Source organism: Culex quinquefasciatus, chromosome 3, assembly GCF_015732765.1.
Source record: "Culex quinquefasciatus strain JHB chromosome 3, VPISU_Cqui_1.0_pri_paternal, whole genome shotgun sequence".
In the NCBI taxonomy this organism is placed as follows: Eukaryota; Metazoa; Arthropoda; class Insecta; order Diptera; family Culicidae; genus Culex; species Culex quinquefasciatus.
The window spans coordinates 161242252-161448659 of NC_051863.1; the positions used below are offsets into that span (position 1 = coordinate 161242252).

At 38.3% G+C, this 206408-nt stretch overlaps 24 protein-coding genes across 35 annotated transcripts in view; 18 read left to right on the top strand and 6 right to left on the bottom strand.

Annotated features, from left to right (window-relative positions):
• The window catches only part of LOC6041115, a 682-nt gene extending 207 nt beyond the window's left edge, over nt 1-475 (top strand). The window contains exons 2-3 of the mRNA XM_038261311.1: nt 16-158; nt 263-475. Of these exons, the coding sequence (XP_038117239.1) occupies nt 16-158; nt 263-475 (356 nt within the window). The remainder of the gene's footprint in view (nt 1-15; nt 159-262) is intronic.
• Nucleotides 476-6299: 5824 nt separating this feature from the next.
• Nucleotides 6300-13114, top strand: LOC6041114 (nose resistant to fluoxetine protein 6). The gene is made up of 8 exons (XM_038261312.1): nt 6300-6399; nt 6453-6997; nt 7056-7249; nt 7309-7459; nt 7524-7710; nt 7762-7904; nt 7989-8190; nt 13050-13114. The coding sequence occupies exons 1-8, from the start codon at nt 6381-6383 to the stop codon at nt 13112-13114; spliced, it is 1506 nt and encodes a 501-aa protein (XP_038117240.1). The 5' UTR covers nt 6300-6380.
• Nucleotides 13115-13315: 201 nt separating this feature from the next.
• LOC6041113 (nose resistant to fluoxetine protein 6) lies at nt 13316-15309 on the top strand. Its single transcript, XM_038261313.1, has 7 exons — nt 13316-13348; nt 13405-13626; nt 13813-14283; nt 14338-14531; nt 14589-14926; nt 14984-15126; nt 15187-15309. Exons 1-7 carry the CDS (start codon nt 13316-13318, stop codon nt 15307-15309), a joined length of 1524 nt encoding a protein of 507 aa, XP_038117241.1.
• A 3111-nt stretch (nt 15310-18420) lies between these two features.
• Nucleotides 18421-25946, top strand: LOC6041112 (nose resistant to fluoxetine protein 6). Its single transcript, XM_038264537.1, has 8 exons — nt 18421-18695; nt 18764-18906; nt 18975-19112; nt 23771-24598; nt 24666-24859; nt 24917-25415; nt 25480-25621; nt 25681-25946. The coding sequence occupies exons 1-8, from the start codon at nt 18602-18604 to the stop codon at nt 25740-25742; spliced, it is 2100 nt and encodes a 699-aa protein (XP_038120465.1). The 5' UTR covers nt 18421-18601; the 3' UTR covers nt 25743-25946.
• Nucleotides 25947-30134: 4188 nt separating this feature from the next.
• LOC6041110 (nose resistant to fluoxetine protein 6) lies at nt 30135-32071 on the bottom strand (the record flags this gene model as incomplete). The annotated part of the gene is made up of 7 exons (XM_001850364.2): nt 30135-30211; nt 30272-30401; nt 30460-30807; nt 30869-31019; nt 31075-31188; nt 31244-31856; nt 31921-32071. Coding segments are annotated over 7 exons (1584 nt in total), but the record flags the coding sequence as incomplete, so codon positions are not given.
• A 32-nt stretch (nt 32072-32103) lies between these two features.
• On the bottom strand, nt 32104-36153 carry LOC119769318. The gene is made up of 4 exons (XM_038261314.1): nt 35935-36153; nt 35729-35871; nt 35530-35673; nt 32104-32280 (listed from the first exon to the last, which is right to left on the bottom strand). Exons 1-4 carry the CDS (start codon nt 36038-36040, stop codon nt 32104-32106), a joined length of 570 nt encoding a protein of 189 aa, XP_038117242.1. The 5' UTR covers nt 36041-36153.
• Nucleotides 36154-41987: 5834 nt separating this feature from the next.
• On the top strand, nt 41988-49510 carry LOC6041109 (nose resistant to fluoxetine protein 6). 3 transcript variants are annotated; one of them, XM_001850363.2, is made up of 8 exons: nt 41988-42159; nt 47027-47190; nt 47258-47401; nt 47461-48116; nt 48181-48349; nt 48411-49088; nt 49147-49249; nt 49307-49510. In XM_001850363.2, exons 1-8 carry the CDS (start codon nt 42048-42050, stop codon nt 49381-49383), a joined length of 2103 nt encoding a protein of 700 aa, XP_001850415.2. In that variant the 5' UTR covers nt 41988-42047; the 3' UTR covers nt 49384-49510. The 3 variants fall into 3 exon arrangements, with proteins under 3 accessions (XP_001850415.2, XP_038121616.1, XP_038121617.1); XM_038265688.1 differs by having other exon boundaries at nt 47051-47190; XM_038265689.1 differs by lacking the exon at nt 41988-42159 and adding an exon at nt 42283-42409 and having other exon boundaries at nt 47051-47190.
• Nucleotides 49511-49829: 319 nt separating this feature from the next.
• LOC6041108 (zinc finger protein 771) lies at nt 49830-51963 on the top strand. Its single transcript, XM_038265649.1, has 6 exons — nt 49830-49951; nt 50079-50205; nt 50416-51369; nt 51430-51526; nt 51579-51746; nt 51812-51963. Exons 1-6 carry the CDS (start codon nt 49926-49928, stop codon nt 51943-51945), a joined length of 1506 nt encoding a protein of 501 aa, XP_038121577.1. The 5' UTR covers nt 49830-49925; the 3' UTR covers nt 51946-51963.
• Nucleotides 51964-52241: 278 nt separating this feature from the next.
• Nucleotides 52242-52856, top strand: LOC119769612 (cytochrome c oxidase subunit 7C, mitochondrial-like). Of its 2 annotated transcripts, none has more exons than XM_038262730.1 (3): nt 52242-52328; nt 52394-52490; nt 52584-52856. In XM_038262730.1, exons 2-3 carry the CDS (start codon nt 52404-52406, stop codon nt 52698-52700), a joined length of 204 nt encoding a protein of 67 aa, XP_038118658.1. In that variant the 5' UTR covers nt 52242-52328; nt 52394-52403; the 3' UTR covers nt 52701-52856. The 2 variants fall into 2 exon arrangements, with proteins under 2 accessions (XP_038118658.1, XP_038118657.1); XM_038262729.1 differs by having other exon boundaries at nt 52397-52490.
• A 448-nt stretch (nt 52857-53304) lies between these two features.
• Nucleotides 53305-61405, bottom strand: LOC6041107 (regulator of hypoxia-inducible factor 1). Its single transcript, XM_038262725.1, has 9 exons — nt 61187-61405; nt 60965-61108; nt 55269-55449; nt 55111-55209; nt 54848-55041; nt 54249-54793; nt 54040-54190; nt 53528-53985; nt 53305-53419 (listed from the first exon to the last, which is right to left on the bottom strand). The coding sequence occupies exons 1-9, from the start codon at nt 61361-61363 to the stop codon at nt 53413-53415; spliced, it is 1956 nt and encodes a 651-aa protein (XP_038118653.1). The 5' UTR covers nt 61364-61405; the 3' UTR covers nt 53305-53412.
• A 7895-nt stretch (nt 61406-69300) lies between these two features.
• Nucleotides 69301-71759, top strand: LOC6041106 (nose resistant to fluoxetine protein 6). The gene is made up of 8 exons (XM_038262727.1): nt 69301-69498; nt 69565-69708; nt 69767-69950; nt 70008-70106; nt 70163-70356; nt 70422-70966; nt 71036-71186; nt 71241-71759. The coding sequence occupies exons 1-8, from the start codon at nt 69325-69327 to the stop codon at nt 71700-71702; spliced, it is 1953 nt and encodes a 650-aa protein (XP_038118655.1). The 5' UTR covers nt 69301-69324; the 3' UTR covers nt 71703-71759.
• Nucleotides 71760-75741: 3982 nt separating this feature from the next.
• Nucleotides 75742-78243, top strand: LOC6041105 (regulator of hypoxia-inducible factor 1). Its single transcript, XM_038262728.1, has 6 exons — nt 75742-75926; nt 75986-76129; nt 76440-76722; nt 76781-77519; nt 77573-77723; nt 77782-78243. The coding sequence occupies exons 1-6, from the start codon at nt 75756-75758 to the stop codon at nt 78241-78243; spliced, it is 1950 nt and encodes a 649-aa protein (XP_038118656.1). The 5' UTR covers nt 75742-75755.
• Nucleotides 78244-78579: 336 nt separating this feature from the next.
• On the top strand, nt 78580-84289 carry LOC6041103 (nose resistant to fluoxetine protein 6). Its single transcript, XM_001850358.2, has 9 exons — nt 78580-78661; nt 81904-82055; nt 82109-82255; nt 82313-82607; nt 82665-83200; nt 83257-83450; nt 83506-83656; nt 83711-84040; nt 84101-84289. Exons 1-9 carry the CDS (start codon nt 78580-78582, stop codon nt 84287-84289), a joined length of 2076 nt encoding a protein of 691 aa, XP_001850410.2.
• Nucleotides 84290-89759: 5470 nt separating this feature from the next.
• LOC6041102 (nose resistant to fluoxetine protein 6) lies at nt 89760-92290 on the top strand. The gene is made up of 10 exons (XM_038261316.1): nt 89760-89894; nt 89952-90098; nt 90167-90329; nt 90390-90521; nt 90590-90783; nt 90842-91183; nt 91240-91433; nt 91490-91640; nt 91696-92025; nt 92081-92290. Exons 1-10 carry the CDS (start codon nt 89760-89762, stop codon nt 92288-92290), a joined length of 1998 nt encoding a protein of 665 aa, XP_038117244.1.
• A 1448-nt stretch (nt 92291-93738) lies between these two features.
• On the bottom strand, nt 93739-95964 carry LOC6041100 (regulator of hypoxia-inducible factor 1). Its single transcript, XM_038261317.1, has 6 exons — nt 95635-95964; nt 95440-95575; nt 95055-95191; nt 94457-94998; nt 94249-94399; nt 93739-94194 (listed from the first exon to the last, which is right to left on the bottom strand). Exons 1-6 carry the CDS (start codon nt 95962-95964, stop codon nt 93739-93741), a joined length of 1752 nt encoding a protein of 583 aa, XP_038117245.1.
• Nucleotides 95965-96292: 328 nt separating this feature from the next.
• On the top strand, nt 96293-98544 carry LOC6041099 (regulator of hypoxia-inducible factor 1). The gene is made up of 5 exons (XM_001850355.2): nt 96293-96622; nt 96680-96854; nt 96907-97735; nt 97795-97945; nt 98089-98544. The coding sequence occupies exons 1-5, from the start codon at nt 96293-96295 to the stop codon at nt 98542-98544; spliced, it is 1941 nt and encodes a 646-aa protein (XP_001850407.2).
• A 456-nt stretch (nt 98545-99000) lies between these two features.
• On the top strand, nt 99001-101857 carry LOC6041098 (nose resistant to fluoxetine protein 6). Its single transcript, XM_038263329.1, has 11 exons — nt 99001-99151; nt 99217-99365; nt 99422-99568; nt 99620-99917; nt 99977-100515; nt 100569-100648; nt 100705-100818; nt 100885-101035; nt 101094-101423; nt 101477-101591; nt 101649-101857. The coding sequence occupies exons 1-11, from the start codon at nt 99067-99069 to the stop codon at nt 101738-101740; spliced, it is 2100 nt and encodes a 699-aa protein (XP_038119257.1). The 5' UTR covers nt 99001-99066; the 3' UTR covers nt 101741-101857.
• An 11047-nt stretch (nt 101858-112904) lies between these two features.
• On the top strand, nt 112905-148309 carry LOC6037316 (nose resistant to fluoxetine protein 6). Its single transcript, XM_001847191.2, has 9 exons — nt 112905-113127; nt 125098-125393; nt 125457-125751; nt 125831-126363; nt 126420-126499; nt 147144-147257; nt 147323-147803; nt 147867-147981; nt 148043-148309. The coding sequence occupies exons 1-9, from the start codon at nt 113046-113048 to the stop codon at nt 148117-148119; spliced, it is 2073 nt and encodes a 690-aa protein (XP_001847243.2). The 5' UTR covers nt 112905-113045; the 3' UTR covers nt 148120-148309.
• On the bottom strand, nt 133249-134795 carry LOC6037318 (esterase 6). Its single transcript, XM_001847190.2, has 3 exons — nt 134606-134795; nt 133940-134531; nt 133249-133885 (listed from the first exon to the last, which is right to left on the bottom strand). The coding sequence occupies exons 1-3, from the start codon at nt 134715-134717 to the stop codon at nt 133603-133605; spliced, it is 987 nt and encodes a 328-aa protein (XP_001847242.2). The 5' UTR covers nt 134718-134795; the 3' UTR covers nt 133249-133602.
• LOC119769682 lies at nt 143649-147060 on the top strand. Its single transcript, XM_038263038.1, has 3 exons — nt 143649-144497; nt 144557-146270; nt 146329-147060. The coding sequence occupies exons 1-3, from the start codon at nt 144440-144442 to the stop codon at nt 147002-147004; spliced, it is 2448 nt and encodes an 815-aa protein (XP_038118966.1). The 5' UTR covers nt 143649-144439; the 3' UTR covers nt 147005-147060.
• A 4545-nt stretch (nt 148310-152854) lies between the features above and the next one.
• On the top strand, nt 152855-185218 carry LOC6037315 (C-type lectin domain family 4 member F). 9 transcript variants are annotated; one of them, XM_038259623.1, is made up of 8 exons: nt 162212-162462; nt 178652-179185; nt 179898-179991; nt 180125-180296; nt 180878-181014; nt 182755-182952; nt 183007-183546; nt 183609-185218. In XM_038259623.1, the coding sequence occupies exons 2-8, from the start codon at nt 179082-179084 to the stop codon at nt 183825-183827; spliced, it is 1464 nt and encodes a 487-aa protein (XP_038115551.1). In that variant the 5' UTR covers nt 162212-162462; nt 178652-179081; the 3' UTR covers nt 183828-185218. The 9 variants fall into 9 exon arrangements, with proteins under 9 accessions (XP_038115560.1, XP_038115551.1, XP_038115558.1 ...); XM_038259630.1 differs by having other exon boundaries at nt 183612-185218; XM_038259631.1 differs by having other exon boundaries at nt 180128-180296.
• A 2153-nt stretch (nt 185219-187371) lies between these two features.
• On the top strand, nt 187372-192144 carry LOC6037314 (2-amino-3-ketobutyrate coenzyme A ligase, mitochondrial). Its single transcript, XM_001847188.2, has 4 exons — nt 187372-187652; nt 190715-190941; nt 190994-191303; nt 191378-192144. Exons 1-4 carry the CDS (start codon nt 187607-187609, stop codon nt 192085-192087), a joined length of 1293 nt encoding a protein of 430 aa, XP_001847240.1. The 5' UTR covers nt 187372-187606; the 3' UTR covers nt 192088-192144.
• Nucleotides 188610-190708, top strand: LOC119768738. The gene is made up of 2 exons (XM_038259634.1): nt 188610-188723; nt 188783-190708. Exon 2 carries the CDS (start codon nt 189169-189171, stop codon nt 189847-189849), a length of 681 nt encoding a protein of 226 aa, XP_038115562.1. The 5' UTR covers nt 188610-188723; nt 188783-189168; the 3' UTR covers nt 189850-190708.
• Nucleotides 192145-202626: 10482 nt separating the features above from the next.
• Nucleotides 202627-204227, bottom strand: LOC119770470 (ATPase ASNA1 homolog). The gene is made up of 3 exons (XM_038265421.1): nt 204164-204227; nt 203478-204100; nt 202627-203403 (listed from the first exon to the last, which is right to left on the bottom strand). Exons 2-3 carry the CDS (start codon nt 204088-204090, stop codon nt 203066-203068), a joined length of 951 nt encoding a protein of 316 aa, XP_038121349.1. The 5' UTR covers nt 204091-204100; nt 204164-204227; the 3' UTR covers nt 202627-203065.
• Nucleotides 204228-206408: the final 2181 nt, after the last annotated feature.

Here is a 206408-nt window from a genome sequence, read left to right on the forward strand (position 1 = left end):
GATTTCGCTTTCCAGGAAAAATCAGGAAACTGTTGGAACACCAATACCTCGTACCGCTGGGAAAACTGAGCTACACGGTGTACCACATCAATTTTCTGCTTTTGACGGGATTGGTTGGTGCCGTGCGGGATCCGCTACATCTTGACCTGACTAAGCTGGTTTGTACTTTAATCTTGCATAAATTTTAATCTTATGCAAATCATTCGTGTTTCGTGATTTTCATTTTTTTTTTTTTTTTTTTTTTTCAAATTTATTATTCCAGATTATTAGCATGCTGAGCGTCACTGTGCTTTCGTACGGGCTCGGACTGGTGATGTTCTTGCTGGTCGAGCAACCGGCGGCCAATCTGCTGGGAAGCAAAACGAGGTATTTTGGCTTTGCTGGAAATATTCTGGCGGAAAAAACAGAGCGCTGCATCAACTGGTCCAAAAAGACGCTTCTCAAGCTGAAACAAAAGCGTGGTCTTACACAATAGTTGTGTCATCCGATTTTGAAAATTTACCATTTGCCTAGTGGTAAAAACGCATTTCTAGAATTTTTTTTCGAATAGGTCCTATTAACATACGAAAGACAATAGTTTATAGGTTCTTTTCAAAAAAGTTCTAGATTTGCTATGGAATAAAATCATTGTGATCATCGTTACGTTTTAGAAGAAATCGAAAGGAAGGAGAAGGAGAAAAATAAAAAAAGTATTTAAAACAAATTTAATTTTGTTAAAGACTCATTTCAAACATAATTTTCACAAATTGCGAGCCATCCGGTGAATTCTGATTCCATTCAGTGCAATGAATGTTCAAATTTTCTAGTCGAATATTTTTTTTCCTATCATGAGTAACACATTTTCAGGCAGGTTGCTAGGCTAGTTTTCCGATCTTTCGGCAGTCACGCTAGAGCACTTGTTGCCCCACTTCTGAAAATTGTCTGACATTCAAGGGAAAATGATTTTTACACTTCTGCTTTAAGGTAATAACTAATTCATGATACCATCAAAAAAATTAAAATTTCACGGTGAAGTTAGACGAGTGGTCTAGTGGCATCAACATGGGTCATTTTTGAAAAAGAAAGAAAGAAAAGTTAAAGTTCAGCCGTAGAGTAAACCGGGGATAGAGTGCGCACCAGCCTTTTCTGGCCTTAACTGCAATAAAAATTTCCAATATTTGGCTGGTGAATGTGTTTATGGGTATGCTTTTTGTGCGTCGAAAAAAAGTTGAAAAAAATAATTGTTTGGTTTTTACGGGCAAAAAATATTTTTTCGCTATTTTGTTAGTAAATTTTATGTTTGAAATACAAGGTTTACAAAACCTAAGGTTAACCAAATCAATAAACCTAGTATGCAGCTTGATTACTGTGGTAATTAAGAGTAAAATCGTGGAAAGATATTCACTGAATGGTTTTTTCGAAAATGTACTACGACCTTTCCAAAATAAAAGGTGCACGATGCATGTTTGCGCACTTAAATTTCCCATACAACTTTATATGGAGAAAAAATAAAAGTTCCTTAAATTGATTGATTTATAACAAAAACATGTTAAAACGATTAAAAAATGATATCCGTGCAAAAAACATCAAATTTTTTTTTAGCAAATAGCCTTAAATATGACTGTTTTCAAAAGTTGAAATTATTAAAACTTTGAACTTCTTGTCAAAAATACCCTTTTAATCAATTCTTTTTGATACGTCGTGGAATTTGTTGTATTTTGATTGAAACAACCCCCTAAACAAAAATAGGTGAAATAGTTCACTAGCAAATTATAATATCCACTACGCACTCGATAATAACATTTGAGAAGGGCGTAAGTCTTTTCAATATTTTAGTATTTCGTTATTTAAATATCGCTGTATCTCGAAGCCGTTGCGTTGTATCAAAAAGTGATCAAAGACAAACTTGTAGGAAATTTGACAGGCTTTCCGAAAAAAAAAACACTGAAAGAAAAAAACACGTAACTTTTATGAGATTTTTTTTTATTTTTGAGCTTAAAAGTCAAATTTGAAGGCTAGCGCACGTTTTCTTTCGTTCAATTTTTTTTGTGAAATTAGCCTAAGATGTTTCAATAAAACTCGCGAAAAATTCAGGATGGAGGATAAAAAAATACACAAATCATTTACTGAAACTGTTTTTTTAAAGTGCTCTAAACGTAAAAATTTTCAAAACCGAGTACAGGAAATGTCTCCAGACTTCTATATAAAAGTCTCCATATAGACCACTGTCCTAAGTCCAATCCTTGTGAAGTTACAGCGGCTCTAAAAAAAAATGTTGAAACAAATTGGGTTTTGAGGGTATTTGACAAATTCTATATGACAGACTTGATTTTTCAGTCTCGTAAATATTTTTACCGGAAAGCTCGTCCAATTTCCCATAAGATTATTTTAGAACACATTTCAATTTGAAGTATGGGCTTACAGATATATGCTAATTACATTGCTCATAGCTCAAAACAGAATATTTTTTTCAGTGTAGTTCAGTGGATTGTAGTTACCTGGCATAAATTAGCTTAAATCATAAAAAATGTTATTTTAAATAGTGGTGTAAGACACTCTTATGGGAAATTGGACGAGCTTTCCGGTAAAAATATTTACGAGACTGAAAAATCAAGTCTGTCATATAGAAATTGTCAAAAACCATAAAAAAACCATTTTTTTCAACATCTTTATTTTTAAAGCCGCTGTAACTTCACAAGGATTGGACTTAGGACAGTGGTCAATATGGAGACTTTTCTGTAAAATTGTCTGGAGAATCGATTCCCGTACTCGTTTTTTGAAAATTTTGACGTTTAGAGCACTTTTCAAAAAAACAGTTTCAGTAAATGGTTTTTGTATTTTTTTCAGGTGAGTTACTCCATCCTGAATTTTTCGTGAGTCTTTTTGTAACATCTTAGGCTATTTTCACAAAAATTTTGAACGAAAAAAAAAACGAGGGCTCACATTAAAATATGACTTTTAAACTTAAAAATCAAAAAATCTCATAAAAGGTGCTTTTTTTTCTTTCAGTTTCTTTTGGAAAGCCCATCAAATTTCCTACAAGTTTGTCTTTGATCACTTTTTGATACGATACAAAGGCTTCGAAATACAGCGATATTTAAATTACGAAATACAAAAATATTCAAAACACTTACTTTCTAGAATTAAACCCGGAAAAAAGCTTTCCCGTTTTTTTGTTTTTTTTTTTGAAAAACTCGATTTTGACAAACTTGTTAGAGGCTTGGCAAATGTATATCAGAAGATGCTCTTAGATGCAAGGAAATGCAGTAGTGCTGCAAATGAACTTCTCAAGTCTTCTAACCATTGTATAATCGCGGTGTTTAGTTTTGTTGTATATTAGGCACTTAACACTAGATTTCACTTTATCTTTTTTTTTGTTTATTGAAAATTTTACCTACAGGAAGTAAGATAACATTTTAAAGAGAACTGTTGTGGTGGTTAGCAGCGCTTCTCTTGACGTCACTCGGCCTTTTCATTCGGTTCGCTGCACGCTTTTGCCGGGCTGTCGAGCGTTAGCAATAGAATGTTAAAAAAAATAAGCAAAGTATACGATACCAAGTTGATTGTAGCCAGTTTTTGTGGGTTGACCGTACAGAATGGGCTTGTGATATACTACTAAAAGCTTTTAAATAGTTTCGCTTGAATTTATGGTAATAAATGGCCCCAATGTGTACACATTATGTTTTGACTAGATATCAGTCTGCATATTACAATGTGTTTTGTACTGCCCATAATTGAAAATTCGGCTATTATGCCAAATCAAGTATTCTGAGAAAAACGCATATAAGTGTTTGTCACAAAATCTCCGTCAAGGCAATTTCCCATAAGAGTGGCATATTAGCCGTTTGGTTTTTCGCATCGGCAGCCAAGTCTAAACACTATTTCAGTAAAATTCAAGTTCCAGAAGATGCGTTGGAATATCTTCTAGCACCAAGTGTGTCTGTCAAAAGTGGATATTAGCCGTTTTTTCAATGGTGGGCAGTGTAGTGTAATTTTAATTTTTCAAGATCATGCATTTAATCATCGTGGAAATAATCTTGACATCTTGAATCGGCTCAATGAGCATAACTTATGTCCAGACCCCCCATCCCCTCCACCCTGTCACGCATCTTATACCTTAGCTGTCCAAAATTCAGACGCCCCCTCGTTTTGAATGGTCCCTCAATGACATTTTTGTTTTTTTTTTACTTTTTCCACAATTGAAAATTTTACGACTGTATGGCAAAGGTTCAAAACTTCACCTGCAGAAATTGTTCGGGCAGAACTTTTTTAGCAAACAACCAGTGAACCTGCCAGAAGTTTGATTAGGTCATTTCAAGGACTCGACTGACCGGTTACCAAATCTTAATTGCTGGCTGCCATTAGAATAGAATGTGAACACACTGGTCAGTTTAATGTGGGCAGAGCAACAAAGCGGTGGTGAGCTTTAGAAAAGTGTTTGTTTTTCTTGTGTAGAACTCAAGAAAAATTATGCAAGCGCATTAGTGATACTAGAGCATTTTAATTTACAAATTGCGTGATTTAAAAAAAAACAACAATATGTCGAAGAAATTTACCTTCCTACCAAACAAGGTTATTGTTAAATTGATATTATTATGTTGCACTCATCATGTATTGAGTCACGTACAAGGAGCATATGCTGGTAAGGAAATAACATATCGTCGTGATCATGCTATCCTGTCGCATGATGATTTTGAGCTGAATTCGACGCTGTCGTGCTAACTTGTTGCACGTGGCTTTTTGACGTTCCGAGAAAAAAGCGTTTTAATGTTTGACCTTGAATAAACACAAACTTGAGTACGCAATGTAAACAATAACAAACACGTTTTGTTTTGTTGACCTATCTGTGCATTTTCCTGAAGTTTGGTTGAATTAAAATTACAAAAATTTACGGTAGTCGAGCTCTTATTTATGTTAAACGCGTTCTGACCTGAAATGCTGAAATTGGCCAATTGTTGCACTTACATCAATTTTCAGGCTGTGTCAAGATAGCACAACAAGATTAAACTTCTTTCATATGAAAGTGACAAAAATGAACGGAGTTTTTTCGGTTTTTATTGAATATCTCAGGATTGGAATCGAATTTTGGAGATCCATGAAGTCAAAAGGTGAGGCATTGTTAGCTGCACAAAATGGCGTTCTTAACTCAATTTGGCCCAAAATGCACGTGCGACAAGTTAGCACAACAGCGACGAATTGAGTTAACCTCAAAAACTTGATTCAAATCCTGAGATATTTAACAAAAACTGTCCGTGTAATGTTGTCACTCTTCATATGTATGCACTCTTCATAATGTAGTCAGGGACCTTTTTGTCACTCTTGCCTGCACGTCAATTCGTTTACATTTTTAATTATAACTCAGATCAAAACGTGTTTTAATCGTTCACACTGCTTGTTAAACATCAAATCGCGTTTTTCTCATATTGTCTGAAAGCGACATACGACAACATGATCTCGCCGATGTTATAATCTTGTAATTTGTGAAATCTTGTAATTTGTGAATTTTGAATTAAAAAATGTAAAGGTTTTTTAGACAATGTCAAACTACCCGCTCTTTACCGCTACGACAATTACGACCAGTGTCTGGCGCAAGGAAGTACCTTCTGTATGGTGCGAGCAGTGGTGAAGCCGAACTCCTCCAATGAAGTGTGGAATCGAATACGGGTTGGTTGAGATTCAGTTCAGAATATCTGTCCGTCGTCGTTAATTTTTTCATAATATCAACTATAATAACATTTCAGAGTACTTACTCGAATGGACGCTTCTATCGCCATAATTTAGTGGAACGAGCAATTTGCATCGAGAGGTGTCTTCAAATCGTCAATGAACTTAGCCATAGTGAGCGCCAAGAACTACTAGTTGAACGTTTTGCAGTGGATTTCAATGTAAGAATACCGTCATCTGAGGCAAATCAGGACACATGGGGTGAATTGGGACAGCTGTTTTAGCCTTGTTACTGCACAATATTTAGGTTTTTGATTGGTTTCGAAAAAATAGTGCATCGATTTCCAAATTTCAAGCTATAAAGAGATTTAATAATGCTGTCCCTATTCAGACTGTTGCCCCGATTTACCCCCAGATGACAGAAGTGATCATGCGAGATTGGAACCCTTTTTCTAGTATTTTCTAGATGCCAAATTCTTCCCACTTCAATCGCACCACCGAAAGCTGCACGGAGAAGTGGTGAACGTGTGCGTCAACCGGGAGCTTCGTTCGGAATACGGTCTGGAAGCTTTCGCAGAGATTGAGTACTGCCATGAACCAAATCGCAGGGTGGATCCACTTGACACGTGGGATGTTATCTGTATCGCCGTTATCTGTTTAGTTATTGTGTTTTCAATTCTAAGCACGATTTTGACTATCATCTGAAGAAGAAATTATCTCTGGCAGACCACTTTGGAATGAATCTCGAATCAATCGGTATGTTGATGATTTTTTTCTGTGTCAAATCATGTTTCATGTCATTTTTCCAGAACACCGCCTCGCTACAGTTTGGTCAATTCCGCGTAACCTGCGCTCGATGACCGCCCCTCCCAGATCCGTACTGGGCAAGGATTTCCTGTGTTTGGAGGGTGTACGATTCGTCACGATGTTCGTTGTTGTCATAGTTCACGCCGCTCAAATGTGGATGAGAATTCCGTTGCAAAATCCGGAACTGTTTGAAGAAGCGTTCCAAAATTCGATTTTTGCATCTGTGTGTCAAATGACTACAAATTTGGTGCAGCTGTTCTTCGCAATCGGTGGATTGCTAACGGCTGTAAATTTGTTGGACTTTTTGGTAAAAAATCCTGGCAGCATTCTAAGTTGGCGGAAGGTGCTGTGGGACAAGGTGGTCAACCGGTTGAAGCGGATCCTGCCAGTGTATCTGTTCATGATTCTACTAGCAGCCACCCTAATTAGGAGAATCCCTCTTGGACCACTGTATGATCGGATTGTGGGCGCTGAATCGAGCAATTGTCGCACGAATTGGTGGATCAATTTGCTGTTTGTGAACAACTACGTCAATGGAAATGATACGGTGAGTTCCGATTGAAAGAATTATCATCAGAGCATAATGTTGTAAATCTTTCCATCAGTGTCTACGAGCGAGTTGGTATTTGAGTGCAGATTTTCAGTACTATCTGTTTGGAATATTTGCATTGCTAATGATGACAAGGTTTTCGAAGACCACCAAGTACTGGATCGGCTTCATGGTGATACTGAACTTTGCTGGGCCAGGCTTGGAGATATGGTTTAGACAGCTGCCTCCACTTTCAACCAACGCTATTAGGTTTGCTATATTTCTAATTTCTCAACCACTTAACTCTTCATAAATTTATCTTTTTGAAGGTTTTCGGCTCCAACCTTTTTTGACGACGAATGGATGGAAAAAATGTACAAGCCGTTCCAGACGAGTAGTGCCGGGTACTTTTACGGTATCGTTGCAGGAATGATGTATCACCAAATCAAACAATCTGGAAAGATTCTCGAGAGTCAAAAGGTAAATATGTTTGCAGGGCATAATCTCCTATATTATTCTAATCCTATCAAAATTTCTCATCTAGGTTCGCTCTGCAATCGCAATTTTAGCAATAGTCGTTACAGTTGCCTGTTATGCACCAGCGTATCTCTTGTATGAAGCAAACCTCAAGCCTCTTCCGTGGCCAATGCCAATCTACGGCTCTGTGGCCAAAAACATATGTAGCATAGCGGCTGCCGTAGTGTTCGTCAATGCGGCCCTCAATGAAGAAGGTATACTTGTGAAAGCGTCTCTGGTTATCATAGATTGATGTTCTTTTCCAGGCTCATTTAGGAATATTATGGAGCACACTTGCCTCGTACCGCTGGGAAAACTGAGCTACACGGTGTACCACATAAATTTTGTGCTTGTGACGGCGTTGGTCGTTGTCGTGCGGGAAACCATAACACTTGATGCATCGATGTTGGTAGGTCCTTGATTGCTTTAATTTTTTGCATCATCCCAATTTATGTTGAACTAACCCAACACGGATTAATTCTATTTTTTGCAGATTGGGAGCACGGTGGGCATCTTGGTGCTTTCGTACGGGCTAGGACTGGTTCTGTTCCTGTTGGTCGAGCAACCCTTGGCTAATCTGTTGGGAAGTAAAACAAACTACTTCCGGTTTGCTGGTAAATTTTCAGTGAAAAAAGCGAAAGGCCTATCTGGTTGTGCGAATCGAAGGCATAAAAGTAAAAATGAAAAAAGGATTGGTAAACGCTTTTTATTTTATTTTGTTTTTTCCCTGAAAATTGAGAATAAAACGGCAAACCTAAGGAGCTATTAGACTACAATAAACAAACAAATAAACTCGCGAGGTTGGCAAACTTTCAAACCAGGGGGATGCTAAAGGCCGCCATCTTGTGGGTTGAGATTGATATTGCTTGGAAACTGCGCACAATAAAAACAAAAATATTATTTAAATTTATATTTTATATTATCTATATACAGCCATTCCACGTCAAACAGGAAGTCTCCAAATCAAAAGTGCTCCGATTTGGCTCAAATTTAGAGTGGGGGTTCTTTGGCCCAAATAATTAGACCCGTATTTTTTTATTTAGCGATTAGGGTGGTCCTATCCGAAATAGGGTGGTCCAAAAAATTGCGTTTTTCGTCGATTTTCACAAAAACCACATTTTTCAAAAAATCATATCTCCGGAACGGCTGAACCAATTTTGGAGCGCCATAATTCAAAAGAAAGGTTATTAGTTGGGCTTTTAAGAAAAATATATTGAGGTAAAAAAACTAGCTGAATATTCGAAAAGGTCCTATGAAAATTTCATTGGCCGATTTTAAGGTCTTGGGACCAAAGAGCCCATGTCTAAAAATATTTTCCCTGATTCCTTGTAATACTTTACATAACATATCAAAAAATTGCGGATATCCATTAACACGTTTCGGAGATATGATTTTTTTCAGCATAAAAACTGGTTTTTTCGACGAGTCGCGCGCAAAAATGGGAAAATGACGAAAACGGGTAAAAATCAACTTTTTCACTAAAACTGCGATAACTTGAAAATTTCAGCGATGACCTGTACATGTTTGGGTACCAAAATTTTCGTAATTGAAAGACGCAAGATATGATTCTTTGAAAAATGTGGTTTTTGAGAAAATCGACGAAAAACGCAATTTTTTGGAACACCCTATTTCGGATAGGACCACCCTAATCGCCAAACAAAAAAATACGGGTCTAATTATTTGGGCCAAAGAACCCCCACTCCAAATTTGAGCCAAATCGGAGCACTTTTGATTTGGAGACTTCCTGTTTGACGTGGAATGGCTGAATATATAAAAAATTTCGACAGTTTTGTTCGAACGCGAATCAGTTCAATACGGAGCGTCGGATCGAGGTGCTCTTTATTGCGTTGAGTTCGTATAAGTCCAAGGAAGTTTCTTACGCAAAAAAGTGACAACTTTGGCCACTCTGGAACCGATTCCGGAAATTTGCAGATTATATGGGGAAAGTTACGTTAAATCAAATTTTGATCACAGGAGGCTGAATAAGTAAAAAAAGCCTAAAACGTCAACAAACGAAAAAAAAAGGCAGAACGAAGTTTGTCGGGTAAGGCTTGTATAAATATAAAACATTTCGATGGTTTTGTTCGAACGCGAATCAGTTCAATACGCAGCGTCGGATGCTTTTTGTTGCGTTGGGTTCGTTTAAGCCCAAGGAAGGTTCTTACGCTAACTAATTGACACTTTGGCCGCTCTGAAACCGATTACGGACCATCGGCAAATTGTATGGAGAAAGTTACGTAAAATCATATTTTGATCACAGGAGGCTGAATAGGCAAAAATCAAAAAACGTCAACAAACGCAAAAAAGGCAGAACGAAGTTTGTCGGGTAAGGCTTGTATATTATAAATATTTAATGACTATAGGGTAATTCTCTACCAACTCACACGGAATCGGGAAAAGTTGCCCCGACCCCTCTTCGATTTGCGTGAAACTTTGTCCTAAGGGGTAACTTTTGTCCCTGATTACGAATCCGAGGTCCGTTTTTTGATATCTCGTGACGGAGGGGCGGTACGACCCCTTCCATTTTTGAACATGCGAAAAAAGAGGTGTTTTTCAATAATTTGCAGCCTGAAACGGTGATGAGATAGAAATGTGGTGTCAAAGAGACTTTTATGTAAAATTAGACGCCCGATTTGATGGCGTACTCAGAATTCCGAAAAAACGTATTTTTCTTCGAAAAAAACACTAAAAAAGTTTTAAAAATTCTCCCATTTTCCGTTACTCGACTGTAAAATTTTTTGGAACATGTCATTTTATGGGAAATTTAATGTACTTTTCGAATCTACATTGACCCAGAAGGGTCATTTTTCCATTTAGAACAAAATTTTTCATTTTAAAATTTCGTGTTTTTTCTAACTTTGCAGGGTTATTTTTTAGAGTGTAACAATGTTCTACAAAGTTGTAGAGCTAACAATTACAAAAAATTTGATATAAAGACATAAGGGGTTTGCTTACAAACATCACGAGTTATCACGATTTTACGAAAAAAAAGTTTTGATAAACTTACTTTTTGCGTTTCTCTTTGATTCGTCGTCCGTGTCTGTCGCGAGTGACCATGAACGGCCATGATCGATGACGACCAACTTTTTCAAAACTTTTTTTTCGTAAAATCGTGATAACTCGTGATGTTTATAAGCAAACCCTTATGTTTTTATATCAAAATTTTTGTAATTGTCTGCTCTGCAACTTTATAGAACATTGTTACACTCTAAAAAATAACCCTGCAAAGTTAGAAAAAACACGAAATTTTAAAATGAAAAAAATTGTTCTAAATGAAAAAATGACCCCTCTGGTTCAATGTAGATTCGAAAAGTACATTAAATTTCCCATAAAATGACATGTTCCAAAAATTTTACAGTCGAGTAACGGAAAATGGTAGGATTTTAAAACTTTTTAGTGTTTTTTCGATGAAAATACGTTTTTCGGAATCCTGAGTACGCCATCAAATCGGGCGTCTAATTTTACATAAAAGTCCCTTTGACACCAAATTTCTATCTCATCACCGTTTCAGGCTGCAAATTATTAAAAAAACACCTCTTTTTTCGCATGTTCAAAAATGGAAGGGGTCGTACCGCCCCTCCGTCACGAGATATCAAAAAACGAACCTCGGATTCGTGATCAGGGACAAAAGTTACCCCTTAGGACAAAGTTTCATGCAAATCGAAGAGGGGTCGGGGCAACTGCTGTGTGAGTTGGCTGAGAATTACCCTATAGTAAAAGTCAAATTACACAGTAGTTAAGTAAAACGTTTTGTCCCACCCGTGTGGATCAATTGGACCGCGCACTGGACTCACAATCCAGAGGTCGACGGTTCGAATCCCGCGGTGGGCGCTCTACAATTCTTTGTGTAAATATGGGTATTCGGCGCCGTCGCTCCATGCCATACTTTCATACACTTAGGAGCCCAGGGCGGCGATGTCCTTGTAGATAAAAAGGAAGACACTAGTGGTTGGTACTAGCAATGGTGGCCGACAGCTAAAAAGTCAATTTCGTTTTTTTTTTTCGTTAAGTAAAACGTTTCATGTGATAAAAGTACAACTTGAAATAAGGTTATCGGCCAGATGTGTTCGAAATGATCCAACGTTAGTAGTTTATTTTGAACATAACTTGAGAAAAATCATTGCAAAAACATACACTACATTTTAAACTTGAATTGCGGTATAAGTTTACATGAAAAAAATGATCAGTTTCTTTCCATTTTATGAAGTTTTTGTACTTTTTTACAGTGCGCACTTGCTTTGTTTTGGTTCCGTAATGAACAGCTGTTTCTTTTCTTCTGGCTTTGTTTTGGTGCCGTAAATGACAGTTCTCTTTTGTTCTGGTGCCGTAATTGACAGCTGATGATAGATGCGGTTGAGCTGCCTGTAGTGAGATATAGATGTCGCCCCCTGTGTCAAACACAAAATGTGCTAGTTTGTTTGTTTGCCATTGTCTAATAGCACCTTTAATACTGTCACCAAATGTTATTTATTCTTGTTCTACTTATAAATTTTATTGAAACACAAATCCTTGAATTTAATAAAATGAACTATATTTGACAAGTTTTTAATAACTTTGCATTGTTCCCATCATTTACTGAATTAAACTTCTCCTTGTAGTTACTGAGTGTAGTCAATACTGTAAACTTAAACTGTTGCTTTCACGGCCACTAGGACAACGATCAGCCGTGACCAACATAGTTCCGTAAAGTAATGAAAAAAATGAGTATTCGAGAGTTATGTACTAAAGACTAATGTGCGGCGTGAATTCACACCTCTGCTATCAAGGTATTGGTACTTGTCCCAAACAACCGCACGCTTTCATGACACTTTTTAGGGGTCATGGCATTGCATATAAAAGTCGGCGTATTTCTTTATATTTAGTTTAATGTGTTTGCATTTTCTGCCACTACTTTAATTTGTATTTTTATTGCAACCCAATCATCAGTGCTAATTTCAAACATGTATCACAGTGATCACAGCTTCCAAAACGTCTGTTGTCAAAATTAGCGCTACACTGTGTCACGCCTCACTTATTCAATCATGTAAAACCTAAAATAAAAATTATCATTCGATCTTTATGTCTCCTGATTGACTAGTTATGGAACATTCGTAAATAACGTATAAAGTTGCAAGTTATAGATGCAGATATTATTCTTAGTTTTCAGTGAGCTTAACAAAAAAAAATCAAGTGTGAATTTAAACAATTTATGCAAAACGATGCGTCATCAACGGACAGTCCCTAGCCAAATTGTATACGCAACCTTCAATGAAAGGAGAGTTAGCGCAAAATTTCGGCATGCAAACTATGGAAATCGATTAAAACAACCAAAAGCTTTTGGGCAGTGCTAAAGACAGGTGGTTTGTTGTAATTTGTGTCATATATAAGTGAAATTAAAGAATGTTACAAATCAGTACCATCTTTTCCTATGCGATCTTTTCAATATCCCTGGTTAGATCCGATGGATCAGTTGTTGTGCAGGAAAACATGGCGGACTAAAAAGGTGGAATGTGCCAACGGAAATCATGCCAAGACCACATTGCCAGATCTTTATCGCTACGATAATTACGTACAGTGTCTGGAACAAAGAAGTGCCTTCTGTATGGTTCGGGCGGTGGTGAAACCGAATTCCTCGAATGAAGTTTGGAATCGGGTGCAGGTCTGTTAAAATTATGAAAAGTGCAGTTGATAAGAATTTGTTGATAAAGTTAAAATGTAATTAAATTGCAGGACATCAGTTCTAATGCTCGAAATTATCGCTACAATTTGCTGGAACGAGCGCTTTGCATCGGGAGATGTTCACGCAGTCTTGAAGGACTTGGCCAAAGTCAGTTACAGGATATGGTCGTTCAACCTTTTTCAGTAGATTTCGCTGTATGTATCACGAGTTGATTTATTGAATGATATCAAGAAAGTTTGATCCTTTTTAGTACCTCAAAGATAGCAAATACTACCCGTTTCAATCGCATCACCGAAAGCTGTACGGCGAAGTGGTGAGCTTGTGCGTCAACCAAGAGATCAGGTCGGACTTTGGGCTGGAAGCATACGCAGAGATTGAATACTGTCATGAACCTAATCGTACAGCTGAGCCACTCGATACTTGGGATGTAGTTTGTATTTCCATTATCTGTCTGCTCGCAGGGATGGCAGTTGTGGGTACGATCCTTGACTATCACCTGAAAAAGAAATCTATGGCTCACGGACCAATCGGTATGCATTCGATGAATACAATATCAAGTGAGGTCACAGTTCAACTTCTTCCAGGGCTCCGCATCGCTACAATATGGTCTATTTCGCGAAACTTTCAATCCTTGAATACCCCTCCAAGATCCGCACAGAGCAAGGACTTTCTGTTTTTGGAGGGCTTTCGATTCGTAACGATGGCCTCGATTATCCTGTTGCACACCAGCATGGAGCTGGTTCGAGTACCGCTGCAAAACCCGGAAATTGTCGAAGAAACGGTTTCGAATCCGGTTATGGCAGCCATTGCCCTGCTGACGCCCAATTTGGTGCAATGGTTCTTCACCATCGGTGGGCTTCTGCTGACCGTGAACCTTCTGGACCTGCTCGACAAAGATCCCAAAAGTGTTGAGCGCTGGTGGAACGTGCTGTGGGACAAGGTGATCAACCGATTGAAGCGGATTCTTCCGGTGTACCTGTTAGTGATGCTGGTGACAGCTACCTTGTACCGCCGGATTCAGCTAGGACCACTGCACGAAAGGATTGTGGGCTCAGAATCGAAGAATTGTCGCACAAGTTGGTGGAGCAATCTGTTATTTGTGAACAACTACATCAACGCGAATGAAACTGTAAGTAAGTGGCAAAAGTTTGTTCAGAAAATAACTTTGAAATCATTCCAACAGTGTCTTCGAGCCAGCTGGTATTTGAGCGCAGATTTCCAGTTCTATCTGTTCGGTTTGTTTGCTCTTCTGACGATGCATCGATTTCCAAAAACCGTCAAGTACTGGATCGGCTTCATGGTGACGCTGAACTTGGCTGGACCAAGCCTTGAGATGTGGTTCAGAGAGCTACCCCCACTGTTTACCAGTGCCATCAGGTGAGTCCCTAGGGTTCAATTTGACAACATTTTCTTCAACACAGTTTCACCTTCAAGGATATCAACACCGTTGTTCATTGAGGATGAATGGTTGGAGCGTATGTACAAACCGTTTCATACTAGCAGCGCCGGCTATTTCTACGGAATAATGGCAGGACTACTGTATCAACGTTACAAATCCTCTGAAAATCGCATGTTGTTCAAAAAGGTCTTGTCAGCAGTCAAACTGCTGGCTATGTGCTGCCTAGCTGCCTGTTACCTACCGGCACTGTTCATCTACGAAGGCAAGATGGACCCTCTATCCCGGATGATGCCAACATACGGTGCTCTGGTCAAAAACTGCTTCGGCTTTACGGTAGCAGCTTTGCTGATCAATATGGCACTTAACAAAAAAGGTATGTTGTCGATCGACTTTTTTCCCCTAACCTTATATAACCTGTGACTTTTTTAAGATCGACTGAGACAACTAATGCAGCACCGGTACCTGTTACCCCTGGGAAAGCTAACCTACTGCGTATACCACAACAACGTTCTGCTTCTGGCGGCAGCATCCAGTGCTATTCAATCGCCTGTTATCGTCGGTGTTCCAAAGCTGGTACGTTCTACAGCCTCGCAAATCTCTCAAAATTTGGAACTAAATCGATGTTTTCTTCAGATTTTGTGCACGGCAATCACGTTGGTGCTGTCGTACGGACTGGGGTTGGTGATGTTCTTGCTGATTGAACAGCCGGTGGCCAATCTGCTGGCGAGCAAACCGGCCAGTAAAAAGCGTATTTGAGGTTAGTAGATTGAAAATGGTTTTGCTAAATAAATAAAAAGTCTCGTTGAAATAGACAAATACGAAATATTTGAATCATTAATTTAGTTAGTACATATCACACCTCGTTTTAAATACAAATAAAGCACCCAATATACTAACATGACTGTCATTTTCAACGAATTAGAAGTTATATCTTAAACTCAACCCGGAGTTTGAACCCATATACTAATTACAAAGACTACCTCATGCCATCATGTTTTCTCACAAATATGTTCAATATTCTCTCAAAGACGAACGCGAACCTAAGCTATCTCATGAGCACTTTCAGCAAAATTCAAATACATAGGGGAAATATACCAAATAGGGGAAATATAATCACACTAAGCCGTTCGACCAATTCTCATCACTTTTGCCGTTTTCCGCTATTAAATCAACATTTTGAGATGTATCAACAATGGAGAGTTGCTTGCTCACTTTTATTTGAGCTATTTATTACTTTGGAACAGTCAAAAAACTTTATGAAAACTTTAATTCATGTTCAAACTGCTGATAGGCCGTTAATAAAAATAGGCTGAGAAAGGGTATAGTTCCCCTAATTGTGATTTTTTTAGAAAATAGACGACAAAAGTTCGAATGACATTAGGTCAAATGGACAAAAGGTCGAAAGACTTAAAAGCAAGCCTAAAAAAATACTCATCTGTTTGTTTGTTTCGTGTCAGCAGCACCTCAATTATTCTTAAACATCAAAAACGTCAAAATTCAATGGAAATTTAAGTGCAATCAGCTAAAATCAATTTAAAATTCCATTCCTCTGCTATTTGAATATCAAAAATTGTTTGAATTTTTGTGAATTGTCGATGTGCAGTAAGTAGGCCGTCCCAAAAAAAAAAGAAAAGTTGTCAAATCTTTGGTGCTCACCCCTAGAATGATAGATTAGGATGTCAGGAACAATGTTTCCATACAACAAAAAGTTCCCAAAAATGGTTTACAACTCGCGCGCGGAGCTTGAATGAAAAAAGTGCATTTTTCGAGTATTTTTCAGAAATGTGCGTAACAATCATACTAAAGTCATTCAAATTTGGTCGCCTTGGGCTTCAAGTTATAGTTTAATGTCCCCTAAACAAATTCATGTAGAGTCATAATCCATAAAAGCTTGTGTTTGGGCAGGGCGTTTTAGGGAGACATTTTTTTTAGCTAAAAAAATTGGAAAATCGCTCTCCAAAACGAGTCAAAAAATTTTGCAGACAAAACTTATGCATTCAGCTTATAGGAAGTTTTACTTATGCATTCAGCTTATAGGAAGTTTTACGGAAATCATTTTGCTTTTTTTAACATTCAATTTATGTCCACGCAAAGCCGAGATATTTGCATTTTAGTAAACAAAAAGTGACGAATTTTCAATAATGTTAGTATAGTATAAGCGTTTTCAGCATAACACATTGGCTACTATGATTACAAACGGGAAGGCAAATATTTTGGATATTTTTATTTTGCCTGCTCGAAAACGATATTTGTTAATAACATTTCATGAAAAAAACATAAGATTTGCTCACAATGTGAGGTGATACTTTTTTTTATAATTAACTTTCGAAAAGTGTTCATTTTTGCAAACTTCATAAAAGAAATGCAAATAATATTATCGAAGATTTGAATAAAAATCTTTTTCAATTCTTCGATTTTTTGCTGAACCGCTTTAGCTTTATCAAGTATTTTCGAATTGCAAAAAAAAAACTAAACATTTTTCGAAAAATTTTACTCCAACTTGCAACTTGTTGAGATTATCAAAAAAGTGTCCACGTGGTTTGTGGATGGTCCCTAACCAGAAAACGGTGCACTTTATCAAAAAATGTGTCGATCGGATATTTGATTTTGCATCTCAAAAAGATGTTTGAAATTTTGTATGACAATTTCTCAAAAAATGATATCTACAGTAGCAAATCTTGCAAACGACTCGTCTCGGGAAGTTGTTTTTCGTGTTCCTATTGTGACTGAAAAGTCCTTATCCTAACCAACAACATTGTCGTAGACACCAATTCGATCAGAAAAAAATCTTCCCAAGGGACAGTTTTTACGAATATTAACATACAAATTGTCTTCTTTTGACAGTCTTTTATATACGTTTATTGTGGTTATTAATAGGAAAGGAAATTAGTAGTTATTTAAAGAATTATAAATTATCAAATTACACAAACCACAAAAAAGTAGATGAAAATGAAAAAAAATACTGAACTTTCTAAATTCTTGGAAGGAACCCTGAGTAGCCAAAGCTAAGTACTCATAAGATTTTTTTGACCTGATTTTTATAACCTTCGGGAAGTCGCGTGTTTTTGCATTTTTTACAAATGCCCTTACAAACTGTGTACAAAGTACACGTACGCGACCTCCGGTGGGATAACGTAGATTTAAATTTGCAATCAAAAAGTACAATACAAATTTTTCGAAAAAGTGCAGTGCAGATTTAGCCAACGAAAGTTTGATTTCAGCAAAAAATTTGCAGTTTTTTCATTTTTTAAAATAGTGACCATGAGTGACCATTTTTGAAAATGTGAAAATCATTAAAAAAATGATGTTGATAGTTCTTAAATGAGGTATAAAATGTTCTGCAGTTCAATATGTGTGATTGTATACCATGCAAATGGGTTCCAGCAAAATAAACAAACCTCGTCATTACTGATCGTTGTGGAGCAATTAAATTAGTCATGGGGCGCGTCTCCCGATGACGCTCCGGGGGGATTTGCTCATTCTCACAAAAGGCTCTTTTTTCTCCGCGGGTTCTCAGCCAGAGAATGTTGAGTACACACTATCAATGGGATGCAAATCCCGGACGTTTCTCGCCTGTAGCAGCAGCATTGCGCGAAAACTTTCCACGTGAATAAAGTGAGAGGCTGGACCGGACCGGAACGAAACTGTACTAAACGGTTTGTTGTTGAACTTGGTTCTACGTGTAAGGTAGAACATCTACTCTGAAATACTGTATATTTATTTGCGATTTTTCAAAGTAGTGCAAAATTACTTGACGAATCATCGATAATTTCGAGACGCTCTCAATATAATTTTACAGTCGTAAAACTGCATTAGAACATTTCTCTCCGTGCTAACTGGGAACTAGTACGAGTACTTAGTAGTCACCCGCTGGATCAGCGGAGTTTAGTCCGTTGGACGACTGCGCAGCGATCAGATGTTTAAATCTCCAGCAGCAGCAGCAGAACTGTTTTGGATGATCGGGCACGCGTTGACTACCTTGCAGCTAGGCAAAAGAAAGAAGCAGTTGTTTAGTGCGTAACTTAGTGCAAGAGTTTAACTGTGCACGATGGGATGCAAATCGTGGCTATCTTTAATGCTGGCCTTGGTTACGAACCAGCACCTTCCGGTGGCTAATGGGTGGAGTTTAGTGGATTACAATAGTGAGACAAATCAAGTTTTTGAAAAAAATCAGGAAAAGTATTTTTCAACAAAATATTAATCTTTTTAGTGAGTGAATACCATCAAATGCCACCATTGTTCCACTATGAAAGTATCGACAAATGTCTTCGATCAGATCCTGAGGGAGCATTTTGTATCGTGAAAAGTGTCGTGAAACCCGATGAAAATTCGCCACTCTGGAGATCAATTCAAGCAAGTGTCTAAAAGTGTTAGCTAAACCAGAACACCGTTCAACAATCTCAAGGATTTCCATCTTGCAGAAGTACTCCAAGTACGCGTACCAGTACCAGCACGATGTGCTGACACGTGGTGTTTGTGTGGAGGCGTGCCGAAAATTGGTGGAAAATTTGCGCGATCAGCAACGGTTTTGGCAGCCCGAATTTGATGTGGAGTTTAAGGTAATGACGCCGGTGATGGATAGAGTTGAGTGACTTTCTGCGCTTGACCGTGCTTAGTCATGCGGCTTAAAGTTTAACGTGTGGAAATGTTCATTACTAAGAGCTTAACGACAGTTTCTGGATTTTGATAAATTTTGAGCCGACAAAGAATGCTTGTAAAATTGGATTGCGTTTTCAAAAAACTTCTAAATTTCAATGGATAGTTGAGTGCAATCACCTGAAATTAATTTAAAAAAATCCCCTACGTTTAGAGTAATTTTGACTATGTTTGGAATAATTTTAAAATCTTATGAATTTTTGAAATTTTTCGATGTTTAGTACAGCAAAAGTTTTTTTCGTTTCGATTTTGAAAACTAATAATTGCAAAACAATTGAACTAGTGTAAAATGCATTTTAAAGCACCTTTTAAGTCATATGTTGAAACTTTAACTTGTTATTTCAATTTTTATATTTTTGCCCTTCCCTCGACCCCGACCAGAGCCTAGGGACAAAAACTTTTAAAACTATTGGCATTAGCCTTAATAATGGGGCAAAACAAAATTTATGATGAAAATGAATAAATCATTCATTCCAATTTTCATTAAAAAAACTAAAAAATCGATTGAAAAATATTTGAAACAGTTGAACCAATTTTAGCTCGCCACATTTCAAATAAAAGGTGATTAGTTGAGCTTCGCATGAAAAATACCAAGACATTTCAAAAACATAGCTGAGTACACTTACAGATCAAATGAAAATTTTGTTTGCTGATTTGAAGGTCTCTGGATTACAAAGCTCACAGCTGAACCTATTTTTCTGTGATTTTTTTGGATGTTTGACGTAAGGCCGTTGCAAATATTTTTCAAAGTTTATGTCGAAAAGTTGGCCTGAATAATCCGGAGGGAAAAAAATATTTTTTCGAAAACCTCAAAATTTTAATGAAAATTAAAGTTTAATCAACTGAAAACCAGTTCAAATGCATTTTCCCGCGTTTATAGTCATATTTAGTATGTTTGAACTCCTTTGAAAACATTTTAAATTTTCATGAAATGCCAATGTACAGTCCAACGAAAAGTTTTTTTTTTGCGAAAAAAAACTTCCGTCAATACCTCGATATTATCAAAACTGATGATTGGAATGTAACTGTACGCCTGTAAAATGCATTTTAAAACACTTTTTTCATCCAAATGTTGAAACCTAGGCTTGTAATTTCAATTTATATATTTTTTAATTTTTTTGCCCTCGATTTTGTTAGAGCTGAGGGACATAAACTTCAAAAAAATATTTGCAACGGCCTAAAATATCCAAAAATGGTGAATTTTTTAAAAGGATTCTGGGACATAGTTTTTTGAAAATAAAAAGTGGGGTTTTGAACATTTTTAGCGATGACCTATTCTTATTTGAGTGTCAAAAGTTGCGTATTTTAATCACGTTTCCAGCAAAAAACACTTGGATTTTGTTTCTATAGAGAAGTATAGTACTTTAAGGTCGATTGATATACCGAAATCCGATAAATTATTTTCAAAAATTTTACGAGGACCGAAACCTTATGCTAAGGAAAGAAACTTTTTAGTATTATTACAAGCAGTATAATATTTTGTACGATCAGCCTGTACGAGGTATGATTCAAGTTTTTTTTGATGATTAAAACAACAACCTTTTTTTTGAATACAGTACACTCTCCCGTTGTCGATATTGAAGTGACCGTTGAGAGCGGGAGTTATCAAATTATAAAACGAAAAATCAAAGCATGCTTCTTGAAGGGACTGAAAAATTTATTGACAGAAGGAGAAAGATCGATAGCCAGAGAGTCAACTGTATAATCGAAAAAAAAATTAATAATCAATTTCACAACAGTCGTTTGTTGTTTAAAAAAGTAGCTTTGGCGTTTAGCAATGAATAAACCAAAATCTTGGTTTTTAAATAAACAAATCTTGTTGTTGATCAAATAAGACTTATTTTTCTCAGTTTACATAAAAGTCCAGCTAATAACCCTGCTCTTGCGCCATCTAAAATTAGTTCAGCGGCTCGGAGACATGTGAATTGAAAAAAAATATATATATTTTTGTTTTTTGGACCGCCCTGGCTAGGACCACACTAAACGCCAAACAAAAAAAAGGTCGTATGATTTGATTTAGATCCTTCTCTGGTTTGACGTAGAATTGAATACGAAGTTTAAATTTTTGAAATGATTATGTGACTCCTGCACATCAACTTTTTGTATAAAAAAAACTAACTTAATCCACCTATGTGGTTGGAGCCTTCCTCACAACAATGGCTGTACACAAGTTTCATCAATTTTTTAGATCCGGCTTCCAAAAAGTGTGTGGCAGCGCGTGGCCGAATGGTTACGCTGTCCGCTTTGTAAGCGGATGATTATGGGTTCGATTCCCATCTGCTGCAACCTTCCATCGGATGAGGAAGTAAAATGTCGGTCCCGGCCTTGGTTGTTAGGCCGTTAAGTCTTTCCAGGTGTAGGAGTCGTTTCCATGCCATAAGTACAAACAACACACCAAACCAAGCCTACTCCGGTGGAATCGCTGGCGGCGGTTGGACTCGCAATCCGAAGGTCGTCAGTTCAAACACTGGGGTGGAAGGTTCCTTGAAGTAAAAAGAGGTTTGGGTGCCCTCCCCATTCAAGCCTTCGGACTCCAAGGTTCGAGCAGAAACTTGCAATAGAGACCACAAAAGACCCGGGGGTCGTTAATGTGGACGGTTTGCCCAAGTAACCGCGAAGCATAAAATAGCAGCATTAAATCAGCATTATATTGGCATTTAATACCAGCAAATAATGCTTCAAAACATTTAATCAGCACTTTTCCCTTGAGAAATATTTCAAGTGGCGCACAGTGATGCCGATTTAATACTTCGCCGAAAGCTCGAACAAAAACAAACTGCTTTATCGACGTCAAGGCTGGGGGAAAAAAAGAACAGCTGCTCCACACACACACTTGGTGGTGGGCCTGCTTTGTTTTTTTTTCTCCTGTTGCGTTTCATGTGTGAGTGTGACACTTTGATGTTATTCTTACATTTTTCTCGTCGATCTCCTGGATGCGCGTCAGCCAACTGATGTATTCGGAATTGAGTGTTTGTTTTGAAAGTTTTAATCGATTTGGTTGATGCATCGAACATTAATTAAGACTTTCTTTCTGCTGTTTCGAGTTTCCGTTGTGATTTCGTTGGACGGAAATTATCGATTATCACTCAGCAAATTGCGGCCAGCCAGGCAAGTGCAGTACAATTAATTACGGTTTAAAAGGGACAAGCACTGGCTAACGGCTAACGGGAACTGCTTTTCCGAGGAGTGCTTGGTCCACGGTTGGCAAAATTTCACAAAGTGTATCAGACTTCCAGAAAGCAGCTTTTTGCGTGAGAAAAGTCATTCAATTTACCAGAGAACTTTTGATAATGTCCTTTGTGCTATGGGAATATGCTTTGAAAAATTTGACTTAATTATAGGCTGCGGTTTTGTACAAAAAAAAAAAAAAAAAACACTTCAATCAGCGGGAATTGAACCCAGTTCACGCAAAAATGAAACTGATGCACACTGGGGGAACTGCGCCTTAGCCCGCACGCTTACTAGAACGGTATGACAGGAGAAGGATTAAAGTCAATAAGAGCGAGCCTGATTGAAATGTTTCCAGTATCGATGGGTTACTTTGCTGATAAACATCAAATGCTTTGAAGCACATTTTCATGGTCGTAAATGGTGATTTAATGCCAGTTGTAATGCTGCAAAGTTTTGGTACTTTAAAGCATTCGCAAAGCTTATTTACTACTTCAAAACATTCCAGTGCTGATTTAGTACTGAATTAATACTTCAATTTAGTGCTTGTGGTTACTTGGGTGATTTTTGATTTGATTCCAAAAAGTACATCAATATCATTTAAGAGGCCATATCTCGAGACAGGGTTGCCAGATCTTCAATGTTTTAGACTCATTGGAAAAGTCTTTTGATAAGTTAACCAAAAATAGGTCGGATGGTGGATCCGGACATAGTTTACATACATTTAAGTGAGATTCGGCTTCAAAAAAGTACATCAATATCACTTAAGGGGCCATATCTCGAGACAGGGTTGCCAGATCTTCAATGTTTTGGACTCGTTGGAAAGGTCTTTTGATAACCTAACCAACGATGGGTCGGATGATGGACCCGGACATAGTTTACATACAGTTAAGTGAGATCCAAATATATGTGAAAACACATTTTTATACATAACTTTTGAACTACTTATCGAAACTTCAATCTGTATAAAACTCGATCTATGGGACCCTAAACCAAGTCGAAAGCAACAAGTTCGGGTCAAATCGGTTCAGCCAGTGCCGAGAAACATGAGCTAGTTTGTTGGTCACATACATACATACACACACACATACACACACACATACACACACACATACACACACACATACACACAGACATTTGTTCAGTTTTCGATTCTGAGTCGATATGTATACATGAAGGTGGGTCTACGACGTTTTTATACGAAGTTCATTTTTAGAGCAGGATTATAGCCTTACCTCAGTGAGGAAGGCAAAATACAAGCTTTAAAAAGTGCGCATAAAAGTAGGGTTCGTCGTTTTCGTTGCATAGATGTCACTTTATGTTCTATGTCGTAATGGAGACGCATGGTCTTTTTATTATTTTTTTCCTTTTTCATTCTTTGTTTTTCTTTTAGTACATAATTAACGACTGGTTATTGCCAAACATCGAGCAGTTTAGAAGCCAGTATAGCGAGCTACTGAACATCTGCCAAAACTATCGCATGCAATCCGAGTACAACCTGACTGTGTTCTCCGAGATTGAACATTGCACAACGAACGCAACATCAAGCAGAGATTTAGACTTTTGGGACGTCCTGTACTACACGCTCATCGTGTTGCTGTTCATCCTGGCAGTGGCCTCCTCCGTGTACGACGCCAAACTGGCCACCGACCACAACCACTACCGGACACCGCTGGGAAGCAAGACCGATTCCGTGCTAACATGCTTTTCACTGCGTAGAAATCTCAACCGGCTGACGATCAAGCTGCAAACGAACGCACTCCAGCAGGATCTTCGCTTCCTGGACGCCATCCGAGTGCTAACCATGACAACCATCACGATAAGCCACGTGGGAATCGGCGTCGGAATGACCACCAGCCAGAACCCGGAGGTGTTTGAGCGAATGTCGGCGATGCCTGGGGTGCAGATGTTCCTCTCGTTGGTCCCCTTTCAGGTGGACATCTTTTTCGCCATCAGTGGCCTGCTGCTGGCGGTGCATTTTGTTAAGTACACCGAGGGAAAACGGTTCTCGGTGGGGCACTTTTGGATGGCGGTGGTCAATCGGTTTCTGCGCTCGCTGCCGTTGTACGCGCTGGTGATGCTCTTTTCAGTGTCCGTTTATGACCAGCTGCAGGTTAGTCCTTCGGCGTACAAGATTATGCCGATGGTGAGGACCATTTGCAGGGACAAGTGGTGGATTAATGCACTGTTTTTGAACAACTACTATAGGCCGGAGGAGCAGGTAAGAGAAAACTTAACAGTTAAACTTCAAAGATAAATATTTTTTAAATTAATGTTTCATTGAACAGTGTCTAATTCACACGTGGTATTTGGCAGCCGACTTTCAGCTGTTTATCTTTGGGATGGCAATCGTGATGATACTTTGGAGGTATCCAAATCTAATGAAACCGATTTTCTACATACTGTTGGTCCTCGGAATGGCACTTCCAATGCTTAACATTTACTTTTATTCTATGGACGCTGTAATGCTGATTACCAACAAGTACTCAAAAGTTATTTTTGTGTGTTAATTGACAATTGATTACAATCCAACTTCCAGGGGAAACGCCTTCCAGCTTTGGTACGACCGTTGGTTCACGCTAAGCTACCAAGCCACGGAAACCCACTGTCTAAGCTACTTCGGAGGAATGCTCGTCGGTTTCATGTACCACGAAATGCAAAAGAACGACCTCCTGTTGGCCAAGTCGAAGCTCTACAAAACGTTGCAGTACTTTGTTTTCCCAGCGCTGGTTGCCTTCTGCCTGCCAGCGCCCCTGTTCCACCAGTACAATTTCGCCAAACCTTCGCTGTGGATGTCCTTCTACGCGGGAGTTCATCGGCTGGTGGTCACCTCCTTTTTGGTCGTCGGTTTCCTGCTGCTCATGTTCGCCGAACGGGACAGCTTTTTCGGTCGGTTGCGATCGTCCAAGCTGTTAGAGAATGCCTTCTACCGAGTGCTGGGACGGCTCAGCTTTGGATTCTACCTGATCCACATGAGCGTGATGAAGATCGTCTACGGTAACCAGCACGAAGCGCAGAGGATATCGTTCCCATTGGTGGTATGTCCTTACAAGATGATCATCAAGTGATCTCCAACTGATCGATTGTCGTTTCTCCCCCAAGATCGTGGTTTTCACCTCGGTAACGTTAATAACGTACGTGCTAGCACTGGTAGCGTACATTTTCGTGGAGAAACCGTTCGATATCATATTCAAGCATTTACTTGGTGGTGGAAGCAGCGGGAAGCGACCCCAGGCGAGAGAAGGTAAGATTCATCAACCAATGTGTTAAGACTCATGAAATGAATTGTGAGTCTTCTTTTAGGCGCAACTAACCACGTCGTCACATTGGATAACAACCTCAACCGGGTCGACAGCAAGTTGTGAATGAAATGAACGACGTAGCACAGGTAGGGACGTAGTACGATGAATGAATGAAAACCGGCAGCTCTGCATATTCGTGGTTCTCAGAGTGTGATTAATGACGGTGTCTTAAAAAAAATCAACAGAGAGTGCTATCACCGAGCATCGAGAGATGAGCGAAACAATTTTACAAATATTTATTGTATAATGTATAGTTCTCCAATATATGTTCATAATAATGTTTTTAAATGCTGTGATGTTTAAATTTAATTTTTTGTTCATGAAAATGTCAATACAGTCTAGACTTACCTTACCTTAATTTCACTTCGGATAATCGAATCATGAATGAGTAGTTTATGCAACAAGTTGCAAAAAGAAGAAAAGAAGAAAAAATCTAGCTTTGCAACAAGTTGCTTACAAATTTTTTTGCAATTTCAAAAAACGCGTTTTGAATGGAATTTTATGCCAAACGTCCATGTGTTAAGTAAATTCACCGATCAAAACAAAAAAATATTGAAAATTGTTACTTTTCGATACTAGTGCTGAATAGTTCAACTTTTTAGCACCCATTTCAGTACTGAAAAGTTAAACTTTTCGACACTGGTATTGAAAGATATTGATTTTCAATTCTGCTTTTTTTTGGTAGAGAAAAGTAGGCCGTTTCATCGCTCGAGAATGACAAAAAAAGTAAGTTGTTTCACGACGGAATTGCAAAAAAAAAAAATGTCGCTGTCTTTTTTTTTACTGTAAATATGAGCTTTAGCTGAACCCTAAACTACTCTAAACTAATCTAAAGTGATTAAAAATTTTGAAATCCATAATGGTAGCTAAAATGGCAACCAACCAGTCAGATTTGACTCAAATGGGGTCGCGGAACTTGCATTTGAAGTTGAAAAAAAAGAAATAAAAAAATACGAAAATTTGTGATTTCTCAAGATTTGATTATCCGAAGTACCATACAAACCTTCGGATAATCGAAACATCGGATAATCGAGGCTTCGTATAATCGAGTCTAGAATGTAGAAACAGAAGCTAACCAAAACCTCAATTAAGAATTTGGTGTAAATATCTGAACTCTCAGAAAGTTGGTCATTCATTTTAATTTTACCAATTTAAAATATGTACCGTCGGTGGAGATGATGGGTGATAAATAGCTTGTTGATTTTTCACGCCAAAAAAATGCAATTTTTACGGGGTCCACTAATCGAAAATACAAAATTTGACGGAGTGCGAAACTGGCTAAAATAGCCCATAAAATCTTATGTTTAACAATCAGAATGATTTTTTACACTTATTTATATATTAGGCATCCAAGCTAAATGATTTTTCAAGCTGAAAATTTTCAGATTGCAAAGGGATCATCAATTAGAGAAAAGGGATGATTTGTCAGATTAAATTGATATTTTGAAACCCAAGTCATTACATCAAGAATAAATTTTAATCTTTTTTTTTAAATGCTCTGTTGATTTTTCTTCTATTTTAACTCAAAAAAGTATACAGTCGTGCCTCGGTTTTGCACGCCTCGGTTTTGCACCGTTCAGCTGCCTCGGTTAAGCACGGACCAGTGCTTAACTGAAGCACAGAGCTTATGGGATTTTGGCTATATGGGAGACATTGGCTATAATTCTATGAATAATCATGCAAACATCAAAAAATTATAGTGTTTTGGAATCGGGATGATGTCAGCTATCCATTAAAATTATCATTTCATGAAAAATTTCACAAAAATACGTATTTTTCCTGTATTTAGAAAATGCATATTCTCTAAAGAAACCAAAAATATATTGTTATTGCAATATGGGTATCAAATGATCAGGTTTTTTTCATACATTTTGGATGTAACAATAACGTTTTTAGAAAATTCTCAAAATTTTCACAAAACTACGTATTTTCGAAAAAATACTCATAATTTCAATTTATACAATATGGGTATCAAACGATCGGGATTTTTTCATACATTTCGAATGTAATAACAAAATTTTAAGAAAATACTCAAAATTTTCACAAAACTACGAATTTTTGAAAAAAGTACTCAAAATTTCAATTTTCACAATATGGGTATCAAACGATCGGGATTTTTTCATACATTTCGAATGTAATTACAACATTTGAGGAAATACTCAAAATTCTCACAAAACTACGTATTTTCGAAAAAATATTCAAAATTTCAATTTTCACAATATGGGTATCAAACGATCGGGATTTTTTCATACATTTCGAATGTAATAACAACATTTTTGAAAATTCTCAAAATTTTCACAAAACTACGAATTTTTGAAAAAAGTACTCAAAATTTCCGTTTTTACAATATAGGTATCAAACGATCGGTTTTTTTTTCATACATTTCGAATGTAATAACAACATTTTTAGAAAATACTCAACATTTTCACAAAACTACGAAATTTTGAAAAAAAGTACTCAAAATTTCCGTTTTTACAATGTGGGTATCAAACGATCGGGATTTTTTCATACATTTAGAATGTAAAAACAATATTTTTTGAAAATACTCCAATTTTTACAAAACTTCGTATTTTCGAAAAAATATTCAAAATTTCAATTTTTACAATATGGGTATCAAACGATCGGGATTTTTTCATACATTTCGAATGTAATAACAAAATTTTTAGAAAATACTCAAAATTTTCTCAAAACTACGATTTTTTGAAAAAAGTACTCAAAATTTCCGTTTTGGGTATTTTGGGTATTTTGGGTTTTTTTCTAAAAATGTTGTAATTACATTCGAAATGTATGACAAAATCCCGATCGTTTGATACCCACATTGTAAAAACGGAAATTTTGAGTACTTTTTTCAAAAAATCGTAGTTTTGTGAAAATTTTGAGTATTTTCTAAAAATGTTGTTATTACATTCGAAATGTAATGAAAAAATCCCGATCGTTTGATACCCACATTGTGAAAATTGAAATTTTGAATATTTTTTCGGAAATACGTAGTTTTGTGAACATTTTGAGTATTTCCTCAAATGTTGTAATTACATTCGAAATGTATGAAAAAATCCCAATCGTTTGATACCCATATGGTGAAAATTGAAATTTTGAGTACTTTTTTCAAAAAATTCGTAGTTTTGTGAAAATTTTGAGTATTTTCTAAAAATTTTGTTATTACATTCGAAATGTATGAAAAAATCCCGATCGTTTGATACCCATATTGTATAAATTGAAATTTTGAGTATTTTTTCAAAAATACGTAGTTTTGTGAAAATTTTGAGAATTTTCTAAAAACGTTATTGTTACATCCAAAATGTATGAAAAAAAACCTGATCATTTGATACCCATATTGCAATAAAAATATATTTTTGGTTTCTTTAGAGAAAAAAATATGCATTTTCAAAATACAGGAGAAATACGTATTTTTGTGAAAATTTTCAAGGAATAATAATTTTAATGGATAGCTGACATCATCCCGATTCCAAAACACTATAATTATTTGATGTTTGCATGATTATTCATAGAATTATAGCCAATGTCTCCCATATAGCCAAAATCCCATAAGCTCTGTGCCTCGGTTATGCACGCCTCGGTTTTGCATCCCCCATATGCGGTGCTAAACCGAGGCACGACTGTATCGAAAAAATATTGTTTTAAACAATGAAAATTTAAATTGTATGCAATTTGTTTATTGAAACAAATAGTATTTAATACATTTTTACTGCTATTTATTTCCAAATAATAATACTTATGTTTGTCTTATGAAATCGGATATAAACATTTAACTATATTTTTAAATTTTAATCGACGATTTTAGACAAGTAAAATAATTTTAAATTTTTTATTTAGCTATTTTCAGATAAATGGGACACTTTAAATATTCTGTTCAAACTGAAAGTCGAAAAAAACGATAGTTTTAAGAGTAATTAAAAAAAGGCGTGTATAGTTATATTTTTAAATCTTATTTAATTGCATTGCAGTAATTTAACTATAAGCATTTTGTGAAACCTATTTCTTGAATTGAAAAAAAATCTCGGCTGAAATGGTTCAAAAGGGTTTTTAAACATCTTAATTCCAATAAATGTTCGTTCTGCCAAATCCCAACCCTTAATTGCGTTGCTATAAGATTCAACGAAACAATAAATTTCACAATGGTCAATCTCCCAATTATCTTTATTTCTACTTTCGCATCTTTTCGTAACCCAACAGTGATCGGGGAGTGTTCATGTCGCATGTCGTGTGATTTCTTAATTTTATATCCTTTGCAGAGAAATTGCTAGTGAAGGTAATGTCAAAGGTCATTGAAAATAAATGCAACGCAATCAAACCATTTTTGTCTTTTATTAGCTGTTCATGTTTATTTCAGATCTGTAAGTATGAGTGATGTTATCTTTTTTAAAAAAATGAGCACTAAAAACTATCCTCCTCAGCAGGATTCTATTACATAATAGGAAATTGAACTTTTTTCGTCTATTTGCCATTAGAAAGCGAATGTCCATTTCTCTGAATCGTCACATTAACCTCGTTGCTATTGTTCGGGCTGAGAACTGCAAAAAAAAATAGTTCAGATTGTTAAAAAAACAATTATCCAATCATCTTCAACTTACTTGGTGGTTTCCTTGGACGCCCTCCCTCCAGCAACTGTTTGAAGATAATATCGAACGGTTTCTCCACCAAGAGGAATGCCAGCAATGACAGGAAGTACGTTATAGCCGTGGCTGACGAGAGTACCTGAAACTGAAAGTTTTTTTGATATTAAAAGTCTTCTAAAAAGGATGCAATTCACAAATCTTACCGCCAACAGTGCCGTGCCCCGCTCGGCCTCGTGCAGATTGGCGTAGATCGTCTTCAGGACGGTCATGTGGATCAGATAGAAGCTGAAGCTCAACCGGCTGAGCACCCGCAGCAGGGAGTTCTCCAACAGTTGGGACGTTCGAAGTGTGCCGAAAAATGTGTTCCGATTGGCGAACATTAGCACCAGAAAGCCCACCGTGACAAAGGCCGCGAAGGACAATCGCTGAAGTCCACTGTAGAGGATCGTCCCTAAGGACGGGTTGTCATCGGTGTTGGTTTGGAAGAATGGGTTCGAGAGGCTGAAGGCAAGCAGAATCGGGAAGACGCTGTATCGGAGGGGTTTGAAGAGCTGTGGAGGAGATCGGTGTAAGATTGGGAAGATGCGGTCTGGTTGGTTAAATTGGCTTTACCCTGGACTTTTCGAGCAGCAGGTCATTCTTCTGCATCTTGTGGTAGATAATGCCGACCAGCATTCCGGCAAAGTAACTCAAACAGTGCGTCTCCATCGCCACGTACGTTTTGGTGAACCACTTGTCGTACCACAGCTGGAACGAACATGCCCTGAAGTGGTACTATTTTAGTTGAACCGTTTTTCAGCAGTAATAGTAGGTTATACTTGTTTGATAGGAAGTAAATCCCTGAAGTAGAATGGTAGCCAACGTTGAGCATAGGCAGGATGAATCCAGCAGTGAGAAGTGTGCAAAACATTGGTTTGAGCAGCTTTGGATATCTGCAAAGGCAACTAATTAAAACACCAACAGTTATCTAGATCTCCCACTTCTCACCTCCAAAGCACCATCAGCGACCCAAACCCAACGATAAACAACTGAAAGTCCGCTGCCAAGTACCATGTCTGAATCAGGCATTGCTCCTCCGGTTGATAGTAATTGTTTATGAACAGCAGATTGATCCACCACTTGGCCCGACACATGATCCGGGGAGTTGCTACAATCCGGTAGGCCGAAGGACTTTCCAGCAGGTCGTACACGGAAACGCTGTGCAGTAGCACCACCAAGTAAACCGGCAACGACCTCAGATATCGATTGACCAAGCCCAACCAGAACATCTTCCCCGCAAATGGCTTACCGTTGGTCACCTTGACAAACTGAACTGCCACCAAAAGGCCACTAATGGCGAAGAATACGTCAACCTGAAAGGGCATTAGCGTCAGGACGGCCTGCACCATCGGAATCGATCCAATTTTTTCGGTAAACTCGGGGTTCTGGATTGTGGTGAAGCTCATGCCGATGATGACGTGATCGATGGTGATCGTGGTCATCACCAACACCCGGACGAACTCCAGAAATCGTAAACTCTTCTGAATCGGGTCGTTGTCGAGCTTGATCGTCAGTCGGTTGATGTTTCTCCTGAGTGAAAATGCTGTGAGGAGATTTTGTGCTGAAAATTTATCGAACAGTTGTTAAAATTATCTAAAGCCAGACTGAATGAGTGCAATTGCTACATTTAGACTCAAGAAGTGACCAATAGTGGTTATGGTCACTGTTTTTGGCAAGCACTCCGTCGTAGATAGATGATGCCACGGCTAGTAGAAATAGCATCACGAGGACAGCATAGAACGCTATATCCCAAAAATCTGCAACGAAAGCCAAATACCTGTAAACCTCAAACTAAATTTTACAAATCATTAAAGTTTACCAGTTGCCCTTATAAGTGTTTCGTTAGTGGTGCAATACTCGATTTCAGAGTAAACGCTAAGATTGTACTGCAACTGGGTTCGATAGTTTAGACAGATGTTGGCCAAATCACCGTACCGCTGTCTGTACCGTTCTATGCCCGGCAGGAGCCAATCGTTAATGATGTACTGGAATGTAAAAGGATTATTCGAAGGTATGACAAACGGTCGAAAATACAACAGGTCAAAAGACCTATGGTTTAGCACCGCATATGGGGGATACAAAACCGAAGCGTGCATAACTGAAGCACAGATCTTATAGGATTTTTGCTATTTGGGAGACATTGGCTATAGTTGCATGAAAAATTATGCAAACATCAAAAAATTATACATAATAAAAAAAGTTGAATTTTGGAATGTTTAAAATATGGTAGGTTGATTATTACCACTGTTTTTGAGTAATATTACTTTAAAAAATTGTAAAAATGTTAACCTGATGAATATTCAACAGAAACTGATAAAAATTCATCCTTTTCTGATGTAATATTACACTTTTTTTTTACACCAAATCTGTCACCATTTCCTGATGAATATTACCATCATTTTTTTCTGTGTTGTGATTTGGAATCGGTATGATGGCAGATATCCATTGTAATTATAGTTACATGAAAATTTTCACAAAAATACGTATTTTTCATGAATTTGGAATCTACTCTAAAAAAAACCTCAAAATATTTGTTATTGCAATATGGGTATCAAATGATCGTGTTTTGTCATACAATTCGGATGTCATAATTTTTTTTTGAAAATACTGTATTTTTTCACAAAACTACGTATTTTTGAAAAAAAAATACTCAAAATTTCAAATTTTGCAATATTGGTATGAAATGATCGGGACTTTTTCATACATTTGGAATGTAATAAAAAAATAAAAAAATTGAAATAACAAGCCTAGGTTTCAACATTTGAGAAGCATGAGCATGTTTGACTGCCAATGAGCTGCTACTCCGTTATTGACAGATCAGCTGAAGTTAAACAATGTATCAAAAATGATCAGTGGGAGCCAACCATCCGTTCACTGTTTAACCTCTGAAGATCCCTACTTTATTAGTCAATACCGGCGCCCTCCCAAGAAGCCTGCAGTTCAACGAAAGGGAGGAATGTTAGTCCGATAGTTGAAGTTGCAGACTCATCAAGCACACAGTTTTTCGCTTCTTTCGATCATTATATAGAAATGGCTTTTTCACCATAAAAAATAAAACCTTATTCGAAAAAAATATACACAATATACCCGACGCCGTGCCTTCCGATCAACGATGATATAGAAAGGGCTTTGAAAATCACAAAACAATTAATTAGGATCACAAAGAAAAAATCACAAAAAACACCAATTACTCAACGAAAATTACGCTCAAGACACAAATAATTCAGTAAGTCATGCTATTATTCGATTACCACAATCACTCACCCCATACGAACAGCGACACAAAAGCACACAAAAAAATTAACCTGAATAATCACGATTTCGCGTCCCCACTTCCAGCGCACCAATCACAAGCCTAGGTTTCAACATTTGGATGAAAAAAGTGTTTTAAAATGCATTTTACAGGCGTACAGTTGCTTTCCAATCATTAGTTTCGAAATTATCAAGATATTGATGGAATTTTTTTTCGCAAAAAAAAACTTTTCTTGGGACTGTAAATTGGTATTTCATGAAAATTTAAAATGTTTTCAAAGGAGTTCAAACAAGCTGAATTTAATTATAAACGCGGGAAAATGCATTTTAACTGGTTTTCAGTTGATTAAACTTAAATTTTCATAAACTTTGAAAAATATTTGCAACGGCCTCATTTTCGAAAAAAAACACTCAAAATCTTGGCTGGGTATCAAATGATCGGATTTTTTTTTTCAAACATTTCGAATAGAATAAATTTTGAAACTTTTAAGTTTTGAGTATATTTTAGAAAATACGTAGTTTTGGAAAATTTTGAGTGTTTTGAAAAAACTTTTATGGCTTTCGAAATTTATTAAAATTTCTCGATCATTTGATACCCAAATTTGAGCATTTTTTCAAAAATACGTTGTTTTGTGAAAAATTTGAGTATTTTCAAAAAAAATGTGTTACAACTTTCGAAATGTATGAAAAACTCATGATCGTTTGGTATTAATATTGCTAAAAAAAATTTAGTGTTTTTTTTCGAAAATATGTAGTTTTGTAAAAATTTTGGGTTTCAATGTTACTTTATTCGAAATGTATGAAAAAAACCCAATCATACCCACATTGAAAAAAAACTTAAGCTTTAAGTATTTTTCTTCGTAGTTTTGTGAAAGTTTAAAGTATTTTCCAATACTGTTGTTGTTACACTTGAATTGTATAAAAATTCAAAACATTTGATACCCATATTGTGAAAAAAAGAAATTTTGAGTTTTTTTTGTTTTTCAAAAATACGTAGGTTTGTGAAATTTTTTAGTATTTTCAAAAAGTTGTGTTATAACTTTCGAAATGTATGAAAAAATCTCGATCGTTTGATACCCCGATTGTTTAAAATTTAAATTTTGAGCATTTTTTTTCAAAAATATGTAGTTTTGTGAAAATTTTTAGTATTTAAAAAAAATTGAAAAATCCTGATCATTTGATACCCATGTTGCAAAAACAATAATTTTGAGGATTTTTTCGAGAAGCATGGCGTTTTCTAATATAAAGGAAAAATACCTTTTTTGTGAAAATTTTCATGTGCATCTGCATCTGCAGTGATCTGCTCATGTTTCATTGAATGGATAAACTCAAATTAAAACATTAATAAATTATTTGGAAACATTATGAAATTGTTAAGTGTTTACTCTGAAGCTCGTGAAAAGGGATTTTTTTTATGAAAATTCCCCCTTTTTCACAAGCTTGGGTGATTAAGTGTAAACAATTCGTAACAGCTTCTAAATACATTTGAATTTAAGGAAGGGAGGACGCTGAATATTATTGATAAAATTTAAGGAAAAAGGGGGAAGCTTCACAGCAAAAAAAAGTTGAATTATGGAAGGTTGAAAATTTGGTAGGTTGAATATTCCTTCTTTTTTGAGTAATATTACATAAACAATGTGTAAAAATGTGAGCCTGATGAATATTCATCAAAAACTCAATTCCTGATGTAATATTACAAATTTTTTTCGCCACAAAATCTGTCACCATTTCCTGATGAATATTACCATCATTTTTTTTCTGTGTAGATGATTCTATGTTACAGTTCATTATTATTTTTTGACTAAATGAGAAACATATCACATTTAAATGGCCTAACTAAATTATAATAATAATGTGAACATTTTTTTTTAATTTTAAATTCATTTCTCGAAGAAGACATTTAGATTTTTTTGCTGCACTGATCCGCTGTCAATCCTGTCTAAGTTGAGAAAAACCGGAGTTTCCCGTTTCTGCACTCATACCTTGAATTGAATATCGAATTTCGGCTGCAGCAACCGTTCCCGCTGCTTGTCGCTGAGAGTCCCTACGAGTTGCTCACACTGCTCTATGCAAATTCCTCGCGTCAAGATGTCGTGCCTGTACTGATGCTCGTATTTGGAATATTTCTGCAAAATTGAAAGCACTGTAAATCCGATCTTCTCTCCAAAAATGGTGTAGTACTTGAATTGACTTCCATATTGCGGATTTATCGTCAGGTTTCACGACACTTTTCACTACACAAAACACTGCTGCAGGATTTGATCGAAGGCAACTTTCGAAATTTTCATACTCTGAAAGGGCAGGCATCTGCCAGTACTCCGTCACTAGTTGATTGAGGAAAATAAGGATGAAAAAACTTTTTTTTAAATACAAAAAAAAACACTCACTATTGAACTCAGTTCGTTGCAACCAACACGTGACCCCACAGAAAGCGTGACTCAGCACGACAGTAATAAACCAGAAACCAAAATTCGCAGCCATTTTTTTCTTCATTCAGCAAATGACCACAACGACTATTTTTGGGAGAATCGAAAATTTAGCACGCTTCTCTGTCAACGATTTTCAAACGACTGTTCGTTTCGCGACGACCGATCTCGATCGCAGGGATCATTTTCCATCGATGCTGTTAGAATCAACTTTTTTCAATTCAAACTTTATCATCTGTCCGAAATGTGGGGGTCGATGGCTGCAGAAAACGAATCCATACTACTTTGCGACTGGATTGAGTTTTGTTGAATATTTGAAATCAATAAATGTTAAAAGCAAGATTCCTTGACAGAATTCTGGTCTGTTTCCATAAACAGAAACTTGCTTGACCTCTTCTTGTAACTTTTAAATTACTTGATAGAAGTTTAAAATACTTTATAGAAGCTGTATCCAAACGTGCAGATAATTCAATATTAGGAGATACCGTCATCTGGGGCGATTCGGGACAGCAGTTTTAGCCATATTGCAACCTAATATTTTGATATATTTGAGAGGTTTTGGCTAGAACAGATTCATAGCAACAAAATGTGCACATTCATTTACAAATTTGACACTTTTAAGTGCTCTAAAACGTGATGTCCCAAATTCACTCCAGTTACCGGTACAGAATACTGTCGAATTCTTCGTAACATTCGATGGAACTTCTGCCGGAAGGAAGCATCACTGCAAAGTTGGCATAAATTAGTGCCACACGCGAATCCATATCGTGCTGTCGCTAAAAATGGCTCCGTTGTATTTTCGGGTTTTATTTTTGCAAATCCACCCGATGTGGTCAAGGTCACGTGGAACCCGTTTCGGCTTAGGATGCTGCTATTTCGAGCGGTAGACGTTTGAACCGGTTTCATAGTTTTCGCGGTTGTTGTCACCCCACCGGCGGAACGGCCGTTTTTTTTTAACTATTTTGATCCACTTGAATGGTTCAATAGCAGTTAGCCCAAGCTTTCAACTGCACGGTTGTGACCTTTGACTGTGACTTGCGACTAACCTGTGATCTGGCAAGAATCACTAAACCACACTAAGCCATGCATTTTTGCTCAATGTCGATGGAAAAATAGGCGGACAGCCGCTGGTCTTGGTTGAGCACGAAATTGAAATATCAGGTGCCCTGGGCTCTGCAGGTTAAGACATCATTTACATATTGAAAAGTGTGTACTGTCCAAAAGATGAATGACCTCTGAAAAATTCAGACGGCCTTTCCACGGTCGTATGTAAATTTTGTGACGTAATTTTGGATGCAAATTGGTTAGCGATGTTAAAGGATCTATTGTTGACTTGAAATTTTGTCAAAAATTAATCAAAACAACACACTTTCGCAGTTAGAATTCATCTAATAAGAGATGAGAAAATTGAACTTTTTCCTAATAGAAATGGAGAATTTTAACCACAATTCAAAGGTCGTAAAGGTACCTTCCTGAAAACCGTCCAACTTTACGCAAAACTTTCTCGAGGACACCGAAAATAATTTCCCTTTTGAGCAATTCCAGCTCAAATCAGGTTTTTTTCTGGTACGTTTGTACCCGACCCTCTTCGATTTCAATGAAACTTCCCACTGAGAATTTTGGCTCGAGCCTCGACTCGATTCAGGCTCGATCTCGCCAAAATTCTCAGTGGGTTTGTAGACATGTTATCCTAGGCAGACATGCATCGGCACTAAGAGCTCTTCTTAACGGCACTCAGCCTGTTCTAGTTGGCATTTACGCTTTAAGTAATGTTATGCTTGTTGCCAGTTAAAAACGTCTTGTTTTTAGCATGAATAATGAGTACCGTAATCTGGGGTGAATCGGGACTACAGTCTGAATAGGGACAGCAGTTTTTAGAGCACTTAAAGCTTTTAAATTTAGAAACGGATGTACACATTTTGTAGGCCTGAGTCTGTTCTGACCGAAACCAACCAGAAAAATCAAAATATTGTGCTCCAACATGGTAAAAACTGCTGTCCCAATTCGCCCCATGTGTCCCGATTGACCCCAGTTTACGGTACAGAACATTGTCTCATTGGTAAAAATCGACTTCAGGCAATTTTTCATGTGACTGTTCTCATAAGCTCTCAAGAACAACTTGTTAAAAGTTCTTTGAGTGCACTTAACGGTTCTTACCCTATATCTCACTTGTTTTACAATATAGGCTCCCAGGGTCTTCGGGAGCTTTAAAGATTAGCTTAATTAGTTTACTCTATAATCACTGTATTTCTGTATTTTGTAATTCAATTATTGCTGTGACTCGAAGCCGTTGCTTCGCATCAAAAAGTGGTCAAAGACAAACTTGTAGGAAATTTGACGGGCATTCTGAAAAAAATAAATACACTAAAAGAAAAATACACGCCACTTCTATGAGATTTTTAAATTTTTAAGTTTAAGAGTTAAATTTGATGGTGATGTCACGATTTTTTTCCGTTCAATTTTTTTGAGAGAATAGCCTAAAATGTAACAAAAAGACTCACGAAAATGCAGGATGGTATGTCTCTCAAAAAAAAAATACAAAAATTATTTACTAAAACTGTTTTTTTAGAATATCAAAAATCCAACCATCCACATTAACGACCCCCGGGTCTTTTGTGGTCTCTATTGCAAGTTTCTGCTCGAACCTAGGAGTCCGAAGGCTTGAATGGGGAGAGCACCCAAACCTCTTTTACTCCAAGGAACCTTCCACCCCAGTGTTTGAACTGACGACCTTTGAATTGCGAGTCCAACCGCCGCCAGCGATTCCACCGGAGTAGGCTTGGTTTGGTGTGTTGTTTGTACTTCTGGCATGGATACGACTCCTACACGTGGATTGACTTAACGGCCTAACAACCAAGGCCGGGACAGACATTTTACTTCCTCATCCGATGGAAGGTTGCAGCAGATGGGAATCGAACCCAGAAACATCCGCTTACAAAGCGGACAGCGTAACCATTCGGCCACGCACTGCAGAATAGTGTACGTCAAAATTTCCAAAAACCGTGGGAATCGATTCTCCAAACAATTTTACATAAAAGTCTCCATATTGACCATTGTCCAATGATCAATCCTTGTGAATATACAGCATTTTTTAAAACAAAAAAGTTGAAAATATAATTTTTTGTGATTATTGGCAATTTCTATATTTTGAAATAAAAAAAAGAAATATGTTTAACCAGAAAGCTCTCCAATTTCCCATAAGTTTGCCTTTGAAAGCTTTAAAGTTAGGCTCGATTTTATATTTACATTAGCTAATTTAGTATCCAGGTTTCTACCAAACAACTAATCACGCTGAAAAAAAAAATGGGTACTAAAGCCCTGTGTCAATTTTTATGTACAACGGTAAAAACACGATTGAACACCATTTCTGATCACTTTTTTTCATTTTAATGCAAAAAATAATAATTACAAGACAACATTTTTTCGATGGATTAACTATGGTCCCTTTGGAACGAGCTGTCAAGTAGGAGCTTTTCTATCAAGAAGGACCGCGAGGTTAATTTTTCAAAATAGATTTAATAATCCATTTTAAGCTTTTTGTGGTCATACAAAGGGTCATTGTACTCAGAAAAACAAACTTTATCGCTGTAAACAATAATATCAGCAATCTAAGCTTCATTTTAGGACCCAATTGAAATGTTGTTGAAGGTTAACTTATGGGAAGTTGGACGAGCTTTCCGGTAAAAATATTTTCGAGACTGAAAAATCAAATCTGTCATATAGAATTTGTAAAAAACCACAAAAAAACTATTTTATCAACATTTTTATTTTTAAAACACTATATCTTTACAAGGATTAGACTTAGGACAGTGCACAGTGGTCCAGATCGCAAAATTAATTGGAAAAGAGATTTTCCGAAAAATGGTTATTTGGTCATAAATGATAATTTTACATGGAAACCCGAAAAATTACCAAAAAACGATTTTTCGATACGTTGCCTTATGAGAGCAGATTCAGATTCAGCGGACAAAGTTACATAAAACTACATATATTTGGACAATTTTCAATTTTCATTAGGGTGGTCCCATATGATTTTCCCATGAAAATTAGCCTTTTTTAAATGAAGATATCTCGAGTTTAAAGAAAAACTCCTCTGGTGCTTAAAATTTGGCTTGCGCCTTTTCGAGATATTTATGTTTTAAACTTACATCTTTTTAACCTTAAAATGGCTGTAACTTTTGACCCTCAAGTCCAAATTGACATGTCAACAAATAAAAATGTTTGTTTTTAAGAGCTCTAAAAGTGCTCCCAATATCACTTTCTCTTAAACTTAACCCTGAATTGCCACGTTAAAAAAACAGATTTTTGAAGGTTTGCTCAGATGCTTTCTATATTTTTTATTCATAGAAGGCGTAGATAACGAGATAAAATTTTGGCGTCTTCGACAAAGTTGCTTGAATTGGCAGACAGACATACAAATTCTCAAAAATATTCCTGTTAAGTAAGATTTCCAAAATTACCTTAATCGTGAACCTCTTTAATTTTGAACCAATGATGTGGCGTGTATTTTTCTTTCAGTGTATTTTTTCAGAAAACCCGTCAAATTTCCTACAAGTTTGTCTTTGACCACTTTTTGATACGATGCAACGGCTTCGAGTCACAGCAATATTTGAATTACAAAATACAAAAATATATAAAAAAAAAACATATGCTCTTCTCAAATGTCATTCTCGAGTTCAACTGGCTCAATTTAAACAAAAATGGCTTATTTAGGCCTAGGATAACATGTCTACAAAGTTTCAAATTTCTGATTTGAGCTGGAATTGCTCTCAAGCCTTTTAAAAAAGTGGACCTTGTTCCTCGTTCCCTGATGTGCGGTAGAGATTGGAGCGACCGAACGAGGACCATTCTGGCTGACTCTTGCTTCTATATATAGGTGGAGCCGGATAGTACTTCAAGACCTCGAAGTTGGAAAGTAAGTCGTCTGTCATTCTGGAATGGGTCGTTAGAAGCTATCACACCCTAGTATACCTGGGGCTGAAATTCACACAAAAAATCCCGAATGTTACATCATTTATTATGTAACAGTTTTGCACGTCATTAAACATTTAAATTTAAATGCAATTTGATGTAAATTTGCTACAAATTATACGTAAAAACATTATTTTACGTGTAATTCAACCATTTACGTCGAATCTCAAGTTTACATCAACTGAGTTTACATGTGATTCAATTTTTTCCGTGTCGAGTAAATTCACATATTTTTTCTGTGTAAGCTGGCTTCAAGTCTGGTAAACATATTATTATTTTTCATAATTTCGGAGGCATCGGATTGGAAGCACACGTAAATTTTTAATAATACAAATCTAATAAAAGTATCATCGAACCATTTAATTACATAAAAGAATTACCAATAAATTTTACATAAAAGAATAGTTAATTCATAGTTGTCATTATTTTTGCTATCTTTTTTGTCATGTCATACCCAAACAATGCTTTGCTTTGTGATACTACTTCCAACAAACAAACACCTCATACGACATTTTTTTGCCAAATTATTCTCACACACTGTACTACACCTTCCTCCAAAATCGCCCAATCAGTTCCGATCGGGCGTAACTAACCGTTCTCGTATTGGCGTCTAAGAAACTTCGCAGAACGTGCTCGAAGCCTGAGCCCGCACCAAAATATGGCAGTTTTTTGTTGTCCCCTTACTGAAAGAAGATTTTAATGATCTCTCTCCGTCTCCTCTACACATTACCCTACCTCAGCTGGGTTGTAGCCAATGGGGTTGTGAAGTGCACCACGACCACGCGGCGGGGGTCTCTGTTGATCTTGAACTTGAATTTCTCAGCTTATTTCATGGGTGTCAGATGGTCTGCTTGGTTGCGTTAGTTTCGGGGATACGCTGATCGAAAGAGACTGCTTGAAAGGGTCAGATTTGGCTGAACAAGAAAATTGGTTCATTTAACCCCGTTTGCCCCGTTGCGTAATACAAACAACATATTTGGAAGGTGTTGTTGGAGTACTTACACTACACTGACCGGGGCTGGCCATCGTTTTCGGGTATGATCATCGGCCAGGATCAATCGGGTTTCGGCGGTCGACGTGAACGGTTCGGTTCGGTTTGTGCGATGGCTTCTGGTGGAGACGCCCCGCTGAGGGTCACGTGGTCCTTACGGCCAGCGGTGGGCATTGTGGTACTGTTGAGTTTGACGCCTGCAGTACGCGCCAGTGTTAGTGAAAGTGAGTTTTCGTTGAAAGCAATGGTCGATTAGATATGTCGTTGAGAAAACAACTCAAATCCAGCCATAGAAATTATACAATTTAGCAGAAGTGCTAGTTCACGAAACGATAATTGCACAAACTGTTAAAATTATCGCGTGTTGATTTGTGTTGTGGTGCTGTTTTACGGTCTGCAAACGACAAATTTGGCGTTAACTGAAGGCTGCTTTCCGGTTGGAGGCCGCAAGCAAAAATCCGATAATGAGTTTGGGTACTCGAAAAAACAACAAATACTTATTATTAGCTGAGAAGAAAAAGAAGAATCGGCTTGGTTCGCATGTGGAAACTACAATTAGAATGAATATTTCAGTTGAGTTGCCCAGTTTGGCTCAGCATTTTTTTGAAAGGTTTTCTGAAGTCCCAAGTATTATTTTGAAGAATCATTTATTATTTAATTACTATTGGAAAGATTTTACTTCTAGAATTTTAACCTACAATTTAAAACATTAAAACAAATATGATAAATGTTAAAAAAAATATAAAACTTGACTGCTCTTTTCAATACGCAATTTGATTGCTTTGTTTTATCTCTTAATACCAGCAAAAGCAAGACCAAAGTGTTTGCTTCTCATTTGTGAGTCTTTTTACGCTCGTGGTGCATTCCAACAAAATAATTCAATATTTGTTGTTTTGATTGGTATCAAAGCAGTTCTGCATGAAAACGACTCATTTTTCGTGAAAATCTCTTCTGCATGTCGCCACTTTTAACAGCGTGCTGTATAAAAGTAGTAAATAAATTTGTATTTCAAAGTTATGAATTAAAATTAAAATTTTAAACCGGAGATATCTGTTTGCATTCACCATAGAGCCTAAAAGTTTGGTCTTTCTTCACTACTTTCTAAAAATTTATCCAGAAATATTTTTCGGTTGATGGATCCGGAAATTGTTTACAAACAAATAAAAAAGTGCAAAAAATATAACAATATAAATAACAAGCCATGGTGGTTGAATGAAATAAGAGTTTTAAAATGCATTTTACTCCTGCCCAGTTGTTTTCAATCATTTATTTTCAAAATATCTAAGTCGTTAACGAGATTTTTTTCTCCAATTTGTTTTGCGGTGCTGTTCAACGGAATTTCAAAAAATATTTTCGATCAATTTCAGACATGCGATTTAAAATGCAGGAAAATACATTTTAAACAATTTTAAATTGATTAGACTTCTATTTCCATAAAAATTTTGAAATTTTTGAAAAAAAAACTTTTTACCCTTTTTGACTTAGAAAAATATTTACAACAGCCTTGATAGCAAGTTGATAGTTATGAAATATTTTTGTAGTTTTTTGTTAACACATTTTTTGCCCTTTGGTTTTTCGGATTTGTCATAATAAATAGTACAAAATTACAGTATGTAAAAAAAGTATTTACACCCCTTGGGCACTATGCAAATTTTGTGATGAAACATGTAAAAAAAATTAAAGTTTGACAGGAACCTAGTACTACGTTTTATTCAGAAACTCATGCCAAACATTTTGCTACAAAAAGCTCATGAAAAGATGATTTCTATAAAAAGTTATATAACAAATACTATTACGAAAATAAAAAAGGTGCAAAAAAAGTTTTAACACCTTTCGAAAAATTAACATAAATAATGTTATTTGTTGACAAATCACCATTAATCCAGTCTCCCAACTCCAAATAGGCATCCTTGACTGATTTAAAAAATAATTTGGATTGAATATAAAGTTTACTAACTACGTAGTATAAAAGTTTATATAACTCTGGAAATTCTATATAAAACTTATCTAAACTTAATTTTGCAAACTTTTAATTCAAATAAATGTCATTATATTACCATAGAATTGCTAAATAAACATTTTGGAGTGGGTATAACACCGTTTTGGAGGTCTTTGTATCGATAGAATAGATTTTTCGTTGGAATTTCGTACCAACCCGGAATTACGTCGTCGGAAAATCCTCCGGCATCTGAACTGGTCCACGATTCACAAGTCAACCTATGTGGCATCAGAAAGGACATAAAATTTCCGATCTTCTGATACCCATACATCCAGGTTTTCTATAAAAACCACGTTTTTAAATACCTAAGCAAAAACGTTGTTATGGTTTCGTTTGAGCAACCTGCCAAAAATGTATGGAATTTCGTAATTTTTGTTCTCGTGGATCAAACTTACTTTTTGCCCAGGTATTTAAAAACGTGGGTTTTAAAGAAAACCTAGATGTATGGGTATCAAAAGATCGGAAATTTTATGCCCTTTCCGATTCCACATAGGTTGACTTGTGAATCGTGGACCGGTTCGGATGTCGGCGGATTTTCCTACGACGGAATTCCGGGTTGGTACGAAATTCCAACGAAAAATCTATTCTTTCGATACAAATACCCCCAAAACGGTGTTATACCCACTCCAAAATGTTTATTTAGCAATTCTATGGTAATATAATGACATTTAGTTGAATTAAAAGTTTGCAAAATTAAGTTTAGATAAGTTTTATATAGAATTTCCCGAGTTATATAAACTTTTATACTACGTAGTTAGTAAACTTTATATTCAATCCAAATTATTATTTTAATCAGTCAAGGATGCTTATTTGTAGTTGGGAGACTGGATTTATGGTGATTTGTCAACAGATAACATTATTTATGTTAATTTTTCCAAAGGTGTACAAACATTTTTTGCTCCTTTTTTTTATTTTCGTAATAGTATTTGTTATATAACTTTTTATAGAAATCATCTTTTTATGAGCTTTTTGTAGCAAAATGTTTGGCATGAGTTTCTTAACAAAACGTAGTAGGGGAGAGTGGGGAGACTTGATCCTCTTTTTTTGTATCGCACATAACTCTGTCAATTTCTTACAAAACTTTAAACTTTTTGCTTGAATTGAAAGCTTAAACATTCATCTATGTTTGGCTAATAAGGGTATTTAATCAGATAAACTCTTCGAATCATGCCAAGCGCTTTTAAAAAAAATTTAAACCGGCATTTTAAAAATGTTAGGGGTAACTTGATCCCCCTTTCAATATTTTGAAGAAATCTTAAGCAAAATGTTTCTTATTCATCCAAACCTTAAATTTTCTATAAGTTACAGCAATTTCACATAAAACCTGTACGTTTGTGTTCAAAATATAACAAGTTTAGTGTTAAAATATTTAAAAAACATAAAATATTATTCTTTAGACCAAAATTAAGCATGTTTATAAAAGCTGGAAATTTTTGTTTACAAAACTTTTGAAAAAAGGTTCAAACTGCAGTGAGTTATGTACAACTATACTAAAGGAAACTATGTATGAAACCCCAGCCAAATTAATTAATCTTGAGGCTGATTCCAGTGACTGTAAAAATGCAGGGATCAAGTCTCCCGAAACGCACTTTTTTAAACATTTGATTGTAAAAATAGTATGACGATAAATTTTACATCAAATGCGTAAGGGGTTTGGAGTTGATAAGTTTATCAAACAATTCATGTATACAAATATTTTTGTGAATAATTTTTGAGTGTTTTCTATACATATCAAAACAAAGAAAAAAAGATCTCTTGGAAGTTTTCTGCAGCTCGTTTAAGAAAAATGTGTGTAACTCAATCTAAACATTTTTAATTTTTTTTCTTGTTTTCAACAATAAGTTTTAGTTAATTTCAAACAACTTTTTAGAACAAAGCTAATTGTTTTACCCACATACTGACGAGATACAGGCTTGGGATCAAGTGTCCCCGGGGATCAAGTCTCCCCACTCTCCCCTACTAGGTTCCTGTCAAACTTTAAATTTTTTACATGTTTCATCACAAAATGTGCCTAGAGCCCAAGGGGTGTAAATACTTTTTTTACATACTGTATTTACTCATGAACAGTTATCTACGAAATCGATTTTTTTTATTAATTTTAATTGTTGTACTTTTTAATCCGGCTGAAACTTTTTTAGTGCCTTCGGTATGCCCAAGGAAGCCATTTTGCATCATTAGTTTGTCCATATAATTTTCCATACAAATTTGGCAGCTGTCCATACAAAAATGATATATGAAAATTCAAAAATCTGTATCCTATGAAGGAATTTTTTGATCGATTTGGAGTCTTCGACAAAGCTGTAGGTATGAATAAGGACTACACTGATAAAAAATGATACACGGCAAAAAAATGATGATTTTTAATTAAACTTTTTGTCACTGAAACTTGATTTGCAAAAAAAAAACACTATTTTAATCTTTTTTATTTTTTGATATGTTTTAGGGGACATAAAATGCAATCTTTTCAGAAATTTCCAGGTTTTGAAAAAAAAATTTGACCGAGTTTTGAAAAACAAATTCCGATCTTTTCGAAAACATTATTTTCAAAATGTTCATATCAAGACTAAAATTTCAAAAAAGCGTTTTTAAATTTTTAGCCTTGATTTAAAAATTTTGAAAATATTGTTTTCGAAAAGATTGAAAAATTTCACGAATGTTTCATAATTTATCATTTTAAATCAGACCATTAGTTGCTGAGATATTGACGTTAGAAAATGTTGGGAATTTTCTCAGCTGTTCGAATTTTTTTTTTCAAAAGTGGGCAAACATGTGCACTAATTTAAAAAAATGGAAAACTGCGACTGTTTTCGAAAAAGTCACCTAAAAATGTATTTAACTTGAAAACGGTGTACTTTATCAAAATTTCACCAAGGTAATTTTTGATTGCAAATTTGATTTTACATCGAAAAATGAATTGGACAAATTTTTGCGCCAATACTTCGATTTTTGGAAGAAATCAGTATTGATTTAAAAATTCATAACTAATGGAAACTAATGATGCAAACTGGCTTCTTTGGGCATACCGAAGGCACCAAAAAAGTTTCAGCCGGATCAAAAAATTCAAAAAAACAATCGAATGACCGAAATCTCAGGGAATTGCTCTGCTTTTAAAATAGATGCCTCCATCAGCATGCCTGCAATGCATCACTTCGAAGACAAGTTCGGCTGTTTACGCGACAATCCGGCCAATATCTACTGCGTTGCCAAAACCGTGATCAAACCAGACGAAAACTCTCCAGTGTGGAAGCTGATTGAGGTAGGATTGTCCGTTACCATCTTCTCCCCGAAAAATTCCTAACCTTTGTGCGTCTCATCTCTTGAAGCGCAATTCCAGAGAGCACACCAACTATCGCCACTACATCTTGGACCGCGGGTTCTGCCTGCAGAGCTGCCAGACGCTCGTTCGCGGGCTGAGCGAGGATCAACAAAAACGCTACGATCACGAGGTGGTTCAAGTGGACGAGTTCGTAAGTAGTATTTTCGAGTGTTTCTCGCGATTTTGTAAACAAACCAAACACCTTTTCAGCACATTTTTGGCCCTGGCTACATCACCGGTATGGAAGAGTACAAACGGAAGTACGGGTCGTTGGTGAACGTCTGCTTAAACTACCGGCTCCAGCAGAGTTACAACTTGAGCGGCTATTCCGAAATAGAACACTGCATGACCGCGCAAGAGCTCGACAAACCGGTCAACATACTCCACGTGGTCTTTGCCGTCCTTTACGGAACTGTGCTAGTTCTAGTGATGAGGGCCACCTTGCTGGACTTCCGGGTGATTCGTAATCATAACAATAACCACGTGGTGTCTGACCAGCCGGACAGCGTCTGGATGGAGTTCTCGTTGAAGCGAAGCTTCCGCCGATTAACGGTGGCACCACAAACTAAAATCCAGCGTGACTTTGCGTACGTCGAGGGGTTCCGAGTGTTGACCGTACTGCTGATCAGTTCCGTTCATACCACCATGGGCTTCGGCATCAGCCCGATGGTTAATCCGGAAGCGCTGGAAGGACTGTTTGGGACGGCTTTCATGCGTATGACGGCGGCCATCTTTCCGATGCTGGTGCACACGTTTTTCACCATCAGTGGGCTGCTGTTGGCGGTCAATTTTTTGGAGTTCATCGAGACTGGACCACGGTTTCGGTGGAGTTTGTTCTTCTCCGGCGTGCTGAGTCGGTATCTTCGGTAAGATAACCTTTTGATGTTCATGAACTTGGATGTTTACTCAACTTATTCTTTTTGTTTCAAGGATGGTCCCAGCTTATTTCGTCCTTTGGCTGTACCAAATTTCGTGGTCCGACCGTTTGGGCGATGGTCCGTTTGATTACCGAATAACCGGCGTTGAACGACAGATGTGCAAAATTAATGGCTGGTCAAACTTTTTGTTCATCAACAATTACTTCAATTGGGACAAAGGGGTAAGTGACGCAAGCAACTCGAACTGTAAATTGGTTAATTGTTTTGATAATTTGATTTTAGTGCATGCAGCAATCGTGGTACATGGCAGCTGATTTTCAGTTCTACCTTGTCGGAATGTTAATCATGATGCTCATTTGGAGGTTTCCCAAATCCACGAAAACGCTCATCGCGCTCATGATGACCTTCTCCATCCTAGCTCCAATCGTACACGTTTACGTTAACAACTTTGCAGAAGTGATTCAGATCAACTTCCGACACCTTCGGATGTATCTGTTCCAGTACAAAAGTATCGGATTTGACTACATCTTGGCTCACACCAACACGAGTGCGTACTTTTCCGGAATTATCGCCGGAATCGTGTACCACCGCGTCCAGAGCGATCCAAAATACCTGCGAACAATACCGGCCTACGGGATTCTCAAGCGGGTGGCACCACTGATGGTGCTAGCGATGGCTGCTCCGGCAACACTGTTCTACAACACGGAACCGCTGGAACCGTCCCTGTGGCGGTCGGTGTACGCGTCCGTTCATCGGAACTTTTACGGCACAATGTGTGGCGTCGCGTTGCTCTACTGGGCCACCGACGGAAGCTGGAAGATCCCCGCGCTGGCCAAACATCCGGCAGTGTTGGCCGTTGGTCGGCTGTCGTTTTCGGTTTATCTGGTACAGTTCAACGCGATACGGGCGTACTTTGTGGACGTGGACGGCGACGGCATTGAGCTGAATGTGGTCAATTTTGTAAGACGATTTTGTTAACTACTTAAAATTGATATTAAATATACATATTTCTTTTCAGCTACGAGCATGTGGCCTGGTAATGTTGTATTCGTATGTCTTTGGACTATTGCTTTGTACTACTGTTGAACTTCCGGTTGCGGCAGTTATCAGACGACTTCAGGGTATAGATAATCGTGAATGAATTACTATGCTAAGTGATTAAACAAATTTAATTTCAGGTTTTAAAAAATCCACAAAAACATTAAACACGTCTAGTAACGGTACAACAGACCAGGACAAACTGAAGGCGTCCTAATTCATTTTTTTTTTTTTGAATGGTTTAATGTGTGATTATTTGGATTATGGTTTACATTAAAGTTGTATGCATTTATCATTTACTCTGTACAAATTTACGTTTTTAGATGATAGATAAATAATAGTTGAAGTGCGTTCCAAGCTTTTTTTTTATTTCGCTTAAAAAATCCCTGTTGGTGTAACGAAATCAGTAAAAAAATGAAAACCGAAAAATAACAAAGAGCTGATATTCCAAACTAAAATGCGTTAAATCCTGTGTGCTGACCGAAAGAACGATCATTTCGAACCATACCAATTTTGAACTTCCATTGCATTTTTGTTACGTCTTCGATGGCTGCCTCATTTCATTCTTATTTTTCTTCACTACTAACCTGTAACGCCTGCTCACCTATTCCACTTAAAACGTTGAATCAAAGCGTTACTTTTCTTTTAATCTGCTCTTTGAGAAAACGTCAACATAAGTAAGCTAGCAAAACATTGGCTTAGTTTGTGCTTTTCAATAATTTTTATTTTTATAGTGTTTGAATGTGAAAATCATACATAATGTCTGGTTTAACCGATGTTGATAGGTAAGTGTTTAATTAGCAGTTGAATGTTTTGTAGAATTTTGCATTACATGAGCTATTTTTGCGATACTCATGATATATCTTTGAGATTCAATTTTGCTCAAGCAATAACAATTTTTCCTCATTCCAGCCCGTTCGTCAAGACGGAAAAGGCATGCAAGATTTGCGGCTGCTCGGACGGCAACATGGAGTCCATGTTTTGCGACGCGGACGACTCCCGGATGCTGAACAAAATCTACAAATGCACCCGTGTCGAGGTAAGCAAAAAACCCCCGCCTGCAAGATGGATAGGTAACGTCGTCGTCGTCGTCGGTTTGTTTATGCCGTGGTGACAGTTGTGAGATGGTTAGACAAAGGTGGGAACGACGAGGGGCGAGTCAATTGATGCTTTTATAAATTTATTAAAATCAAAAATTTTATTTAATATTATAATTTTCTTGAAATCTAATGTCAATCATCATCTTCAGGTCACACCGATTTGCGGTTTGATTTCGCCCATCTGCGAGAGCTGCCGGAAGCGAATCGAGGCGTACGACGAGAATGCCAAACCCAAAGTGGTCGAGTTTGTCATCAAGAATGAGATCGAAGATGCGCTGGATTATGATCCATTTAGCTTTCAAGATCCGATGGCTAGCGCGGATCCAATGGCTTCCACGGATCCGATGGCGGAGAACTTTGACGATATCAGTATGAAATTGGAGATCGAGATTGACGATGATCGGTCGAGGAATTCGGCCTCCAATCAGGAGAAAAAGAGGGGCAGGAAAAGCAAGACGAACGTTGAGAGCGTTATCGAGTTAGATGAGGAACCTGTGACGAAGAAGGAGCCTGAACAAATAAAGGACAGCGAAAAGGAGAACGTTCCCAGAACTCGAGACGTGCGAAAGGCTTCGGAGAAGGTTAAAGTTAAGATTTCCTCAGACGAGGACTCTGACTTTGAGTGGCAGGGAGGGGAAGATTTTGGAGATAACGACGATGATGACGATGTTAAGTTTGACGATTCTCCGAATGTCAAGAGTAGTTCTGAAGATGATATTCCACTGAAAAAGAGAAAAATCAGTAAGGTCAAAGTCAAAACCCAGAAGAAATACAAACGATCGGCGGAAGGTAACAGCAAGCTCAGCAGTACAGGAAAAAGACCCCGAGGTCGTCCACGCAAGGAACGACCCGCTGGATTCGAAGACCGTCGGAAATCGGCTGCGGAAGAGTGCAAGATTTGTGGCCGTGTTGTGACGTATATGCGGGAACATATGCGCCAGCATAAGATCGATAAGCAGCAAAAATGTCCCTACTGCGAGCGGATGTTTGTGCAGGGAAATAATCTCAAGTACCATATCAGGAAACATTTGGGAGAACGGCCCTATTCTTGCAATATCTGCGATAAGACGTTCTACTGTGCGCCACATTTGAAGTCTCACATGGTTTGTGGTCCTTTTTGTATGAAATTTGAAGAAAAAAATAAAATATCTAAATAATTTCAGAAAGTTCACGGTCCACAAGGATTGTTCCAGTGTGAAAAGTGTCCAAAAACATTTAACCAAGAGGGCAATCTTAAGAAGCATTTGCGTGTTCATACAGGTAAGATTCCCAATTAAAATTCAAAAACTTTCGTTAACAACCTTTTTCCCAGGAGAGAAACCATATAAGTGCAACAAGTGTAACAAAGCTTTTAATAGTACGTCGAATCTAAAAAATCATCAACGTTTGCACTCGGACGAGCGTGCATTTACGTGCGAACATTGTGCGAAAAGTTTTGTCGACATTCATCACCTTCAGCGTCACGTTCGGGTTCATACAGGTTCGATTTGCTTAGTTAGTAATATACGTTGTTCGAACTAATATTGTGCCCGTTCTTACTCGTAGGTCAACGTCCATACTTTTGCCACATTTGTTGTCACGCGTTTTACTGCCAGAATGGCATCAGGGAGCATCTGAAAACCCACATTCCCGATCGGCAGCCGCTGAAAGCGGAGAAAGTGACCCAGAATGCTAAATAAATAGCTATTTTGATAAAATTGATGTTGTTTTATTTCTATTTGAAAGAAATATTTTTCGCATAAACTCCGAATATTTTTTCATTCTCTGCTATGACGAAAACCATCGCACTAACTTTTTCGTTTTTGCCAGTGTTAAAAATTACATTTATTAAAAAATATTTTTTAGATGCAAAAATCTGATGTAATAAGATTAAAAATTTAAATTAAAATTCTATTGGCATTCCCCTCGAGATCGAACTCACCACCGTAACGCCACCCAGCAACGTTCCCACCTTTATCAACCTTGCCGAGTGGTGAGTAACGTCACCTGTCAAAGCTGTCAGCTGTCAGCAGCGCATTTTCCCCATTCAACTTTTATCGAGTGTCTGCGAAAAAAGTATTGGGTAAGTGATGCAAGTAAATTTTGCGAAAAATCCTGCAGAAATAACATTATTCTCAACATTCCCAGCAGAATCAAGATGTTCGCCCGCGCCGCCGCCATCTCCCGCACCGGAATGACCAACCTGGTCCGGTACTCGCACTCCCACGGTGGAATCCCCGGCGAGGTAGGCGCCCAAATCGCCATATTATATAATGGCCGTGGCCGCTCCAGAACGGTGAAAATTGATTAATAATGCTGGATTTTCTTCCGTTTTTAGAACCTCCCGTTCAGCCTGAACAACCGGTACAAGCTGACCGCGATCTTTGTCGCCTTCTTCGGTTCCGGCCTGGGACTGCCCTTCTTCGTGCTGCGACACCAGCTGCTCAAGATGTAAGGTGGGCGAAATAAGTCCAGCTTAGTGTCCGGCGGCGAGGTTCCAGTTAGGCTTAAACAACCGGAGGAGGGTCGTCACTGATCCCCGAAACCGGATGTTTGTGGTGCGTTAAGATGCAAAGTTAAATCAAATGCAAAATAAAAGTAATTAAAAGCAGCGATCGTGTTTTCAATGGTTTATTCTGGCTTAAATAATATTGCAGCAATGGAAAAGGGTCTAACGTTGGATACCTATAAACAATCGTTTTAGTTATGTTTGACTTCGCCTTTCTAAAAAGTGTACTACGATATAGAGTTAGTTATTGGGATGATCAGATCGGCATCGGCACTACATTTCTCACTGGGTTGTGACAGGCAATCAGAATAAGGACCAAGTCAACATAAAATCTTCATGTTTACAATGCACTCATTAGGTAAATCGATGCAACTGTGCTCTTTTTTATTATGCTTGCTAGTTTTCCTATCTAGTTAGCATAAGAGAGCACGGAGGCATTGAAATGTCAAAAATAAACTCCTTCAAATATATTAAATGTACTATTCATAATGATTCTCAAAAACTCTTGCCAAGATAATTAAACAAAACGCAAATTTTTATCAAAAGAATGTATGAGTTTCAAGCAAATGCTCGAGGCTTTTATTTCCACTCTCAGTATAGTAGAACATCGTTCTTAGCATCTGACTCAACGGTTCGATTACAAATTCTGATGGTAAAATTAACATCTAAAAGTAGAAGAAAGTGCGGTTTACTACCATGTCCAAACTAGATAACTATTTATTCGCTCTAAACTATTCTACAAGCACCCGTTCCCCACTCATTGTTCAACTTACTCGGCCTTCCCCCTCCGTTTGTCCGGCAAGTAGTGCTTCAGCACCAAACTAACCGGTTGCTCGATGCAAAAGTACACGATGACGCCGACCAGATAGGAAGAACCACCCAACACTGTCAGCATCCACACCAGGTCCAGCAGCTTCAGCTCGATCATCTGGGGGAACCAGTTCAGCACGAGCCGCGTTACGGGCACGTGCAGCACGTAAACACTGTAGGACAGTTTGCCCAGGCTGGTCATTGATTTGGAGGTTAAAAACTGTCGAACGGGACCCGGGGGATTTCGGAAGCACTCGATGAAGCTTACGCACCCGGCGATGACACCAACGTTTCGGTACAGGATGGTGTGTGTCATGGTGAGCCAAGAGGAGCGAGGAATCTCGTAGCGGTAGAAGATGAACGTCGGAAGGTACGCTAGGGCTAGCAGGGGTAGACGAGCTTTTTTCAAGATGGTGTACAGCTGGAATTCAATGGGGGTCATTTAAAGATACTAGTGTTGATCGAAAGAACTAACCATGGAATTGTCCAAATCCAGCTTGTTATGCTTATGTTGGTGATACAGATATCCAACGACCACTCCTGCCATGTAACTGTTCATGTTTGAATAGCCTGGCATGTACAGGTGGTTGAACCACGCTTGGTACATGAACAGAAACTGAAGATCGCTGAAAAGTTCAAGTTACCGGTTATTCGTTTAGTTTTAAGCAACTATGCCAGCAGTACCTTAGCCTGACTGGCAATGAAGACTCCAGCTCATAAAAGTACACAATCCCGGCTGGAATGGCCAACGCAATAGCTACACATGACCACATCAAGGCACCAGCATGTTTTGGGAACTTCCAAAATGCCGCCATAAGCAGTAACGTTACGAGGAACAGCTGTTGATCAGCCGCCAGGTACCAGCCCTGCAGACTGCATCGCTCTTCGCCGAATGGTGGCAAGTTACTCACAAACAGCACGTTAGTCCACCACTTCTTTCGGCATCGACCCTGCTCCTGGATAAGCGTTTTGTAGCCAACTGTCCCCATTTCAACTCCTGGTAACTCATCGCCAACGATCGATACCAACAGGAAGAAGTAGTACACCGGAACAATTCTAATCAAACGGTTTTTGATCTTTTCCCAAAAGTAGATCGATTCCAACTGTGGCTTGCGATCAATGTCTTTGAGAACCGTTGTTGTCAACAGAACCCCACTAATGGCAAAAAAGATCTGGACGGTAACAATACAGATCGTACAGAGATCTACAAGGAACGGATTCTTCAGAACCTGCAATTGAGATGTTGTTAGCATTTATTCTTAGTCCTTTAATATCTTACCCACCTCTTCAGTGTACTCTGGGTTGCTCAACGGAATAATACCTGCGATCATCAAACAGTGTATGCCCAGCACAAACACACTCGTAAACACTCGAAGTCCGTCAATGTAACCAAACTCCCGGTACAGTTCACTCGTCGGTTGCTCCGTCAGCCGATCCCAGTTGCGGCGCACCGAGAACGATGACACAACGATGTGTTCTAGAACGGTACAGATCACGTCATTCATTTGTTAAGATCAGAACTGGTGACAACTTAATGAGCGATTACCTTTGACCTGATCATGACCCAGCCAGTCAACGACGTTGGCGCCGACCATGAGGACGATCAACGTTAGCACGATTGCGTAGAAAGTGATCATTAGCCAGTCTGGAAATGCAAGGTTGATGAAGTGTACTTGTTGTTTGATCGAGTGGAATGTCGTTTACCTGGATTCCTCTTGGACATTCCCAGCTCGTCTTTGGAGGTGCAGTACTCGATCTCGGAGTATGCATGCCGGTGAACGTTGTAGTTCCGTTCCAGGCGGTTATTGACGCAAACGTTGATCAGTTCGCCGTATCGATCTTTGTACGATTCCAGGTATTGACCCCAATGGTTCGGTAGAATATACTGTAACGGGGAATCCTTGTTAAAACCTTATGCAGATCGTGTTTCCAACATCAAATAATTTCATGTCTTCTTTTAAGATACCCAAACTGTCAGTGAATAAAACTTAATTAAAGCCAATCATATCAAATCATGTTTACTAAAGCGACACGTGTCGTAGGTAAAGTCTCTTAATCATAGTATCATTAGCACAGGCAAGCAAAAAGGTTCTCTTAACCTTGTTGACATCCGCGGATGATGAACATTTCATGTGCATTGTCGAGTGGCTCTTGTTCACAGATTACGACGTATACTGCCTCATTTGGCAAATGCGTTCGAAAAACTTTCACTGTCAAACTTGGTTCTCGTTAAATTATTGACTTGAATTTAAGTCTGAAAACTGATTGAAACTGATTTTAAACTTAAACAATAAGCCAAATTATAAAATTAACGCTTCCGCCTCGTAAGCGGTAGATCGGGGTTCAAATCCCGGCTCGGACAAACACAACTGGTGATCTTTTCCCTTCTGGAATCGATTGCTTAGTAAAGGGAAGGTAGTGTATCGTCACAAACTGGACCTTATCACGACACCTTAGGGAGGCGACCTATGGAATGTTAACATTAACCCTAACATGTTAACATTAAATTGAGAATGAAACTGCCACTGAATCCGCTTTGTAAATACCGGCCCCGATACTCTGCAAGGGTGTTTCCCTCAGGAACTGTGAAAGATTTACTTTTTTTTTACAAATTATAAAATAAATGATTCGAGCAAAAACATGGTGTCGATTTCTGGAATAGTCAGGGAAAACTTGGATTTTTTAGAAAAAAATATTTGCCTGGGAAAAGTCACGGAAAGTCTAAGCATGTTATGCTGGGTTGGTGCATTTTGATGACCCTTACAATATTACTCCAACATTAAATGTAACTTCAACTTCAGCTTATTCTTCGAGTTCTTCCCGTTTGAAATTCAAAGTCAAAGCGCCAGGTTCTGCCGAAAACAATCAAGCTCAACTAGTACAACTAGGGCATCATGTCCTAAAATGCTCGCAAAATTCACCCATTTTGTTTCTAATCTAATCTAATCAAACCATAGCGCAGCCAGTCTTTGGAGGGCATCCTGATGCCTTAGGTTGATTAACGCCTAGCAAACTCTTTTCATTATTAACATTTGCAGTGCCCCTATGCATTACATATTGTTTTGAAACAACGCAGACGTTAAAGCGACCAGACCAACTGCGTAAAGTTAACCGCGAAGATGATTCGTTGAAATGGATTGAGTTTGAGCACGAATGTTCAAACAACAATACGGCTCTGAATCTTTTTTCCTGTTAGAGCAATAAATCGTTAGGAGCACCATGCTAAGAAGTTTTGGTGCTCCAGGAACCAAATTTACCCATTTTATTTCAAACATAATTTCCAAAAAACCTCGAAAAAATATCAATTGAAAAGTTGTTACACGGAGAAAAAAGAGTTCCCAAAATCGTGAACAAGCGTTCATGTAAATGGGAACCACGAATAAAGTGTTGAAATGTTTAACAACATGTGTGTGTGTGCATGTGTGTGTGCAACCAACCAAACGGGACCACGCGGCCGCTTCTTACAAATTGAGTTGTTTCCATGTATTTTTAGATCTACATTCTATACATGCAAATAACTCGCATAGGCATTTGGAAGGTGTTAGCTCTGCCGAGCTTCGGTGACCCATTTCTACGCTGGCTAGCCGAGCGCGAGGTACTTCAGCTTTGTCGACAAGCCCCGCCCTGAAGAACGTTTGCACCAATCGGGTTCAAACGTTATTTAGAACTTCCGAACCCTTGTGAAATGGACAAGGACCCAGCGCGTATATAGTTTGATAGTAACAGTATTCCTAATTCCAGACGTCGCTCACCAAGCCGTGATGGCCTAGTGGTTAGCATTTTTGCTTACCAATCCAAAGGACGGGGGATCGAACCCCGACTCGAGCGACTTTGATTTTTCGTTCATGTTCAGAGTTTCAAGATTTATATTTCCTATACTTTCTCGTTGGGAGCAGATGGGAATCGAACCCAGGACCATTCGCTTACAAAGCGAACACCGTAACCAGTCAGCCACGGCCGCTCCAGTGTTGAAATGTTTAACAACATACGTTTAAAAAATATAATTATTGTTACTATAAAAATAACAATCATTAAAAATTTGCAATATTTTGAGCGTTTAATGTTTAAGCGTCCAATTTCCCGTCCAGGAAAAAAAAATCCCGGGATTTCCCGGAAAAAAATTTCCCGTTTCCCGGGAAATTCGTAAATTTTCCGGGAATTCCCGATATACAAGCGGAAGTATACATTTTCCTACCTTTTCAGCACCAATGTTTTGAAATCATGCAAAATATAATATTATAAGAGAACAGGATTTGATTTAATTCATTTCAATCTGCTGTTCATATTGAACGAATCAGCTTGTCTGTAAATTTCATGTCAAGATTTAATTCAGATAATATTCATTCACAACTAGGAATATTGTTTGCTTGTATGTTGTGCAATGAAAATTGCACTATTATGGAATGAATATCACCTATTTTATTTTCGACAACCTATTTTAACGATTTTTTTTTTGTTATATCATTTGAAAATAAGATATTCACCAACATGGATGAACATTGCATTGATCAAATTAAATTTTTCAAAAAGGGTTGTTCAAGAAAAAATTGTTCAAAAGTATTCGAGAAATAACTGTTTGAAGTTAGAAATTTTAAATATGAAAAAATATTGTTGAATTTCAACCACTTTTACACTATGATAATTATTTTAATCTAATTTATTCATTAAGCCAAATAACCATATAACTATAATCATATCATAAATGGATCCATGAATTATCATTAAAAAACAACTTCGTATCATATGAAATTTTCCCAAAGAATGCAACCATATCCCAAAAACTCGCTTCAAATAATGTAAAACTTTGAGTTTTGATTTTTTTTTTTTTGTTCGATGCCACTATCCACTGCGACCAGGAATTAGATCTATTGCGGACTTGCAATTCTATTTATAGAATCACAAAGGCTTCTTCTGTTATTAGGCAGATGGGACACGCACACACGCTATTGTTGAGCGAGTGTGTCGAGCGATCCACTGCCGTAACTTCGCCGCCGAAGAGGTTTGAATGTTTTTTCGATCCTCTTTGGCTCTGCCTTTTCCACTCTGTACTTTCCAAATGTATCGCTAGAACCGAAGTGCACATTTTACGTTTACTTATACCCAGCTAGCCCTTAAATTCTGGTTTCTGAAAAACTCGTCCCTTCAAAGCACTTTTTGCGATCGGGCCGTGGAGCTCTGCAGGGCCATTATACAGAGAACAGTTGGTCCTTATACATTAGGGTGTTTCATCCAAACAAAAAAGTTCTCAGAATCAGGCAAACCGAGGTTCCCCTAGTAGAGGATACCCATAGGGACTCTCATGCCAAATATCAGCCCATTTGGTTGAGAATTGGCCTGTCCCCAGCGGTTCAAAGTTTACATGTAAATTACTATGGGATTTTTATGCTTTTCGTTTAATCGTTCCTACAGGTCTGGGGACAACATGGATTCACTCGGAATAAAGACAGGTGTGTAGGGAATGGTCAATGAACAAATTCCAGAAGGAATTATGGTTGTCCATTCTGTCCCCAAGGTGCGCATTGGATCGACGTCCGGTGTCTCCAGAATCAACGATTCACCCTTCAAATGTACGCATTGGCCTTAGTATGCTATGACGGTTAGCTGGAAATTACGACGCCCCATGTCAGACGGTGAACACGTGGAGAAGCATCGATTGCATTATTAGTACAAAATCATAGTTCAAATTGTTACAGGAACATCAAAAATTATAATTTTATTACCTTAAAGCATGTTTCTGAGCCAAAACTAGAGTGAATGCTTCTCCACGTGTTCACCGTCTGACATGGGGCGTCGTAATTTCCAGCTAGCCGTCATAGCATACTAAGGCCAATGCGTACATTTGAAGGGTGAATCGTTGATTCTGGAGACACCGGACGTCGATCCAATGCGCACCTTGGGGACAGAATGGACAACCATAATTCCTTCTGGAATTTGTTCATTGGACCATTCCCTACACACCTGTCTTTATTCCGAGTGAATCCATGTTGTCCCCAGACCTGTAGGAACGATTAAACGAAAAGCATAAAAATCCCATAGTAATTTACATGTAATCTTTGAACCGCTGGGGACAGGCCAATTCTCAACCAAATGGGCTGATATTTGGCATGAGAGTCCCTATGGGTATCCTCTACTAGGGGAACCTCGGTTTGCCTGATTCTGAGAACTTTTTTGTTTGGATGAAACACCCTATTATACATGTGAAGAGTACAGGGGAAAGGATGTGCCGAGCCATGTGGGTTTGAAACCACGACCTTCCGCTCATAAAGCGAAACCTGTAACCATTAGACCACAGGAGCTCGGCTGTTTTGATTTCATGAAATAGTGTTTCGTGTTAAATAGCGCAATAAGATTTTTGAGGATAATTCAATGATTATATATTGATTGACAAGTTGAAAATACTTGTTCTGAAATAAGTAATTAGCCATGAAAAACATTATTTCTGCATGATTTTTTTTGCATTTCAACTTTATCGTCACTTAGACAAATTTAAAAGCAATTTTATTGTTGTGGAGCATAAATTTTCACTATTCAAACACTTTGATTTGAAAAATATTTCTCAACAAAAAGTACTAATAATGTTTTGTTTTGAAAGACAGAAAAAAAATGTGTAATATTTTCTTAAAGTTTTATGATATTTTAAAAGCATTCACCATTAATTGATCCTTCCACTCATTTTGACCATTAAAGTTGCAGTTGCAAAATATTAATCAGAAACAGGATCAGAATATTTTTTTGTTAAATTTCAAACTACTCGGGAAATTTGTTGAAAATTTCCTGTTTCCCCGAAAACACATTTAAGTGATGTTATTATTGGTACTTTATGAAAATGAAAATCATTTAAAATTCACATTTATAATAGAAAAAAAAACATTCAAATCTGATGTACTTCCACTAAGAATCAGTTGAACTGGTATTTTCAATCTGAAATAATAACTAAATAAGTCGAATTTCATGTGTAGTTATCAAGTAGCATTCAAATAACGGCTTCAATAGGAATCAACAATACGTAACGCGATTTGTTCTGCAATCTTAATTAATTTATATTAATTAGATACAGTGGAAAGCTTCTCATTGAATATTTCTCTGATACACAGATTAAACATATCTCACACTGGATTGTAAAAAATGAACAATATTTTAGTACAAATTCTTAGAAATCCTGCACACGAGAATTCAAATTACTCTCATTCATGAAAAGCCTTAGAAATTACAACATCCAGGTAAATCGCTGTAACTGCATACTGCATGTGCGTTTAATTCTCCCACAGAGCGTGCAATTATCCCCCAAGAACTAGTTCCGCCGCAATCTCCAATATGGAGCACCGGAATGATCGCAACGCAAGACTAGACCGTCAATTAACATCCACTTAAAAGCCATCGCTTGCGTTGGCATAACTTACCGTATGGTTGATCTGGAACCTGGGCTGGAACAACCGGTGGCGCTGTTCCTGCGTCAAGCTGCTCATTTCTCGCTCACAATCCGCCACGCAAATTCCCCAGTCCAGCAGACTGTGTCGAAATTCGGCCACAATCCTTGGTGTGTCCTATTTTATTATTATGTTTGGAAGGCACAAATTTTTCAATGATTTGAGGATTAAGCTAAAATGTTAATTTCAACTCACAAAAGGATCCCGATCCTCTTGGAAGACCACTTTCACGAAGCAATAAGCTCCAATCTTGTCATCCTGGCGACACTTGGTATAATCTTCGTACCGATACAACGGAGGAACAATCGGAGAGCACTGCCCAAAATGGACCAAAGCCAGCACAAAAGGCGCGAAAGCCCACGCGGACACCATATCGAAGGGAACCGATCGCAACGGATGTTACACTCAAACTAGACCCGCGAGAACGAGAGTTCTAACGCCTAGCTCTAACGCTGGATCAAGGGAAACGGTAAAGAGGTTTGTATGAATCTCAAACAGCCGGCTAATCATTGCTTGAACCCGTTGCCGGTGACAAAAGCAACCGACTCGCGAGAGGAACGCGACAAACTATCTACAAAGGTGCGGGTACTAGGGTGGTGTTATTAAGTAACATTTTTTTACTTTATTTTGAAATCAATTTTTATTTTTATTTCAACAATTAAAAAAATATATTTTTAAAATTAAATTGACAACAACATTAAATGAATTTTGACCACCTTGTCTTGAACGGAAAATGCATTTGTTTTCATGGAGCATCTAGAGTTGACCCACCGTCATCTGGGGTGAAATGGAACACATAGGGCGAATTGGGACAGTTGTTTTACCCTTGTTACTGCACACTATTTGGATGTTTTTGATTGTTTTCGAATAGAACATACACAGATCAACAAAAATAGGGCATCGATGTTCAAATTTTAAGCTTTTATGTGCTCTAAACCCTGCTGTCCCTATTTAGACTGTAGTCCCGATTCGCCCCAGATGACGGTATCAATGCTTTGAGGCTCATTGATAGCTAAAAAAAATGCCTCTAGATATAGCGACCATTGAAATGTTTAGAAATCTTCTGGTCCACAAAGCATTTTTTGTGAAATTGTTGATAATAAACTAATTTCAGCATTTTTGTATGACCCAATCTCACCCCCGGGACCCAATGTCACCCCTGATGACGGTACCGTAAAACGGGGTGACTTTGATAGGTTTGCGATTTTTCCGCAAAATGAAGAGTAGGGGAACAGCAACTAATTCCAGCGTGCCTCTAATGTTGGCAGGTCAGAACTTTGACATTCAATTAAAGTTAATTAAAAGCGTTTTCAACTGAACTCGAGTGATAAATAGCTCAATAAGAAGTGAGCATGCAAGTTTCTATCAAAAGTTTTGCAAAATTAGTTGTTTAAATAGTGAAAATCAGCAAATTGGATGGAGGTAGGAGCGAGTGCTTAACCTGCCAAAGATACGAAAATTTCCCCTACAATTAAAATACGTACGAAATGGCTTAGAATCGTACTGACCGTGATAGAGAAGTGTTCAAAGTACCTCAAGAAGAACTTTTCATAACATTTTGAAAAGTTTAAAAAGTTACTTAACTATAGTTAAGAAAATGTTGGTGAAACTCGTTATTTTAAACTTCTCAAAGTGTCATGATTTTCTCAATGAACATGATTTTGAATCGGAAAACGGAATGCATTTTCGGATTCTTTGAACAATTTTCCACTAGGTGAAGGTTAAATAAGTTTGTAAATAATAAATAATATGTGGTTTTGAAATACAATTTAAAAAAATCTCGAAATTTTTATGCAATTTCAGTTGAATAAATTGCATGTAAAATGTGAAAACTTGTGATTCGTGCTTCGAATTCAGTATAAAATGCAATATAAATCGATAATTTTTCAAACAAAACTAATTTTAACAAATTTCAAGCAAAATTCCGACTTTTCAACAATTTTACCTAAAATTTATATGTATTTTGTTAAAAAGCTTATTAACTAAGTTTACTAAATATAACCTTTGTTTTTTTTTAAACTATAGCAGCTACTTTAGTGATGCTACATTTAACGTACAAATAAAGTTTGAACATCTTAAATATGATTTTAACAAGAAAAACTATGACTATCAAAGTCACCCCGGAATTAGAACTAGGAATGTTCAACGTAACTATATTTCTAAACACTATTGAAAAAACATTTTTTTCCAAATAGTGCATGGACTTTGGGTGGCCTACCCCAGTACATGTTTTAAAAATAATAATTTTGAGAAAAACCTTACTTGTTGGAAAATATTCCAAAAACAAATTGAAATCCTATCAAAGTCACCCCTGACGACGGTATTTTCTCAAACTCCGACTCGGTATGGATGAAGCAAAATATTATAGGGGGGAGAGGGGGTAATATGCACCCCCGGGGCAAAATGCACCCCCTGCTTTTCTCGATATTTGGAAGAATTTTCCGGGGAAACAATCAAAGAAATTGGAAGCTAAACATTGCTAAACCGTGCTGGAAAAATTTGAGCATCACATTATAAAAACAGCTTAAGTTAAAACTTTAAAATGTTGTGTTTTCATCTAATTTCATTGAACTTTCATTATGATTTTTTTACAATATAAAAAGCATTTATTGATTCTGTAAGTGTTGAGGTATATAGTTCTTGTCATAACCTTCATTATTCTGTAGATAAATGAGTCCAAAAACATCAAACAATGCATTTTTAATTGAATTTTCTGCAAAAAGCGTAGTCGGGACAAAATTTGTAAAAACAGCGGTGTCATCTAGTGGTGACTAGTGAAAACTGCTTTTACCCGGTGCATTTTGCCCCAATGTTGCGGTGCATATTGCCCCGCATGGTTGTTTGAAATGAATCAGAAATGTTTTTAGAAATTTGATATTTTCGAACAATTCTGTGGTTTTAAAGACTTTTTTTACATGAATGATGAAGAATAATAGTTTAAATCGAGAACACCCATGGGAGATTTATACATAGAAAGTTTTGTTTCACCTTCCTGATTAAGAATCTGATCGATTTAAAATATTCTATCAGTGAAAATTGCGAAAGTTGCGAAAAAAATGTTTTTTCATACTAATGAAGACGCCTGGTACTAAATAAATAAAAATTGATTAAAAAATATTTTTTTGATAGTTTATATCGAATCTAATCTAATCTAACACAAACGCAGCCAGTCCGATGAAAGCATGCTGGAAAGTCTTGTGATTAGATTACGCCCCAAGCACTTTTCTTGTCATTATTAATAATTGCAGTACATCCGAGAACACTCGAAAATGTGTTGCAAAAATTAAAGTGGCCAGCCCTACTACGTTGTGTTTACCGCAGAGAGGATTCTGAGAATGGATCACATTTCTCAGAATCTACAAGGGAGAAAGGATGCGTGGACATACCGTACCAAACGCTCCGGTAATCTTTTTTTGATAGTTTATATTAATCAAAAGTAAAAGAAATATAAAACATGTTGAAACACGACATATAATAAGGCTAATTAAAAAAATAATTAGAATTTACTTGCGCCTCCTTTCATGGTACTTTATACGGGAAACCACATTTTTTCTGAAAAACGCAATTTTCACCGATAGAATATTTTGAATCGAACACATTCTTAATAAGGAAGGTGAAATACAACTTTCTATGTATAAATCATCCATGGGTGTTCTCGATTTATAATATTTTGCTTCCTCCATACCGTGCCGAATAATGACGGATTAGAGACCAGTCTGACAAGATTTTGTAAACCCCCTGCATTTTTTTTAAATATCCTAAGATTCTTTTTCCATTCGAATCAGTTTTGGTAGTTGTTTTCTTAAATGATGGTGTTAATTAACCGCAAACACATTTTTTTTGTGTTGATAAATTTTAAGTTCATTCGCATTACCAAACCCAGTCATTCAAAGCGAACCTGGGCGAAGTGTTGTCTTGCAAACACGTTTCTTTTTAAAATCTTCTTTCGTGTTTGACCTCGGACGCCTAGAATAGCGCCACATATTTGTCAACAAAATTGTATGATCTAGGTAGCTAGCTTTGTTTCAAATTAGGTACTTGATGTTGAATGTTTCATCCTTGATTTCATCCAATTCGGAGCACCTCGATACAATCAGCATATAAGACGAGTAAATCTGAATTTTCTTTTTCTTTTCAAAAAGTTTATAAAGAATCTCTTCAAGGAATGCACCACTCTCGTCCACCACTCAGCTTCAGGTGGAAATGCAAATTAATTACACTGTTGATACGTGAACCAGAGGAAGCTTCGAGAGAGGGTTTGTATGCACAGTAAATAAACATGAAATGTTACGATGCCAAGTTCGTTGTCATGACGTCACGGATATTTGTGTTGAGTTGAGTGTCTTTTGAGTTTATGGAATAACTAGAATGACATTCAAAACAAAAATTTGAAGTGTGTTAAGACACAACTCTTTTTTTTAAAATAGGTCAAGTGTAATAGGGGTTGTGCCCTAACCATGTTTACATTTGTTTCATTCATCAGGTTCATTGCAAAGGAAACTTGATTAGACTTGGGTTTGTTGATCCAGCTATGACTAGTTAGTTCATCATGCAAATTTGTTTTTGATAAGAGCTAAAAGATCTGACTGAAATAAAATTGGTTTGGTTTTCAATAGCAACACAACTCGACATTTTGAAAAGTTGATGTCCGTAATCGCTTCAATTTTGTTAGGGCATGATAGATTTGGACTTCCTGTAAACCAGGGGTGCCCAAAGTTTTTGAATGGCGGGCCAAATTTGAAGCTTTCGTGAGCCTGCCGGCCAAATGTAAAAAATAGACAATTTGAAAAGAAAAAGTTTGAACAATTTATGAAATTTAAAAAAAAAAAACATTTATTTTAAGATGCTTGTTTTTACAAATACATGTAGGTATTTTTTACATATTTGACATTAAAAAATTGGATTTCAAAACATGATATTTTCCAACAGTTTTAATGAAATAAGCAATCAATTGGTTCAGTTTTTTTTAAATCAATGAATCCAAAAAATTGCAAAAAAATATTATCCATTTTTTTTTCAATTTATATGCAACAGGTCATAAAAGTGTAAATATTTCTGTCAGAAGTTTTGTTTACAACGGACTGTTTAAGCTCGATAGGTAATGTGGATGAAGACAATCACAATTTCACTAATACTGACAAAATGAAAATAAAGGTTTTTGATTGAGTGCATTTGTACTTTCATCAAAAGGATTCAATATTTAGGGACCATCCATAAACCACGTGGACACTTTTATGGAAATCTCAACCCTCCCCCCCCCCCCTTCCCGTCGCGGACAATTGTCCACACAAAAAAAATTGTATGGAGCGTGGACAATCTAAAGCGTCCACGTGGTTCATAGATGGTCCCTTAAATGATAATAATATTTTCAATTGCATTTCAATTGTTTGTAAAAAAAAACGCTTTAAATGGTTTCCATTAAATTTTGGTTTTTTTTGCCCTCTCATTTGGAAATGGATTTTTTTTCCTTCAATTTCAACAACATTTGATAAGATGTTGGTCTTCTTAATCAGATGTAAGTCAATTTAATTCATTATTCATGTATCATGAGTTCGAATCCCCAATATTTGTGTCGTATAATCTAGATCAAAGCATGGATAAGTCACCTTTATATTTACAAAAAAATCAATAAATGTTCCCAAAAAAGTTTTAATTAAACCTTAATTTTAAGGAATTATAAAATCACTTTACAGATGGGTCAAAGGGCCATTTTACATTACCCCTGATGTAAGCAAAGAACAATTCTCTATAGGTCTTTTTTGCAATTTTATTTTTTGTATTTTTTAATTCGGCTGAAACTTGTTTGGTGCCTTCGGTACGCCCAAAGAAGCCATTTTGCATCATAAGTTTGCCCATACAAGTCTCCATACAATTTTGGCAGCTGTCCATACAAAAATGGTACGTAAATATTCGAATATCTGTAACTTTTGAATGAATTTTCTGACCAATTTGGTGTCTTCGGCAAAGTTTTAGGTATTGTTGAGGACTTTGAGAAAAAAATAGGTACACGGGAAAAAATTATGATTTTTTTTTTATGATTTTTTGAAAAAATAGTGATTTTTGGAAAATTGAAATTCATGGAAAAACAAATTGGACGTAAATTTTAAATGTAAAATTGAATTTCCAATCGAAAAGTACCTTACAGATTTTTTGATAAAAGGCTCTGTTTTCAAGATATAGCAACTGAAAGTTTGATTTTAGCGAAATATTTGCAGTTTTTCGATTTTTAAAAAATAGTGACCATGAATGACCGTTTCAAAAAATTTTTTTTTTAGAGTTCAGAAAATTTGCTATAAAATTGTCCAAGAGACATTGAAGATTGGACAACCAGAGGTACAGCGGCTTAAACAAAAAAAAAATCACGAAAATTGAAGTTTTCCAAGTCTCACCCAAACAGCCCACCATTTTCTAATGTCGATATCTCAGCAACTAATGGTCTGATTTTGAATGTTAAAACATGAAACATTCGTGTTAAAAAAATAAATAAATCAGGACTAACATTTTAAATGGGTGTAATATTCAATGTCTGGCCCTTTTAAAATGTTAGTCCTGATTTATTTATTTTTTTAATTTTTTTTTCGAAAAGATCGGAAAATTTCACGTATGTTTCATGTTTTAACATTCAAAATCGGACCATTAGTTGCTGAGATATCGTCATTAGAAAATGGTGGGTTATTTTGGTGAGATTAAGAAAACTTCAATTTTCGTGTTTCTTTTTCTTAAAGCGGCTCTATCTCAGCAACCCGAGGTCCAATCTTCAATGTCTCTTAGACAAATTTTCTGAATACTAAAAAAAAAATAGAAATGGTCACTTATGGTCACTATTTTTAAAAATTGAAAAACTGCAAATATTTCGCTAAAATCAAACTAACGGTTGCTATATCTAGAAAACAGAGCCTGTAAAGAATCTGTAAAGTACTTTTCGATTGGAAATTCAATTTCACATTTAAAAATTGCGTAAATTTTTTTTTTGCATAAAATTTAAATTTTTCCCAAAAATCACAATTTTTTCAAAAATTTATAACTCGGCGGAAATTTTTTTAACCAAGTTGCGGGTTTTGTCCTCTAAAACATATCAAAAAATTTCGAAAATAAAAAAATACATATTTTGGGAAATTGACTTTTTGTGAATTGAATGATTGATGGTGATTGTTAATAAAAAAATTGGCAATTTTTTCCGTGTACCTATTTTTTCTCAAAAGTCCTCAACAATACCTACAACTTTGCCGAAGACACAAAATTGATCACAAAATTCATTAAAAAGTTACAGTTATTCGAATATTTACGTACAATTTTTGTATGGACAGCTGCCAAAATTGTACGGAGACTTGTATGGGTGAACCAATGACACAAAATAGCTTCTTTGGTCATAGGGAAGGCCCCCATAAAGTTTGAGAAAAATAAAAAAAATACAAATAAAATCCATTTCCGTTTTTGGTAGAGAATTGCTCCAACGTCGATATCTCAGCAACTAATGGTCCGATTTACAATGTTAAAATATGAAATTTTCCGATCTGTTCGAAAACAATATTATCAAAATTTCTAAATCAAGACTTACATTTCAAAAGGGTGAAATATTGAACGTTTGGCCCTTTTGAAATGTTAGTCTTGATTTGAAAAATAAAAATATTGTTTTCGAAATGATCGAAAAATTCATGAAAATTTTGTAAATTTACATTGAAAATCGGACCATTAGTTGCTTAGACATCGAGATTTCTTCAAACGTCAAATTGCTACTTACAAAAAGATAGCACGATGCTGAAGACGTTTGTCCACTTACGATCATTTGTATTATGCTCGTAGCCCAAACTAGACGAAATCCTCAGCCATGGTTGCTTACATTGGTGGAAATACACCGAGAATTATTGCTTTGAAATTGCAGATTGCTACGTACTGAGATCGACAATTAATTCAATGATTCATTTATCAAAAATTACATTTAAAAAATATCTATAATCAATTTGAAAAATAAAAATAAAAAGCAACTCACCCGTTACCCAGAAACATCTAGAACGTAGCTTCCCGTGGAGGGATAAAACTTCACTTTCACAGTTAATCTTTTTGCGCCCGTTCCCGGGTCTGCATTGAACTTGAAAACTGATGCCCATAGCCTTGAGGGCATACACTTGAAAAGTTGTTTTTACCATGTGGGTGATTGGTTGAGCTATTTCTCGAGTTGAAAACACGGTGCAGCACAAACTGGACCAAAGTTTGGACCAGTACTGCAAGGGGGCAACGTTCTCAGTGCACGCCACTCACGGCCACGAGGAAGCTGCTTCCGGACGGTTCTTCCAGTTGGTTCGGAACCTTCTTACGGAGCAGATCGTTAAGTTATGGTTAAGTGTGGGGTTTTGGTGGCTTTGGTGGCGTTGGTCCATCTTGGTCAGTGTTCCCAGATTGTTCCTCCGTTGTATCGTTACGATGACTTCTTCCGGTGTCAACGGGAGGACCCTAGCGGGGTGTACTGCTTTGTGAAGGTGGTTTTCAGAGGGAATCAGGATTCTTTTGTAAGTAGTGATTTGGAATTGCTGTGGTAGATTTTTTCGAGTAACTGGGAATGGTGTTTGATTTAGGACTCGCCAAGGATCGTTAGTGACTTTCGACATAATTTGCTGGATTGGGGCATTTGCGTGAATAACTGTCAACGGGAATTGTCGGTAGTTCCAGCGAAGAACCACAAACGGTTGTATCAGTTTAAATTTCCAATTAATCACACGGTGAGCTGCAAACTGTTGATAAGTTGATTTAAGGTAACATTTTTGAACGATTCAACAGTACATCCTCCCGAAAGACCTTTTCGACACGGACCTCGATAACTTGAAGCCACGCTATAGTGCGTTGATCAACATTTGCGTGAACAACCGTCTTGAACTGAAGTATAACCTTAGTCAACATGCATACTCCGAGATCGAATATTGCACCACCCGGGATGACTTGGAATCATCCGAAAAAACTTTAGGTATTCAGATATATATACAAAACTATGTTGTCAACCCAAATATAACGTTTGTTTCAGATCTGCCGGAGACCATGTTCTATATAACGGTTTTCACGCTTGCAAGTCTTTTCGTTGGAGCTAACGTGATAGACTGGATTGGCCACGATCATGCAAAAGGTAATTTCAACATAATCTCCAAAGGTCTTGAGCAGCTCCTTTGTATTTTTCTCTAGGACATATCGTCGTGACATCCTTCTCGGTTCGACGCAACTGGAGTCGCCTGACGGAACAGCCCAAGAGTGAGCTGTACCGGAACTTTGGTTACATCGATGGAGTCCGAGTGTACGCAAGTGTTTTTCTTATCATCATGCACTGTGCGATGTATTCTGGTGTCTTCCCGGTGGCGAACCCCGAGTACGGCGAGCAGGTTTGGTTGGTGGCTTTCCCGGGTTCAAACAGTTTCAAATGAAGTCTTGTATGTCCTTCACGCAGGTACTGAAGAACCCCCTGCTGATCGACGTCTTTGCATTGGCGGTCGTGGTTCTGCAGATGTTTTTCGTCATCAGTGGTCTATTGTTGGCAGCAACAGTGTTGCAGGATGTTGAGCGGAAACCCGACATAAATTCTGGATACTTTTGGACCAAGATACGTATGCGGTTGATACGGATTGTTCCAGTTTACTTTTTCTGTCTGCTGTTAACTATGATGGGTGCTAACTTACCGGGAGTGCAGTTGGGTCCCGTTGGGTACAAAACGCTCGTTCAGGAGCAAGTTCGATGCAAGCAAAAGTGGTGGACCAACGTGCTGTTCGTAAACAATCTTCCAACTTTCGGTGAAGAACGATGCCATTTTCATGGTTGGTACCTGGCGACTGATTTTCAGCTATTCTTGGCAACACTGCTGCTATTGTCAGCATTTTGGAAATCCCCCAAGCGAGCGAATGCATTACTGTCGTTCAGTGTACTCGTGGCGTTGATCGTTCCTACCGGAATCGTTTACTATATGGGTTTGGAATCCGCGTTTCCACTTAAATTAAGGTAGAGTAATAATTTCGATAATAATTGAATTTTTTGCATAAGATTAAGACATGATTTGAATTATTTCAGTGAAGCTCAATTTAGCTTCATGTATAGCTCATGGATCAACCACGTGTACTTCCCAAGTTATTCAAACATGAACAGCTATTTGCTTGGAGCCGTCGTTGGATATGTGTATCACCAGACTAAATATAACAAACTTAATTTAGACGATTATCCAGTAAGTCATTGGGTTACAACAATGAAAAATAACTAATTTTCATTTCAATTACAGTTGTATAGCAGATTGAGAAAGCTTTGTCTACCGTTGCTGGCTTTAGCTTACCTCCCAACGTTCATCTTTTACCAGTACGAGATTCCTCGATCTTCTTGGATAACCATTCTTCACAACTTCCTGTATCGTAACGTTGGGGTAGCCGCACTGTGCGTTTGCTTTATCGAATGCTTCCGCAACCCACCCGGTCAGATTCGTGCCCATCTCAGCTCGGTGGCGATGACCAGCTTGGGAAAGCTGTCCTACAACGTGTATGTGCTGCACATCCCCGTGATTCGGCTCATCCTGAACATGTTCTCACCGAGCTTCAAGCTGAGCTTGGTGAGTTTGCTTTGGATACCGCAGGGCGTAGCAGTTATTTCCTACTTCGTCGGGTTCGTCGCATTCCTGCTCATCGAGCAACCGCTCGGCTTGCTGCTGAAACATCGATTTGTTGACCAGAGTAAGCCCAAATTGGCATGAAATGCTCAATTGTGTTGTTATTGTTCGATTTTCAATAAAAGTTTCGCCAAACGTTAAATGATGGAATTAAATGTTTTAATCATCTTCAGAGAGAAGTTCCAGCTCATAAATATACTGTATTTTATTCCGTTCATCGAATAGATGACTGACCAAAAAAATTACAAAAATGACTGCGCAGGATAAACTCGAGGAGAAGCATGGATGAGTTTAGAGTCTCCAGATATCAAAAATACAGTACTAGATATTTTCTGTTTTTTTTTTTTTCTAAAAGAGCACGCGATTTTCAGCCAAACTGCATCAATAACTCAAAAGTGATGAAAATGCATATGTAAAATGCACTTACACAGCAGTTGCCCCGACCCCTCTTCGATTTGCGTGAAACTATGTCCTAAGAGGTAACTTTTGTTCCTGATCATGAATCCGAAGTCCGTTTTTTCGATATCTCGTGACGGTGGGGCGGTACGACCCATTTCATTTTTGAACATGCGAAAAAGAGGTGTTTTTCAATAATTTGCAGCCTGAAACGGTGATGTGATAGAAATGTTGTGTCAAAGAGACTTTTATGTAACCGAAAAAACACAAAAAATGTTTTTAAAACTCTGCAATTTTCCGTCATTTAACTGAAATATTGTTTGGAACATGTCATTTTAAGGGAAATTTAAAGTACTTTTAGGGTCATTATTATTTAATTTAGAACTAATTTTTTCATTTTTAAATTTCGTGTTTTTTGTAACTTTACAGGGTTATTTTTTAGAGTGTAACATTTATGCAAACAGCACAGTTAATTGCAAGCGTGTTAAAATTTACATTGCCACTATAATCAAACGACTGCTAAACTGAATTTTGTTGCAGCATGCATTTTAACAAGGTATAGTTTTACCAAGTCCGACTCTGACTTCTCAAAATAGTTTAACTTCGGATTTAAATGCTGATAAAAAATCTAATAATCAAAATCCTGCAAATGTTAATAACCTAACATTCTTGCCTGTGTTAAAAATGGATGTGCGACAAAAGGTCAAAAGACATTAGGTCGAAAGTGGACAAAAGGTCGAAAGTGGACAAAAGGTCGAATGGACAAAACGTTGTAAAATCAAAAAGTCGAATGTGGAAAATTAAAAAAAAAAACTATATTTATAAAATTTAAAAAATTCTTGCAAAAATGTTTTATTTGTTTTAATGTTTTATGTTTTAATTTATCCACCCTTTTAGTAATGATCTTTTTTTTTAAATAAACAGAGTGACTTCCAAACCATTTTTAGAAAAGGTTTCCATTCTTTCAAACATGAGCTGTTCTTCCAATAAAAAGATCGACTCCTAAAATATTTCTTTTAGTTTTTATTTTATTTTTAAAAACAACCTTTTCTTATTTGTCGTAATATTTTTGCGAGTTTTTCCATTCTTTTAAACATAAGCAATGATTTAAAAAAAAGTACGACTTCTAAAATATTTTGGAAGTTTATTTTTATTTTTAAGAACAACTTATTCTTGATTCACAAAATATTTTTGTGAGTTTTTCCATTCTTTCAAACATGGACAGTTCTTCCAAAAAACAGTTCGACTTTTAATTTGTTTTAAGTTTTTATTTATTTAAAAAAAAAAGCCTTTTCTGGATTGTCAAAATATTTCTGTAAGTTTTTTAATTCTTTCAAACATTTCATTCCATAGCTTAGTTATCAGATACCTACATCGAGAATTTAAAATAGTAAATTGTACAATTGTACAATTATTGTAACTTTCAGTGAACAGTTCAGTTTTCTGAACCATTTCCATAAAAAAGTATCAATATTAGTTTAATATTAGCAGAGTTATACAAAATTTCATGAAATATAAAAGTTACTTTCTCCAAAAATTCTGGATTTCATTACCGATAAGTGCAGTGCTTCTGGGAACGCGCAGTCCTGTTTTTTCGCGATAATTTTCGTCGTAAATGATCGTACAAATTTATTCCAACTGGCAGTTTTAGTATTTACTCATCAAACTATCGATTTTATGAAGAGTAAAGCGTTATTTATTTACTTTTTTGAAATTTGCTCGCGTTATCTAAATTGTAAAAACAGTAAAAATATACTGATAAGTCCAGCCCATAGCACTACTGCTCGGCTGGCACGCGTTCGATAAAAAAAAACTTTTTAAATAATCAATTATCTATCTTTCCGCAGCCGGCTGCCTAAGATTTAAAATTTTCAACCGATAAACAAAATGCTCATGGTCACATCACTGCCACTCGTGAATCCTGACCTCATACCCTTCTACTAACCTCCTCAAAACTCATGTGATACTTTGTCGGAGATGCAGTCGATTGGGCGGTCTCTATCACTCAAGTATCGGACTAACATTCCCATCCACTTCCCCGTGACCCTACCACTGGTCGTGGCCGGCGCCGGTATTGATCAGCATGATAGGGGCCTTTGCGAAGTTGCGAAGCGAGGAAAGATAGCTCCCACTTATCTTCCACGGCTCGTGGATGTAACTTCTGGAGTTCCTGGTCAATAACGGAGTAGCAACTGCGGGTGGGCACCTATGCTTATGCTTATGCTTAATTTCTGGATTTCATTACCATTCAAACGATGAACACCGTCTACTGAATTTTTTTTATGATTCTAATAAAATAATTTCAATAAATTTCATCAAAATGTTGTGTGTTCCAACAAAATGTTTTCATCCTTAAAAATACCATAGTAGGCAGTTTTCATCGTTTAAATGGGAATTAAATCCAGAAATTTTGGGGAAAGTCACTTTTTATTTTAGGAAATTGGGTATATCTCTGCTTACATTGAACCAAAATTGATACTTTTTTATGGAAATTGTTCAGAAAACTGTTCTCTACAATGTGATTGATTCGAAAATTTTGTAAAATGTCATGGTGATATATGACAGAAGATTGAAAAAATAATGGTGGGAACATTTTGGGTAATAAATGGCTTTTAAATGAAATACTCTAAGTTTAGCAATGTTTTAAGCTCGAATTTGTATCCGGACAATCTGTTGCTGTATTTTTATGACAAATTGTACAAAGAATAGATTTTTATTCTATCGTTTTGAGATTTCCAGCTTGGATGCTTGGGTTATTTCAAAGAAAGCAAGAAATCTGGTAAATTTGGGTTGAACATTTTTGATTTGAGGTGAATAACTGTTCCAAAATGGATTATGATGTAACACACAGCTGAAAGGAACTCCAAAACTCTGTTTTGTACCTCAAAAGAACTTATTGTATCTTGATTATTCACCAATAAAACCGAATTTGAATTTGAAATACACCGTGTAGATGTTTGGCATTCCATCAAATGTAAGACTCTTCCTATTTAAAATAATTATTAAGCAAATTTATTAACAGAAACTTGCTTAATTACTTTCCACATTGCCTAGTTTTAGTTGAAAATGTGTTTAAGAAGCTGTCAATGTCAATGTGCTAATATGCCAACATTAGGTACGCGATAGAAATACATACCGCTTTTCTGTCCCTGTTCGCATAAATGTCTCGTATGCATTTTCATCACTTTTGAGTTATTGATGCAGATTGGTTCTGCGTTTTTGCATATGGTACATTTATGCGTTTATGGTCTTTATAGGATGGTGTGAAAAATAATCAATCATATTTTTTTCTTTTCTGCAAATCAGTGACGTCATGTCGTTTTTTCGTTGATGTAATACAACAAAGTTTGGAACACTTTGAAGCTCTCAGCTTAGAATTTGGAAAACTGGTTTTGCTGACTCTGCCGGTTTCATCAGCCAAAATTTGTGATTTGTTGCATTTACATATTTCGACGACTAGTCTGGGAGGAAGCGTCGTTCGATCTACCTTAATGCTTAGTGTTTTTCTTGTTTTTTTTTAATTTTGAAGATTTAGATTCATAATTGATTGACTAAAATTTTCCAATTTCATTCTATTTATTTATTTTGTCAAAAAAAAACGACAGTTTAAATTTTAATTGGGATTACGTTGCCTCTACTCAGCAGATTATTACCAACAACTATGAAGATACTAAGCACTCTCTCGAATCTTTTCGGCGATTTTAGTTATCGGGTGACTTCTGCCGAGATCGATTCTTTTCTATGGAATACTGCTTCGTGTTGGTCTTGCTTCTGCTGAGTCATTTAGGGCAATCTTCCCAGATTGCTCCACCGTTGTACAGTTACGATGACTACGACAGGTGCCGCCAAGGGGACCACTCCGGAACTTACTGCTTCGTTAAGGTTGTCTATAAGGAGGATCACGATCCATTTGTGAGTGACTTTATAGTTCCACGAAGGCATGCATTACAAAAGTTTCTATTTTATTGCAGGACACGCCGCGGATTGTGACCGGATTTCGACGCAATTTGCTAGACTGGGGAATTTGCGTAGCGGATTGCGATCGCGAATTGACGGAGCTATCTGTTGCGAATCGACAACGGTTGTACCAGCCAAAGTTTCCAATCAACTTCACGGTGAGTGCTTTTTAACAATATTCATGTTTGGTCGAACTAGATTCCAACAATCGAAGGGTTAATTTTTGTTTTGACTAAAATCTTAGTGGAGTTTGCTAAAATGTTGGGAGAGCTTACAGATTTTTTAGTTGAATCAACTCATTCTGTACTTAATATAAACAAATCAGGACGGAAATTAACCCATCCATTTTTGGACTTACTTTAACCCTGAATCTAGGAAAAATGGGGTTGTTTCAATAAGACCCATCAGGCATGAAAGGGTTAAACAGTTGTTCCGTGTGCGAATTAACTAAATATTGTTTTTAATCAGTACATCCTACCACCGAATCTTTGGAAAGAGTACCTGGAACCTTTCAAAACTCGCTATGGTGAAATGATCAATATTTGCGTAAATAATCGCCTGGAACGGAAACACATCTTTGACCGTAAGGCATACTCCGAAATCGAGTACTGCACCTCAAAAGACGAGCTGGGAGTGTCAGCACAGGCTCCAGACTGGCTAATGTTTGCGTTCTACACAACCGTTCTAACGTTGCTCGGTCTATTGATGGGTGCCAACGTACTTGACTCGATGAGCCGCTCAAAGTTCAAAGGTACCCCCGCATAACCTCGTCACAAGATCGAATCTAATCGTGTTGTTTACCCTTCCAGACCACATCATTGTGTCATCGTTCTCGGTGCGACGCAACTGGCATCGGCTGACGGAACAGCCAAAGGGTGCGCTGTACCAGGAGTTTGGATACATCGACGGACTTCGGGTGTTAACATGTGTGCTCGTTCTGGACATACACTGTTTACTAGCTGGCGGGATTGTTCCGATGGAGAATACTGAGTATGCTGAACGATTGCTGGAGAGCGCTTTTCTTATAGACTACATCACGGCATCGATCGTGGCGATCCAAGTATTCTTCGTCATTGGGGGACTTTTGTTGTCGGTCACTGTTATGGACGACTTGGGAGGAAAATCGCATTTTGAGAGAGGTTACTTTAAAACAAGGATCTTAAATCGGTTGATCAGAATTATTCCGGTTTACTTCTTCTTCCTACTGATATCCGTCGTGGGCGATGACTTCCCAGGAGTCCAGGTTGGTGCTGTAGGGTATAAATCGCTGATCCAGGAACGAGCAATTTGCCGGAAGAAGTGGTGGACTAATGTACTGTTTATAGATAATCTTCCCGTGTTTGGTGACGAACACTGCAGCTCTCAGGGATGGTACTTGGCGGCGGATCTTCAGCTGTTCCTCGCCACTCTAGTGCTATTGGCAGTGATTTGTAAATATCCAAAGCGAGCTTATATCGTTCTCTGGATAAGCGGGGTCGTTGGAATAGCAATTCCTGCAGCAATTGTGTACTTTTTGGGACTGGAATCAAGCTTACCTGTGAAATTGAGGTAATATCTTATACATATAACAACCAGCAGATTTATCTCAAGCTTCCTTTCAGTGACGTACAGTTCATGTTTATGCATCAACCATGGCATAAGTTTGTGTACATGCCGGGATACTCCAACTGGGACAGCTACATGGCCGGCGTGGTCGTCGGATATCTGTACCACCAACACAAACACAACAAGCTGAATCTTGACGATTCCTGGGTAGGACAATCTCAGAGTTGGAAACAAAACCTCAAACTAACTTCCCGACATCTTCCAGCTATACAAAACGGCAAAGAAAGCTCGACTTCCCCTGCTAGCCCTGGCGTACCTCCCAACGTTCATCTTCTACCGCTACGAGATTCCTCGCCCCTCCTGGCTAACCACAACGCACGCCGTCCTGTACCGAAACGCCGGCGTCATTGCCGTTTCCATCACCTTCATCGAGTGCTTCCGTAATCCCCCGGGTCGCGTTCGCCAATTTCTAACCTCCAGCCCGATGATCAGCCTGGGCAAGCTGTCCTACAGTGTTTACGTGCTGCACGTGCCCGTGACGCGGCTCGTGCTGAACTGGTTCCCGCCCATGATCGAGCTGAGCCTGCGCGACGGTCTTTGGATGTTGCCCTCGCTTGCGGTCGTCTCTTACCTGGCGGCGGTTCTCGTGTACATCTGCATCGAGCTACCGGCTAGTTTGGTGTTGAAACACTACATTTTGAGAGTGCGTAAGAGAAATGTCGAATAAAATCTAAACATACGCAAAACCATAAAATTCTTGGTACTAAACATCGTCTCCTTCAGTTTAATCCAGTCTTAAGCCGAAACTGCAGTTAATCGTCGAAACACAGAACTTTTTTTATCGCTCAGTTTTAGACTAATTTGCGCAATTGCTGAAACGATGACGTCGCTCGCGGTCAATGTCGAATAACTGAGGCAGATTTTTCGGGGTGGCAAAAAAGGACCCCGTGTTGATGGGAATATGCACTTGGTTAAGTGCTTTAGAAAGCACTGTTCAGTCTGTCGTGAGTGCTTGCAGTGAGAAGATGTGCCGTGGTTGTTGTTCGTGAAAAGAAGTGCTACGATGGACGTTAAGTTGATAGTTTTGCTACTGTTTGTGCTCAAACATAGTTTGGTGTCTTCGGAAAATGGAGAGTTTATTGAGTGTAATATTTATTTATTCATTCATGTCGATAGTTTAAGGAACACTTTCTCATTACTGCAATTTTGATCAATTTTTATTTGATTCTCTTATTTGCATTATTGTATCAGAAATAAGCTTTTAGATTATAACCACAATCAGAGGTCAAAGATCTTTGCATTCGATAATAATAACTTAAATCACGTTTCTGCAGTTCGTCGCAATCGTGTTATCTTGCCGCATGTCAATTTTGGGTCAAATTAGGTTAATAACGCCATTTGTGCAGCTTTCAATGCCTCATTTTGTGATCTTCAACGATCTCAAAAAATCGATTACTATGATATCCACCAGGGTGACAAGAAAAATTGAAAATTTCGGAAAATCGCAAGAGATACCCCCTGGATCGATTCTTTAGGCAATAACAAGTAACTGTGCCAATTTTGAGCCAAATCGGTTAAGGCTAAGGGGTCGCTTTTCATCGTTGAAGTTTATATGGGAAAAATCGCAAAAATGTATGAGGAAAAACATCGCTTCAGGATTTTTGCAGCAGGTGGCGCAGGTCTCACCCAAAATTGTCCAAGTGTGAGATTCTTGTAGGAAATGTAATTACCTACAACTTTGTAGAAGGGTGCAAGACGATCCGAGTTGATCCTGATGAGTTATTAGCAATGCGATGAAAAGAAATCGGCTTATATACTTGAAAGTATACAAAGGATGTATAGGAAGTATATAAGAAATTTTTTTCTAGAAAAATCACCAAAAATCAGGATCAACTCGGATCGTTTTGCACCCTTCGACAAAGTTGTAGGAAATTAAATTTCCTACAATAATTTCACACTTGGAGAATTTTGGGCGAGGCCTGCGCCACCTAGCAGAAAATTACTGAAACGATGTTTTTCCCCATACATTTTCGTGATTTTCCCCATATAAACTTCAACGATGAAAAGCGACCGCTTAGCCTTAACCGATTTGGCTCAAAATTGGCCAGATACTTATTTTTGCATTAGGAATCGAGTCAGAGGGTATCTGTGAAGTCGATTTTTTAATTATCACCCTAATATCCACCCAAAATCGCTAAAAACCTCACAAATTCGGAACAGTTAAAAGATCAACAAATGTTCAAAAAATCATTGAAAATATATGAATAAACTTCCCAGTCACGAAATATTCTAGCAGAGCTGGTTCTGTCAGAATCTTGCTAGAACGGTGGAACACTTCTTCTAGAATGCTGTAAGAATATCCAGCTCTGTAAGAACTCTGTTAGAATCCTGCTAGAACGTCGTGACTGGGTTATTGCTTTGCTATATCCTCCATTTCAAAGAAATCTTTCGATTGGCGTATCGAACGGCTGCAAATTTTTACATTTTTTCTGTAATGAAAAAGGTGCACCTCTGAACTCCAAAACAATCGAACACTTTTTCTTTTTCTTTTTTTATTCATAACTTATTTTTATTAGGTCCTTTTAGGTGCTGTGACCAGGTTAGGACCGAGGATCGTTAAATAACTAATATATAACAAAAAAAACAATTCCTTAAACTCCATACTTGGAGATAATGTAACTGACCAGGGTTACTTGGTCCAAGCGGGTCTTACAGGTCTTGAACCTGCCGATGTACTCAGAGAAAATGCCCCACAGCTCAGCCAAACTGTAGAGCACCTCCCCGGCTTTCTCTTTCGTGGCTCCACCGTCTCGGGAGCCACTGCTTCCTTGGCTTCTTCCTGCGGGGCGAGGGCGATCCTTCGATTTTCCGTCCGGAACTGCGCCCGGCAGCGGAAGAATTCCACTTTCTTCTTCTTGAGTAGCTCTTGCAACTTGTCAAAATCAGAGAAGCAGGTCACCTTGGTTCCAAATCGGGTTAGTTTGTAAATCGGGTTGAAACCAAATTTACAACTTTCCACTATTGCCACGAGCTTGTAAAAATCCGTGGTGCTCTTCACCACCAAAGGTGGTTGTTTTTGTTAACCTGCCAACTGGCCGGGTGGTGAAACCGCCGGGGCGTCTCCTCCTCCTGCTGGGCTGGCATTGTTGTTGTTTTCGTTTTCCGCTAGCGGGCTGAACTTGTTATTGTTGAGCAGGGTCTTCTCAACTTTTTCTCCTTCGATGCCGATTCCAGTGACCTCGCTGGACTTCTTCCGCTTCCGATTCCCGCTGACGGGACGAAAATCTTCCTCCTCGGAGGATTTCTCCACCTCCATCTGTCAAAAATTTCCAAGCACGCGAGATGACAACACGAGCAAAACACGTCTTAACTTGTCGCTGGCTGGCGACTGAGTCGACGTAAACGGGTTTTTACGTATAATTTGCTGCAAATTTACATCAAATGATGTTTAATGACGAGCAAAAGTGTTGCATCATAAATGATGATACATTCGGAAATATTTTTTTGTGTGTATTCCGATTTTCCCAAATTGGCGGTAGTGACTTGAAGATAATTTTTAAAATATGGTTTATATAAAACATGAAAGTCTAAGCTTTTCCAAAATTATGGATTGACTTGAACTTTTATGTATTTATCTACATTTTAAATGAAATTTTTTAAGCTTTTCTATTGATGTCATATGTATAAAAAATAGACTTATTTAATTTGAATCATATTGGATTAGAAATGGTGCATTTGAACTCATTTTAAGTAAAGCAAAGACAGTAGTACAGCTTTCTAAAAACTTATCTCCATGTTTGGGTTGATGTGTAGGATGTCAACTATTTATAGTGTTGAGCTAATTCTATAATTTTAAAAAATATCACAAATATAATAAAAACATAAATTTAATGACATTTTCTTAAAAAAAAATCTCGGGATCCCGGTAATTCCCGAGATTTTAAAAATATTTTTCCCGTTTCCCAGGAAATTCAAAACACGGAAAAATTGGACGAATATCCGATAGCAAGATTCTGAGAAATAATTTTTTGAATAAGAATTATAGAAATTCAGTACATTAGTTGAACATAAATCATGCGTCTCCAGCAAAACTTGCTGGTAAATCCTTTCAATGTAGAAGCATGGTACTTTGAGTTCGATTGATAAACCGAAATCCAATATTTTTTTATGGTTTATTAAAACAAAAACATTCACCCCTGAATTCCAAAATATCCAACACTTTTTATAATAAAGATGTAAACAAACTCGCTATCACATCTGGGTTGCATGTATTCTATTCTATTGCATATTCACGCACAGTTTGAAATTAATAATGTTGAATCATTATTGAAAGACATGGCCAAAGAATGTTGCGTATAATGAATTCAATCGTTCCAATTTGAAACAGTATCCGAGTACTACCGAATGCCCAAGCTGAACGAGTACGACGACTATGACCAGTGCATGAATGATCTTCCAAATGGTCGCGTGGCGACCTTCTGCATGGTCCGAGTGGTCGTTAAACCGGACAGTAGTTCCACCACTTGGCAGTTGATTGAGGTTTGTATCATGGTAAAATCTTCAACACATAAAATTAAAAATTAAATTTACAGGACTTTTCAAGCGATCGCAAAAGACACTTCAACCATGCCCTGCTGGATCGAGGAATCTGCATCGAGCACTGCAAGCAGCTGGTTCGAGGACTTTCGAACGAAACTAGTCAGAATCTCAAAGTGGAAAAGTTTGACTTTGATTTTCCGGTAGTCATTGTTATAAGTATTATAAGATCAACGTGAATTAAGAGGTCTTTTTTGCAGTACATCTTTGACGTGTCAGTATTCAAGGATACGCCCAAGGATCGGGAGCGCTATCAAGATTTAGTTGATATCTGTATCAACTATCGACTTAACCAGACGTACCAGTTGACGGCCTACACGGAGATTGAAGTTTGCGATAAAAGTACCGATGCTATCGAAATTGACTCGTTAGATTTGCTCTTTCTTGCTGTTCTAGCAATATTGATAATGTTGATGCTTTTTTCAAGCATGTATGATGCGAGTAGCAATGCCAAACATAATTTGGCTCACTACGAGAACGATTTAAGTAGTAAAAGTAAGATTCTTATTTTTTTCAACAAGGAGCAATATAATTCATCAACTTTCCTTCCAGAGCAAGCTTTCTTCACTTCGTTCTCAGTTCTGCGCAACTGGCTGCGGCTGCTGTCCCGATCTCAGAGTCCAATCCACAAGCTGCTACGTCCCCTGCAAGCGGCTCGATTCATCACGATGTACCACGTGATCATGGGTCACGCGGTGTTGATTGCTACCAGTGGTCCCAACCAGAATCCTTTCATGTCGGAGAAGCTGTACCACAACATATCGGCGATGATCCTCACCGGAGGAACCCAAGTCGTGCAGATCTTCATCACCATGAGTGGATTTCTGGTGGCCTACCACGTTCTGTTGCACATCCGGTTGACGCAGAAGAAGATCGGACTGCTGTTTCTGCTCAAAGCCATCGTCCTTCGATACATCCGACTGACTCCGATGTACGCCTTCATGGTGTTGTTACATGCAACGTGGTTGATCAAGCTCCAAGATGGTCCCATGTGGAAGCGTAGCGTCGAAACGGAACGCACCTTCTGCCGGAGAAACTGGTGGACGAACTTGCTGTACGTCAACAACTTTTTGAATCCCGATCAACCGGTAACCGAGTTATGTTTTGTTGGCCAGCACGATGTTAAAGTGACGATTTTTTCCAGTGTGTTCAACAAACGTGGTATCTCGGGTGTGATTACCAATTGTACTGCGCTGGAATATTGGTACTGATCTTAATCAGCTGGATGCGAAAACGAACAGTCCCAATTTTGATTTTGGTGACCATTGGAGCTTTTGCTCTCACAGCTGTGCACATCTACGTGAACGAATTGGAGGGAGTTTTTGTTATTTCTCCAGAGTAAATTCTTGATGACATACTCTTGTTTAGTTATTCTAATTTTCAATACTTTTAGAGCCCAGCGATTTGTTTTATGGTTCGACAAAAACTACCTGATCTCATACATTCCATTCCAAGTCAACACCGGCAACTATCTGATCGGGATGATCGCGGCATTCATCTTGCTTCATCTACAGAAAAATAATATTGATCCTACGGAAAAGAAGGTATGATTCCTTCACGAATGTAACCAATCCTCTTCTCAACCCTCTCCCTTGCAGTGGTTCCGAATCTTTTGGCCCTTTGCCTTTCCCCTGGCCATCGGAAGTCTCCTTCTGCACTACATCTTCTACGTCAACGATTTCGAAACGCCTTCCCTGTGGATGTCGATCTTCTACCCGACCATGAAGTACTTCTGGGGAGTCTGCTTCGTGTGGTTCGGGCTGGGCATCGTGTACGGAAAGGGAGCGGTGTTCAAGCGAATCTTCAACAGTCAGATATTTGAACCGTTGGGACGGCTTACGTACGCGGCCTTCCTGAGTCACACGTTCGTAATGCGGTTGCTGTTCTTGTGCATACGTGGCACGAAGCATTCGAATACACTTGGAATGGTTGGTTCATGACTTTGAATGCAAAATTGAAAATATCTAACGATTTGTGTTTCATTCCAGACTGCGATGGTTCTGACCTCGGTGGTTTTGTCCTATATAATGGCTCTGTTCCTGTGTTTGGCCATGGAGTTGCCCGTGTCGGCTCTGCAGAAGCTGATTATCGGGAAGCAGGACCTGGATGTCGTGAAGCAGCCCTCGCCGGGAACAACTGAGAATGGTCTTAATAGGGAGGGTCAGAATGCTGCTTAGCAAATCAAATCTGTCGAATAAAGTATTGTGTAATCATATGTTATTTTGATTTAAATTTTAAAGAAATTCCATCTTACTTTCTTAGTAAAACATTGTACTTTTATAACCTGATTCCTACCTGGGGGCGGTAGAGCTTATCTTATTTAATAAACTTAAAAGCAATTTAATTTAGATTACCAGTATCAAATAAATAACTTTTTGCTAATAATATCTTTGTACAGCTCACGTGGCACAAGATAGCACACAAGCGACGATATAATAAAACGATGCCTCTAAGGTCTTTTGTACTAAGCTTGTTGATTTTCCAATCTAGTTATCGTGAAATAAAGCTTTCATGACGTATTTTTAATGACCTATTTCAGTGTGATAGATATCGCTTTTGACATTTTGTGAAACCCTGAACGTAATATTTGAACAATCTCTTACCTTAAAACAAAGAAATCAGACACATTTTATTTTTGAAACCATGTCTTTTAGGATTTGCTGTGTTTTGGAGAAAGGGTATTCTAACCATTAGTTTACACCGCAGAGCCGACGAGTGAGTTTTCAATATTTTAACACTTATTCATAACCCACAAATCTGAAGTGTTTTGAACAATTCTGACTATTTTTATTATAAATTAATTGCTTTTATTTAGAAAACTAACCAGTTGAAAACAATTTTTTTTGACAGTTGCTGACCACCTATTCTTATAGTGGATCTGGGTTCATAATTTGATTCTAGACCCGGTTCACTGTAGGAGAACTGTTATTTTTATAACAAATTTAGCGATTACATACATGTAAACCCGCAAAAAATCGGAGGTCAGTATGAGCACTCACTTCAACTTTTATTAAAATCTGTTTTCAAGGCATTTAAATGTACATTTTCATCTATTAACAAAACAAAATTGAAGACATTAGCTATTTGAAGTTAGCAGTTTAAAAAAAACGGGTGCCATGATATCTTAACACTGCTTTGACCAAATCGGCTCAAAATTTGGTGAAGACTCCTTAAACCGGTTCCGTGTGCATGGCGAAGGCTGATTTTCAAAAAAATGTATTTAAAAAAAGATATTTTTTTTATGTTTTTCATATAAAAAATCATCAGTTTTTGATTTTTTTATTTTTCAAAAGCAAAATTTGGAAATCAGGCTCCGTCATGCACACGGTTTATGTCCTGAGAGTCTTCATCCCAAATTTCAGCCAATTTGGTCCATACCATCTCGAGATATCGTGGCACCCGTAAATCAAGTTGGCGTTTAGAGAAAAACGAACTGAAGGTTTGACAGTTCGCTTTGCGCATGGCATAATTTTGAACTTTAATCGTCTCTTTCTCAGTTTTTACATGAAATATCTTCGTGAAACTTTCAGGAGCGTTCCAAAATCATCTTTTCAGTGGATTTAATAAAATTTTCTGAAATATTAAATTTTATGATTTTCTACATGTATGTTACCCCTTAACCGAATGTTTCGATTGATGGTCTTATGATAAATATAGCTTTAGTTCATTTTTGAATTTAAAAATATTTGTTTTGGTATCAAATGTGGCTCAAAACAACATACAATTTAACAGGATTTTTAGCACATTTTTTTCAAAAATGATTAAAGAGAACATGTCAAAAGGTAGTTTTGATGGCAAAGTTGCTATAGAAATTAGTTCACCAAAACAAAACAATAGATTTGTTTACAGTTTCTGATAAAACATTTTTATTTACAAAACAATGCACAATGGGCGAAAACGGATACAAAATCGGACTTAATTGATCGCGGCTGGTTCCCTGGTACGAAAACTAGCAAACAATCCGATGGTAAAATCGCATGCAAAAGCATGCACAATGCACATCACCTTTGTGAGCAAAAGCATGTAATAATGTATGAGAAAACGTGTATACAAAAAGCATGTACAGAGGAAAAAAATCAGATCTCTTCACCCCAAAAATAACATCAATCCGGCTAGAGTCATATTCAGATTGCCAAGTCCGCGCCCCAACCCGCTCGGATATCTCATCGCAATTTAACAGTAGGTTTTCCGTATGTCGTATACTCTCACAACTGTATACTATGTATAGGGAACCTACAGATTCATCGGTTAAGATCCAACTATATACATAGCGGCGATATAGCCGAAAAGTTTGGGGCGCGGACTTGGTATTCTGAATATGACTCTAGCCGGATTGATGTTATTTTTGGGGTGACCAGACCTAATTTTTTTCCTTTGGTACATGCATTTTATGTACCGTAAACCGGGGTGACATTGATAGGATTTCATTTTATTTTTGGAATATTTTCCAACCGGTAGGGGGTTTCTTAAAACTATTATGTTTAAAACATGTACTAGGATAGACCACACAAGGTCCATGCACTTTATTTGAAAAAAAGTTTTTTCAATAGTGTTTAAAAAATAGTTGCGTTGAAAATTCTTATTTTGAATACCGGGGTGACTATGATAGGCATGGTTGTAGTTGTTAAATCAGGTTAAAGGTGATCAAATTTTATTTTTGCGTCGAATGTACCATCGCTAAGGTTGCTGATGTAGTTTTTAACAAAAAAAATCTATGTTTATATTTAGTTAACTAAGTTTATAAGCATTTTAATCACTATATCGTTGAAGCGTATGATTGGTTGTGTTGATAGCATATAAGGGTCCTGTTCAGCAACGGAGAAGGACAACCATGGGTGGTCTCTCATGCTCATGCTCATGCTCAACTAAGTTTATAAGCATTTTGACAAAATACATATACAGTTTAGTTAAAATTGTTAAAAAGTCAAAATTTTGCTGAAATTTGTGAAAAATTGTTTTGTTTGTAAAATTATCGATTCCTATTGCATTTTAAACTGAATTCGAAGCACGAATCAAAAAATTTCACATTTTGTATACAATTTGTTCTACTGAAAATGCCTTCAAATTAGGAAATTTTATTTAATTATGTTTCAAAAACACGCAATTTTTATTATTTGTTAACTTCGTTTACCTTCTCCTAGTGGAAAATTGTCCGAAGAATCTGAAAATGAATTCCGTTTTCCGATTTGAAATCATGTTCATTAAGAAAATCATGACACTTTGAGAATATGAAAATAATGCTATTCATCAACGTTTTCTTAATTATAGTTAACTAACTTTTTAAATTTTTCAAAATTTAATAAAAACTTCTTCTAGAAGTACCTTGAACCTTTCTCTACTCCGGCCAGTATGGTTCCATGCAATTTCGTACGTATTTTATTTGACTCTTCATTTTGCGAAAAAAACTAAAACCTATCAAAGTCAGCTGGCTATCAAAGTCACCCCGTTTGACGGTACACGTTTTCTCATACAACTACACGTTTTCTCATACAATACTCATACAATTTTGCTCACAAAGGAGCAGCGCATGCTTTTGCATGCGATTTTACACAGAATTTTTTACTGTGATAAATAAAAAAATCCAAGGAATCGATTGGTGATGGTTTCATTTACCGCACGAAACGGCAATGGGTCCTTTTTCCCAAATTCCCCATTTAAAAAAAAATCTTGAAAATCTCTGTATTTAGAGCGGAGGCTTTATGCGGCCATCCAAAATGCACGTAACTTATGTGAAATATCCCAAGAATCCAGTAAAAACAACTACTTGCACCGCAAAAATCATGTAAGGTACATTTAACTCCAATTTCGCTATAAAAGCAATTTTGGCCATTTTCAAATATTAGGTCAGATTTCAAAAATCTGAAAATATTTTTATCATGAAGAACAGACAATTTTACGTAAGAATGACTATTTGCACTTGATAGTTTGACACATGAGTGTAAACAGTATTTTTTTTTTGTGTAAAAAATCAAATCTAATTTAAAAAAAAAAAAACAAATTATTCGCTCTACAGCATTGCCTTGGCGTTCTCGATTACGAGATTCCTAGTCGAAACTCGGTGTCCCGAAGTCTTGATTATTGAGGCCCTCTTTTTACATCTAAGCTTCCATCCACCCCGGGATTTTTTGTGTAACTATTTTTTATTTATTAAAATTTCTAAGGTCTCAGATAAGATATAAGATATTGTGCTGGTAACGGTAATTTTCCTGTACAGTAGTTGTTCGGTAACTGGGTGTTGTTTAACTGGGCTGCTTTTTAACTGGGCGCTCGATAACTGGGCCGTAGCTCAGTTAAAAAGCAGACAAACGTCAAAAAACCAAAACAAACCGAAATCACCGAGGGGTTAATGGATGCAAAAATCATGGTCACCAAATAAAAAAAAACTTTTTCAAACTTTTATGTAATTTCAAGTCACAATTAAAGAAATGTGAAAAGTAATCATTGTAAACAAATTTGAGTAACTTTTATTTTTATATTTCTTCCAATAAATTTTATGCATCAGTAGTCCCCTCGTTATTTTTCGTTCAGCCCAGTTACCGAACAACTACTGTACTTAGTTAATTCTTAAATTAAACATTTTTGTTTTTATTTCAATCAATTTAGTTGAGAAGTTAATGATTAACTAAAAAATTAGGTGCTTCATAACCTTCACAAAAAATCAGAAACATTGTGTTTGTGCCAAAAAGGCTTCACTAAATTTGAGCTGGATCAGAAAAAGACTTCTTCGGGTAGAATAGACATGGATAACCCATACATAATAGACAATGTTATTTCAAAAGTGTATATTTAAAAAAAAAAAGTTTTGCGATAACCAAGATTTTAATGTATTTGGCCCTTGTGTCTACCATTAGACCGGCCGAACTTTTCCAATGCTACCGAGTGTTCTTGGTTTAACCCTACTTAACTTTAATTGCTCTAGAACGCCCAAAAAAGTGCACGTGTGTCTTGTACGTGTGACAAAAACACTTCCATGGAGGCTTGTAGTAACTACCCGCTACAAGGACCTCCGGGTCAGTTTTCAATTAATACTGGTTGCGAGAAGATGTTCCTTTGCTGTATATTGCCATAGATAGTTGCGAAATGGACGCGAAGTTCATCGTGGTGTTGTTGGTGGTGATGCAGATTGGATTGGTGGTGGCACAAACGGGGGATTTTATTGAGTGTAAGATTGTTGGACAAAGTGGATTAAAGAAAATATTTTCAATTTATTTTTCGTTGATATTTATATAGTTTTGGTTGATACTGAAATAAAAAGTGGTGTGGAATCAACATTACAGAACTTGAAAGATAAGTTCTACGTTGTGATTTTTATGCATGCAGACAAATTTAAGATTTAACCTGAAGTTTGAAAAAAATGATCTTTCTTTAGAACAATTCCTTTAAATGTTGAAATGTAAACTTGTAGGTTTTCATAATAACTATGAAAAGTGAAACTTAAACAATTGTGCCTTTTAAAAGTTGACAAATAATGTTATTTGCACTAGAACCGGAATTCCCCACAGCTTAAGTGATTCAAACAGTGACAAAAAATAAAACAGCTCTTCAACTGTCGTACAAAAACCTTTATTCAACAACGTCTACGGACATTGAAATGGGTTCAAATTTTTTGTTCTCTCGTTCATCCAAACAGTGTCCGAGTACTATCGGATGCCCAAGACGTACGAGTACGACGACTATGACCAATGTCTGAACGACGTCCCGGTGGGCCAAGTGGCTGCCTACTGTTTGGTCCGGGTCGTCATCAAACCAGACGACGAGTCCGACCGATGGCGCTGGATTAAGGTGTGATGGTGTGATTAACACGATGAAATGTTTAATTAAGAAAAAAATCTTTTTTAGGAATTCTCAAGCGATCAGAAAAGACACATGAACCATGCCCTGCTGGATCGTGGAATCTGTATCGAGCACTGCAAGAAGCTCGCTAGAGGACTTTCCAATGAAACCAGACAGGCTCTCAACGTGGAAAAGTTTGACTTTGATTTCCCGGTAAGGTGCTGAAAGTAAATACTAGAAGAACACAAAAGGTTGATGAGTTTGTTTTTTTTTTTTTTCAGTACATTTTTGACGTGTCAGTGTTCAAGGATACTCCCAAAGATCGGGAACGCTACGCAGATCTGGTCGAAACTTGCGTCAACTACAAGCTCAACCAGACGTACCAGTTGACGGCTTACACGGAGATTGAAGTTTGCGATAAAAATGAAGAGCCATTCGAAGTTGGTTCGTAAACCTTTAAAAATTTGCTTGAAAGTTATGAATAACATTTTTTTTCTCCGGTAGATTCGTTGGATTTGTCATTCTTAATGATTCTAACTCTACTCGTACTGCTAATGGTGGCCTCAACCTTGTACGATAAACGCATCAACTACAAGCGTAGTGATGACCACTACAGAGAAGAGCTGACCAGTAAAAGTAAGTGACAATTAGTCAACCCTGAAACTTTTTCTGCTCCATAGCTCAACGTTACATTTCCACTACAGAAAAAGCATTCTTCGCATCATTCTCAATTCTGCGGAACTGGTACCGGCTGACATCCCGGTCCCAAGGCAACGTGCACAAAATGTTCCGACCTCTGCAGGCGGTCCGGTTCATCACGACCGTAATGGTCATCATGGGCCACGCGGTGTTGATCGCCGGTATCACACCCAATTCCAACACATTTTGGATTGAGACGGTACTGGTTGAATTTGAGACGGTTTATGGATGTTTTAAAACTTTTTCATTTTTAATAGCTCTACCACAACATTGCGGTCATGATCCTCACCGGGGGAACGCAAGTCGTGCAGATCTTCCTCACCATGAGTGGATTCCTGGTGGCCTACCACGTTCTGGTCCACCCAGGTTTTGCCAAAAAGGGGCTCGGACTGCTGTTCCTGGTGAAAGCCATTGTTCTGCGGTACATCCGGCTGACTCCGATGTACGCCTTCGTGGTGCTGCTACACGCCACGTGGCTGATCAAGCTTCAGGACGGTCCCATGTGGAAGCGAGGTGTCGAAACGGAACGAACCTTCTGCCGGAGGAATTGGTGGACCAACCTGCTGTACGTGAACAACTTTGTGAACGCGGATCAACCGGTAGCCGAGTAAGGGTTTGAAGTCGATCATGATAGTAACAAGACGATTTTTTCCAGTGTGTTCAGCAAACTTGGTATCTCGGATGTGACTACCAACTGTACTGTGCTGGAATCTTGTTGGTTATTGTGATCAGCTGGTTTCGGAAGCGAGCGGTTCCAATTCTGGTGTTGGCAGCCATCGGAGCCTTCATACTCACAGCTGTGCACATCTACATGCACGAGCTGGAAGGAGTTTTTGTTATCATTCCAGAGTGAGATGCTAAAATTAGGGTTTTGAGAGAGGTTTGCTAACTTCTAGTATTTTTAGAGCCCAGCGATTCGTATTATGGTTCGACAAGCGGTACCACAACTCATACATTCCTTTCGAAGTCAACACCGGAAATTACCTGATCGGGATCATTGCGGCGTATCTTTTGATTCATATCAGGAATAACGATATTGATCCCATGAAGAAAGCGGTAATATCCATTCCTCATAATAACACCACAAACACCTAAACAATTCCTCTTGTAGTGGTTCCGCATCCTATGGCCATTCGTTCTACCACTGGCCATTGCCAGTCTCCTGATTCACTACATCTTCTACGTCAACGACTTCGAAACTCCCTCCGTCTGGATGTCGATCTTCTACCCTGCCATGAAGTACTCGTGGGGAATTTGCCTAGTGTGGTTCGCTTACGGAGTGTTGTACGGAAATGCTCCCGTGCTAAAACGGTTCCTAAACCATCGGATTTTCGAACCCCTCGGACGGCTAGCCTACGCCACCTTCCTGAGTCACACGTTCATTATGCGGCTGTTGTTCCTGAACACGCGCAGTCCACAGCACTCGAACATTCTTGGAATGGTATAACTTCCTACATCAAAAGTTTTCAAGAATCTTACCGGTTATTAAATTTCAGACTGGCATGGTGTTCTCCTCGGTGGTGCTCTCCTACTCGATGGCCACCTTCCTGTGTCTGAGCATGGAGTTGCCGGTGTCGGCACTGCAAAAGCTGCTTTTCGGAAAGCAAGATGTGGAAGCTGCTCCCAAAAAGCCTGAAGCACCGCAAGTTGCAAGCAATGGGGAAGCACAGACGAACGGGGATTCGAAGAGTGAAAATACTGCCTGAGTGTTTCGATAGTGATATAAGTTACTTTTAATGACACGAAAAATAAATTATATGAATACAAAAAGTGTTTTTTTTTAAATTAAGTACAGTACTTGTTTGGTAACTGAGCTGAGAGCATGACTCAGTTACCGAATGCTACTCGCTAACTGGACTGATCGAAAAATGACGAGGGGAATGTCAATTCAAAATATTTTTAGTAAAAATAGCAACTCAACAATGTTTGCAGAGCTTTCCCTTCAAAATTCCAAGGGAATGATGGAACGAGAGGAATCACAAATCCGCATAAATAATTTCAAGATTGTTCAGGTGTAAACCGAAAACGAGATCAAAAATTAAAGTGAAAGAATAAGGCTTTCAACTGCTTATTTAAGTGTCGGTGTATAGGACGCCGCACTGTTTAATAATTTTCTGGCGTACAGTCATCCCACATATTCGAAACGGTTTCCAGATCGGCCAATGTTCATAAAATCATAGCAAATCGATAATTTGAACTTAATGCTTCACTTTTACCTTCATTTGAAAGCTTTTCTTGCAATCTTTCGAATGCTGTATCGAACATCTGCTAATTTTAACTTTTATATAAAGTTTTCGAAGAATTACTTTGACCCTTGAAATCCACAAATTCGGAACACTTTTTTCTTACGAATGTAAACAAACTTTGGATCTCTCCAAGAGTACATATTTATTACCAAATAATGACTTCACACACTGAAACCAATGAAACTCAAGCTTAGTGATGTTTTATACATGGTTTGATACCTTTTTTGTGTGAAAATATCAGTTAAATTCAGGTGTTCCACAATTGTGGGAGGCACAATAACATCCCACAATTATGAAACATGCCATTTGGAGGCAGTGTTTTCCTGCTCTGCACAAAATAGTCTTGGATTGAAGTTTTTGTTCAAAAAGTACTATTTTTACTAGTGAAATAGAAAGATAATGTCCAAATGAAGGTTCTAAAAATAGTAAGGCCGACAGAAAAGCTACTTTTGGCATGCTATTGACAAATTATCATCAAAGTGTTCCGAATTTGTGGGTGTTCCGAATATGTGGGATGACTGTACATTCAATTTTGCCAGACCAGTCATTGAATTAAAAAAAATAAATTCTTTTTCAAATCTTCTTTTCTTGATTTTTGTGGTCCTACGTCGAAGACCAAGATTGTTTACTTTTGCTCTTTGGCTTTATCATAGATTTTGGTCTGGCCTAAGCGAGGGATAGGACACATCACCTTCCTGCAAAATTCCCTTTTTGTTACATTGAACTTCTCAAAAACATTAAAGGAAATTTTTATTTGTTGACATTGATTCTTGCTTCTGTTGACTTCTCGGCCATCTTGCTTTGTTATTGTTTTCTGCCGTTTGACTGCCTTTTACTTAGGCTAAGACCAGTTATCGAGTGCCCAGTTTAAATGCATCCAAGTTACCGAACATGTACTGTTTTCCAACCTAAACTGGCTTCCCACTTTTACTTCGGATGAGCCAAGCTTTGAGCACCGATCCTACTGGCTGTTCGATGCACAGATATACCGGAACGCTGACTAAGTAGGACAACCCGACGGTGGTCGCTGTCAGGGTGGTCACTTCCTCGTTCGAAAAGTGCAACATCTTCGGTGAAAGGTTGATCAGATATCGAATCACCAGCACGTGGATCACGTACGAACTGTAGCACAGCTTGCCCATGGTGGTCATGATCCGGGTGCTGAGCAGCCGGCGGATCCAACCTTTCGGCGAACGAAAGCACTTGATGTAGCCCAGACATACCATGGCCACGATCATGTTCCGAAAGAGCACGAAATGGAGCAGAATGCTCCAGCGCGGAATGTCAAAGACGAAGAACAGGTTGATTGGAAGGACGGAGAGAATGAAGGCTGGGATGGAGAATCCCCACATGAGGTAGTAGAACTGGAAGCAGGTATGAATATAGAACTTTACATGTTGAAAATGCTAGTAAATTACCCAAGAATCATCTAGATTTAGCTTGCCATGTCTCGACAAGTGGTACAGATATCCAGCAATCATTCCTCCGACGAGACTGTTGATATTGTTGTAACTGGGTTGGTAGATTTCCCTCAGCCAGGGGTCGTACATGAATAAAAAGGGTGATTCACTAGAACATAGACAACATTGAATACCTATATAAAATTAAGAAATTCTTCAAGCTTACCTGTGCCTTGAAGTCATGACGGATTCCAATCCAAAATGGTAAAGAATACCAACCGGGACAGCAATCGATATCATTACCAGTGCCCAAAACAGTCCCTTTACTGAGTCAGGGAATTTCCAGATCATCCATAGTATCAACACTCCCAGCAAGAATAGCTGCAAATCGGCACCGAGATACCATGCGTGCATCATGCACTGTGTGTCGTAAAAGGGTAGATTGTTGATCATCAGCACGTTTATCCACCAATTGTTCCGGCAAATGTGCTGCTCCCGAACCAGCACTTGATACCCAAGCGGTCCCAGCTCCACGCCCGGAAGGATCGCTTCAACGGTGGCCACTAGCAAGAAGAAGTAGTACACCGGAAGCAGTCGAATTAACCGGTTTATGATCTTCGTTCGAAAATATCCCGGTTCAAGTTTAGGATGGCGATGAACATCCCGTAGAAAGTTGACCATCAGCAGAAGTCCACTGATGGTGAAGAAAATTTGCACTGCAAATGCAAATATGGCCGTTCCGTAACGGCTACCAACTTCAATTGTGCACTAAAATGTTATAAAATATGATTATTTAAGATCAAGGAACTCTACAAGCCACTAACCGCTTCAGCATCTTCCGGATTTTCAACGGGCAAGTTCAGCGGAACCATCATACAGTGACCGTAAAGAATGAAGAAGTTGATAACCACTCGCAGTCCGTCGATGTAGGCAAAGTCCAGATAGATATCTGATGTGCTTTCTTCCGTCAGTTTGTTCCAGTTTCGACGGATTGAGAACGAGGATACGATAGTGTTACTTCGGTTTACGCCGAAAATTTCACACAAGTTGGCAACCAACAATATTACGGAAAATGTTAAGACTATCGTAAAAAGTGTTATTTTCAAGATATCCGGAACGGACAGGCGTGGAAATTCTGAAGACTCTAAACTGGTTAAGATACTGGAGAAGGTTTCATCTCCCGGTGCAGGTGCATTGCTTAGACAATACTCGATTTTGAGTATCCATGATATGTAAGATTGTAGCGTCGCTCCAGCCGATTATTTACGCAAATGTTGATCAACTTGCTGTAGTTTTGCAAGTACGGCTGCAGTTCGTCATCCCAATGCAAAGTATTGTACATGTGCTGTTGGCAAAGTCACAAAACTAGTTCCACATTGCTCAACGTTTATTTCTCAAACTCACCCTGAACTCGATCGGAAATTCATCATAGTAAAGTCGTTTCTGTTCCTCATAGCTGAGTCGCACCACTTCCTGTTCACAGTCCTGCACACAGATGGCGTGCTCCAGCAGATTGCGCCTGAATTGCTGCACCAAGCGGGTACCTTTGTGGTCGTGGATGCTGCGGAACGGATCGTCGGCCTTGGTAATCACTTTCACGTAACAAAACACAGCTTCGCTGAAGTAGTGCTCGCGGCACTGAGTCAGATTGTCGTAATCGAACAACGGTGGAACTATCGTTCCGGTGGCCACCTCCAAGGTGGCTCCTACGACGAGCAGCCAACCGAAGCTCATGATGACCGGAACTGCACGGAAGTAAGCAGCATCTGGGCGCAACCATACCTCACAGTGGTGCAAGAAGTCCGAACAGAAACGTTGTTTTTGCAAACAACACGAACGAAAGTAGATCGTGATACTATTTCGCAATGTTGATGAACCAACAAAATAGGAAGTTCTTCAGCGAGACCACAATAAACCTATGTGCTTTAATGTTTAAAGTCACGTTTCGCTCAAAATTACATCACACTTCGTTCCATATTAACGCATCACTGGCCAAAACCTTCGTTGCACTGCCCCGAATAAGGCATATTCCAAAGCTAGCATCCACAGCGTCCCGAGCACCATGCTGTCCGTCTGGCTCGTAACCATCGGAACGATCCTCCAGCTGGCGTCCGGCTCCATCGTTCCACCACTGTTTGACTACGACAGCCTGACGCAATGTCGCCAGGATCACTCCGCCGCGGCCGTTTTCTGCTACGTGAAGGTGATCACCAAGATCGACGATCCGTTCCGCAGCGCACTCGACGTCAACAGTACCCGAGTGGTTCAGCAATTCAGGCGCAATCTGCTGGATCAAGCCATCTGTGTGCAGGACTGCGAGCGGGAAGTGGCCGCATTGAGTGAGGAGGATCGGGATCGCCTGTACTGCGAGGAGTTTCCGGTTGAATTTAGGGTGAGTTGTGAAATGTTATCCAAAGGCGTTGTGCAAATTTTGAAATTATATCTACAGCATATCTTCAGCACGTGGCATTGGCAAGAACAGCTGGAACCCTACCAGAAAAAGTACAGCAAATTGATCAACATTTGCGTGAATAATCGTTTGGAGCAACGTTACAACCTTGCATACCATGGATACTCGAAGATCGAGTATTGTTTTGATAACAAATCTGCAACGGATACCTACGGTAGGACTGACGGGTTGATCTTCTTTCAATTTTGAAGACGTTCAAATTTCAGATGTCCTGAAGATGACCTTCATCGCAATGGTCACGGCGCTTCTCATAACATGGCTGTATGCCAATCTGTGTGATCTTTTCGACAAAAACCGAGAAAGCACGATCGTCTCTTCGTTTTCACTGCGTCGAACATGGGCCAACTTCACGGAAGAGTCCAAATCGGACCTGTACAAGGACTTCGCCTACATTGACGGACTGCGGGTGGTCATCAACTTTATCATCCTGTACGGACACTGTATGATGGTTCCGCTAAACTTGCCCGTTGTCAATCCGGAAGATCTCGAGCAGTATTCGACGGAGGTTGCAACCCGGTATCTGACCACGATGTTCGCCTTTCCGGTGCAAATTTTCTTCACCATAAGCGGATTGCTGCTGATGGTCAACTTTTTGAGGGATGTCAACCGCAAACCTAACCTGGAAGTGGGATACTTTCGGTCGAAGATTGTGAACCGGTTGATTCGACTGCTGCCAGTTTACTACTTCTTCCTGTTGGCGGCCACCGTCGGTGCGATCCTTCCAGGAGTGGAGTTGGGATTGTTGGGATATACGGTGCTAGTACGGGAACAACAAATATGCCGATCCAATTGGTGGACCAACGTGCTGATGATCAACAATCTACCGTTCTACGAGGATCAGTGTTTCTGCCATGGGTGGTATCTTGGTGCCGACTTGCAACTATTTTTGCTGGGACTGTTGATGCTGTGGGCGATCTGGAAGTTTCCAAGAGCAGCCAAGGTTCTATTTTGGGGTCTGGGAGTAGTTTCGATCGTCATTCCAGCTGTTATTCTGTACCGAAATGGAATCGAAAGCGTTATGACAACTAGGCATAGGTTGGTAATGCGGTTGGTGATCTGTAGCGTTACTTACTAAATCGACTTTCTTTGAGCAGCCAAACACCCTTCTTATTCATGTACGACGAATGGGTGAGAGAAATCTACCAACCTAGTTACAACAATATCAACAGTTTCATCGGGGGATTGATCGCCGGATATCTTTACCACCAGATCAAACATAACAAGCTGAATCTGAACAATTCCTGGGTAATACTGAGTTACACTGTAGACCAGCGATTCTCAACCTTCTTCTAGGCTGGTACCCCCTGCCATGTAAATCAAGTAGGCCCGGTACCCCCGTTGAGAATCGCTGCTGTAGACGATCAGCCACTAACCAATCCTTTTTACAGCTATACAACCTTATGCTGAAGATCGCAACCCCACTGTTCGTCCTTTCAATCCTTCCCATCAATCTGTTCTTCACGCACAACGTCCCTCAGTGGGGAATCCTGCTCCACTCCATACTCCATCGCAACATGATCGTAGTGATGGTCTGCCTGGGCTACATCAAGTGCTTCCAATCACCGAAAGGTTGGGCCCAGCGCCTTCTCAGCTCACGAGTCATGACCACCATGGGCAAACTGTGCTACAGTTCGTACGTGCTACACACCCTGCTGATTCGGTACATCGTCAACAACTCACCAGCTCTGCTGCACTTTTCGGCGGGTGATGTGACCGTCCTGACCTTGGCCACCGTTGGACTGTCCTATGTGGTCAGTGTTCCGGTTTATCTGACCGTTGAGCAACCTATTAGTACGGTGCTGAAGAACTGGTACTCTAAGAGTAAGAAACCGAAGGGAGCTTAAGAATCAGCAGTTGTGTGACCTAATAAAATGCACAGTTGACCTGCATTCGACTCAAATAAACTCATAAACTGCAACAAGAGTACTTTTATTCTTGTTCATTATCCTAGGGTTTATTACCCACGTACCCTGAACAGAAGTTCTTTTGTTCTGCAATCGAGATTGAAAGGTACAACCAAGTTCATCCACCTTTTTAGTTGTGCATTATACAGGCGGAACAGTTCCGTAAACCTTCTGTTGATGTAGAACGGTTTCGATTTCTCAAGGTGATGGATGCAACTTTTACTTAACTGATGGAGCTGGGAGTAGACTCAGCAAGTTTGACTTGACTGTTGAGAGCGGATCAGCCCAATGGTCCAGAGTCCTTTTCGTATGCACTTACCCTAGAAGACCATGCCAGGACAGGGTTCTTCTGGATACTGTCAGGAATCGAGACGCTATTCATTCCCATCGTGTAGACGCGTTAACATGCGTAGTGCAGTTGGTGTGAGCTAATTTAAGTGATTTTTTTTGTGATTTGTGGAAATGGTGCGAAAATGTGTGACTTCAGCTATTATTACTTGTTTCGTCCTTGCCAGATGTGTTGTCTCCAGCGATCCATTTATCGATCGTAAGTTAAGTGTTCTCTTTCTATGTTACCAAAAACAAATAAGTGATTTAAAAAAACATCTTCAGTGTACCAATACCTTCGGATGCCCAAGTTGTTCGCATACGACGATTACGATGAATGCTTCAACGGATACTCCTCGCTGGACCCGATGTACTGCGTGGTCCGTTCGGTCATCAAGCCAAACAATCGGTCTGACCTTTGGAACTTGATTGAGGTAAGTTTAAAAGAGTAAAAAATGTTAACATTAAACTTCCTGGTTTGATTTTCTAGAATTTTTCCAACGATACCTATCGCCACTTCCGGCACAATCACTTGGATCGTGGAATCTGTGTAGAGCGTTGTCGGCGAGCGCTTGTTGGACTTCAGAATGACACTCTTCAACAGTTGTACGTGGACAAATTCCAAATTGACTTTGCTGTAAGTGCTATTTTTGAGTGTGGTATTCGTACCTAATATGTGATTTTTTAGTACATAATGGAACCGGCGTCATTCGAGAATGGAGCGAAAGACAGATCGACCTACGGTCAATTGATCAACGTGTGCGTCAACCACGAACTAAACAGGTCCCACAATCTCTCTGCTTACTCCGAGATCGAGTACTGCACTCGACCAGAGCGTCGAATCAATCTAGATCTGCTGGATCTGAGCTTCATCGCCGTATCATTGCTGTTGATATTTCTGGTGATGGCGTCCAGCTGGTTCGATCACCAACTGAACCTTCGGCAGCATGAAGCTGATCATTACCGGAAGAACCTTGCTTGTTCAAGTTAGTGAACAAGTTGGTTTGTGCACGACAACCCCTAACCTTACTTCCAACTCCTCCAGAAACCATGCTGCTTACGGCGTTCTCCCTGAAGCGCAACTGGCACCGCCTGACCGGTCAGTCCCGCGATCAGCTCAACGATGATCTGCGCTTCTTCCAGACGATTCGCTTTCTAACGTTCTGCCTGGTGGTCATGAGTCACTGCTGGATCAACTACACCATCACCCCGGTCCACAATCCGTACACGCTCGAGCAGACCTACTACAGTCCGGCCCGGCATGCCGTCATCAACGGGGGCCAGATTCTGCAGACGTTCTTCCTGTTCAGTGGGTTTCTGCTGAGTGTGCACTTTTTCAACACCCGAACGCAGCTGCGTGGGAGATCTCTCGGGTGGGGCGTGGTCCTGGTGGTGGTTTGCTACAGATTCGTGCGACTGACGCCGGTTTATGCGTACGTGCTGCTGCTGCACGCGACCTGGTTGGCCAAGTTCCAGGATGGTCCACTGTGGAAGCGGGGCGTGGATCCGGAGCGGTACTTCTGTCGGAAGAATTGGTGGACCAATTTGCTGTACGCGAACAACTATGTGCACGTGGAGGAACCGGTAATTTTATACTATAGACTTGTACAAATTGACAAAAACCTTTTGTTTTGCAGTGCATCCAAGCTTCGTGGTATCTTGCAACAGATTTTCAACTGTTCACCCTTGGAATGATACTGGTCGTGGCAGTCGTGAAGTACTGAATCCCTAACTCTGTAGTGGCTTTTGATTCATCACATGAACCTTTCTCAGATATCCCCGGCTGAAACTCAAACTTTACTCCTTGGCGGCAGCAGTTTCGATCATTCTTCCAGCTCTTGTAATCTACTTTGGAGAGTTTGATGGAACCTTCATTGTTCGCTTACAGTTAGTTATTATATATTTATTTATTTTTTAAATTTTATGCAAACCTATCAAATCTATTCACCGCAGGGATCAACGCTTCTACTACTGGTACGATCGAATGTACCGTGAAGTCTACATTCCCACCCACACCAATATGGGGTGCTACTTGGGAGGAATAATTTTAGGTGCAATTTACTACAGTCAGCGAAATAATCACGCCGTGGGCAATCGAGCTTGGGTACGTTTCCAGCCATTGATTGTAGTAACTAAATTTCACACCACGTCCTTTATTTCAGTACCTCCAACTACTCTGGTACGCCGTCGTTCCCGTTGGCTTTCTCACCATGATGAGCAACGTAATCTTCTACCAGAACAACTTTGAGAAGCCCTCGCTTTGGATGGCCCTGTTCTACCCAGCGATGAAGAACTCGTGGGTTCTGCTGGGGGCCATCTCGCTGTACGGAATGATCTACGAGTACAACAAGCTGGTAAAGGATTTCCTCAGCTCCAGCTTCTTCGTCCCACTGGGAAGATTGAGCTACTGTGCGTACGTGTGCCACATGGCACTGCTCAAGTTGGTCTTTTTTGGCACGCGGGAAACGAGATACTTTGGGCAGATGGCATTGGTAAGAACGTGAAACCGTTTCCAAATTAAACGCAACTAATCGTGCAATTTTAGATTTCCTCGACAATTATGGTCGTCATTTTGTCCTATGCTTTTGCCCTCTTCCTGGCACTTCTACTGGAGCTTCCCGTAACTGCCATCCAGAAGTATCTATTTGCTGGAAAACTAGGCTAGTATTACAGTACAAAACCAAACTCACTGTGCAGCTAACGGTTATTTTTTTCAGAAAATGGTATCAAATCCGAAAACTCGCGGTCACGCCATCAAAACGACATGAACGATGAAAACGACCCGCAACGAAACTTTGCTGTGCAGTAAATGCAGTCCAACCGATTCAAACGAGTAAGCAAAAGAAAAGTAATAAACTGGAAAACGCCTGAATGAATACTACCTGGTGTCATGCGTTTTATTCTGGGATACTGTTGATAATGCGATGCAGTGTTTCTGAAAACTTGATTTTAATTAAATGCGATAAGCATGAAAAATAAAATTGGGTGGATTCGCACCACAAAACAAAACAAAATTTCAATCATCCGAAATTTGATCAATTCGAGTTTAGCCATCCCTACACGCAAACGAGAAATCCGTGAGGTTGGCCCTCCCAATTTGAGTTGAGTGGGACAGAGCTGAAATCGCGCGGAAATCCCTCCCGAATTGAACGGTCTCGAAAATTCACGCATACCATCACAGGAAAATGTCGAAATGTTTCAAATTCATAGAGTTATCTAAGCCCGCTCTCACGCACACTAGCACGTCATTTGTTTTGCTGGACGGTACAAAATTTAACCTCACTTTTTTTCGTGTACGTACACGCTATACATGCGCACGTAGATAACTCTATTGACCAAGAACGTAAACACTCGAAGGGAAGTTGAATATCGCACGTCAGTGCTGTGCACAAGTATTCGTGCATAATTTGTATCACCGATCAGCACAAATTCACTTAGCAGGGTGGTGCAAGGCTGACATGGTTCAAACAAATGGAAACATTGAAGAATTTACTTCTAATTGATTAATTGTTTAATTATTTATTTTATTCAAATTAATAAATGATTGCGGTCAAATTTAAAATTTGTAAATTTGAAAATTTGACAATTTGACAATTTGACAATTTGACAATTTGACAATTTCACAATTTGACAATTTGACAATTTGACAATTTGACAATTTGACAATTTGACAATTTGACAATTTGACAATTTGACAATTTGACAATTTGACAATTTGACAATTTGACAATTTGACAATTTGACAATTTGACAATTTGACAATTTGACAATTTGACAATTTGACAATTTGACAATTTGACAATTTGACAATTTGACAATTTGACAATTTGACAATTTGACAATTTGACAATTTGACAATTTGACAATTTGACAATTTGACAATTTGACAATTTGACAATTTGACAATTTGACAATTTGACAATTTGACAATTTGACAATTTGACAATTTGACAATTTGACAATTTGACAATTTGACAATTTGACAATTTGACAATTTGACAATTTGACAATTTGACAATTTGACAATTTGACAATTTGACAATTTGACAATTTGACAATTTGACAATTTGACAATTTGACAATTTGACAATTTGACAATTTGACAATTTGACAATTTGACAATTTGACAATTTGACAATTTGACAATTTGACAATTTGACAATTTGAAAATTTGACAATTTGACAATTTGACAATTTGACAATTTGACAATTTGACAATTTGACAATTTGACAATTTGGCAATTTGACAATTTGACAATTTGACGTTTTGACATTTTGACATTTTGATTTTTCAACAATTATAATTATTCAAATTTAAGTTTTTGATTGCCTGTATTATTACAATATAGACTTGATTATCCAAAGCCTCGCATATCCGAATTTTTGAAATTTTCGGTTAGTTGAACTTCGGATAATCAAATCATGAGCGATAAAAATTGTTTCGTATTTTTTTTTTCATTTTTTGCCTTCCTCACTGAGAAGGGGCTATAAAATCACTCGGAAAATGAATTTTTCAATTTGACCTCCTAGAACTACCCTCATTTACACTTATCGACTCAAATTCTGAACAAATGTCTGTGCGTGTGTGGAGATGTTGATCAAAAATATGCACTTGATTTTCTCGGATTTGACTGAACGAATTATGTCCAGATGTGGTTCACTTGATTCACTTTCAGGTTCTACTGCATTGAAAATTGTACAGTTTTATATAATCGTTTAAAAGTTATGATACAAAAACTATTTACACGACTTCAAAAAAGGGTGATTTTCAACATAACCTCAAATGTCCGGGTCTGATTGCCACGAATAAAACCATGTAGGCGAAATATACCATTTCCAATCAAACATCTATCTTCGTCATATGAAGAGTTTAATGCTCGATTAAAGCTCCAAAAATACTATTTAGGCTATAAACTTACCAGCAACAGCACCGCCTCGAGTAAGCACGCAAATGTATGCTACTTACTGGCCAAAAGATCAAATTTAATGCACTTTTGATCATAATTTCTATTTTGCGAAACCATTTCTCATCATTTTGTTGGCACACACAGTGACACACGCGAGAAACCCTCAAACGCTTAATGAATATCGCCAAAATCAACTTTTAAATCCGCTTACTTTTTCACGGCGCTTTCAATACAAAACTGCCCCGAACCTTCGGCAACATGTTCTTTTGCACATTAGTTAGTCACTCACTTGAAAAATAATCCCAAAACATGTAAATAATTAGCAAGCGCCATCGAAAAACAAACGCGCCAAGTCTTTTGACGTTTGACTTTTGACGACCCATTCCAGTCGAAGGCTGAAGAAAACCGAGCGAGAAGCGAAGGCAAATAAAGAACAAAGAGTGGCCACCAGGAAATTTTCTCTACTACTCGCTACTTTTCGTGAGTGTTCGCTTAAAATTTCATCAATTTTGGCAGCACTAAGCAGACCCAAAAGAGCGCTGGAAGTAAGAAAAAACTATGCTGAAAATAGAAAAGATGGGCGCTGCAAAATGAATTCTCGTTTGATTAGAATACATTTTGGAAATATTTTTTTCAAATGCTTGTTAAAAGAATAGAATAACATTTAGAAAAAGTGAAAATAAACAGAAATGTTCACAAAAAGTTGCTCTACTCGTTGGTGTACTAGGTTTCAGTAAATTTCAAAGAACACTCCAGATTATCCAGCATCATTCAAACACGACCGCTTATTAGGCTCAAAATGGGTAAATTTCCCCTAGATGGTTGCCATTTTCTTCGAACGCAGTGTCTGTATATTCTTTACTAAAAGTCTCTAGGTAGTTGGAATTACCCTATAAATGAGAGGACCAAATTTTTGTCATACGCAGCTCATTCGGTTACGAAGGTTCTAATTATTACAAGGACTTCGGATAATCGAGTCGAGTCATATTTGAACTCCAGACAAAAAAAGTTTTTATGAGATTTGATTGCAAGGACCTTGGATTTTGGATTTTCAAGTCTAGCTGAAAAAGTCGTGTTGAATAATCACATAATTTCATTGTTTCAATTTTTTTGCAAAAAAACAAATGATAAAAAATCAAATTACATTATGAAACACGTCAAACAAGCAAAAAAAAAGTTTTATTCAACAGAAGCCATTTATAACTGGGAAACACGAATAAGCTGATAAGCGGTTAAAAAAATATTTGTTTACACCAGTTCTCCAAAACTTGCTGAATCACTCTGGGAAGCTCATCCCGACTACAACGTGTCTTGCTCGTAAAAAGAGCAAAATGTTTTCAAGAATCATGCCAAGTTTGCAAACCGTTGTCACCTAGCCGTATCGCTTCCGATATGCGCTGATACCAGCGCGATCTGCGGCTAGATCACTGACCTTCGAGGCCACCCCTAGCCCATGGCTCGTTGCGATTCACTGCGAGGTCTAATTGAACAAATTTGCACAGTCCCGATAACTAGCGTCCCTCAATGAGGTCGGCCGCAATTCCAAGCTGCCGAAATAGTTGCTCACACTTGTACATTGTGAGCAAACAAAGTGGCGCGAAATTTTGTCCGGCCAGCGCAAACAAACTGGTGGTTGATTAATAGGGTTCATCCTCGTTACCAGTGCCACTCCCAAGATCGTTGGAGTTCCCCGCGTGACGAAGCTGCTGTTAATGTCTGGCAAGAAGCACATGATTTGTGGCGCATTTTCCAGAGGAACCTGCAAATTATTTGCTACAGCCATGACAGACGCTTCCACTACATGGCACTTAGACTGCTGCTACTGATTACTTTGCTGATAGTTCTACTCCCAGACATCGCGGTTTGTTGATCTTCGGAGGTTGACCAGGTTCAAATGGGATGAAAAGTGATAGAGGTTAATCAGCCACTGATGAATTTATCTGGGTAACTGCGTAACAACTCCGGCTTGGTAGTCCGGTGCTAGTAATTAGTGGCATCCGTTGGATTTAGCGAGTTATTTAGCTGATTTAAACTATACGTTAGAATGGTGAGTTTAAAATTAACTACACAATTTATTGATGAAAAACAAAAGTGTAAATTTTTTTAGATATAAATCCTGGTTTTAAAACATAAATTTAATCATGATGATAACCAATCCAAATCATACAACACACAAATTAAATTTTCGTATAGTCCTGAGAATTACTATAACCTATTTCAAATCAATTTCACTTAGTCCAAGATGACAAAATTTTCTTTCTCCCAAGATATTATCTGGATTTGTGTGTTTGCTATTAAACCCAAAATTTCGGCGACAAATTAATTCAGCACAGTCATCTTCCTAATGAAACTCCATCTGGTGTGTTTCACGGTATGGCTCTCGCATGACTTGCAAAACTCACGTGTACGGGAACCGGTCAGCAAAAACGAAAACCGGTCCAATTTTCAAACATCTTTGAAAAAGTATGTTGAACCCTTTCCCTCCCTAATCCCAACGGTTTTGAAGGTTGGGTTCGAACATCTGTATTAATTTGATGATTTACTCCAACTGTAAGACTTATGGTAATATTTATATAACTCTTGCACTACTTAAAATAGTGATCAATAAAGAAAAAATCAGAACAAATGTTTATGTTCCCAGTAATCTAAGCAACTTATTTTAACTTTCGTTAATTTTAGTAAAAACTGAAAATATTCTTTAAATAGTTTCATAAAATGACAAAAGCAAATGGGCCGGAAAAGACCTTTATTAGTTAGACACATTTCTCTATTTAAAAATTTCAAAACAATTATCAAAGGCTCTAAAGGGTAACGACGAAGGTTGGTGAAAATTTTATACGATTTCATTTCGATTGACGCAAAATTCTCCAAAAACAAGGGAGCGAAACCAATCTCACCTGAAAGTTTCTCACCTGATGTAGCATTGACGTCACATTGATGTTCGGTTTGGCTTTGCAGGACAAATGGGAACATTAATAACGTCATGCTTCGAATTCCCGGACGCTTCGAAACCCGGACACCTCATAATATGTTATCAATTATTTGGAGCTCGTATAATAACTGTCAAAACTATTTTATTTGATGAATTCTAACATAAACTTTCATTTTTAATTTGTTTGGAACAGCGTCCAATGCCAAAACAATTGAATAAAATAGAAATGTGAATTTACCAAAAAAATAATATTTTACTTGAATATATCATATTTTTCTGAAACACCGGGAACGAAAGGCAGAAATTTATGGTTCTGATTTCCTTTAATTCTAGCAAATTTTTATACAAAATATCGATGGTTTTGATGTTAACAGCTGTTAACATATATTTGAGATATCAGTAAAATGTTGTCCAAATTTGTGCGATTCTAAAGCAAAAACGATTGTCCGGATTTCGAATCAGCTTTTATCAGTGTCCGGGATTTGAAGCACAACATGATGGAAGAATGTTAGAAAAAACATATTCTGCATGCTTTCTCTTAAAATTTACTGTTTATACTACATCCTGTTGATACTATTAAAATTCTAACATTATTTTTGCCAGCTATAACAAACATGATATGCTTCTAAATGTCCGGATTTCGAATCATGACGTTATCGAGTTCATTAATAAATTCTTTATATATATCACAGACTACTTAAGAAACGGTTGGCAAATCAGCACTTTGGCGTTTGATTACAGATTCTTAAAGCAATAAAGCTTAGTAAGAAGTGAGCAAGCAAGTCTCCACAAAAATGCAAAATAATTTGTTTAAATAGTTTAATTAAGACCTGCCAAACATACGAGAATTTCCCTTTTTTCGCGCTAAATGTTCATCTCTGAAAAATGTTCAATAATGTTATATTTAGAATAGCCATACATACTCATCTCTTGGAAACCAAAAAACACAACTTCTAAAATCGCAATCCCATAACAGCACCAAAAAGCCGTTCTTCAACTTGATCCGCATATTTTTGGATTGCTCCGCTAGCTGCCAAAAAGACAAGTTTTGAGTTGGAACTTCCCACCACCTAGCACGAGCGTTTTCCGCTTGACTCACGGAGTTGTGAATTCTTGTTGTTTGTAGACATCTCGATCGTCATTCATGCGTGTGTCTGTGATTAATCGGATTCGGACAGCAAAGTCACGGGAATCAACAGACAAAAGTGATCAATCTTGGATATATGGTTGAATTGTTTTTATTTTTGAATGTTGAATACAGAAGAGACTCAATGTTGTATAAATTGTAGTTATTTTATTTTTAGACAATTTTTCCTCTCAACTGAAAAAAAAACAGTTTGAACAGGTTATAAAAAGGCTAGTGTAGTCAATTTAAAAAATATACGAAATGTAATAAAAATTCAAGTTCAAATTATGCTATTATTTACCTTCAAATTTTGAAATCTTCGAATCCTATTAAAAGGAAGGGTGAATTTCTTTGAATTTCAAAATTTACCATTCTGTTATTAAAACAACATTGAGCAATTCTCTGAGATTTCGGTCATTCGTTTTTTTTTGTGTTTTTTAATCCGACTGAAACTTTTTGGTGCCTTCGGTATGCCGAAAAAGCCATTTGCATCATTAGTTTGTCCATATAATTTTCCATACAAATTTGGCAGCTGGCCATACAAAAATGATGTATGAAAATTCAAAAATCTGTATCTTTTGAAGGAATTTTTTGATCGATTTGCTGTCTTCGGCAGTGTTGTAGGTATGGATAAGGACTACACTAAAAAATGATACAAGGTAACAAAAACTTGGTGATTTTCAATTTCACTTTTTGTCACTAAAACTTGATTTGCAAAAAAACACTGAGGTTTTGCAGCGCGACTGTGTTCCAAATGTAGGTGGCGCCAAAATGAGGTTACTTGCCAAAAATCGTATTCCTTTCTGCTGGGTTGAAGAACAAAATCGCTTATTTCTCATTATATCCTGCATCAATCTTAAGAGCGAGTTTTTCACCGATGTGAAACAGGTCGTATCGAGGTGCTCCGATTTGGATGAAACTTTCAGCGTTTGTTTGTCTATACATGAGATGAACTCATGCCAAATATGAGCCCTCTACGACAAAGGGAAGTGGGGTAAAACGGACTTTGAAGTTTGAGGTCCAAAAAAACATGAAAAATCTTAAAATTGCTCGCATTTCCGTAAAACTTCATCAATTCCAACTCTCTTAGATGCATTCGAATGGTCTTTTGAAGCCCTTCAAAATGTGCTATAGACATCCAGGATTGGTTTGACTTTTTCTCATAGCTTTTGCAAATTACTGTTGAAAATGGATTTTTTTAAAACCTTAATAACTTTTCCCAACAGCCTCCAACACCCATACTCCCATAGGTCAACAGTTAGGGAATTTTTTGGGCAATCGCAGTTTTTCTCATAGTTTGACGATTTTTCTAGAACAAAAATTTTACAACGTTAGTTTTTGCCCTGTAGGCCTCCATAGCGGCACTTTTTGGTCTCAATTTTGACATATTCGGAATCCTCAGAAAATTTTACAATAGGTTGAGGTGTTGTAATTTTGAATTTGATTGTAAAAAAATGCCATTTAGAATTTATTAAAATATTATTTAGCATTTTGTCGGATTAAGGGTAAAACAAGTTTTCGCCTACTTGATACAGCATTTGACGTATTGATCATAGGGTAAATAAGATCTATTTCTTTTTTCAAAAATGCTTTATTTAATAATTTTTTAAAGCAATATTACAACTCCAATACTTCTAACTTACGTGAAATTGTCCGAGGATTCCGAATATGACAAAATTGAGACCAAAAAGTGCCGCTATGGAGGCCTACAGGGCAAAAACTAACGTTGTAAAATGTTTGTTCTAGAAAAATCGTCAAACTATGAGAAAAACTGCGATTGGCCATAAAGTTAATAGCGTAGGCTTATAGTCCATGAAATTCCCTAACTGTTGACCTATGGGAGTATGGGTGTTGGAGGCTGTTGGGAAAAGTTATTAAGGTTTTAAAAAAATCCATTTTTAACAGTAATTTGCAAAAGCTATGAGAAAAAGTCAAACCAATCCTGGATGTCTATAGCACATTTTGAAGGGCTTTAAAAGACCATTCGAATGCATCTAAGAGAGTTGGAATTGATGAAGTGTTACGGAAATGCGAGCAATTTTAAGATTTTCATATTTTGGACCTCAAATTTCAATGCTCGTTTTACCCCACTTTCCTTTGTCGTAGAGGGCTCATATTTGGCATGAGTTCATCTCATGTATAGACAAACAAACCCTGAAAGTTTCATCCAAATCGGAGCACCTCGATACGACCTCTAGAACAAACCGAGCAGAATCTACAAATACTGCCTCTTAATGAAACTGGTTGCAAAAGACGAGAAAAACTTTTTGCTTTAAAATTATGAACATCAATTTATGGGCGCGCAAAAATTTGTGAACTTTTTCTTTAATGAGTTTCCCGATATATATCAATGAAATAAGCAGTTTTATAGTTGATAACAGATGTGTTAAAGTATATTCAACAATATTTATTGATTTTTGACAGACTTTCTTGCCAAATAGTCCAAATTACTACACCCAAAACTGGCAGCGCTAGTCCGAGAGAATGATGGTCTCGAGTCGAGAGAATAGTGGTACCATTCACGGACGCAGAGAACACAGCTCGAGATGGGCGATAGAACTATTCTCTCGAGGTTCATTTGCAAAAAAAGTTCATCCGTCAAACAAAAAACCAAAAGTGTCGACAACGGGAATCAAACCAGAGACCTTTGACAAACCAATTCAATGACTTAGCTGCCTCGGCCACCACAGCTTGGTGACCATGGATATGTCAGAAGTCGATGTATGACACTTGTTGGAGATTTATTGATTCAACTAACGAATGAACTCATTTGTTATGATGGTGTGAGTTGGTACCATTATTCTATCGATTTTGGCACTGAGCCCTCAATAAATTTTGAGAGAACGATTATCTCGATTCTGAGTTTTGGGTGTATCTTTTTCTAAAATTACATTTTTCTCATAGAAAAATCAAACAAATATTGGAAAGTTGTACAACAAATTGTTGGAAATATTTTTTCTCATCCAAATCTAGCATAAGTTTTATAAAAATGTTGATTTTGAAGGAAAAAACACAATTTTTCAAAAAATCATAGGTTTACGCTATTTGTTCATAGGTGGCGTCTTGTGTCTTTTTGCTTTGTTGCAAATTCTCTATTTTTTTAATAAAATTTTTTAGGCTCAAACATTTTAGAAATTTTCAGAACGGGCAATAAATCTTTGACCGATTCATGATTTTTTTAAACAATACTGATTTTTTTTCTAAAAAAAAAGAAATATTGGTCGCAGTTCATAATTTGTGTAAATTTTGGATGACTCAAGTTTCATCGCAACTTATGAAAGTAAAAACAAATTTAACAAAAAAAAACTGAAATACAATATGTCGAGTTGTATAGAAGATTTGCAGCAAAGCTAAAAGACATAGTCACCACCTATGAACAAATAGCGTAAACCTATGATTTTTTGAAAAAATGTGTTTTTCCTTCCTAATCAACATTTTTATAAAACTTATGCCGGATTCGGATGAGAAAAATTATTTCCAACAATTTGATGTACAACTCTCCAATATTTGTTTGATTTTTCTATGAGAAAACTGTAAATTTAGAAAAAGATAGTAATTTGGACTATTTGGCAACAGATTCTGTCAAAAATCAATAAAAATTGTTGAATAAACGTTAACGCATCTGTTATCAACTATATAAATGTTTTTTTCATTGATATATACGGGGAAACTAATTTTTTCTTGTTCCAAAACATGTTTTTTTAAAGAAAAAGGTCGCAAATTTTTGCGCGCCCAAAAATTGATGTTCATTATTTTAAAGCAAAAAATTTTTCTCGTCTTTTGCAACCAGTTTCATTATGATTGATGCAGGAAATCATGAGAAATAAGCGATTTTGTTCTTCAATTCAGCAGAAAGGAATACGATTTTTGGCAAGTAACCTCATTTTGGCGCCACCTACATTTGAAACACAGTCGCGCTGCAAAACCTCAATTCACAGTAAAATATTCTGCTAAAACGCTCAACCAAACCACAACTGAAATACAACTTCTTTTTTTTTTTCATTACACCCAAAGTTAAAGAACGAGGGGATAGTCCTCACGGAAAGAAACGTGAGGAAAGTGCTATATTGCGAGAGTATAGTCCTCTCGCGAGTTCATTCGTTCATTGGAACAGTTCATCCTATGAGTGGCTTATATGGACACATGACCGCCACTTAGTCACCGAACCGTGGTGGCCCATACGGCAAAAGCACGGTACAATATGCCAAAGGTCTCGGGTTCGAGTCTCGGTACCGGTACTTTTTTTTTGATAGATGAACTTTTTGGAAAATGAACCATGAGTAAAGTACTCGCGGTAATTTCGGGATTTATCCTCTCCGTCCGCACACAGTACCATTTTACTACCGAATCGTGCTCTTTATCCTCTCGTATGGCGATGCCCAGTTCTGGGTGTATAATTGGAATTGGTAATTGGTAATTGAATTTGTAATATTTTTATTACCAAAATTGTGTTAAAAAATTAACAAATATCAATCAGTATTTTGATGCCTATCTAGATAATACAAGAGAGCACACGGGCATCGATTTGTTAACTAATTCGAAACGCTTTGAGAAAAGCTAATTTTGAAAATTCTAGATCGAATTCTAAATGATTCCATTCAAGTAAAAATTGATTTCATAACAATAGAAAAATACAATGCGTCATTTGGAGCAACATTTTGAAGGTATTTATCAATTTATTCTCTGAAATAAAGCAGGAACCTGTTCTTAATGGTGATCTTCAACCTAAACCTCTGTAAACTAATCTCCCTAAAAACGAAGCAAAAAAAAAACAAAACGAAAACAACGCCTCCACGTGCACCTTCTCACCACGTTTTCCGCGCCACAACACGAAACAACGTGGCGTGGTCGATTGGAAAGTCTAACGTGCGCGCGAGAGGAGAAACAGACGACGACGACGACGGCAGAAGCGACAAGGATCGCGAAAAATCAGGTAAGAATTTGCTCACCGTTGCGGGGACTGTTTACATTAGCCGGACCGTTGCGTTGGGTTGAGTGGGAAAAGATCGCCCCTTTCCCGGTTAGTTGCTCGCGGGATCTCGTCGCGATCGGAGCGAAAATTAGAAAAGACTTGAACGTTGGAACAGCGGGAAAGTTGTGCAAAACTGTTTTGGGAAAAAAATCTAGAGCTTATAAAAAGTGGAACAAAATGACTACACTTTTGAAATTTACGTTTGTGATAACCGTGTGGTTGGTGAACAGTGCTGTTGGTAGTGATTCGTTCATAGAATGTGAGTGATTTGAAATTGAAGACCCATTTACAATTCAAAGCTGCGATTTATCGGCTGGGAAAACTAATAATTCAATGGAAATGGCCGGAAATGAAGCGTAACCATGTGTGTGATGAGTGTTCTGATAAATGTGGCAATCAATAGTGGATTGAATAAGCGTGCTAATGTTGAATAATAGTGAATCTTGAACACATTTGTAAATGATTCTCACTGACTTTAAGAAGGTTCAATGTTCTATGAAAAATAAAATATTATGATATGTAACAGAGATATGAAAAAAATCAACCTAGAGTAAACATACGGGTTAAGAAAAAAGGAGAAATTTGTCTGGAAATATCTTTTTTTTTTTTTCAAGATTTGGAGTTAGTTGTTAAAACCAACCCAACATTTAGTAAATACTCTATAGCACAGAAAAAAATCAATTCTCGAAATCGTGAATCAAATTCACGAATGTGAAAACCACGAAGTAATTTATTCATGAGAATGGTGCATTTGCACTATAAACGTGCATATATTTCTTCTTGGTTCTCGCATTCGTGAATTTAATTCACGATTTCAAGAATTAATTTTTTTCCGTGTGGTTAAGTTATGATAAATTTTTTGAGTAACTCAGATTTAATAAAATTCTAAATTATTTCACAAATAATAATGCGGAAAATTAATGATCAGAGTTTTGATAATTTCACTGAAATAAAAATAAATGTATAAAATTCCTAAATTCTAGGAATTTTGCATCCTTTTCTTATTTAGTAATAAAAAAACCCAATAACTAGATAAGGAATGTAGGCAAAATTCCTAGAATTTAGGAATCTGGTACTTTTTTATTTCAGTGTTATAATTCCATTGTTAGATTATCCAATTATATCAATTTGAATTATAGGAACTCCAAAACTACGAACTAATTATCTAGTAATAAAGTTATTTGAATTGTATTGAATTGATAAATCAAATGTTTTACGCCGATACATTTAAAGGATATTATTGACTAAGTGATAAAACAAAATTAAGTGAAAATTATATTTTTCCGAAATATAGTGCATGTTTTGTGTCTTAAGAAGTCTTGAGTGTTGTGGCAAATGGTAAGGGGCAACTTTCGATTTAAATCCTGGGAAAAGCAATAAAAACCGAAAAAACTCTGTGAATTTTTGTCATTTTTATATGAAAGAAGTTTCAATCTTGTCGTGACACAGCCTGAAAATTGATGTAAGTGTGACAATTGGGTCCTAAAATGAAGCTTAGATTGCTGATATTATTGTTTACAGCGATAAAGCTTATTTTTCTGAGTACAATGACCCTTTGTACGACCACAAAAAGTTTAAAATGGATTTTTAAATCAATTTTGAAAATTTACCTCGCGGTCCTTCTTGACAGAAAAGCTCCTACTTGACAGCTCGTTCCAAGGGGACCATAGTTGATCCATCGAAAAAATGTTGTCTTGTCAAAAAAATTGCATTAAAATGAAAAAAAGTGATCAGAAATGTTTTTTAAGCGTGTTTTTTCAGGTCAAAACGCGTTTGACACAGGTACAAGCTCGACTGCCGTAAACATTTTCGATTATATTTCGGGGCTCCGGCAACCAAATTCAATCAAACTTTGGGGCAATGCACAGAATGGTCAACCAAACAAGACGTGTTTGTTATTGTTTACATTGCGTGCTATCGTTATTGTTTATTCAAGGTCAAACATTAAAACGCGTTTTCTAGGAACGTCAAATAGCGACGTACGACAAGTTAGCACGACGGCATAGAGTTATCTACGTGCGCCTGTATTGCGTGTACGTACACGAAAATGATTGAGGTTAAATTTTGTATCGGCCAGCAAAACAAATGGCGTGCTAGTGTGCGTGAGAGCGGGCTTAGATAACTCTATTGTTTAAATTGGAAATTGGATAAATGAAACTCAATACAAGCATAATAAAATATTCTGATTCCCGTTTTAGAATTGAGTTCCCGTCTTTCGAATTGGTTTCAAATTCTGTTCCAATCATTTATCTGATATTTAATTCTAATTCTTCAACGTTGCGTTAGTTCACACGTGTACTCTAATCAAATATTTGCAAATTTCACACCAAATTTCCTTATGATAATTCGCATCAGTTCGTTGACACTTTGTTTAGCATCACATCAGCATCGGCCTACCGAGTTGCTTTTTAGATTTTTATCTTCAAGGTCAATCAACCAATCATCCAACTTTCTTGGCAACATTTTATTGAATAATTTGTTTTTAATCAGAATTCTGCAGTGTTCAACTCCAATTTTATGTTTTCGTTGTTGGTTCCTTGCGTTTCACAATAATACAACATTTGAATAGGCTTTTGCGTTGGATCCTACAGATGTTCATGTAATCCTATTGTTTAACAGGTTCGTTAAAAAAAATATTATTAATTTTGAGAAAATACTCAGAATGGAAATGACAACTAAAAAATACGAGTTAGACTTTTATAAAATCATCAATTTCTCAATGTCAACATGTTAACAAATTATTCATTAAAAATCAGATTTGTTTGAATGTTTTTTTACGTTTCTGGATTTTTTTTTTATAATAATTATAAAGAAAGGAGTTACACCCTTAGAAAATCAAATCATTTTATTTTTATGATATTTAAACGAAAGAGGAATTCCCAAAAGCTTTTTGTTTTAATGTTATCAAAAAAAGCATATTTTGAGCCAAATAAAAAATCCGATGATTTTATTTTTTAAAACATTCTTGACTTTTCAAAAATGATAAATATGTACTTTAAAATATAAAGAAATCATTTTAAAAACAGAAATTTGCTTATTGCAATCGAAAAATTTTAGGTGTACTTAGACACAACAATTCTATCTCATTAACTTGAAACTTGAAACCTTTTGGTGGCATAAACTTCAAAAAATATTTGCAACGCCTAAGGCTATTTTAGATATGTTTTGCTGTTTTTTCCGCGACCCTATCCAAAGTCAAATATGATTAAAATGGATAACAGCTTTGTATTTGGAACAATATTGTGTCAATAAACTTTATTTCCATAATCTAATCTAATCTAATCGAACACAAGCGCAGCCAGTCCGAAGAAAGCATCCTGGAAGAACTTGTGCTAAGATAACGGCTCAAGTTCTTTCTTGTCAATATTAATGATTACAGTACATCCGAGTTACCCCGAAAATGTACAGCAAAAAATAAAGCGGCCAGGCCTACTGCGTTGCATTAACCGCAGAGACGGATTCTGTGAACGGATCACATTTCACAGAATCATCAGGGGAGGAAGGATGCGTGGACATACCGTACCAAACGCTCCGAATCAGTTGTGGTGTGGTGTGTTAGTGTAAATTTGGCAGATAATAATAATTAGTGGGGGGGGGGGGAGGGGGAGAAAATGAGGGTAGGAGAAAGGTAAGGTTGGAAAGGGATAATTTGGATATATCATTTGATCAATAGAATATTATATAAAATAAGGGATAATATCCATTTTATCTATCATTATTTGATAGATATTAATATCAAATAATGATAGATAAAATGGATAGATCGCACCAAATCAAGATTTAACAGCTCCAGCAGGGTTTGAACTTATCATCAAATGCCACTTGAATCGTAATTCTTCTAGGATTCTGGACTTGAACAGGACTACAGTAAAGTAGCGGGCGGCAACAATCAAGGTTTCAGTTCATCCAGCAGCGATCCTGGTACTGCTCGACCGGCAGGACTTCATTAAGTGCTCCAGCTGTTGCTGATCCTGCCTTTTTGTTCGTGTAAATCGAAGAGCATTAAGCCGACGAGAAATTGAAATCTGGGTTTTGATATTCCACTGACACTACCTCAACCGCTAACACCATTTAAATTGTACAGGAACTCCGGTTTAAAAATTGAAATCGAACGTTTTAAAAAAAAATACAAATTCCAAAAATATGACGCTCCCAGATTACTTATATGACGCTCCCAGATTACTTAGATCCTGTCAATAAACTTTATTTCCATAGACATTTTACACGGTGAAAAATCGTGTACCACAACAAAACGTTATTATTAACTTTGAATGTCAATAGCAACTCAAATTAAATATTTCATCAACATTGCACTTATTTTCTCAACTACACGCTGTCCATTTACGTGAGTCTGTTCACAATAAACTGTACAAGTTACATTACCTAATCTCATCAAGTTGAGCATTCACATCGATTAGAGTGGTGCAAACAATTCGCTCGCGCTCACCGGGCTCACACAGACGTCAACAACGGCTCTGACACTGACATCGTTACAGGACGATCCGTGTTTGCGATTGGACGCGCACTGGTTGCGGGGCAATTTTGCAAATTTTACCCATAAAATCCGCACCTTTAACTCGGGTACCGCCCTGACCGGAATTAATTGAAGCTTTCTAGCGGCTCGGGTAAGTCATGGATCTGTTTACACTGCTTGGCTGGTGATTCCCGTCACGTTTGAGTCGGCATTAGAAGACACGCGCCACGAAAATATGCGCCAATTGACAGACGTCAAGCCAGGCTTGAACTGACCCCGGACAAAAAGGCAATCTGATTAGAGGGAGACTGTTTTACTCTCAAGTAGGCAATTATTGGACAATTCAGTGTCATTAGTGCGCTTTTATTGTTCGTTTGGCGGGATTTGCGTATCAAGCTGGAAAATTATCCTTTGTTTTGAAAACAGACATTAATCTTGTTTGATGTTTAATGTTTAATTGTCACACAAAACGGAAGAAAATATACTGTGGTATTGTGGAAAATGACTCACTACAGTTACAGTTACGTTATTGATTAGAACTTTTGGTTACAGACGTGTTTTTCGATTGTCGATTTGATTTTACATCATAAATTGGGTGCATCTTCATTAAATTTCATTATTCCTTTAAAAAAAAATCACAGCACTATGCATAAATAGACCCCACATTTATTTGACGTGATGATGCAAAATGACTCTTTGGGCTTAGAGTTGGAAGAATAAAGTTTAACAGAAATCAAAAACCATATAGAACCAAAACCAATTTGCTATAGATTTCCATCAAAAACAGCAATCTGAATTTTAATAAGAGAAAGGAGTCGATATTTCACTTTATTGACTTTTTCCCAAACATCAAAACTGTTAGCAAAACCGGTTTTAATCCCATACTATTAAGAAGTAGTAGGCAGAGGATTTCTGAGTTCCGATTTCACAACTCAGAGAAACCGGATTTCGGGCGAATAATTAGCATGACACTCTCGGGTCTCAAAGTCAGGATGACTTTTAGGGGGAGAGGGGGTAATATGCACCCCCGGGGCAAAATGCACCCCTGCTTTTCTCGGTTTTTGGAAGAATTTTCCGGGGTAAAAATCATAGAAATTGGAAGCTTAACATTGCTAAACCATGCTGGAAAAATTTGAGCATCGCAGTATCAAAACAGCTCAAGTTATTTGCAAAACTTTAAAATGTTGTGTTTTCATCTAATTTTCATTGAACTTTCATTATGATTTTTGGACAATATAAAAAGCATTTATTGATATTGTGAGTGTTGAGGTATATAGTTTTTGCCATAATCTTCCTTATTCTGTAGATAGATGAGTCCAAAAACATCAAAAAATGCATTTTTAATTTAATTTTCTGCAAAAAGCGTGGTCGGGGCAAAATGCACCGCTTTGAAGCTCCTTTGTAAAAACAGCGGTGTCATCTAGTGGTGACTAGTGAAAACTGCTTTTACCCGGTGCATTTTGCCCCATGTTGCGGTGCATTTTGCCCCGTTGTTGTAGTGCATTTTGCCCCAATGTTGCGGTGCATATTGCCCCGCATGGTTGTTTGAAATGAATCAAAAATGTTTTTAGAAATTTGATATTTTCGAACAATTTTGAGGTTTTTTAAGACTTTTTTCACATGGATGACGAAGAATAATAGTTGTTTTAGAACATCGAACAAAATTATTCCACAGTAATGCTGTAATGGTTGAGAAATCACAGTTTTCCCTTAGGGGGTGCATATTACCCCCTCTCCCCCTACGAAAAACAAAACTGTGTGACGAATATTTTGAGCCCGTTTCGGAATCGATTCACTCCGTTCGCGTTAGAACAAAAGACTGACGTAAGTGTTATGTCCAACCGAGATTCATTGAGTTCTTACAATCTTCTGAAGCTGAAAACGTCAATTTAAAAAAAGCAAGCTAGAATAAAAAACTATTGTTGTCAACTAGGGCGAATCAGAACAAAAGTATGAAAGGCGACAGCAGATAATAAAAAAAACCAGTTTGTTCCCCACATTTAAAAAAAAGTTTTTCCAGCGTTAGTTTGTCACAATTCGGTAGCTTCTACAAAATCAATCAAATCATCACTAAATTTTAGTGAGGTAGGTCCAACTCTAGACGCGGGTGATAATTTGATGCAAATGAGCTTGTCAGATGTTCCAAAACCAGTTAGTAAATGGCGCGTTTTTCAAATCCAACTGTGATCAGGAAGAGTATTCACGACAGCGCATTGACTGCCAACATTTGGGTGTTTTTCACTTTTTTCTTCGCAACATTTAAAATGGAACTGGTTTCTGATTCATTTGGTCTGTTGTTGGGAATTTCTCTCAAGTGTCAAAAAACATCCTTGTTTTGATCAAAATTGGAAGTAAACATTCGCACTGAAATCCCTGAAATATTGAGAAAAACAAATTCCAAGCTTATCAAAACAAACGATAAACTATTAGAACTTCAACTCTTTAAGCAGTCACCGATTTGATTTATCTCCAAACGATTGCCAAGCAGATTGAATTCCTGCCACCGGTGTTGATTGCTCATCTCACTAACTGACAACGAAAACCATCAATAGCAGCCCTTCTAACAGTCAGCGGTCAGAGTGCTCTTTCATTTGTGGCATATGATTAACTAGCTCAGAAACTTGCATTAGTGATTAGTACAACTAGGGTGAACAGTGCAACGTAATTAACAAATGTAAAATTCTATCAAGCTTTTTAAGATTTATTGAAGTAATGTAGGTGAACAAATTTCTTCTTATTAAGACATACTACTTAATTTTTTGTCCATTTTACCCCAACTTCAGTTGCAACTAATAGTAGGTATTATGGAAATTAATATGTCGTGCCGCCGATTGAAGATGATTTCCAGTGGAGGAAACCGGTTTGGAGCCAGTTCATTCTAAAATTCGTTGATAGAAGTGTGCTGCTCGCCGGTTACAGGTGATTTATGATTAGAGATAATCGTCAGTCACTTGTCAGCATCAGCAGTTTTTTTGGAGCATGATCCTAGGCACCCCTTTCTAAAGTGTCCACGTGGTTTGGGAATAGCCCCTCTGAACCTGCAGCAAAGAAATCAGATTCCTACAACCTTCTATTATTATTTATTTCTACACCAATTCTTGGAAAATCCATTTTGCATAAATGTTTAATAACAGCTTTTGTTATCATAACAAAATTGGTTATTGGTTGAAAGTCAAAACAACTTGAGAATAACATTTTTCGTTATGAAAGAATAACTCCAATTGTTATTAGGATGATCGGTAGGGCTAGTGGTTAAAAAGTGTACAGAAAAGTGTCTAAACATTAAAAAGTGTACAGAAAAGTGTCTAAAAAAGTAAGCTAGAGTTCAAGATACAAATAAAACCCGTTACAGATATTATTTATTTTCGTAAAAATATTATTGTAATTTTTTTTTTTTTTTGAATAATGGAGAATTTTCGTCACTTTAGTTATGATTCAGCTATTTTGATTTTACTGAAATTTTAGAAATTGATTTCACTAAAATATCTCTAAAACGAAGCAAATCCTAAAAAAAGAGATTTTTTGCATATAAACAAAGCTAAGGCAAATTTCATTTGTAGCATTCTTTTACATTTCGATAGCGGTGTGCTCTCTTATACTAACTGACATTTTGGTAGTTGCGAGAAAAACGATGTTTGAACTTTGAAATACTGTTTCTGGAAAACTATTCGACAAACAATTGTTCAAACAATTTTAAAGTATGCACCTGACATAACTTGTGACAAGACATTGTGAAATATAAAAATATGTGTGTGCAAAGTAATTTTATTGTTAAAATAGTTCAAGTTAGTTGTTTCAATGTTCTTTTTTTCACGAGTTGATTAATTCGAGGTTAAGAAAAACATTTTATATCAAAACTTTTTTGAAACACTTATTACAGTTTGAATTTGGTAGGAAAATTATCCTTTTGGAAAAATGAGCATTTAAATCAAAATTTTTGTATGAAAAGCTTGGTGATATTTTATTTTTTATGAATATAATTGTAAAAACATCCATAAAACATCAACTATGACGAAAATGATGTTGTAAAAACTTTTCGCTAGTTTATTTTATATCAATTATATCATACGACCTTTCTAAAATGAATGGTATCCAAGGCACAAACCATTATTTAGATATATGGTGAATTGCAGTAGCAATGAAGTTGATGAATGTATTGAATAGAACAAATGTGCAAAAAATTTTAATACGTAATATTTTCAAGTATGGACCAAGTTGTGCCAAGTGTGCACATCAACTATGGAAGATGTTATTACGTAGTTTTTTGCATGGACGACCCCTGCAGTTGTGCTAAGAGTGCACAACGACATGAAGAATGTTTCAAATTGGACTTTTGGGTTGGGCTAAGTCGATCGTGGGTTTTTTTTATGTTTTTAAGTACTTTGTATGGGATTTTGTATGGCCTTTTTTGTGCAGGAAACATGTAAGCAAAGTTTCAGCTACGTAACAACATTTTACAAGTGGGTTCCAACCCAAAAGACCAATTTGAAACATTCTTCAAGTCGTTGTGCACTCTGAGCTCAACTGCAGGGGTCGTCCATGCAAATAAAAACTACGTACCGTCAGTGGGGGTGACGCTGGGTCTGGGGGGTGAGATTTAGTCAACGGATTTTACCGTTTCTCAGGTGCTTCTCTATGCCATTAAATTCTGTTAAAATGGTATAATATGGTATAATAGCCCAACTCAAAAGTCCAATTTGAAACATTATTCATGTCGTTCTGCACTCTTAGCACAACTGCAGGGGTCGTCCATGCAAAAAAAACTACGTTACAACATTAACAATTATTACATTTTAAACAACATTAACAAACAACATTAACAATTAACATTTAAAATTTTAATCCTAATCAATGGGTCGCCTCTAAACCATTTTGACACACTTCACCTAACTGATAATTCCTTCTCACATCCAAATGTGCACACTTGTGCTATTTGCCTTCCAAAATAGTGCTCATTATTCAATTATGGTCAAATAATTTGTAGGAGACATCCATATTTTAATTTATTTTACAAGTATTTAAAAAAATACAGTTAATTTTTTTTACTGTTGTTTTGAATAACGTGCTTTTAAATTATTTTAGAATTTTGCGCAGTCAAAATTTTGCTGGAAATTTGAAATGAATTATCTGTATATCGAAAAATATTGTAATGGACAATATTTTCCGAAAAATTGTTTAAAATATGTTTTGCATTTTGTTATAGTTTGGAAACTTGTAAAGTGTAAGAATAAAATAAACAATGCTTAATTGCTCTTAAAAGTATTTTTCTAATAATTAATTAAATTTTCGAGGCATTTCACGGTATTTACTAAATTTCACGGCCAGGGGTAAATTTCACGAATTACGCGGCTTCCACGAAATCGCAAAAACACCAGCCCAAATAATCGGATTTAGTTGTTTAAATAAGAAAACATAATAACAAAGATTTGTTCGAAGAATACCTCAAAATGTGATTGGTCTCTTATTACAATAAACATCCAATATCAAAAAAATCATAACGGCGAATAATAAAACTTGTTTCAAGTAACATAAACTGTGATTGGCCTAATATTTTCAAAAATCAAGAAATGTTACTCCCAAGTTATTTCCGTCTGCTCGGGTTCATAATAAACTATTTCATAAACATTTGCATAACATATCTACAAATTAAAATTAAACGCTGGTAAACCAAACCTGATCGCGTATCACCTTCTATGTGTGAATAACATTGGGAACTGATAAATCGGTAAATATTTGCAGCATACAATCATAATCTTATCAAGCAATAATTACGTTAAGTCAATTTCTAGATACAGTGAACTGGGTGAATTTGATAAAAAAAAACGTTAATAGAGGTCACCATTCTCAGCAAATCAATGAATATGATCAATTTAGAGATGTGGAGAACAAAACGAGTGTGATCTATATTGCGTGATATATGAACTATTAATAATCTCAATGATCTATTCGCATATATTTCTATCGATTCTTGAGTAGGAAACCATGAGCATTTTCGGACAAGATGGGACCATCTGTTAAGTTACCATAAATTAAGTTCCATGCCTACACAAATACTCGCGTATAAATTGCGATGAATTTCACGGGCATCAGCAAAAAAAGCAAAATCACCCCAGCTTACAGTTGTAGTAAATACAACTCAATCAAACAATATCAACATAGTGTAATGAGAACGAAAGTGCAACTAAACAGCAATCTAAATGCTTACATGATAAAGGCAATTACCTAATATAGAAGCAATTTCATGCACGCATTCCCAGCTCATTGTTCTAGAGTGCGTGACGTTTTAACCCTTTCAGGCATGGGTTCGATGACCTGAAAGTCAATATTTTTCAAAATATTCTAGAACTTTAGTACTGTCTCACAGAAATGTTTATGCCAATATAAAAAAAAAATTAGGAAATGTAGACCGAGAAGGGTTAAGCCTTTGAATAATAGCAATTCATCGTTATGTAAACGTCGCGGGACAGATGCTTTCAGGAAGTTTCCCAAATTGATGCTCACATGGAGGCACGCTTTACAAACTGTTGCTCGCTAAACGATTAAATTAGTATGATTAGATGAAGTGTGAGACTAAACTGCTACTGAGCTGCTAGGAGTATTTAGATTCATTTGTGCTGATGCAACATTTCTTTATTGAAGATGTAAATTAGCTGTAAAATTTGTTCACGAAAGCTTAAGAAGTTCAGCATTTCACAGAAATCTTCTTGGGTGTTCAGAAACCAACAGATCGCCATCCGCATTCGCACTATCCTATTTAGCGTGAAAATTACTGCTAATAACCATTCCATGTCGAGAATTATCAGCAATTATGCATAAAATCTTATTGCAAGAATTAAACATGCATCTCGGTGGATTGCTTCTTCACCACCATCCGGGCAATAAACATCAACATCTTCGGCTTTGAATTACCCTCATTACGCACTCCAACGCCAGAAAGATGACGCTGAGCTCCAGGGACCACATGTTGTGATTCCGCAAAAACAGGTTAAGAAAAAGTGGCACACGCACCCAACCGGGAAGTGCACTCGATTGCCACTTTCTCGAGCGGGAGAACTTCTTTTCGCTCGAATGTTTTCTCTGAGGTGTAATTCCAATTGTGACAATCACCCTAAGAGCAATGAGGCTGCATGGTGCCGCTGGGTTATACCATGATTAAGAAAGACATTAAGTAGAACTTTATAGCGGAAAAGAACTGCAAATTGCGACTTTGCAACTCCAATTGCACTCCCAGATTGACCTGATGACAGTGCGCATCTTCTAGCAGTAACTTGTCGATGCCATGCTCTTTTAAGGTAACTTTAGAATTTTTTCAAGAAAAACGCATTTTCACATGATGGCTTCAACTCAGTTCCAAATGACTTGAGATAAGAGAGCATAAGCAAGACGAACCCATGGTGATTCTACCTTACGGGAAAAACCAGTTCTTTGACAAATGTAGGCCATTATAATCACTCCTGCAATAGTACCTTTCTTTACGACTTGCTGGTTAGGCGGAGTCATCTTCCTAGTTAAATGCTGGGGGCAAAAAAAGCAATAAGCTTCTCTAGGTGTTGGACCAACCCATCAAAGCCTCCCCGTGCGGTAGGTCAGTTTTGTGCTGTTTTACTCTTGTCTCTGAACTCTCTGAACAAGGAATGATTAATATGCTCTATGTGTCCCATAAAAATTGATTTTATCGCATGTGATAACCCTTTCTTAAGATCAGTTCTACTTGTTGGTATTCAATTTCTTTGTGTGTTTCGTTTTGTTTCCCAGTGGACCAATACTACCGGATGCCAAAGCTGTACGCGTACGATGACTACGACGAGTGCTTCGACGCGTACGACACCCCGGAACAAGTGTACTGCGTCGCTCGGTCCGTTGTCAAGCCGGACAATGGTTCCGAGCTATATCGGTTCATACAGGACTTCTCCGCCGACACTTACCGGCACTTTCGACACGACCACCTGGACCGTGGTTTATGCGTGGAACGATGTCGCCGGTTGGTAGCCGGACTCGACAACAGTACCCTGCAGCAGTTGTACGTGGAAAAGTTCAACATAGACTTTCCGGTGAGTTCCGCTGTAAAGCAGAGATATATAAATTACAATAACTTTTGTTTCCAATTCTCGTAGTACATTCTAAACTCAAAGATATTCGAGAACGTAGACCAGGACCGACTTAACTACGGGCGGCTCATCAACATATGTGAGAATTACATCCTCCAAAAGGTTTACAACCTGACGGCCTACACAGAGATCGAGTATTGTACGCGCCCTGTTCGGCAGCTGGACGTGGATCTGCTCGATCTAAGCTTTATTGCCATCTCAATGCTGTTAATTTTCCTGGTGATCGCGTCCACCTGGTTCGACTACCGGTTGAACAAGAATCAAAAAAGCGACCACTACCAGTTGGAAATTCCGTGCCGAAGTAGGTGTTCCCTTTTGGGATTTGTAATTTACGACCCCAATTTGCATACAGATAAATATTTTTTCTTTACAAATTTCAGAAACCATGATGCTGACATCGTTCTCCCTTAAGCGGAACTGGTACCGGCTGATGAGTCGTTCGAAAGATCAACTCAACGAAGACCTACGATTCTTTCAAACGTTCCGCTTCTTCACCTTCTTCCTGGTCATCCTCGGCCACTGTTCGGACATGTTTGCCGTGACGCCCATCGGTAACCCATTCGACCGGGAGCGTGAGTACTACAATCCGGAATCGCTGGCCCTCATCAACGGGTCCCAGATCGTGCAGACCTTCTTCGAGATGAGTGGCTTCCTGCTGAGCATTCACTTCTTCACGACCCGAACGCGCCTCAAGAAGGTCAGCTGGTCGGTGGTGTTGGCTGTGATAGTTTACCGCTACATAAGGCTGACCCCGGCGTACGCGTACGTGCTGCTGCTGCACGCCACGTGGCTGCCAAAGCTCCAGGATGGACCGCTCTGGATGCGGGGAACCCAAACGGAGCGGTACATGTGCCGCCAGAACTGGTGGACCAACCTGCTGTACGTGAACAACTACGTGCGGTCGGATGAGCCGGTGGGTTAAAAGTCGTCTTAAAAAAAGATTTATTTTAAATCATTAATTTATTTCAGTGTCTACAACAAGCATGGTATCTGGCCTGCGATTATCAGTTATTTGCACTAGGAATGATTCTGGTAGTGGCTGTTACCAAGTAAGTAATTGCGTCATGGGTCATGGAAAAAAAAAATTACTTTTACTCTCCATATGAAAGAAGTCTGAATCTGGCCGTGCTATCTTGACACACCCTGCACACGTATATGCCCGACTACCTAAAACATTCTTAATCATAACTCAGGAATACGGCAACCAAATTGTCCCCAAGCTTCGAGACAATGCACAGAATGGTCAACCAAACAAAACGTGATTGTTATTGTTTACATTGCGTGCCAGGAGGTTAGAACTTGTTAATAATACACCCAGATTAGCTGTTATAATAACACAAAATAATGACAGAGATTTGTTCCAAAAATAACAAAATCTGCACAGAAAAAAAAGTTGAATTTTGGAATGTTGAAAATTTGGTAGGTTGAATATTACCTCTTTTTTGAGTAATATTACATAAAAAATGTTTAAAAATGTGAACCCGATGAATATTTATCAAAGACTGATGGAAATTCATCATTTTCTGGGGTAAAATTGATCATTTTTTTGCCACAAAATCTGTCACCATTTCCTGATGAATATTACCATCATTTTTTTCTGTGTGTTATCAAAAAAATATTACAAGAACATTCGATAACAGAGAAAAAAATGTTCCCGATAACTTAATTTGGTATTGGTGAGATATGTTTTTGCGCTAGTAAATAACTGACTTTATTAGCTAATATTTGATTTGGCTCAGAATTGACAAAACAACTAAAATCGGTTGAAATGGCGCGGATTTATGATTTTTGGACAAATGTGTTATTTGCGTAAATTAACGAAAATGGCCATTTTTCGGACCACCCTAACACGGCGTAGGTCATCGACCCGTAAATAGTAAACGTAAACTCCCAGTCCAGTTTTGAAATCCAAATCGAAATATTTTTATCTTTTAACTTTACCTTTCATTTGGAACTGCTGTAATTTTTTTAATTTTGTGGGATGGTTCCACTCAAATATTAAATATTTTCAAATGCTGAATAAAATCGGTAAACATTGGCTGACGGCTTACAAATTTGATCTATTGTCCGTTTCTCTCAAAGGTACACGCCGCGCGGCATTTCAGAATGTGCCGCAGATACTATTCACAGCAAAAAATCCGATGGTAAAATCGCATGCAAAAGCATGCACATTACCTTCGTCAAAATAAACACTTAATATTACACATTGCATGTACAATTTTTGTAAACACAAAAAAAAAGTTGCAACCGACGGGATTCAAACTCAGCACCAACAGTACGGACTGGCGCCTTAGCCCACTCGGCCATCAGACCGTTGAAAAGCTGTAAGGATAAACGCATATTTCAGCTTGACATTTCGGTCAAGTAGGTTTCCCATACTGATGGGCTACATATTTCAGGGTGTAAAATCACATAAAATTGCATAGAATAATGCAATATTTATTTTACACCCAGGCCTTTTACACGCAGCTGGATTACTACTTTTTTAGCTGTGTTGACAGCAATTTTCTGCACTTTTGGTGCAATAAAAACCATAACCGGCAACAATACCATGCAATTCGAAGAAGAAGATCAACAAAAATACAACGTGCAGTATGGGATTTGACAGCGCGCATTAGCCGAAAGTGCGGCGCGTCGTTTCGAGGCTGTTATGCCGCGTGTCTTTTTCGGGAATACGCGCAATAACAGAGACCAGGTAAAATATCCAAGTGAGCAAATACACTCAAACCCCGATGGTTTGACACCAACTGATGTCAAACGAACGGGGTCACTTACCCTTTTACACGGAGTTCACACACACTACCAAAAGGTTTGGTTTAATAGTGTGAGTGAGCGCCGTGTAAAAAATGACAGTTCGTCACTTTTCGGTTTGACTTTGTCAAACCAACGGGGTACAAACTAAAAAGTGTCAAACGAAAAAGTGACCAACCACCGGGAGTTGAGTTTAATCAAAATATTTGGAAGTTCTAGCGATAAAACAAAATAATAAAACATTTCGTTATGCAGAACATTTTCGATCAAACTGTTCCATTCCTTTCATATCAATGGTATATCAATCAATTATAAAAAGAACATTCCAATATTAATAATAAAAAACATTTAGCAAACTTTTCACATTAAAAAAAACACCAGCAAGACCACATTTATAGCCAAAATAATGTCCTTGATTAAATTGGACAACATTTAATTCTGTGCCATATTTAGTAAACTAAAAAAAATCAATAAATTAGGATATAGACACTTGAAAAATTTTCGAACAAATTGTTAATTTCCTTAGGGGTATACAATAAATAAAAAAAATAACTTTCAAATTTTTCACTTTTGAATAAAAAAATGGTACAAAGACCGGCAAAAATAATGTTCTTGACAAAATAGGTAAAAAATGTCCCATCCTTCTGGCCATATTTTGCAAAATAAAAAATAATATCAAATTGGATTATGGAAAAATGGTAAAAAAAATCCAATTGTTAAAGTAAAATTCCACAATAAAAAATAATGGCAAAAAAGGTTATGACTTATGATCGTATTTTTAAAGTTTGAGTATAACATGATGATGTCCCGCCCGTGTGGATCAATCGGACCGCGCACTGGACTCACAATCCAGAGGTTACTGGTTCGAATCCCGCGGCGGGTGCTCTAAAAATTCTAAGTGTACCGTACTCAGACACTTAGGAGCCCAGGGCGGCGAAGTCCTTGTAGATAAAAAGGAAGACACTAGTGGTTACTTACTTTACTTTACTTTTACTGCTCAGACAACCCCCGGGTCATGAGCTGTCTCCAGATGCGCTGCCACTGAACTCGGTCTTGGGCTGCTACTCTCCAATTCCGACTCGGGACTCCCACACTTCGAAGATCTTCCTCCACTTGGTCTAACCACCTTGCACGTTGCGCCCCCCTCCGCCGCGTTCCAGACGGCTCCGAATTGAACACCAACTTCACCGGATTGATAGTCTGGTTCGGTTGGCGCGCATCCAGCGCGTCCGGCATTCTCGCGACGTGTCCGGCCCACCTGATCCGGCCAGCCTTGGCGACTTTCCGAATGTTTGGCTTGCCGTAGAGTTGCGCCAGCTCGTGGTTCATCCTTCTCCTCCATACAGTGTTCTCACGCACGCCGCCAAAGATCGTCCTAAGCACTCGTCGCTCGAAAACTTCAAGTGCTTGCAGGTCCTCCTCGAGCATCGTCCACGTCTCGTGCCCGTAGAGAACGACCGGTCTTATCAGCGTTTCGTACATGGTGCACTTTGTACGCCGGGAAAGATGACCAGACCGTAGGGTCTTGTGGAGTCCATAGTAGGCACGACTACCGGTGATGATGCGCCTCCGAATTTCTCTGCTGCAGTTGTTGTCCGACGTTACCAACGATCCGAGGTACACAAACTCCTCCACGACCTCGAACTCGTCGCCGTCGATCGTCACGCTCGGTCCTATGCGAGCCCTAAGGGACTCGGTTCCTCCTGCCAGCAGATATTTCGTCTTCGCCACATTCACCTTCAATCCAACCTTCTCTGCTTCCCGCTTCAATTCGGTGTACCTCCTGGCCATCTCCTCGAACGTCCTGCCGACAATGTCCATGTCGTCGGCATAGCAGATGAATTGGCTGGATCGGTTGATAATCGTGCCCCGCATGTTGAAGCCCGCCCGCCTCATTACACCTTCAAGCCCAATGTTGAAACAGAGGCCGGAGATACCGTCGCCTTGTCGCAGTCCCTTGCGCGATTCGATCGGGTCGGACATCGCTCCCAAAATCTTCACGCTGCACCGCGCCCCGTCCATCGTCGATTTCACCAGTCTGATCAGCTTCCCGGGAAAGCCGTTCTCGTACATGATCTTCCATAGCTCTTCGCGATCGACCGAGTCATAAGCGGCTTTGAAATCGATGAACAGGTGGTGCGTCGGGATCTGGTACTCGCGACATTTTTGGAGGATTTGGCGTAGCAAAAAGATTTGGTCCGTCGTCGATTTCCCCTCCACAAAACCGGCTTGGTACGGCCCAACGAAATCCTTTGCTCGCTCCGACAGACGACAGAAGATGATCTGAGACAGCACTTTGTAGGCCGCGTTGAGAATAGTGATGGCTCGATAGTTCTCACATTCCAACTTGTCCCCCTTCTTGTAGATCGGGCATATTACTCCCTCTTTCCACTCCTCCGGTAGCTGTTCTGTGTCCCAGACCTTGACTATCAGCCGGTGTAGACAGGCCGCCAGCTTGTCCGGGCCCATCTTGATGAGTTCAGCACCGATACCATCCTTACCCGCTGCTTTGTTGTTCTTCAGCTTCTTGATGGCATCCTTAACTTCCCTCATCGTGGGTGCTGGCTCGTCCTCGCCGTCCAACATACCGCTGACGTCGTTTCTCCTGTCGCCCTGGTACTCCGCCTCTGGGCCGTTCAGGTGCTCGTCGAAGTGCTGCTTCCACCTTTCGATCACCTCACGCTCGTCCGTCAAGATTCCTCCGTCCTTATCCCGGCACATTTCGGCTCGCGGCATGAAGCCAGTCCGGGATTGACTGAGTTTCTTGTAGAACTTACGCGTTTCGTTGGAGCGATACAGCTGCTCCATATCCTGGAACTCCAACTCTTCCAGGCGGCGCTTCTTGTCCCGAAAGAGATGGGTTTGCTGCCTTCGCAACTGTTTGTACGACTCCTTGTTCCCACGGGTGTTGCGCAGCAGCCACTTGTCCCGCGCTGCTTTCTTCTCGTCCCAAATCGCCTGACATTCCTCGTCGAACCAGCCGTTCCGTCGAACTCGGTCCACGTACCCGATGGCGCTCGATGCCGCTGCGTTGATGGCTGCTTCCATATGGCTCCAGCAGGCCTCCAGAGGGGCTTCGGCAAGCTCACCCTCGTCAGGCAACGCAGCTTCGAGTTCCCGCGCGTACTGGGTAGCGACCTCAGGATCCTTGAGCCGCTCCAGATTATACCGCTGCGGGCGACGGTACCGGATCTTGTTGACCTCAGACAGGCGTTGGCGCAGCTTGGCCACCACCAGGTAGTGGTCCGAGTCGATGTCCGCGCCACGGTAGGTTCTGACGTCGATTATGTCTGAGAAGTGCCGACCATCGATGAGAACATGGTCGATTTGCGTCTCCGTGTCGTTTGGTGATCTCCAGGTGTACTTGTATAGGGAGGTGTGCTGGAAGAAGGTACTACGTATGGCCATGTTTCGGGTAGCGAAATCGATGAGTCGTAGGCCGTTCTCGTTCGTCTGCTGGTGAGCGCTGAACCTTCCAATAACCGGTCTAAACTCCTCCTCCTGGCCAACTTGAGCGTTCAAGTCGCCGATGACAATCTTGACGTCGTGTTTTGGACACTTCCTGTACTCGCGGTCAAGAAGCTCGTAGAAAGCGTCCTTGTCATCGGCGTCGCTTCCCATGTGCGGGCTGTGCACGTTGATGATGCTCAGGTTGAAGAATCGGCCCTTGATTCTCAACCGGCACATTCTGTCGTTGACTGGCCACCACCCAATCACGCGCTTCGCCATTTCACCCAGCACGATAAAAGCTGTCCCCAGCTCGTGTGTATCGCCGCCGCTCCAATACATAGTATACCCACCGAATTCTCGGTGGTCCTTCCTCGTCCAGCACACCTCCTGCAGCGCCACGACTTCGAGACCGCGGACCCGCAATTCATTGTGAAGAATGCGGTCGCTCCCATCGAAGTTGAGAGACCTGCAGTTCCACGTCCCGAGTTTCCAATCCCTGGATCCCCGAAAATCGGGTCGGCGATTGGATCGGCTCGCATCTGGAGCTCTCTGCACTTGAGTTTTACGGCGGGTGCGTGTAGCCATCACCAACCCCCTGTCTCGCCGGAGGACCGTCGTACCAGGACTGTTTAGAGTCCCACCCTGGCACTGGGACTGTTAGTCAGCCGCCCCTAACCTGGGGTACAGACGCTGGTTCGAGCCGCCCCTAACCTGGGAACAGACGCTCGGGGGGCGGGGGTCCTAACTCTACCTGCAGTAAGCCGCCCCTAACATGGAGAACAGACGCTTACCTCGACGATGGAGCAGGACACCGGTTTCTTTGAGCCGCCCCTAACCTGGAGAACAGACGCTCAATGAAGGGGGGGGGGGGTCAACCTCTTCTTTGGAGCCGCCCCTGACGTGGGGAACAGCCGCTCACAAGTAGAAGGAATCGAACACCAGGTTGTTTTGGGCCGCCCTAACCTGGGGTACAGCCGCCCAAAAACGGGTGATGGAGGGAGGGTGGGGGGCGCACGCACGATTTGGGTTTTTGAATGCACTCTCGTTTGAAATTATTTTTCTTTTTAATTTTCAAAAACTTTTTGTTGTTTTTCCTCGCACTAAATCTTCCACTCCGACCCACTGTGCACTATCGAGAATTTCTTCTGTATACACTCCCAAGCAGCACTACACCCAGCACGTTGACGACGACGACGATGCCCGCACACAACACAAACGCCGTGCAAAAGAACGAAGACGACGACGACGACGGTATTGTACTTGCCACGCGGGGACTTTTTTTGGTTCTTTGTTATGGCCCGATTTGATCTGCGAGTCGACCAATAAATTTGCAACGATTTTGGCCAATCTCACGATCGTCGCGTACGGTTTTTAGTGGCCACCGATTCACTGCAGGTTCCGGAGGATCTCGACGGAATTTCACGCCGCGATGCACCGGTGTACTACGATTTTCGCGAAAAATTCGACGGAACGATCGGAGCACGACACTTAACCTGCTCGCACGCACACAGGGTCCCACTAGTGGTTGGTACTAGCAAATAGTGGCCGACAGCTATGAAGTCCACTTCGTTTTTATATAACATGATAACAGGATCAATGATTGAATGGTTTGGTTCTCTCATAAGATCTGTTCAATAACAATTATAAGACTTAGTGTTGGGGATGTTATTATTTTTTCTTCTCATTACCGATGATCATGACTTTCTGATAGATATTTTAACAGAACTTGTTATTGAAATGACCTCCGTTTTGTTATTCCGACCTACCCGGGCTATATACGCGCTGGCTGAACCCTGTTTTGCATGAATAAATAAAAAATTAAAGGGAGAACGAGGACCCGACCAATTCGGACAAGATTCGGAGCGAGGGATGTCACCATCTAATACCCGGGACTGGGATAAGCGGTACACCACAGTTAGGAAAAAAAAACTTTATTGATATAAATTTTAGGCTACATCAAACCCGTGTGCTTCCTTAGCAGATTTCTCCAAAACTCCTTTCTGCCCTGATTCGGATTCCGAATCATTCGCGGGGGTAAACAAAGCTCAGCACAATCCATATCAAATGGTTCCGAGTCTCGGTGCACTGGCGCATTTGGTGTCCACTTGAATCCTAAGAGCGCTTCATTTGGGGTTGGATCGTCAAATTTTGCAAAATTGGTCAACATTGTCGCCAAAATTTCGCGCATTTTGTATTCGTCACTATCCGGGAGAACATGGGGCAGAACCTTGGTGCTAAAAATCAAATAGTTTTACAAGGCATTTCAACTTTTTCTTTAATTGGCAAACCCAAATAAGTTGAAAATATCATCGGTATGGGCTGCTCCGTCGACATTTTTCACATTCAAAACGGTTTTAGTGATGTTGCAGCGGCCAATAAAACTGAACAAGTAGCAATACTGCTTTACATTCGGCTGATACTTTGCTATCAATTCTGAGCTCAAATTTGACATCACCGAAAACGTTAGGTCCGTCATCAAATTACAGGTCTCATTTGTTGTATCGCTGCCAATATCTTGATTGCCCAGGTAGAATTGCTTGATTCTGTCCCCAATTGTTTTACGTTCGATTTCATCCCAAATCTCCATAAAACGAGGAACCAGCCAGGATACGTGTTTGTTGTACTTACTTAAGTTGTTTTTGTTTTCTACAAATGCTAGAACTCCTTCACTGCATACGGTACCGAGCATTATAGGCAATCTAAGGGTATCAAACGATTTGAGAATTCTCTCTGGACTCTGAGTGATTATGGCGTCTTTGAAAACATCTTGCTCGATGACAGGTCTGAATAAAAACTGTAACGGATCACCTTCCTCCTGTTGGCTTGCGACATGGTTTTGGAGTCTGATCAATGATCTTGCAGATGCTTTCAGCAGGGTTTCTAGAAAATACGGTTTAGGAAATGTATACTTCAGTATCTCAAGTACCATCAGAAATATTTTGCTATCCGCTTACCCAATACATCGTTATCACTCGTTCCTTGATATCCTAACAGGCGAGCAAGTTTTCTGGCTTTTTCTTCTGGTTCAACTTGAAAATCTGATTCAGTGCACATCACTCCACTCATACAAATTGCTCGTTGAAAATATTGCCTGTAAATCAATTCTTAAAGATAAACTTGTTATCCTAGATGGGATGTTATTACCTGGACTTTGGTGATAAATAGTGCAAATACACAGACATGCTGCCTGCACTTTGGCCAAAAAAGGTAACATTTTGTGCATCTCCACCAAATTGATGTATATTTTCCTGAACCCATTCAAGAGCAAGACGCTATTCAGGTATAATTATACAAATAAAGAGATTATTTTTTTATTTCTCGACCAACCACACCTCGACTTACTTGATCCTTCAGACCCGCATTGCCGCTTATGCCAACACTCGGCATGCTTAGAAAACCTAGAGGTCCTAAACGGTACGACATGATAACCACAACGACCCCCCTTTGAACCAGATATTTGGGATCGTAAAAGTATTCACTAGCAGTTCCGGTCCGAAAGCCTCCACCATGGACAAACACCATCACCGGATACTTTACCAAATCATTCACGGGAAGTCCGGGAGTGTAAACACTTAAGAACAGTCCATCTTCAGAGCCCTCGGTAAACCAACTGCTAAACATGCAAGGTCGTATGAAGCCAGCTTTCTCAACACTACAGTTCAGTACAGGTTGATTGAAGCGTTGTAATGGAACTGGAGATTGAAAGCGAAGCCGTCCAGTCGGTGGTTTTGCGTACGGAATTCCTTTGAAAAAATGATACGATCCTCCATTTGGTAGCACACTGGTAATACCGCGAACTCTTCCTTGACGAACTTCCACAACTGGTCTTTGCAAACCCGGCCAGAATCCAACCATCCAATTCCAGATATTGAACCAAATCATGGTACACACTAATTTAAGCCCTATTAGGATTGTTTCCCACATGTTTGAATGTTAACCAAGGTGCTTTTGCTTACTGAATGAGTTTTTTTGCAGAAGTTGTCCACAACAGAAGTGTACCAGTTACAAAAAAAATGAGTAAGTTTAGTCAACACGTGGGACCTATCAAATCATTCTCGTTTCTTTCAACGGGAGTTCTCTCACGCACCGTAGGGAGGGTAAAGGGTAAAGGAACCAGAAAGCGCTCACTTTGTTGTGAGAATGAAGTAAGATTGAAAACTTTTATTCAAATTTTAATATTTGTGTTGTAGAACGTTGGGAACCTATTCGATCTACAGTTTCTATAATGTTTTAACATAAATTTGCTGATTTTGACAAAGAACTTTGTCCTAAGGGCTCTATTCTGGTGAGGTGTCAATCCAGAAAAACGAAAAATGTCGCGCGTTACGAAAATGTTGCATGCTTGGTACTGCGGAAGGGGTCAGCAACGAATGAAGTGTGGCAACAATGGTGCAACATTCTCGCGTGACAGTTCCAAGAAAGCAGGAGACGAGGCAAAATTTGCATCATGTTGCCACATTTCATGCGGACTATATAAGCTAACAGATAGCCTCTGAACAGATAGTTTTGACCGAAAATCCGTCAGAGACGGATCGACGGTGGTAATTTTATTGCTCACATACACATACACACATTGAAAGACACAGGTTGTGCACCAACTTGGGAGGAATTCTGTGCTAAAGAACATTGTTAGAACGGTCACTCGGAAACCAGAATGATTCAAGGCAATGGGGTTGGGACCAAACTGGTAGGATATTGGCCACACCCGGAGTGGCCATGGCGCTGAGGGAAGGTTCTACCGGGGGGACATTTATCGAACCATACGACTTGGGGCAATATGGGTGTCAAAATTCATGGTTTTTGATACTGGTGATGAAAATGGCCATTTTGACAGGATTGGCCACACCCGGAGTGGCCATGGCCCTGAGGGAAGGTTCTACCGGGGGGACATTTATCGAACCATACGACTTGGGGCAATATGGGTATCAAAATTCATGATTTTTGATACTGGTAATGAAAATGGTTATTTTGACAGGATTGGCCACACCCGGAGTGGCCATGGCCCTGAGGAAAGGTTCTACCGGGGGGACATTTATCGAACCATACGACTTGGGGCAATATGGGTATCAAAATTCATGGTTTTTGATACTGGTGATGAAAATGGCCATTTTGACAGGATTGGCCACACCCGGAGTGGCCATGGCCCTGAGGGAAGGTTCTACCAAGGGAACGTTTATCGAACCATACGACTTGGGGCAATATGGGTATCAAAATTCATGGTTTTTGATACTGGTAATGAAAATGGTTATTTTGACAGGATTGGACACACCCGGAGTGGCCATGGCCCTGAGGGAAGGTTCTACCGGGGGGACATTTATCGAACCATACGACTTGGGGCAATATGGGTATCAAAATTCATGATTTTTGATACTGGTAATGAAAATGGTTATTTTGACAGGATTGGCCACACCCGGAGTGGCCATGGCCCTGAGGAAAGGTTCTACCGGGGGGACATTTATCGAACCATACGACTTGGGGCAATATGGGTATCAAAATTCATGGTTTTTGATACTGGTAATGAAAATGGTTATTTTGACAGGATTGGCCACACCCGGAGTGTCCATGGCCCTGAGGGAAGGTTCTACCGGGGGGACATTTGTCGAACCATACGACTTGGGGCAATATGGGTATCAAAATTCATGGTTTTTGATACTGGTAATGAAAATGGCCATTTTGACAGGATTGGCCACACCCGGAGTGGCCATGGCCCTGAGGGCAGGTTCTACCGGGGGGACATTTATCGAACCATACGACTTGGGGCAATATGGGTATCAAAATTCATGGTTTTTGATACTGGTAATGAAAATGGCCATTTTGACAGGATTGGCCACACCCGGAGTAGCCATGGCCCTGAGGGAAGGTTCTTCCGGGGGGACATTTATCGAACCATACGGCTTGGGGCAATATGGGTATCAAAATTCATGGTTTTTGATACTGGTGATGAAAATGGCCATTTTAACAGGATTGGCCACACCCGGAGTGGCCATGGCCCTGAGGGAAGGTTCTACCGGGGGGACATTTGTCGAACCATACGACTTGGGGCAATATGGGTATCAAAATTCATGGTTTTTGATACTGGTGATTAAAATGGCAATTTTGACAGGATTGGCCACACCCGGAGTGGCCATGGCCCTGAGGGAAGGTTCTACCGGGGGGACATTTATCGAACCATACGACTTGGGGCAATATGGGTGTCAAAATTCATGGTTTTTTATACTGGTGATGAAAATGGCCATTTTGATAGGATTGGCCACACCCGGAGTGGCCATGGCCCTGAGGGAAGGTTCTACCGGGGGGAGATTTGTCGAACCATACGACTTGGGGCAATATGGGTATAAAAATTCATGGTTTTTGATACTGGTAATGAAAATGGACATTTTGACAGGATTGGCCACATCCGGAGTGGCCATGGCCCTGAGGGAAGGTTCTACCGGGGGGACATTTATCGAACCATACGACTTGGGGCAATATGGGTATCAAAATTCATGGTTTTTGGTACCGTCCCAAGTCGTATGGTTCGATAAATGTCCCCGGTAGAACCTTCCCCAGGGCCATGGCCACTTCGGTTGAGGCCAATCCTGCCAAAATGTCCATTTTCATTACCAGTATCAAAAACCTTGAATTTTGATACCCATATTGCCCCAATTTATATGGTTCGATAAATATCCCCTCGATAAAACCTTCCCTCAGGGCATTTGAATAAATTGATTACTCCTTTATCCTTATTACAGTGGACTCTCTCGTTGTCGATCTTCTCGATATCAATATTACTCCAGCTGTCAATAAATTTTTCAGTCCCTTCAAATAGATTGCTTTGATTTTTTGTTCTACATTTTCATATCTCCTGCTCTCGAAGGTCCCTTCAATATCGACAACGAGAGAGTCCACTGTATCTCAATTTGAATTTGACGGTATTTGATCAATTTATTCATATTTTTTAAGCGGAATTTTATTGAAACGTGGTAATAATCGGTAAATTGAAAGGGTAAATTGATCGATTTTAATATTGCTTATTGCGAGATGAAATCACGTTTTTCCTTCGCTGTGAGTGACAGGAGATTATTGCCGCCTTATTACTGCAGTGTAAAAATCAGCTAGTTGAACTGAAATTATGGTTGATTTGGCTGTCAACTTGGTTTGTTTTCAATATTTTCCAAAAAGTCAGCTCAAACCTTCAGGCAACCTTTGACAACAGCCAAAAATTTGTTCTGCGGTTGTCTTGCGGCTGTCATGCGACCATTATCTTGCGGTCGTATCACCGCACGTGAACTCTAATTATTGTTTTATACATTGTTCATGCTTAAAATTATGATACACATTTTAAAATTATGAATAAATACATGTTTTTCCCAAAAATAATGTAAGTGAAAATTTTAAATAATTGTTCGTATTTAAAATTAAGTATTTCCTTTTATATGTGGTCACTCTGGAAAGGTTGTCGTATTTTTTCATTTTTTTTCTTTCCCTGTTTCTGAGGGGAACACCCGTGAAGAGTATCGGGGCCGGCATTTACAAAGCGGATTCAGTGACAGTTTATTATTCAACTTAATGTTAACATGAAGGTTAATGTTAACATTCCATAGGTTGTCTTCCTAAGGTGTCGTGATAAGGTCCAGTTTGTGACGATACACTACCTTCCCTTTACTAAGCAATCGAATCCAGAAGGGAAAAGATCACCAGTTGTGTTGGTCCGAGCCGGGATTTGAACCCCGATCTACCGCTTACGAGGCGGAAGCGTTACCACTGGGCTACTTGGCTCGGTCCGTATTTTTTTTTTCATAGACAATGTAATTTCCATAAAAATCGATCAATTTACCCTTCAATTTACCGATTTTCACCATGTATTCATTATGATTTCGAATAACATTTATAAATAAATTGATTAAAAATCGGCAAATTCAAATTGAGATATCTAAAAAAATATACGATATTTTCAGGAAATGTAGTTGAAAGTGTGTACTTTCTGGTGCATTGTTCGGTTTTGCGCCAAAATGCGCCATTTTGAAAACATTGCAACTTGAAAATAGGCTCAAAATCACTTAAAAATGGCTATAACTCCTCAATAAAGGCTCAAAACATTTTGCTGTTTTCGGCAAAGATATGTAATTTTATGTCATAATTAACTCTTCAGAACATAAAAGGCCGCTAAAACGCTAACATTTTAAGTTATCACAAAAAAGTGCTTTTTGGACCATTTTTGCAAAACTGGCGTATATCTCGAGTAGATTAAGAGCTACAAATTTGGCGCCTTCGACCAACCTTCATGAATTTTTCTCCTCTACAACTTTGCCCAAGACACCAAAGCCCTACAACGTCATCCAACAAAGTTAATTATGTTTGACACCCTGGAAGGTCGTCACCCTGTATGTCAATAACTTCAAAAGATAGCCCTTATCAAGTACAACAACTATTCCGAAGACACCATTTGGCTAGGACGTCAAATAAAAGAGTTATCAATTTATTCCACTTAATTTTGGCCACTCCGGGTGTGACCAATCCTGTCAAAATGGCCATTTTCGTTACCAGTATCAAAAACCATTAATTTTGATACCCATATTGCCCCAAGTCGTATGGTTCGATAAATGTCCCCCCGGTAGAACCTTCCCTCAGGGCCATGGCCACTCCGGGTGTGGCCAATCCTGTCAAAATGGCCATTTTCATTACCAGTATCAAAAACCATGAATTTTGATACCCATATTGCCCCAAGTCGTATGGTTCGATAAATGTCCCCCCGGTAGAACCTTCCCTCAGGGCCATGGCCACTCCGGGTGTGGCCAATATCCTACCAGTTTGGTCCCAACCCCATCGGCTAGAATCATTCTGGTTTCCGAGTGACCGTTCTAAAAATGTTCATTAGAACAGAATTCCTCCCAAGTTGGTGCACAACCTGTGTCTTTCAATGTGTGTATGTGTATGTGAGCAATAAAATTACCACCGTCGATCCGTCTCTGACGGATTTTCGGTCAAAACTATCTGTTCAGAGGCTATCTGTTAGCTTATATAGTTCGCATGAAATGTGGCAACAATGGTGCAACATTCTCGCGTGACAGTTCCAAGAAAGCAGGAGACGAGGCAAAATTTGCACAATGTTGCCACATTTCATGCGGACTATATAAGCTAACAGATAGCCTCTGAACAGATAGTTTTGACCGAAAATCCGTCAGAGACGGATCGACGGTGGTAATTTTATTGCTCACACACATACACACATTGAAAGACACAGGTTGTGCACCAACTTGGGAGGAATTCTGTGCTAAAGAACATTGTTAGAACGGTCACTCGGAAACCAGAATGATTCAAGGCAATGGGGTTGGGACCAAACTGGTAGGATATTGGCCACACCCGGAGTGGCCATGGCCCTGAGGGAAGGTTCTACCGGGGGGACATTTATCGAACCATACGACTTGGGGCAATATGGGTGTCAAAATTCATGGTTTTTGATACTGGTGATGAAAATGGCCATTTTGACAGGATTGGCCACACCCGGAGTGGCCATGGCCCTGAGGGAAGGTTCTACCGGGGGGACATTTATCGAACCATACGACTTGGGGCAATATGGGTATCAAAATTCATGGTTTTTGATACTGGTGATGAAAATGGCCATTTTGACAGGATTGGCCGCACCCGGAGTGGCCATGGCCCTGAGGAAAGGTTCTACCGGGGGGACATTTATCGAACCATACGACTTGGGGCAATATGGGTATTAAAATTCATGGTTTTTGATACTGGTGATGAAAATGGCCATTTTGACAGGATTGGCCACACCCGGAGTGGCCATGGCCCTGAGGGAAGGTTCTACCAAGGGAACGTTTATCGAACCATACGACTTGGGGCAATATGGGTATCAAATTTCATGGTTTTTGATACTGGTGATGAAAATGGCCATTTTGACAGGATTGGCCGCACCCGGAGTGGCCATGGCCCTGAGGGAAGGTTCTACCGGGGGGACATTTATCGAACCATACGACTTGGGGCAATATGGGTATCAAAATTCATGATTTTTGATACTGGTAATGAAAATGGTTATTTTGACAGGATTGGCCACACCCGGAGTGGCCATGGCCCTGAGGGAAGGTTCTACCAAGGGAACGTTTATCGAACCATACGACTTGGGGCAATATGGGTGTCAAAATTCATGGTTTTTGATACTGGTGATGAAAATGGCCATTTTGACAGGATTGGCCACACCCGGAGTGGCCATGGCCCTGAGGAAAGGTTCTACCGGGGGGACATTTATCGGACCATACGACTTGGGGCAATATGGGTATCAACATTCTTGGTTTTTGATACTGGTGATGAAAATGGCCATTTTGACAGGATTGGCCGCACCCGGAGTGGCCATGGCCCTGAGGGAAGGTTCTACCGGGGGGACATTTATCGAACCATACGACTTGGGGCAATATGGGTATCAAAATTCATGATTTTTGATACTGGTAATGAAAATGGTTATTTTGACAGGATTGGCCACACCCGGAGTGGCCATGGCCCTGAGGAAAGGTTCTACCGGGGGGACAATTGTCGAACCATACGACTTGGGGCAATATGGGTATCAAAATTCATGGTTTTTGATACTGGTAATGAAAATGGCCATTTTGACAGGATTGGCCACACCCGGAGTGGCCATGGCCCTGAGGAAAGGTTCTACCGGGGGGACATTTATCGAACCATACGACTTGGGGCAATATGGGTATCAAAATTCATGGTTTTTGATACTGGTGATGAAAATGGCCATTTTGACAGGATTGGCCACACCCGGAGTGGCCATGGCCCTGAGGGAAGGTTCTACTGGTGCCATTGACTGAATTAATTTAATTAGAATTAATTATTCAGGATTAAATAAATAGGCAAAGAATTAAAAAATATAAATAAAAATAGCATGATTTTTAGAGTTTTGTACATAGTTCTTTGTGTATTGGTCATGTAGAACATAACCACCTGCACCTTTTTTGTTAAAATAATCCAATAAATGAGAAGCCGTCCATTATTATAATGGTCTGTATTTAATTCAGATTAACAAATATCTGCTCCAAAATTAATTGGCAAAGCCATTCAAAGATTGTTGTTTTAAAGAAACTGTGTCTATCAATTTATTCATAATTGTGTGATGTAAACATTTGCATTTTAGTAATATGTAACAATCATTGATGCAAGCTGTAAAGGTAGCATTCTTGGTCGACCATGTTGTTTTTTTTTGTTATTGTTAATTCATTTATTTCTAGCAGCAAAAAAAAATCATGCCACCTATGTGGTTGATGCCTTCTTTACTTTTAATCAAAAAGGGGTAAAATGAGTGGTTTAGACACAAATTTCAGCTATTTTTTTAGATCAAGAAAAAAGTACATAGATATAACTTAAGTGGTAATAACTCGATGAATCCACATTTATAATTCATATCTTTTGAATTACGTATCGAAACTTCAAACAATTCGATAGCGATGTGTGTGCGTACATGTACACAAACACACACACACACACACACACACACACACACACACACACACACTGATATTTGTTAAGTTTTCGATTCTTAGTCGATATGTATGCATGAAGGTGGGTCTTCGAGCTTTTAATAGAAAGTTCATTTTTAGAGGAGGATTATAGCCTTACCTCAGTGGGCAAAGCAAAACACAGAAAAAAAGTTTTTGGTTCAGTATCAAATTATTCGCTCTATAGCATTGGCGTTCTCGATTGCGAGATTCCTACTCGAAACTAGGTGTTCGAAGGCTTGATTGTTGAGGCAATTGCAAACCTCTTTTTACACCTTAGCTTCCATCCACCCCGGGATTCGAACTGACGACCTTTGGATTGTTAGTCCAACTGCCTACCAGCGACTCCACCGAGGCAGAACCCAGGGAGACGACTCCTACACCTGGACTGAGCTAACGACCTAACCTTTTTTAGGTTAGTCCGGGGCCAACATTTACTTCCCTTCCGACGGAAGGCGTGATCAGACAAATTTCGTCTCGAAAAATGCCACCGGGACCGTCTTGGATCGAACCCAGGCTGACTGGGTGAGAGGTAACCACGCTTACTCCTACACCACGGTTCCCGGGAAAACCAAAAGTCCAATAAAATTTCGGAACAATACACATCGGCCAGTCGAACAAAACGAGTTTGTGATTGGTTACATTGCGTGGGCTAGTTTTTTTTTAAGTCAAGCATTAAAACGGGTTTGCAATTAATTAAATCTCATGACTCTTATCAGTCATTATATAAATTCAAACGCTGATTTTAAAACAACAATAACTAACATTACTAATGAAATTTTGGTAACAGATTCTATCATGGCACAATGTTGAAAAACATCCCATGCATGCACCACTGACTAATAAACATATTCACCACTGACTAATAAACCTACTCAGTCATGATCGTACTGTCTAATCGCAATGCTTTTGGGCTAAATTAACGCCATTTTGTGCAGCTTTCTATTCGTCACATTTTGACCTTCGCAGATTCTCAAAAAAAATCTCAATCTATGCTATGATATGCTACAATATCCGTAAAAACACTGTGCAATGTTGACACTCTTTATATTAAATGTAGTCGCTGCTTGCTAATCCGACAAAATTTTATGGGAATATTAGTCAAGTGCAGCTTGACAATATTTATTCAAAGTAAAACATTCAAACGATTTTTTCCCGAAACGTCGAATAATGACGTACGACAAGACAGCACGATCACGTCGATATGTCGGTGCGACCTTTGAAAATGTGATTAACGTTCAATCTCTGAATCACTTCAACCCCTCTCTACGAGTCGTCAGTATCACTTTGCCGTTCTAAACGATGACATGGATCAGTTGCACAGTAGTACTTTTGCTTGTAATAAAGCTGACTGTTTCAAGTGAGAATGGTAAATCCCCAAAGATGCTCAAAAGTAACTTAAACTCTTCTATCTATCAGCCGAGGAATGCGGTGAACGGTCGGTTGTTGCCCACGAGTACGTCCACCACGGCACTCCATCGAACCTGGGCGAGTGGCCATGGCACGTGGCCGTGTTCCACCAGCTGAATCGAGCGTCCCCGGCTTACGCCTGCGGAGGAACGCTGGTGAGCAACGCGTACGTTGTCACCGCAGCTCACTGTACCTACCCGCGAAACAAGGTTCGACCGCTCAAGATTACGGAGCTGTTTGTCCGCGCGGGTATCGCGAGGCTGGTCAAGCTGGAACCCTCGCTGCAGCAGATTGCCATTCAAGACATTATACGGCACGAGGGGTTCAACACGGGAACGCTGGAGAACGATATCGCGTTGTTGAAGTTGGTCGGAGAGATTGCGCAAACCGATTACGTAAAGCCGGTCTGCTTCTGGACGGGGGGTGACGCGGAAGAGCTGGTTGTCGGGAAGAACGGTTACATCGCCGGGTGGGGACGTGACGAGAAGAACGAGCTTTCTGACGAGCTTAAGTCGGTGGTTATGCCGATTGTGTCTCGAAAGGCCTGCCAGGAAAGTGATCCGAACTACTATACGAGATATCTGTACGACCGGAAGACACTGTGTGCGGGCTTCCGAAACGGAACTTCCGCCGGACCAGGCGACAGCGGGGGAGGACTATTTTTGGAGATTGGTGGAAAGTGGTTCCTGCGTGGAATTGTCAGCAATGGAAAGGCGGATCATGCTACAATTATAGACACCAAGAACTACGTGGTGTTTACAGATGTTGCTTATTACAGAATGTGGATCGATTTGAAGCTCGATGGGAAAGATGCAGCTGATATATTGGAGTCGCCAGGGGAAAACTTTGCGGTTTGTGGAAAGAAACCCGATCCTAAATCACTGCGTCGCGGCTACCGCGAAGAAAGACCGTGGCCTTGGAAGGGAGACGTCTTCAAGGTTGGAGATTTAGAAAAAGCTTTATGTGAGGCAGCTATCATTGATGAAAATTTTCTGGTTGCTCCAGCAGATGCCTTTAGTGATGCAATCGTAGAGAACCCAACAGAACTAGAAGTAGCATTCTTTTCTTTTGAAAATGGAAGGAATAAAAAGTTCCACAATCAGAGAGTTGGAAGAATAATTCGACACGAAAAGTTTGATCCAAGAACCAGATGGAACAATATTGCGGTGATAGAACTAAAAGTTCCCTTAAGATTCACCGAGAGATTGCGTCCCATATGCATGTATTTTGATGAACCTACTGGACTGTTTTCAAGCTTCTTTGTGGGCACCCACGGAGACCTCGGAAACGTTATAGTAAATGGTGACAAAACCTGTGGACAACAGTTCAACACTTCAGAGCAGTTCTTTTGTCACGAACTTTCAGCTCAATTTCGTGGCGTTGTTTCAGACATGCTGTACCAAAGCTACAAAGGCTTGTGGTTTCTCCGAGGGATTACTTTCAACGTGACTCAATTTGCTACGTACTGGCCAGAGCCCGACAAACTTTTCAAAACAGGTTATTACACAGTTTTGTTCAACATGACACAGTACACGGATTGGGTTGGTAAAAATACCGTTGTTTCATCGAACAACATATTTCGTCTTGAGTCTTGTCCAGGACCACATGCTTGGATGAGTTCGATACACTATCGTGGCCAAGAGAAATGTCTAGCCGCTCTTGTGTCTCCTTCACTTGCCCTAACCATAGCGGATTGTGTTAACGGAATCGATTTGAGAGATTTGTAAGTATAATATTCTGGAATTCAACAGAAAGGCATTCATCTATCCTACACCTTCCAGAAACATTTACGTAAACAGTGACGTATCCTCCAGCATCAGTGCGGTTCACGTGCACCCTAACCACGACAGCCAGCTTCTTACCAACAACATCGCAATCGTTCAGCTGTCCCAACCGGTTGCCGTCGAGCCAATCTGCCTTCCAAAGACCAACGAAAATCTCTTCAAACTCAACTTTCAAACCATGTTCTTGGGAGGGACCGAACCTCACTACACCGGAGTATTCATGGAGTTCGAGTTCGAACCGGTCAACCTAACTCTCTCTAACGTGCACTACTGTGCCCGAGATTGGGCCCGGGAAAACACGGTAGTAAACACCAAGGGTGTCCACATGTGCGGCCACATGTCACTGGATCCGGAGCGGAAACCTCCTTGCGATAACAAAGAAGCCGGAATGCCATTGTTCTACCGGAACAGCCAAGATGGTGCCACGTACCTACGCGGCTTGCTGGACATCCCGAAGCATGATCACTGCAACCTTCGAGGCGCACCGGAAGTGTTTCTTGACGTTATGCATTACGCCGAATGGATTGCGGAAGTGGCCGCTGGGGACGACCACAATAGGGTTGGGGACAACATTTCACGAAGAAGTTGGAGGATCATAGAAGATTCAGTTACGGTCAGGCCAACTAGAAATCGACATGTTTTGCAACTGGACAGAACTACGCCAAGAGTTTAGAAATAAAATTAAACAAGGATCAGTACAGAAGTGTTGATTTTATATGTACAAAATAATATCCCATGACTTTTTTGTGTAAAGAACTCGTTACAATGTAGAAAACCAATTAACAGATGAAATCCATTTAATGTTCTTCCAGATATCGTAAGTTCCGAACGCATATATTCGCTGCCGCTATCAGCATTTCGTACATAGTCCCTGCTCTGATCATCTACTTTGGTGAATTCGACGGTTCCTACATCAATAGGCTACAGTAAGTGACGCTGCCTGTTCTAATGTTGAATGTCTTACCAAACTTACCCTATTTATCATCCGCAGGGATGAACGCTTCATTTATTGGTACGAGGAAATGTACCACCTTGTGTACATACCATTCCACACGAACATGGGTTGCTACCTGGGTGGCATCATCATGGGCTTGATTTACTACAAACAGCGCAAGAACTACCACACCGGAAACCGGGCCTGGTACCTCCAGCTGATCTGGTACCTCACCGTCCCCATCGGCTTCCTGTGCCTGATGAGCAACATGATCTTCTACCAGTACAATTTCGAAAAACCATCGATCTGGATGGCCATCTTCTACCCGACCATGAAGCACATGTGGATTTTCCTGGGTGCCATCATGATCTACGGCGTGATTTACGAGTACAGCAAGGTCATCAAGGGCTTCCTGAACTTTTCAATCTTCGTACCGCTGGGCCGGCTGACGTACTGTGCGTACGTTTGCCACGTATTCATGCTGAAGAACGTCTTCTTCGGAACGCGGGAGGTCGGCTACTTCAGCAAGGTTTCGCTGGTATGATCAAACGGGAATTTTATGCAAAAATAAACTGCTCATGTCAATGATTTTATCTTGCAGTTATCCAAAGTGATCACCGTGCTGGTGTTTTCCTACTTCATGGGATTGATACTGGCTCTGCTGTTGGAATTCCCGGCAACCGCGATTCAGAAGCACTTGTTTGCGAAAAAGCTAGGTAAGTTCAATCTAGTGAGACCTTCAATTGACGAAATCTAATATGACTTGAATGATTTCAGAGAGTGCAACAATCCAGCCCAAAGTGAACCCGGTGATCCCTTCCAACGATGGCAATGCTTCGTCGCCGAGTGCGTGAAGTCATAGCTGCTGGAAGGCTGAAATTACAGACTGCGTTTGTGACTAGCTATAAGGATATAGAGAGTAGACAATCTATCTTTACGAAGTCACCCACCTAATCAGATATGTGTACACAATGATCATCGCCATATGATAGTTTAATTGATAATAAAATAAAGTACATTGAAAAAGGGTTAAATTATATTAAATTATTTATTTTCTGGATATTTTGATCACACAATTTATCATCTCTTTATCCGTTGTAGCCCTTTAAGCCTTTTAGACTTTTGGGCTCCCCCTCGTTTAACAGAAGTTTCGTTTATCTGAAGATCGATTAATTGAAGGTTTCTTAGCAACATCAGATCCAAGTTTTTTTTTAATGTCGTGCTTAAGTATGCTCTAAAGTACGATAAAGTGCTTTATAATTTTTCAAATCCAAGATGACGGTCACAATGTCGGTGATGAAATATTGACAAATTTTTTTTTGTAATTTAATAGGTAATCAACTACAGTCCAGACTCGATTATCCGAAGGCCTCGGAAAAATTTCACTTCGGATAATCGAAACTACGGATAATCGAATCACGTTAAAGTGATTTTCAATTCAATTCAATTTATTTTATTAGTAAATAATCAATTTACAATTCCGTATTTCTTATAACCTAATAGAGTTTTGAAGTTCTTTTCAACTGAGCAATTCTCAGAGATTTCGGTCATTCGATTTTTTTTTGTATTTTTTAATCCGGCTGAAACATTTTGGTGCCTTCGGTATGCCCAAAGAAGCCATTTTGCATCATTAGTTTATCCATATAATTTTCCATACAAATTTGGCAGCTGTCCATACAAAAATGATATATGAAAATTAAAAAATCTGTATCTTTTGAAGGAATTTTTGATCGATTTGGTGTTTTCGGCAAAGTTGTAGGTATGAATATGGACTACACTGAAAAAAAATGATACACGGTAAAAAAAATTGGTTATTTTTAATTTAACTTTTTGTCACTAAAACTTGATTTGCAAAAAAAAAAACACTAGTTTTAATTTTTTTATTTTTTGATATGTGAAAAATTTTTGAGACCAATGTTTCGATTTTTTGAAAAAACACCTGCAGGTGGTTATGTTACACATGACCAGAATGACAAAGAACTTTGCACAAAGCTCTCGAAATAAAATCTTTTTTTTTATGAAATCAACCCTTTGAAATGTGCCCTTTAAAATTGTTGCTTCAGTTTTAGCAATAAAATTGTTTCCTGAATGGGTCCGTAAATTCAACAATTTCTATACTGAAATAAAAAAAAGTATCAAATTCCTAAATTTTAGGAATTTTGCCTCCCGATTACTAAATAAGGAAAGGAGCCAAAATTCCTAGAATTTAGGAATTTGGTACTTTTTTTTTATTTCAGTGTAAGAATGGAACAACTGTCAATCGACAAATTGAGATAAATGAGAACATAACTACAGTCGACTCTCTGGCAGTCAATCTTATCGATATCATTATTGCTCTAGATGTCAATGAACTTTTCAGTTCCTTCAAGTTGCATGCTGAATTTTGATACACATATTGCCCCGAGTCGATAGGTTCGATAAATGTCCCCACGGAAGAAACGGATTTTTTTATACTGGTAATGAAAATGGCCATTTCGGCCATTTTTGGGTGTTTTTGAAACTGCCTTGAGTCAGGGGTATTAAAAAACACCCTAAAAGCAAAAATTGGAATTTGGTTTTTTGAACCTTTTCAAAATAAACTCCAGTTTTTTTTTATATTGCAGCCGCAAAAGAAATTAATCTCTCACGGCTTCCAAAAAAGACTGGATTTCTTAGGGGTCCAGACTCCCACCAAGAGCATTACTAGTAGCGAACTAGCAAGCAATTAGAAATGAAGAACAACTCTTTCGTGATAATGGTGGTTCTAAAAAGAACCATATTATTTTGATGGTGCGCTCCACTGCTTCTCCGGTCGATCCTTGACTGGCTGCTCCGGGTGGTCCTCCAAACTGCTTCCTCCAAGTGGCCAGTACGATGTCCAGATTTAACTTATTTTATTTTACTTAAAACTCAGGCCACTTTAAGATATTGAAGCCATAGTGCGTTAGCGATGGCTACAACGTCACGAAGAAAATTACGTACATATATGATGTGCCGACGGGAGGAAAATGGGAGAAGAGAGGACATTGAATGTAGAGAGTCGCCAGCGCATCAAGCATCTCTCTCTCACTCCCTCCGTTATCTGCCGTGGCTCATGAGTCAGGATGTGCCCTCTTCCACAGCCAGAATTATTCTGAGCTTGAGCATGACCTGCATGACCGCTGGGTCGAGGCTCCAACTTGTCAATCGCAACTGAACCTCGACCCAGCGAGAGGGCGTCGGTCATGCAGTTTTCGTTTGCCATTGCGCGTGTGTGTGTGAGAGAGAGAGGGAGAGCACATGGCGCGATGAATTTTGTTCTGCAAGAGCGGCACCCCAAAACAAAATGGCGGTCAGCTGCTCGTGAAGAAAAAATTTTGCTGTGAAAAGAAATGATTGAATAAATTGCGCAAATGGCGCGAAATGGAAATTTTTGATTTGAAAAGAATAACTCTTTCGTGAGTATTCGTGAGTCTTGAAAAAGACTGTTTGGTTTTTGGGCTTCTGGCAGCCAATCAAATCTTCCACGGAAATGATCCTCTCCTTGGGGGTTTGATCCGAAACGGTCACGTTGGTCACGGATTTCTGGCAGCCAATCAAATCCTCCACGGAAATGGTTCTCTCCGTCGGATTTCGTCCAAACGTGCCGGCCGTTTCGTCCTCTTCGATGTTGTTAGTTCAACTTATCAATCGCAACTGAACCTCGACCCAGCAAGAGGGCGTCGGTCGCGCAATTATCGTTTGCTATTGCGCGTGTGTGTGTGTGAGAGAGAGGGAGAGCACATGGCGCGATGAATTTTGCTCTGCAAGAGCGGCACCCCAAAACAAAATGGCGGTCAGCTGCTCGCGAAGAAAAATTTGGCTGTGAAAAGAAATGATTGATTAAATTGCGCAAATGGCGCGAAATGGAAGAGTTATTCTTTTCAAACTATGAAATTCCATTTCGCGCCATTTGCGCAATTTAATTAATCATTTCTTTTCACAGCGAAAATTTTCATTACCAGTATTGAAAACCATGAATTTTGATACCCATATTGCCCAAAATCTTATGGTTCGGTAAATGTCCTCTCCGGAGAACCTCCCTGAGGGCACCGGCCACTCCAGGTTGTGGCCAATACTGTCAAAATGGCCATTGTAATTACCAGTACCAAAAACCAAGAAGTTTGATACCCATATTGCCCAAAATCTTATGGTTCGGTAAATGTCCTCCCGGGAGAACCTCCCTGAGGGCATCGGCCACTCCAGGTTGTGGACAATACTGTCCAAATGGCCATTTTCATCACCAGTATCAAAATCCAAGAAATTTGATACCCATATTGTCCAGTCTCGTATGGCCTTCCATCGGAACACCCCTGAGGGTTCTGGCCACTCCGGGTCTTGTGGCCAGAATAATCCGGCTGGCCTGCCTCCGCTTGGGCTGCTCCTTGCTCCAGGCCAGCTGCTTTTCGGCCAACTGCTTCTGGGCCTCCAGGCCATCTGCTTCCAGGTCCAGGTTGTTGTTCACTTCTCGGCGTCCAGCGATAGAATGATTTTCTTGGGCTGATCGAGCAGGGTTTATATTGGCTCGAAATGGTGACGCAACAGTGCCTTGTTGCGTCGCAGACCTCTTCCTCAGTACCAATCATGCAACATTTTCGTAACGCGCGACATTTTTCGTTTTTCTGGATTGACACCTCACCAGAATAGAGCCCTTAGGACAAAGTTCTTTGTCAAAATAGTGTTGATTCGAAAATTCATAACTCGGTCAAAGATTTTTTGCACAACTTGGGAATTTCTGAAAAGTTGGCATTTTATGTCCCCTATCTTGAAAATATCTTGAAAACGGTGCTCTTTATGAAAATTTGATTTTACATCGAAAAATGAAGTTGAAAAATTTTTGCGACCGATATTTCGATTTTTTGAAAAAATAGTGTTGATTCGAAAATTCATAATTCGGTCAAAGATTGTTTGCACAACCTGGAAATTTCTGAAAAGTTGGCATTTTATGTCCCCTAAAACATATAAAAAAAAATAGTGTTTTTTTTTGCACATCAAATTTTAGTGATAAAAAGTTAAACTAAAAATCACCATTTTTTTTACCATGTATCATTTTTTTCAGTGTAGTCCTTATCCACACCTACAACTTTGCCGATGACACCAAATCAATCAAAAAATTCCTACAACAGATAAAGATTTTTGAATTTTCATAAATCATTTTTGTATGGACAGCTGCAAAATTTGTATGAAAAATTATATGGACAAATTAATGATGCAAAATGGCTTCTTTGAGCATACCAAAGGCACCAAAAAAGTTTCAGCCGGATTAAAAAATACAAAAATTAAAATTAAAAAAAATCGATTTTGTAGAGAACTGCTCGTCTGTTTTTTTAAAGAATTTGCTGAAACTAAAATCAAGTCTATTTTTTTCAGTCCTGCCTCAACTTCTCAAATTTTCACTGCGTGTTGACCTCACTCTACTAAACCGTTATTTCAAACGGCGCAAACTCAACACAGCTCGTCAATATTGAAAATATTGCTCACTGAGTTGTTTCTCCCCTTCGATTCCATGTTTCTTTGCATTTGACAGTTTCTCCTTCATTCCCTAGCTGCCGTCGCATATGGTATTACCGCATACCCCCGATGTTACTGCTTCTGCTGGTTCAGTTTGCCTTTTCTCTTCTTCAATAACATTAGACGATACCGTCCTCTATGTGCGTATAGTCCTACGAACTGCTCGAGTTTGTTATTATCGTCACGTCAATGAGCTGATACTTGATGAATCGCGTATCTTAGGCTTCGAACAAGTGCTTTATTTTTGTATTTAAAATTTATTGAAGCGATAAGCCCGCGGGTGAGGAAGGTGTTTGCATCGAGCTTATCTACCAGGGCTGGCCGTCAGCTGCTGAAACTTACCGCAAAAATGCCCTCTGAAATGCCGTGGTCAAGACGTCCAAGAGAAAAGCTCACGGACGTCTGAAACTAGCTAAAGCTACCCTCGAGAATTATGAGGTGTTACGAGTTGTGACGACGTACGAGTAGCAGAATAACTTGGTCTCGTGCTAATGGGATCAATGGGTTCAACAGTGCTGTGATTTCTTAGCCTGTAAGATACGAACAGTCTCGGCGACTTCAAGAGGAGCTGGAATAGAATTTGTACATAACTTAAACTAGTGATATTAGGCTAGCACTATACCAGGGCAAAGCAAGCAATATGAACGGCGTTGACGGTAAAAACGAGTCCTTCCAACTTCTGCAGCTCTCGGACGACAGCAAAAGTCTGTCCGACCTGGAACTCCCGGAGATCATCAACCAGCGGAAGCGCAAGGTTCGCAGGTGGGTCTAATAATAGAAAGTCAGGTTAGAACAACACCCCCCATTTCTCACGTTTTTCTGCTTTGTATCTTTATTTTAGAAAAACGCGTCCAAGGACGACCTCCATCCGGCATGGGGACGACGATCGGAGCGGGTCACACATCGACTGCAAGAACTTTGGTCTGTGGTTGGCGATCCTGATGACGATACTGTGGCTGTTTATAATTTCCTACATAACGTCCGTGGTGCACAACGAGAACCGCCGGCTGGAGATTGCGATCCAGAAAGGTGAGTACAACACTTCTAAAAAGTGTGGTTTTGCGTGTTTCACCGTTTTCTGTGGATAAATTGCGATTTTTATATGCATACATAAACAATTTTTTTAAGCTGTGTTAAAAATAAAAAAAAAACTTGAAATTTTGACACTTCTAGATTTATTGAAAACATAAAATTTGTTTGGCCAACTGTGTTGCCGCACCGACTGTGCGACTTTTGCGTTTTGTTTAGCACCAGCTGATCCCTCGATATGATACTCTGAGAAGTTGAAATAAGTGTCAGATCGATCCATCTCATTATTCGTATAGTACAGTTCAGCAAACTCGCGTATAAGTTAACAAGCAGCTCTGGTGTCGGAGCCCATCGAATTGGGCGATCATTTGTTGTGATTAAGGTTCAACTTGTGTATTGAGAATACTGAAATTGTGAGTAGTATAAAATCCAATATAAAATTCCACTACCTAATCATAATAAACGACAGCTTTAAAGCTGCTCAATTTCTAGCTGCTATTAAAACGGTGTTTTCACTTTGACCATTCGCAACAAACTGGTTGCAAAGAAACATCTGATTAATGTTTAAATTTGATCAAATTTAGTTTTTTTCAGTGTCACCCAATCAGAACCCATTTCTTTCAAATGACGATACCTCGGAAACTATTGGTTCAATTTTTAAAGTTCGAAAAACATTTTTTGGAAAATTTTCTGCTGTTTTTTTTTCAATATAAATTTTTATACACTTGTTCAGGTTATTTGGCTCAATCACTACTGGTACCAGGAATTTGTTTGGAACTGTCCGGGGTTCATTCACAAATACCGTTATCCAAAAAACGCATGTAAAAAGACACTTTTTATTTTAAGAAATAAGTCATATCTCTGCTAATCCTGAACCAAAACTGATACTTTATTACGGAAGTTGTTCTGAGAACTGTTTTCCACAATGTGACGGTTCAAAAAAGAATCAAAAAAGGACCATCCATAAACCACGTGGACACTTTTTCGGAAATGGTTTTCAGTAGATTACAAAAAGGTGATTTAAATTATACGATGCATTCCACAACAAATCTTTTTTTTTTTCTTGATTAACAATCTTACAATACTAGCACCAGTGCTCCATGATTTTTTTACATTAAACTGTCATTTCTTGAACGTTTTCAGATAATTCTTCTTGCACAATTCTATTTGAAATATTTAATAATACCGATTTAGTTTCAACTTGAAAATGGTAAACAAAAACGTAAAACAATCTCAACTTTGCTCAACTTAAAAAAAAAGCATCAACTATTCTTTAGAAAATGTAGAGTTCGGAAAATTACTCACACTCAAATTCGAGTAGGCTACCTCACAGAAAATATCCTCATTACTCACCGTGAGCGTGAGGGATGAGTAAATTTACTCATATATGAGTAAAATGAGTATGGTGAGTAGGCGCTGTAACCTCAACCGATTCCAAGTTAAATAAAACTGAAAGGACTTCCGAAACTGTTGAAAAAATGGAATGTCTTCCTCTATTCCAGTCCACTGATGAGTTCGAAGTGGACAAAGTCGCAAAATTTCTAATGCCGTGCTTGCCAGAAGGTTCTAGCAAGTAAGATAGTGTATATTTTTAAAATGAAAATCGAACATTTTTTTTAAATTTATGGAATCAAAAATTCAACAACTTCCGACACTTGAGCAGTTCTCTAGGATTTCGGTCATTCGATTTTTTTTTGTATTTTTTAATCCGGCTGAAACTTTTTTGGTGCCTTCGGTATGCCCAAAGAAGCCATTTTGCATCATTAGTTTGTCCATATAATTTTCCATACAAATTCGGCAGCTGTCCATACAAAAATGATGTATGAAAATTCAAAAATCTGTATCTTTTGAAGGAATTTTTGATCGATTTGGTGTCTTCGGCAAAGTTGTAGGTATGGATACGGACTACACTGGAAAAAATAATACACGGTAAAAAAATTTGGTGATTTTTTATTTAACTTTTATCACTAAAACTTGATTTACAAAAACACTATTTTTAATTTTTTTATTTTTGATATGTTTTAGAAGGCATAAAATGCCAACTTTTCAGAAATTTCAGGTTGTGCAAAAATCACTGACCGAGTTATGAATTTTTAATCAATACTGATTTTTCAAAAATCGAAATTTTGGTCGTTTCAACTTCATTTTCGATGTAAAATCAAATTTGCAATCAAAAGTACTTTACTGAAATTTTGATAAAGTGCACCGTTTTCAAGTTATAGCCATATTTAAGTGACTTTTTGAAAATAGTCGCAGTTTTCATTTTTAAATTAGTGCACATGTTTGCCCAGTTTTGAAAAAAATATTTTTGAAAAGCTGAGAAAATTCTCTATATTTTGCTTATTTGGACTTTGTTGATACGACCTTTAGTTGCTGAGATATGGCAATGCAAAGGTTTAAAAACAGGAAAATTGATGTTTTCTAAGTTTCACCCAAACAACCCACCATTTTCTATCGTCAATATCTCAGCAACTAATGGTCCGATTTTCAATGTTAATATATGAAACATTTGTGAAATTTTCCGATCTCTTCGAAAAAATATTTTGGAATTTTCAAATCAAGACTAACATTTCACAAAGGCCAAACATTCAATATTACGCCCTTTTAAAATGTTTGTCTTGATTTGAAAATTCCAAAATATTTTTTCGAAAAGATCGGAAAATTTCACAATTGTTTCATATATTAACATTGAAAATCGGACCATTAGTTGCTGAGATATTGACGATAGAAAATGGTGGGTTGTTTGGGTGAAACTTAGAAAACATCAATTTTCCTGTTTTTAAACCTTTGCATTGCAATATCTCAGCAACTAAAGGTCGTATCAACATAGTCCGAATAAGCAAAATATAGAGAATTTTCTCAGCTTTTCAAAAATATTTTTTCAAAACTGGGCAAACATGTGCACTAATTTAAAAATGAAAACTGCGACTATTTTCAAAAAGTCACTTAAATATGGCTATAACTTGAAAACGGTGCACTTTATCAAAATTTCAGTAAAGTACTTTTGATTGCAAATTTGATTTTACATCGAAAAATGAAGTTGAAAAATTTTACGACCAAAATTTCGATTTTTGAAAAATCAGTATTGATTAAAAATTCATAACTCGGTCAGTGATTTTTGCACAACCTGAAATTTCTGAAAAGTTGGCATTTTATGTCTTCTAAAACATATCAAAAATAAAAAATTAAAAATAGTGTTTTTTGTAAATCAAGTTTTAGTGATAAAAGTTAAATAAAAAATCACCAAATTTTTTTACCGTGTATTATTTTTCCAGTGTAGTCCGTATCCATACCTACAACTTTGCCGAAGACACCAAATCGATCAAAAATTCCTTCAAAAGATACAGATTTTTGAATTTTCATACATCATTTTTGTATGGACAGCTGCCGAATTTGTATGGAAAATTATATGGACAAACTAATGATGCAAAATGGCTTCTTTGGGCATACCGAAGGCACCAAAAAAGTTTCAGCCGGATTAAAAAATACAAAAATTAAAATTGAAGAAAAAAGACCGATTTCGTAGAGAATTGCTCACTTGCAACTTGTCCACCAGGAATTGGCCGCGAAATATGACCAACAGGAAGCCAGCACAAGTAACAAATAATAATATTAATAATTTTCTAATATTGTTACAAAAAAAAGCAACCGAAAAAAAAACTAAAAAAAAACTTGGAAAATGTGAGATTTGAACCCAACACATTCACACAACTTAATAAAACAGAGCGCCTTTAAAGTCAGGGATATTTGACCACTGTTGATATTTGACCACAGTTTGAGAGAATTTCAATAATATAAGGTAAGCCGCGCAAAACAAATTCAACCAGGGAAAATTACTCACGAGCCCTCAAAGCCCTCTTTGTGAGTAATGAGGAAAGCCCTCACCCTCACCTGAGAGTGATGAGGAAGTTACTCGCAGACAACTTAGTTTTTCCTGTTTGATGAGCAACTCGCGAGTGAGTCTCCAAACTCTGGCAAAATGTAATTCATTATGCAAGATCTTTTTTCCAGATTTGAATGCTTCAGAAATTAATATTATCGGAAATGAACCTCGACATGAAATTTTCTGACCATTTGAATAATTTAATATGAACAGTGAATTGAAAAGAATGAAATCATATTGAGTTGTTTCAATTTTTTCTGTAAATTTTAAGAAATTGTTTCCAAAAAGTTAAGAAAATTTATATTTTTGCATGAATTTCGGGTATTCCCGGGGAAATTAACAAATTTAAGCATAAGCATAAGCATAAGCATAAGCATAGGTGCCCACCCGCAGTTGCTACTCCGTTATTGACCAGGACCTCCAGAAGTTACATCCACGAGCCGTGGAAGATAAGTGGGTGCTATCTTTCCTCGCTTCGCAACTTCTCAAAGGCCCCTATCATGCTGATCAATACCGGCGCCGGCCACGACCAGTGGTAGGGTCACGGGGAAGTGGATGGGAATGTTAGTCCGATACTTGAGTGATAGAGACCGCCCAATCGACTGCTTCTCCGACAAAGTATCACATGAGTTTTGAGGGGGTTAGTAGATGGGTATGAGGTCAGGATTCACGAGTGGCAGTGATGTGATCATGAGCATTTTGTTTATCGGTTGAAATTTTAAATCTTAGGCAGCCGGTTGCGGAAAGATAAATAATTGATTATTTAAAAAGTTTGTTTTAATCGAACGCGTGCCAACCGAGCGGTAGTGCTATGGGCTGGACTTATCAGTATATTTTTACTGTTGGTACAATTAAGATAAAGCGAGCAAATGTCAAAAATAGTAGATGAGTTAATACTAAAGCTGCCAGTTGGAATAAATTATTACGATCAACGAATATAAACGAAAAGAAAACAGAACACCACGTAACCAATTGTAATGAAATTAAAACAATAACTTAAACGAACTTAACCGGCGGCGTGCCTTCCTATCAACGATGATAAAAGAAGGACTTATAAATTTAAAATATAAAAAGACTCCAAAAATACGTTGCATAGTAACCGCGAAGTCCCGCTACTCACAATCGAATCCGAAAGATAGCTATCTAGAATTTTAAATATAGTATTAATTCGACCGCGATCCTCCAGAAATTCTTCGTCGGCGTGCCTTCCGATCAACGGTGATGTAAGAAGGGCTTTATTCATTAAAATGATTTTATATCATAAGCCTTAAAACATATTCGTCGGCGTGCCTTCCGATCATCGATGATATAGAAAGGACTTAATCCAGCAATACGACTTGCTTGTCTCGAAAAAAGAATTCGGATCGTTTCTATCGAAAACTATGTAAAGAGGACAAAAATAAACTCATTGGCCAACGAACGCGCGAACTAAAAATAAAGAAAAAAGAAGAAGAAGAAGACCAAACACCCCATGCACACAAACAACGACACAAAAGAGATGAAAACAACACGAATCAGAAGAAATCCAATCACCCCATGTACACAAATAGCGACACAAAAGAGATGGAAAATAACACGAAAAAACAGGACTGAGCGTCCACACAGGACCGCACTACTGATGCCATTATTTAATTATAATGACCAATCCCATGCACTCGAACAGCGACATAAAAGAGACGGAAAATAACACGAAAAAACAGGACTGAGCGTCCACACAGGCACCGCACTACTCATTCCCGGGGAAATTAACAAATTTCCGGGTAAACTAGAAATATTTTTTACAGGGAATTCCAGGAATTTCCCGGAATTTTTTTCCCAGCACGGAAATAGGACGCTGAGCTTAAAATGAACTCTAAGTTGCCGTTTTTATATATCAAATTCCGTAGAAAAAAATATTTTTATTTTTAAAATATTGTTTCTTCTAGCTTTGATTTTGAGGTAATTCGATCAATCGATCGATCATTCGATTTTTTTTTTGTATTTTTTAATCTGACTGAAACTTTTTTGATGCCTTCGGTATGTCCAAAGAAGCCATTTTGCATCATTAGTTTGTCCATATAATTTTCCATACAAATTTGGCAGCTGGCCATACAAAAATGATGTATGAAAATCCAAAAATCTGTATCTTTTGAAGAAATTTTTTGATCGATTTGGATTTTTCGGCAAAGTTGTAGGTATGGATATGAACTACACTGGAAAAAATGATACACGGTACACAAAATTGATGATTTTTATTTAACTAAAACTTGATTTGAAAAAACACTATTTTTATTTTTTTTTTATTTTTTGATATGTGTTTTAGAGGACATCAAATGCCAACTTTTCAGAAATTTCCAGGTTGTGCAAAAAATCTTTGAGCGAGTTATGAATTTTTGAATCAATACTGATTTTTCCACAAAATCGAAAAATTGGTCGCAAAAATTGTTCAACTTCATTTTTTGATGTAAAATCAAATTTGCAATCAAAAAGTACTTTAGTGAAATTTTGGTTAAGTGCACCGTTTTCAAGTTAAATCCATTTTAAGGTGACTTTTTTGAAAATAGTCGCAGTTTTTCATTTTTTTAAATTAGTGCACATGTTTGCCAACTTTTGAAAAAATATTTTTGAAAAGCTGAGAAAATTCTCTATATTTTGCATTCTTGAATTTTGTTGATACGACCCTTAGTTGCTGAGATATTGCCATGCAAAGGTTTAAAAACAGGAAAATTGATGTTTTCTAAGTCCCACCAAACAACACACAATTTTCTAATGTCGATATCTCTGCAACTAATGGTCCGATTTTCAATGTTAAAATATGAAACATACGTGAAATTTTTTCGATCTTTTCGAAAAAACTATTTTCAAAATTTTTAAACCAAGATTAAAATTTCAAAAGGGCCAAAAATTCAATATTACGCCCTTTTAAAATGTTAGTTTTGGTTTGAAATTTTTGAAAATATTTTTTTCGTAAAGATCGGAAAATTTTACGAATGTTTAATATTTTAACATTGAAAATCGGACCATTAGTTGCTGAGATATCGACATTGTGTTGTTTGGGTGGGACTTAGGAAACATCAATTTTCCTGTTTTTAAAACCTTTGCATGGCAATATCTCAGCAACTAAGGGTCGTATCAACAAAATTCAAAAATGCAAAATATAGAGAATTTTCTCAGCTTTTCAAAATATTTTTTCAATAGTGGGCAAACATGTGCACTAATTCTAAAAAATGAAAAACTGCGACTATTTTCAAAAAAGTCACCTTAAAATGGATTCAACTTGAAAACGGTGCACTTTATCAAAATTTGACCAGAGTACTTTTTGATTTTAAATTTGATTTTACATCGAAAAATTAAGCTGAAAAATTTTTGCGACCAATTCTTCGATTTTGAAAAAATCAGTATTGTTTCAATAATTTATAACTCGCTCAAAGATTTTTGCACAACCTGGAAATTTCTGAAAAGTTGGCATTTTATGTCCTCTAAAACACATATCAAAAATAAAAAAATAAAAATAGTGTTTTTTGCAAATCAAGTTTTAGTGACAAAAGTTAAATAAAAATCACCAAATTTTTTTACCGTGTATCATTTTTTTTCAGTGTAGTCCATATCCATACCTACAACTTTGCCGAAAAATCCAAATCGATCAAAAAATTCCTTCAAAAGATACAGATTTTTGAATTATCATACATCATTTTTGTATGGCCAGCTGCCAAATTTGTATGGAAAATTATATTGACAAACTAATGATGCAAAATGGCTTTGGGCAAACCGAAGGCACCAAAAAAGTTTCAGTTGGATTAAAAAATACAAAAATTAAAATTTAAGGAAAAAGACCGATTTCGTAGAAAATTGATCAGCTATATTTGGTCCGGGAATTGATTATTGGCGGTAAAATATGTTATTTAGAGTAACTCAAGACATATTCATAAAAAAATTATGAAGAAGTTCATGCATACATCGATTTTCCGGTACTTTACTGAATAAATTTCCCATAAATAAAAAAAAAATAAAGAAAAGTTAGGTCCTCCACCGAAATTTTTCGATTCACCCCTCAAAATGTCTGGAAAGAACCCTTGTTTCATATTATCAAATATCAGTTTAGTTCATATTAAAGTGCGTCTACAATGAGACTGCTGAAAAACTTTTTTTTTTGTGGAATCGATCTAATATATTGCTTAATGCTAGAATTCATTATAAAAAAGCATTTGCAACAGAAAGAACATCATTCAATCATGATGAACATCATTTCAAAATCATCAAAAATAAAAATAAAACGGGTAAATTCTGATGCTCAACCTTATTCTTTCATTCCATATCAAAAACTTCTCAGTGCACTCCATCAATCATTCTGATAAAAGCTCCCTCCAACCACAAAGTAAGCACGCACACTACGTGAAAAGCTCTCTTTATCCTCTTATCGCTCTCTCATTCTCTCCCGGCCAAGCACACGCACTCTCCCAGCACACGCGCGCTCTCTCTCTCTCGCTCTATCTTATCCTGAGGGAAAAACAAAATGTGCAAGCAAACCAGTGAAAAGTCGCTTTTCCGCGTCGTTGTTCGGACCAGTTCTCCCTCGCAATCGGTCCAACGCGCATCCTTTCGGGATTCCCTCCTTCTTTAAAAGGAGAGAAAAAAGAAGTTTGTCATCCTTCAAAGGAATCAGTGTGAAGGATTTTTAGGGGGGAAAAAGGGAGGACTTTTCACTGTTTTCCATTGCAAGTTTTCCCCCTTTTCCCTGTGTAAGTGTGAGCATTTTCCAACAAAGATAACGATAGCGATTCTTTTCCCAGAGGAGAAGGTAGTGATTTTCAGTGTTTTTGCTCCGACTACGACCGCAAGGACATTTGCTCCCCCGGAAATTACATGTGTTCCGGCGAGGTTATTGCCGTTTAGCCCCAGGAAAAGCTGGCCGTCGGCCAAATGAGAATGGTTTTCAATGCCTCTGGCGAGGATAAAGGCTCGAACTCTTTCAGAAAGAAAAGTTTCGAGTTGAGAGTGCGAAAGGTGAAAAAGTTTGTAGCTGCTTGCTTGGAAAATTGGATTAGAACGAGCAAGGTCGCAGTATAAAGTGTTGCTGTTGTTGTGTTTTTTGTGCACCTGAGCGACGAAAACTGGGGGAAAACTCCAGAAAATGTGTGCACCAATAAGAGCTACAACATCACAGCATTTTTTTTTGCAAGAGGAAAAAAAACGAGCCAAACAACCGTAGAGAAGATTGTGTGTAAAGATGGGAAAAACACACAAAGAAAATTCAAAGAGCAAGTGAGAGGACGCGCGCGTGAGAGAGAGGAAAACTTCTAAACATCATTTTGTGGAAACTGCAAGGATGCTTTCTGGTGGCGACCACCCACGCAAGCCAGTGCCAAGGCGATTACCAGCAAAACAAAAAAGAAGAAGAATTATTTGAAAAGGATTCTCACAGGACCACTGGCAGTGGGTTGTGGGCGAGGAATATCCTTGATGGGAGTGTTTTTTTGTTCGTCTTCCAGGCCGAAATGTGGATAAAAGTGGTTTTCCCTCGACTGGTTTAAGTGCATGTTATGCTGCGGGAACTGCTCAAACACAGACGACAACTACAACCGTGTCGTCTGATGATTTGCCAAAGGATGCGATAAGTGTTTTGTAACGAGTAGATTTCTGTGTTTGAGCTTGGAGCAGGAAGAAAAGCTCAATACGAAGGTGGAAGAAATGAGGATGTTATATATGGATCGACGTTAAAATATTGTTTGAATCATAAAATTTCAAATTTATTTGCTGATTTATTCCAAACTTTATAATGACTATTGGGCTAATAGTCAGAGTCTGGAAAATTGTAATAAGGGTGGTTTGTTGAATTGATTACCGACGTCATACATATTGTAAATGCTTTTGCTCAAAAACATGTTGCTCAAAAATTTCAGATTTAAAATTGGCAAATTCCATTAATAACGTGAAATTGCTTAAAATAGCGAAACAAAAAATCAAATTTCAATTTTTGGAACATTGAACAAAATGCGTACTAATGTGAGGTTAAAAGCAAATACAATATACCATTTGCTGAAAAAACTCATTAAACTATCAATTATTATCACTAATTTGGTCTCAAATAACATAGTAATCTATATGTTTCATTTGAAAAACAAAGTTTGTTTGATCATTCTTCATGCTGTTTTTTTTCCTATTAATAAACATTTTTAATTAATTTTACCTCCTTCGATTTTTATCTCGTGTTTCTATAATCTATAATGACAAAACCATTTACAAATAAAAACCTGTGAATATTTCTAATTTATCATCTAAATTAATGGCCGCAGGTGATATTTGAACACAAAACATACGTATCAATCTATTTATTCATGTTCAAATTAGGTTTTAACACGGATTAATGATTTTCATTTCTGAAATAATTATGTAACTATTTGCAGCCTTCTGCAAAGTTGTTTCTTGTTTTATTTTGCTAATTTGTATGAGCTATTGACGCAAATTATACTGCATTTGACGAGTTTCATAAATAAAGGAATTTAAAACGAAATACTTAAAAAACAGATATTCCAGAAATTTCTCTATAAAACATTGAAACATTGGGAAACTGAGAAAAAATTTCAATTAGAAAGTTTTGAAAGAACTATATTTTCCTATAAAGTTTGTTTTACAAAACACGCCGTGCCCCTTCAACACAGCCACAAGAGTCGCCACAAAACAAAAAAATTAAACGCTGTTAAGGGGTTGCATTAGGATGTAACAAAATGACTTTTGGCGGGCATTCAGGGTTTGTTCCGGTGGGCATACTGAGCCTAAATCCCAAATATGAGCTTGATTGGACGGAACAGGAGCTGGCGCTCCGCCCTTCAATTGCTTAATAGGATTTAATCCGTATAAATACTTTTTTTTTCAAAAATGACTATTTTTGAGGCACTTTGGCCACAAATGCGAAAAATCGGTCCCGGCAAAATCAAATGGGGACGATTTTTCTAAAAAAATGCCCAGCTTTGAAGGTCTGTACCGAGCTCCAGGGGCTTCAAACTTCAATGTTATATATACCAAAAGATGCGCAAGGATCTGGCCTACACACCAGTGATGCTTTTGGTAAACGCATTGGTGGCCAAAGGGCCTCAAAAATAGACATTTTTGAAAAAAAAGTATTTTTACGGGTTAAATCCCATTTAAAATTGAAGGGCGGAGCGCCACCTCCTGTTACGTCCAATCAAGCTCATATTTGGGATTTGGGCTCAGTATGCCCACCGGAACAAACCCCTGAATGCCCGCCAAAAAGTAAATTTTGTTACACTCTAGGGTTACATACATGTAGAAAATCTCAAAATTTCATATTACGCAAAATCTATTAAATCAACTCAAAAGATGCTTTTCAATCACTCTTGAAAGCTACATGAAGATATTTCATGATTAAACTGAGTAAAGCCGATTTAAGCTGAACATTTTGCCATGCGCAAAGGGAACTGTCAAACTTTGCGAGCGTTTTTCTCTTAACAACGAGTTGATTTATGGGTGCCACGATATCTCGAGATGGGATAGATCAAAATGGCTGAAATTTGGGGTGAAGACTTGCAAGAAATATTTCGTGAGCATGACGAAGCCCAATTTTGAAATTTTGCATTTGAAAAATATAAAAATCTAAAACTGACGATTTTTAATATGAAAATCATAATAGTAGTTTATGCAACAAGTTGCAAAAAGAGGATTTTTTCAGCACGAGTCGTACATTTATCCAACGAGGTTCACCGAGTTGGATAAATACGAAGAGTGCTGAAAAAATCAAGTTTTGCAACGAGTTCCATACAACATTTTTTGCAATTTGCAAATTGCAAAATTAAGTCAAATTTTCATGTATTTTGTCAATAAATCGTTTAAATCAAAAAAATGTTGAAAAGTGTTACTTTTCAGCATTTATTTTGAAAAGTGTTGCTATTCGATTCTGTTATTTTTGGTACAGAAAAGTAGGCTATTTCGTCGTTCAAGAATGACAGGAAAAGTGAGTAGTTTCACGACAGAATTGCAAAAAAATATTTTTAATTTTTTTAAAAATATTTTTTTTAAAAATCGGCCTTCGTCATGCACACGAGACCGGTTTAGAGAGTCTTCATCCAAATTTTGAGCCGATTTGGTCATTTTTTTGGAAATGCTAACTACATACAGCTGTATCTCGGCAATGATACAACCAAATGTCTTCAAATTTATTTTGATGAAAGTTGAAAATGTATATTTTAATGTCCTGAAAACAGTTTTAAAAAAAGTTTAAGTTTGTGCTCAAACCAACTTCTGACATTTTTGCCGATTTACATGTATGTATCCCCTTAAGCAGGATGTAGTGCGTGGTCGGTTTACAATCCACTATGGGTTAGCAGGGGGCCAAAAATACAAAATGTTTAATTTTTGAGTATTTTTTTTTCGCCGATGTGAGTGGATAGTAAACATTTAAACTAAGAAAAATTCCAAATTTCAAAGCTGTAGGTGCTATTGTTTCCGAGAGACACGTTATCAAAGCCATAAAAGAGAGTGAAAAGGTGATTTTTTTTGATTGGCTGCAAGGAAGAGAAACATTCAAACCTATATCAAGAAAAGAAAACTCTGATAACCATACAAAACAGGAAATGTGGGGTGGCTGTAGGGCGAAGGCTAAAACATTTGGAACACAAAAACGGCTCCTGATCCATCTACGAGTTGAAACTTATACATTTATCACTAAAAATAACTATTTGGATTTTTGGCCACCTGCTTGTATGAAAACCGTCCATAGTGCAATCCACCTTTTGTATTCTTTCATCGCGAATTTTGGAGAAAACAAAAGAATCTTCGGCGAGTCTCCGTGAACAAGGAAAACAGAAGGAATGATATTAACACCTAAACTCCCAAGCTCGAAAAAAGGGGGAATTTCCATACAAATTTCACCTTTTTCTTGAGCTTGGTAGTTTAGGTGTTAAAAGAATTCTCTTGCTGGCAATCACGAAATAAAAGAAGAGAACTCATATGCTATAGAAACGGTCGCTATACCTTCTGATATTTTGGTGCAAATATCATCAAATGATTGTTTTTTCTATCATTCAGTTACAATACTGGTCAATGCACTTTAGCTCTTATATTTCAATTAATGAAATTAGAAATTGAAAAGGCTAAATTTAACAGTCAAAAAAAATTTTTTTCTGTACTGGTAAAAACTAATTCTTATTTAAGTTTGTAGATGTTTCGAAAACATTTATCATTTAATTTTTTAAATTTTTTTTTTGACAAAAATGTAAAATTTTAATTTCGTATTCCTGGATCTTTAAGCACCAAATAATGATTTCGTTCCGTTGTTTTCATAATTTTTTTACGAAGAGAAATGGCTTTATCACATATTCCCAAGTTTAATCACACTCTAGTAAATACATAATTCAACCACCGACCGTCGGTGATTCAACACTCTGCACGCGAAAAGGAACAAATCCACGAGCATTTCCATAAAATGCGACCAGATATGATTTATTGCGTGTTCACAATTTTTCCATCGTCCACAACAAAACAGTCTAGAGGACACGCTATTCCGCTCAGAAAAGGAAAAAACCTTTAACGAACGCAGCTTTTTTCTTTTTCGCCCAAAGGTCAATGGCAGCCCAGTTTTTCGTGTCACTTCTTGGCCCACGGCCAAAGTTCAACCGTTTTTCAATGTTTGTGGATGGGACATTGTCCAAACTCGATTACGCTACCCTACGAGACCCGCCAAGTTGGTTTTGGAGGGGGGGGGGGGTCAAAGTTAAACTGACTGCGGATACTTTCCGGGATGGGTTGTATTTATACATGAACGTGAAAGAACCCTTTCCATTTTGATGCCTCATGAAAGTATAATGGCGATATAATCCTTTCTGGTTTCGATGGACCGCGGTCGGTATCGATTTGGACGGAGGGCCTCCGCTATTTTGGCAGTTTAATTTCTGGGGTTACTTGGTTAAACATTTATGAACCGTTTTGAAACATTTCTCAACCCAAGACGGGAGGATAAATTTATGTTTGTCTACGTCAAAAGACGTGCAACATCTGGTGATTAAAAACTTGCTCCCAATGTGTGTGCTTTTCTGATGGGTGAAGATTATTCAAGTGTCACAACCCGAAGACACGTGTGAATTGGGTCTAGCTCATTTCCCCGAATGATATTTCCCCGAATGCCATTTCCCCGAAAATCATTTCCCCTAATTGACCACATCCCCGAATACCACTTCCCCTAATCGGCCACATCCCCGAATGCCATTTCCCCGAATATCATTTCCCCTAATCGGCTATATCCCCGAATGCCATTTCCCCTAATCGGCCATTTCCCCGAATACCATTTCCCCGAATTCCATTTCCCGAAGTGACACTTACGCCAATTGCCGTTTATTTAAATTTAATTTTCCCGAATTTTCATATGGGACCATCCATAAACCACGTGGACACTTTTAGGAAGCTGTTACCAACCCCCTCGTGGCCAATTGCCTATACAAAAAAACTTTTTTGTATGCTCGTCATACTTAAGTTCGACAATAAAAAATTAGGTATCGATTTTTTTTTCCGTGAAATTTTTCCGAGGCCTTCGGATAAATATTATTTTATTTGAAATAAATCGAGTCTAGACTGCACTAGATTTTTTTTGTTCAATTAACATTTGTATTGAACCGCATAATTAGATGATGTTTTTGAGAATTTTGCAAGGAAATTTGTCTTTTTTCGAATTTTGTTCAAGAACCCAAAATCGAACAAATAGGTAAAAAGGCTGGTACAAACTTAATTTAAATTTAAATTTAATTTAAATTTTTCACCAGATCCCAAACCAGCAATGTGAATAAAATGATCAGTGTGAACGGGGTTCTGTACTATGAAAATCGCACGGTATGTTTTTTGAATCATAAACAATAACAAAACTTCTATTGCATTATTATTATAATGTCTATAAGAAAAAGTATTTGTTTTCAGAATATATAAAAAAAAAGTCTGTAAAAATATTTATTGTATTTGAATGAATAGTACCAAACCATTCAACACCCCTTCCCCCCAAAAATGCTACGTCTCTTTCGAATGAAGCCAAAAATAAAGTTGATCATTCAAGGCCAATACGAACCGTTTGGTTTATGTTATAAAAATTGCCATCATTTTTTTCTAAAATGCTATTTCCCCGAACGCGGTCAAGCGGAAATGCCCGGTGCCCAGGAGCGCGCGCGCTCCAGGGCACCGGGCATTTCCGCTTGACCGCGTTCGGGGAAATGGCATTCAGGGAAATGACTTTTCAGGGATATGACTAATCGGGTAAGTGGCATTCGGGATTGTGGCCCATTCGGGAAAATGGCATTCGGGATTGTGGCCCATTCGGGAAAATGGCATTCGGGGATGTGGACGATTAGGGGAAATGGGAAATTCGGGTAAACGGAATTCGGGGAAATAACTATTAGGGGAAGTGTCTTTTCGAGGAAGTGGCATTCGGGGAAATGTCCCTTCGGTAATATGGGTTTCGGGGAAATGTCATAGATTCGTGTGAATTATTCATGTGGCTCCATATTTATGTACACATGTACATCTGTAGAGCTTTCTGTAGAAGAAAACTTCCTCTTTATGTGAATATGGTATTTCCCATTATGTAGAGATTCTCATATGTGTCTACTGACACTCTCGCACACACACACAAGTAAACTTATGATGCCAAAATTTCGTGTTTGATAAGGCATGAAATATAAGACAGACAGGTTCAAGCCAGGTGAATTGTTAACGAGAAAAGTTGGTGGACCGCAAACGGAGTTGGGGTTTATTTTTGGCAGAGTCGTGCTGAGCTGAAGTAATGGGAATAACAATTTCCTAGGAAAATTGTCTGATTCATTCATAATGCAATCAACATAATTTGTTTTGCCACTTATGCTTCATATTACATCCTATCAAAACTCACAAAAACATTTCTCACTCCATTTTAAAAATATAAACATCTCAGAAAGTGATGCCATTAAAACATCCATCACGTCACGTCCTCAAAACATCTCGTGCAATGATTAGTGATCCCTTAACCCTCTACTGCCCAAATTTTTTTTTCGAAAATATTTATTTTCGCCGTGTTTTGGAGGTCATTTTGAGCAACTTTTGTTCTACGAAAAACTTTACTTCTCTTGTTTTATGTTTTTCTTGTTTCATATTTAGTATTTTAATTTGCATTTGTCTTGTTTTGTTTATGTTTGTTCTTGGTAGTATTTGGCCTACTCTACCACCTAATATAATTACATTTCGCCTATCTAATTTTTTCACGTTTTTACAGTCACTTTTTCAATTTTTTGCATGTTTTTCACATTTTCTGCTATAGAGCAATTCTCTGAGTTTTCGGTCAATCGATTTTTTTTTTGTATTTTTTAATCCGGCTGAAACTTTTTTGGTGCCTTCGGTATGCCCAAAGAAGCCATTTTGCAACATTAGTTTGTCCATATAATTTTCCATACAAATTTGGCAGCTGTCCATACAAAAATGATATGTAAAAATACAAAAATCTGAATCTTTTGAAGGAATTTTGTGATCGAGTTGGTGTCTTCGACAAAGTTGTAGGTATGGATATGGACTACACTGAAAAAAATGATACACGGTAAAAAAATTTTGGTGATTTTTTATTTAACTTTTTGTCACTTAAACTTGATTTGCAAAAAAACACTATTTTTATTTTTTTTTATTTTTTGATATGTTTTAGAGGACATCAAATGCCAACTTTTCAGAAATTTCCAGAATGGGCAAAAAATCTTTGACCGAGTTATGATTTTTTGAATCAATACTGATTTTTTCAAAAAATCGAAATTTCGGTCGCAAAAATTTTTCAACTTCATTTTTCGATGTAAAATCGAATTTGCAATCAAAAAGTACTTTAGTGAATTTTTGATTAAGTGTACCGTTTTCAAGTTATAGCCATTTTTAGGTAACTTTTTTGAAAATTGTCGCAGTTTTTCATTTTTTAAAATTAGTGCCCATGTTTGCCCACCTTTGAAAAAAATATTTTTGTAAAGCTGAGAAAATTCTCTATATTTTGCTTTATTGAACTTTGTTGATGCGACCCATAGTTGCTGAAATATTGCTATGCAAAGGCTAAAAAACAGGAAAATTGATGTTTTCTAAGTCTCACCCAAACAACCCAAAATTTTCTAATGTCGATATCTCAGCAACTATAGGTCCGATTTACAATGTTAAAACATGAAACATACGTGAAATTTTTTCGATCTTTTCAAAAAAAATATTTTCAAAAATTTAAAATCAAGACTAACATTTTAAACGGGCCAAACATTCAATATTACGCCCATTTGAAATGTTAGTCTTGATTTTACATTTTTGAAAATATTTTTTTCGAAAAGATCGGAAAATTTCACGAATGTTTCATGTTTTAACATTGTAAATCGGACCTATAGTTGCTGAGATATCGACATTAGAAAATGTTGGGTTGTTTGGGTGAGACTTAGAAAACATCAATTTTCCTGTTTTTTAGCCTTTGCATAGCAATATCTCAGCAACTATGGGTCGCATCAACAAAGTTCAATAAAGCAAAATATAGAGAATTTTCTCAGCTTTACAAAAATATTTTTTTCAAAGGTGGGCAAACATGGGCACTAATTTTAAAAAATGAAAAACTGCGGCAATTTTCAAAAAAGTTACCTAAAAATGGCTATAACTTGAAAACGGTGCACTTTATCAAAAATTCACTAAAGTACTTTTTGATTGCAAATTCGATTTTACATCGAAAAATGAAGTTGAAAATTTTTTGCGACCGATTTTTCGATTTTTTGAAAAAATCAGTATTGATTCAAAAAATCATAACTCGGTCAAAGATTTTTTGCCCATTCTGGAAATTTCTGAAAAGTTGGCATTTTATGTCCTCTAAAACATATCAAAAATAAAAAATAAAAATAGTGTTTTTGCAAATCAAGTTTTAGTGACAAAAGTTAAATAAAAATCACCAAAAATTTTTTACCGTGTAGCATTTTTTCAGTGTAGTCCATATCCATACCTACAACTTTGCCCAAGACACCAACTCGATCAAAAAATTCCTTCAAAAGATACAGATTTTTGAATTTTCACGTATCATTTTTGTATGAACAGCTGCCAAATTTGTATGGAAAGTTATATGGACAAACTAATGATGCAAAATGGCTTCTTTGGGCATACCGAAGGCACCAAAAAAGTTTCAGCCGGATTAAAAATTACAAAAATTAAAATTAAAGAAAAAAGACCGATTCCGTAGAGAACTGCACCCAAGTAACCGCGAGGCACTAAATAGCGGCATTAAATCAGCATTATATTGGCATTTAATACCAGCAAATAATGCTTCAAAACATTAAATCAGCACTTTTCCCTTGAGAAATATTTCAAGTGGCGCACAGTGATGCCGTTTTAATGCCTCACCGAAAGCTCGAACAAAAAAAACTGCTTTATCGACGTCAAGGCTGGGGGGGAAAAAAGGACAGCTAGCTGCTCCACACACTTGGTGGTGGGCCTCCCCAAGTAACCGCGAGGCACTAAATAGCGGCATTAAATCAGCATTATATTGGCATTTAATACCAGCAAATAATGCTTCAAAACATTAAATCAGCACTTTTCCCTTGAGAAATATTTCAAATGGCGCACAGTGATGCCGATTTAATGCCTCACCGAAAGCTCGAACAAAAAAACTGCTTTATCGACGTCAAGGCTGGGGGAAAAAAAGGACAGCTAGCTGCTCCACACACTTGGTGGTGGGCCTCCTTTGTTTTTTTACTCCTGTTGCGTTTCATGTGTGAGTGTGACACTTTGATGTTATTCTTGCATTTTTCTCGTCGATCTCCAGGATGCGCGCCAGCCAACTGATGTATTCTGAAATGAGTGTTTGTTTTGAAAGTTTTAATCGATGTGGTTGATGCATCGAACATTAAGGAAGACTTTCTTTCTGCTGTTTCGAGTTTCTGGTTCATGAGAAAAACCCGTTGTCATTTTGTTGGACGAAAATTATTGACGAGTCACTCAGCAAATTGCGGCCATCCAGTCAAGTACAGTACAATCAATTACGGAAGGCTTGGGGTTAATAGGGACAAGTAATGGCTAACGGCTAATCTAAACTGTTTTTCCGAGGAGTGCTTGGTCCACGGTTGGCAAAATTTCACAAAGTGTATCAGACTTCCGGAAAGCAGCTTTTTGCTTGCGAGAAAAGTCATTCAATTTACCAGAGAACTTTTGATAATATCCTTTGTGCATGGGCATATGTTTTGAAAAATTTGGCTTAATTACAGGCTGCAGTTTTCTACAAAAAAAAACAATAAAACACTTCAGTCAGCGGGAATTGAACCCAGTTCACGCAAAAATAAAACTGTTGCACACTTAGGGAAATGCGCCTTAGCCCGCACGCTTATTGGATCAGTATAACAGGAGAAGGATAAAAGTCAATAACAGCGTGACTGGCTGAAATGTTTCCCGTATGGATGGGTTACTTTGTTGATAAACATCAAATGCTTTGAAGCACATTTTCAAGGTCGTAAATGGTGATTTAATGCCAGTTGTAATGCTGCAAAGTTTTGGTACTTTGAGGCATTCGCAAAGCTTATTTACTATTTCAAAGCATTCGAGTGCTGATTTAGTACTGAATAAATACTTCAATTAAGTGCTTGTGGTTACTTGGGTGCTCTATAGCATCGCACCATCATCATATAAATTGCAAAAAAATGCGTAGAGGCAGCCAAAGTTGGCCCCTAAAAAATGACATTTTTAAAAACATTGGCAAAGTCACATAAAACAAGTTAAACTTCCAAACCTGAAATTTTCTAAAATTTTAAGAGTTCTTCTTTCCAATGGAAAATTGTTTTTTGGCGATTTTTTAGATCGAACCCCGTCTAAAGGCGGGGTTAGGTTGTAGAGGGTTATGTGACTTGAATGAAGAACCATAGTTTTGGTAAGCTTTTTGCTCATCTAATGAAATGAGTGCACTCTCAGTAAACCTGACACAAGTGCGAGGAAATCACCAGCATCGCTCTCAAAATTTATTGCGATGGCGTACACTTCTGAGACTTAATGGTGGTAATTCGCTTTAATTTATAATGAACCAACGAACATAAATTGAGGGTCGAACCATCAACCTTACCTCCGTAACTAGCGGATTCTAAGGGTTTTCCTTTTCACAGCTAGCAGCTAGCTGGCATAAAAGACGAGAAGCTTCTGCCCAACTAATTGGGAGGAAGTAGCTTTTCGTGTTTTGTGGAATAATTAATGTTGTAGAAAAATTTACTTTCTAATTGTTTCAAGAGCATTTCCTCAGTTATTTTTTTTTAAATTTAAAATGAACAACAATTGTTACACTTAAATCCATTCATTAATGCTGAATATAATAACCCATCGCAATCGTAACCCATCATTAAGCCATATCTGATTGAGTGCTCACCTCTGCTGAAGATAAAGCCTCAAAGAATACCAAGCAGGCGCACGTAGCGGGACTTTTCGTCCTGCCACAGGAAGGATGAATGTTGAATCGCAATCAAAATTCAAACACAGTACGGATTCGAAAGTGAACTTGTTTGGCTAACGCTGACTCTGAGGAGCTGCTCATGTTTTCAACCAGTTGGGTCAAAATTTCTAAATCATTTTTAAATATTTAAGCTCAAACCAAATGAAATGGTCTCACTATATTTAACGATCCAACAAAATAAGCAATTTGAGCATGACTTAAACAAATCTAAATAGAAATATGTTTGAATATTTTTCAGTTTCCTTCTATATAGTACTCGTTATAAGACGCTTTACCCTAAAACTTTGATCCTTACAAGGATAAAAAAAACAACAGCTTGGGAGACGAAGGAAAGCGAGCGCACACCCGTTAGTGTCGGGAAAACTGGAGGGAAAATTTATCTTCAAATAGCCTTGAACTTTTGGGCAGTAAGCCGAGGATAGTGAGTTCAGGTTCCACCACTCTGGCACACACGTTTCACACTCAATTCGTGACTTCGCCTCTCCACGGGTCCGTTTCGTGTTGTTTCGTTTTCGTTTGCCTTGTTGATGCTTAAATTTTTCTAGAGTGGGCCAGACAATTTCAGCTTTGCTGGACCTCTCTGCATCGTTGTGTTTATGCTATGTTGTCGCACTTGCATTTTCTAGGCAAAGTGCAAAGTTTTTTTATACTTTAAACATATGACTCTGGAAACCAAATAAGACTGAATTTCAGTATTTAAGCACAAAAAGGTCAGCATAACAAAACATTTTTGTAATTATTTACATTCGGGGCTTAAGATATTGGTAATCAGCGACCGATAAGATAGCACGATCAATACGATACGGAATCTTATCTCATATCCGGGATTCCAGTGTAGAAATGATAACGTCAAAATTTGCACTTGATTCACAGTTAGTGGTAAAATGTGTATGCAGAGTAAGGTTGGAAACAAGAGAATGAAGTCACTAGATATTTTCCTAAAGTGAGTTTTACATCAACATTTCCCTTTCTCATAATGTTTCAACCTTAAATGAATTGAATGTGTCGAGTTTGATTTCATCTTATCAATTATCAGGCAAACTGAGTAAGCTAATCAAACCTCAAAATTTACTATTTTATTTAAAAGGTTATCAATTGTGCCATCAATAAACATATTTTTTGATGAAACATTACCAAATTCAGTAACTATTGTGTATGATGGAAAAATCTGCCTACATTTTTCAGCGTGTTTGTTTTTAAAATTCCGAGATAACAAAAAAACCGGCTCTGCTTTGTTTTTTAAATGCAATATTCAATATCTACTATCTAGTGATATCTTATGCTTTATTGAGTTCCATCACGGGACCAGAACTTCTCGGGTCAGAAGGGGGCGGTTAGGGTCTTACAATAAAGTTTACAAGTAATGTCGTGTCTTTTTTCTTTGAAGATTCCCACTAACTGGAATAAATTTATTTAGTAATTACTCAAAATCCCTAGATACCATGATTAGTTGATTACTTAAACATTCAGTTATTACATAATTTCAAGTTGACGATTGAGCAGTTCTCTACGAAATCGATCTTTTTTTTTTGAATTTTATTTTTTGTATTTTTTAATCCGACTAAAACTTTTTTGGTGCCTTTGGAAGCCATTTAGCATAATTATTTTGTTCATAATATTTTCCATACAAATTTGGCAGCTGTCCATACAAAAATGATTTATGATAATTAAAAATCTGTATCTTTTGAAGGAATTATTTGATCGATTTGGTGTCTTCGGCAAAGTTATAAGTATGGATAAGGACTACATTGAAATAAAATGATACACGGTGAACAAATTTTTGGTGGTTTTTTATTCAACTTTTTGTCAATAAACTTGATTTGCAAAAAAACCACTATTTTTATTTTTATTTTTTGATATGTTTTAGAGGACATCAAATGCCAACTTTTCAGAAATTTCCAGGCTGTGCAAAAAATCTTTGACCGAGTTATGAATTTTTTGAATCAATACAGATAAATTCAGGGTGGTTCAGGGTGGTTCACAATTAGGGTGATTTTGAAAAACTAACTTTTCAGGAATATTTTTGGGAACTTTTTTGTCTTCTAGAAAGTTGTTGGATTTGCCAATCCAAGCAACTTTGTCGAAGACACCAAACATCTGAGCAAATCTTCAAAAATCAGTTTTTTGAACGTAGAAATTCATGGTTAAGTTTTAGAGAAAAGTGATGTTCAAGGCACTTTTAGAGCATAAAATCGAACATTTTTATTTTTTGACAAGTCAATTTGGACTTAAGGGTCGTAAGTTACAGCTATTTTAGGGTAAAAAAGATGCAGACTTAAAACTCAAATATCTCAAAAAGGCGCTTCCCACATTTTAAAAGCGCTAGGTTGCATTTAAAAGAGGAGCTCTAGCACTGTTAATGCTGAAAAGATCCCAGGGGTATTATTCTTTAAGCTCAAAATATCTCCATTTGAAAATGTCTAACTTACAATGGAAAAGTGTATGGGACCACCCTAACGAAATTCAAAAATTGTCCAACTATATGTTTTTTCATGTTATTTTGCCCGCTGATATCAAGATATCTTCATTTAAAATGTCTAACTTACAATGGAAAAGTTAAAATACAAAAAAATGCGGTATTTGAAATATGTAGTTTGCAATCAAAAAGTTTTTTCGAAGAAAATTTGAGTTTTCAGCAATGATTTTATTTTTGCCTCCTGATTTTTTGGGGAAGTTTGGGGGGGGGGACCCAAAAATTTGCTATGGCCTTATAATTATGTACCAAAGTAACCTAAAACAACCACTTTAAAAATAATTCAATTTAGGAATTATGACAAATATCCGTATATTCAAGTCTGAACTGTTCACCAAGCCCCTTGACTAACCAACCATGTCAAAAGGTTCCGCGTGTAACAAAGTGCATATCTTTTGTCTTGATTCTAACGTCATGATTCGAAATCCGGACACTTAGTAGCATATCATTTTCGATATAGCTGACAAAAAATCATGTAATAAGTTGGAAATGGAGAAATATCATTAGGATGTAGTATTAACAGTCAGCTTTAAGAGAATGCTTGCAAAATATGTCTTTTGTAACAATTTTTCATCAGAATTTGAAAATTAAAATGACTTGTTGTGCTTCGAATCCCGGACACTGAAAAAATCTGATTCGAAATCCGGACACTTTTGCTTCGAATTCCGGACACTCGTTTTTGCTAATGAATCGCACAAATTTGAACTGAAATGTTAGTGAATGGCATTCTTTAGGTCTCAAATAAGCTGTTAACATCAAAACAATCGATATTTTATACAAAAATTTGCTGGAATTTAAGGAAATCAAAACCATAAATTTTGTTTTGCCTTCCCGGTGCTTCGGACGCCTATGAAATATTTCACGTGAAATGTTTCGCCTTTTTGGTAATTTTATAATATAATTTTATTTAATTGTTTTGACATTAACTACAGCGTTCAAACAAACTTTAAATGAAAGCTGATGTTAGAATTGATCAAATAACCCAGTTAAGACATTCATAATGCGAACTTATATCCAAATAATTGATAAAACAAGATGGAGTGTCCGGGATTCGAAGCGTCCGGGAATTCGAATCATGACGTTATTACGACATGCTATCAAAACGACCCTTCAAACCGCTCTATAGTTCCCGAACGACCATCGCCATAGAACTGCGGTTCGAGACCCGGCGAAAGTGTCCTCCCCTCGTCGATGCCATTATTCCGGTAGAAAAGGAGTGGGGAAGCACTTCCAGTTAGGACAAAAGACCGTGCCCGGCCAAAAGCGACTAAAATAATTTACTGAGGTACGACCTACTCCACATCCTTCCAGTTTCTAAGCTTTGCCCTAAGCTTCAACACCGTCCATATGTAACCTAAAACGATAAAGCTTGACAGCTCGACTGGGTTGGGGAGGGGTTGAGGAAGTTTCCACCACATGAACTTTAAGCGAGCCGATAAAGCTTCTTCCGGCTGCTTGGGGGGATATTTTCTCCTACCACGAGAAGCTTCTGGTTCTCTTTTTGTGCTACAGCAACGTCGCCATTGTCGAGGAAATGGAATTAGAAACATACGAATTAATCATCCACAGTGTTGCTATATCCTACCGGTGATGGAAACTCACAACGAAGCGGAGGAGATGTTGCACAGAAGTTGTTTTATTTTATTTCATCATTATAAGGGATTTGAAGAATATTTTTAAAAAAATCATTGTAAGATATTGAAACTGTTCTTTAAAAAGTTAGTTTAAGAAATGTTTACAACAAAATCTTAATAAATTTATCTAAACAGATGCGTTATTGAGTGGTAACTTGACGATTACTTTCAAATCGCTCTCTTCCTGGTGCAGGCTTCACTTACCTGTTGTTTGATCGCCTGTATGAAGTGAAACACCCGCATGGCGGTATATGGGTGGGGTAATGAAAAATCACTTTTTTTTTTTTGCTGTATCCCACCCATTAAAGAAATCCCTGCCGGTATCGTTGGGGAATGGGATTTTCGTGTCGAGATTTTGAACCCTCCGTGGGAATTCGTGGTGGCACTTAATGAACCTATTCCGCAGGTGATAGCCTGTTGATCCGATCGATTCCAGAACCATCAGGAGTTGGGATTAATGTGACCTAAGCGGACTTGTACAACGAACGAATAGCTTTTCAAGTGATAAACAAAATAATGCAACAAAACCAGTGATATTAGCAAAAAAAAAAGAGAGAAAAAATCAAGTCATGTTCAACAAAGGTTAAGAAAAACCAAACCAACCAAAATGTGATTAGTGAAGCTCTGCAAAAAGTCTCAAAAGCCACAATCGCCACAACATCTCACACGCTTTCAAACCGAGAAACCACGTGGCACGCGTCAACACGTGGGACACAAGCCTGGACTGGACCACGCGGCACCCTTCGTCGGAACACCTGCACCAGAATCGCTCCTCCCAGCTGCACCACATCCACCACCAGTACCCGTACCAGTACCACCGTTGCTGCTCCCCGAAGGTGACCTTTGACGAGGCCCAGCTGCTCGAGATGGAATCCGTGGGCCACGTGACGGTTCCGCTGCGTGTCGGCGGCAAAAAGATGCGCAAACGGCGCGAACTGGACGCCCTGGTGGCACACTCGCTGGCCAAAAGGTAACGTCGGATTTACGTACAGTTTGTGAAATCATCAGAATACCATTCCTCAGAAAATTGTTTGATAGAGACATCGGCGGCCTTAGATTCTAAGAACTTACCCGATTGGAACCGATATTCGATACAAGTTTACAATTTTTCATTTCCGTCAACTAGGTCGGTTTGGGACTGTAGTCTGAATATGGATACACTCAATGGTTGGTCACTTTTTCGTTTGACACTTTTTTAGTTTGTACTCCGTTGGTTTGACAAAGTCTGTCACTTTTTACACGGCGCTCACACACACTATCAAAACAAAAAAATGTTAGTGTGTGTGAACTCCGTGTAACAGGGGTGTCAAACTAAAAAGTGACCCCGTTCATTTGACAACAGTTGGTGTCAAACCATCGGGGTTTGAATGTAGTAGGCTGTAGAACTCAGATTTGTCAAATCGGTGTACTAACTCTGTTGTTCTGATTCTATTCTAACTGAATCCAATAAAAGAAATCCAAATATTGGCCAAAACATGACTAAAACAGCTAACTATTTATAGAACTGGAACTTCGTTCACATTCACATCATGTGTCTCTATTTATACCAGTTAAAGGCAACGCCATCACTCGCATCAATGTCTCAATTTTTCATATCCCTTTATTACCCTCATCACTTATTCTGAGGAATGGAACTCTGAAAGTAGCTCATAACAAATTAACAAACTGACCTCCACCTCCAGCTCAGGAAAACATCGCCACATTGCCGGAAACGGAATTGCCTCCCACGACCAGCTGCTGTCCAACTCGACCGACGAACAGGAAGACTACTCTTGGGTTAGTTTTGGCTTCATTTGTCATATTAGAACCCACACTCTCCCCATTCACTATTATCTCGCCTAATTTGAACCCCTTTTTTTGCTGCTACCTTTCCGGATTTGGACCGTAACCGTAATCGTTAAAATTTCAGCAGCCCAAGGTACGCGCCCAGAGCCGGTGCCGGAGGAAGCGGTTCTCCTGTGTCCGCACCTGCGGTCCCCTCGTCCTCGTGTCCTGCATCTTCCTGTCCCTGGGTTTCATGTACTGGCTGTACTTTGACATCAGGCAGCAGGTCTCCGAGTACCGGATTCGCATCGAGCAAGGTATGACGCACATAACCGCAAACCGTCTTCGTCAGAATATATAAAATTTTACGGGTATGACGGAATCTGGCATATGTTAAGGACGCCGTACAGGGAAACAGGAATGACAATTAAGTCGTCCTCGTTTATGGCGGCCAAATTAATCGTTTCATCTCAACGCGAGATCTAAAAGTACCCTTCTTTATACGTCTTTGTTTTCATGTGAGGTTATGTGAAAAATTGCCAAGAATTTTCATATTTTCCTCAAGCACGTGGCACTCGAGCGCGTTGATGTGATGAATTTCACGAAAAACTTTTGTCGTTAAAAGAAGCAATTAATTTTGAAGAGTCAAAACAGGTCCAAATACATTAATCATACCACAACGAAACAAGCTGTTGTCACAAAGTCAATATTTTACTCAAGTAGCAATATGCTTCGCAATTTTATCCACACAAAACCATGCTAAATAATCGCAATAATCTGCTTTCATCACGTGTAATTACAGTCCCCTCTAACAACCCTCGACACTAATGTGATCCTTTTAATTTCGTTTCATGGCTCGTTTTGTCGTTTCCCCTTATCTGTCGTCTCTCTCTTTTAGTATCAGCCACTAGTCAAAACGTGCCGGAAGCCTTACAGAAATGGCACGAAACGTCGAAAAATCTCGAGCAGAACCAAACGGCCCTGAACGGGAAGCTGCGCGAGATCCAGCAGGTGATGGGCAACTTTTCCACGGAGGTAAGATTGGCGAAGTGAAAGGAAATCTTAACCCTCTACTATCCATTTTTTTTCGAATTTTTTTATTTTATCGTTAAATAGGTACCATTACATTTATATTTGTAGTACGCATTTTCAAATCGATTGTTCTAAGTAAGAAATATCCGGAATTTTAGAAACTGTCGGCGTTTTTTTCCCTACACCCAAAATTCAGAATCGAGATAATCGTTCTCTCAAAATTTATTGAGGGCTCAGTGCCAAAATCGATAGAATAATGGTACCAACTCACACCATCATAACAAATGAGTTCATTCGTTAGTTGAATCAATAAATCTCCAACAAGTGTCATACATCGACTTCTGACTTCTCTATGGTCATCAAGCTGTGGTGGCCGAGGCAACTAAGTCATTGGATTGGTTTGTCAAAGGTCTCTGGTTCGATGCCCGTTGTCGACACTTTTGGTTTTTTGTTTGACGGATGAACTTTTTTTGCAAATGAACCTCGAGAGAATAGTTCTATCGCCCATCTCGAGCTGTGTTCTCTGCGTCCGTGAATGGTACCACTATTCTCTCGACACGAGACCATCATTCTCTCGGACTAGCGCTGTCAGTTTTGGGTGTATAGTTTCGATTAGGCGAAACTTTTTTTTAATAAATTTGAATCAATTGAATAAAATTGTAGAAAAAATTAAAAAAAATAATAATTCGACCAATTTGTTTTGAAACTGAAAGTAATTCAAGAAAATTTGGGAAAGATGTAATGTGATTTATGTTTTTTTTAATAAACCATTTTTAACTTTTGGGTGGGGTTTCAAATTTAGCCATTCATTACTTTTGGGCACCCCTACTATGGCCCCTTCATGGTCAGCCCGAAAAAAGGGGCAAACCTCGGGGCAAAGCTATTTTAATGTTTTCAAAAAACTTCTAAAAATGCATGACAGAATATGTCTTCTGAGCTTAAACTAATCTTACTTAAATTTTCCTACATTTTATAACCAACGAGATCGTTTGAAAAATATGAAAAACGTTTATGAATTTCAGATGTACAGTGCCGCAAAAAAAGAAAATTGTTCCATACTTGGAAATTGAGAAAACCAATCATTGCAAAACAACTTAACTAGTGTATCACACTTAGATTTTTTACCAAATTCGGTAGTTGAAAAATCGGTAAAGTTTAGATCTGTCAAAATGAACCAAATTTTACCGGATTTTGGTTGTACGATGAAAAATACTAGCCAAACATTGTAAGCGAGCCGAAGCATAAGTGTAAACAAAGAGTCTATCCTGCTCGTTCCTGATGTAAACATCAACTGACGTGAGCAGGATAGACTCTTTGTTTACACTTCGGCTTCGGCCCTATTGCAATGTTTTGCTTGGATAATGAACTTTATTTCCTAATTTCGGTAAGTTTTTACCGAATTCGGTTATTTTCAGTTTATCGAACTGTTCAGCAGTTGAAAATTAAGAAAACTTTACCGAATTCGGTAGAAAAATCTATGTGTGTATAGTAAATATCTGGAGTTTTTTTTTTTTTTGAAAAGGTCCAATAAACCAAATTTCCAGCGTGTAGAGACATGTTGAATTGCTTCTTGAGTTGAAAATACATATATTTCAAATATTTTCAAGCAGTAAAAACAAATCAATCAAAAAAACCTCTCCTCTAACCCCAAGGCGTATACTTCATTTTGAAATTACAAGATTTAAGATATTCGGAAAAAAATGATAATATAAAAATATGTTTATCGAAATATAAACTTTCCAGCTCAAACAGCTCCGCGACACGATAGAGAAGAAGAACGAAAACTCGCAGGAAACCCAGCTCAACACCCTCCAGTCGAACGTGGCCAAGCTGGGCTCGAGCCTCAACGATGCCATCACGCGGATACAGGTTCTCGAGGAACACCGGGTCAAATCGGAGAGCGAACAGAAAACCCTCACCAAGAGCGTCGAAGATCTTCAGGTCTGTATAAATTTCAATATTTTGAGGTCATTTAATTGATTTATTTTATGGCAGACCCTGTTCGCCCAAATCCGGAACGCGTCATCGCTGGCGACATCGCTGGACGGCAGCGCTGCGGCCGCGGCCAACAACGTAACGGAGCAGAACATTGCCAACATCCAGCGCGAGCTGACGGCCCAGATCGAGAACCTGTCGAAGAACTTCACCGGTGAGCTGGAGAGCCTCAGGCAGAAGAGCACGTGGCTCAGAACCGACCTGGTCAAGAACAAGGCCAGTATCGACGAGTTGATCGAGAACTCGGCCAACATTTCCTCGCACGTTAAGTCGGTGGAGAACATCTGGGTCGAGATGAAGGCCAACCTGAGCACGCTGGAGGGTGGCTCGAAGGCCATCGGAGACCAGCTGGAGGGTCTGCAGAACGTGACCAATGCGATGAAGGTCAGCATCGGGTCGGTGCGGGACGAGTGCGAACGGTACCACGGCCAGTCGGATGCCATCAACGGGGAGTTGGGGGCGATCAAGGTGCGGCTAGAGAAGGTTGAGCAAAAGGAGGTTATTCCCCCGGCGACGGCGGCAACGGTGAATGTTACTGAGGTGGGTTAGATAAGTGCACGAAACGGAACAATACGCTAACAAGTGTTGCCATCCCTTTTCAGCAGCCACCTCCCAAAGACCCCATCCCGAACAAGCTCAACCAGCTTTTCAACAACAACAGTCAACCAACGCCATCCGCGGTCGACGCACAGAAGCAACCCGCGTCCGCAACGACATCAACGGCCACGCCATCGTTACCGGCAGCTGGCAACACTTCCCCAACGGCCACGTCCAGTAATGCCAGCGCCGCCGCGGCCGCAGCCGTTGCAAGCGGAATGTAAGTCAGTCAGTTGAGCCATTTTTGCCAATTCTATGCACTCTTTCCAAAAACACACACCCCACAAGATGTATTTTTAGATGAAAAGCGCTCAGAGCGATTTTTTGGGAATCCCTGAAGAAAAAAACATTTATGAAAATGTCAATGCAAAAACATGCAAAACAACCTGTTAAATTAAGTTTTAGTGTTACACACGAACCAAAGTTGTGTTTTTAGGTGTAATTTTCATACGTATGATTGATAAATTAAACAAAAAACCAGAATGATATAAAACTCTACACTAGCACACACCAATACACGTGAAACATACCTAGGGTCATCAGTTTTAAGGTTGAAAGTCTTTCCTTTTAGTTGTGAAAGTTAGTTTCATTGTAGAGTTCTAGTTCGAAAACAGTAACAAAAATAAATAGGTGAAACAGCAAAACAACAAAGTCAAACAGAATCAAACTTACAGAAATAACACAGTCAACAAAACTCACGAAATAAGCAAGAGAACGAGATTGAACCTTTAAAAACTATTTAGATAAAACGAGTGCAGTATTTCGATTTTCCCCCCCAAAAAGTTAGTGAACATCCATTTTAGCAACATCGAAATCTATTTAATCAAATCTTCTAATAGGAAAGAGAAAGAATTAAAACAACTGAGAGAGAGGGTTAGAAAATTAGCGCAGTGAAGTTGAAAAAACTCAATCAAACGAAGAAGATGGAAGGGAAAACAGTACAAGTACCTTTAAACATGCGTCAGTAAAAAGCAAAAAAAATTATCGCAAATTTAAACGATGATTTTATTAGTGATAGAAGAAAAACATCTACTCCATTTTGTCCGCTAGCATTTCGAGTTATCCGCCGTTTCTCCGGTGCAAACATTACATAGAAAGCAGCTATTGGCAAGCTACACTAGCAATTACCGACACAACAATACGTATGATAAGTTTTGCAACTAGAAATTAAAAAAAAAACACACACACACACAATTTGTGAAGCAAACCAGAATGAACACGAAGGATGAACGTTTCCATGCACTTTTGAGTACGCGCACGTTTTTGATTGTGTTGAGAATACAAAAAAAGGTCGAATTATTTGATAACACCATTTTTTTAAAAGGTAAAACCGCCAAATTTGTACTTAGTTTCTCCTCCTCCTCGAGTGGCGTCTTGTTGTAAAAAAAATAAAGAAAAATGCGTATATATTTCGAGCAAAACAAAAATAAAACAGAACAAAATAGAAAAAAAGACCCAAAAAAACGATTTGCATTCTGATGTAGATACCTTTTCCCGGAACGTGAGAAAAAAAAACTACGTGCAAACCAAAACAGTAAAAGAGAGAAAAGAAACAAATCCGTTGTTGGACTATGCGAGCAAACCTATGAAATAAACAACAAATTCACATGAGCAACACTGGTGTTTGTCAGTCTCTATTAAAGAGGAATATATATTTTTTTAAATAAATATCTAATAAAATCTATCTAATAAAATGTCAAGCAATTGGTCAGGAGGATACAAAGACTAAATAATTAGACCCTTAGATTAGCTAAGACCACTCCAGTGGCCGTTAAAAAATATTCTTTTTTAAAGTGAATATCTTGTTGGTTTTCCCGTGACTTAATTTTAGGTTATGTATGAAATTTGATTTGTTTGTTCCAAGGCTGTAAAACGCATTTTATAAGATTTTAAAAAATGCCCGCATTTGAAAAAGTATTTGTGTAAATTTGAATTGCGGCTTCAAATCTTAAAACTAAAAACTAAAAACTAAAAACTAAAAACTAAAAACTAAAAACTAAAAACTAAAAACTAAAAACTAAAAACTAAAAACTAAAAACTAAAAACTAAAAACTAAAAACTAAAAACTAAAAACTAAAAACTAAAAACTAAAAACTAAAAACTAAAAACTAAAAACTAAAAACTAAAAACTAAAAACTAAAAACTAAAAACTAAAAACTAAAAACTAAAAACTAAAAACTAAAAACTAAAAACTAAAAACTAAAAACTAAAAACTAAAAACTAAAAACTAAAAACTAAAAACTAAAAACTAAAAACTAAAAACTAAAAACTAAAAACTAAAAACTAAAAACTAAAAACTAAAAACTAAAAACTAAAAACTAAAAACTAAAAACTAAAAACTAAAAACTAAAAACTAAAAACTAAAAACTAAAAACTAAAAACTAAAAACTAAAAACTAAAAACTAAAAACTAAAAACTAAAAACTAAAAACTAAAAACTAAAAACTAAAAACTAAAAACTAAAAACTAAAAACTAAAAACTTAAAAACTAAAAACTAAAAACTTAAAAACTAAAAACTTAAGACTAAAAACTAAAAACTTAAGACTAAAAACTAAAAACTAAAGACTAAAGACTAAAAACCTAAAACTTAAAACTTAAAAATAAATAATAACCAAAGATGGGTCATTTAAGTGAGATCCGGCCTCAAAAAAGTACATAAACATCGCTTATGTGGTCATAGCTTAAGACAGGGTTGCCAGGTCTTCAATGTGTTGGAGCCGTTAGTAAGATTTTTCGATTACCTAACCAATGCGGGGTTGGACGATGGCTCCGGACATATTTTTTGTACAGATAAGTGAGATCTGACTTCAGAAAAGTACAAAAATATCACTTAAGTGGTCAGAACATGAGACCGGGTTGCTAGAATTTCGATATTTTTGACTCTTCAGAATGTTGTTGTTGTTGTTCGTTCGTTTATTTATGGCAGCTTTAACCAAAGTGGTCATTCGCTGCCCCCTCTTTAGAATGGTCCAACGATATATAATATGATGATATTAGGCACAATTTATGGGCACTTAGCTAACATTTGAATATTTGGGAAAACACATTTGTTTACACAACTTTTGAACTTTCGATTTCAATAGGTGGGTCTATGAGCTTTATGTTAAAAGTTCATTTTCAGAGCAGGATTATAGCCTTACCTCAGTGCGGAAAGCACAACTAAAAACATGTCGAATATTTTCTACCATAATTTTTCAAAGTTTGTGTCGAAATTTAGAATGTTATTGTTTCTTTATTGCGCTGCCTGTGGGGACGCGCAGTCCAAGCGAAACATACTTGGGGATACCGAGGAGATTTTCCCTTATCCCCTGAAAAAGTGGAGCATCATCACTTCCCGTCCTCCGAATCTCTTTACTTGTCTGTGGTGGAGATAGGAGCGGTCGACAATGGACGGCTGTCATGGTTGTTAGAATCTGGTTCAGGTAGAATTGGTTCTATTCCTATTATTCGATTCCTAGGCACCTTGGACTTAAACAATCATCACTTAACATGGCGAAATCCAGACTGCAATCCGCTGAAATTACCGATCACCGTCTCCTAGTGAAGCGAATCGAAATTTAGAATGCTATCGTTCCTTTAACTTAGAAAATATTTAAGAAATACAATTAATTTACATGATTTATTGACATAAAACGAACCACAGTTTAATAATGTTCCATTACTCATTTTATCTAGATAAAAACTAACTAGTCGCTCTCCCTAACCAAAGGCCTCACAAAACTCTCCGGAGAGCACAAAGTTAGTCGTTCCAACTTTCGTGCATGCATTTCGCAGAGTTAGTCCCACACTTCTTCCACGCTGCTGAGCGAGAGCAGTCGGTAGTCCTTGGTAACAACTGAAAAAGTCCCCGCTTAGAAACCGCCGTCCAGCGATCTGATAAACAACATAAATTGATCCAATTTCGCCGAGTTAATCAAATATACTAGTGTGTGCCATCCGCGAGGTGCTTTCGGTCGTCGAAGTTTAAGAGTTTTAGTAGGTTTCAGTGGTCCGAAAAAAGAAGATGTTGCTTTCCAAGCAGGTGATTTGCAAAAGTGCATCGGCGAGAGGTAATTTGCAATTTTATTAAAATGAAGAATGGTCGGTTGCAACGAACGAACCGGCTTAGAAACAGAACGACAGAATAGAACCGGTTTAATCAAAAGTGTGAGTGGGGCAAAAAGAAGTTGGATAAAAATTGCATGATTTGCAAAGTGGAACCAGCTTGGAATTGGGTTAAAGACATATTTTATGGCATTGAGAGTGGAGTCGTGAAGAACTTTTTGTTAGATCAATGAAAAGTTGTTTGTGTCTGTACCACATTTAGTTGAATATTGATGTCTTTAATCATGAAAAAAAATCTTATAAAATTCGCACTAAGATTAAAGAAATAGAAAATAGAAAACAAAACTAGAGATATTTGTCTGATTTTCCAAACACAGAAAAAGACCAAAAATAGAAAAATCAACATAATGCTGAAATTGTCTCCTCACAAATTGGATACAATTGCCTACACTCGAACCACACCCCCCACGGGACGGGATGGGAGAGAGCGTGTCAGACTGATGGACAGTTTCAAGGCCGCGGACGTTGTGCGTCAATAGGTCATCGGCATCTCCTATGCCCATCGTCACTTGTTTTTTTTTTGCATTTTCTGTGTGCACACTTTCCAACATAGAGATTTTGTTGCTGAAATTGTGAAAGTATACGTTCAGATTTAAACTTCGTTGTGATAACCCTACATTAAGGAGTACTAATCATAATGATTTATTTTAACTTGTTACTCATTGCATACCTTCAGGCGATTTGGCAATTCAAACGTGCTTCAATCGAGTTATAACTTTTTTGATTCTTATTACACTAAATTCGTAAACAAACACCTTAAAATAAATATCTCTGGAAGTTTTCTGCGCCGACTCAACACGTGTTGATGCCGATGTTGGTCATGTTGGTGCGTAATGGCGCTACGCATGAACCATACGGATTCTGCGCCAAAGTGACTCTGATGTGAAAACAAAGTGTGGAGCGTGCCATTTTGTCACAATTCTAGTTGAATTTAGTTGAAAAAAGTATTAGAAACATAAAAATCCTAATCTATAAGTTGGGTGGTTCAAAACAAACTGAAATCCAGTCAAATATTGGTAATGTACAAAAAATACTAATAATGATAGACAAAGATATTCATTAGAGCTACTTGCAGACCAAAATAAACCAAACAGAAACCAAATTGCCACAATGCCACACGTCAATCACAAGGACGAGTTGGCACAGGAGCACAAGTATCGGGGAGCGTTGATGCCGTTTTTGCTTCTTTCGTTGCTGATGTTCGGTTTTCTTGCCTTCTACATCTATTGGCACTTCTATGGACAACGATGATCTTAAAAAAGTTTGCATTATTGTTGTTATTGATTTATATGAATAAAAAGAAAATAAGTTCAACAGCAATATAAACAAACCACTAAACGAAGTTAAAAAAAAGTCCAGTAAATTTTTAATTGATAAACCCAAACGGTTAGAACCCGTTTGACAGTTCGACGTGGAGGACGCGTTTTGCCTCTGTTGTTGCTGCGCGCAAAGTGCTTGTGGATGGAGGTGGAAGATTCCTCCGATGACGATTTTCTTCCCGTTGTCGGAACGCGGAAGCGGAAGAAGACAAGTGACGACGGAGCCGACGTCGGAAATGGCAACGAGGAACAGCACCTCAACAACAACAAGTTCAGCACGCTGGTGGAGAACAACAACAATAACAATGGTAACCCAGCCGAGAAAGGAAGCGTCCCGCCGGTTCCAGTGGCCAAGAAACCACCTCCTCTGGTGGTAAAGAATATGAGTTTCGGCAAGCTGAGGAATGTAATGTTGTCGTGCACAACCAAGCCAAGTTACAAGCTGACTCCGTTTGGGATCAAATTGCTGCGTATCTCCGAGGAGCGTTTTAAAGTGGAGTTCTATACCCACGAGAAACGAAGCGAGCGGCAACTCCGCGTCGTCGTCAGAGGACTTCCACCGGCTTCACCTGAATTCGTCAAGAAGAAACTCAAGGAATCGCACAACCTGGATGCTGTGGAGGTGAATGCCATCAAGAGAAAAGGAGAGTTCGCCTCATCAGCGGAAACCCCGTACGTTGTTACGTTCCCCAAGGGGTACACCAACCACAAGAAGCTGAGTGAAATCAAGCTCTTGAAAGCATTTCACATCCGGTGGGAGGCCTACCGAAACAAGCGGACGAACGTGACTCAGTGCAGGAACTGCTTGCAGCTGGGTCATTAAACCAGGAACTGTCACCTCAAGGAGGTGCAACAACTGTGGGGTCCCCACAAGCCGGACGAGTGCGAAGTCCAGGAAGCCCAGCCAAAGCGGTGTGCCAACTGCCCCACAAAGCAGCAGCCCCAAGCGTGCAGATTTCATCTGGAGGCGCCAGCAGGCATCGAAACCAATACCGCCGGAAGGAAGGCGGAGAAGCAGAGTCCAGCAATTCCGGCGTTCACGCCGGCGGAGTTCTCTCCGCTGCCGGGCGCAGTCCCGGACTGAATCGAAGGATCGCCCTCGACCCGCAGGAAGCAGTGGCTCCCGAGACGGTGGAGCTACGGAGAAAGGTGCTCCACAGTTCGACTGAGTTGTGGGGCATATTCTCCGAGTACATCGCCAGGTTCAAAACCTGCAAGACCCGCTTGGACCAAGTATCCCTTGTCAGTTACATGATCTCCAAGTGTGGAGTTTAAGGAGTTTTATTTTTTATTATTATATATTAGTTGTAACCGATCCTCGGTCCTTACCTGGTCACAGCACCTAAAAGGACCTAATAAAAATAAGTCAAGAACAAAAAAAATAGATAGTGGTCGACTAATTTTGCTGCAAAAATGACATTAGCAACTGTTGTTTGATTGTAATGCTGAGAAAAAAAATCTTGACGGCACGAGGATTGAACCATCAACTTCTTGGATATTGATCAAACACGCTTCCATGACGCCAAGAAGCGCTTGACATGAGAGAGAAAATTTAAAACGTTCAAATAAAGAAATAAGCTTCTGTTAGTATTCTAAACTGAAGACTTTTTAAAAATTTGATCATTTTTACGAGATTTAATTTCTTCTAATTGCAATAATCACAAGTATTCAATTCGTTTCAATCCCAGCCAACCTTTACACGCCGATTGCGTGCTTTGCGAGCGCGGCCGCGCCTTCAACTCCCGCCAACAGAGCCTTCCGCCAGATCATCCAAACCCAGCTGGACGACATCCAGCAGGCCGGCACGTACAAGAAGGAGCGCGTGATCGTGTCCCCGCAGGCAACGGCCATCAACGTGGAGGGCTCCCAGGGAAAGATTTTAAATTTTTGCGCCAACAATTACCTGGGATTGGCTGTAAGTTTAATTCTTCTAAGTTTTAAGCATTTTTTAATAATATTTTTTAAAGTCCAACGAAGAGGTGGTAAAATTCAGCAAGAACGCCCTCGACGAGTACGGGGCCGGGTTGAGCTCGGTTCGGTTCATCTGCGGAACGCAGGACATCCACAAACAGCTGGAGCGGAAGCTGTCCGAGTTTCACCAGCGCGAGGACACCATTCTGTACGCGTCCTGTTTCGACGCCAATGCCGGGATCTTCGAGGCCGCTCTGACTCCGGAGGACGCCGTGTTTTCGGATGAACTGAACCATGCGTCGATCATCGACGGAATCAGGCTGTGCAAGGCCAAGAAGGCGCGCTACCTGCATCGGGATATGAAAGGTAACGAGAGATGGCGTTGTTACGGGGAATGCGCCTGCAAGTAGGCAATCTACCAATATCTGTAATTCTTTCAGATTTGGAGGAGAAGCTCGCATCGACGGATGCTCGCGTCAAAATGATCGTCACCGACGGTGTGTTCTCGATGGACGGCAATGTGGCACCGCTGCCGGAAATCTTCGGACTGGCAGACAAGTACAACGCTCTCACGTTCGTTGACGATTGTCACGCAACGGGCTTCTTCGGACCGACGGGTCGTGGCACGGAAGAGTTTTACGGAATGCTGGGTCGTTGCGACATCATCAACTCAACCCTGGGAAAAGCCCTCGGGGGAGCGGCCGGAGGCTACACCACTGGACCACGGGAACTAATTGACCTCCTCAGACAAAAATCCCGTCCCTACCTGTTTTCCAACTCTCTGCCGCCGCCCGTGGTGGCCAGCGCCGCCAAGGTCATCGATATGCTCATGAGCTCCAACCAGTTGACGGCCCGTGTCCAGAGCAACACGAAACGCTTCCGAATTGCCATGACCAAGGCCGGCTTCAAGATCGCCGGCATGGATCATCCGATCAGTCCGGTCATGCTGGGAGACGCGAAGCTTGCGTCGGTTTTCGCAGATGAAATGTTGAAGCGTGGCATCTACGTTATTGGGTTCAGCTATCCCGTGGTTCCCAAGGGAAAGGCTCGGATTCGGGTTCAGCTGTCGGCGGCGCACACCGAGGAGGAGATCGACCGGGCTGTGGCTGCGTTCGTCGAGGTGGGGAAGCAGCTGAGAGTGGTGGCTTGAAGAAGGAGCGGGGTGTGTAAGGGCACTAATAAAAGACAAATCATCTGTTTAAGCAAACAAATTGTTTGATTTGATTGAAAGTTCGAAAATCTTTATTACAGGGGTAATTTTTTGGTCTCGCGGACATTTTTGACAATTTTGAAATCGGAAGGATGACATTTTTGTAATTGGGTACTAAAGCCCTATGCCAATTTTTATGTACAACGGTAAAAAACACGATTAAAAACCATTTCTGATCACTTTTTTTCATTTTAATGCAAATTTTTTTTTTTTGACAAGACAACATTTTTTCGATGGATCAACTATGGTCCCCTTGGAACGACCTGTCAAGTAGGAGCTTTTCTGTCAAGAAGGACCGCGAGGTTAATTTTTCAAAATTGATTTAAAAATCCATTTTAAGCTCTTTATGATCGTACAAAGGGTCATTGTACTCAGAAAAATAAGCTTTATCGCTGTGAACAATAATATCAGCAATCTAAGCTTCATTTTAGGACCCAATTGAGAGACAAACTTTTGGTACCCAAAAAGTTAAATTTTGAGTCAACCATGCTCAACTGCCAAAGATGAAACAATGAATCAAAAATGATCAGTGGGAGCCAACCATCCGTTCACTGTTTAACTTCTGAAGATCCCGACTTCATTAGTCAATAGCGGCGCCCTCCCAAGAAGCCTGCAATTCAACAAAAGGGAAGAATGTTCGTCCGATAGTTGAAGTTGCAGACTCATCAAGCACACAGCTTTTCGCTAGGGTAGAGGACCCAGTTTTCGCCCTGCTCCAGTTTTCGCCCACCTACTGGATTTAATCTGTATTTAGCAAACTCATACCGTTTTTTGGTTGAATTTATTATGCAGGTTTACATATTCATTCATTTCTAGTACTAATTGAAACTTTCCTAATGAATTTCTATTATTTATCAAGTTTTTATAAGCTTTTCAAAAAAAGCCTTACTGCAGCCGCCATATTTTTGTCAATTTAGACTACAGCGGGTAATAATGTTAATGAGGGAAATTCAACTCATTTTGTCCGAAAATAATGTGAATGAATAATTCATTAGTTCACTGTATGTCTGAATTTCATGAAAATCTAGTGATTTACCTGTTTTAAACGTTTACCAAAGGTTATTTCAATAAAATAAAGTGGGCGATTTCTGGGGTCATGAAAAAACATGAGATCCAATATTCGCCCAGGGCGAAATCTAGTATTGTGTTTTCAGATTTTATCTAGAACCAGTTTTCGTTTACCATAAAAACTTTTCTAATCGCAGCGAAATGTGCTTGAAAATATATTTGGAACATTCTAGATTATTTTTAAAGGTTAAATAATCATTTTAATTACTTTCATTCATAAGGGGTTTTGGTTCAAATGTTGTAAAAGTTTACTGGTATATAGGAGAACAAATTAATCAACGGATGGAGAAGTAGTTAAACATGTGCTTTAATATTTTTATTAAGAGGTACCGTAAACTGGGGTGACTTTGATAGCCCGGGGTGACATTGATAGAAATTTGATTTGGCCACTAATTTTGATACATCCAATGTAACAGTCACATTTTTGCATATATGTTCAATAATAAGCTATCCCTTAATGCTTACATACTTAAATTCTGAAAAATATTTAGATACTTATTTGACGGGCATTTGAAAAACCTATCAAAGTCACCCCGGGCTATCAAAGTCACCCCAGTTTACGGTACTCGATGTTTTATGTTTTTTGAGTCAATTCAGGAGCAAATGACCCATAGGGTTAAAGCTCCCCTAACAAAATCAACAACAACATGGAGCTAATTGTAACTGTGTGCCTCTTGGGTGAACAGGGACACATGAGTTCTATCACAAATTTTGATTCAGTCATATTTTTTTAGAGAGAGTGAGAACATGTTTTGGTTTTAGTTATAATAGACAGAGAATCTCAAAATAAGCAGGATATCTGAAAAAAAAAAAACTCCTGGGATTTTTTGAACCTAAATTTATAATATGTACGACAAAATATGTGCACATCAATGAAATTTAGCTTCGGGAACATGTTGTGTATCAATAGGAGACTATATTTGATTAGCTTTGAGTCATAATTTCATTTGATTTCTTGATTTTTGTCGTGGGCGAAAACTGGTTCCAAGGGTGGGCGAAAATTGGATTTAGGGGGGCGAAAATAGGCTCTTCAGAGGACTTTATAAAAACGCAAAATTTTATAAAAAATGAACACGTAAATGATAAAAACCTTGTGGAAACTTAAAATCAAATAGTTTATCAACGTTCTACAACAAATAGAACCAAAAACCATAATTTGTCATCAAATTCTCATCAAATTTCCTAGATTGCCTCTATAAAGTGGGCGATTTCTGGGTCCTCTACCCTATATACCTGTTGACACCGCATGAGACCGTTGAATTCACAGCATTTCCTTCAAGCATCACGGATTTTTTTTGGGTTAGTACCTCGGTTAGTACCTTATTGTCTTTTCGATGCCTCCCGAGCTACGATGCTATGGGGAGGACTCCAAAATGTCAGCATGTCTTTCGAAAATCAATTCAATAGAAATGACTTTCACCGTGAACTTTTTACACATTGTTCAAAAAATTAATGAAGAAATCACCAGACGCCGTGCCTTCGGATCAATGGCGATATGGGAAGGGCTTTTAAAATCACGAAATAATTAACGTAATCTTAGTTACAGCACAAAAAACACCAATAACTTTAAAAAATTACGCTCGAAACACAAATAATTCCAGCAAGGCAAGCGCGCTGCCCCACCGTCTACAACCGACTCTTGATACCCAAAAAGTTTCATTTTAGTGAAAAAGTTGATTTTCGACCAAGTTTTTTCGCGTGTTTAGGTACGTTATACATTAGGGACCCCTTTCCTGTAGTTGACCCTCTGACAAGGGGTTGGAAACTCTTAGAGCTATAATTATTACGTTAACCCAGGGTGGCAACCTCGGGAAAAACCGGGAAAACCGGGAAAAACCGGGATTTTTATCCATCGGGAGAAAACCGGGAAAAACTCGGGAATTCGACTGAGAAACCGGGAAAATATTTTTAGTCTATATAAAATTTGACAAAAGCCTCTTTAATGTATTCAATATGTTCTTTTCTCAAATAGAATATTATTCCTGTTATTCTAAATGAAGACTTCGCAAAAACTATGTTTGAATTTGTGTAGTAGAATCATGCTTCTTGGCTATGCATGTTTTTTTTTCTGTAGTATCCTATGATATTTTTACTTGGCGAATTTGTTTTTTTAAATATAGCATTTGTTTACTCTACAGCAGTGGTTTTCAACCTGGGGTGCATGGACCCCTGGGAGTACCAAGAGCGGTCTCAGGTGGTCCGGAAGACAAACTCCGTAGCGGCGGACATTTGTCGCAAACAAAATGTTTAAGAGACAAAAAATAACAAATTGATTTGAAGCAACAAACTAACAACCTTATTTAAGGTGCAGTGAGTTACGAGTGAATTTAAAAATATTTAAATGAAAAACCTATAATTTGCATTCGTTAAGCAAATTTAAGAATTTTAAGTAAAGTGCACCGTTTTTGACTTTTTTGTGTTTTATTTCAACGAATATTTGTTTCACATTTGTAAATTGTGCCAACTACCATTTAGGTATTTAAAACATTCAATATTTTGGTAAAAATATCTTATGTTCTATAATTTAGATATTGTCAATTCGACCTTTCTTTGGTAAAATATTAGTTTTGCATAAAATTAAAATCAGGATTATTTAATATTTTAAGATCAAAATTTTTCTTTCGAATTGTCACACAAAATACACTCTTTTTAAAATATTTTTCGTGGCCTGTATCTCAGCAACAAAAGAATGGATCAAAAATGTTTAAAAATTAAAGCAGTTAAGAATTTTGTCAACCATTCTATTTTTTAGAGATAAAATCGAATTATTCTTTATTGAAAATAACTACAACTTCTGAAAAGTACAATTAAATAGCATGTTTAAATCTGAAATCAAAACAGTTCTTGAAAATCTTTTGAATGTATATTTTGAGCAGTTTCAAAAATCTCTGTTTCAAAAACAATTTGTCCGTCATCAGAAATTTACAAAAAAAAATAAAAATTAAAACATATATGAGAAATGTTTGTACAAATAAAAAATCTATGAAAATTTGGTTTACAAAAGGAATATTTCCGAATTTATTGACATTTTTAGCAGATACCGTAATCTGGGGCGAATCGGGACTATAGTCTGAATAGGGACAGCCGTTTTTAGAGTACATAAAGCTTTTAAATTTGGAAATGGATGTACACATTTTGTGTGTGTTGTCTGCCTGTGTGGATCAATCGGACCGCGCACTGGACTCACAATCCAGAGGTCGCTGGTTCGAATCCCGAGGCGGACGCAAAAATTCTAAGTGTAAATATAGGTATTCGGTGCCCTCTCCCCGTGCCATACTTTCCCACTTAGGAGACCCGGGAGGCGGAGTCTTGTCGCAAAAAAGAACGATACACACCTGTGGAACCGTTGACAAAACCGCAAGGTTTAAGAGGGCCACATTATAAGGTGTTACGTCGATTCCGTTTTTTTGTACACATTTTGTTGGTCTGAGTCTGTTCTATACAAAACCAACCAGAAAAATCTAAATATTGTGCTCCAACATGGTTAAAACTGCTGTCCCAATTCGCCCCATGTGTCCCGATTGACCCCAGTTTACGGTAGTTTAAAAGAAATAAAGAAATACATTTCATTTTGAAGCTTTACTTAGAAAACTGATTTGAAGAAACGACGTTGTTTGGCCTATCTAGTATAAGTTTTTAAACAACTCTAGAAACAAGATTTACAAAAAAAATAAAAATATATAAAAATTTAAAGAACATGCCATAGTCTCAACATTTGAATGCAAAAAGTGTTAAAAAAGGCATTTTAAACTAGTTCAATTATTTTGCAATCATTAATCTTCAAAAAATGTAAAAATTTGTCGAAAATAAAAATGTCAACGAAAAAAACTTTGCGATACTAAAGATGGAACATTTTCAAAAATTCAAGAGATTATTAAATCAACCCAAACATGCTTAAAAATGGTTCTAAAGGCAAGGAAATGCACTTTAAACAGATTTCAGCTGATTGCACTCAAATTTCCATTTTGATGTTTTTTGAAAAACTATTTTTTTGCCCCCTGATTTTTCGGGTCAACTTTGAAAGGGGGCGACAAAAACTTTAAATAAAATTTATATCAGCCTTATGCGTTGTTGAAAAAATCGCAAAACGGCAATTTTTTACAATGTTTACCATTTTGTATTTTCGAAAAATTCCAAATTTCAAATTCATCCCATCAATGTATGTATTAACTTACCGAAGATAATTAATCGGTTACCGTTACCGGTACCGTTTTTTTTTTTACTTTCTATGGCACTTTTCCTGCACTGCTGCCAAAGTGTATAAATTTTTGTTTGGACTAATGATGCAAAAACTTAATAATTAGTTCACCCCTGGAGATGGAGCCACACGTTGCCGTCGTTTTAGGGCTACTTGCAAAGATGGTTTCCGATGTTGATATATATCACACATTTATTTTATATTTATATACTTGTGTTGATAGAAATCACAACTTTTGTACTATGTAAAATTGCAAGATATTGATTTTTTTATTTGCATCTCAATATTCTTGTTTGTAAAATCTGGTAGGAACAGGTTTAAATCTTTTTGATACATCGTTAGCTTAGGTAGAGACTCATAAAGCAATAATTTAATTAATCACAAAAACAGAAGCGTGATTTTTTCTTATCTTAATGTGGGTGTTAGGTTAGGATCTGGTATTTTAATAAATAAGTTTTAGCAAGGCACTCAGAGTAGCTAGTTTTTTTTGTAACTTTAGATTGTTTAATAATTCCAGGCCGACAGTTCTAGGCGAGTTAAGTGATGCTATTAGAATCTCTGATTTCAATTTAAGTGATACACTAACCATTCGGAACGGTCAAAACATCCATAGAGTCTCGATCAATCAATAATGGAATGATATCGGACAAAATTCGTTAATCTGTTGAACTAACGGTTCTCGGATTATGGTTGTATCGACCATTGTTGCGAATCGAGGATTTACTGGAGTTTTGACGATCGAATGGAGCCTAACATTTGAAAGGGACACATTAGTTTTGTGAACAGGAGTTCATCTCTTTCACTCAAATGACAGTTTATATTAAAGTATGATAGGGATACACTCTTGTTTGCAGAGCTTCTGTGCCCTAATGAAATGGAAGGCACGAAATATTCTTCTTAACGAAGAGTATTCACCTTGTAAATTATGAACTGTTCATTTATGTTTATTGGTTTTGGAAGCGGCAAGTCATGTTTAAAAACTAGGTAAAGGAATGTTTGCCTTTGTATTTAAAATTTCGGGGATTTGAGATTCAAGTTACTTTCAGACAGTTTAGTTGAGGTTGTTGATTCAAGTTAGTTAGTTTTCCTAAAATGAATAATTGGGCATAAATTATTAGTTAAATTTGTCAAAGTGTACTATTTTATTGGCAGATCTGCTTCTAATTGTAATGTACCACAAGACTACTGACGGACGTGACAAGACGGGCCCAGTAAAAGGCCTCAAGATTTATATTCCCTAGACAACTTAGTTTTCATCTTTTGTTTTCCAGTATTTTTTTAATTTCCTTTAAATTTGAAATTCATTATAGGTTTCCTTTGTATAAATCTCCGATTAGTTACATTTTCTTATTTAATTAACTCATAATTTAATTACTTTCGGGCCTTTTTACTTTGAATCATAATTTCAGATTTTCTATATTCAGTGTTAAACTTAGATTAACGTAACTGCTCAAGTCATCCAAGTTCTTACAACTCACACCTACACTTATTTTCTTTCACCTTCCCCCTCCCGATCCCCTATATCTTCCAGTGGTGTTCATTTTGTAGGCAATACTAGTTCGGCCACTACCCTTTTTTCCACAAGTAACCGGACTTGGACTGACTTGAGGCCGCGTCCCCCACCTTGCTCCGTAAAACGAAAACGAAAAACTTAATAATTAGTTCACAGGAATTGGTGATTCTTGGAAGAATCGTTTTTCTTGAATTCACAAAACTTTTTTTCAAAGAAAATTTACGAGCATTTACATAAATGTTGATAACAATGTATTTTTGCAAACCTTTTCTTGTTAATTCATTTCCTGCATTCTAATAATAATTTATGTTATTCTAAAGAATAAAAACGTTTTTTTTTTTTATTTTGAGTTTGTAAAATCCCAACCATTTGTGAAATTAGAGGTTTGGATTGGAAAGAGATAAAAACGGCGTTTACAACTTACTTACTTTGTTCTCAAGATATTTGAAAGCTTGCTTAAGGAATTCAAACTTTGAACCAAATTTATGCCTTCAAAAAGTATTTTGATACTAATGCTAGCCTAAAAAACATTGAAGTTTGGCTTAAAAACATTCCGGGAAAAACCGGGAAAAAACCGGTAAATTGAAAATCGAAATCTGGTGGCCACCCTGCGTTAACCAGTATATCAAAATATATGTTAGTATACTTATTATTTCCTTTGCATATCGCCAGTATACTTACCAATATACTGAGAGTATTTTAATATACTAACAGTTTATTGCTTTTAAGTTAGTATACTAACAAGTATACTGGAATATCGTTAGTATACTCAGTATTCCTAAGTTATATTAGAGTTTCCAGCCCCTTGCCCTCTGAAGGGTTTTTGATGAAAAATTCAATAAAATCCAAGGGGTAAGACAGTGAGTAATTTTGAGAAATTTTGAGTCGAATTGAGTAACATTGAGCCACTCAGAATTTCTGAATCTTCACAACCGACGTAACGAATTTTGACAGTGACATTTGAGAAAATGACAAATCACTCAAAACAAAAAAAAAATCCTTTTCATCAAAATAAGTGTTTTGAGTTCGACATCTGAAATCAGCCATGGCCACTAGCATTTTCCCAACAAAACTGCATTTATATTTTATGATTGAATTAACTATCCAATCATTTTTTGACTGATTATTTAACTTCAGGAAGTCGAAATAATGTAAGTTTAAGGAACTTTACCAAATAAAGCGAAGAACTGCTCAATTTCGAGCTCACAAGCAAATAACTGACAAAAAAAATAGTCAAAATTGTTCAAAAGACTTCAGATTTCATTGTTTTGTACAAAGGGTTATGAAAAAGTGCTTAAAATATTTAAAATTTGTTAAAAATGCGCTTCGGCTCTACTAGGGGTCCACTAATAGTTATAATACCCTACTCAATTTTTGTTAAAAAAAACGATATTTAATCCTCCTTTAGGTGGTTGGTGCCTTCCTCACATTCATAAAGTCAATACATTCAGTAAAAATAGCAACAATCCCTTAACATGTTTAACAAATCAATTTTATTACTGATTTCTTTTGATAGGGTTCACAGACCTTCAATTTTTCTGGCTCATCGGCAAGGTCTGATAAAAAAAACCTATCCAACGAAAGTTCACATGGAAGATTCAGACAATATTTTTATCACAATATCTCAGATCCGGCCTTCAGAAAGTATATAAATAACACTTAAGTGCCAATAACTTTTGATAGAATTGTTAGATCCTTGATGTTTTAGGCTCATTTGAAAGGTCTTTTAATTATCTAACTAACGATGGGTCGCATGATGGACCCGGACATAATTTTTACTGAAATATCTGAGATCCGGCCTCCAAAAAGTGTACAAATAACACTTAAGTGCTAATAACTTTTGAAGGGGTTGTCAGATCTTCAATGTTTTGGGCTCATTGGAAAGGTCTTTTTAATACCTTTCTGAAAATGTATAACATGATAGGGTTTCTTGCAAAAACCACCCTTTTTTACAATCTTCCGGACATACGCAAAAATCGTTTTTTTAGCATAACTTTTGAAGTACTTAACTAAACTTGCTGATTTTAAATAGAGACCTATGGGACCCCAAGATGGATCGAACGAGACTAATATGGTCAAAATCCGTTCATCCAGTCCGGAGATAATCGAGTGACAATTTTTTTGTCCACCCACCTACACACATCCACACAGACATGTTTCTGAGTCGATCTGTATACGTGAAGGTGGGTCTACGAGGTCAAATTAAGAAGTTCATTTTTCGAGTGATTTTATAGCCTTTCCTCAGTAAGGTGAGGAAGGCAAAAACATCTCGGAATCCTATTAATGAAACTTCACAATTTTGTGAAATTGTCCGACAGGACCCGAAAGACTCATAGTTAAAAGGTCCTAAATAAATACAAAAAAAAAATTGTCCGAGAAATCTGATAAAAATATGTTCAGATATAGGCAAATAAAGGCATGATTTTTGAAACTCCAAACCAATTTTCTCTAATAGCTCAATCAATCGCTTTTTATTTGCGCCCTAAAGAGCTTTGTTTGGTTGAAATGGCGCGGAGTATCTAAACAAAACTTTTTGAAAATTCAAAAAATCTGTAAATATGTTTTGAAGGATTTTTTTAATCGATTTTAATCTTCGGCAAAGTTGTAGGTATGATCTTCTGAATAACTATTTGTCTAATCCTAAAAAATACTACCGCAAGTGCAAAAAACACTTTTTTTTACATTTTTTTTTAGTTAGATTTTCAAATAAAATAAATAAATTCAAAAGGAAATTTGATCTTGGTTTTTCTATTTTTCATTTAATCACCTTTTTGCCGATTCTGGAATTTTCTGAAAAGATTGAAAACATCAAAATTAATAAAAATCAAAAATGGTAGCTTTCATTCAGTTTTTAGTGACAAAAGTTATTTTAAAATGAAATATGATATGGACAAACTGATAACGCAAAATGATTTCTTTGGGTTTAAGGAGGGCTTCCAAAAGAATTCTGCCCGATTAAACTGAATTAAAAATAAGAAACGTATGGACTAAAACATATCTTTTTTAGTGCGCTTCCTCCTGCCTTAAAAAAATCAATAACTAACCCTCAGAAGTTTAAATTAATTTTTAAGGAATTTAATTGAAAAAAAAAACTAAGAAATTTCTAGACAATATTACTTGAAAACTTTTACATTTTATTCTAAGATTAACATTGCTCATCAGTTTGATTACATTAAGTAAGCATGTTATATTTCATGATGGGTATAAAAGGCCAACCATTGAACAGTTTTCAGAAGTCGTCGCAAGGTGGATCAAAGGGTTTCACGAACCGAATCTATGAACGCTAGCGAAATACATGAGTTTTGGCGTTTATAGGGTTGCAGGATTGAATATGTAATAAATTATTAAATGAGTATTAATTATAAGATTAATATAATTCATAAAAAAAAAAAACATTTAAGAGCGCAACAAAAAGTGCGCACCTTCATGAATACTGCCTTGTTATAGCAGACAGATTGCGGATTGAGTGCGAGAGCGCACTAGCGAGCTGCGCGAGAGAACAACGAGCGAGAAAACAACGAGATGCGCGCGGCAGGCGAAAGAGAGAATGAAGATTGTCAAATCAGTTTTGTGGTTAATTTGTGTGCAATAAGACGTGTTGTTTGCTAATTGCAAAATATCTGTGTTTTTATTATAAAAGAAAGTCCCCGATCACGGCAGCTATTGTCACTTCTGCTTCAAATATTAAAACAACAAGGTATATATTTTTTGATAGACAAGATTTATTTCATTCTCTCGATCATGTGACAGAGATGCTACATTCCATAAGAAATAAAAGTTAACTTAGCTATCGGAAAACTTTCTTAAAACCAACCAAACAATGTAATGTTGTTCAATAACGTCTACCTAGGTAAATAAACTGCTTCTCACCTGTCGAAAAACTTCAAAGACGATCAGTCTGCAAAATTCCTCAAACCTAAAAAAAGGTCTCTGTCCCAAGCGAGCCTCTAGATCTAACCACGATGAAATGTTACAAAATATATATTATGTGTGTCCCAAGCTCGACAATCCTAACCAAATTTCCCACACACACACACACTCAATTTACTTCGAAGTTCCCTCCTCTTCCTCCTCCGCCACCGCCTCCGCCGCCGCCTTTTCCGGCGAGTACGGTTCGATCAGGTTCACCGAAAACTTTTTCACCTTTCCGCGCCGCGCACCTCCTTGTCCAGCAGGGGCAGCTTCACCACGTGGAAATCCTCGTACAAATCGGCAATCTGGTCCAGGTACTTGCCCTGCACCTTGTACCGGGCCGAACACATGGCGCACGGGGCCTGGCCTTCGCGCCGGAACAGCAGCTGGTTCACGATGATGTTGTGCGTGTCGATGCCGCACTTGGTCAGCTCCTGGACTAGCCGCTCGGTTTCGTACAGCGAGAGGAACTCGGCGATGCAAACGCACACGAAGGTGGTTTGGTCCGGGTTGCGGAACTGTTCGTTCACCTGCCGGATGATGGTGAGCATTTCCTCGAGCTTGCCTGAAGGGGGGAAGGGTGAAACAATCGAGTTAACTTTCTGTCCAGTTGCAAAAAGTAGAATCAAAGTCACTCACCCGTCAGCGTGTCCGCGTTGAAATCCTGCATCCCAAACAGCGATCCCATCTGCGAGATGAACGGTGCCAGCTTCATCTTCAGCCGCAGCAGCTTGCCCAGTCCCTTCTCCACGACCTGCGGGAACGAAAGCAGCCGCAGCGTGTGCCCGGTCGGAGCCGTATCGAACACCACCGTCGAAAAGTTCATCGCCTTGACCAGCTTCATGACTTCGGCGTAACTCATCGCCTCGTCGATTCCGGGCAGCGCACCGATGATCTCCTGGAAGACGCCCTTGCTCAGCTTCATCGCCGAGTTCTCACCCTCAAAGTACTCATCGGGAAGTTCGTTCAAGCCGACGTTCGGATCAATTTCCATCGCGAACAAATTGTCGAACCCGTTCACCTTGCTCGGGACTTTGGTGAACTTCTGGTCGAAGGCGTCGCTAATGTTGTGCGCCGGATCGGTCGAGATGATCAGCACCGATTCCCGGTCCTTGGCCAGCTGGACCGCTAAGCTGCAGCTGCATGTGGTCTTTCCTACTCCGCCCTTGCCACCGACAAAGATCCATTTTAAGCTTTTCTGATCGATGATGTTCCGAAGTGATGGCTCTAGCGGCTCAAAGTCGGCTTCCATTTCCGCGTGCCTGAGGATTATTGTAATTTACAAGATATTAACCGAAATCAGAAGTAATTTTGATTGAAATTACGGTTTTTTATTCTGGAACGGAGCAGCAGCCCTCCCAAGAAGCCTGCAATTCAACAAAAGGGAAGAATGTTCGTCCGATAGTTGAAGTTGCAGACTCATCAAGCACACAGCTTTTCGCTATATACCTGTTGACACCGCATGGACCGTTGAATCGACAGAATTTCCTTAAAGCACAGACAGTGCATCACAAACTGGTGCATCTTTCCATCAACCTCTGCAGCCTACACGAATGTTTCTTCGGCAAGATTTACGTAGTGCATGGCCGTAATCGGACGCGGACGTGGACCGTCTGCGTGAGTTAAGAATAGAGTTATCTACGTGCGCATGTATTACGTGTACGTACACGAAAAAAAGTGAGGTTAAATTTTGTACCAGCCAGCAAAACAAATGGTGTGCTAGTGTGTGTGAGATCGGGCTTAGATAGCTCTATTTGAACTTCTTGCATTCTTCTCACTTGTTGGTAAACAAATGTAAATGTTAGTAAACAAATCTCCCTCCTCTCACTACAACAAGAGTGACCGCGTTCACTCACACACTAACCAATTCTCATATACAGTGATGCTTAATGCTAGTATTGGCCACCAGATCGAGCTACCTTTTTCCATTTTTTTGTGATTGATGGATTTTCGTTAAATTTTTTCAATGATTTACGTCTGTTTGTCTGTGGTACCTTATTGGCTTTTCGATGCCTCCCGAGCTACGATGCTATGGGGAGGACTTAACACATATTCACCCGACGTCGAGCCCTCCGAGCTACGAAGCTATGGGAAGGTATTTTTCAACACAAAAACACTCGCGCACCACGCAACGTTCTTGCTGAATCAAAATAATGTTGTAACGTGACAAACCCGACCAACTCAACCATCAACGTGCCTTTCGGTCTTCTTTCTTTTCTGTTAACCGGATAAGGCATTGGTTTTCGATGCCTCCCGAGCTACGATGCTATGGGGAGGACTCCAAAATGTCAGCATGTCTTTCGATAAACAATTCAATAGAAATGACTTTCACCGTGAACATTTTACACATTGTTCAAAAAATTAATGCAGAATTCACCTGACGCCGTGCCTTCGGATCAATGGCGATATAGGAAGGGCTTTTAAAATCACGAAATAATTAACTTAAACTTAGTTACAGCACGAAAAAACACCAATAACTTAAAAAATGACGCTCGAAACACAAATAATTCCAGCAAGGCAAGCGCTGCCCCACCGTCTACAACCGACTCTTGGTACCCAAAAAGTTTCATTTTAGTGAAAAAAGTTGATTTTCGACCAAGTTTTTTCCCGTGTTTAGGGTACGTTATCCATTAGTGGACCCTTTTCCTGTAGTGGACCCTCTGAAGGGATTTTGATGAAAAAATCAATAAAATCCAAGGGGTAAGACAGTGAGTAATTTTGAGAAATTTTGAGTCGAATTGAGTAACATTGAGCCACTCAGAATTTCTGAATCTTCACAACCGACGTAACGAATTTTGACAGTGACATTTGAGAAAATGACAAATCACTCAAAACAAAAAAAAAATCCTTTTCATCAAAATAAGTGTTTTGAGTTCGACATCTGAAATCAGCCATGACCACTAGCATTTTCCCAACAAAACTGCATTTATATTTTATGATTGAATCAACTATCCAATCATTTTTTGACTGATTATTTAACTTCAGGAAGTCGAAATTATGTAATTTTAAGGAACTTTACTAAAATAAAGCGAAGAACTGCTCAATTTCGAGCTCAAAAACAAATAACTGACGAAACAAATAGTCAAAATTGTTCAAAAGACTTCAGATTTCATTGTTTTGTACAAAGGGTTATGAAAAAGTGCTTAAAATATTTAACATTTGTTAAAAATGCGCTTCGGCTCTACTAGGGGGTCCACTAATAGTTAAAATACCCTACTCCATTTTTGTTAAAAAAAACATCTCGGAATCCTATTAATGAAACTTCACAATTTTGTGAAATTGTCCGAGGAATCCGATAAAAATATGTTCAAATATAGGCAAATACAAGGCATGATTTTTGAAACTCCAAACTTATTTTCTCTAAAAGCTCAATCAATCGCTTTTTATTTGCACCCTAAATAGCTTTATTTGGATGAAATGGCGCGGAGTATGTAAACAAAACATTTGAAAATCCAAAAAAAATCTGTAAATATGTTCTGAAGGATTTTTTTAATCAATTTGGTGTCTTCGGCAAAGTTGTAGGTATGATCTTCTGAATAACTATTTGTCTAATCCTAAAAAATACTACTG

Excerpts from the sequence above, each read along its gene's own strand:
- LOC6041114 (XM_038261312.1), top strand. Across the intron at positions 6,998-7,055 it reads ACGTCAATGGAAATGATACG|TGTCTACGAGCGAGTTGGTA; the intron begins GTGAGTTCCGAT and ends TCTTTCCATCAG. Across the intron at positions 7,905-7,988 it reads CACTTGATGCATCGATGTTG|ATTGGGAGCACGGTGGGCAT; the intron begins GTAGGTCCTTGA and ends TATTTTTTGCAG.
- LOC6041113 (XM_038261313.1), top strand. The coding sequence starts at position 13,316 with ATGGTCGTTCAACCTTTTTCAGTAGATTTCGCT. Across the intron at positions 13,349-13,404 it reads CTTTTTCAGTAGATTTCGCT|TACCTCAAAGATAGCAAATA; the intron begins GTATGTATCACG and ends GATCCTTTTTAG. Across the intron at positions 14,927-14,983 it reads TATGGCACTTAACAAAAAAG|ATCGACTGAGACAACTAATG; the intron begins GTATGTTGTCGA and ends GACTTTTTTAAG.
- LOC6041112 (XM_038264537.1), top strand. The coding sequence starts at position 18,602 with ATGGGATGCAAATCGTGGCTATCTTTAATGCTGGCCTTGGTTACGAAC. Across the intron at positions 19,113-23,770 it reads AATTTGATGTGGAGTTTAAG|TACATAATTAACGACTGGTT; the intron begins GTAATGACGCCG and ends TTTTTCTTTTAG. Across the intron at positions 24,599-24,665 it reads ACTATAGGCCGGAGGAGCAG|TGTCTAATTCACACGTGGTA; the intron begins GTAAGAGAAAAC and ends TTCATTGAACAG.
- LOC119769318 (XM_038261314.1), bottom strand. The coding sequence starts at position 36,040 with ATGAAGAAAAAAATGGCTGCGAATTTTGGTTTCTGGTTTATTACTGTC. Across the intron at positions 35,872-35,934 it reads GCAACGAACTGAGTTCAATA|TGACGGAGTACTGGCAGATG; the intron begins GTGAGTGTTTTT and ends TCAATCAACTAG. Across the intron at positions 32,281-35,529 it reads AATTCGATATTCAATTCAAG|TACATCATTAACGATTGGCT; the intron begins GTATGAGTGCAG and ends TTTACATTCCAG.
- LOC6041109 (XM_001850363.2), top strand. The coding sequence starts at position 42,048 with ATGGCTTCTGGTGGAGACGCCCCGCTGAGGGTCACGTGGTCCTTACGG. Across the intron at positions 47,191-47,257 it reads CAGTGTGGAAGCTGATTGAG|CGCAATTCCAGAGAGCACAC; the intron begins GTAGGATTGTCC and ends CATCTCTTGAAG. Across the intron at positions 49,089-49,146 it reads AGCTGAATGTGGTCAATTTT|CTACGAGCATGTGGCCTGGT; the intron begins GTAAGACGATTT and ends ATTTCTTTTCAG.
- LOC6041108 (XM_038265649.1), top strand. The coding sequence starts at position 49,926 with ATGTCTGGTTTAACCGATGTTGATAG. Across the intron at positions 50,206-50,415 it reads ACAAATGCACCCGTGTCGAG|GTCACACCGATTTGCGGTTT; the intron begins GTAAGCAAAAAA and ends CATCATCTTCAG. Across the intron at positions 51,370-51,429 it reads CACATTTGAAGTCTCACATG|AAAGTTCACGGTCCACAAGG; the intron begins GTTTGTGGTCCT and ends AAATAATTTCAG.
- LOC119769612 (XM_038262730.1), top strand. The coding sequence starts at position 52,404 with ATGTTCGCCCGCGCCGCCGCCATCTCCCGCACCGGAATGACCAACCTG. Across the intron at positions 52,491-52,583 it reads ACGGTGGAATCCCCGGCGAG|AACCTCCCGTTCAGCCTGAA; the intron begins GTAGGCGCCCAA and ends TTCCGTTTTTAG.
- LOC6041107 (XM_038262725.1), bottom strand. The coding sequence starts at position 61,363 with ATGGTGTCCGCGTGGGCTTTCGCGCCTTTTGTGCTGGCTTTGGTCCAT. Across the intron at positions 55,210-55,268 it reads AATGTCCAAGAGGAATCCAG|ACTGGCTAATGATCACTTTC; the intron begins GTAAACGACATT and ends TTGCATTTCCAG. Across the intron at positions 53,986-54,039 it reads TGGATTTGGACAATTCCATG|CTGTACACCATCTTGAAAAA; the intron begins GTTAGTTCTTTC and ends ATTGAATTCCAG.
- LOC6041106 (XM_038262727.1), top strand. The coding sequence starts at position 69,325 with ATGGTTAAGTGTGGGGTTTTGGTGGCTTTGGTGGCGTTGGTCCATCTT. Across the intron at positions 69,951-70,007 it reads ATCATCCGAAAAAACTTTAG|ATCTGCCGGAGACCATGTTC; the intron begins GTATTCAGATAT and ends CGTTTGTTTCAG. Across the intron at positions 70,357-70,421 it reads ACCCCGAGTACGGCGAGCAG|GTACTGAAGAACCCCCTGCT; the intron begins GTTTGGTTGGTG and ends TCCTTCACGCAG.
- LOC6041105 (XM_038262728.1), top strand. The coding sequence starts at position 75,756 with ATGGAATACTGCTTCGTGTTGGTCTTGCTTCTGCTGAGTCATTTAGGG. Across the intron at positions 75,927-75,985 it reads AGGAGGATCACGATCCATTT|GACACGCCGCGGATTGTGAC; the intron begins GTGAGTGACTTT and ends ATTTTATTGCAG. Across the intron at positions 76,723-76,780 it reads GAGCCGCTCAAAGTTCAAAG|ACCACATCATTGTGTCATCG; the intron begins GTACCCCCGCAT and ends TTACCCTTCCAG.
- LOC6041103 (XM_001850358.2), top strand. The coding sequence starts at position 78,580 with ATGGACGTTAAGTTGATAGTTTTGCTACTGTTTGTGCTCAAACATAGT. Across the intron at positions 83,451-83,505 it reads GTTTTTGTTATTTCTCCAGA|AGCCCAGCGATTTGTTTTAT; the intron begins GTAAATTCTTGA and ends CAATACTTTTAG. Across the intron at positions 84,041-84,100 it reads ATTCGAATACACTTGGAATG|ACTGCGATGGTTCTGACCTC; the intron begins GTTGGTTCATGA and ends GTTTCATTCCAG.
- LOC6041102 (XM_038261316.1), top strand. The coding sequence starts at position 89,760 with ATGCCCAAGACGTACGAGTACGACGACTATGACCAATGTCTGAACGAC. Across the intron at positions 90,330-90,389 it reads TGAAGAGCCATTCGAAGTTG|ATTCGTTGGATTTGTCATTC; the intron begins GTTCGTAAACCT and ends TTTCTCCGGTAG. Across the intron at positions 91,434-91,489 it reads GTTTTTGTTATCATTCCAGA|AGCCCAGCGATTCGTATTAT; the intron begins GTGAGATGCTAA and ends TAGTATTTTTAG.
- LOC6041100 (XM_038261317.1), bottom strand. The coding sequence starts at position 95,964 with ATGAGCTTCGGTTGGCTGCTCGTCGTAGGAGCCACCTTGGAGGTGGCC. Across the intron at positions 95,576-95,634 it reads AATTTCCGATCGAGTTCAGG|CACATGTACAATACTTTGCA; the intron begins GTGAGTTTGAGA and ends CTTTGCCAACAG. Across the intron at positions 95,192-95,439 it reads TCATGGATACTCAAAATCGA|AAAGCACATCAGATATCTAT; the intron begins GTATTGTCTAAG and ends AACTGACGGAAG.
- LOC6041099 (XM_001850355.2), top strand. The coding sequence starts at position 96,293 with ATGCTGTCCGTCTGGCTCGTAACCATCGGAACGATCCTCCAGCTGGCG. Across the intron at positions 97,736-97,794 it reads GTTATGACAACTAGGCATAG|CCAAACACCCTTCTTATTCA; the intron begins GTTGGTAATGCG and ends TTCTTTGAGCAG. Across the intron at positions 97,946-98,088 it reads TGAATCTGAACAATTCCTGG|CTATACAACCTTATGCTGAA; the intron begins GTAATACTGAGT and ends TCCTTTTTACAG.
- LOC6041098 (XM_038263329.1), top strand. The coding sequence starts at position 99,067 with ATGGTGCGAAAATGTGTGACTTCAGCTATTATTACTTGTTTCGTCCTT. Across the intron at positions 99,569-99,619 it reads AATTCCAAATTGACTTTGCT|TACATAATGGAACCGGCGTC; the intron begins GTAAGTGCTATT and ends GTGATTTTTTAG. Across the intron at positions 101,036-101,093 it reads CCGTGGGCAATCGAGCTTGG|TACCTCCAACTACTCTGGTA; the intron begins GTACGTTTCCAG and ends CCTTTATTTCAG.
- LOC6037316 (XM_001847191.2), top strand. The coding sequence starts at position 113,046 with ATGACTACACTTTTGAAATTTACGTTTGTGATAACCGTGTGGTTGGTG. Across the intron at positions 147,258-147,322 it reads TCCTACATCAATAGGCTACA|GGATGAACGCTTCATTTATT; the intron begins GTAAGTGACGCT and ends TATCATCCGCAG. Across the intron at positions 147,804-147,866 it reads ACTTCAGCAAGGTTTCGCTG|TTATCCAAAGTGATCACCGT; the intron begins GTATGATCAAAC and ends TTTATCTTGCAG.
- LOC6037318 (XM_001847190.2), bottom strand. The coding sequence starts at position 134,717 with ATGAGTGGAGTGATGTGCACTGAATCAGATTTTCAAGTTGAACCAGAA. Across the intron at positions 134,532-134,605 it reads GAGTGATAACGATGTATTGG|AAACCCTGCTGAAAGCATCT; the intron begins GTAAGCGGATAG and ends CGTATTTTCTAG. Across the intron at positions 133,886-133,939 it reads GATATTTTCAACTTATTTGG|CACCAAGGTTCTGCCCCATG; the intron begins GTTTGCCAATTA and ends TTTGATTTTTAG.
- LOC119769682 (XM_038263038.1), top strand. The coding sequence starts at position 144,440 with ATGACATGGATCAGTTGCACAGTAGTACTTTTGCTTGTAATAAAGCTG. Across the intron at positions 144,498-144,556 it reads AATAAAGCTGACTGTTTCAA|CCGAGGAATGCGGTGAACGG; the intron begins GTGAGAATGGTA and ends TCTATCTATCAG. Across the intron at positions 146,271-146,328 it reads GGAATCGATTTGAGAGATTT|AAACATTTACGTAAACAGTG; the intron begins GTAAGTATAATA and ends TACACCTTCCAG.
- LOC6037315 (XM_038259623.1), top strand. The coding sequence starts at position 179,082 with ATGGAATCCGTGGGCCACGTGACGGTTCCGCTGCGTGTCGGCGGCAAA. Across the intron at positions 179,186-179,897 it reads GCACACTCGCTGGCCAAAAG|CTCAGGAAAACATCGCCACA; the intron begins GTAACGTCGGAT and ends CTCCACCTCCAG. Across the intron at positions 182,953-183,006 it reads AGAGCGTCGAAGATCTTCAG|ACCCTGTTCGCCCAAATCCG; the intron begins GTCTGTATAAAT and ends ATTTTATGGCAG.
- LOC6037314 (XM_001847188.2), top strand. The coding sequence starts at position 187,607 with ATGTTGCTTTCCAAGCAGGTGATTTGCAAAAGTGCATCGGCGAGAG. Across the intron at positions 187,653-190,714 it reads CAAAAGTGCATCGGCGAGAG|CCAACCTTTACACGCCGATT; the intron begins GTAATTTGCAAT and ends TTTCAATCCCAG. Across the intron at positions 191,304-191,377 it reads CCTGCATCGGGATATGAAAG|ATTTGGAGGAGAAGCTCGCA; the intron begins GTAACGAGAGAT and ends TAATTCTTTCAG.
- LOC119768738 (XM_038259634.1), top strand. The coding sequence starts at position 189,169 with ATGGAGGTGGAAGATTCCTCCGATGACGATTTTCTTCCCGTTGTCGGA.
- LOC119770470 (XM_038265421.1), bottom strand. The coding sequence starts at position 204,090 with ATGGAAGCCGACTTTGAGCCGCTAGAGCCATCACTTCGGAACATCATC. Across the intron at positions 203,404-203,477 it reads CAACGCGGACACGCTGACGG|GCAAGCTCGAGGAAATGCTC; the intron begins GTGAGTGACTTT and ends TCCCCCCTTCAG.